Raw genomic sequence first — 288,358 nt, 5'->3', positions numbered from 1 at the left:
CAATCAGGCACAATTCTTTCTCCTTGTGCTTAAACAAGAGCAGGCACCTGGCAAATATTTACTGATGAATGTACTGGGGATGGGGAATTGTAATGAAATTTAATAACTCTTTGAGGGGAAACACAAAAAACATTATAGAAATATAAACAAAGAAACAATTATTTCTGATTCAGACTAGATGTTACTGATGGATGAATGGATCATCACAGAATTAGGTTAGGTAAACAGAGGTCCAGATAGAAGTTCAGTGGTAATGAAGTCCAGCAACACTCCAGTATGATAAAATCCCTCCATAATTTGAAAAGTCAACTCAAAATTTCCAATCACATAAGACATCTAGGCTGATTATTGTGATGTTAATGAAATAACAAGTGTGGCATTTCATTTGGTGGCATAATCTGGATCTATCCAAATCCCAGTTATGGTTTAGCGCCACCTGATGGTGGTTATCTATTCCAGATTAATATTAATAAGACCATTCAGTGCTTGGGGGGTCGCACAGAGTCAGACACGACTGAAGTGACTTAGCAGCAGCAGCAGCAGTGCTTGGGGCTGGCTGGGACTTCTAAGATTGCTGTAGCAATTCCAGGAATCATTAAATGAAATGGCACCTGCTCCTTAGGTCTGATCAGGAAAGACTGAACCAGGAGAACATAGGCCTGCTTCCCTGGATGGGTTACCTGCTATTTCCCTACTTAAGCTCCCTCCCCTGTTCACAGCCCAGTGAGCTTTCCATTCCCAGTACCTCTAAGAAGATAACAAATTTAGCCAGTCCCTTTTGAAGACTGGACAAAGGAGCCAATTTTTAAATACATTATATTTGTATCCCTATTCTCATGGAGTTCATTATCAATTTTACTATATTTGACTCCTTCTTATTAAGATATCAGTCAACTTAATCTGTATACCCCAGTTGCAAAGCAACCTGTTCCATCCAGGGATGCTTTTAACTGATGGAAAGTCCTGGCTCCAACCCTACTCTATTTTAACATACATGTATTAACACACTAGCTCTGTGATCATACAGAAGGATGCTATGCCCTTCAAATATTAGGAAATAGCACACATTTGCAGTTTCCTCCCTCACAGGCTGAATTTCCTCAGTTCCCTCGGGAATTGCCTGACTGTTGTGTTCACTGTTGTATCCCAAGAAGCAAGGGAAGTGCCTATAACACAGCCAACACTAGTAAAGATGTACTGAATGAGTGCTTCAGGCGGAATGGCTCCAGATGCTTTTGCCCTATGATGTCCTCATTTGCCTCTGTTCCTCTTAGTGTAATTCCCAAAATAGACTGTAAAAGTCTAGGCATTGTCCAGCAAGCACAGAGAACCAGATTGATCTACTCTCATCCTGGAGACTGAACATCTGTGTGTGTGCCTGCTCAATCATGACCAACCTTTTGTAACCCCAGGGACTGCAGCCCACCAAGCTCTGCTCTCCATGGGATTTTCCAGGCAAGAATACTGGGGTAGGTTACCATTTCCTACTCCAAAACACCTGTGAATGTAGCCTAAGACTGGTTTCACTTTTTGAACAACCCTATTACTATGGATTCATGTCAAGTTTATAGTCAACTAAGACCATGCACTCCCTGAAATTTTTTTTCACATACCTACAATTAAACTATACCTACCTCAATTGAGTTTTCAGACAAAAGTGCACGACCTCACATTATCCCCTATAAATTTCATCTTATTGAATTTAGACCATTACAATCACATCTAAAGACCTTTTTGAGCCTGGATTCGGTCCTCTGACATGTTAGATATTCAGACTAGCTTTGTGCCACTTACAAATTTGATCAGCATTTTCTCACTGTCCTCACATAGGTCTTCAACAAGTAATTGGACAGAGTCCTAGACAGGGTTCCAAGACTTGTTTCAAGAGACTTTCCTCCAGATTCATGGACATTTATTTTGCAGCTGCTTTATTGCCTGTGACCACATGGGAAGTCTTAAAAAAGAGAGATGGTATACCACCAGAACTTAGACAGACCTACTTTGTAGGTCTACCCCAGCTTGTCATTTACTGGGTTCCTTCTGGCAAGAGATATGGAAAAAACACAGTATCTATTGCACATTTATGGTCCATATGTCAGATATTGGTGAAGAGCTTTAAACTCACAAGTTCTTGCCATTCTTAGTTCATGCCATCATTAGAACAACTTACATAAATATCATGATCACCATTTTACAGATGTGGAAACTGAGGTTTAAAAAGGTTAAATAAGTGAACCTAACTATCTAAGTAGGAGGGAGTGGTCAGTACTAAAATTCATGCCTTTCTCAATTTAAAACCTATGTTCTTTCTACTAAATACGTGCTCCATACAAATCTAATTTTACAGGATGGAAAGTTAGAAAACTTAGCAATGGAGGAACCAACAGACACAACCTTAGTATAATCATATATTAAATCTTTGGGCCATATATGACATCTTTGGGCTCTTAAAGTCTCTTGAACATTTTTAAAACTTAGAAATAAATTCTAGTTTTAAGAAAATTTTCCAGAATTTTTCTGGAAAATTAATCATGTTACCCAGAGACATAGGGTATGTTGGCAGCAAAGCCCATTTGGCAGACATGTAGTGAGAAAGAGACCTCCAGCTCCTTTCAACCCTACCTTGATTCAGCACAGGAAAATGCCTGCCGTACCTTAGGTGGAGATCAACAACAATCAGCAGGTACTCGACAAACATATCCTTTGTACAAATTTCTTTCTTATGAGTTTCTGAGAGCACATAGAGAAAAGTAAGATATGGACTCTTCCTTTAAGATGTTCATATTCTAAATGGGAAGATATACATAGTACAATGCTATCCTATCTATATAATTCAACACTCTTGTATTAATGGTGTAACACAGGTAATATGGGATGAAATGTACAGATATAGGTAAGAGATAGCTCCTGTGGGGAGATTTTTTTTTACCCTCCAGTAAAGTATATAAGCTAACCAAACCATATGATGAGGTATAACAATATACAGGCCCCAAGAGATACAGTCAGTGTTCCAAAGACTTGAAGAATGAAAGGACTTCCTAAGATCTAATGTGGTGCCTGACCCTTTGTGGGTACTCATGAAGAAAGGGCTTTTCACAGTAATAAAACTATGGGTTCAGAGTAGGAAGTATTTTTGGCATGCAAGGTGAGGTGAAGTTGCTCAGTCGTGTCCAACTCTTTGCGACCCCGTGGACTGTAACCTACTAGGCTTCTCCGTCCATGGGATTCTCCAGGCAAGAATACTGGAGTGGATTGCTATTTCCTTCTCCAGGGGATCTTCCCGACCTAAGGATTGAACCCGGGTCTCCCGCATTGGAGGCAGACGCTTTAACCTCTGGGCCACCAGGGAAGCCCTTTGGCTTGCAAAGCGCAGGAAAAAATATATTGGGAAAAGGAAGTTTGATTTCGATCTTGAGAAACTGGTAAGATTTGACAATACTGTAATGTTCTTCATTCACACTGTCCAATGACTGCTGCTGCTGCTGCTAAGTCGCTTCAGTCGTGTCTGACTCTGTGCGACCCCATAGACGGCAGCCCACTAGGCTCCTCTGTCCCTGGGATTCTCCAGGCAAGAATACTGGAGTGGGTTGCCATTTCCTTCTCCAATGCATGAAAGTGAAAAATGAAAGGGAAGTCGCTCAGTCGTGTCCGACTCTTAGTGACCCCATGGACTACAGCCTGCCAGGCTCCCCTATCCATGGGATTTTCCAGGCAAGGGTACTTGAGTGGGTTCAATGACTACTTGTGGCAATTAAGCACTTTGAGATACAGCTTGTCAAAACTGAAATGTGCTGTAAATGTAAAATGCATATCAGACTTAGATAACTTAGTACAAAGAGAAGAATATAAACTACCCCATTAACAATTTTCTATATGAATTAGATATTCAAATAATAACAGTTGGGGTACATTATTTTAATATTTAATATTTTAGTATATGGAGAAGGAAATGGCAATCCACTCCAGTATTCTTGCCCAGGAAATCTCATGAACAGAGAAGCCTGCCAGGCTATAGTCCACAGGATCACAAAGAGTCAGACACGACTGAGCGACTGAGCAGGCATGGGTATATTGGGTTAAATAAAATATATTATTAAAATTAATTTCTACTGTTTAAATTTTTTATGTGACTACTAGAACATTTTACATCTCATGTGTAGCTTCCTTTCTGTTTCTGTCAGAAAGCACCAGTGTTGAGAGTGTCTGGCACTCACTACATGTGTATTAAACCACAATGAGGCATAGAAAGGCTATTCCAAGAGATGCAAACAACAAAAGCAGTGGCACAGAATCAGAAAACTAAGGCATTCCAGGGAACAGGGAAAAAGATATGCTGTGATGGTGCTTTGGAAAAAGGATAAGGACCATTTTATTTTGGGGGGAGGCTGTTTCGCTTTTATATTCTTATAAATATTGCCTCCTGGGACTTCCTGGTGGTCCAGTAACTAAGACTACATTCCCAGTCCAAGGAGAGCAGGTTCAATCCCTAGTCAGGGAACTAGATCCCACAAACTGCAACTAAGAATTCGTGTGCCACAACTAAAAGATCCAGCATGTCACCGTGAAGATGGAAGACCCCACGTGTGGCAAGTAAGACCTGATGCAGCCAAACAAATAAATACGTATTATTTTAAAACTGTTGAAAAAAGATTCCCTCCTTTCATCATCTATTGTCGGGGAACATTAACTGGGAAAATAACCCCCTTAAGTGATAACAAAATAATCGCTCTTAAGTTTTTATGTGCAATTTACTATATCAAAAGAAGACAGGGAGTAGTTCTTTGCAAACTTGCTTTATGACATTGGCAAGGTCACTTAATCTCTTAGGTCTCCTTTTCTACAAAATAAGGATGCTGGACTAAGGTTCCCGCACTTCTACGGTGGTGGGATTGGGTTGGCCGCAGTGTTGGGGGGATTAGGGAGTCATTTATGGGGCCAAAAAACAATAAGTTACATTCTAGTTCCTGCTGATGCATGTTTTTCCTTCCTCTAATTTTACTGCTATTAAGCTTAAGCTGCATCAGACTCCAAAAATCCTCCTTCCATTCTACTGTTAGTCCTTATTAAGAGAAAACACAAGAATGTTGTCTAGCTCAGCACAATGCCAGTCATCACAGTATTGAAGGAAAAAATCCCAGGAGCTAATGAAAAACACATTCACTCTAAATTCTCCTATGAAAATGTGGTAAATTGTTGCAATTATTGGTTCCATCCTAAATAATACCTCTTGCAGCGACAGCTAATACTTGTGCTTCAGGTCATAAAATGATCATGAGTCGAGATGACCAAAATTTGAATTATAGTTATATTTTCTTCCAAAGACACTGACTGTTGTCTCTATTAGAATCAGATGGCAAGCTGAGCCAGAGATGTAAAATAATTTACTTAATGAAATTCCTAGTAGCAACACATGTGCCATATTAGAAGACCCAGTTGGACTGGTTGGGAATATGTTAGTCGATTCTCAGGGTTTCCAGTGGCAGAAACCTAACTCAAATAGTTTAAGTTAAAAAGAGATTGCACTGGATCATGTAACTGGGAAGATCAGAGATGTACTTCATCTCTGCCTTTGCTCAACTCACATTCCTGCTTCTCTGCACATTGGCTTCATTCATTATAGCTTCAGACAATTTTGTTCCATGTATTAATTGAGGACAGGAAGTAGCAATTCCACCAACAGCTCCAGGTTTGTATCATCCCAGTTTTGCTATTCCAAAGAATGAAATAGCATTTTTCCATATAAAAATAGAAGAATTCTAATTAACTGATCTGAATTGTAAGCTAGTTGTGTGCCAAACTCTATAACTGACGAGGCCTGGTAACATAACTGATCAGAAGTTCATACATAACCAGAAGTTTGAAAGACTGTAATACACATGGTTTTCAAGCTTCTCATGCATAATTTTCAATGTATTTGCTTTTTTTACATTTTTATATGTGTTCCTCTCTAAACTCAAATTATGGCAGTTTATTTCTGGAGAAGGCAATGGCACCCCACTCCAGTACTCTTGCCTGGAAAATACCATGGATGGAGGAGCCTGGAAGGCTGCAGTCCATGGGGTTGCTAAGGGTCGGACACAACTGAGCGACTTCCCTTTCACTTTTCACTTTCATGCATTGGAGAAGGAAATGGCAACCCACTCCAGTGTTCTTGCCTGGAGAATCCCAGGGACGGGGGAGCCTGGTGGGCTGTCGTCTATGGGGTCACACAGAGTCGGACACGACTGAAGTGACTTAGCAGCAGCAGCAACAATAATTCAGCCCCTCTATTTCCTAATCCCAATACGTTGGCCACCTGATACAAAGAGCTGACTCACTGGGAAAGACCCTGATGCTGGAAAGATTGAGGGCAGGAGGAAAAGAGGGTGACAGAAATTGAGAAGGTTGGATGGCACCACAGATTCAATGGACCATGAGTCTGAGCAAGCTCCAGGAGATAGTGAAGGACGGAGAAGCCTGGCGTGCTGCAGTCCATAGGGTTGCAAAGAGTCAGATACAACTGAGTGACTAAGCAACAACAACAATTTCCTAATCAAATTGAGCATATTCGGTGCTATGGAAACCAACTAGCCTCCTGGCGGTACATTAATTTATAGGGATGGTTTTGCAAAAAAGCACAAAAGTAGGTAGCCTAAATGATGGCTTCACAAATAAGAGGAAAATACCACTGACAATGTTTGCAAAAACTTGCATTCCTACCATCAGAATTTTATTACACTGCTTTATGAAATTCTTGCTTTGTCTCCTGTTAACATAGAAATATTCAGTTGGAATTAGTTTATCAATCCTCTTTCCAAGGTATGAGCACTTGGAAAAAGCATAAAAGCTCTGAGTAACCAAAAAGAGGACCAAGAGAGGCCATTCTGACAGTCAAAGGCATAGGACCACTGGCACTAAAGAGAGCTCCTTGTCTGGCATTGCACTGCCCCAGCCCATACAGTTCTCTTTCTGGTTTCCCTTCACTCCTATGACCCAATCTGCTATTTCCTTTTTGCCCTACTGGAGCTCTCTGACCTACCCTAATCTTCTTTAGGACAGATGTCCCTTTTATATCAGATCTGGCGATACTTCAAAACATGTGCTTACAGCAGCTTAGGCTAAACAGGAGAAAGCTGAGGCTACTGAAAGGACAGATTAGATGAGACCCAAACGAGATCAGCATCAGCACAGTGGTGACAAGCTAATGGGTTGGCAGAGCTGTAACTGGAAGATTGCCAGCATCTTCCCTTCCAGAAAAGGGGTTGTGTATTGCTGGTGGTTCTAAATGTTGGTAATAGCTCCAGGGCAAGAGGAATAAGAGGCGCAGGTCAGACAAGATTATCAGTTTTGTTGCCCCTGATTAGGCTGCCTTGCACTATTAAATTTTCTGGTTTGTTTGTTTTGCTTGTTTGGTATTTCTCTCTCTATATATATATATTTCTTTCTTTCTTTCTTTTTTTTGGAAACATGTCCTGTACTGGTTCAGGTATAGTTGTTGACGATGTTCACAGATGCTATTACCCTTTGCATCATCTGAGAATGTCCAGGTAAGTTGGAGACAGCAATGAACAGCCAGGCAACCAACTCTCATAAAGATGATTCAAACTATGGTGATCTGATAAGAAGACTTCTGAGATCCATGTTTTTCACTCAAAAAGATAAGAGTTACTATATCTTCTGAAAGTATCAGTGTTAAATTAACCAGTTGGAAGATACTCTATTCATACTTCACCCAAATCCACTAAGTAAACAAAGAACCATGGCTCACACCACAACTATAAATTTAAAGTTAGTATTTCAAGTCTATATCTAAAGAATGATAGAATATCATCTCTCCTGATTCACCCAGCAAGAATGTATCATTCTTTTTCTCCTGATCTAATCAGGAACACTTCTGCCATGTTCATTTTTCTTTACAAGTCAAGAAAGCACAGAAGAGATTTAGGCCCTCTCTTCTGCGTCCCTTCTGACTCTGGTGGGGGGTGGGGGGTGGGGGGAGGAAGAAGCCTGCATCAGAGCAAAACCTCGGATTCCACACTCTTGACCACACCACAGGCTTCCGTGTTTTCACAGATGTTTCAAATGCTGTACACAAGTGCCATCTAGTGGTCAATAAATTCACATGCCTCTTCAGGAAAGAAGGAAAGATTTAATGGCCCTCATGAATAACCAAACATGTTTTTATCTTTTTCACTTAAACAGGATAATTTCTTTTTTACTTGTCTTCTTTTGTGGAGGAAATCATTTCTTCCATCTGTTTCTCTTTGGTCAGAATAGAAGTATCTTGGTTCATCTTCTGTCAAATTGTGCTTCAAGCTGTAAAATGTAAGCTGGGAGTTATTCACAAGGAAACGCATTGAGAATGTTTTCTTCATTGCCAGTCAGCACCCTGTGGGTTAAAACAGAGGTGTTCCCGTTGACTCTGAATTTTACTTTAGCAGGCACTATAGGAATGAGTGGCCAGAATGAGAGAAACATAAGAAATGGGGATGGAAACCATAGTCGTCACCTTCAGGGGTTCTCCATTGAACGTCAAATGACAGACGACGGAAGCTCCTACCCCAAAGTCTCTGCAGCCTAACTCGAATTCACTTTTCTGGCTTCTTTATCCTCCTGCCCCCTAATGTAAAGTTTTATCTTCCCATTAGCCTATCCACTGACTCCTGAATAAATACAGTTGACCCTTGAACAACCCTCCTAGCAGTGGAAAATTTCCATATAACTTATGGTTGATCCTCTGTATATGCAGTTTCTCCACATCTATGGTTCTGCACCGGAGAATTCAACCAGCCACTGACTGTATGGTTATATAGTATGTACGTTTGGAAAAAAATAGCATGTGTAAGTGGACCTGCACAGTTCAAAACTGTATTATTTAATACTCAATTGTATGTATTTTAACTGCTTATTTTCTTACTATTGTCCCTTCTTCCCAGTCTGTGATACTCTTCTTCTTTCCTTCAAGTTAGACATTACTGTAATAAGATATCAAAATAAAATTATTTTCATCTTTGTGTGCGTGCTTAGTCATTCAGTCATGTCCAGTTCTTTGCATGCCAAGGACTGTAGCCTGCTACACTCCTCTGTGCATGGAATTCCCCAGGCAAGAAAACTTGAATGGGTAGCCATTTCCTTTTCCAGGGGATCTTCCCAACTCAAGAATCGAACCCGTGTCTCCTGCATTGCAGGCAGATTCTTTACCAACTGAGCTATCAGGGAAGCCCTGGTTCTCACTAAAACCTAAATCAATTAATTATTGCTGACTCATTGGAAAAGACCCTGATGCTGGGAAAGACTGAAGGCAGGAGGAGAAGACAGTGACAGAGAACAAGAAGGTGGATGGCATCAACAACTCAATAGACATGGACTTGGGCAAACTCCAGGAGATGGTGAGGGACAGGGAGGCCTGGCATGCTGCAGTCTATGCGGTGGCAGAGTCGGACACAACATGACTTGCTGACTGAACAACAACATAATGCATTAGCCCAAAACTTAGTGGGTCTAAACTACAAGCATTAAGTAGGCAGTGCCCGTCTCAGCTAAGCCTACTCATGTTTCTGTTGTCATTAGTGGATCATGAGGGCAGCTCTGCTCTTCTTTGTTAAGCTCTCTTACATTGTTGTTGTTGTGTAGCCATTAAGTCATCTTCCGACTCTTTTGCGACCCTATGGATGGTAACCCACCAGGCTCCTCTGTTCATCACATACCTTGGTATGACAAACTAAGAACTACATATTTTATTTCTGTTCCTGGTTCCTGACACAGAGCTCCTAAAACCCTTGGGATATCCTGGGTGATAGAAGAGTCTTTTGTTCTAAGAAGACAAATTTTGGTGGGCTCCTGCTTAGCTTCAGGGTGGAAGCTGGTTATCAGAAAGACCAAGGCATGATTCAAATTTATGCTTTTGAACTGTGGTGTTGGAGAAGACTCTTGAGAGTCACTTGAACTACAAGGAGATCAAACAAGTCAATCCTAAAGGAAATCAGTCCTAAATATTCATTGGAAGGACTGATGCTAAAGCTGAAACTCCAATATTTTGGCCACCTAATGCAAAGAACTGACTCATTTGAAAAGACCCTGATGCTGGGAAAGATTGAAGGCAGGAGGAGAAGGGGACAACAGAGGATGAGATAGTTGGATGGCATCACCAACTCAATGGACATGAGTTTGAGTAAACTCCGGGAGTTGGTGATAGACAGGGAGGCCTGGCATGCTGCAGTCCACGGGATCGAAAAGAGTTGGACATGACTGAGCGACTGAACTGGGAAGCCATGAATAGAAGCTTAGCCCTTTTAGCCCCACCCCCAACTCCCAGGGATGGGAGAGATGTTGGAGATTTCATTAATAATCTAGCATGCCTACATGATGAAGCCTCTATAAAAATCCCTGAACTATGAGGTTTACAGAGCTACCAGGTTAATGACCATATCCATGTGCTGGGAGGGTGGCACCACCCAAATCACAGGGACAAGAGGTGCCTGAAGACAAGGTACTCAGGACCTTCCAGACCTTGCCTTATGTAACTCTTCAGCTGTCTATTTGTATCCTTTAAAATAAATCAGTAAGTGTAAGTTAGTATTTCCTTGCATTCTCCAGGCCCTTAAAGCAAATTATCAAATCTGGGAAGAGGGTTGTGGAAACTGCCATTCTATATCCAGTTGGTCACTGTAAATGGTGTCTGACATGGGGGGCACCTTGAGGGACTGAGTTCTTAACCTGTGGGACCTGTACTAACTTTAGATATTTAATGTCATATTTGAATTGTAGGACACCTAGTTGATATCCAGAGAGTTGGAAAATTATTAACAATTGCTGTCAAGAAAAAACTCACACATTTGCTGTCAGAGGTGTTGTGAGTATAGTTTAGAAAATGAGTTTCCTATTTAATTGGGCTTATTAGGTGGCTCAACGGTAAAGAATCCTCCTGCCCATACAGGAGGTACAAGAGAGGTAGGTTCAATCCCTGGGTCGAAAAGATCCCCTACAAAAATGCAAGCCACTCCAGTATTCCTGCCTGGAAAATTCCATGGACAGAGGAGCCTGGTGGGCTACAGTCCATGGGGTAGCAAAGAGTTGGGTATGGCTGAGCGTGTGTGCACGTGTGCACCCATGCGCACACACACACATTTAATTAACTAGCTGATTGTAGATTGATCTATGAGAGACATGGCTGGGACAGCTGAGTTCTTCCTGTGCTCTCCCACCAGTGGGCTAGTCTGGTTTTTGCTCACTTTGTGGAATAAGATACCCTGAGAGAACAGAACCACTCAAAACTTGGATGGCAGGCTTGGAACCAACATTGTCATTTCCTCTGCAATCAACTGGCCAAAACAAATGACAAGATCAGTTCAGATTACAAAGAAATAGATTTCACCTTCTGAAAGCATGAACTACAAAGACACTTCACACAGGGTGTAGATACAAGGAAAAGTGAAGAAAAATGTCCATTTTAGCAATCTACTTCAAGGCACCTCTAGGTGCTACATTTCATGTAGCTTGTGGGACTTAGGTTTCCCAATCGGGGATTGAACCCAGGCCCTCAACAATGAAAGCATGGAGTCCTAACCAATGGACCACCAGGAAATTCCCGAGCTTGTAGTTCTTAATGCTCACTGTCATCAAGAATTGGAGCTCAGATGAGGTGTTGTGCTTTGAGTATAGCTAACACTTCCTCCAACACACACAGCAAGTTTAAAGGAGAGAAGCACCTGCCCTCAAACTGATGTCTACAAAATAGATAATTCAATGGTATCTTTTTTTTTTTCAGTATCATGCTAAAATAATTCTTTTTTAAAGTTTTTCCATATTTTACTCATTTTTAGTGTTATTTATTTATCTATTTATTTTTAGCTGCACTGGGTCTTCATTGCTGCACATGGGCTCTCTCTAGTTGCTAAGAGTGGGGGCTACTCTCTAGTTGCAGTGTGCAGACTTCTCGTTGAGGTGGCATCTCTTGTTGTGGAGCACAGGCTCTAGGGTCTGCGGACACTAGTAGTCTCAGTGTATGCGCTCCATAGTTGTGGCGTACAGGTTTACATGGCTTGCAGCATGTGGCATCTTCCCAGACCAAGGATGGAACCTGTATCCCCTGCACTGGTAGGAGGATTCTCAACCACTGGACTACCAGGGAAGTCCTGCCTTTTAAGTCTTTAAAAGCCCACCTTTTGAAGACCTTGAAATGTGTCTCCTAAAATCTGGAAGGGGCCGAGAACTGGAATCTGCCTCAACATGGTAAAGCATAAGATTAGGGCAGTTAGATAAAGCACTGTGGCTTGTGAATTTACTGCACTCCCACCAAGGAGAGGTCACACATGGAAGTCTTCCTGTAGAAAAGATGTGAAGCAAGAGATTTTTTAGAGAGATGATACGACACTGTCTTGGTCCCCATCTAGAGGGCCATGAAAAGCTAAGTTATGTGAAGGACTGAAGCAAAAGAAAGCAGAATGCATACCATGGAATGCCTGCAGTTAAGTTGACCAGCTAGGGGAAAAAAAAAAAAAAAAACAGTTACCCATTTTGGTGGACCTGATGATCAGAGATGCTCAGATTGGGAGGAGGAGAAGATGCTCAGGAGAGGGGAAGAGAAATGTGAGGGTCTCAAGAACCACAGAAGTATTCCCACTAGGGAAAGAGTCAGCCTTTGGTAAAGAAAACTAAGATCAATGATACTTCCAGTCAAGTTAGAACTTTCCTCTGCCACTGACTCTCCTTCTCCTCCCTAACTGCCAACCCAGCATTATAACTCATATTAAGGAAGATAAATGGAGAGGAATAGCACCAAGTGAAGAACAACAGCAACTTCACTTTTTGCAACACCTAGTCTTGAGGCAGAGAGACAAAAAAGCTGTAATTTCAAGAGAAATTTTACTTTTTAATTACTGTACTAGACATGCTATTACTAAGCTAGAATTACTTTTATAGCTTAAGAGTTATGGACCATGCCATAGTTTCCACTTAAAGGTAAAGGAAAATACTAGTCCTGCAGTATGTATTTGAACGGTCACTGGAGGAATGTATCAAATTATTTTCTAGTTACACCTCTTGAGTGTTGCAGTTCAGTTCAGTCACTCAGTTGTAATCAACTATTTGTGACCCCATGGACAGCAGCACGCCAGGCTTCCCTATCCATCACCCACTCCTGGGGCTTGCTCAAACTCATGTCCGATGAGTCAATGATTCCCATCCAACCATCTCATCCTCTGTTTTCCACTTCTCCTCTGGCCTTCAATCTTTCTCAGCATCAGGGTCTTTTCCAATTAGTCAGTTCTTCACATCAGGTGGCCAAAGTATTGGAGCTTCAGCTTCAGCATCAGTCATTCCAATGAATATTCAGGACTGATTTCCTTTAGGATGGATTGGTTGGATCTCCTTGCAGGCCAAGGGATTCTCAAAAGTCTTCTCCAACACCACAGTTCAAAAGCATCAATTCTTTGGCACTCAGCTTTCTTTATGGTCCAATTCACATCCATACGTCACTATTGGAAAAACCATAACTTTGACTAGAAGGACCTTTGTTAGGAAATGTCTCTGCTTTTTAATATGCTGTCTATATGGGTCTTCGCTGACAGCTCAGTTGGTGAAGAATCCACCTGCAATGCAGGACAGCCTGGTTCAATTCCTGGGTTGGGAAGATCTGCTGGAGAAGGGATAGGCTACCCAATCCAGTATCCTTGGGCTTCCCTTGTGGCTTAGCTGGTAAAGAATTCACCTCCAACACAGGAGAACTGGATTTGGTCTCTAGGTTGGGAAGATCCCCTGGAGAAGGGAAAGGCTACCCACTCCAGTATACTGCTCTTGAGAATTCCATGGACTGTATGACCCCATGGAGTCATGGGGTCACAAAGAGTTGGATAAAACTGAGTGACTTTCACTTCACTTCACTTCTAGGTTTATCATAGCTTTTCTTCCATGGAGAAAGTGTCTTTTAATTTCACGGCTGCAGTCACAATCTACAGTGACTCTGGAGCCCAAGAAAATAAAGTCTCTTACTGTTTCCACTGTTGCCCCATCTATTTACCATGAAGTGATGGGACAGGATATTATGATCTTAGTTTTTTGAAAGTTGAGTTTTAAGTCAGCTTTTTCACTCTCCCTTTCACCTTCATCAAGAGGCTCAAATATTGCTTTATTTTCAAGACAATAATAAACCCATTACATATTTATACAGTTTAAGTAATATATTTATTCAAAAATATATAAGAAAAGTGAGAAAGTGACTATATTTTCCAAAGCAAAATAATTTAAGGAAATGAGTGACATTGTTTTCATTTTTACAAATCTTTTTAATATATGCCCTAGTAGGAGACAGCTAGATTCTTAAATTTGCTTCTGCATTCAATACAGCAAAACGTGATTTTAGTTACAGTACATGAAAAACTTAGATCTCAAACAGGTAGGTGAAAGAGAGAAAAGTATATTAATAGCAACTTCAGATAATTCTAGATATTCTTCTTTGATACTACACCAAAACTCAAGTGATGTGATTATTTCTTGAAAGTTAATTACAATATGGAATCCAAACCCTATCAAAGATTTTTTTTTACTTTAAATAAAAATTCACTGGTTTATTGTGTACTTTGAGCAAAATTTTTTTTAATCCATGAGGATTTTATAACATAATGTATTGGTCATTTGGAAAATAGTGGCTCATTGAGTTATACAGATGATCCAAAAGTTGACTCATTTCATTATACAATGCTTTTTAAATCACATTTGCTAATAATATCACCACTGACCTCATCAGAAAAATCTTCAAATATTAGGAAACTATCATGGTCATGTGGCAGATATAAAGGGTCCACACTGCCAATCTTTATTTAAAAGCTCAAATGTTTCCATTGGCAATAAATATTATTCATATTTTCTTGGAGTGACAAATTCACATTTTTCATTTTCAGAAAATGTCTGCCAAATTCTCTAGTCTAAATAACCATAATTTATCTGTCATGTTCAATTTTAAGCAAAATGGTACCTCATGAAAAGTGCTACTAGTTAGATGATTTTAGAAGTGCTTTTCCAGTGCAAAAGGGAGTTGGCCATACTGCTGTACCTCTCGGCCAAGTTAACAATAGTGGTCTTCAGTCATATATTTCAGCAGAAATTTTATTTTGGCTTGAATAATCTAGAACAGCCACAGCATTAATACTGAATTTAGTGTATCATAGAATTAGAAAATATTTTAAACATCATCTAGTCCTTTCTGGCTATGGTTTTTCCAGTGGTCATGTATGGATGTGAGAGTTGGACTGTGAAGAAGGCTGAGCACCAAAGAATTGATGCTTTTGAACTGTGGTGTTGGAGAAGACTCTTGAGATTCCCTTGGACTGCAAGGAGATCCAACAAGTCCATTCTGAAGGAGATCAGCCCTGGGATTTCTTTGGAAGGAATGATGCTAAAGCTGAAGCTCCAGTACTTTGGCCACCTCATGTGAAGAGTTGACTCATTGGAAAAGACTCTGATGCTGGGAGGGATTGGGGGCAGGAGGAGGAGGGGATGACAGAGGATGAGATGGCTGGATGGCATCACTGACTCGATGGACATGAGTTTGGGTGAACTCCGGGAGTTGGTGATGGACAGGGAGGCCTGGCGTGCTGCAATTCATGGGGTCACAAAGAGTCAGACATGACTGAGCGACTGAACTGAACTGAACTGAATCCTTTCTGAAAGAAAATATTACCTTCAGCAGGTTTGAAGTTCATTCAGCTTCTGATCAAGCACTTCCAGTGATGTGAATCTCAATGGTATTGTAAGCAGCCTATTTCAGAATTCTTGGATAGCTTTAATTATTTTTTAGATCTTTGTCACAGCAAATTAGAACATTCTTTCTGTTGTTTTTGTTTCATGATGCAGAAGAGAATGAATGTACTTTTTCCTTCCATATGGCTGAATTTCAAGAACTTAAACTAAATTTCTTTGAATTTTAGAGACCACTTTAATACATACCCTTCCCCACTTCATATCCTCCTGCCCCCCGCCACCCCACACACACATACACACACAGAACCTTCCCTCATCATGGCATTTCTTCTCTAGGATAAAAACTGATTTCTTTACTACTCATCCTCAAACAACAGCTTCTAGATCCCTGCCACTTTATCATCCTAGACTCTTTCTGTTCGCTCATGAGCCTCTTCAAAATAATGCGAGAACACTATTAAAAGATTCTGACAAGTATTTCTGGATCAATTCCTTTCCTTCTTTTACACTTGTACTGGAGCAATCTACAACTTTATTTGTTTTTGTTGTTGTTGTTTGATTTTGTATTTGTTTGCTTTTTAGGAATCACATCAAACTGTGAGTTTATACTGGATTAGACTTCAAGCAAAATCCCCAACTTTTTCTTGCATGAACATTGCTAATTTGGCTGTCCTATTCTGCACTGGTACCATTCATTGTTTTTGGCCTAAGTGAAGATATTTATATAGTATTATAATTTTTTTATATTATAGGTTTAGACCCATTTAGAACAATTTAGACTGTCTAAGATTTTCTCATTTTTAATTTTATATCTTTGGCAGAGAATACTTGCTGGCCACCAAAACCTAGTCTTGCCTTCCTGCACACATGATTGGATTACATTTTTCAGTTTCCTTTGTAATCAGATGCTATGTTGAGACTGTTTTCTAGACTGTGAGGGGGGCGGTTGGGGACAGCAGTGCGCCTACTTCAGCCTCTCTCCCTCCTTTTACTCTTGAACCCAGACCCTAACTATACTTCTAACAAAAAGTTGGGGGTGGGTATGACCGAGCCACAGGCAGAAGCAGCCCGATTCCCTCAATCTCTGTGCAGAGAAGAGCTACCTTCTGACCTGGGATGCCTTCTCTGGAATTACAGGTGAGAAATAAACTGTTCCTTAAGTCACTACATCTGGGCTCTGTTTATTATAACAGCATAGCTTACATTCAGTTCAGTTCAGTTCAGTCGCTCAGTCGTGTCCGACTCTTTGCGACCCCATGAATCGCAGCACGCCAGGCCTCCCTGTCCATCACCAATTCCCGGAGTTCAGTCAGACTCATGTCCAACGAGTCAGTGATGCCATCCTGCCCTCTCATCCTCTGTCGTCCTCTTCTCCTCCTGCCCCCAATCCCTCCCGGCATCAGAGTCTTTTCCAATGAGTCAACTCTTCACATGAGGTGGCCAAAGTACTGGAGCTTCAGCTTAGCATCATTCCTTCCTAAGAAATCCAGGGCTGATCTCCTTCAGAATGGACTTGTTGGATCTCCTTGCAGTCCAAGGGACTCTCAAGAGTCTTCTCCAACACCACAGTTCAAAAGCGTCAATTCTTTGGCGCTCAGCCTTCTTCACAGTCCAACTCTCACATCCATACATGACTACTGGAAAACCATAGTCTTGACTAGATGGAACTTAGTCTTACATTAACTAATATAATATGTAGCTTATTAGTGGTAGTTATGACTATCAGGATATTTGTCTTCATCTAAATTGATTATGTTTTTCTGTGATCGGAATGATGGGGAGAAATATAATGCTCACTAATAAAATTAGGCCTTCTATATGTCTATGCTTCATTTCAGCTCAAGAAACCTGTTTTATTTCCTAGAAGATACCCTAAGACCCTGATTCTGGTCTTAGTGCTTTTATTATAAATAACCTCCTCTTTGAAGTCTTTTCCATCTTCTCTAGACAGAGCCAGCACCTGCCTCTACCAGTGCTCCCACTGAAACCTTGCGCAAGCTTCACCATTTGCAATTCTATTAAAATTGTTTGCCTGCTCTCTTTTCATTAGGCTTTATGCTCCCAATGATGGGACCATGTTTTCTTTATCTGTGCAGTGTCAGTGCCATGTCACAACATCTGACATACAACAAAAACTCAGTAAATGCTTGAGAATGAATAAGTAAACAACCAGATAATTTCACATTTGGACCTATAAGAAGAAACCAAACAGGAGCTATTGGTTCTAACATCAATGTTTCCATTAATGTCAAAGAAAAACTGAATCCTTGAGTACAAATGGACAGGAACAGAACATTTAGTTCTCTGCGGAGTCTCTCTGGTATCCTGGGTTCCATGAATTCTTCTATAGTCCTACGTTTGCTTGGACCCTAGAGCTAGTCATGGTGTCATAATCATGACTAACTAAGATTAGTTAATATTCTGTGTTGCAATAACTAAGCCTCTGAAAACCACAGCATGTTTTTGCTTTTCAAACTTTGTACATTTTCTTAAGATGGAAACTACTGTCTCCTTAGATTTCTTTTTTTTTAACTTTTTGTTTGATTTATTTAAGACTATCCATGACAGTCCAATACTTCACACTAGTTTCAGACAATTCATCACAGTGCTTCTCTACTTCATTAAATCTATTTCTTCAAGTAAAAAAAAAATCATTTATTATTTTAACAAGAATTGAATAGGGCATCAGACCTACAAAGTCTCCTAGATGCCAGTTCTTGGCTCCCTATTATGTGATTGGCACAAGCTTCATTCAACTTCCTGCGGAAATCCAAAGCCTTTACCTGATTTTTTTTCTCCAAATTCTTGGAAATATGAGCAGAGTTGGGGGAGGGACAGAGGGTAGGCAAGGGTGCCAAATATGTCTTAATGGTGATTTCTTGTTTGGAGGTTTTGATTCTCGGCATTTCAGGTACACTCTGCCTTCTACACTACATCAACCCATGTATGGAATTAAGCTCCTTTCTTAGCTCCCATTAAAACCCTGAGTGTTATAGATGGTTTGGGAGAAGGGAAAGGAAAGTCAACAATATACTGAGCTGGTCAAAGGTTTATTTGGGGTTTTTAAGTTTAGCACAAGATATAAATCATACAGATCTGATTTTGAGAACATGAACAAGTTGTAGTAATTTAGTATGTGGAAATATCATAATATCTGGAAATAGTAAAATAATTAAATAGTGAAAACACCAAACAAACTTTTTGGCCACTCTAACAGAACTGCAGACAACTTCAAAATGAATACTAGCCTTTCAAGTAGACTTGCTGTCTCCATTTTTTTAATTCATCCCAGGGATCTTCTTGTAAATGACCACTTCACCTCCAGTGCCTTAGCCCTGTGTCTCGTCACTGGTTCTCACTGTCTTCTCACTCCTTCCAACTTCTTATACCTCTTCTCTCTCCCATCTCAATATTTCTATCTTTCTAACTCAGAGAAATGTAGTTGTTTCATTTTTTGTTTGGGTTACTGCAAATTCAGTTAGAATCTCACCTTTCTCTTAGTCTTACCAAGGTAATTTCGAGATAATAGTATTATTTTTCTAAGTGAATTCCAGATGATAAAACAAAGCCTATTACAAACATACTCTGGCTGGTGCAGAGAGATTGTTGATATCTGAGCCTCAGTCGTTCTGTACAGAGACTTGTCCAATAGTCTACAGTATAACGGATGCCTAAGACAGCCCTGCCTCTGGGCCCCCTGATTCCCAACTGGTTTCACACCACAGATTATATATCTAGCCTCTGCAGTTTGAAGTGAGTGGCCAACACCCTAATCCAATCAACATACCTCTATCCTCCTTCCTTTATGCCCCAGGTTCAGTAGCAGTACACTTTTCTCATTCTCTGACCCCATGTTCCTGTCTTCACAACTTGCTCGCTACCTCTATCCAAAATTAGAACCATATACCAGCTTTCAGTGTTTCACTATTTCCAGAATTGATATTTCCATGTACTAAACTACTACAATTTGTACATGTTTTCAAAGTCATATCTTTGATTTATATGATTTATATCATGAGATAAACTTAAAAAGCATTCTGACCAAATTGTCCCCCTCTTTAAAGTTCCTACACTGTATCTTGTTATTTTATCTTGTTATCTTTGTTTATTTAACATTTTATCACATATACTGAATAACTAAGCAGGTCAGACATGTTTTCTTATCTGTATTTATTGGTCATTTAAAAAAATAATTTTATTTATTCATTGGCTCTGCTGAGTCTTCATTGCTGTGTTGGCTTTCCTCTAGTTGCAAAGAGAAGGGGCTACTCTAGTTGCAGTGCACGGGCTACTCATTCTGATGGCTTCTCTTGTTTCGAAGCACAGGCTCTAGGGCATGCAGGCTTCAGTAGTTATGGCACGTGGGTTCAGTAGTTGTGGCTCCTGGGCTGTAGAGCACAGCCTCAACAGTTGTGGCACACATACTTAGTTGCTCTGCAGGATGAGGAATCCTCCCACATCAGGGATCGAACCCATGTCTCCTGCATTGGCAGACAGGTTCTTTACCACTGAGCTACCAGGGAAACCCCTGCCTATTGGTCATTTGAATTCATATAGGGCTAATTCATTGATGACTAGATAATAAAATTATAGAAGTTAATGGGGGAAGCCAAGAGAAACTACAGGTGGATATACTGTTTACTTAACTATTACCATGATGAAATATTCACTACTAGATATCCAAATTGTGCAGTAGTTTGAACATTTTTTGACACTGCCTTTCTTTGGGATTGGAATGAAAACTGATCTTTTCCAGTCCTGTGGCCACTGCTGAGTTTTCCAAATTTGCTGGCATATTGAGTGCAGCATTTTAACAGCATCATCTTTAAGGACTTGAAATAGCTCACCTGGAATTGCATCACCTCTACTTGCTTTGTTCTTAGTGATGCTTCCTAAGGCCCACTTGACTTTGCATTCCAAGATGTCTGGCTCTAGGTAAGTGATCACATCATTGTGGCTATCTGGGTCATGAAGATCTTTTTTTGTACGGTTGTTCTGTGTATTCTTGCCACCTTTTCTTAATATCTTCTGCTTCTGTTGGGTCCATATCATTTCTGTCCTTTATTGTGCCCATCTTTGCATGAAATGTTCCCTTGATATCTCTAAGTTTCTTGCAGAGATCTTTAGTCTTTCCCATTCTGTTTTCCTCTGTTTCTTTGCATTGATTACTGAGGAAGCCTTTCTTTTCTCTCCTTGCTAGTCTTTGGAAGTTTGCATTCAAATGGGTATAGCTTCCCTTTACTCCTTTGCCTTCAGCTTCTCTTCTTTACTCAGCTATTTGGAAGCCTTCTTAAGACAACCATTTGCCTTTTTGCATTTCTTTTTCTTGGGGATGGTCTTGATCCGTGCCTCCTATACAGTGTCATGAACTTCCATTCATAGTTCTTCAGGTACTCTGTCTATCAGATCTAATCCCTTGAATCTATTTGTCACTTCCACTGTATAATCGTAAGGGATTTGATTTATGTCATACCTGAATGGTCTAGTGGTTTTCCCTACTTTATTCAATTTAAGTCTGAATTTGGCAATAAGCAGTTCATGATCTGAGCCACAGTCAGCTTCCAGTCTTGTTTTTGCTGACTGTATAGAACTTCTCCATCTTTGGCTGAAAAGAATATAATCAATCTGATTTCAGTATTAACAATCTGGCGATGTCCACGTGTAGAGTGTTGTTGGAAGAGGGTACTAGCTATGATGAGTGCATTCTCTTGGCAAAACTCTGTTAGCTTTTGCCCTCCTTCATTTTGTACTCCAAGGCCAAATTTGCCTGTTACTCCAGGTATCTCTTGACTCCCTACTTTCACATTCCAGCCCACTATGATGAAAAGGATCTGTGTGTGTGTGTGTGTGTGTGTGTGTGTGTGTGTTAGTTCTAGAAGGTCTTGTCGATCATCATAGAACTGTTCAGCTTCAGGTTCTTTGGCATTAGTGGTTGAGGCATAGACTTGGATTACTGTGATATTGAATGGTTTGCCTTGGGAATGAACAAAGATCATTTTGTCATTTTAAAAATTGCACTCAGGTGCTGCATTTCAGACTCTTTTGTTGACTATGAGGACTACTGCATTTCATCTAAGGGATTCTTGCCCACAGTAGTAGACACAATGGTCATCTGAATTAAATTTGCCCATTCCAGTCCTTTTTAGTTCACTGATTCCTAAAATGTCGATGTTCACTCTAGTTATCTCCTGTTTGACCACTTCCAATTTACCTTGATTCATGGACCTAACATTCCTGTTCTTTACAGCATAGGACTTCACTTCCATTACCAGTCACATCTACACCTGGGTGTTGTTTTCATTTTGCTCCATCTCTTCATTCTTTCTGAAGTTATTTCTACACTTCTCTCCAATAGCATTTTGGGCACCTATCGACCTGGGGAGTTCATCTTTCATTGTCATATCTTTGCCTTTTCATACTGTCCATGGGGTTCTCAAGGCAAGAATACTGAAGTGGTTTGCCATTCCCTTCTCCAGTGGACCACACTTTGTCAGAACTCTCCACCATGACCCATCCATCTTGGGTGGTCCTACAAATAATGCTCAAAATTCTCCAAGTAAGGCTTCAACAGTACATGAACTGAGAACTTCCAGATGTTCAAGCTGGATTTAGAAAAGACATAGAGATCAAATGCCAATGTTTGTTGGATCATGGAAAAACCAAAAGAGTTTCAGAAAAACATCTACTTATGCTTTACTGACTACTCCAAAGCCTTTGACTGTGTGGATCACAACAAACTGAAATATTCTTCAAGGGATGGGAACACGAGACCACCTTACCTGTCTCCTGAGGAATCTGTATGTGGTCAAGAAGCAACAGTTAAAACCGGACATGGAACAATGGACTGGTTTCAAATTGGGAAATGAGTATGTCAAGGCTGTATATCACTCTGCTTATTTAACTTCAATGCAGAGTACAGCATGCAAAATGCCAGACTGGATGAAACACAAAATGGAATCAAGACTGCCAGAGAAGTATCAATAACCTGATATGTAGATGACACCACCCTTTTGGCATAAAGCAAAAAGGAACTGAGGATCCTCTTGATGAAAGGGAAAGAGAAGAGTGAAAAAACTGGCTTCAAACTCAACATTCAAAAAATGAAGATCATGGTATCTAGTCCAATCACTTCATTGCAAATAGATGGGGAAACAATGGAAACAGTGACAGACTTTATTTTCTTGGGCTTCAAAATCACTGCAGATGATGACTGCAGCCATGAAATTAAAAGAACCTTGCTCCTTGGAAGAAAAGCTATGATCATTCTAGACAATATATTAAAAAGCAGAGACAGAGACATTACTTTGCTGATAAAGGTCCATCCAATCAAAGCTATGATTTTTCCAGTAGTCGTGTATGGATGTGAGAGTTGGATCAGAAAGAGAGCTGAGTGCCAAAGAATTGATGCTTTTGAACTGTGGTGCTGGAGAAGACTTTTGAGTGTCCCTTGGACTGTAAGGAGATCCAACCAGTCCATCCTAAAGGAAACTATGTAACAAACTCTCTGTGACTTTGTAAAACGCAAATTAACAGTAGAGCCTGCATCATAAGATCACGTTATGAGAATTAAATGAGATCAAATGTGTAAAGTATACTGATTAGTCCTGAATATTCATTGGAATGACTGATGCTGAAGCTGAAGCTCCAATACTTTGGCCACTTGATGCAAAGAATGGACTCAGTGGAAAAGACCCTGATGCTGGGAAAGATTGAAGGCAGGAGGAGAAGGGGACGACAGAAGATGAGAAGGTTGGATGACATCACCAGCCTGATGGACATGAGTTTGAGCAGGCTCTGGAAATTGGTGATGGACAGGGAAGCCTGGCATGCTGCAGTTTATGGGGTCACAAAGAGTTGGACATGACTGAGTGAGTGAACTGAACTGAACTGATATATCCAAATAGATTTGGGCATTAGATAATCAGCATTCATATATATGGTGAGATAGAATTATTCACCTTTTGTCAATAAAACCAACATATAATATGGACTATACATAAACGTTCTTCTAAACTATATTATATACACCTTATCTCAGAGTTGCATATGAGAGGGGTTAATTATTGTTTCAACATGACATCAATATGTGTCCTTAAAAAGTTCACACAAACACACACACACACACACACACACACACCCCACATATCTTCCAGGTGTGTTGTCTTCATATTCTGGGCACCTGCTTGTTTCTAAATAGCTGGGTGCATGGCTTCCTGCAGGTGCAACATCTGGGTGATTGACTGCATTCGTCCCTATTCACTCAAAAGTTTGGCAGCTACTTGCAAACAGATTGAAAATCTTCCCCTGAAACAGGTAGGAGTAGCCTCTGTCAGCTGAATATTGACAGGATCCATTGCGTAGTTTCTTCCCTAAGTCTTGGCTGCCATCAAAATGTTATTTTCCAGCAGTGAAGTGCTGATCTTTTATAAGTCAAGAACAATTATATTCAGAATGAAACATGAAAAATACATTTAAAATAGAAAAGAAAATATATTTAATGGAGATTTTGGTTCTCACAGAGGTGTTTAGGTAACAGATAAAGTCATAGAATGTTATATAGGGCAATGTATTTGTGAATATCAGACTATTTGACATCTGAAATTTTCCTTCATGACAAATTTGGGCTTTATGTATTTAGGAAGAACTGTAATTGGTCATCTACAGGCAACTAAATTCATTTAATTTAAATAAATTAATAATACATATCCACACCAGTATGTGTCCATTTATTCTCATAAACTGTGAAATACTAAATAAAGGAATTTTCCATGTTCCACTGGGATAAACACATTTTAAATTGATTACAGATTGTATGGCATTAGCAATCACAAATAAATCATGTGAAATACACATATAGTAAAATATGCACATATTTTTCCTGCATATGAATACATTTTTTAGCTGTATGTTTGGTGGGGAAGAGCATCTGTTTAGCAGTCAGGCTGGAGATGAATTTTGGTTTTAACATCTATTGTCTACATGAACTTGGACAAACTACTTAACAAACTTTCTGTGACTTTGTAAAATGCAAATCAACAGTAGAGCCTGCATCATAATGTTACTTTATGAGAGCTAAATGAGATAATATGTGTAAGGCATACAGGAGGTGCCTAGAACACAATAAAGTTTCAATAAGCATAATAGGATTGTGTCTGTGAGTGTGAATAGCGAGAGAGGGAGTTGTGTGTGTGTGTGTGTTTAAGATCTATATTATTTTTTCTGAATAATCAAAAGCTTTTCGCATTGATTTTCTAAATTTTACCCTCAAAGAACTGTCATATGATTTACAGGTTTTAAAAATACAGAAAGAAAAAAAAACTTAAAGAATGGAAAAACTTTTGTTCAAAAATAAAACGCAACTCTTAGAGTTTATCTCTATGTTATTAATCTTTCTTAAATGTCCCTTTGATCACTTCACTTCCTAGCTCTAAACCCTTCAGTGGACTTTGATCAAGTTTTTCCTTGCCCACTTACAATTTATTTGACTTTGGGTCAGCCACTATGTCCTTGTCAACTGATGTGAATGGGAATCTGGATCCTACCTACATCTGGGAACTGCTATGAGGACATATGGGCAGTTCCAACAGATATTTGCTGCTCTTGTCTGCCTGGCCCTTCCTTCCTGGGAGGAACTGTCCTCTTTCTCCATCTGTGTGTCTCCTGGAAGATTGTTCACCATATGGCCTGCTTGCTTCTCATCTCAGACCTGGGCATGTGGCAGAGGCTTGATCAATCATGGCACTCCATTCCCATGTCCTCAGCACTTGGCCCAAGGAATAGACAACCAAGGATATCCGATAATACTTTATCTATAAATTTATATACAAAAAGACCCTTGGTGAGAAAACATCCTCTTCTTGGATCACTACAGGGGATGGATCACCATATAGAGCCTGTAGGCTAGAGTTTTTGCTATCACTTCCCCAGCCACATAAGGGGTATGCATGCATGCTCAGTCTCTCAGTCTTGTCCAGCTCTTTGCAACGTTATGCACTGTAGTGTGCCGGACTCCTCTGTCCATGGGATTTTTCAGGCAAGAATATTGGAGTGGGTTGCCAATTCTTCCTCCAAGGGATCTTTCAGACCCAGGAATTGAACCCGCATCTCCTGCATCCCCTGCATTGGCAGGCAGATTGCTTACCACTGAGCCATCTGGGGAGCCTCACACAAGGGGCGCTATCAATAATAGTAGAGAAAGAGGGCAACCACAAAAAAGAAGTAGGTATGAGCAAAAGGGAACAGAACAAGTCCATAGCAAAAACAACATCGTTCTAGAGCTTCAAGGCATTATTTACATTATTTCTCACCACCTTATACGATGCAGCCTACAGTTTTCTGCCTTTATTCACATTGCTCTATTGCCACTCCTCTCCCCACACGCCACTTAAATCCCTTTTCCTGATGCATTTTCAAATCTTGAGCCCTTTAATTTCTAGATTTCTTTTAATTCTCCACCACTTACTGTTTTCCTTTTCTTCTGAAATTTTACCAAATATTACCATGTACTTTGGCTTATACACAATAAATATGTATACCATAATGATACTTTTGGATGTTTCATGTATCAGTCTGGATTTCTGATGCACACCTGTTTCTGTATTCCAGTACTAAGACTCCTGTTCCTCTGTAATAGATGTCAAAGTGTTTGCGTGCAAGCTGTTTCCTAATTTTCAAATATCCAATCCCTGTTCACGGCAAAATTCAGTTCAGTTCAGTTCAGTCACTCAGTCGTGTCCGACTCTTTGCGACCCCATGAATTGCAGCACGCCAGGCCTCCCTGTCCATCACCAACTCCCGGAGTTCACTCAGACTCATGCCCATCGAGTCAGTGATGCCATCCAGCCATCTCATCCACTGTCGTCCCCTTCTCCTCCTGCCCCCAATCTCTCCCAGCATCAGAATCTTTTCTAATGAGTCAACTCTTCTCATGAGGTGACCAAAGTACTGGAGTTTCAGCTTCAGCATCATTCCTTCCAAAGAAATCCCAGGACTGATCTCTTTCAGAATGGACTGGTTGGATCTCCTTGCAGTCCAAGGGACTCTCAAGAGTCTTCTCCAACACCACAGTTCAAAAGCATCAATTCTTCAGCGCTCAGCTTTCTTCACAGTCCAACTCTCACATCCATATGTGACCAATGGAAAAACCATAGTCTTGACTAGATGGACCTTTGTTCGCAAAGTAATGTCTCTGCTTTTGAATATACTATCTAGGTCAGTCATAAATTTTCTTCCAAGGAGTAAGCATCTTTTAATTTCATGCCTGCAGTCACCATCTGCAGTGATTTTGGAGCCCCCCAAAATGAAGTCTGACACTGTTTCCACTGTTTCCCCATCTATTTCCCATGAAGTGATGGTACCAGATGCCATGATCTTTGTTTTCTGAATGTTGAGCTTTAAGCCAACTTTTTCACTCTCCTCTTTCACTTTCATCAAGAGGCTTTTGAGTTCCTCTTCACTTTCTGCCATAACGGTGGTGTCATCTGCATATCTGAGGTTATTGATATTTCTCTCAGCAATCTTGATTCCTTTAATAGATAGTGCTTAGTTTAAAAGATTTTAAAAATCAAGAATGCTATGCCAACACCATTTATAGACATTAAATATACTCACAGACAAATAAAACATGCATCTTACTAATATAAAAATAGATACAAACAAAAAAGTACATGTTAAACAAAGTAAAGTAGATGTAGAAAAGAGCATACTTATAGGCGTAGGGTACAGTGATGAAACACTTTTTACATGCATTAATTGTGATGTAGGCTATAAACTGAGGAGTATTAAAATAAAACCTCCACATTGAGATCCTAAATAAATTCATAACTGTATACCTATATTCTGGGTCACAAGTATTACAGGATCCCCCATGGATCCTTTAATTCCCTATGGAGAATTAAAGTCAGAACCTTCCTCAAATATATGTTTTGTTACACGTACCCTGTTTGTACAATGGAGCAAGAAGATTGCCCATTAAATGGATGTCAAAGTTTAAGAAAACCCAATGTAAGAAAATACGGATGCAAGAATTCTAAAACATATATTAAAGAGATTGGGAAGCAGCTATTTCTATTGCCAAAAAATGTGTCCTATTTAATAGATAACTTGCTGCAATGTTAATTTAAAATTGAGCAGTCCAGTTCATGTAAAACCATGTTTCAATTAAATTATTCTTTGAGTTAAAAAAATTTAACTCACACCAATATTTCATGAAAAGAAGCAGTTCATTTTTGTTGTCAAAACTCTGCTTTTCCAACCTTACTGTACATGTTTCATGTCTTAATAATGAATGGAATATGCTGTATAAAATGTATACCAGAGAAGTATGAGAATATTTAAGTTTTAAAAATTTTTTTCCAGGTATTTGTTGAATAGTTTTCTGTTTTTTGTTTGTTTGTTTTTTGGCTTTTATTTATTTTTTTTTTAAATGCTGGACAACAAAGACCCTCAAAAGCAAAGACACATACAGTCTTTTTGTGTGATTCTAGATGTGCAGGGATTGATGATGGTGGTGATCACACTAATGATGTTAATGACAGTAATAATATCAATGGCAGCAGCAGTCAAGACTGGCAACATGAAAAATTTTATATTTGAAATGGGCCCTTTTAAATTGTCACTTCTTCCTTCTTTCTTTCTTTTTATTTGTCCTTTTCTCCACTGGCAATAATAGAGAATCACAAATAATTTCAAACTATATTATGTTCCTTGACACATATGTTTAATCCTGTTCTCAACCAAGGCATAATGATATACTCATTTGTTCATACTGACTGTAAAGTCCTTTAAGATCAATCATAGCATGTGATGTAGATAAAAAGACATTAATAGGGAAAATACCTTAAAAAATAGTTTCTAATAAAACAGTATCTTTGAGGATCTACCATGAACAATGTCATTTTCATTCATTTTCTTTCAAATTCATTCATTTTCTTTCAAATATGCTCTTTTGAGAGACCAAAAAAATGAAGATGTAAGTAACATGTTAAAAATTATACATAAAGCCCTTTTCTGTGTGTCCGTACCAGGACCCCATGCTGAAAATCTTCATGGATCCTCATTTTAAATGTCCTGTCATCCCCCAAAGGAGGAAAGATTTCAGCATTCAGGACTGTCACTATCTCACAATCTAAATCTAACAATGTGCTTCTGAATGGCAGAATTGGCACAAAAACCTTTTGTCAAATTTTAGATTGTGAATTTTTTTTTAAAAATATGGTCACCATGAAAATCTGCTAAAAATACAATTTTTGTTAAATACCATATACAAGAGAAACAGCACCAGAGAACCACTATGCAGACTTTAAATCAGATATAAATCAGGCATAAATTAGTAATGTATGAAAACCCAGGTTAAAAAAATTCTCTTTCATCAGAACAGTGCTTAATTAACTGATAATTTTAAGAACCCCAGCTCCAGCCTCTTTTTATTACGTCTGTTAACCAAAAAAAAAAAAAAAAAAAAAAAAGGAGAGAGAGAGAGAGAAATTGAAAAGGGCATCCAAGCCTCTAGGAATTTATAAGACCAAAAAGGGAGATATTTGGTTATATTCATTTCTGCAATGGAGTGCCAGTCATTTGCAGTGTACTGAATAAAGCACTGCCATTTTCAGTTCACACTGGGGAGTGAGAATGGGAAAATTCTGTAGGTAAAAAGGAAAATGTCACATTCACACAAAATACTAAAGATATAAAGTTGAGTGAAAAAAATACGTGGGAAGAAAAGAAGAAAGAGAAGACTGTGGGTGTTGGGGCAAGGCCGAAAGAGCAGAGAAATGAAATTGAGTTTTTAATTTTAAGAGAAGGAATTAAATTCCCCACCAGAAAAATAAATCAAGGGAACTTTTATAGGATGACTAATGCATTAATAACCTACAGGAAGAGCTGAGCTCTCAGGTGAAGCCAGTTCAAAGACAAAAGGGCAAGCTCCTACTCTTCCGATACTGCCAAGGGATCTTCAATGAATTCACGGAGCAGAGACACAGAATCCGAAATTCCTAGAGATGTTCAACTGCGTCCAGAATCTCTTGTGTACATCCCTGAAAGGCTTATTATTGACTAATGAGCTTGTCTGAATCACCTATTTGCTTTAGTATTTGCAAGCAAACATACAATTATGCCTGAGCTAATTTTTGATTCCAAGTTTTCATTTTTTATGCAGCTTAGTTAACTCATAAAACCTTTCACAGTGTTCATGACAAAAAGGTTACTCTTTATTCTCTTGTGCCAGTGATTTTTTCAAAGCTAGCTTCACTGGATGTCATTTTCTCTAAAAACTTTTTTGCCTCCTTTCATTAGTGGAACAGTCTAATTACTACATAATCAAAGAGAGAGGCGCACACGGCTGCCTGGCTCCACCACATCCACACAATGGCGCCGAACACATCTTAACAGTCCAGTGAACTGTCAGCCGCAAAAGTAATTGGAAATTGGGTGCTATTTCTTCTGTACTGGTAGTGGGAGTTGTTCTTGTGCTTGTTAATAGGCAAATCACTCTCCAGAGGTAGGGAGTGTATAGTTAGTTTGTAAAGACTCTTTATAATGTTTTTTTTTTTTTTTAAAGAAGTTAAGACACTGCCTTACTCCATCTTAAATTTTTTTTTCAATTACACATTAAATGACTTGGCATTTGAGGTAATGTTATCTAGTGTTAATTCACCTGTTAGGAAATTGCCTCTCTCTAGAACTTGAGGTTAATAGAGTGCAAAAGACCATTCTTATCGAGGGGTGGGAGAAAGGTGATGAATTTACCCTATAAATTAAAATTTAAAAAAAAAAAAAACGGAAAGAAAACAGACTCCAAGTTCTGGCCTCACTCTTGGAAAGCTATTATGTTTTGTTGTTTTTTTCTGTTTTTAATTTGTTATTTTTATCCACTTTAGCAGGCCTCTGATCATTCCAGGCAGAACACACAGCACGGATGAAACTATAGATGAAAGAATATGCTTCAGGAAGCAAAATTAATTGACAATGCAGGGAACATATTCACAGAGTCCATGGAGTTACAGCTGTGTGACTTCTATTCACATCACAGCAGAATCATTTATCTGTTTAATATTTGCAAGAGCACATTGGAAAAGGAAAACCATGAAGTACTAAGCAGCCTTATTGACAAGCATGAATCCTCCTTATCCTATTTCACCTTTAATAGAAATACTAGTGCTAATAATTATTTAATCCGTTTGTATCACATTCGGAATCCATTGGAAAGCAATGGAGGTCAGAAGATGGCTTCCCACAAGTGAGCCTATGAGCAACTTTACTACGCTGCTGTTGGTGAAGCCCAGTTATTATAAAAAAGGTCTCGTGAATTAATGGTAAAAAATGAATAATTAAAGACAGATACATGAGCTATTCACTTTCATTTCAGGATACAGAACTTTGATCTCTACTTCACCCATCTCCAACAACTAAAGGTAACAGCAAATATGATCACATGTAATTTTTTTTTCTAAATTGATATATAATTGATTTATAATACTCTATTAGTTTCTGATGTAAGTAAAGTGATTCATTTATGCATATATATATACACATATGGTGGTTTATTACAGGATCTTGAATATAGTTTCCTGTGATATACGATAGGGCCTTGTTGTTTATCCATTTTATATAATTACCAGAAACAAGCATTCTCTTGATACCTGATAACTTCTCAGAAGCCCACAGTCAGATGCACCCTGTTTGACCTAACTATTTTCCTATTTTCTCCCTGCAGTACTTATTTTTCCTATTTATTTCTCTCAAGACACTGTCATAGGTAATCACGTACAAGTTTGACCTGAGTGGCAACTGCTTAATGTATGTCAATTACTAAGTAGGACCATTTGAATTGTAGTTAGTTAATAATGATTTACTCTTTAACTATTTCAAATGATAGTCCAAATAGATCTGTTTCACATTCCTTCTATTCAGTCTATAGTTGATATCAATGACTTTTTTAAAAATCAAAATTATAATTAAGAAATTTCAATGTATTACAAAGTAATTATTAAAAGATAGAAACTTTAAGGGGTCCCTGATAAACTGGGAAATTTTTATTTAAAACAGTGCAAAAATCAACAGAGATAAGGGGATACATTTAGAGAAAATAAAGGAAAAGAACTGTGTTAGAGGAGAAGAAGGGACTTTTAAGAAAATGAATTTGAATAAAACTCCACCACTTCTTAGTTCTACAGCTTTGTGTATATATATATATATATATATATATATATGTGTGTGTGTGTGTGTGTGTGTGTATAACTATTTCAACCTCAGTTTTCTTATCTTTAGAATGGAAATTTTGTCTCTGCAAGTTTCTAGTGAAGATTAGAATAATAAATACTCCAGGCACAGAGTAGCCCCTCAGTAAAGAGCAATAGTGGAAGAATTGGTGGTGACGGCAGCAGCAGCAGTAAGAGTAGACTAGTCTTTAGAGAGACATATTTAACTACAGGCTAAATACAAAATAGCAATTTCATGCTGTAGGGAAAAGACAGTATTCTGAAATGTGTTTTAGGCATGTAATGGAAGGGGGAAAAGCAAATGGCTAATAAACATGAAAAAAGAGTTCAATTTTACTAGTCATCAGGGAAATGCAAATTAAATAATGAGGTACCATTATGCAAACATCAGATTGGCAAAAATTAAAAAGTGTGACAATATCAAATACAATTGAGGATATGAAAAACAGGAGCTATGAGAAGCACTTTAGAGAGCAATTTGCAATATCTCGTTTAAAAGCTGTAGGTCCTCTGCTGCTCTCCTGTGGCATTGCTCCACTGGAGCCATGCTCACATCTGAACAGGAGGACAAATGTGCAAACATAGCTTGTAACAGAACAAATAAATGGAGCAAACCTAAATGTCTCTCAACAGAGAATGGATATATGAAAATGGTATCAACATGAACAAACCTTAAAAACAATGCTAAAATGAAAAAAGGATGTTAATAAATAATGAACATAATAAACTGGCTTTATATTGGTTTTGGAAAAGTACAAAAGCATGAAATGGTACACAGTAGATTCAGAATGCTACTTGTTCCTGGGAAGGAAATGAGAAGAATAGAAGTATAGAGTCCATGATATTTGATTTCTTTCAAAAAACCTGGAACAGAAATGACAAATGGATAAGATTTCTTGAACTTTGTACCATGTGTGCAGAAAGGCCCACGCAATTGCATATATAGACTCTAAACTCTGAACCTTAGAGTCACCATCTGTGAAATGAAAAAACTGGACCAGCTAATCACCAAGTTCCCTTCCAGCTGAGATATTACATAACTCAAAAAGTGACAAGACGGACTTATAATGACTGGACAGATTAGCCAAGTTGTTCTCTGGCACAGAAAGGGAAAATGAGGACTTCTCTAGTGGTTCAGAGGTGAAGAATCTGCCCACCAGTGCAGGGGACACAGGTTTGATCCCTTCCAGGAAGATCCCACATACAGTGGGTCAACAAAGCTCATGCACCACCACTATGGAGCATGCACCTTAGAGCCTGTGCTCTGATACAAGAGAAGCCAACAAAATAAGGAGCCTGTATACTGCAACTAGAGAAGAGCCTCCACTTGCAACAACTAGAGAAAGCCTACACATAGCAACAAATAAATAATAAAAATCTTTTTAAAAAGGGAAAATCAGTTTACATTTGAGGAGAAATACTAGAAAGCTATAGTAAGTACTGGCATAAAGATAAACATACAGATCAATGGAACAGATTTGAGAGTTCAGAAACAAGCAAAAAGGCAAAAGAAAAATAGATAGATTTCATTAGATTAAAATATTTCATATTTCAAAAGACACCATCAAGAAAATGAAACGACAACCAAAAGAATGGAATCAAATATTGGCAAATTATATGTCTAATAAAATCCTTGTATCAAGAATAAAGAATTTTTATTAACCAACAATAAAAAGACAAATGACCCAAATTTTTAAATAAGAATGGGATTTGAATGGACATTTATCCACAAACAAACATACACACAGTACACAAAGGAACAATAAAAACACAAAAAGATATTCAACATCATTGCTGCTGCTAAGTTGCTTCAGTCGTGCCCAACTCTGTGCGACTCCATAGATGGCAGCCCACCAGGCTCCCCTGTTCCTAGGATTCTCCAGGCAAGAACAATGGAGTGGGTTGCCATTTTCTTCTCCAGTGTGTGAAAGTGAAAAGTGAACGTGAAGTCATTCAGTTGTGTCTGACTCATAGCGACCCCATGGACTGCAGCCCACCAGGCTCCTCCATCCATGGGATTTTCCAGGCAAGAGTACTGGAGTGGGATGCCATTGCCTTCTCCTCAACATCATTAATCATTACCAATAACAAGTGGCAAGGATGTGGAGGAATATGGAACCTCATGCATTGTTAGTGGGAATATAAATTAGTGCAGCCACTTTGGAAAATATTTTGATAGTTCTTTAAAAAGTTAAACTTAAGAGCTACAATATTACCCAGCAATTCCACTCCTAAAGAATTGAAAGGATATAACCACACACAACTTGTACATAAATGTTGATACCAGTACTATTAATAATAGTCAAACAGTAGAAATAATACAAATATTTATGCACTGATGAATGAATAAGCAAATTAGGTATAGCTATGCAATAGAATATTAGTTGGCCTTTAAATATAATGAAGTACCGTGAACTTCCAGATATGCAAGCTGGTTTTAGAAAAGGCAGAGGAACCAGAGATCAAATTGCTAATATCCGCTGGATCATCAAAAAAGCAAGAAAGTTCCAGAAAAAAAAAAAAAAACTATTTCTGCTTTATTGACTATGCCAATGCCTTTGACTGTGTGGATCACAATAAACTGTGGAAAATTCTGAGAGAGATGGGAATACCAGAACACCTGACCTACCTCTTGAGAAATTTGTATGCAGGACAGGAAGCAACAGTTAGAACTGGACCATGGAACAACAGACTGGTTCCAAATAGGAAAAGGAGTACATCAAGGCTGTATATTGTCACCCTGCTTATTTAACTTATATGCGGAGTACATCATGAGAAACACTGGGCTGGAAGAAACACAAGCTGGAATCAAGATTGCCGGGAGAAATATCAATAACCTCAGATATGCAGATGACACCACCCTTATGGCAGAAAGTGAAGAGGAACTCAAAAGCCTCTTGATGAAAGTGAAAGAGGAGAGTGAAAAAGTTGCCTTAAAGCTCAACATTCAGAAAACAAAGATCATGGCATCTGGTCCCATCATTTCATGGGAAATAGATGGGGAAACAGTGGAAACAGTGTCAGACTTCATTTTGGGGGGCTCCAAAATCACTGCAGATGGTGATTGCAGCCATGAAATTAAAAGACGCTTACTCCTTGGAAGAAAAGTTATGAGCAACCTAGATAGCATATTCAAAAGCAGAGACATTACTTTGCTGACTAAGGTCCATCTAGCCAAGGCTATGGTTTTTCCTGTGGTCATGTATGGATGTGAGACTTGGACTGTGAAGAAGGCAGAGTGCCAAAGAATTGATGCTTTTGAACTGTGGTGTTGGAGAAGACTCTTGAGAGTCCCTTGGACTGCAAGGAGATCCAACCAGTGCATTCTGAAGGAAATCAGCCCTGGGATTTCTTTTGGAAGGAATGATGCTGAAGCTGAAACTCCAGTACTTTGGCCACCTCATGCGAAGAGTTGACTCATTGGAAAAGACTCTGATGCTGGGAGGGATTGGGGCAGGAGGAGAAGGGGATGACAGAGGATGAAATGGGTGGTTGGCATCACTGACTCGATGGACATGAGTCTGAGTGAACTCCAGGAGTTGGTGATGGACAGGGAGGCCTGGCGTGCTGCGATTCATAGGGTCGCAAAGAGTCAGACGCGACTGAGTGACTGAACTGAACTGAACTGGGCTTCTGGTTCAAGACGGCAAAGTAAAAGGACATGTGCTCCTCCCCTTGTGTGACAGCACCAAAAATGTAACTAGTTGTTGAACAATCATCAGCAGGAGGATGCTGGAACCCACCAAAAAAGATCCCCATGCTCAGAGATGAAGAAGAAGATGTAATGAGTTGGTAGAAGGGATGCAATCACAATAAAATCAAACCCCATGCCTACTGTGAGGAGTGAGGTGGGTTGTTATGCCCAGAGTCCAAGTCCCCAAAACTGAGAGAATAAGACGTCCACAGCAATGCAAAAGCATGAAGGGGTTTTATTTCTAGCTCGAGCTAGGGCTCCTGCCACATCCAACGCAGTGGAGTGGAGCAAGGAGCCCCGAGCCCAGATTTACAGCAGTATTCATAGGTTTTAGAACAGAGAGTTGGCAAGGGCTGATTGGCTGCAGGGGTTTCCTAGTATTTACTAATTGGCTATTGGCTGCAGGGAAATGTCTTTTACGTCCTGATAAACTCAAACCAGGTCACGGGGAGTATGCTGATTAGACGAGTCCTGGCATCCGTGGGGATGACCTCACTGGGCAATGACTCAGCCTTTCCCGTGAGTCCTACCTTAGTCCCTGAAGTCTATCATGGCGTTTGTTAGGTCACAACATTCCCCCCTGTCCTTTGATCATGGAGAGGAATCCTCCTCTTCATTCTGAGACATTGCCCGATGTTGTCTCAGCATCATCACTTGAACTGTACTGATATGTTCTTTTTACAAAGGTCCAAGGTCGAAGAATAAATCTGGCCACCAAGTATTGGGGGGATTCTAGTAGTTGAATTGAGTACCTCATGGGTTAGTCCATTACGAAGCATCCAGGTGATCTTAGCAGGTTGATGTGGGTTAGCACCAGCAGTTCCGGAGTGGAGAAGGAGGGCCACCAACAGGAGAGTCAGGGGGATTTGTCTGGGGCCAGCTGGTGGACAAGCTTCATTTTTAAGGGGTTGGTGGGATGCGGCGTCACCTTCCATTCTTTTGGGGCCTTTTCTGGTTCCTCTGGGGTGGCACGACGCACGTGGTTGCAGTGCACCCAGGGTCCAATTCCGTCCACCTTTAGGGCAATAGGGGTGGTAAGGAGAACAACATAAGGGCCCTTCCATCTTGGCTCTAAGGTTTTTGACTGGTGTCTCTTAACCCAGACCCAATCTCCCAGGCCCATATCGTGGGACGGGATTGTTCCTTTACTCTGGCCCTCATGAACTTCTCATATCAGTGACCAGATATGTTTATGCACTTTACTTAAAGCCAGCATCTCTTGTTGGAATGTGCATAGCGAGAGAGATGGTTTAGTCTTTCCCTCAAACACTGAACAAATGGGGGGTGGACTTCCATATACAATTTCAAAGGGAGTCAAACCTAGTTTATAGGGGGTATTGCATGCCCAAAAAAGTGCAAAGGGAAGGAGGGTTACCCAGTCCCCGCAAGTCTCTATTGCCAGATTTGTTAAAGTTTCTTTTAGGGTCCGATTCATTCTTTCTACTTGACCTGAGCTCTGGGGACTGTACTCACAATGTAGCTTCCATTTGGTCCCCAGGGCTGAGACCAGTCCTTTAACAATTTTGCTCACAAATGCAGGTCCATTATCAGAGCCAATAGATGCCGGCAGCCCAAACCTAGGTATTATCTCTTCTAGGAGCTTCTTAGCCACTATTATTGCTGTCTCCTTTTTAGTGGGGTAAGCTTCTACCCACCCAGAAAATGTATCAACCAAAACTAACAGGTAACGATAGCCATACTTGCCTGGCCTTACCGCTGTAAAATCTAACTCCCAATGCTGTCCCGGCCTTTCCCCCTGATATCTTACACCCGTGTGCTGTCCTTTTCCTGGTCTCATCATCTGACAGGCCTTGCAGGTGCGGACTATGTCCTGTATGGTTTTCTTTTGTCAGGGAAACCGCAGCTGCGCTGCTTGTAGAAGCGTCAAAGTCTTTTTCTCTCCCAAATGGGTGGTTTGATGTAAATGGGTACAGAGATGTCTGCCCAGGTCAGCAGGAAGCAACAGGTTGTCATCCTGGTCCTGATACCATCCGTCCTTGCCCGCAGGGCGGTTGGTGTTATCCTGCATCCAGCTTAAATTGGAGGGGGAGTATATGGGGCTTAGGGGGAGAGCCCCATCCCTGGCGGTGGTAATCCTACAGCCAGCACATGAGCTTGGCAGTATCCAGTGGCCACCTCGTGGGCTGCTGCATCAGCAGCACGGTTGCCTTGGGCCCTGGCATCTTCTCCTTTCTGGTGTCCTGGGACATGTACTATGGATACCGCCCAGGGCAAGTGGACCGCTGCCAAGAGTCTGCATATTTCAGATAGGTTCTTAATCTCTTTTCCCTCTGCCGTCAAGAACCCCCATTCTTTATATATAGGGCCTTGAATATGCACAGTGCCGAATGCATACCGGCTGTCAGTGTAAATGGTGATCTTTTTTCCTTTTGCCCTCTCTAGTGCTTGTGTCACAGCTATCAATTCTGCTTTTTGGGCGGATGTTCCAGGGGGCAAATCCTCGGCCCAGACGACCCTCCCATTTTCATCTACTATGGCTGCCCCCACTTTTCTCTGCACATCCTTTATATAACTGCTCCCATCTGTGCGTATGGCGGTTACCTCAGCCAATCTCACTGTCCTTTAATGGTATGTCGCTGAGGTCTCTTACTTCAACACAGTCATGGAGAGGCCCATCCTCCTCTGGGATGGGCAAGAGAGTAGCAGGATTTAGAAAACAAGGTGTCTGAAAGTGTATCCAGGGAGCATCTAACAGCAGGGTTTAGTAATGGGTTAAGTGAGCATTAGAAATCCACTTACCTGGTGGCTATTTGAGGATCCCCTCTATGGCATGGGGAGTGTAGACCAGGAGGCGCTGTCCATAAGTCAACTTGTCAGCGTCATGGACAGGAAGAGCAGCGGCCGTGATGATACGGAGACAGGGCGGCCATCCAGCAGCTACCAGGTCCAGCCGTTTAGAGAGGTATGCCACAGGCCACCTCCAAGGTCCCCATTGCTGTGTCAGGACTCCCTTTCCCACTCCCTGCTTTTCATCCACAAACAGTTGAAATGGCTTAGCCAGGTCAGGGAGAGCTAGGGCCGGGACTTCTAGAAATGCCCGCCAGAGTTCCTGAAACGCCCGCCTCATTGGCTCAGTCCAAGTCCAGTTCTTATTTTCTCTACTTCCTTCATATAGAGGCTGGGCCTTTTCAGCAAACCCCAGGATCCATAGCCTGCAGTACCCAACAGTCCGTAAGAACTCCCTCACTTGCAGAGGAGTCATTGGCTTGGGAATCTATAAAATAGTCTCTTTCATAGCCTGAGTCAACCATCTTTGCCCCTGTTTTAATTTGTACCCCCAAGTAAATGACTTCCTGTTTTGGGGACCCCAATGTCCCCAAAGTCTGAAGGAGGTCGCCTGTGGCCTCTAGGAATACCTCCTTGGTAGTAGCGGCCAGCATGAGGTCATCCACATATTGTAATAGGACAACGTCGGGGTGGCTAGTCCAGTACTCAGAGGTCCTCACCTAGAGCCTCGTTGAACAACGTCGGCGAGTTTTTAAATCCCTGTGGAAGGCAAGTCCAGGTCAGCTGTCCTACAGTTTGACTGTCTTCGTCAGTCCATTCGAATGTGAAGATCTCCTGGCTCTGGGGGGCCAGAGGCAAACTGAAAAAGGCATCTTTTAAGTCCAAGATTGTATACCAGATATAGTCTGGTGGCAAGCCACTCAGGAGGGTGTATGGGTTAGGGACAGTGGGATGAATATCACTCACCCGTTTGTTGACTTCATGAAGATCTTGGATGGGTCTAAAGTCCATTCCCCCGGGCTTTTTCACAGGCAGCAGGGGAATATTCCATGGGGGCCGGCACTTTTTAAGAATCCCTACCTTCAGGAGGCGCTGTATGTGTGGCGTGATTCCTTGCCGGGCCTCCTGACTCATGGGGTACTGCTTTATCTTCACAGGGATAGCATTTGCTTTTAATTCAACAATGATGGGAGGTCTTTGTTTTGCCAGTCCTACTCCTGCCATCTCGGCCCAGGCCAGAGGGTATTTTTGGATCCATTGTAGCATAGCCGGGTCCACAGCTGCAGGGGGTTTTGGTGAATATAGCCTGTATTCATCTCTCAGTGCCAGGGATAAAACATGAATTGGTTGTCCAAGCCCGTCTGTGACTGATATCCCTCCAGAGTCAAAGTGAATTTGCACATCGACTTTGGACAATAGGTCTCTTTCTAATAAAGGGGCCAGACATTCCGGGATCACCAGAAATGAGTGGGACACCTGTTGGGCTCCCAAGTCCACTTTTCATTTAGTAGTCCAGTAATATCTTTTTGTCCCAGTGGTTCCCTGGACCAAGCTAGTCTTCTTGGACATTGGCCTGAATTTTTGATTGAGGACCAAGTATTGGGCTCCTGTATCCACCATGAAGCCGACCGGTTTCCCCTCCACATTAGTAGTTACCCAGGACTCGGGGAGGGGTGCTGGGCCCTGACCCCCTTAATCACTATCTTCTCCTGCATATAAAATGTGGGTACCTGAGGGAGACTCTTCTTTTCTTACAGTCCTTTTTTTTCAGATTTCTCTTGGGGCACTTATTTTTCCAGTGCCCTTGCTCTTTGCAATAGGCACATTGGTCTCTCTTTAGGGTCTGTCTGGCTGGTTTCTCCCTTCCTTTTTGCTGAGTGTCTCAAGTCTTCTGGGAATCAGGTCCCAGTCTCATCCCCACAAAGAAAATTTGAGCCAGCTCTTTCTGATTTCTTCGGTTTTCCTTAGCTCTAAATTCCCTTTCCTCCCATCTAATTCGTTCCTCCCTCTCCTCAGGGGTTTCTCTGTTATTAAAAACTTTCTCAGCTGCCCTCTCCAGATCCTGTATTGACTGTTCTCCCAGCCTCTATCCTCTGTAACTTCCTGCTGATATCCGGAGCTGCCTGATTAACAAAGACTAGCAAGACTGCTGCACATGACTCATCAGCCTGAGGGTCCATGGGCGTATACTCCCTGAAAGCCTCCATTAACCTCTCTAAAAAGGCTGCCAGGCTCTCATTTGGCTCCTGCCTTATCAAATTTACCTTAGACAAATTTGTTGGTTTCCTGGTGGCTGCCCGGAGGCCAGCCATCAGAGTCTGGCGGTACACTTGGAGACGCTCCCTACCTTCAGCGTGTTCAAAATCCCAGTTGGGTCGCATCAAAGGAAACCCCTCCTCGATTAGGTGGGGCTGCGTGGTGGGTCTTCCATCCACTCCTGGAACATGTTTTCATGCTTCTGATAGAATTCGCTCCCGTTCCTCCGTGGTGAAGAGCACCTGCAACAGCTGCTGACAATCATCCCAAGTAGGATTGTGAGTAAACAGGATAGAATCTAAGAGATCAATAAGACCTTGGGGTTTTTCAGAAAAAGAAGGGGTTTGAGTTTTCCAGTTATATAAATTACTCATAGAAAACGGCCAGTACTGGTATGTTCACTCCCCACTGGGATTTGCTGGCCCCACCCGGATAGGGAATGCCTGAACGGTGGATGAAGGAGCCTCCTGGCTTCCGTCCTTAGACAAGTCTCTGCCCCTTCGAGTCCTTCCAAGAGTTCCTTGGGCCCGCCCCCCTTCCCATGGCAGAGCTGAGGGTTCTGGGTCCCTCCTTTGTTCTACGGACAACACCTGCGGTAACTGCAGGGGCAAGGGTGGCTGCATATATGGGGGACGTGAGATTTCAATGTCTAAGTAAATCAGGCTAGGATATAAAGAGGATTCCTGGAGCATCGGCTTCATCTTCTGACTCTCCCGATCTTCATGGTCAGTCATTACAGACAAAGGGTTGGAAGAGCTTTGACCCATAATGATGGATCTCACAATGAACACACACACAAAAAAAACAAAAATGGCACCTGCACACAAAGAAAGACGACAGACAGAAGACAAAAAAATAATCAGCCAAAAACACAGAACTAGGTCTATCCCAGGTTACTGTTGTCTTGCTTCCCAATGTTATCTCACGGAAGGGCGTCCACTGCCCACCAGATTCGGAGTCGGGAGAGATGTTCCTTCCCAATCCCTCAGAGAACCAGCTGCCTTCCAGCGCGAATGCTGGGCCCCAGTCTTATGCTGGCTGCCAGTTGCCTTCCTGCACGCTCACTGGGCCTCATTCTTACACTGGCTAGGATGACTAATTCACCTCTGATTAGGCCTAACAAAAGCCAGCTGCTTTCCAGTGCATATGCTGGTCCTCGGCCTTACGCTGGACTTAACCAGACTTAACACCGGTGTTCAAATATCTTTCCTCCTAGTGAAGAAACCCCTTCTACCGGGAGAGTGTTATTCTTCCCAGTTAAAGGGATCCCGGACGAGCCCCCAAATGTTATGCCCAGAGTCCGAGTCCCCAAAACTGAGAGAATAAGACGTCCACAGCAATGCAAAAGCATGAAGGGGTTTTATTTCTAGCTCGAGCTAGGGCTCCTGCCACATCCAATGCAGTGGAGTGGAGCAAGGAGCCCCAAGCTCAGATTTACAGCAGTATTCATAGGTTTTAGAACAGAGTGTTGGCAAGGGCTGATTGGCTGCAGGAGTTTCCTAGTATTTACTAATGGGCTAATCTTTATTGGCTGCAGGGGTTTCCTGGTATTTACTAATCGGCTATTGGCTGCAGGGGAATGTCTTTTACATCCTGATAAACTCAAACCAGATCACAGGGAGTATGCTGATTAGACAAGTCCTGGCATCCGTGGGGATGACCTCACTGGGCAATGACTCAGCCTTTCCCGTGAGTCCTACCTTAGTCCCTGAAGTCTATCATGAAGTTTGTTAGGTCCCAACAGGGTGCAAACCATAATCTGGAGAACAATGATACCAAAGAAGTTCTCTTGCTATTTTGAAGGTTCTGTACCTCATGTCAGGCTTCTCAGCTTGAAGATTTGGCAAAGGGCCTGGGAATTCCCAGGGAATCTGACTTTGAAGCCCAGTGGGACTTGATTATAGGACTTCCACAGGACTGGGGGGAACAGAGACTGAATTCTTGGGAGGCACAAACAAACAAAATCTTGTGTGCACTAATACCCAGGGGAAAGCAGCAGTGACCCCCCTCCCCCCAGAAACTGAACCAGACTTCCCTGCTAGTGTTGGAGGGTCTCCTGTGGAGGTGTGGGTTGGCAGCAGCTCACTGTGGGGATGGGGGCACTAGTAGCAACAGTCCTAGAAGAGGCCACTTGGCATAAGTCCTCTTGGAAGTCATCATTAACTATGCCATAGAGTCCGAAGACCCAGAGCTGAGTTGCCTCCGGCCAGAAAACAAACAGGCCAGGAGCTCAACACCACCCCTCAGTGGATGATTGGATTAAAATTTTACTGAGCATGGCCCTGCCCACCAGAGCAAGACCCAGTGCCTCTACCAGTCCCTCCCATCAGAAGCTTATACAAGCATTTTAGCCTCATCCACCAGAGAGCAGACAGAAGAAGCAAGAAGAACCATAATCCTGCAGTGGCCAGAATGAAAACCACATTACAGAAAGTTAATCAGAATGAAAAAGCAGAAGGTTATGTCCCAGATGAAGGGATAAGATAAACTCCCAGAAAAACAACTAAATGAAGCAGAGATAAGCAACCTCCCAGAAAAGGAAGTCAGAATAGTGATAGTGAAGATGATCCAGGATCTCAGCAAAAGAATGGAGAAGATACAAGCAGTGTTTACCAAGGACCTAGAGGAACTAAAAAACAAGCAAGCAGAGATGAAAAATACACTAGAAAAAAATCAATAACAGAAAAACTGAAGTAGAAGAATGGATAAGTGACCTGGAAGATGAAATGGTGAAGATTACTGCCACAGAACAGAATATAGAGAAAATAATGGGGAGAAAAAAAAATAAGATAGCCTAAGAGACCTCTGGGACCACATTAAATGCACCAACATTCACATTATAGGATTCGGCAGAAGGAGAATATAGAGAGAAAGGATCCAAAAACATATTCGAAGAGGTAATAGCTGAAAACTTCTGCAACATGGAATAGGAAATAGTCAAGTATCCACAAAGCACAGAGAGTTCCAGGAAGGATTAACCCAAGGAGGAACACACCAAGACACATAGTAACTAAGCTGACAAAAATGAAAGACAAAGATGAGATATTAACAACAACAAGAGAAAAGCAACAAATAACATATAATAGAACTCCCATAAAGTTATCAACTTATTTCTCAACAGAAATTCTACAAGCCAGAAAGGAATGGTATGGCATATTTAAAATGATGAAAGGGGAGCACGTACAGCCAAGAATACTCTACCCAGAAATATGTTCAGATTTGACAGAGAAATCAAAAGTTTTCAGATAAGCAAAAGTTAAGAGAATTCAGCACCATCAAACCGGCTTTACAACAAATATAAAGGAATTTCTCTAGGCAGCAAATACAAGAGAAGGAAAAGACCTACACAAAATAAACCCAAAGCAATTAAGAAAATGGTAGTAGGATCATGTGTGTCAGTAGCTTGGTCATGTCTGCCTCTTTGCAACTCCATGGGACTGTAGTCCACCAACCTCCTCCGTCCACGGAATTTTCCAGGCAAGAATACTGGAGTAGGTTGCCTTCTCCAGGGGATCTTCCTAACCCAGGAATCAAACCCAGGTCTTCTGTATTGCAGGCAAATTCTTTACCATCTGAGCTGCCAGTATAAGATCATACACATAGGATCCTACCATCTGAGCTACCAGGGAAGCCCATATAGGCTCATACTTATCAATAACACCTTAAGTGTAAATGAATTAATTGCACCAACCAAACGACATAGACTGGCTGCCTGATGAAACCACATGCATGATGCATGCATCACTCTACTTAACTCCCCAAATTGTATGTAATTGTTTTATATTGTTAGGTTAATCACGTTTCCATTATGGCCTGTGATTGTAATTATCTTTTATTTTTTGGTCTGGTTATTGATTGTGAGAATTGATAAACAATCTTTTACTATTGTGATTCACTTCAGTTCAGTTCAGTCGCTCAGTCGTGTCAGACTCTTTGCAACCCCATGAATCGCAGCACGCCAGGCCTCCCTGTCCATCACCAACTCCAGGAGTTCACTCAGACTCATGCCCATCGAGTCAGTGATGCCATCCAGCCATTTCATCCTCTGTCGTCCCCTTCTTCTCCTGCCCCCAATCCCTCCCAGCATCAGAGTCTTTTCCAATGAGTCAACTCTTTGCATGAAGTGGCCAAAGTACTGGAGCTTCAGCTTTAGCATCATTCATTCCAAAGAAATCCCAGGGCTGATCTCCTTCAGAATGCACTGGTTGGATCTCCTTGCAGTCCAAGGGACTCTCAAGAGTCTTCTCCAACACCACAGTTCAAAAGCATTAATTATTTCATGCTCAGCCTTCTTCACAGTTCAAATCTCACATCCAAACATGACCACAGGAAAAACCATAGCCTTGACTAGACGGACCTTAGTCGGCAAAGTAATGTCTCTGCTTTTCAATATGCTATCTAGCTTGCTCATAACTTTTCTTCCAAGGAGTAAGCATCTTTTAATTTCATGGCTGCAATCACCAACTGCAGTGATTTTGGAACCTGAAAAATAAAGTCTGACACTGTTTCCACTGTTTCCCCATCTATTTCCCATGAAGTGATGGGACCAGATGCCATGATCTTCGTTTTCTGAATGTTGAGCTTTAGGCCAACTTTTTCACTCTCCTCTTTCACTTACATCAAGAGGCTTTTGAGTTCCTCTTCACTTTCTGCCATAAGGGTGGTGTCATCTGCATATCTGAGGTTATTGATATTTCTCCCGGCAATCTTGATTCCAGCTTGTGTTTCTTCCAGCCCAGCGTTTCTCATGATGTACTCTGCATATAAGTACTTGATGTACTCCTTTTCCTATTTGGAACCAGTCTGTTGTTCCATGTCCGGTTCTATCTGTTGCTTCCTGACCTGCATACAGATTTCTCAAGAGGCAGGTTAGGTGGTCTGGTATTCCCATCTCTCTCAGAATTTTCCACAGTTTCTTGTGATCCACACAGTCAAAGGCTTTGGCATAGTCAATAAAGCAGAAAGAGATGTTTTCTGGAACTCTCTTGCTTTTCCATGATCCAGTGGATGTTGGCAATTTGATCTCTGGTTCCTCTGCCTTTTCTAAAACCAGCTTGAACATCAGGAAGATCACGGTTCACATATTGCTGAAGCCTGGCTTGGAGAATTTTGAGCATTACTTTACTAGCATGTGAGATGAGTGCAATTGTGCAGTAGTTTGAGCATTCTTTGGCATTGCCTTTCTTTGAGATTGGAATGAAAACGGATCTTTTCCAGTCCTGCGGCCACTGCTGAGTTTTCCAAATTTGCTGGTATATTGAGTGCAGCACTTTCACACCATCATCTTTCAGGAATTGAAATAGCTCAACTAGAATGCCATCACCTCCACTAGCTTTGTTCATAGTGATGCTTTCTAAGGCCCACCTGACTTCACATTCCAGGATGTTTGGCTCTAGAGATTAATTACCATAGTATTAAGTTCTTGATCTTACTTATAGATACAACTTGAATTAAATAGTTAAGTCAGTAAATTCCTCTGGCTACATCATGTTGACCAAACTGGACTATTTTTGTCTTTGAATTCTGAGTAATGGCATGGTCTTGGCTTTCTTATTTTTTAAAAGAAAGAAAAAAATATCTGCAGAGAAAATTTTGTCTCAAACTGACTGATACTTATTTTCCTTCTCTTGTCTTCCTAACACTTCAGTGTTAGATTATTACTAATAAAACTAACAGCTCTTGCTATCCTTATGGGAAGGAAATAATCAGATTAAGTTATTCCAAAGCACCTGTTATTTTGGAATCTTAGTACTTCCACTTCTTTTTATCTCAGCCCACAGAAAGGTGGAATATATCTGAAGTCTTGCTTCTAAATAAACTCAATACTATATTCCAGGAATTCTTTGAAGGGAACAAATACAATTTCAATAATTGAGGTTACTCTGAGTTCCAGATGGTACAGCTTTTTTTGTTGTTGTTGTTCAGGTATTGGTTCTTGATTGTGTGCAAGAGAAAAACATGACTACCTTTATTAAAAATGTAGCATGAACAAACAATGAAGATTTGTTGTGACTGATATTTCAAGGTAACTTACCGCCACAACATAAACTACCAGTCCTGACTAGAAGTCAAAAAATGGAGAAAATCTGTATGAAAAAAGGCATTCAGCTTTATCAAGACTGGTTGTTGTTTGGAACGAAAGAAAACATTTGAAGCTAGAATATCAATGTGCGCAAAAGGAGAGATGTCAGGTCCAGGTGAATACAGAAGGAGAATGATGAATGCAAAGAAAATATTGGAAAATATAATTGGCCATATGGTATAGGGCCAGAGTCTGAAATCCAATGTATTACATAAGATACTTTAACTGCAAGTAACACACTGAGTTGAGCTAGTTTAATCCAAATAGAGGAAATTATTTAAATAATATGGAAGAGTTTAAAGGAACCAAAATTGAAGAATGCCACCAAGGCTCAGAGAAGGTTGAGAACCAAATCTGGGAAAGCTCACAGAAGTACCTTTTCTGAAAATTCCACTGCTACATTTTTCAGTATGTGTTTTTCATCCTTCTCTCTCTCGCACTCTGCAAATGAGTTTTCTTAGCTTTTATTTATGTGTTATAGTTCTTGACACAGACTGGCAATTTCTAGATTCCAATATCATATCCCAAGAAAGGTGACATTTGGGTACTGTTAAAGTCAGATCCCCCACCAACTCAACCAATTGTAGGCCAAAAGGGATGATTATATCATACTTACCAGGGTGCTTGAAACTCACTCTGTAAATCAAGAGTTTCCAACAAAGGAGACGGCTTTGTGGGCCAGACTAACCCCCAGTAGTTTCTCACTACAGAATGATAAATTAATATATGATAGCTTATACAACAATTAAAAGGCAAATAATATGATAAAAACTATTTTAGAAAATTTTACACTGGCATTAATGAGCAAAGTAGATCAAGATCAACAGAATAGATCAAGAAACATACATGTAAACATGTGTCCTAGCAAAATTAGCTATTTTTCTCACAACAAAACTAAATATGAAGTAAAATTCAGTTAAATTGTGTAAATAATCATGATTATTTCTCATTTGATATTCCAGGACTTGAATACTGAGTGGATAATACTGAGTGGACAATTTCTTATTTGGTTAAAGGCATATTTTTTAATGGAGCAAATCAAGTCAGTTCCTCAAATTTTAAAGATAAACACACACAGACCTCATAACATTAGTAAATGAAACATTAATTCTTTTTACCTGGTTGATAATGGAAATTTTCTTTATCTTAAACATTTAACATTTTATGTTTAGCTTTTCAAGCTATGAATACTATATTTTCTCATATATTTTTTCATTGTAAATTTTTATCCTCTTTTGATTCAATCCTGAAAAGAAATGATAGTTTGATAAGATGGAGAGGGCCTTAGCCTGATAGTTATAAGACCTGCTCTGAAATCATAATTCCACCTCTCTTAGTCCTTGAAAAACAGAACTAGGCAGAAAGAATCACTGTTTCCTCAAAAACATATTGATTTTCTAAAAAGTATTTAACAAAGAGGGTTTTGGGCAACACCAGAAAGCATCATTTGGTTCAGGCTGAAACCAAAGGCCGAGAGTTGATACATGTATGGTCTCCCCATTTCCTATGCCATCCTGTGGACCACTGTGATTGGCTGAGTAGCAATAACCCCACCATAACACTGGACTCTCAGAGATGAATCTTAGAATCTTGCTGTATTCCATTCCTGTGGTGCTCTGCATTGTGGAGGATAAAGATATAGCCTAAGAGAGGATATCAGAGTCTGAACTTGAGTGTAACTGTTCTACGGTTTCTGAATGCCAGCAGCCCTACACAAAGCTACTTACAGAAAGTTGATCTTTTCAAAAACCCAAGCCTCAATTATTTACTGAGGTGTATAATTTTCCTGTTCCAAGGTAGTCTGACACTGTGCTTGTGCTTAGTCACCCAGTTGTGTCCGACTCTTTGTGACCCCATAGACTATAGCCTGCCAGGCTCCTCTGTCCATGAGAATTCTCCAGACAAGATTACTGGAGTGGGTTTCCATACCTCTCCAGGGGATCTTCCCAACCCAGGGTTTTAACCCAGGTCTCCTGCATTGCAGATGGATTCTTTACCATCTGAGACACTACGGAAGCTCAAGAATACTGGAGTGGGTAGCCTATCCTTTCTCCAGGGGAACTTTCTTACCCAGGAATCAAACCAGGGTCTCCTACATTGCAGGCAGATTCTTTACCAGCTGAGCTACCTGGGAAGCCCCAGTATCTGACACTACTTATCAGCAAATAGAAAGATAGAAAGGCATGCATGATCTAAGTTTTGTTTTCTACCATCACTTGATGATAGGGTTAAAACTTATGTTTTCAAATAAACATATGTTCTCCCAAACCTACAGTAGTATAAACCATGATTTGATCTGGAACAACTTCTACTGACATCTCTTATACAATGTTAGTGTCCCCCATTGAACTCTGAAACCTCAAGGGAAGATAATTTGCCCTTTTTGCCTTTGTATTACCTGAACATTTTATACTGCTTAGAACAGAATATATTAGATGATCAATAAATATTAATCAGACTAAGAAAATATATAATGTTTTCTTATAAAATAAACATCCAAAAGAAAGAAATAAAGGGGAAGCAGAATAAGATGGTGGGGTGTAAGACAGGGAGATTGCCTGCCTCCCCACAAATACATAAAGGAACTCATCAAGATACAGAACAACTCCTACAGAGCAACTTCTATATGACAGCAGAAGACCCTAGGCCTCCAAAAAGGCAAGTTAATCTCCCTGGAGTGAGGTAGGACAAAGATAAAGATATTAAAAAAAAAAAAAAGACGACCAATGGACTCGCATTCACCAGCCTGAAGGTTGGCATGGGACACGGATGCGGACTCCTCACTGATATGTACAAGGCTCACCTCACCAAGGATTACACTGGTGATGTACTCCAACCTCGACCTACAGACCCAGGAGGCCTACGAGATGGCTGTGACGTGATCACCGGCATCCGATGCCTCCAGTTTGCGCCTCCGGAGTTCCTCTTAGAGGTGCAGTGCATGCATGAGGGACGGGGATGAAGGACCCCAGTGGGGAGCATCCAGCCATCTGCAGCACTGGCGGCAGAGCAGAAGGGCTTGAGACCCAGGAGCCAGGCCAGCTCTGGGACTCCAGAGGCCAAGCCAGAGAGCCATGTATTGACAGGCCAGCAGCTGGTGGAACACTAAAACTGGAACTGCTGACTGCTTGCACATGACAGAAACCCTGAAGCTGTTAGAGGACAGGGAGTTCCAGTCAGGAGCTAAGATCCAGATGGCTAGTAAGAAAATGATGGACAGAGGACTTCAGGATGGGGAGCTCTCATGAAGGCCATGCACTCAGAGAGAAAGTTCTCAAATAGCACTTCTCAGCCCATAGGCAGCTTACAAGCCACAGCCTGGACAAGAGGGTTGGGGAAGGGAGCCTAGAGAAGCAGCTAGCAAGCCCTAGCCTGGCCCAGAAAGAGGGATTAGGGAACCAAGAAGAGGTACACAAACATCCACTTGAGAAGAGGGTGGTGGTAGGGAGCCAAGAGAAGTGGCTAGCAAGATCTGGCCTGCCTGCTATAGAGGTTGGGACCAGAGGTGGAAGATCTGGTAAAGATTCCAGGGAGAGGTAGTGGGCTGGTGGCCGTGAGGATGTGCTCAGAGGCCTCTTTGACATGGCGGCAGAAATGGGCATGCCTATCACAACCAAAGCCAGGAGAGGTACTGAAGGCAGTGGATAAAACACCATCAATGCAGTCTCAGTCCCAGAGGTTGCAGCTATCACTAGGCTGTGAGCAGGCACAGGTTACTGCTCACAACTTGCTAGGAGCTTAAACAACTGAACTCTTTCTGGGGATCCATGAAATGGGGCTTTTTCTTTTGGGAGAACCCACAACCCTTCTCAGATTGTAACAACATCCAACAAGTCACTATTAACACAGGCACTTCAGGTACAACCCATATGTGGTTGCCATATCCTCCCCTCTCCCAGCCCAAGAGAGCAGGTTGAGCCCTAATGAGCCTCAGACTTAGCCCACCCACCATGTCCAGGCGAGTAATAGACTGTGTATTCTAAGTGCAACTGTGAACATTAGGGGCAACTAAAAGCTGGAATAAAGCCAGATCTGAGACTGAGCTGACCACATGCTGACCAAAACAGATTCAGAGACCTTCCTAGAAAGATTAGAGGACTTTGGTGTAAACCTCACTGGGTTTTCTGGGCTGCTGAGTATTGCCTTCACCAAGAGTACTGGGACCTTGTCTTTGATGCTGGGTGTCTTATGATGATTTGGAGCCTCATCAACCTTCAGCCTGAACCTCTGAGGTGAGAGACTCAAGTCCAAGACTTTAAACCACCAGAGAACTCTCAACCACAGGAATCACTAATAGATGAGAGCCTCAAAAGGCCTTCATCTTAACACCAAAACCAAGCCCATCCAAAAGCCAGCAAGCACCAGTACCCAGATATCCCACATCAATCCTTCAACAACAACAACAAAAAACACAAACATAGCACTGCACACTAGCAGACAGGCTACCCAAAGCCATAATGAACCGATGTTGTTGTTGTTGTTTAGTCACAAAGTCATGTTCAAATCTTCATTACCCCATTGACTGCAGCACATTAGGCTTCTCTGTCCCTTACCATCTCCCAGAGTTTGCTCAAATTCATGTCCATTGCATTGATTATGCCATCCAGCCATCTAATCCTCTGTTGTCTTCTTCTCCTTCTGCCCTTCAATCTTCCCAGCACCAAGGTTTTTTCCAATGAATTGGTTCATCACATCAGGTGACCAAAATATTGGAGCTTCAACCCCAGCACCAATCCTTCCAATGAATTTTCAGGGTTGATGTCCTTTAGGGTTGACTGGTTTGATCTTCTTGCTGTTCAAGGAGCTCTCAAGAGTCTTCTCGAGCAATACAGTTCAAAAGCATCAATTCTTCAGCATTCAGTCTTCTTTATGGTCCAGCTCTCACAACCGTACATGACTACTGGAAAGACTTTGCTTGCTGGCTTTAGTCACTAAGTTGTGTCAGACTCTTAAACAACTCCTTGGACTATAGCCTTCCAGGCTCCTCTGTCCGTAGGATTCTCCAGGCAAGAATACTGAGTGGGTTGCCATTTCCTTCTTCAGGGGATCTTTCCAACTCAGGAATTGAACCCAGGTCTCCTGTACTGCAGGCAGATTCTTACCAACTGAGCTACAAGGGAAGCCACCTTTTGGCACCCCATGGACCATACAGTCCATGGAATTCTCCAGGCCAGAATACTGGAATGGGTAGCCTTTCTCTTCTCCAGGGAATCTTCCCAACCCAGGGATCGAACTCAGGTCTCCCACATTGCAGGCTGATTTTTTATCAGCTGAGCCACAAGTTGGAAAGACTTTAGCCTTGACTATATGGACTTTTGTTGGCAAACTGATGTCTTTGCTTTTTAACACACTGTCTAGGTTTGTCATAGCTTTCCTGCCAAGAAGCAATCATCTTCTAATTTTATGGTTGCAGTCATCACCCACAGTGATTTTAGAGCCTAAGAAGAGGAAATCTCTTACTGCTTCTACCTTTTCCCCTTCTATTTGCCATGAAGTGATGGGATCAGATGCCATGATCTTTTTTTTTTTTTTTAATATTGAGGTTTAAGCCAGCCTTTTCACTTTCCTCATTCACTCTCTTCAACAGGTTCTTTAGTTCCTCTTCACTTTCTGCCATTAGAATGGTATCATCCACGTATCTGAGGTTGTTGATACTTCTCCCTGAAATCTTGATTCCAGCTTGTGACTCATCCACTCTGGCATTTTGCATGATGTGCTCTACATCTAAGTTAAATAAACAGAGTGACAAGAAATAGCCTTGTTATACTCCTTTACTCCTTTCTCAATCCTGAACCTGTCAGTTGTTCCATACAAGGTTCTAACTGTTGCTTCTTGACTGGCATACAGGTTTATCAGGAGACAGGTAAGATGGTCTGTTAGTCCCGTATAAACCTATTACTTGACACAGCATGGCCCTTCAGAGGGACAAAATCAGCTCCATCGACCAGAACACTGGATGGAACCCAATGCAGGACATCTCATCCAAACAACAAGCAAGACAAAAACACAAAACCAATAAGCAGACAGGATTCCCAGAGACAGCCCCAAATATACCACTCACACAGCCCAACCCATCAGAGGGAAAAAAAAAAAAAACAAAAAACACCCCCTCCCACTAGAATGCAGGCACAAGTCACACCTAACACAAAGACAACACAGACCACTGAAGCAAGCTTACACACCAAGGACAGAAACTACAAGGAAGAAGGAATACAACCCTAAGCCCAGGAAAAGGAGACCTCTAATGGAATAAGTTAGAGGAAAAAAAAAAAAAAAAGAAAAGAAAATCCAGAGAAACAGACAGAAAATGAAGCCGCAAAGTACAAACTCACAAGGGAAAAAAAAAAATCAGGAAATAGGCAAACAAACTGAAAAAAAGATTTCAGAGTAATGATAGTAAAGATTTCCCAAAGCCTTAAAAATAGAATGGAGAAAATGCAAGAATCAATTAACACAATTAACAAAAACCTAGAGAAATAAAGACTAAACAAACATAGATGAATACCACAATTACTGAAATTAAAAATACTCTAGAAGGAACTGAAGGAGAATAACTGAGGTAGAAGATTCGATAAGTGAGCTGGAAGATAGGACAGTGGAAATAACTTCTGAACAGCATAATAATGGAAAAAGAATGAAATGAATTGAGGATAACCTCAGAAACCTCTTGGGATTCCTTGATGGCTCAGATGGGAAAGAGCCTGTCTGCAATGCAGGGGACCTGGGTTCTATCCCTGGGTTGGGAAGATCCCCTGGAGAAAGAAATGGCAACCCATTCCAGTATTCTTGCCTGGAAAATCCCATGGATGGAAGAGCCTGGCAGGCTACAGTCCACTGGGTCACAAAGAGTCAGACATGACTAAGCAATTTCACTTTGACTTTCAGAGACCTCTGGAAAATATTAAAGGCACCAACATTTGAATTATAGGGTTCCCAGAGGAAGAAGAGAAAAATAAAGGGTTTGCAAAAACTTTTGAAGAGAGTATAGTTGAAAACTTCCCAAATATGGGAAGGAAATAGTCAATCAAGCCCAGGAGGCACAGAGAGTCCCATACAGGATAAATCTAAGGAGAAATACGTTGAGACAAATACTAATCAAGCTAACAAAAATTAAACACAAGGAAAGAATATGAAAAGCAGTAAGGGAAAAGTATACAAGTAACATTCAAGGGAAAACACATGATTAACAGCTGATTTGTGTAGTCAAAGCTATGGTTTCTCTAGTAGTCGTGTATGGTTGTGAGAGTTGGACTATTAAGGCGGAGTGAAGAAAAGTTGACGCTTTTGAACCATGGTGTTGGAGATGACTTTTGAGAGTCCCCTGGACAGCAAGAAGATCAAACCAGTCCATCCTAAAGGAAGTCAACCCTGAATATTCACTGAAAGGATTAATGCTGAATCTGAAGCTCCAATACTTTGACCACCTAATGCAAAGAGCAGACTCCTTGGGAAAGGCCCTGATGCTGGAAACACTGGAGGCAGGAGGACAAGAGGTGACTGAGGATGAGAGGGATGAATGGCATCGTGGATTCAATGGACTTGAATTTGAGCAAATCTCAGGGAGATAGTGAAGGACAGGGAAGCCTGGCATGCTGCAGTTTATGGAGTCACAAAAGTGGGACATGACTGAGCAACTGAACAACAACAACAGCAGAAACTGAAGGGAATGGCAGAATATAATTATAGCACTGAAAGAAAAAAATCTACAATCAAGATCACTCTATAACACAAGGATCACATTCAAAATTGATGGAGAAATCAAAAGCTTTACAGAAGAGCAAAAGCTAAGAGAATTCAGCACCACCAAACCAGCATTACAATAAACGTTAAATGGACTTATACAGGCAGGAAACACCTATAGAGAGAAGGAAAAGACCTATAAAAACAAACCCAAAACAATTAAGAAAAATCCTATAGAATATATACATATACATATATATATAATTACTTTAAATGTAAATGGATTAAATACTCCAACCGAAAGAAACAGACTGTCTGAATGGATACAAGACTCATATATATGCTGTTTACAAGAGGTCCACTTTAGACCTAGAGACACTTACAGACTGAAAGTAAGAAGATGGAAAAAGATATTCCCTGCAAATGGAAATCAAAACAAAGTTGGAGTGGTGATTCTCATTTCAGATAAAACAGACTTTAAAATAAAGATTATTACAAGAGATGAAAAAGACACTATATAATGATCAAGGAATCAATCCAGGAAGACATAACAATTGTAAATATTAATGCACCCAATATAGGAACACCACAATACATAAGGCAAACATTAACAGACAAAAAAGAGGAAATTGATGGTAACACAATAGTAAGGAACTTTAACACTCCACTTACACCAATTAATTATCCAGACAGATAATTAATAAAGAAACATAAACCTTAAATGAAACATTAGACTGAATGGATCTAACTGATATCTTCAGGACTTTCCACCCAAATGCAGGATATACTTTCTTCTCAAGTGCACATGGAACATTCCCCAGGATAGACCAGATCTTAGGTCATAAATCAAGCCTCAGTAAATTTAAGAAAATTGCAATTGTATCAAGCATCTTTTCTGACAACAAGGCTATGAGACTAGATATCAATTATGGGGGAGGGGACTGTAAAAAAACACAAACACATGGAGATTAAACAATACATTTCTAAGTAATAAATAGGTTACTAAAGAAATAAGAAGGAAAATCAAAAAATTCCTAGAAACAAATGGCAACAAAAACACAATGACTCAAAGCCTATGGGATTCAGAAAAAGCAGTTCTAAGAAGGAAGTTTATAGCAACACAATCCTACCTCAAAAAGCCAGAAAAACATTGAATAGACAACCTAACTCTACACCTAAAACAGCTTGGAAAAGAAGAACAAATAAACACTGACGTTACTAGAAGGAAAGAAATCATAAAGATCAGAGCAGAAATAAATGAAAAAAATGAAGGAAACAATAGTAAAGTTTAATAAAACTAAACTGATGTATAGATATTCCATGCTCCTGGGTTTCAAAAATCAATATTGTGAAAATGAATATTTACCAAATACAGTTGGCAGATGCAATGCAATTCATATCAAATTACCAATGGCATTTTTCACAGAAATAGAACAAAAAAACTCACAATTCATATAGAAATATGGAAGACCCTGAATAGCCAAAGCAATCTTGAGAAAGAAGAATGGAGCTGGAGGAATCAACTTACCTGATTTCAGAGTATACTACAAAGCTACAGTCATCAAGACACTATGGCATTTGCACAAAAACAGAAATCTAGACCAATGGAACAAGATGGAAAGCCCATGCACCTATACACACCCATGTTTAACAAAGGAGGCAAGAATATATGATGGGGAAAAGATAATCTCTTCAAAAAGTGGTACTGGGAGAACTGGACAAAAGAATGAAATTAGAACACTGCTTAACAACATACCAAATAAATTCAAAATGTATTAAAAACCTAAATATAAGACCAGGAACTATAAAAACTCTTAGAAGAATATATAGGCTGAACACTATATGACATAAATCATAGCAAGATCTTCTATGACCCACATCCTAGAATAATGGAAATAAAAACAGACAACTGGGACCTAGTTAAACTTAAAACTTTTGCACAGCAAAGGAAACTATAAAAAAAGTGAAAAGACTACCCACACAACAGGATAAAATAATAGCAAATGAAACAACTGATGAAGGATTAATTTTCAAAATATGCAAGTAGCTCATACAACTCAATACCAGAAAAACAAACAACCTAGTCAAAAAGCGGGGAAAAGAGGTAAACAGACATTTCTCCAGAGAAGACATGCAGATGGCTAATAAACACACAAAAAGTCATTCAACATCACTCATTATTAGAGAAACACAAATCAAAACCACAATGTGGTATAACCTCACACAGGTCACAATGGCCATCATCAAAAAATCCACAAACAAGTGCTGAAGAGAGTGTGGAGAAAAGGGACACCTCTTGCACTGTTGGTGGGAATGTAAATTGATACAGCTGCTATGGAAGAGAATATGGAAATTCCTTAAAAAACTAGGAATAAAACCACCATATGACCCAGCAATACTACTTCTAGGCATATACCCTGAGGAAAGTAAAACTGAAAAATGCACATTTACCCCAATATTCATTTCAACACTATTTACAGTATCTAGGACATGGAAGCAACCTAGATGTCCATCAACAGATGAATAGATAAAGAAGCTGTGGTACATATATGCAATGAAATACTATTCAGCCATAAAAAGGAATGAATTGGTTTTAATGAAGTGGATAAACCTAGAGCCTATTATACAGAGTGAAATAACTCAGAGAAAAACAAATATATTAACATATATATATGTAATCTAGAAAGATGGTACTGATCTGCAGGGTCTCAGTGGAGATGCAGAAATAGAGAACAGACTTATGGACAAGGATCAGGGAGAGGAAGGAGAGGGTGAGATAAATGGATAGAGTAGCATGGAATCACATACACTAACACATATAAAATAGATAACCAATGGAAATTTAAAAGGGAACGCAATCTGGGACTCTGTAACAAATTAGAAGTATGGGAAATGGTGGGAGGTGGGAAGGAGGGTCAAGAGGGAGGGAACATATGTATACCTATGGCTGATTCATGTTGATGTATGGCAGAAATCAAACCAATATTGTAAGGCAATTATCCTTCAATTAAAAATAAATAAGTTTTAAAAAAAAGAAATGCATGGAAACAAAGATTTTAAAAGCATGCAAATGAATAGTGTGAGACCTTAATAAAGTTCCAAGTGGATTTCCACCTGCCCTAGGAAGTACTTTTTTTTTTTTGGTAAAAAGGACAAAGGGATCTCTCAGCAATATTGTGTGCCCTTTCTTTCTAGTCCAGTTTCTTTTACCCTTTTCATTTAATGACCGTAATAGGAAGGTGTGTGAGTCTTTGGATTTTCTGTATTTGCTAATCACTCAGGTCTTTAATCTGCAGGTTTATGTCTTTCACCATATTTGGGAAAATCTCAGCTATTTCTTTAATTAAGTTTTTAGTTACATTCTCTCTTCTCTTTCAGGGAAAGATATAAACATTAGCTTACATTCCTGAGATTCTTTTTTTTTTTTTTTCCATTTTCTCTTTGTTGTTCAGATAAGGTAAATTCTGTTGATCTATCTTAATGTTCACTGACTTTCTTCTCTGTCATCTCCACATATAAGTTTTTCACTTCAAGTTACTGCATTTTCCAGTTGTATTAATCTCCATTAGGTTAATAACTTCTATTTCTTCACTGAGATTTTTTTTAATTTTTTCATTTGTTTCAAGAGAATTCATCACCATTTGTTGAAGCATTTGATGATGGCTTCCTTAAAATATTTGTTAGATAATTTCAATATATCATTCATCTCAGAGTTGACGAGTGTTGCCTTTCCTCATTCATGTTATGATTTCCTGGTTCTTGGTGTGACAAGTGATTTTCAAATGCATCATTGTAATTTGAAATATTATAGACTCTGGATCTTACTTAATTTTTTTTAAGCAGGTCGTCTGCCTGTTGAAGTGTAATGAGGGGGCCAGGTGGGTGTGTACATTCTTTTTCCTAGGCATCATCTCCCATCTCCCCATCCCCTACACCACTCCTGCAAAAATGAACCCTGATTCCTATTGCCTCTTTGCAGTTATATGGAGTGGAATCTCATCTCCCAATTTTGCCAGGCTGATACCTATCCTGGAAAATGAGATAATTAGGACCACAGCATTGCCTCCAGTAGTATAAACCCAGCTTCAATCTAGACCTCCTGCTGACACCAGGAGAGGCGAGGAGAGGAAGTAAATTTCCAACCACCCCTGTAAATTATCAACTCCCTCTGCCTTGTCAGATCCCAAGTGGTGGCAGAGGCTGGCTCCTCACCAGGCTTTGTAGATCAGAAAATGGAAGGGCGAGGGATGTGGAAGCGGGAGAGGAGAAGGGAGGCTAATACAAGCTAGCCCTGTTTTCCACTGCTGGATTCAGTATCACTGCAGCCAGGTGGGTATAGAGGTTCAGCTCCCAACTCAGCCCCACTAACTTGGGTTGGGCTGGAGAGGAGTAAAGCATAGTGACAATGAACCACACCAATTTTCCCAATTCCCCACACCCACCTGCCACACACCATGTCTTTTAAGTCTTGTTGCTGCCTCCTGGGGGTGGAAGATCAGGTGCATAAGGATTCTGCAGCCAATGCCCTTTTGGAACACCTGTTTCTCTGGGAGGGAGGCAAGGAAGATCAGTTCCCCATTCAGTCCTGCTGAAACCATGATAGAAGCTACCCTTTTCCTGATTCTTTGGCTAGAAGAAACAAGCTTTCCTTGCAGCTATTTTTGTCTGCACCTGTTGGAGGTTTCAAGGTTGGAAGTTTCTGCCAGCCAGATCTAATCCAGGGATATACAGGAGGCAATAAATAAACCCAGAAAACTAGTTGTCCTGTGGTTGCTCAAGTCCTAAGTTCCCTATGCAGTCCATCTATTTATTTCCACCTTTCAGAGACTCCTTAGGCTTTGTTTGTCTTCTTATGTTGAGGGTCTTTTAGTTAACCCCTACTTAAGTGAGAACCAAAAGTCTGGGGTATGATACTTTATAGGCATGAGCCAGCCCAGCCAGCAACTTAGGCAAAAACATTTTAGAGGAATGAATGCATGCATGCATGCATGCATGCATGCATGAATATCATACACTCTAAAATTTTAGTTATTATCACATAATTGGGAAGAGAAGTTTCATCCCATTATCATCCACTTTCATGTATTTTAATATATCCATTCTTTATTTTCAGTCTAACACAAAAAAGACAGTATACTAAAACAGACAAATTAACACAACAAAACAATCTCAAGTTAGTTGTGAAGTACATATTTCAATATTTTAAAGATACTTAGTTACAAATCAAATGCTGAACTTGTCTCAAAATTTAATCTTAAAACCTTTAAGTTTTAAAAACTTCATTAATTTTTATTAGAAAGATAATACATGCTTATTATGGAAATCATAAAAATATAGAAAAGTTTAAAGAAATTAAATGTATCTTTAACTGCTTTTAATATTTTGGAACATTCTTTTCTAGTCATTTTGTGTATGGGTCTACTTATATATATAATTGGATTAACTCAGTACATATAGATTTAAATCCTCCTCTTTTTTTCATCTAACACTGTATCCTGACCATTTCTTATGAGACCAAAATTATTGGGAAAATTTATTTTAAAGACAATAGAGTTTTCCATTTCAGGAATAAATCTGAATTTATGTAGAGAATCCCCTTTTGTTGAACATTTAGATTGTTTATTTTTTGTTACTATAAATTGTGCTGCAAAGTATAATTTTTTAATAAATATTTATTTTTATCTAATTGTGATTATTTTTTAAGATAGATTTCTTACCTTCAATTTTTATTTTGAAGGGGAATTTAATCCCATAAAGTTAATGCCAATGTGTTTTGGTCTGTTCAGTAAAGGTAGCCAACTCTCTAGTTTTGAATTTTCCAATATACTGTAAAAGCATATAAAAATGTACAGTTATGCAAAAAGTGAGAGCTTCCTGTTCCTAGTACATATTTACATCTTTGTGATTAGATGCTTTAATAGAGCTCATGATGCTTTCATTAGTCTCTGTAATTATGTAGGATTAGTGATGAGTGGTTCTTACCTGGCATATCTGATTTTCCCACTGCAGTGTGAAGATTGCATTTGAAATAGTAAGCAACATCTTTAAGATATACTTGAACACATTTTTTTCAGTTTTATGTCTTGATGATATAATAAGAAAAATGTATTAATTTTTCTTGAATAGTGTACAGGAAAAATTGTGTTAAACACAATTTGAGAATAGTCATAGGTAGCATGTAAATTAGTGGAATTTTTTAAAGTCTTTTGCCTATAAGAATCAAATGGTTTTTAAAAATGAAGTGAATCTGTTTATCATTGTAAAGCATAATAATTAAGCTTCAGTAGAAAGGAGTACAAAGAATATCACAGAAGATGAAAAACACATTATTTGAGTTCAGATGACTTGAGGATAAAAACACTCATTATAGATAAAATTCTTCATTTCCTAAAATCCTCAGTGGTAGCGGAAATATTCATATAAAAGAGTTTAAAGATTAAATTCCCTTTCCTTCCTTTAGAAAATAGACACAATATGGCTTTTTGTAGCAACACATCTCTTCTGTAATTGAAATGATAAATAAATGGAGCTGGGCAAAACCTGAGGTGGTTAGGACTTTGAGCTGAGAGTATTGCCTTTACACATTCTGAGTTTCCTTTCTTAACTTGTGATTCTGGGGCTGAAATAATGATCTCTTTTTTCCCTTTAAAATAAATCTTTCCTTGCTTCTAACTGCCAGGGGAATATTACGAACACATTCAGTACTAACATTACAGAACTAACATAGCTAGAAACTGTGTATCAGCATTGTGAAAAGGCCAGTAATCCCAGAGAGAAAGGAAAACTCCAAACACATCAGCAGGGCAAGGCTCTTTACTGTTGATTCTGAGAAACACTAAGTTTGGGATTCTTGTTGCTCATTTAGCAAAAGTAAACTTTAAAAAGAAGAAAGAGGAGGAGGGGGAAGAAGAGAGAAGAAACAAAAGGGACTACATAAAAAACACTTCCTCGTGTTACCCTCCACCTTGGTACTTAACGACCAAACTCTCACAAGATGAGAGCAGATATAAGATGGTAGGGAGGAGAGCATGAACAGAGAGAGGGACAGAATAGAAGCATCACATTTCTGAGTGCTGCTTCCTCCTCCATGCTGCTTTGCTCATCCAGGAAAGACTATGGATGGCAGACACCAGTTTTACTCCACTATGCCTTCCCAGTTGGTGGGGTACTGGGCAGGGTATCTTAAGCAGCTCCAGTTTAAAATATATATATATGTTCTTAGCACAATTATAACTCCCCACTACCACACACACATACACACACACACATTAAACAAATGCTTCCATCTCACCATGAGTTCTCTGGTTCCTTTTTGGTATTGAGTTACTCCCACTATAGTTTCAAGGTCCACTATAATTCCAAAGTCCACTGTGCATATCTCTTATCACAGCATTCATGGCTGTGTATGTGGTAGGGGATAGACTGTAGGGGTAATTCTTTGTTTCAATGTCTCATCACTTGACTAGGAACTTCTTAAGAGTATCTTTGAATCCCTAAGACCTTGCAAAGTACTTGGCATATAGTAAGCATTCAACAATAATAATAATTATTGACTTTTGAGCAACTGGGGCTTCTTTGGTGGCACAGCAGTAAAGAGTTCATGTGCCAGTAGAGGAGACTTAGGTTCCATCTCTAGATTGGAGATACCCTGGAGAAGGAAATGGCAACCCACCCCAGTAATCTTGCCTAGGAAACCCCATGGACAGAGCAGCCTGGTGGGCTACAGTCTCAGTTCAGTTCAGTTGCTCAGTCGTGTCTGACTCTTTGTGACTCCATGGACAGCAGCACACCATTCATCCCATCCATTACCAACTCTCAGAGTTTACTCAGATTCATGTCCATTGAGTTGGTGATGCTGTCCAACCATCTTATCCTCTGTCATCCCCTTCTCCTCCTGCCTATAATCTTTCCCAGCATCAGGGTCTTTTCAAATGAGTTAGTTCTTCACATCAGGTAGCCAAAGTATTGGAGTTTCTGCTTCAACATCCGTCCTTCCAATGAATATTCAGGACTGATTTCCTTTAGGATGTATTGGTTGGATCTCCTTGTTATCCAAGTGACTCTCAAGAGTCTTCTCCAACACCACAGTTCAAAAGCATCAATTCTTCAGTGCTCAGCTTTCTTTAGAGTCCAACTCTCACATCCCAACATGACTACTGAAAAAACTATAGCTTTGACCAATCGGAACTTTGTTGGCAAAGTAATGCCTATTTTTTAATATGATGTCTAGGTTGGTCATAACTTTTCTTCCATGAAGCAAGCATCTTTTAAGTTCATGGCTGCAGTCACCATCTGCAGTAACTAAGAGCCCCCCAAAATAGAGTCTGTCACTGTTTCTATTATTTCCCCATCTATTTCCCATGAAGTGATGGGACCAGATGCCATGATCTTAGTTTTCTGAATGTTGAGTTTGAAGCCAACTTTTTCACTCTCCTCTTTCACTTTCATCAAGAGGCTCTTTATACAGTGCAAAACAGTCAGACATGACTCAATGATTAAACAACAACATTGAGCAACCATGCACTCCCAGGAATTTCGCTATGTAATTTTATATAGATAATAAACAGGTTTAGAGAAATGAAATAATTCATCCACGGTCAGGAACTAGTCTAGCCCCAGGAGTTAAGCTCCTGACAAGCAATAAAGCCTCACTCATTTGTTGAATAAACATAGGAAGCTCTCTACCTCTCTCCCCATTGTGATAAATAACTGTGAGTATCAGTTCAGTTCAGTCGCTGAGTCCTGTCCGACTCTTTGCGACCCCATGAATTGCAGCACGCCAGGCTCCCCGTCCATCACCAACTCCCGGAGTTCACCCAGACTCACGTCTATCGAGTCAGTGATGCCATCCAGCCATCTCATCCTCTGTTGTCCCCTTCTCCTCCTGCCCCCAGTCCCTCCCAGCATCAAAGTTTTTTCCAATGAGTCAACTCTTCTCATGAGGTGGCCAGAGTACTGGAGTTTCAGCTTTAGCATCATTCCTTCCAAAGAAATCCCAGGGCTGATCTCCTTCAGAATGGACTGGTTGGATCTCCTTGCGGTCCAAGGGACTCTCAAGAGTCTTCTCCAACACCACAGTTCAAAAGCATTAATTCTTTGGCACTCAGCCTTCTTCACAGTCCAACTCTCACATCCATACATGACCACTGGGAAAACCATAGCCTTGACTAGATGGACCTTAGTCGGCAAAGTAATGTCTCTGCTTTTGAATATGCTATCTAGCTTGCTCATAACTTTTCTTCCAAGGAGTAAGCATCTTTTAATTTCATGGCTGCAATCACCATCTGAAGTGATTTTGGAGCCCCTCCCAAAATAAACTCTGACACTGTTTCCACTGTTTCTCCATTTCCCATGGAGTGATGAGACCAGATGCCATGATCTTCATTTTCTGAATGTTGAGCTTTAAGGCAACTTTTTCACTCTCCTCTTTCACTTTCATCAAGAGGCTTTTGAGTTCCTCTTCACTTTCTGCTATAAGGGTGGTGTCATCTGCATATCTGAGGTTATTGATATTTCTCCCAGCAATCATGATTCCAGTTTGTGTTTCTTCCAGTCCAGCGTTTCTCATGATGTACTCTGCATAGAAGTTAAATAAGCAGGGTGACAATATACAGCCTTGACGTACTCCTTTTCCTATTTGGAACCAGTCTGTTGTTCCATGTTCAGTTCTAACTGTTGCTTCCTGACCTGCATACAGATTTCTCAAGAGGCAGGTTAGGTGGTCTGGTATTCCCATCTCTTTCAGAATTTTCCACAGTTTATTGTGATCCACACAGTCAAAGGCTTTGGCATAGTCAATAAAGCAGAAATAGATGTTTTTCTGGAACTCTCTTGCTTTTTCCATGAGTATAGATAGCTGATATTTTTAATTTTTAATTTAGAAATTTTAAAAAATCTATCTTTTCACTACCATCAAAACACTATTCAGCACTTATATATACCTTAGAAATGTTCCCTGCCTCCTAGAAAGTTAGAATCCAGGGCAATTGCATCAAGGGAAGCATGGACACATAAAGGGGATACAGCATAAGAATAAAAGCACTATCCTATACATTAATGAACCATAATATACTACTCACGGTGCTTTACTTTTCAAATTATACTTGCAATTACAGCTGGAACATCTGATATATATTTAGATTAATATATGTATGTATATTTTATATAAAATATCAAAATATATATACTTCTGTATATATATATACACAGACTTCTGCAGTTATATACACTTATGTATATATGGGCTTCCCTGGTGGTTCAGCAGTTAAGAATGTGCCTACAATGCAGGAGACCCGATTTCCATCCCTGGGTCAGGAAGATCCCCTGGAGGAGAGCATGGCAGCCCACTCTGGTACTCTTGTCTAGAGAATCGCATGGATGGAGAAGCCTAGATGGCTGCAGTCCATAGGGTCGCAGAGAGTCAGACAGGACTGAAATGACTAAGCGGTGGCAGCATATATGTATGTATGTATACACAGGTTTCCTCTGCTGTGCAAAAGTAGAGCATGTCTATAAAACCTTTAGTAAATGGAAATGGCATAGAGCAAAGAAGCCATTACCTTAGGACACATCTTGCTAACAGATGCACAAAATAAATCAGGATAAAGTGCAGATGCTCACAAACACAGATCAAAGATATGGTATCTTGATGGAGAGATGCTGAGTATGGGTCTGGCAAAGCAGCTTGGCGGTACCCCTCTCGCTGCTCTGGGTGGGAGCCACTTCTATAAGAGCTGGTTGCAGAACAAGCACTGAACACTAGCTATTTCCATTTTCTTCCCTTTTTTGTAAAAGCAAAAACTGTCTTCAAATTTCTTTTGGTTATTGAAAACAGATACTAAATGTAGGTTTTTCATAAAAACAAAGTTGCCTAAGCAAACTTTGGAGAAGCAGGGGATACCTGTATGTATACATGTGTGTAGTGTATACATATATACATACATGACAAGAGTCATTATTGAGGAGTGGCCCCTAGATAAGTAACCACCTCTCAATTTCTCTGATCTGTCCACTATAAAATGGATTGCTATGGGCATTAAATGAGATTAAAGCATTAAAATTTCTTTGAATACAATCTGTACCTTCTCAGTCATTTTACAGATTATCACAGTGAGGGAACAATCCCTCTGCTGTTAAAGTTAACAGTCAGGTGAGCTGAACTTCCAGAGTGTTTCCTTAGGACCACCTGAACATAATTCTGCACAGCTCAGGACCATTGCAGGCACATGGAAATGAAAAAGTCACTCAGTCGTTTCCAACTCTTTGCGACCCCATGGACTATATAGTCCATGGAATTCTCCAGGCCAGAATATTGGAGTGGGTAGCCTTTCCCTTCACCAGGGGATCTTCCCAACCCAGAAACTGCATCCAGGTTTCCCACATTGCAGGTGGATTCTTTATCAGTTAAGCCACAAGGGAAGCCCAAGAATACTGGAGCAGGTAGCCATTGCTTCTCGAAGGGATTTCCCAACCCAGGAATCAAACTGGGGTCTCCTGCATCGCAGGTGGATTCTTTACCAACTGAGCATGGCAGCCCACTCTGGTACTCTTGCCTAGAGAAGGTCTTCTCAGGGAAAACCACAGTGCCTTACATTCAAGCTGCCCCTCCCACCAGAAATCAACTCATCCTTCACCTGAATTCTCATTCCCATTTGGCCACACTATCCCTAATCTGACTCAGTTCCACCTCTTCTCTGAATCCTTTCTCTGGGCTTCTGGAACTGTCTTCTATGATCAGATGATTGAGTCTCATTTCTGACACACTCCCTCACATTTACACCTATGGGTAATGTATTTGTTCTTGAGAATACTATTCTCCTTTTCAAATGGAAGTTGTTGTTTCTTTTTTCCTCTCACATACCATCTACTTCAGGACCAGGAGGTGGATCAGATATACTTTTGAACCCTACTGCCGCCTCCAATTATTCCTCCGTCATCCCCCTTCAGAGACTGCACAGTAAGCACAGGGCCTAGAATCTGTGTTGCTTTTAGAGAACTGGGGAATTATTTTTATTTTGTTTTAAATCAGAAGGAAAAAGTGAATATATTATAGCATGGATTATATTTACCTTTTATTAACACAGTTATAAAATGTATTTTTTAAAATATTTTTCATGAAGGAAGGGGCTAAATATGCATATGGCCCAGGAAAGCAAATGACCTGGCTCTGCTATAAAACCCTAGCTCTTTTCAAATTCCTGCCATGGGGTCTATCACCTCTTCTCCCCTACTTGTCCATTTAAGGGCCAGGGTTCTACTCTTATTTATCGAGGACCTGAGCTCCCATCTTCTACTCTCCTCTCCATCCAAACTCCAGTATCCAAGGTTGGTCCAACTGAATGCTGAGGCATTCATGCAAAAGCCACACTAGATTCATCTTGATCAGCCTCCCCACTAGATTGGAGAAGGAAGGTGTGTTTGCGTGGGTGCAGGGGTGAAGAAAGAAAAGATTCAGGGCTAAGGGCTGGAAAACTCTAAGTCTTTCCTATTTGGTTCAACTCATCTCAGACTCTGGGTAAGGACTGAATCTGCTAGTAGAGGGCCTTGGCAGGACTGATAAGCTCTGGGAATGGCAGAGGGAGGGATGGCAACAGAGGCTGAGGATAGTGTTGTAGACACGCGTTCCAGGAAACAAAGCCACTCAGAAGGACGATGCAGATAGTGGAGTGCAGTTTATTACACCAGCAGGCCCAAGGCAGAGTCTCCTCTTCACCAAGGACCCTGACCAGTTTTTATGAAAATCTTATATACCCTAAGTATACGTGCTCAAACCCACCTTCCCAAATTCTCTGAAACTAGTCTTAAAAAGGGAAAAGAAAAATATAATCCAAGTTAACCCATGATTCGTATGCCTTAAGCCTAGGTAGCTAACAGTGGACAATTATCAATAGGCCTATGATCATACCCCAACAAGCATAATAGAATTTATGATTCTATTTGGTTACATAGATAATTAGGGTATTCTTTTAGGCGATGGAGAATCTAGGTATGAGCCCTGGGGCTCTTCCATCTGGGGGGTCTGGTTTTCCAGTTGGTATGTCGTTTCCATAGATACTGGGCATATAGCTCAAAGTCCACAGTCCAGCTCAAGATGGAGTCCTGCTTTCAAGATGGAGCCTGTTCTGTCTGTTTCCTCCTTCAGATAGTACAGCCTTTTGGGGTTCTTTGCCAATATTCTCTTCTCTCTGTAGCCTCAGCTACTCCAATTTGCTGGGATGGGCTGGGTGAGCCAAGTGAGGAATGCCAGGAGGGTGTGCTCATGGCCAGTGCTGCTAAGTCCCTCCTTGTGCTCCAGCCCAGGATCAGCAGAACATGCCTATCCCTCTGAGTGCCTGTGTCCTAAAGCTACGATGTGAATTTTTAAGGTACTTCAAAGCCTCCTGTAGGGAAAGCAAATGCTCATCACAATGGAGGGAGAAAAAAACTGAATCCTTATTTCCCCTGAAGCTTCCTAAGTTCTTGAAGTGCAAAGTAGAGAGAAAAGCTCAATGTGTGTGCAGAGGGCTCTTCAGGCTATAACAGCCAGTCTGAGCGTGGCAGGCACGCTCATTAGGCAGGCTCCCGAGAAAGCCTCTTCTTCAAAAGGCAGGTGGTGAGGTAGCAGCTGATGGGGCAGCTGTGTTTGTTTAGTTCCAGCTTGGTCCTGGGACTGCTCTGTGGGGAAGGACAATTGCCTGGGGTCAAAGAATGACCTTGCCCCAGGCATCCCTCTCTCCTTCTCTTCCTCTCTCTTTGTTAAAATACAGATTTACATCAGGAAGCAGCCCAGCTTCATAATGATGGAGACTACCTCTGTGCAGATATAATCTCTGATTGATGGGGTTGGTGGGGATGGGGGGGGGGGGGGGGGGGGAGGGAGGGGAGGAAGAAGACTAAAGAGTTTATGAATTCACTCTAAGATTCACATCACATCAGTTGCCCTGCCAGTCTCCTTAGGCATAAAATTGGGCAAGGCAGAGAACAGGAGTATGTGTGTGTGTGTTGATGTTTTGCTTTCTTCCCCTTTTCTATAAACCTCTGTTTACTCATTTAAAAACCTACTGCACTTTCAGAATGTAACCTTACTACCCGATCTAAGGAAAAATAAAAATGAAGATTCTTGCTGTTTTTCTTTTAATCACCACTAATCCCTATGGACACTAGCAAAACTGAATTTATTGGATCACTTTTAAAGAAACGTTTATTTAAGTTGCTTCTAGTGGAATGTTTCAACATTATTTAGTTTATTATTTGTCTCAGTATTTAATGTATTAATTACGAACGGAAATTTGCAAGTACTCACTGTCACCTAGAAACAAATACTCAAAATATAATCCATTTAGCGTCAATACTTTTTTTTTTTTTTTTCCTTTTGGAGTGCCAAATCTGTCAGGCAGTATTCTGGGACCTTTGATGAATATTAGAAAATGTTGTCGTTCATCTGATCTATGTGGGATTAAAAAGCAAACATGTGAAACAATAACAAAGAAAACAGCATGCTGGTTACCTCACCCATTTAACATGAAAATCATCTGATTAAAATGAAATAAAAGAGAATGAAGTCTTTTTCTTTCTGCTCTGAGATTTGTGATGCTATGAAAAAAAAATCAACACACCATAGAAAGATTCTAAGTCATGCAGAACTATTTAAATCAGTGTAAGAAAAACTTGCAATTTAAAAGGATGCCTTCTGTAGAAAGAGGAATCGATCGCTTCTGTACATTGCACTGAAATACACTTTAATAATCCTAAAGTCAGCTGGGAACACACACACTAATATATATATCATCAAGTGTTCTATAAGTTATTTAGCTTCTTGCATCAACTACCTTTAAAGAAAATAGCATGTTGTATAATTTTGCCTTCAGAAGTTTTCTCTTTCTTCACATAATTTTGAATTATTTTCACCATGCATGTGTCCATGCTAAGTCACTTCAGTCGTGTCCGACTCTCTACAACCCCATGGACTCCTCTGTTCATGGAATTCTCCAGGCATGGATACTTGAGTGGGTTGCCATTTCCTCCTCCAGGGGATCTTCCCCACCCATGGATGGAACCTGTGTCTCCTGCGGTGGTAGGTGGGTCATTACCACTAGCGCCACCTAGGAAGCTCTCTTTTCACTTTTCATCTATAAAAATAAATTTAATTATAAATAGTTAAATTGAACAAGAAGTTTAAAAATTTTAACCAGAAGATTGTAGTGCAGAGAGACATCAGCCCTCTTACAGTGTCCCAACAGCAATGGATGCAAAAACTATAGATGAAACTCCAGCTATGGGATGGGAAGACAGAGGTCAGATAGAGTTGACATGGGCACTAAGCTTGAAGAGGAAATAATAATTTCACTGAATTTCTAAGTTGTCTATTAAATTCTAGATTTCATTCCAATTTCAGGGCTATTTGAAGCCACTTGGAATCTGAGAAGGAAACTTTTATTCAAACTTACAATAGGGAGAACATCCTAAGTCCAAAGATCAGAATATCTCATCAGGATGGTTTCATCTTAAACTTGTGTAGGGAAAAGTAGACAAATTATAGGTAGGTGATGTTATAGTTGGAATTCTTTTTTATAATCAGAGAGATTTTCAGTCAGTCACCTGAACAGGAAATATTTTTCTCTGTGTCAAACTAATTTGGGGAGAACAAACCATTCAGTTAAAAATTTATAACACAAAGAATAGAAGTATAGAGTTGTCTCCATCTGGTCTTAACATAAAGGAAAAGGTATTTATTAGCAAGTTTTATCTAAAGTCACAGGCTTCTCTGCTGGCTCAGTTGGCAAAGAATCTGCCTGCAATGTGGGAGACCCGGGTTTGATCCCTGGACCAGGGAATATCCCCTGGGGAAGGAAATAGCAACCCACTCCAGGATTCTTGCCTAGAGAATTCCATGAACAGAGAAGCCTGGTGGGTCACGTGGGGACCTGTTATGCTCCGAGCCCGTATCTCCGAACCGACCGAGAGAGCAAGTCCACCACAGTAATGCAAAAACAAGAAAGGAGTTTATCTCTAGAGCGCTAGGGCTCAAGTCTCATCCCACACAAGGGAATCCGACAAGAGCCCCAAACAAAGGAGTATGGCGGCTTATATACAGGCAGTTCTTTGTCTCAGTTACAGGAGTAGCTGGCGTTACATGATTGGCCAGGCAGGATGAGCGCATATCCTGTCTCTTTTTGGGAAACATGACTCAGGTCCTAGAGACCATCGTTTGATCCCTAACAGACCCACAGTCCATGGGATCACAAAGAGTTGGGCATGACTGAGCAACTAACACACACACACACACACACACACACACACACATCTAAGTCACAGGGAGAAGTGTGGGTCTGTATAGTAAGCCATTTCCCTAGGTTACAGAGAGGAGAGATTTTCTTAACCATCCCCGTTTTCCAAGAACACAGGGCTCAATATAAAGTTCAACATTGTAATTCTCAATCTGGTTATTAACTAAAAATAAACTGTCTTGTCTCTTGAGAGTTTACCTACTAGGTTAACTGACTTATTCATGCAGTGTTCATTTATTGATGTATTATCCACAGAGGGATTTACGTTCCTGTAAAAGGCAATTTTTAGAAAGAGGTAAAATGATGACTCATATAGATATAAAAATTAAGACACTTTAACAATTTTATTCTACTCATTAACTAAAGATGGAACCAGGCAGACATCCTAACCAGTTCAAAAGAGAGTTCAGAGATTACTCCTGATATTTTTAGATGAAGAATATTGACATTAATAGCAAATTAAGGCAAAACTGCTTTTTCTAAAGGTGGTGGAGGGAAATTAATTTGGATTTATCTGTAGGAATTATTTTGCATCATTATTAGTTGCCTATAATCTACAAAATGTTAAATCAGTTCTGCTGCTGCTAAGTCACGTCAGTCATGTCCAACTCTGTGCGACCCCAGAGATGGCAGGCCAGCAGGCTCCGCCATCCCTGGGATTCTCCAGGCAAGAACACTGGAGTGGGCCACCATTTTCTTCTCCAATGCATGAAAGTGAAAAGTGAAAGCGAAGTCGCTCAGTCGTGTCAGACTCTTCGCAACCCCATGGACTGCAGCCCACCAGGCTCCTCCGCCCATGGGATTCTCCAGGCAAGAGTACTGGAGGGGGTTGCCATTGCCTTCTCCAGTTCAAATACTATAAAATATGAGAATCCTATAGCTTGGATGAGTGTCAGTAGAAAATGCATAATTCTTTGTTGAAGCACAGTTTTTTTCTATATTCCTTTACAGTGAAGTCTTAATTGTTTAATAATTTTTATGAGATTCTGGGCCTTCCTGTCTCTCACCCTCTTTCATTACCTTTACTGTTGTTACTAATTGAATTGTTTTCTCTCAAAATTCTTACATTTAAATGCTAACCCCTAGTAACTTCAAATTTGGAAATAGGGTTTGCAGATATAATTAGTTAAAATGAGATCATACAGAAGTATTATCCTAATTCAACAAAACTGGTGTCCTTAGTAAAAGAGAAAATTTGGACACATACGTGCATGCAGGAAGAACACTTTGTGAAGATGAAGCAGAGTGTCAGGGTGACACTGCCTGAGCTGAGGGACACAGAAGGTTGCCAGCAAAGCACCAGAAGTAGGGGAGAGATGTGAAACAGATTCTCTCCTATAGACCCCAGAAGAAACCAACCTTGCCAATAAGTTGATCTTGGACTTCTAGCTTCCAGAACTATAAGACCAAAAAATGTTTATTTTTTTATTGTACCCAGTTTATGGTACTGTGTTATAGCAGATCTTGCAAACTAATATATTTCCTTCCTACTGTGTTCTGTGCTTCTTTAAAGTCACTTTGTTTTTTTCTTTTTTGAGAAAACACAGGATGTTTTCTCTGCACAGGACACTTTTATTATTTCCTTCCTATCTATTTTTCTTCCTAGTCACCTAGGCAATCTCTACTCATTCTTCAGATCTCTGCTTCATCCTTTCTTCCCTTGCAAAGTCTTGTCCCATCTGCACCCTCCCCAAATGTAAAAACACACTATATCACCTTTCAGACCTATCATAAACAATGATTATTTGTGGTAGTTATGTTCTATAAAGAAGTCATGAACACTGAATTAGTGAATACTGAACCATTGCCCCTAGGGGAAATACAGGTTTAGGTTCCTGTAAGGGCACTGGTCACATTTTCATTAATCAGCACAAAATCTCTTTTTATGTGTGTTTCTGTTTAAAAACACCTTATTCAATCTATATTATTGATTCACTAATGTTGAAGTCATGACCAACAGCCCTGTAACTCATGCCTGAGTGGAACTTCAAATATTTTCTCCATAAGGTAGATCACAACCAATTTACACTTAGGAACATATGACAGCACTTCAGTACTACATTTGGGGGCCATTTTTAATTTCTTTTTGGCCATGCTGCACAGAGTGTGGGAACTTAGTTCCCCGAACAGGGACCAAGCTCCTGCAATGGAAGCACTGCGTCTTAACCACTGGACTGCCAGGAAAGTCCCTAGGGCCTATATTTAACAGCAAAGTCACCAATAAAAAATACAAACACACAAAACAATGTGACGCTAAATAGACTGCAGAAAGTATACTTTACAGTATGAGAGCTGAAGGCAGAGCATTGCTTTGTTTGACCTCAGCAGGGAATGTGTTCTCTAGATGACTTAGAGTTTCCCCAATATTTATGTGTTTGTGAACGACCATGAAAGTGCCAAGAGTATTAATTTGGGAGTTACAAATAAATTTTAGTGAGTAGGTAAATCCATAAGTATAGACTATGAACAATGAGGATTAACTGTACTTGTTCAGTTTTCTGCCTTCCCTATGAGACTGTACCTTGGGGACAGCAGAAGCAATATCTACCTATAGCTACTGTATCTCCAATGCTAGCCCTGGATGGATAGTTGATGCTCAGTAAATATTTGTTGACTGAGAGAATGACATATGAGATTGACACTTAATATATAATATGAGTGTCACTCCTCTGCTCAAAACCCTTAATGCCTAATCACACCTGATGGAATAAAAATAAGGTCTCTTGACTAGCTAGGGCTGCTTTATTTTTCAGATTCTTCCTTCAGCCTCCTTCTGGTATGTTATTTTCTACTGCTTCCCAAGATGGACACTCTGTCTAGGTTCCAGCCAACTACAGTCTTCTTGCAACCTGTGTTTCCCCACCTACTTGTTGCTTATTCTATATCTTCTCCCTAAAAAGTCACCTCTTCCTTCCGTGAAATAAAATTCACATTTTACGGCAAGACAAGAAAAAAATTAATCATAAAGAATTTCTTTGCCCCACTCTTTTCCCTCTACTGTGTGCTGTGTTATCAGTGTTTCATTATTTACTAATTCAGTGCACTGTAATTTTATAGATTGTAAATGCCATGTGCAACAAGAATCAATTCTACCATTACTGCACGGAGATAAAGGTAAAATCTGAATATAGAATAAGATAAAAGATATTATTTAGAATTAGTGTATTTAAACAAACATTGAGAGACAAACAAAAAATAAGTTCACAAAACAACTAAAACTTAGCTCCAATTTTAAACAGACCATGAGGTTCTAGAAAGCCTCCCTTTCCTCTTAATGCCTGTGAAGAACCCTGGCATAGAATATCACTTCTGTGTTGTTTTGCCTGTTGACTTGCAAACTTGAGCGCTTCTAAGTATAATCTGAAACTGGCTCCATATGCAGAGGACAAGGAGAGACCAAAGAAAGAGGCAACTCTTGGTACTTTTAATATGAGGGAAACTTACCCAGGAGTGGATCCGGTCCACTGAACAGCATCTTAAGAGTTTATAGAGAAGCCTTAATGGGGTTCAGTCATGTACACATCCAATGTGGTCTCAACAGGTTGCTCTTTCAATATTCCATTCTTAAACACAGTTTCCACTGTGGGAAATATGGGCAGAGCATACATTCTAAGGACAATAGAGGGATGAAGAGCTTCTGATTCTCCAGGTCCAGCTTGAGGATTGGCCAGTGGGCCAGTCTTCTCCTAACCTCCTCCAATAGTCTTTAAGACAGAAAGAGGGATAATGTTTCACCTTTGTCCTGTAGGTAGAGTAGATTTCTTTGAGAAGATGAAAGTCTAAGTGTTTTAGTTCTCACATTCTCTCATTTAGTCTTTCTCTGTCTATTCCCTCATCAAATCTCATTGGTAGCCTAAGCATTCCTATCTGAATAGATTATTAGCTTTCATAACTCTCACACTAATGCACAGCTCAAACCCAAGAAGATCCTCAAGTGAACAATTCTCCTTCTTTTCCTTCCTCTTTTTCATTCTTTTCCCCCCTTTTGTCTTTTTAAGGTCTCTGCCATTCTTTCCCTGTGCATTTAAAGAATCTGGGTAGATGGCAAAGTGACTTCAAAGACTCCAGGGATCTTGAGGAGTTACTTGTGTCACTTATGACTGCCTATGGACTCAGGCTCTGATTGCTTTTCTTCTTTTTGCCTCAGAGAAGCAAGTCTGATTCACAGGTCAACAACGTTTCTGGGATTAAATATTCATGCACAAACACAAATGCATACAATCAAAGCAATAAGAAGTGTCAAAAATAACAGCAGCATTCTCTATCCTTCAAAGCATATAGAATCACAAGGAAAGAATGAACATAGAGCAGAATTACAGATCAAACATAATGTGGGCTGACATTGCATTCATAGTAATGGGTTTTCTAAAAACAATGGGTTCTTGGAGATGCCTGAAGTCATTATCATCCCACAGTTTCTTATAGAACAAATGAAATAAAGCTCTTTGTGTCCTCTGATATTAGAAGACAGGTTGCACAATGACATAGGAAACACACACTGAGGGACGATGCCAGGGGTGACACCACATGCAGACAAGGAACATTGTTCTCTGGTCAGACTGGAGAGGCCAGTGTCTAATAGAATGCTTTCTGCAGTTCTTGACACATTTTTAGCACTAAGTAAAGTTTTATTAAATTAATGGATGAGCTGAAAATATGCTGAGTGGGCCAAAATTTTCTCCCTCCATGGAATTGATTTTTAGTGAGTCAAGATGTTTACCTGAGAGTATAATCTATAGAGAGGTGGAGGGAATCAATGGCAGTGCTAAATAACACCAAGGATGCTAAAAGGACTGTCATTATTAATTTTTTTTCCTGTTACAAAAGTTAAATTTAGGAATTATTCTGGAGTATTCCTTCACAGTTTGGTAAAAGTATCATGTGTTTTGAAGTCGAACACACCTGGTTCTGCCATTTATTAGCTATTAATTGTATATAAATTATCTAACTTACATTACAGTTACTTTTCTGTAAAATAGGAAAACAGCACCTACTTCACTATTATACTGATGTAATGTGCTATCTGACAGATAATAGTGCTGGATTCTTTCCTGCTTCTCTTATTCAACATCTGTTCTGTGCCGGGAACTATAGTAGAATACAGGAGTAAATAAAATTAACAGAAATCTATCCCTTGGAGAGCCTGTAGTCTAATGGAAAAGACAGGCATCAACTAAATATTATAGAGACTACTGAAAATACTATGGAAGAAGAATACAGGAAGAATGGACTTTTGAGTGAGATGACTTACTCTAGTGTTGGGAGGGAAGGTGGGTCAGAGGAAGGTTCTCAGAGGTAGCAATCTCAGGCCTGCAATACATAAATCTAATCTTGTTTGTTTGTTTGTTTTTCTGGCAAGGGTAGGGGAGGATAATGGAGACTCTTTTGGGGTCTAGAACATGTTATAAAAGCCCAGAGTCCATGGGGCTTAGAGTTTTAAAAATCTCTAAAAATCTTAAATCAAGAGATTATAAACAACACCAGATAGTACTCAGTTTTAAAGCTCTTCTTTCCAAGGTCTGAGTACTAGAGAGCACTCTTCTTATTGAATGAAGGGGTTAAGGAGGCACAAAGAGTTTAACCCAGAAGCATGTTCCTTGGGAGGGACCTGATCGTGCTTTCTGGGGGAAATATGACCCCATTCTTCTTTTACAACTGCGATTTTTGACAATAATATTATTCAACTATCAAAAATTTTTTTTCTCCTGACACTCAAAGGAGCTTCTTTAATTACAGAGTAGGAGGAGCACACACACAGAGTATACTTTTATTAATTTTCAGAAAATGTATTCTTTTGATCTGTTCTATTTTGTAGCTGATAGAAATTACTTTTTTCAATGGAACCACCCAAACTTTGTAGGTTCCTATGCCAGAATCACTAGGAGACAGTCACAAGTTCACCCTTTTCACCACTGTCACTTGACAAATGGCTATAAGTCTTGGCTAATGATGTAGGATTTTTTCAGGTTTCCTGATGATGTCTGTTCTATCATGCAATTAGGTTCTAAAATCCCTAGAGTTACTAGAAAACTTGTGAAGGCAATTTTTAACTGGAGAAAAAGCTGTTTTGAGATTATTTTAATCTCACAATATCACAGTTATTTTATCTTGATGGAAGGCTAATAATAGATGGTAAATATTTTAAGCTATGAGTAAATTTTTTTATTACACGCTAAAGAGAATGAACTGGGGGACAGAAACTGACAAATATAAACCTGATAATCATTACATAAGTCCTGGGCAATTTGAGGGAACAGATTATTACCAACAAATTTCTCAACCAACATTAAAGTTTGTGTTTTGAATAAACATGAAATTGAAAAAATATGGCAAATGAAACAAAATAAAAACTGCAACTACAAAGATGAGTTAATTAAATTAAAATTGGATATGAGACCAAATATTCAGTGAAGTAGCCTACCACATAAAGAAAACATTTATGCAAAAAGTTATTTTCCTACAGACACACAGTAGTCTGTAAAACTGAGAATTTTTGCAATGAAAGAAATATGTTCTATAACTTCAAGTGTCTTATATTTATGAATTGTAAAAGATCACATGGGAAAGAAGACATCACTTCTTTCCTTTTAGAAAAAGATACCCAAGGCTTTCATTTTCCACGGTCTTGCTAACTGGAGTCTGACACTCACATCTACTAACCACATCTTGATCTATGGTTGGTCCAGGAAAGACATTGCCAGTTTTGATTTCTGTGACTTTTCCAATGCTTCTGTGACCTACCATTATCCTCTTCACTTGCATATTAGTTTTCCTTGTTGCATTATCGTCTTTGACAATTACAGTACAGTCTTCTAAGATTCCCACATAATACATTTTAAATGTTTTTTAAAACATTTTTAAACATTTTTCTTAATTATTACCTTTAAAACATTAACAAAGTCTATCCAGGACCCTATGAATGAATGTCTTAGAACTAAGTATTGATATTTCATTTTTATGCCTTTATCTGTGGTGTGTATGTAACTGTATTGGAACTTTAACTGTTACGAGCTAATGAGAAAAGAACAGATAGACTTAAGACCAAAAAAAAGTACTTTTGGGGTCAAATAATGGCCAAATACCCTCATGGTACTTAGACTAATAGAGTTTATAGTTATTTGAATGGAAAAGGAGGCAAGAAAATGGAATTTCCATATAAGGGCGGTATCAGTTCTGTTCAGTTCATTTCGGTCGCTCAGTAGTGTCCAACTCTTTGTGACCCTCTGGACTGCAGCATATCAGCCCTCCTTGTTCATCACCAACTCCCAGAGTTTACTCAAACTCATGCCCATTGAATCCGTGATGCCATCCAACCATCTCATCCTGTGTTGTCCCCTTCTCCTCCTGCCCTCAATCTTTCCCCAGAATCAGGGTCTTTTCAAATGAGTCAGTTCTTCACATCAGGTGGCCAAAGGATTGGAGTTTCAACTTCAGCATCAATCCTTCCAGTGAATATTCAGGACTGATTTCCTTTAGGATGGACTGGTTGGATCTCCTTGCAGTCCAAGGGACTCTCAAGAGTCTTCTTCAACACCACAGTTCAAAAACATCAATTCTTCGGTATTCAGTTTTCTTTATAGTCCAACTCTCACATCCATATATGACTACTGGAAGAACCATAGCGTTGACTAGACGGACCTTTGTTGGCAAAGTAATGTCTCTGCTTTTTAATATAGAGGTCTTGAATTTCAAAGAACCAGTTCTGTAAGAGTAGTCAATTCCATATTCATTCTGTAGGCAATAGGGTTTCAGCAAAAAAGCTGAAACTGCATTAACGTTGTTAATTTAAAGTTTTTATATCTAACTTGTAAACTTGGTTTTTAAAATTTTATAAGAAATATATTTCTGTATATATGAAGTTTATACAGGTTTATACATTAAATAACATTGTAAAAAAGCAACTTAAGTCATCAGAAAATTTAGTTCTTTACAAATTGTCAATATTTTAATTCAAGTTTGAGCAATCTATTTCACCTTACACCTGACATCCACCGCTGGAATAAGCCCATAGACAGGGGACTTGTAACTGTTTGTTTTACCATTGGGAGCTCTGTTGATTAGAAAGTTCAAGTTTCATTACTTCTTAAAATTACATTTCCTGTCAGTTCCAACCATTGGTAGTAGTTATGTTAATACTTAGGAACAAGTCAAGTCTGCTTTTTGTTGTATCTGTACCTTATAAGAGACTAATTTATGTTTTTCCCTACTGTTGCTTCCACAAATGTTTTTAAAAACTTACTTTTGACAAAACATTATACATTAGTCATTTTTTGGCTTTCCAAGTTAAATGGCTACAAGCCTTTCAATCTTTCCTTGAAAACTTTTTCTTCTCCCCTGAATTATAATAAATTATACATACTCTAGCATTGTCTCTTTTACAATATAACACCTAAAAATAAACATGTAGAGATTTTTATTCAATATCACTAACAATGAAAAAGTGAAGTCACTCAGTCATGTACCACACTTTGCGACCCCGTGGACTGTAGCCTACCAGGTTCCCCAGTCCCTGGGATTCTCCAGGCAGGAATACTGGAGTGGGTTGCCATTTCCTTCTCCAGGAGATAGTCCCAACCCAGGGATGGAACCTGGGTTGCCCATATTGCAGGCAGACGCTTTACCATCTGAGCCACCAGGGAAGCTCATCACTAACAATAATGAATAGCAATTATTACACTCAACAATATATTAGGCATCAAGTGCTTACTCAGTCATTTCTGACTCTTGCAGACCCCATGGACTGTAGCCTACCAGGGTCCTCTGTCCATGGAATTTCCCAGGCAAGAATACTGGAGTGGGTTGCCATTTCCTTCTCCAGGGGATCTTCTCAACCCAGGGATCCAACTGGGTCTCCTGCCTCGCAGTCGGATTGCTTACTATCTGACCAACCAGAGAAGTCCATTAGGCACCTAGGGACACATTGCTCTTGCCAAGAGCTTTGGTTCTAGTTGGAAGTGATTACACTTCCATTACAGTTTTATATACTAAAAATAAATATTGTAGGAGTTTAGAGGTCAGAATTCTGAGTCCTAGACTTGTTACTGGATGTTTCTAGGTTCCATAGGTCTTCAAGCTTACATTGGGTCTGAGTACACCCTGCGGTAAACAAGCATACAAGCCTTCTAATCAAAGTAGCGTATATTATTTGTAAGACCAAAACTGAAAGCCAGATTTCCTTCATCTTTGCTTAGTCCTTTCTTCACTCTTTAGAACAGAATAAAGGAAATCTTTGCTTGAGAGAGCAAACACGTGATTAAACTACAGGTTTTGGAACGGCCACTGAAATTTACACTTTGGTTGCCCTCCAGGCAGTGAAAGTTGTTACACTTCTTTTTGAATTGAATTTCCTTTTGGTCTGACTTCAGAATAGATCGGAATCACAAAACAGTTTCTTACTTTTTTTTTTTTTTTTGAACAGCAACTCTCCACTGTCCTTTATTTTTTTTTATTTTTTTTAGCTTTAGGTTACTGTATTTTATTTTATTTTTTTTTAGTTTTTTATTTTTAAATTTTAATATCTTTAATTCTTACATGCGTTCCCAAACATGAACCCTCCTCCCACCTCCCTCCCCAAATATCGAAAACAAAACTGCGGGAATACAGGAAGTCTGGAATGTAACCAAGTGTACTGCGTTTCCGGGATCCTCTGCACTCAAGCAAGATGGCGAGTGTCTTTGCACATGCGCAGGAGAACGCTTGGGCGGGGCAGGGAGTTCCGGTCGCGCTCCGGTCAGGGATTGGCGGCGCCAGGTCCTAGAGGCGGAAGCGGAAGCGCCTGTGTGGTGCTGTTCTGCGAGTTCAGCCCCAGCTTCTTCCCAGCACCCTGCTCTCGGCCTAAGGTGTACCTGTTACTTGGTGGTCCCATGGGGGAAGCGGAGAAGTTTCACTATGTCTACAGCTGTGACCTGGACATCAACGTGCAGCTTAAAATGTGAGAGACTCCAGGGAAGGGGACGGGGATTGCCGAGGCTGAGGCGGGGCGGCAGGGGCCTGCGTGTTGGGGAGAGAAGATGGTTCTTAGCTTGAGGGTCGGCCTGGCCACGGCCGGGAGGGTTGCAGCCGGGCCAGCGGAGGTGGACTGGAGGTCGGAGAGGGGCCGTGCGGGAAGGCCGAGGGCGCGATCTCGTGCGAAAGACAGCGGTAGGAGTAAGTCTGTAAATTCGGCAGGGTTTGTTTTCTAGAAAGCGTTTTGCTATTCACAGCAACCGTTTGTGGGATTATTACTGTCTCATATTACAGAGAAATCAAGTCTTGGTTAAATCGTCGTCCTGCCGTTATAACTGGAAGATATTACTTTAAAACGGGACTGGAAGGTGGAATGGAGACTGAAGAAATTATGGAGAGGCAGATAAAGTAGCTGAGAATTGGATATAGTACTAAAAACATGAGAGGTGAGAGAGGCTTAGATTGAATGTGAGGAACAGTCAGTTATTTTTGTTCAGCTACTGAAGCTGGAAGTCAGTCAAAAGTGAGGAAGGTTCCGGTTGTAAAGGGACCAGAATATATGAGAAGAGATCTTTGCAGGAAAGTCTTGAGGCATCACAGTTGAAGTCCGGGACGTGACGTCTTGAGACGACACTAATGGAACCGAGATGGGGAACAGCTAGGAGCAAGTTGGAAATTATGTCCATTAGCAGTCTCTTAGATACATTTTCTGGAGAAGGCAATGGCAACCCACTCCAGTACTCTTGCCTGGAAAATCCCATGGACGAGGGGCCTGGTGGGCTGCAGTCCATGGGGTCCCTAGGAGTTGGACACGACTGAGCAGCTTCACTTTCACTTTTTACTTTCATGCATTGGAGAAGGAAATGGCAACCCACTCCAGTGTTCTTGCCTGGAGAATCCCAGGGACAGGGGAGCCTGGTGGGCTGCCGTCTATGGGGTCGCACAGAGTCGGACACGACTGAAGTGACTTAGCAGCAGATACATTTTCAAATGTGAAAACGATCATAAATTATCACGTTATTAATCTAACATCATTCACCATATTTTAGTCAGTATTCAACAAATGTACCTTGGGCAAAGGGCTGGACGCTTACATTTTCTCAGTCGTTAGATGCTCCCTTGAATGATTGTTTCTGAAAGTTACTTACTTCAGACTCTGATAAGTCCTTTACTTTTGATTTTGTGGTGACAGTAAGAATAATATATCAACAACCAAACTGCACCTTTGTAATACTTGACACACCTATTTAAAGTAGTTTTTACAGATAGATGCTTATATAGGACCTGTGTTGCCATCATCTGGTAAAGGACTTTCCTTCAGTCCCATTCCTCTCAGTGTTTCTTGGGTGTATGAATGCATTTTTTATTTGTTTCAAACTTTTAGACATTAAAAGGAAAAATGAAAAAAATTTAAGGAAAACTGGTATCTTATTAACAGACGCATTGAGTATTTTGAGGAAAATTTCGTCCTAAACACCTTTTATTTTCTGAGACTGATTTTGGGGAGGGGAGGAAGTATCAATTTAGGATCATAAAATCAAAGAATAGTAAATTTTTAAATTCTGTTTTTCCCAGGTCTTTTCATCTCTTTCTATCATTTTAATAATTTGCACTTTAGAAGTAACTTGTCCAAAATGGAGCATATTAGTCTGCCCTTTTAATGTTAATCTCTCACTCTGTTTTGGTGACTGTTAGCATTATTCACTGAATTGGTTAAGACAGAAAATGAATCTTAAGGAGTCATACAGACACCTGTCTCTCACCTCTGTTTCATCATTCACAAGTTGCCTTGAATCTACCTTCTCAGTATCTTTGATCCATGTCCTCTGGAAAGCCCACTGCCCTAGTCTTAATCTATCCTTTTCCTTTTAATTTTGATAGAAAGTCTTCCAACTGACCTTGCTTTCAGTCTCATCTCTCCATTACATTCTTTCACTCCTGCCAAAGTATCATAAACACAAATGTGATCATAGTACTCTCACTTCAAATTGTTCAATTAACAGATTTTTGAATGTTTATTTTGTTACAGGCACTGAACTGAATGTGGTGGCTACTTTTTAGCTTCATTGTCCACCTCCCCTTGATTCTCATCTCTAGCTTCTTCTCCACATGAGCTTTATGCTTTAGCTGTACCAACTTGTAGTTCCCCAGACACACAGCCTTACCTTTTTGCCTTTATATGGTGTACTTTAATTCTGGGATGACATCCTGCCTGTAGCTCTTCATCTCCAGTGTATTGTTTAGGCTCATTTCAGGCATCTATCTGGGTTATGAGCCCCTGCCTCCAAGGTGTTCCTGAGACGTTTTGATGTAATTTTCTGTAATCAGAAAAATACTGGCTTTGGCATCCTCTGTTCTGGTTTTTATTGTCTGCTCTGTTATTTATTTTGTGATCCTCAATAATAAATTCTATCTCTGAGTCTCTGCTTCATGATTTATAAAATGGTAAGATGGTGGGAAGTAAGTAGGAAAGTCTCTATAAAATGCCTGGCACAGTATGTGATGTAATCTTAATTTCCAAGCAATGTTCCTATCTCTTTTATAATCTTATGCATATTTTTTATGACTTAAAACACCATATTTCTTAATTTAAAAAATGGACTAGATAATACATCTACATAGTAAAAAAAAAAATTGAAAGTATAAAAAAGTATGCAGTTAACAGTAAGTATTCTCCCCAGAGCAAGGACTTAATATTTTCTTATAACACTATATTATTTATCTTGTTTTTCATTGCTGGGCCTTTATGCTGAGTACAATAAATGTTGTTGAAAGAATATGGGAATAAGTGGTCAGTCAGTCAGTTCAGTTGCTCTGTCGTGTCCAACTCCTTTGACCCCATGAATCGCAGCATGCCAGGCCTCCCTGTCCATCACCAACTCCCAGAGTTCACTCAGACTCACATCCATCAAGTCAGTGATGCCATCCAGCCATCTCATCCTCTGTCGTCCCCTTCTCCTCCTGCCCCCAATCCCTCCCAGCAGCAGAGTCTTTTCCAGTGAGTCAATTCTTTGCATGAGGTGGCCAAAGTACTGGAGTTTCAGCTTTAGCATCATTCCCTCCAAAGAAATCCCAGGGCTGATCTCCTTCCGAATGGACTGGTTGGATCTCCTTGCAGTCCAAGGGACTCTCAAGAGTCTTCTCCAACACCACAGTTCAAAACCATCAATTCTTCGGTGCTCAGCTTTCTTCACAGTCCAACTCTCACATCCATACATGACCACTGGAAAAAACATAGCCTTGACTAGACGGACCTTTGTTGGCAAAGTAATGTCTCTGCTTTTCAATATGCTACCTAAGTTGGTCATAACTTTCCTTCTAAGGAGTAAGCATCTTTTAATTTCATGGCTGTAATCACCATCTGCAGTGATTTTGGAGCCCCCCAAAAATAAAGTCTGACACTGTTTCCACTGTTTCTCCATCTATTTCCCATGAAGTGATGGGACCAGATGCCATGATCTTCGTTTTCTGAATGTTGAGCTTTAAGTCCAGTTTTTCACTCTCCACTTTCTCTTTCATCTAGAGGCTTTTTAGTTCCTCTTCACTTTCTGCCTTAAGGGTGGTGTCATCTGCATGTCTGAGCTTATTGATATTTCTCCCAGCAAACTTGATTCCAGCTTGTGCTTCTTCCAGCCCAGCATTTCTCATGATGTACTCTGCATAGAAGTTAAATAAGCAGGGTGACAATATACAGCCTTGACGTACTCCTTTTCCTATTTGGAACCAGTCTGTTGTTCCATGTCCAGTTCTAACTGTTGCTTCCTGACCTGCATATAGGTTTCTCAAGAGGCAGATCAGGTGGTCTGGTATTCCCATCTCTGAGTATTTTCCACAGTTTATTGTGATCCACACAGTCAAAGGCTTTGGCTTAGTGTCAACTTGAAATTAAAAAAAAATAATGCTTGGAGAACTGGTGACATCTCAGAGATAGATCCAGCAGTTGATGACAGGGTTTAAAATTAAGAAGCCTGAAGTAGAGAAGTATGCTAACGAAAATAGAAATGATCTTTGGTATCCTAGGATTTTAAGAGACCTTTAGACTTTAGTTTCATCTATAGGAAAATGTTGAGGAAGCATAAGTTTACTACAACATAACCATAAAGTCTTCTTAGTATTTGTTAGGTTTGTTTTTAAAAAATGTGTCTAAATGTTATTTTATGCTTTCAGAGGAAGTTTGGAAGGGAAGAGAGAACAAAAGAGTTACAAAGCCGTTCTAGAAGACCCAATGTTGAAGTTTTCAGGACTGTATCAAGAAACATGTTCAGACCTCTATGTTACTTGCCAAGTTTTTGCAGAAGGGAAGCCTTTGGCTTTGCCAGTAAGAACCTCCTACAAGGCGTTTAGTACAAGATGGAAGTAAGTTGTTTTCTTGCATACGGTGGGTTCCTAACTATTCTCCAATTTTTTTTTTTTTTGTTTTATGGATACTGAAAGTATTATTTGGAAGGGATAACAAAGGAATTAAAATTAGTAGCTATAACTGTAGATCAAGTAGGAACCTACTCAGATAAAGTTGTTATACATAGCAGTATTATAACTAATTGAGGTGGAAGTGAATTTATGTTTGTATTGAGTACATTGAAATATTTTTATATGAATAAGAACTGATATGACTGATTCACAGAATGACCCAAGCCAAAAACACATCTCTACATTTGTTCCCATTCTCTGCCCTTGAACACAGAAATACTACTGGATAGTCAGATGTTTCAACTGATACTTGAAATTCAGATCTTTAGAGAGAGAGAGATGTATTATCATCTGGATCAGATGTTTGTCTTAAATAACTTTATTTTTAAAAGTTCTTGGTTTATTAATCATGGTATATTAGCAGGCCATTGTTGGTATTCAAGGTAAGTATAGTGAATATGAAGTTCCTGTTTTTCTTGTAGGTCCTTAATAAAATCTCTTGACACTTCTTTTTTGATAGAGTGAATGGTGTAGTTTTAATGTTTGATCTATGAGTATTATTCAGTACCTTGGTAGGCTTGGTACAGGATAAGCAGGTTGTGTGCCTCTCTAGGAAGGAATTTATACCTTTAGTATTCATGGAGGACAGGGGATGGCCGCATGGACTCTCAAGCTGTGCTGTTGAGGGTGCAGCCCTCGGGAAAACTTTTCTAGAGAGTTCAGAAACCTAAGCTCTGATGATCTGTCTGCATGGAAACCAACTATGTTAATTATGTGTGTTTTTTAAATTTTATTTTTGGTAGTCTTTTTTGTGGCTGCACACACACGCACGCATGCACACACACACACACACACACGCGCGCGCGCGCGCGCAGATATGTTAATGCACTTGTACTTGTTATTCTAGAAAATTTCAAGCCCATAGAAGTAGGGAATAATGTAATGAACTTCCAGCTCCCTGTCTCCTAGCTTCATTAATTACTACCTCAAGGTCACTGTTTTTATTTCACTGTTATTTTGAAGCAAATTCCAATATTGTATAATCTTAAATATTTTTGTATGTCTACAGTACCATTATTGCACCTAAAACAATCCATCCAAACTCCTAAATTGTATCAGAGGTTGTATCAGAGGTTCTTAAACTGGCATCATGAAATCTACAAGACCTTGAAATTCTATGCAGAATGTTTTGTGACTCATGTGTTTTTACAGGGACAGCTCAAAGCTTTTATTAGACTTTTTGAGGTGGCTTGTGACCCCCAAAAGACTTAAAACCAGAAATTTAGGTTTAGGTCTATAAAGTCAACATTTATGGTGAATTCCACTTTTTTGAGGAAAATTGTATGATAGTCTGTACCATGCCTCGGCAATAAAATAGAGCAAAAGCAAATTCCCAGTTATAAGGAAGTTAGCATTTTTCTCCTCTTCCTTCCATTTGCCAACTCCTCTGTGCATTGTTTATGTATTTTCAAGGATTTAAAATGTTTCATATCTGCTCTCTCAAATGGAGATTGGAGATTTTTAATTTATATTTTTTAAATTGTGAAGCTAAGAAAGTACTCTAAAATACCCAGAATGGCTTTTACTATCATTATTATTATTAAAAGGTTTAAAACAGTTGTGAAGAAAATAGATTGAGAAAATACCTCATGTTGGGTAATGAGGCTTTTGTTTTCTTTTAAATATACATACACTTTGGGCTTAGGAGAAGCACTTGAAGATTTTGTGCATCCTGCTCTTTAGTATTTAACAGTTGAATTTTTTACCAATTCAACAGTACAAAAACTATACTTTTAAAATAAATAAAGGCAAACTTTACAGCCATTGTTTTCTATAAGCAGTTACTTAAAATAAAAAAATTATGTATTCTGTGGGGAAAATAAATTATACTATGAAAGAATCTCTTGCTGTCTTAATTTTTGCATTTCCTTAGTTGAGAAAGTATTTTTGGGTAGGATGAAATTCTAAGTTGTCTAAATCTGATTTTAGAGTTTCTAATAGTGAGTCGTATAAGTTCAAATAATGAAGAATTCATTCAAAATTGAGTCTCCTTCTATCGTATTCTATTCTATCTTGTCCTATAATAAAAGAGCCCATAGTGAGGAAACCTGTACTTCCTTTACACTTAAGGTAAAATCATCAATTTTAGGCATGAAATGCTGCAAATATTTATGTTACATATATATGAAATATATGAATATTATTTTGCATTGCCAGTGGTTTATACTTTTTTAAAAATTTATATTCTGTTTTGTCATGTGGAAGGTTTGAAATGGTTTTATACATAGACCTACAATTTTAAAGTTAGAAAGTTAGGATTTTGGAATGTATTAATCAGACTAGAGAATTAGTACAGTGATGTATGGGAGTGGGGTTAATGGTAGGAAATTAGATCATTCAAAATAGCGCTTTGAATCTGGGAACATTTGCAAGTTGCCAAGTGAATTTAGGTCTAATTAGAGTTGGGGCTTCCCCCTGGTGGCTCAGACGAGAAAGGATCTGCCTGCAGTGTATAAGACCTGAGTTTGATCCCTGGGTCGGGAAGATCCCCTGGAAAAGGAAATGGCAACCCACTCCAGTATTCTTGCCTAGAAGATTCCATGGACAGAGGAGACTGGCAGGCTACAGTCCATGGAGTCTCAAGAGTCGGACCTGACTTTCGTCTAAACCATCACAACCAGAGCTGGGGCAGGAGAAAGGGATGATCCCTGGGAAGGGAGAGAACAAAATTTTGAATACACAGCTCCTTAATGTCTCACCACATCTTTCCGTAATTTCTAGAGTATCTTGAGCAGTTTTCAAACTATTTTTTAGCTGTAGATTCATTCTTCAAAAGAAATCTTCTGCAGAAGTCCATTATGTAAAACAGGTTAAAGTGTTTTTGCTTTAATCTGAAGAGGTGTGAGGACCTGGAGTTGGATGGATCAAGGTTTGAGGCAAATGAAGTTTGAAGCAAATGATTACTTGCTCTTAGGTGTTTCCTGGGCTTCCCTTGTGGCTCAGCTGGTAACGAATCTGCTTGCCATGCGGGAGACCTGGGTTCGATCCCTGGGTAGGAAAGATCCCCTGGAGAAGGGAAAGGCTACCCACTCCAGTATTCTGGCCTGGAGAATTCCATGGACTGTATATAAGCCCTTGGGGTTGCAAAGAGTCAGACTTGACTGAGGCAACTTTATCTATTTTCTCCTAGTCAAAGGACAGAATATAGAGGTGAATATTTTCACAGCTCATTTTTGGATAGTGTCACTCACTTTTCTTTTTAACTTAGCCTGTGTTAGCTAATCTCTGTGGTTTATTGGCATAAGGTAACACTGCTTATAATTTACCTTTTCAGTCTGGCCCATCATGTGAATAGTAAATATATAAATTCATTTAGTTTTCTAAGCTTATCTGTAGTGAAGAAAGGCTTTTTAAAGCATGTGTTTTATTTTTTTAAGAACTTTGTAGAAGAAACAGATTTCAGGTTGTTTAGCGTTTCCTTTAAATTAATAACCATCTCTAATTTTCCTATAATATAGTGAATGTAAGTGTTTTGTTCTTTAAATTTATGAAAATTCTGTTTAGATTCTTACTGATGTGGGTTTGCTAAGTCACCTCAGTCGTGTCCGACTCTGTGTGGGTTTATCTGACCTAAATTCCAATATGCCCTTTGAGAATAGTTTTGAGCAAGCAGAATAATTTTGAGTAAACAGGAGAATCAATTCTGTGTGTCTGCTGGATATTACTTTGTGTGTTTGCATGGTTTTCTTTGGGGATTTTAAAAGCCATCTGTTGTTTAAGGTAGTGGAAATGATCAGATAAATCAAGTATTAAGTTTGAATGCAGGAGAAAATTTGCAGAGGTGAATAAAGAATGAAAAAAAAATGGGAGAGTGGTACTGACATTACTGTTAGTAAGAGCAAACATTCCTTAGTGAAAGCATATGTACAAATATGCTTTGAAAGCATTAAAAAACAATAGTTAAACATTATTAATATTAATAAATAACTTGAGTGAAAGAAAAATGTCACCTAAAAAATTGTCATATGTTTGTCCAGAGCTGTTACAAAGGTACTGGATGGTCTCCTTTGACCTCTTTGAATTTTTGGTGATTTCTTCTTCTTTATTGAGATCCTGCTATATATTATAGGACTGTATATAGCATGTTTTGAGTATAACATGAATAATTCTAATTTCTTTCTTTTCTTGATAAAAAGCTATTCTGGAGGATACTTACATTAAAAAAAAATCATAGTTTGGTTGAAAACAAGTTTGGTTTTAACAGGTTTAAGTGTTTTCCCAGGTTTTTATTTGTTGTTGTTTTTGTCACTAAGTTATGTCCAATTCTTTGCAACCCAGTGGACTGTAGCTGGCAGCCTCCTCTGTCTGTGGTATTCCCCAGGCAAGAATATTGGAATGGGTTACCATTTCCTTCTCCAGGAGATCTGCCTGACCTAGGGATCAAACCCATGTCTCCTGCTTAGGGGTGGATTCTTTACCACTGAGTCACCAGGGAACTGTTATTATAGCCTTGTATCTTAGTCATATTGTCTGTTCCTGCTTTTTTTAAAAATTGAAGTATGATTGATATTCACTGAACTGAACTGATATTCAGCAAAGTGATTCTATCATACATATACATATGTATATATCTGTATCATTTTGTATTCTTTTCCATTACAGTTTATTATGAGATATTGATTATAGCACTCAGTGCTATATAGCAAATTTTTGATGTCTGAGTTTCTTGATTAAAGGACTTAGCAGCATTATTTTTCATGAATTTTGTCTTTCAGAAATTTTTTTCACGTGTTCTGTAGGCATACCTTGAAGATACTACAGGTTTGAGTTTAGTTCACCACCATAAAACAAATATTGTAGTACTTTTTTTTTTGTTTTTTTCAGTGCATATAAAAATTACCTTTATACTATCCTATTAGTCTCTTTGGTATGCAATAACATTTGTCTAAAAACACAATATATGTGCCTTAATTAAAAATTACTTAATTGCTAAAAACTTCCTGTGATCTGAGCCTTCGGTGAGTCATAGTAGTAACATTAAAGATCACAACAGATCACCATAAAAACATTAATAATGAAAAAGTTTGAAATATTGCAAAAATTAACCAAAATATGACACAGAAACACAAAATGAGCAAATGTTGTTGTTGGAAAAATGGTACCCATGACTTGCTAGATGCAGGGTTGTCATAAACCTCAACTTGTAAAATATTCAGTATCTGCAAAGTCCAATAAAGTGAAGTGAAGTTAAAATAACAGATTTTTTGTATTTAAAGTTGAACTTGCCTAGAGCAAAATTAAGATAAGTGCCAAGTTAATTTTTGTACTAGTAACTAATCTTTGGTACATTTTCTCTGAATCAGATTTCTTGTATGGTTTGTTAATTTAGAAGAAAGTTATACACATATGTCTATGTTGATTTTCTGTCCTTAGCTTTATGTTTTTGTTTACCTTATTTTCATAGCTGGAATGAATGGCTAAAACTGCCTGTGAAATACCCTGACCTGCCCAGAAATGCCCAAGTGGCCCTGACAATATGGGATGTGTATGGACCAGGAAAAGCAGTGCCTGTGGGAGGGACAACAGTTTCACTGTTTGGAAAATACGGGTAAGCATTTTCTTCTCCTAATGGGAATGCTGTGATTTTTGGTAGGAAATAGTCATTGGAAGCTGGAACTTTATTTTTAGGGGGGAAGAAAAAGACAATCTGGCATATACTATAACTGCTTTGTTATAGGATTTTTCTACTTTGTCATAATAATGAGAAAGAGAACAATTAATGGGATTAAAAAGCACTAATGCACTATTTTGCTATAATGGTAATGATTAAGATAGACAAGTTAAATTTGGTTTTAAAAATTTACAGATAATATTGATAAAGGTTTATTATGAGGGAAAAAAAGCCAGAACAAAACCCAAAACATGCTAGTCCTGAAGGGTGTTATTTCTCTATACCTTTTCTCCTGAACAGAGAGATGACTCTTCATCTTAAGAAAGTTGTTGACATTCTGTTCTTTCTATGAATTAGTACTTTGTTAACCTGCAAAGGTGATGATTATTTGTTTTTGTTTTTTTTTTAGTTTTATTCTTAAGTTTTATCATGCCTTTAAATAGTTTTGAAGTGTTTCAACTCATTGCTCTTTTTATTCTTTATAATTCTCAAAAAAATTCCCATTTTTGGTCATTAGGAGCCCCTTCAAATTGATCCTATCTTCACCAGCAGTTATTGGTAGCTTCTTTACTTTCTGGTAGTCAAACTGTTCCAGGCTCATTGGGCAATTTTCTACCCCAGACCTGGAGTCTGAAAGAAGTTCTAGTCCCTTTTGGTATGAAATAATAGAGATTATAATCTAGATATTATCAAACTTCTTAATTTTTGCCCATTTTTACATCATAAAATATGAGCAAAGGTGATCATATTATGGTATTTTCATTTACTCTTAGTGTTTATGTTTCTGTGAATTGCTTTTTCATATCTTTTGCCCATTTTTAAAAATTGAGGTATAATTCACACTCCATAAAATTCTTTGCCTTTTTTGAGTCATCATTTTTCTTCTTAATGTGTATGAGGTCTTTGTAGATTAATGAAATTAGCCCTTCGTGTGTTACATGTTGCAAATACTGTTTTTCCTACTTGACATTTTCTTTTGAATTGTCACATATTTGTTTATTGCTTATTCAGTTGCAATTCATGATTCTTATATTATGATATTGAATTTAGCAGCTTTTTATAAGCTAATGGTGGTTAGGAAGGCAGGCTGTAGAACTAGATTGTCTGAGTTCAAAACCTGGCTCTTTTGCTTATTGGATTCTCTGGTAGCTCAGTGGAAAGAATCTGCCTACCAATGCAGGGGACTTGGGTTCGATCCCTGAGTCAGAACATCCCCTGGAGAAGGAAATGGCAACCCACTCCAGTATTCTTGCATGGGAAATCCCATGGACAGAGGAGTCTCGTGGGCTGCAGTCCATGGGGTCGCAAAAGAGTTGGACATGACTTTGCAACTAAAAAACAATGCCACCTTAACACTATATAATTTTGCTTATTATTTGTGTACCCTTGGGCAAGTTATTTAATCTCTTTATGCCTTAGTTTCCTTTTCTGTAAAATGAAATCATATTAATAATATTTACCTCACAGAATAGTTTATGATGATAAATTGCTAAAGACAGTAATATGTTTAAGAAGTACTAAGTAAATATTAACTGTCATTATTTCTGAACTGTTCTTATTAGTTTTGAATACTATTAATTATAAAATGTTTTAATGTTGGAGAGGGATAATCTTCAGTAGTAGTCATTTCAGAATTTCTCTGAATATTCTCTGTATTGATACATTTTAATATTTCCTCAGTTTTGAAAGGAAAACTCACTGTTATTTTGTTGGGAAACTGATTGAATTAATATGTGAATTACAGGGAAAAATTGATAATCTTATAATACTGAATTTCTCTATTCAGAAATAAGGTGTCTCAGAAAAACTTCATCTTAGGAATAAAATTTAGATGTAATTCCATTTAGAATAGCTTGATTCCTTAGTAATGTGTAGGTGTCTTAGTTTAATGTACCTATTAAAGAATTATTTATTATTGAAATCCATGCAGAAACAATGCTTTAGACATAGCATGATACATTGTGGCCTCCAGTTCTAAACATAGTTTTTGACATGTTATAGTAGAATGGACATATTACAAAATCAGTATTGTTCCTTTCCCAAAGTGTTTGTTTCTTTTTGTCTCTATGAGGGTGAAATTTGTTTGGCACACAGAAAAAAAGATTTATCACTCTTACTGTAGTTTCACTGGTTAAATGTTCTTAAGAAACAGCCAGATAGACCTCTTGGTTTTTCCTCCTGGCTTCTTCATAAGTGGTTTACTTTCTGAAATATCAGTGGGAGTTTCCCTCATGGAAACGTCTTTTTTAACACTCATGCATTTTCATTGACCTTAGGATACCGTTTCAGGAGACAGTCTTGACTAGACTGTAGGTGTGAGACAATAGAAATTTCCATAGAAGTACAGTGGAATAACCTGCCTACGGCCAAATAAACTCAGACCAACGAAGTACATGAAATCAGTAATCATTGTGTATATGTGTGTTTGTAATAACTCATATTAGATCACCTACTATTCCCTCTAGGCTAATGCTTCACCTCAGAAAGAAGGAAATCTGAGAAGCTCTATGAAATTAAAATGACTCCTTTTTTTCCTGTGTGTCTTGGGGCCTTTCCTTGAAGGGGAATTGGGTTGCAGTGGAGACAAGCCCATGCATTCTCTCGCTGGATATTGGACTTCCTGTGTATCTTTGGATTGTGGAAGAATGTGATATTCAGGATGTTTCAGGTGCTTTAGCAGAGTGCAGACATCTGCTTGTACTGCTGGGTCACAGCTGGTTTTCTGTGTGGGATTGCTGACACTTCTGGTGAGTAAGTAGCATGAGTCTTCTGGATGACCTCAGGAGGACACCTGTGCAAAGTTTTTTTCCACGTACCCTTAAAAATCATGTCATGTGCCACCACAGTTCTCATGACTTAGGGAGATGGTGCTTTAGATATTCACTTCCTCAGATGTTTCTTAAGCAGTGATATAGCGCCTACCCCACTCTTGTTCCTGAAATAGTCCTAGTATGGACTTGCTATTTGCTAATATCTGTTTTGTATACCTGAGTCAGTGTGAATTAGTACTTCTTGGGAAATAGTGTAAATTAATTGGAAGATCTATTAGGATATGGCTAAAATAACTAATTGTCCTCATTTTGGAAATCTAGCTTATGAGATTTCTAAGTAGCTAAAGAATGGATTGATCATTAAGTTGAATTGGCAAAGGGCCATAGATTTCTCTTGTAGATGATTTTTGCAAATGTGGATTCTGAAGTCGAGGCAATTGCTTCTGTAGTGGCTTGGCCCCGGGAGCTGGAACCTCAGCAGCAGCTGCTGCTGGGGCCTCTGCTGATGTCTGAGGGTGATGCTGCTGTACTGTTTTCTTCTGCCTTGATGTGTGTGTGTGTTAGTTACTTGGTTGTGTTAGTCACTCAGTTGCGTCCGAATCTTTGCAACCCCATGGACTGTAGCCTGCCAGGTTCCTCTGTCCATGGAATTCTCCAGGCAAGAATACTTTAGTATATATGTAGCAACCCAGGAAATACTGGGTTGCTATTCCCTTCTCCATGGATCTTCCCGACCCAGGGATCAAACCTGGGTCTCCTACATTGCAGGCAGATTTTTTACTGTCTGAGCCACCAGGGAAGCTCCTTACAAAATGCCTTAATTTGGCTTAAAATGCCTTGGTTTGGCTTAATTTCCCAAGTGGACTTAATCCACTGAGCATCTTCTGACTTGTCACCTGGAATTTTTGTGTCCGCTTAGTCACTTCAGTCGTGTCTGACTCTTTGTGACCCTGTGGACCATGGCCCGCCAGGCTCCTGTGTCCATCTGCGAAGGTGCCATTAGTGTTAAAGTAATATGTTCACTTGGTCATTTGAATCATTTGGCATCACCCCTACCCTCCATGTCCTCTATGCTTAAATTTCTTTTCCAGGTCCATCCGAAGGCACCTGGGCACCTAAATCATTTGTTAAACTAACATCCTGCCAAATGTACTGATTTTTTACTTAGTTAAGTTTAGCTAAACTATTCAGTAGAGGGGTAAGGAAAAGGAGGGAAGAAAGGGAAGCCTTCTGCTGTTTCTGAAGGTACATTTAAGGATATTCACTGAAAGTGGTATTATGACCTCACTGTACCCAGTTTCTTGGAGACTAAGAAGATCTGCTGGATGTTGAATCTCTCTCAGTTGAAAGGGAAAGAAAATAAACTTTATAAAATACTTCTTTAATAGTATAGTATAACCTTTTTTTGATCTTTAACATAATAGATAAATATTGAGAGTTTTGATTCTTAACAGCCATTTCATACATTTTGTATTGGGCTTATAAAGTAAGCTTTTGCAGATATGGTTGCTAGATATTTACCTGTTTATTGCCAGGCTTAGAAACTTTTAAAACATTTGGTCCTTAATCTTATACTGCTCACGAGCTTGTAGCAGTCCTTTACAGTTCCCAGTTTAAATGCTTGTGGTGTCATTACTTACATACGTTACATAATATTCAGTGAAAATCCTCTTTATTATCTCAGGAAAATCTAAGAAATTTTCCATTGGTAATATAAAGATAATAATAGTTTAAAAATTTATGTAACCCTTTTACAGTTAAATAGGGCCTCCTTGATAGCTCAGTAGGTAAAGAATCCGCCTGCAGTTCAGGAGACCCCAGTTTGATTCCTGGGTTGGGAAGATCCGCTGGAGAAGGGACAGGCTACCCACTCCAGTATTCTGTCCTGGAGAATTTCGTGGACTTTATAGTCCATGGGGTTGAAAAGAGACGGACATGACTGAGTGACTTTCACTATACTGTTAATCCCTGGTAGCTCAGACAGTAAAGAATCTGCCTGCAATTCAGGAGATCCTGGTTTAATCCCTGGGTTGGGAGGATCCCCTGGAGAAGAAAATGGCAACGGACTCCAGCATTGTTGCCTAGAAAGTTCCATGGACAGACCATGGGGTCGCAAAGAGTTGGACATGACTAAACAACTAACACACACACACAGAGGCACATCATACATACAGTTAAATACAGTGTTATTAAAGATAGTAAGAATGTATCAATATATCCAATGTGTACCTAGTTAAGAAAATTATTTAATGTAGAACTCTTTGGATTTGCCTGCTCACCTACACACACTTTTAGTCTTAGTCTTTACATTGCAATTGATAACTTGCCCTTTCAGCTTTGAGTGTATGTTTGAATAGACTTTATAATGTTTGAAAGACCTTGTTAACACCTAAGAGAGAACACACTAACAGAAGACTACCTGTGTAGTACATTTTAAAAAGTTACCCCCCCAAAAAAAAAAAAAAAGTTACCCAGAACTCCTTTATGAGTCTGTTCAACCTCTACTCTGGGTCTTCTTGGTAGCTTGTTTTCTTATGTAAAAAAAAATTAATCATTTTTATTGCTAGTTGCTTTACACTGCTGTATCAGTTTCTGCTCTATAGTAAAGTAAATCAGCCATACATATGTACATATCCTCTCTTGTTTGTATTTCTTTCCCATATAGGTCCCCAAAGAGCACCAAGTTAGGCTCCCTGTTCCATGCAGTAGGCTCTCATTAGTTATCTAATTTATACATAGTAGTGAATATATGTCAGTGCCGCTCTCCCAGTTCATCCCACCCCACCCCTGTTCCCTGTTGGTATCCATACATTTGTTCTCTTTGTATGTGTCTCTGTTTCTGCTTTGCAAATAAGACCTCCTTTACCATTTTTCTTGATTCTTCATTGAGATATGATATTTGTTTTTCTCTTTGATTTACTTTAGTCTGTATGACAGTCTCTGGGTCCATCCACATCTCTGCAGATTACACAGTTCTGTTCCTTTTTATGACTAATACTCCACTGTATATATGTACCACATCTTCTTTGTCCATTTTTCTGTTGATGGACATTTAGGTTGCTTCCATGTCCTGGCTGTTGTAAATAGTGCTACAGTGAACATTGAGGTACGTATATATTTTTGAATCATGGTTTTCTCTGGGTATATGCCCAGTAGTGGGACTGCTGGCTCATATGGTAGTTCTATTTTTAGTTTTTTAAGGAACCTCCATCTTGTTCTCCATAGTAGCTATATCAGTTCACATTCCCACCAACAGTGCAAGAGGGGTCTCTTTTCTCCACACGCTGTCCAGAGTACATTTTTGATGATGGCTATTCTGACTAGTGTGACATGATACCTCATGGTAGTTTTAATTTGCATTTTTCTAGTAATTAGTGATGTTGAGCATCTTTTCTTGTGTTTGTTGGCTACCTGTATGAGAAATGTCTATTTAGGTCTTCCGTCCCTGTTTGTTTGTTTATTTGTTTTTTTGGTATTGAGCGGCATGAGCTGTTTGTATATTGTGGAGATTAATCTGTCAGTTGCTTCATTTACACATATTTTGTCCCATTCTGAGGGTTGTTTTTTCATCTTGTTTTTTATTTTCTTTGTGTGTAAAAGCTTTTAAGTTTAATTAGGTCCCATTTGTTTATTTTTGTTTTTATTTTCAGTACTCTAGGAGATGAGTCCCAAAAGATCTTGCTATGATTTCTGTCAAAGTATGTTCTACTTATGTTTCCCTCTTAGAGTTTTATAGTATCTGGCCTTATATTTAGGTCTTTAATCCACTTGAGTTTATTTTTGTGTATGGTGTTAGGTAGTGTTCTAACTTCATTCTTTTACATGCTGCTGTCCAATTTTCTCAGCACCACTTATTGAAGACACTGTCTTCTGTCCATTGTATAGTATTGCCTCCCTTGTCATAGATTAGGTGACCATAGGTATGCTGGTTTATCTCTGGGTTTTTTATCCTATTCCATTGATCTCTTGTTTTGTGCCAGTACCATATATCTTTCTTGCTTTTTCTTTTTTTTTGATAATGTTTCTGCTTTATAATATACTGTCTGCTGCTGCTAAGTCACTTCAGTCGTGTCTGACTCTGTGTAACCCCATAGACGGCAGCCAACCAGGCTCCCCCGTCCCTGGGATTCTCCAGGCAAGAACACTGGAGTGGGTTGCCATTTCCTTCTCCAATGCATGAAAGTGCAAAGTGAAAGGGAAGTCGCCCAGTTGTGTCCGACTCTTCGCGACCCCATGGACTGCAGCCTACCAGGCTCCTCCATCCATGGGATTTTCCAGGCAATAGTACTGGAGTGGGGTAATATACTGTCTAGGTTTTATTTATTTATTTATTTTTATTTATTTATTTATTTTTACTGATCCTCCAGCTCCAGTTTTCTTTCTGAAGATTGTTTTGCTTTTCAGGGTCTTTGTGTTTCCAAATAAGCTGTAAAATTTTTTGTTCTCATCTGTGAAAAATGTCATTGGTAATTTGATAGTGGTTGCATTGAATCTGTAAATTGCTTGGGGTACTATAGTCATTTTCACAATATTGAGTCTTGTAATCCAGGAACATAGTATCTCTCTATCTGTTTCTGTCATCTTTGATTTCTTTTATCAGTTTCTTAACAGTTTTCTGCTTACAGTCTTTTGCCTCCTAGGTAGATTTATTCCTTGGTATTTTATTTTTTTTGTTGCAGTGGTAAATGGAATTGTTTCCTTAATTTCTCTTTCTAATCTTGCATTGTTAATGTACAGGAATGCAAGAGACTTCTGTGTATTAATTTTGTATTCTACAACTTTACTAAATTAATTGATGAGCTCTAGTCATTTTCTGATGGCATCTTTAGGATTTTCTACGTACACTATTATGTCTGTAGCAAACAGTGACAGTTTTACTTCTTTTATTTCTTATTCTTCTCTGATGACTGTGGCTAGGACTTCAAATCTGTGTTGAATAAAAGTGGTGAGAGTAGACACCCTTGTCTTGTTCTTAGAGGTAGGTTCCTTCTTTGCTCACTTTCTGGAAAATTTTTACCATAAACGGGTTGAATTTTGTCAACAGCTTTTTCTGCATCTGTTGAAATGATTACATGGTTTTTATTCTTCACTTTGTTAATGAGGTGGATCACTTTGGTTAATTTGCATATATTGAAAAATCCTTGCATCCCTGCAATCAGTTCAGTTCAGTTCAGTTCAGTTGCTCAGTCGTGTCCGACTCTTTGTGACCCCATGAACTGCAGCATGCCAGGCCTCCCTGTCCATCACCAACACCTGGAGTTCACCCAAACTCATGTCCATTGAGTTGGTGATGCCATCCAACCATCTCATCCTCTGTTGTCCCCTTCTCCTCCTGCCCTCAATCTTTCCCAGGATCAGGGTCTTTTCAAATGAGTCATTTCTTCCCATCAGGTGGCCAAAGGATTGGAGTCTCAGCTTCAACATCAGTCCTTCCAATTAACACCCAGGACTGTTCTCCTTTAGGATGGACTGGTTGGATCTCCTTGCACTACAAGGGACTCTCAACAGTTCAAAAGCATCAATTCTTCGGCACTCAGCTTTCTTTCTTTCTTTTTTTTAAATATAAATTTATTTATTTTAATTGGAGGTTAATTACTTTACAATATTGTATTGGTTTTGCCATACGTCAGCATGGGTCCACCACAGGTATACACGTGTTCCCCATCCTGAACCCGGCCTCCCTCCTCCCTCCCGGTACCATCCCTCTGGGTCGTCTCAGTGCACCAGCCCCAAGCATTCAGTATCTGCATCAAACCTGGACTGGCGATTCATTTCATATATGATATTATACATGTTTCAATGCCATTCTTCCAAATCATCCCACCCTCTCTCTCTCCCACAGACCAAAAGACTGTTCTATACATCTCTGTATCTTTTGCTGTCTCACATACAGGGTTATCATTACCATCTTTCTAGATTCCATATATATGCATTAGTATACTATATTGGTGGTTTTCTTTTTGGCTTACTTCACTCTGTATAATCAGCTCCAGTTTCTTCCACCTCATTAGAACTGATTCAAATGTATTCTTTTTAATGGCTGAGTAATACTCCATTGTGTATATGTACTACAGCTGTCTTATCCATCCATCTGCTGATGGACATCTAGGTTGCTTCCATCTCCTGGCTATTAGAAATAGTGCTCTGATGAACATTGGGGTACACGTGTCTCTTACAATTCTGGTTCCCTCGATGTGTATGCCCAGCAGTGGGATTGCTGGGTCATAAGGCAGTTCTATTTCCAGTTTTTTAAGGAATCTCCACACTGTTGTCCATAGTGGCTGTACTAGTTTGCATTCCCACCAACAGTGTAAAAGGGTTCCCTCTTCTCCACACCCTCTCCAGCATTTATTGCTTGTAGACTTTTGGATTGCAGCCATTCTGACTGGTGTGAAATGGTACCTCATTGTGGTTTTGATTTGCATTTCTCTGATAATGAATGATGTTGAGCATCCTTTTATGTGTTTGTTAGCCATCTGTATGTCTTCTTTGGAGAAATGTCTATTTAGTTCTTTGGCCCATTTTTTGATTGGGTCGTTTATTTTTCTGGAATTGAGCTGCAGGAGTTGATTGTGTATTTTTGAGATTAGTTGTTTGTCAGTTGCTTCATTTGCTATTATTTTCTCCCATTCTGAAGGCTGTCTTTTCACCTTGCTTATATTTTCCTTTGTTGTGCAGAAGCTTTTAATTTTAATTAGGTCCCATTTGTTTATTTTTGCTTTTATTTCCAATATTCTGGAAGGTGGGTCATAGAGGATCCTGTTGTGTATGTTGGAGAGTGTTTTGCCTATGTTCTCCTCTAGAAGTTTTATAGTTTCTGGCCTTACATTTAGATCTTTAATCCATTTTGAATTTATTTTTCTGTATGGTATTAGAAAGTGTTCTAGTTTCATTCTTTTACAAGTGGTTGACCAGTTTTCCCAGCACCACTTGTTAAAGAAATTGTCTTTAATCCATTGTATATTCTTGCCTCCTTTGTCAAAGATAAGGTGTCCATAGGTGTGTGGATTTATCTCTGGGCTTTCTATTTTGTTCCATTGATCTATATTTCTGCCTTTGTGCCAGTACCATACTCTCTTGATGACTGTGGCTTTGTAGTAGAGCCTGAAGTCAGGCAGGTTGATTTCCTCCAGTTCCATTCTTCTTTCTCAAGATTGCTTTGGCTATTCGAGGTTTTTTGTACTTCCATACAAATTGTGAAACTATTTGTTCTAGCTCTGTGAAAAATACTGTTGGTAGCTTGATAGGGATTGCATTGAATCTATAGATTGCTTTGGGTAGTATACTCATTTTCACTATATTAATTCTTCTGATCCATGAACATGGTATATTTCTCCATCTAGTAGTGTCCTCTTTGATTTCTTTCATCAGTGTTTTATAGTTTTCTATATATAGGTCTTTAGTTTCTTTAGGTAGATATATTCCTAAGTATTTTATTCTTTTCGTTGCAATGGTGAATGGAATTGTTTCCTTAATTTCTCTTTCTTTTTTCTCATTATTAGTGTATAGGAATGCAAGGGATTTCTGTGTGTTGATTTTATATTCTGCAGCTTTACTATATTCATTGATTAGCTCTAGTAATATTCTGGTGGAGTCTTTAGGGTTTTCTCTGTAGAGGATCATGTCATCTGCAAACAGTGAGAGTTTTACTTCTTCTTTTCCAATTTGGATTCCTTTTATTTCTTTTTCTGCTCTGATTGCTGTGGCCCAAAGTTCCAAAACTATGTTGAATAGTAATGGTGAAAGTGGGCACCCTTGTCTTGTTCCTGACTTCAGGGGAAATGCTTTCAGTTTTTTACCATGGAGGATAATGTTTGCTGTGGGTTTGTCATATATAGCTTTTATTATGTTGAGGTATGTTCCTTCTATTCCTGCTTTCTGAAGAGTTTTTATCATAAATGGATGTTGAATTTTGTCAAAGGCTTTCTCTGCATCTATTGAGATAATCATATGGCTTTTATTTTTCAATTTGTAAATGTGGTGTGTTACATTGATTGATTTGTGGATATTGAAGAATCCTTGCATCCCTGGGATAAAGCCCGCTTGGTCATGGTGTATGATCTTTTTAATGTGTTGTTGGATTCTGATGGCTAGAATTTTGTTAAGGATTTTTGCATCTATGTTCATCAGTGATATTGGCCTGTAGTTTTCTTTTTTTTGTGGCATCTTTGTCAGGTTTTGGTATTAGGGTGATGGTGGCCTCATAGAATGAGTTTGGAAGTTTACCTTCCTCTGCAATTTTCTGGAAGAGTTTGAGGAGGATAGGTGTTAGCTCTTCTCTGAATTTTTGGTAGAATTCAGCTGTGAAGTCATCTGGACCTGGGCTTTTGTTTGCTGGAAAATTTCTGATTACTGTTTCAATTTCCATGCTTGTGATGGGTCTGTTAAGATTTTCTGTTTCTTCCTAGTTCAGTTTTGAAAAGTTGTACTTTTCTAAGAATTTGTCCATTTCTTCCATGTTGTCCATTTTATTGGCGTATAATTGCTGATAGTAGTCTCTTATGATCCTTTGTATTTCTGTGTTGTCTGTTGTGATCTCTCCATTTTCATTTCTAATTTCATTGATTTGATTTTTCTCCCTTTGCTTCTTGATGAGTCTGGCTAATGGTTTGTCAATTTTTTCTATCCTTTCAAAGAACCAGCTTCTGGGTTTGTTGATTTTTGCCATGGTCTCTTTTGTTTCTTTTGCATTTATTTCTGCCCTAATTTTTAAGATTTCTTTCCTTCTACTAACCCTGGGGTTCTTCATTTCTTCCCTTTTTCTTTGCTTTAGGTGTAGAGTTAGATTATTTATTTGACTTTTTTCTTGTTTCTTGAGGTATGCCTGTATTGCTATGAACTTTCCCCTTAGCAGTGCTTTTACAGTGTCCTACAGGTTTTGGGTTGTTTTGTTTTCATTTTCATTCATTTCTATGGATATTTTGATTTCTTTTTTGATTTCTTCTGTGATGTGTTGGTTATTCAGTAGCGTGTTGTTCAGCCTCCATATGTTGGAATTTTTAATAGTTTTTCTCCTGTAATTGAGATCTAATCTTACTGCATTGTGGTCAGAAAAGATGCTTGGAATGATTTCAATATTTTATTTACCAAGGCTAGATTTATGGCCCAGGATGTGATCTATCCTGGAGAAGGTTCCGTGTGCGCTTGAGAAAAAGATGAAATTCATTGTTTTGGGGTGAAATGTCCTATAGATATCAATTAGGTCTAACTGGTCTATTGTATCATTTAAAGTTTGTGTTTCCTTGTTAATTTTCTGTTTAGTTGATCTGTCCATAGGTATGAATGGGGTATTAAAATCTCCCACCTTTATTGTGTTATTGTTGATTTCCCCTTTCATACTTGTTAGCATTTGTCTTACATATTGCGGTGCTCCTATATTGGGTGCATATATATTTATAATTGTTGTATCTTCTTCTTGGATTGATCCTTTGATCATTATGTAGTGTCCTTCTTTGTCTCTTTTCACAGCCTTTGTTTTAAAGTCTATTTTATCTGATATGAGTATTGCTACTCCTGCTTTCTTTTGGTCTGCTTGCATGGAAAATCTTTTTCCAGCCCTTCACTTTCAGTCTGTATGTGTCCCCTGTTGTAGACAACATATATAGGGGTCTTGTTTTTGTATCCATTCAGCCAGTCTTTGTCTTTTGGTTGGGGCATTCAACCCATTTACATTTAAGGTAATTATTGATAAGTATGATCCCGTTGCCATTTACTTTATTGTTTTGGCTTCCAGTTTATACACCCTTTTTGTGTTTTCTGTCTAGAGAAGATCCTTTAGCATTTTTTGGAGAGCTGGTTTGGTGGTTTTGAATTCTCTCAGCTTTTGCTTATCTGTGAAGCTTTTGTTTTCTCCTTCATATTTGAGTGAGATCCTTGCTGGGTACAATAATCTGGGCTGTAGGTTATTTTCTTTCATCACTTTAAGTATGTCCTGCCATTCCCTCCTGTCCTGAAGAATTTCTGTTGTAAGATCAGCGGTTATCCTTATGGGAATCCCCTTGTGTGTTATTTGTTGTTTTTCCCTTGCTGCTTTTAATATTTGTTCTTTGTGTTTGATCTTTATTAATTTGATTAATATGTGTCTTGGGGTGTTTCGCCTTGGGTTTATCCTGTTTGGGACTCTCTGGGTTTCTTGGACTTGGGTGATTATTTCCTTCCCCATTTTAGGGAAGTTTTCAACTATTATCTCAAGTGTTTTCTCATGGTCTTTCTTTTTGTCTTCTTCTTCTGGGACTCCTATGATTCGAATGTTGGGGCATATAACATTGTCCCAGAGGTCTCTGAGATTGTCCTCATTTCTTTTAATTCATTTTTCTTTTTTCCTCTCTGTTTCATTTATTTCTACCATTCTATCTTCTACCTCACTTATCCTATCTTCTGCCTCCGTTATTCTACTGTTGGTTCCCTCCAGAGTGTTTTTGATATCATTTATTGCATTATTCATTATATATTGATTCTTTTTTATTTCTTCTAGGTCCTGTTAAACCTTTCTTGCATCTTCTCAATCCTTGTCTCCAGGCTGTTTATCTGTGATTCCATTTTGATTTCAAGATTTTGGAACATTTTCAGTATCATTATTTGGAATTCTTTATCAGGTAGATTCCCTATCTCTTCCTCTTTTGTTTGGTTTGGTGGGCATTTATCCTATTCCTTTACCTGCTGGGTATTCCTCTGTCTCTTCATCTTGTTTATATTGCTGAGTTTGGGGTGTCCTTTCATAGTCAAAGGCTTTAAGTAGTCAATGAAGCAGTAGTAGATGTTTTTCTGGAATTCTCTTGCTTTTGCCATGATTCCACAGAGGTTGGCAATTTCATCTCTGGTTCCTCTGCCTTTTCTAAATCTAGTTTGAACATTTGGAAGTTCTCTGTTCACGTACTGTTGAAGCCTATAATTTTGAGCATTACTTTGCTAGCATGTGAAATGAGTGCAAATGTCCGGTAGGTTGAACATTGTTTGACATCACCTTTCTTTGGGATTGAAATGAGAACTGCTCTTTTCCAGTCCTGTGGCCACTGCTGAGTTTACCAAATTTGGTGGCATATTGAGTGCAGCACTCTAACAGCATCATCTTTTAGGATTTGAAGTAGTTCAGCTGGAATTCCTTCATCTTTGTGCTCTTAGCCCCACATTTTTGTACTCAGTCCTCTCAGCCCCCATCACCATTGGCAAAATCCTGTCTTGGTCAGTGGCACCCAGGGCTGATTTTGAAGGAGGCTTTGGGATGGACGATGCTCAGGATGCTGGAGCCTATCCTGGCAGAGGAGACCTTGGCTTGAGGTGTGTGTGGAGGGTGAGCCTGCTCAGATGAGTGCACCTCCCAGTGCTTGTATGGGCTGAAGTGGGTGGATGGGGATGGGGATTAAAATGACAGCCCCGCCTGTTGCTCACGACTTAGCCGTGGTGCCTTGCTTCTACGGTGTCCTGGCTTTCTTCTGCAGACTTTCCCAGTTGTTGAACTCCTTCTTCCTGTCCATTCAGGCTCTCTTCACAACCACCAGCTGTCCCCTTCCTGGGTCCATGTCCAAACCCCACTTTCCAGCACTCAGCCCTCCTCTCGACAGAAGACACATGACTCAGGCTGGGCTGGACAAGGCTGCAGTAGAGACCATGTGCACAGTTCTTACTTTGTCATGCCTTTCACAGATGGTCCACCATATTCTCCTTTGATCCTCTGAAGGTCCCTTTCTGTCCCCGCAAATTTCCCCACCATGAGGGGATTTTCTGATCAAGAACCTCTTCTCACCTTCAGCTTTCCCTCAGGGTTGCAGGTCCTTTTTTTGATTCTTTTTTTTTTTTCTCTTTTTCCCTACCCCACTGTGAGGGGATTTTTCCTGTCCTTTTATGTGTTCAGAGTCTTCTTCTAATATTCAGCAGGTACTCTGTGTGAGAATTGTTCCATTTATAGATATATTCTTGATGTACTGGTGAGGAGACATGAATTCTGCATCCTTCTCTTCCGCCATCCTGACTCCTCTTTGATAGTTTTTGAAGGAAGCAAAAGCTTGACAAAGGTGATACACTCTTTCACTTTAAAGTAGGATCATCCAGCTCAGTCTGAATTCTGACAATATGTTAAATTTCTGATTTGTAGACATGGGCATTTTTTTCTTATTGAATACAGTATTGTATTCCCTTTTAGACATCTCTCTTATGCAACAGAAGACAGGAGAAAAATAAGCCTCTACCCAGCAAAAAGGAAAATAGTAGCTTATATATATTGAGTTCTTATTATATGACAGGCACTATTCTAAGCACTTTTTCCTTGTACTGGTTTATTTAATATTTCTAACTCTGTGAGACACAGTTACTCTTTATAGTCTCATTTTATAGATGAGGAAGCTAACACAGAGATGTTAAGTAATTTACCAAAAGTCTTGTAAGTAATAGTTGGCACAGCAGGGATCCAAATCCCAGCTGTTCAACATCACTGTCTATTAATACTCTGCTGAATTGTCACTTAAAGTAGAAAGTTATATAATTATTTTAATTTTAGTTTTGATCGATGTAAATGTGACATTCTCTGTCTCGGTAAAAATTTGGTTTCTGTTTCTAAGATCTCCACTGAAGTGATGAAGTGCGTGTAGCCTATTCCTGATGCTTCTCTTTTTGCACTCTACCTTTGTAATATCTGTAATAGCTGTAACTGCTTGCAGGAAAAAAGAAGGATGTGAAAAACAGTGCTACGTGGATTCAGTTGCTTGGTTAATTGCTTTATATTCCACTGGAGGCTTGCTGGAATTGTCTCTATTTAGAAATCTAAAATTTCCCATCATGAACCAAATTAATTCTGCCCTGAACATTCTTTTTGCCTAGCATGTTTCGCCAAGGGATGCATGACTTGAAAGTCTGGCCTAACGTAGAAGCAGATGGATCAGAACCCACCAAAACTCCTGGCAGAACAAGCAGTACTCTCTCAGAGGATCAGATGAGTCGCCTTGCCAAGGTAAAAAATAAATTACTGGAACAGGTGGAAAGCTTTGAATGATAATCTGTTGCATAAATTGATATTATGAATTCTGTGAGGTTACTTTTAAATTTAAATTCAAGCTTTTAATAATAGTTTTATTGAAATATAATTCATGTACCAAAATGTTCACACTTGGAAAGTGTACTATTCAGTGATTTTTTTTTTTTTTTAGTGAATTCACAGAGTTGTGCATTCATTACCAGTCTACCTTTAGACCATTTTTATAAAAAATGTAACTGTGTACCCATTAGCAGTCATTCCCTGTTCCCTCTTCTCTCCAGCTCCTACCAACTACTAATCTACTTCTATCTCTGGATTTTCCAGAATTGGATATTTCATGTAAAGAGAATCATGTAATTTATTGCTTTTTGTGTCTGAAACTCCAACGGATTTGAAAACATAGAGCTTTTGGTAATACTTTCAGGATGATCACCTCCCTTTTTTGGTCACATAATCTGAAAGATGCATGTGTTATTACATGCTGGAGATTCTTATATTGTTTGAAAATGAAAATTTCTTATACTAGCTAGTTTAAATTGCTCTCACTCCACCATACTCCTCTTTTTATAAACTGAATTATTACCTTTTTCTTTCAGAATTGCGTTAGTGAAGTGTTTTCATTTAGCTTTTGTATTTCTAAGTTAAATTCCTTTTTTAAATCACAACAGTTTAACTTATTTTGTGAATATCTGTTCAAAAAGTACTATGTTACATAGTAACTTCCCACCAGCCATCTGTTTTACACATGGTGGTGTGTTATGTCCGGGCTGCTTTCTCAGTTCGTCCCACTCTCTTTCCCCAGCTGTGTCTGCACGTTCGTTCTCTACATCTGTGTCTCTATTGCTGCAAACAGCACAGGGAATTATATTCAATATCTTGTAATAACCTGTAATGGAAAATAATTGGAAAAAGTGATCAGTATCTTGTTATAACCTGTGTTGGACAATAATTGAAAAAAGTGTACACAAACACGTTTGTTTGAATCACTTTGCTGTACATGTTAAACGTAATATTGTAAATCAGCTATACTTGAAAAAAAAGACTGTGGCAAAAAGAAAAAGTACTATGTTAAATACTGTTTAAGTATCCTTTTACAATTCTTTAGTTAAGAGATGAGACTTTAATTTTTACATGTAGTTTTCCTTTCTGATCTTACATGGATGACTCTATAATGTCTGGAGAAAGTTTTGGTGCCAAACATTTGACAACTTGTTGCCTCAACCTACATGTGGAAGAAACCCTAATTGTAAAGAATAAGCACTTGAAGTGTCTAAGCTTTGTGCTTCAATATAGTTTTTTTCAAGTTTATTCTATCTTTTTATATGTCTCTTTTATGGAAAAATTGTATCAGAGCTTCTTAATAAGCATTTTGACCAAATTGCTATTGTCCTCCATAAGTACTATTCCCCTCCATAATTAAATAAATAAAACTTAGCTTTCAGTTCAGCTACTCATTGTGAGATTTTGTTGACATTCTTACATGTAATACAGGAAACCTCTTATACTTTTCATATGTATACTTTCTCTTTAAGAATTTATCTTAGTGATGCTATTTTATTGAAGTTACTCTGACTTTTATAAACTGTGAATAATAGAAATTGTATCAGAATCACCTCATTTATAAGCTGTAAGCTTATATCTCACATACAGGAAAACCTTAAGTTGTCTCTAAGAACAGCATTCATTATGAAAATGAATATTATGAATCATGTAATAACAAAATTCTGAATTTGAGGAGAAATGGCTGAGCCAAGAAATATAAAGCTATGTAGTTGCACAGTGCATCCACTTTGTTTCTTTTATATTAAACAAATATTATAGGCTTCTATTCATATGTTTGTAATTTTTTCCCAATTTTTATTTATTTTTTTTAAATTATGACTTTAATTGAATGTTTATAGTAGAAATTTTGCTTTTCACGATTTAATAATTGCAATGAAAATTTTAGTAGTCAATTTAAGGTAACCAACCTTACAAATAAATATCAACAAGTATCATAAATACCAATAAATATAAAAGAACATGTAAAATTTCAAAATTTTGTCAGAACTTGTATTATAGTTGACATCTTTGCTTCATAGAAGAGTAGGATCATATACTCTTAAAACATCCTACAGCAAAGATGAACATACAACCACTTTATGTTTTTGTTATATATATTAGTATTGTTGTTGCTGTTGTGTTGCTGTTGTTCAGTCACTAAGTTGTATCTGACTCTTTGCCACCACATAGATAGCAGCATTCCGGGCTCTTCTGTTCTCCACTATCTCCTGGTTCAGTTCAGTTGCTCAGTCATGTCCAACTCCTTGCGATCCCATGGACTAAAGCATGCCAGGCTTCCCTGTCCATCACCAACTCCTGGAGCTTGCTCAAACTCATGTCCATCGAGTTGGTGATGCCATCCAACCATCTCATTCTCTGTCATCCCCTTCTCCTCCTGCCTTCAATCTTTCCTAGCATCAGAGTCTTTTCCATTGAGTCAGTTCTTTGCATCAGGTGGCCAAAATATTGGAGTTTCAGCTTTAGCATCAGTCCTTCCAATGAATATTCAGGACTGATTTCCTTTAGGATGGACTGGTTGGAACTCCTTGCAGTCCAAGGGACTCTCAAGAGTCTTCTCCCGCACCAGAATTAAAAAGTATCAATTCTTTGCCCCTCAGCTTTCTTTATAGTCCAACTCACATCCATACATGACTACTGGAAAGACTATAGTTTTGACTAGATGGACTTTTGTTGGCAAAGTAATGTTTCTTTTGTTTAATATGCTGTCTAGGTTGGTCATAACTTTTCTTCCAAGTAGCAAGCGTCTTTTAATTTCATGGCTGCATTCACTATCTGCAGTGATTTTGGAGCCCAAGAAAATAAAGTCTCTCACTGTTTCCATTATTTCCCCATCTGTTTGTCATAAAGTGATGGGACTGGATGCCATGATCTTAGTTTTCTGAATGTTGAGTTTTAAGCCAACTTTTTCACTCTTCTCTTTGACTTTCATCAAGAAACTCTTTAGTTCTTCTTCACTTTCAGCCATAAGGGTGGCGTTATCTGCATATCTGAGGTTATTGATATTTCTCCCAGCAATCTTTATTCCAGCTTGTGCTTCATCCAGCCCAGCATTTTCCATGATGTACTTTGCATATAAGTTAAATAAGCAGGATAACACTATGTAGCCTTGATGTACTCCTTTCCCAATTTGAAGTTTGCTCAAATTCATGTCCATTGAGTCGGTGATGGTATCTAACCATCTCACCTTCTCGCGCCCCCTTCTCCTTTTGCCTTTAATCTTTCCCAGCATCAGGGTCTTTGCCAGTGAGTCAACTCTTCACCTCAGTTGGCCAGAGTATTGGAGCTTCAGCTTCAGCATCAGTCTTGCCAAAGAATATTTAGGGTTAATTTCCTTCAGAATGATAGGTTTCATGATCTCTTTGCAGTCCAGGGAACTTTCAGTAGTCTTCTCCAGCACCACAGTTTGAAAGCATTAATTCTTTGGTGCTCAGCCTTCTTTATGGTCCAACTCTCACATCTGTACATGACACTGGAAAAAACATTGCTTTGCCTATATGCGGCTTTGTCTTTGACAAACTGATATCTCTGCTTTTTAATACACTATCTAGGTTTGTCATAGTTTTCTTCCTTTTAATTTCATGCTGCAGTCTCTGTCTGCAGTGATTTTGGAGCCCAGGAAAATAAAATCTGTCACTGCTTCCACTTTTTCATTTTTTATTTGCTATAAAGTGATGGAACTGTAAATCATGGTCTAGTTTTTTGAATGTTGAGTTTTAAGCCAGGTTTTTCATTCTCCTCTTTAACCCTTATCAAGAGGCTCTTTAGTTCCTCTTCCCTTTCTGCCCTTAGTGATATCATCTGAATTTCTGAAGTTATTGATATTTCTCCCAGCACTCTTGATTCCAGCTTGTGATTCATCCAGCTCCACATTTCACATAATGTACTCTGCATATAAGTTATGTAAGCAAGGTGACAATATACTGCCTTGTTGTACTTCTTTCCCAGCTTTGAAGCAGTCTGTTGTTCCATATCCAGTTCTAACTGTTGCTTCTTGACCCGCATACAGGTTTCTCAGGAAATAGGTAAGGTGGTCTGATACTCCCATCTCTTTAAGAATTTTCCATAGTTCATTGTGATCCACACAGTGAAAGGCTTTAGCGTAGTCAGTGAAGCAGAAATATATGTTTTTCTGGAATTCCCTTGCTTTCTCATGATCCAACAAATGTTGACATTTTGCTCTCTAGATCATCTGCCTTTCCTAAATCCAGCTTGTTCATCTGGAAGTTCTTGGTTCATGTACTGCTGAAGCCAAGCCTGAAGCATTTTGAGCATAACCTTGTTAGCATGTGAAATGAGTGCAGTTGTATGGTAGTTTGAACATTCTTTGGCATTGCCCTTCTCTGGGATTGGAATGAAAATTGACCTTTTCCAGTCCTGTGGCCCCAGCTGAGTTTTGTATGACATATTGTATGACAAATTTGCTGACATATTATATGGAGCACTTTCACAGCAGCATCTTTTAGGATTTTAAATAGCTCAGCTAGGTACCCATCACTTTCACTAGCTTTGTTTGTAATAATACTTTCTGAGGCCTACTTGACTCCAGGATGTCTGGGTCTAGGTGAATGACCACACCATCATGGTTATCTGGGTCATTAAGACCCTTTCCATATAGTTCTTCTGTATATTCTTGTGACCTTTTCTTAATCCCTTCTGCTTCTGTTAGTTCGTTACTGTATCTGACCTTTATCATGCCCATCCTTGTATGAAATGTTCCCTTGATATCTCCCAATATTCTTGAAGAGGTGGCTAGTCTTTGCCATTCTACTGTTTTTCTGTTTCTTCACATTGTTCATGTAAGAAGGCCTTTTTATTTCTCGTTGCTATTCTCTGGAACTCTGCATTCATTTGAATGTATCCCTTTCTCCCTTTACTTTTGCTTCTCTTCTTTCCTCAGCTATTTGTAAAGCCTTCTCACCCAACCACTTTACCTTCTTGCATTTCTCTTTCTTGGGGATGATTTTGGTTACCTCCTCCTGTACAGTGTTATAAACCTCCGTCTGTAGTTTTACTTCACTTTATAAGATCTAATTCCTTGCATCTGTATGTCACTTCCATTATATAATCATAAGGGATTTGATTTCAATTGTACGAGAATTGACTAATGGTTTTCCCTACTTTCTTCAATTTAAGCCTGAATTTTGTAGTAAGGAGCTCATGATCTGAGTCACAGTCAGCTCTAGGTCTTGTTTTTATTGACTGTTTTGAGCTTCTCCATTACTGGCTGCAAAGAGCGCAATGAATCTAATTTCAGTACTGATCATCTGGTGATGTCCATGTGTAGAGTCTTCTCTTGAGCTGTTGGAAATAGTGTTTGCTATGACCAGTCTGTTCTCTTGACGAAACCCTGTTAGCTTTTGCCCTGTTTCATTTTATACTCCTTTGTAGTGGTTCATATTCTATGATTCTAAAAGCACTGACATAGCAAATAATGGGGGATTTTTTTCTCTCCACCTAAATAGAAGAAAACACATGCCGTCATCGTTTGGCAATTGTGGGATTGTTGTTCATGCCGTTCCTTTTTTTCTGTAAAACATATGCCTGGAGTAAAGCATCGTTTAGGACCTGCCTAATACAAATGATCTGGCTATGGTCTTAGATTTTGTTTTTGTTATTGTTTGATTAGTGCCTGTTTCTTGACTTTAGTTTTTCAGACTGGCTTCCTGAGTAATTTCTTTCTGTTATACCAGAAAAAGTATACTTTGATATTTGTTGTGATCTTAATTTCTAAACTTATTAAAGAGGATACACTTTGATACTAGGTATGCTCTGAACTTAAATATATTTTGGTATTGTGTTTTCTTCAAATTATACCACAGTAGCTTTTTCTCTCTCCTTATCTCTTCCTCTCAGTTTTCTGGTTCCACATTAAAAAGTTTGCCTTGTTAGATTGTCATTCTCATCTACAAAATATTTTGAAACTGTCTATGGTACAATATACTTTTAAAACCTGGGGAAAGAATGTTTGCGCTCATTTTTCCAGTTTCATGTAAAAGGAACAGATACTTCTATTTCTCACACTATCATTTTAAGAAAAGAAATGAATATTTTAATAGATGATGTTTAAGTGGTTAGAACTGAACGATTTCTTTCATAGTACTTTGATTTTTCAGCCAATGAATTTACTCTGATTGTTTTTAATTGTCAAGAAGGTGACTTTGTTAGCAGAAGGAATCTGTAGACTCTTCCTCCTGTGGGCTTTGGTTCTTGGAAGGGATGCAAAGAGTTTAAGGTCTCACCCCATTGCAAGAAGATTTATTAACAATAAGGAAAGAAAGAACAGATTACAAAGAGTTGGACCTGACTGAGTGCACACAAAGAACAGAGAAACACTTCATGAGAGAGGTGGGCTGTCAAGGGAGGCAAATTTCCCTGGAGGGTTGGGGTATAAGAGTTTTTAAGGCAGGATCATTTGCATAATCCAGGGAGTTTGTTGAGTAACAGCTGCAAGTTATAGTACTATGAAAGGATGCTCTACTGCGCATGTCCTTCACACAATTCAGTCTGTTATAATTAGATGTATGTTTTCAAGGAATATTTGTGAGCAGTTAAAGTCCAATGGCCACCAAAGGTTGCCTTAGTACTGGATAGTTAGGGGTGTGTCAATGTGCTAGAGTAGGGAAAGTCCTGCCAGTAGGGCTGGTGGGGGGATTTTAAAGCCACCTGACTATTTTTGGAGTACTGGTGGGCATATTAGGGACAGGACTGGTAAATTGCTTGGTGAGGTTATGGGGCTCTTGGATGGTTAGTTGAAGGGACCGCCTCTCATTGGCTCTTCCCTGGTGGCTAAAAGGTTAAAGTGTCTGCCTCTAATGCGGGAGACCCTGGTTCGATCCCTGGGTCGGGAGGATCCCCTGGAGAAGGAAACGGCAACCCACTCCAGTATTCTTGCCTGGAGAATCCCATGGACGGAGGAGCCTGGTCGGCTACAATCCATGGGGTCGTAAAGAGTCAGACATGACTGAGTGACTTAACTAACTAACTAACTAACTAACTAACATTCCTGTCGATCAGCTTAAATGTAAAAAGGTGTGTATTAATCTGAATAATAGCAAAGTGTAGTTTCCATGCATCCTGTAAGCCAAAATAAATAGCAAAGTGACAGTTTTCAAACTACAGTTTAAGAGAGTTTATTCAGTTAAAGAACTGCTTTAGTCTTGGCTGCTTCCAGTTAATAGAATAAGGGGGCTGGGAAATGAAGATGAACTTTTTATAAATGGCCTGTGAAAAGACAGTGTTATATAATTACTAAGCAAAGAACCTCAAAATCAAGCGGTACCAAATATTCTAATTCTTATTGATAGATCTGAGAGTAAATTATAACTGTAATTTGAATAATTGAAGTTTAAAAGCCTGATTTCTAGGTTTTACATTTTTTAAGAGTTTAAATCCTCCTGGAATAGTTTTAGTGGAGTCAATCTTTAATGATTTTACATGATTTTTTGAACATGCCTAATGTTCATTTGAGGAAAAATTGAGTGTAAGAAAAGGAAACAGAACTCAATAGTCTTCAGTTTAGTTCTTACTTTTTATAACTGAATTTCTTAGACTTAGTAGGGAACAGGAAGAAAGTGAATGTATTGAAATATACTCTTTCCCTCATCTTCCTTTTTGTCTTCTCTTTCCCATCTCTAAATTTCCCCAATTAATTTGTATTAATGTGTAGTAACTTTCTGTTAGAATTGATTTGTGAAAATAATAAAAGGCCAGACCTCTTGGGCATGTTATTACACTTTGGTTGTCTGTGAGCCAACCTTTGAATAATTGTGGCTGTTACTTGAGCTCCATTTTTCAGCTCCATTTTTCAACTTGTCATATTTTAAGAGTTTTATGACTAGGATGCATATCCACCTGGGGTTTTGGATGTGACTACTAAGTTTTAGTGTTTGATTTATATTTGAGTTCGTGTCTTTAGATAAAAGCGTCCATCTCCACTGTCTTCATTTTAGCAGCTCTGCTTGTTGCCTTTGGAATGTGCTTTAGTTTCTGTCAATTTGATTAAGAGGAGGCAAAAGAAAGTAAGGACTATTTGAAAAATGCTTTGTGGTCTGTGTGACACAGATAGGGTAGGGAATCTTAGGGAGAGGGTATAAATGAGAGCTGCTACAGAGAAGTTGTGGTAGGATGTGGTTATATTTCAGGCTGACCCTTAGAGTGCCTTGAAGGGGTAATTGTGGGTCCAGAATCCAGACTCAGGTTTGTAATCACAGAAACTGCATTTATTTTAGTTCATCCAGAAAAAGTTAGTATTTTGAACATAGGTTCATGCCAATCAATACAAAGGGTTATTTTTAACCTCATGATGTAGACCTGTACTATCATAATAGCCTCAATTCACATATGGCAACTTAATTAAATAAAATTTAAAATCAGTTGCTTTGTTACCATAATCACATTTCAAGTGCTCAATAGCCACATGGCTAGTGGTTACCTAGTAGACAGTGCAAGTAGGGAAATATTTCCATTATTGCTGAAAGTTCTATTGAGCAAGTTCTGTTGAGCAGCACTGGTCTAGAATGCCAATTTAATAATTTTTAAATGGTGAGTAACCATATTATCTTTATGGTAACCATATTACTTGAGCCTGTTACCCAGGACACCATTTTTCAAGGCAAGTTGCAAATTAAATTAGCCTTCAGGAGATTATTAATTTCTTAATCATGAAGGACCCTGAAGGAGCTAGAAAGTTTGTGAGATATTTCTCTCAGTTTGAGGAAATCTTTAAAGTTCTTTTCCTCTTTCTCTCTTGACATCATTTCTCTAGTTTCTTGAATATACTGTATGTTTTGAATAAACATTGACTAGTTATCATGATCACAAAATAATCCTTTACAATTGAGATTAAGGTAATGAAGAAATTTTCTGGTTACAAAATTTTATGAAATGAAATTGAGGCTATTTAAATTATTTCACAGTACTAATTGACCTGCTGAAATATTTACCCTTAAAAGTAAATATTTTACATAGAATGAACTGCATTGAATGGGTACTTGTCTTGAGGTGTGAATTTAGAGGAGTTCACTGAGATTTTAAGTATATGGACAAGTCCTCTTTATCGCCACCATCATCACTTCTTGTTGAAGATACACTCCTAAATGTTGGAGATTTAAGAACTAGATTACCAGGTTGAAGCTGTTATTATTATTATTAGTGACATTACAAGTAATACTAAAACAGTAATAATCACCTTGCATGTATAAACAGCATTAATAGCTCCAAAACCCTTTAGCATGAATCAGGAACTGAAATGGAGACTATTTTTCATTCAAATTCCAACTGTATCTTGTTCATTTGTGATATTGGATAGCTACCTAACCTTTACGAAGTCATGAATTCCTCATCTATAAATAGGAGTAACTATTATATCTACTTTTTTGAGTTTCTATGAAGACTAGATATAAATGAGATTAAATAAATATTTAAAGGATTTAACATATTATGGGACAGTTGTTCAGTCGCTAAGTCATGTCACTTTGTGACCTTTGTGACATATCACCACATGACACTTTGTGACCCTGTGGACTACAGCACGCCAGGCTTCCCTGTCGTTCACTATTTCCCAGAGTTTGCTCAAACTCATTTCCATTGAGTTGGTGATGCCATCCAACCATCTTACCTCTATTGCTCCCTTTTCCTCCTGCCCTTAATCTTTCCCAGCATCAGGGTCTTTTCCAGTGAGTTGGCTCTTTGCCTCAGGTGGCAAAACTATTGAAACTTCAGCTTCAGCATCAGTCCTTCGGATGAATATTCAGGGTTGATTTTCTTTAGGATAGACTGGTTTGAGCTCCTTGCAGTCCAAGGGACTCACAAAAGTCTTCTCCAGCACTACAGTTCAAAAGCATCAATTCTTGGTCACTCAGCCTTCTTTATGGTCCAACTCTCACATGTGTACATGACTACTGGAAAAATCATATGTGTATCAGTCACTTACTCACATCTGACTGTTTCTGACCAGAGAGACTATAGCCCTCCAGACTTCTCTGCACATGGAATTCTCCAGGCAAGAATACTGGAGTGGATGGCCATTCCCTTCTCCAGAAAATCTTCCTGACCCAAGGTTTGAACCTATATCTCCCTGCATTGCAGGCAGATTCTCTACCATCTGAGCCACCAGGGAATCCCAGAAAAACCACAGCTTTGACTATACAGCCTTTTGTCGGCAAAGTGGTATCTCTGCTTTTAATATGCTATCTAGGTTTTTCATAGCTTTTTTCCCAAGGAGCAAGCGTCTTAATTTTATGGCTACAGTCACCTTCCGCAGAGATTTTGGAGCACAAGAAAATAAAGTCTATCACTATTTTTGCTTTTCCTCGGTTTGCCATCAAGTGATGATGCTGGATGCCATGATCTTAGTTTTTTGAATGTTGAGTTTTAAGCCAGCTTTTCCACTCTCCTCTTTCACCTTTATCAAGAGGCTCTTTAGTTGTTCCTCCCCTTCTGCCATTAGGGTGGTGTCACGCTTATCTGAGGTTGTTGATACTTCTTTTGGCAATCTTAATACCAGCTTGTGATTCATCCAACTTGGCTTCCCTGGTGGCTCAGATGGTAAAGAATCTGCCTGCAATGCAGGAGAACTGGGTTTCATCCCTGGATTGGGAAGATCCCCTGAAGGAGGGCATGACGGCCCACTCCAGTATACTTGCCAGGAGAATCCTCATGGTCAGGGGAGCCTGGCAGGCTACAGTCCAAGGGGTTGCAAAGAGTGGGACACAACTGAGCAACTAAGCACACAGCACATTCTGCATATAAGTTAAATAAGCATAGTGACACTCACTATATAGCCTGTTGTACTCCATTGCCAGTTTAGAACCAGTCCATTGTGCCATGTCTTGTTTTAACTGTTGCTTTTTTACCCGCATATAGGTTTCTCAGGAGACAAGTAAAATGGTCCGGTACTCCCATCTCTTAAGAATTTCCCATGGTTTGATCCACACAAAGGCTTTAGTGTAGTCAATGAAGCAGAAGTAGATGTCTTTCTGGAATTTCCTTGGTTTTTCTACAATCCAGTGAATGTTGGTAATTTGATCTCTAGTTCCTTTGCCTTTTCGAATTCCAGCTTGTACTTCTGGAAGGTCTTGGTTCACATACTCCTGAAGCCTAGTTTGAAATAGTGTGAGCATAACCTTGCTGACTTGTGAAATGAACATAATCGTGTGTTAGTTTGAACCTTCTTTGGCATTGCCCTTCTTGGGGATTGGAATGGACACTGACCTTTTCCAGTTCTGTGGCCACTGTTAAGTTTCCCAAATTTGCTGACATGTTGAATATAGCGCTTTAACAGCATCTTAGGATTTTAAATAGCTCTGCTCAGATGCCATCACCTCCACCAGCTTGTTCATAGTAGTGCTTCCTAGGCAGTACTGAGCAGTCATAAATGTTAGCTGTTGTTATTTGATCTTATTTGCTTTGCCTTCATTTGAATCTAACAAATGTAATGATTGGCTTTGTAATATACACTATTTTTATTCTTATGAAATGTGCATTGTTTTTAAACTGCTGAAAGGATGGAAGCTTAGAAAAGTTACGTGATGTATTTTAATGATTCAAGTAAACAGAAAATTGTTTTACCAGGACCTGAAATCAGATCTTTAAATCCTTTTTATAAATACTTCTCTAAAGATAAGTATCAGTATCATGTTTTAGATTTAGGGTTGTGAAGAATAGTTTGCATAGAGAATGTTAAAAAGTAGAGACATTACTTTGCCAAGAAAGGTCCATCTAGTCAAGGCTATGGTTTTTCCTGTGGTCATGTATGGATATGAGATTTGAACTATAAAGAAAGCTGAGCACTGAAGAATTGTTGCTTTTGAACTGTGGTGTTGGAGAAGACTCTTGAGAGTCCCTTGGACTGCTAGGAGGTCCAACCGGTCCATCCTAAAGGAAATCAGTCCTGAATACTCATTGGAAGGACTGATGCTAAAGCTGAGATTCCAGTACTTTGGCCACCTGATGTGAAGAACTGACTCATTTGAAAAGACCTTGATGCTGGTTAAAACTGAAGGTAGGAGGAGAAGGGGACGACAGAGGATGAGATAGTTGGATGGCATCACCAACTCCATGGACATGAGTTTGAGCAAACTCTGGGAATTGGTGAAGGACAGGGAAGCCTGGTGTGTTGCAGTCCATGGGATTGCAAGGAGTTGGACATGACTGAGCAACTGAACTGAACTGAGAGAATGTCATTATTATCAAGAATGTTAAACTTGAAAGGTAGAAGAGGCAGAAGGAGTATGAAATTAAAAAATGTAATTGGTTGGCTTTAATGTTTGTTTGTTTTTTTCTGTAAGATGGCTCTTACTTGTCTTTAACTTCATTCAAAACAATTTTGTTAGATTATATTGTGACAGCAGTCATATCAGCATGCATTTTTTAAAAAAGCAAACTTTTGTTTTCTTTTGGCAACATGTCCCTTTGTTTGTTTTTTAATTTTTTAAATTATGAAAAAGTAAACCACTAGATCCCACCCAATATGTATAGGATTTGATTTTATTGTGATCCTACCATTTCATTGTGGCTTCTCCTTTTTCTTGGAATATAGGGTATCTTTTTGTGTGTGTGGTTTCCAGGGTCCTTCTGTTGATGGATGTTCAACAGCTAGTCGGGATTTGAGGCCTCTCACAGGAGGAGATGAGCATACTTCCTTTAACTACGCCAACTTGATTTGATCTCTTTTTTAAAAAAAGCTTCTTTTCAAAATTGATGAGTTTTTGTGTAGCCATTTTAATAGTGAAGATGAAGGGAAAAAAAAGCAACATGTTCAGCTTATTATGCTTTAGTTTTTCAAGAAAAGTAAAAATGCAATTGAAACACATGCAAAAAACGATTGTGTAGTGTATGGAGAAGGTGCTGTGACTGATCAAACATGTCAGAAGTGGTTTGCAGTGTTTCATGCTGCAGATTTCTCACTAAAGGATTCTCCAAAGTCAGTTAGACCAGTTAAAGTTGATAGTGATAAAACTGAGACATTGTTTGAGTACAGTCAATGCTACAGAAGATAGCCTGTACTCAGGAGATAGCCAACACACAGAAAATATCCATATCAAGCATTGAAAATCATCCTCATCAGCATGGCCATGTTAATCACATTGATGTTTGACTTTCACATTAAAAAAAAAAACCCTTCTTGATTATATTTTACATGGTGTTCTCTACTGAAGTGTAATGACAGTGTTTCGTTTTTAAAATAAATTGTGATGGGCAGTGACAAATTGATACTGTACAATAGTGTAGAACAGAAGAGATCATGGGGCAAGTGAAGTGAACCACCACCAGCCACACCGAAGACCTGCCTTTGTCCAAAGAAAGTAATGTTGTGTCTGTGGTGGAATTGGAAGGGAGTGCTCTATTATGAGTTCTTCCTGGAAAACCAGACGATTAGTTTTGCTCCCAGTTAGACCAACTGAAGGCAGCCCTTTACAAAAAGTATCAGAATTAGTCAACAGAAAATGCATAATCTCCCATCAGGATATTGCAAGATTCTATGTTTCTTTGATGACAGACAAAGACTATTAAAGCTTGGCTGGGAAGTTCTGAGTCATCTATGATATTCATCTTTGGATTTCCATTTATTTTGGTATTTACACAATTCTGTTAGTGGAAAAAATTTCAGTTCCCTGGAAGACTAGAAAAGGCACTTGGAACAGTTCTTTGCTTATGAAGATAAGGTGTTTGGGGAAGATGGACTTATGAAGTTGCCTTTTAAAATGGCAGAAGGTAGTAGAACAAAATGGTGAATACGTTGTTCGGTAAAGTTCTTGGTGAAAATGAAAAATTAGGTCTTTTATTTTTACTCAAATACTGAAGGAAGTTTTTGGCCAACCCGATACATTCCTATAGTATGTCCTTAGGTATAGCATAGAACATGGTGCCCAATAGGCACCATCTTTAATGGTGAGTCAAGAAACAGTGACTTTCCTGTGGTGAGTGAGCACCCACTAAATATCTGCGCTATAAATGAACTGTCCTTAACCAAAGACTTCCTTGGTGGCTCAGACTGTAAAAGCATCTGCCTACAAGCGGGAGACCTGGGTTTGATCCCTGGGATGGGAAGATCCTCTGGAGAAGGAAATGGCAACCCACTCCAGTATTCTTGCCTGGAAAATCCCATGGACGGAGGAGCCTGGCAGGCTACAGTCCTTGGGGTTGCAAAGAGTCAGACATGACTGAGAACTGGTTTTACAGACAGTAGTTACGGCATCAATTGTTGTTAATGTCCAAGCACATACTGCTCGCCACATAACAGGCCAGTTAATGGAGACACTAGGTGTTAGGCCAAGGAAAAGTGATTTTCTGTTGAAAACCAACAGATTGAGAAAATGGTGAACTAGTGTTTCAAAGAACCATTTTACCTGAGTTAGATTTCAGGCTTTTTTTATACTAAAAGGGGAGGTGGGATGTGGCTAGTTGTTGCAAACTTCTTCTGATTCACTTATATATATTTGTACATAAATACACACAAACTTTCCAGATTGTTTTCCATTATACATTATTACAAGATATTGTATAGTTCTCTGTGCTAAACAGTAGATTCTTGTTATTTGTATATACATGCTTAGTGGCTTCAGTTGTGTCTGACTTTTTGTGACCCTATAGACTGTAGCCTGCCAGCTTCCTCTGTCCATGGGATTCTCCAGCAAGAATATGGGAATGGGTCGCTATGCTCGCCTCCAAGAGATCTTCCCAACCCAGGGATTGAACCCACGTCTCTTATGTCTTCTGAATTGCAGGCGGGTTCTTTACAACTAGTGCCATCTCAGAGGCCCTCTTGCTATGTATCTTTTTTGTATATAGTAATGTGTATCTGTTAACCTTAGTCTCCTAATTTATCCCCTCCCTACTTTCTCCTTTGGCAGCTGTAAGTTTATTTTCTATGTCTGTGAGTCTCTCTGTTTTAAGTTCATTTGTATCCTTTTATTTTTTGAGTCCACGTGTGATATCATGAAATTTGTCTTTTTTTTTTTTTTTTTGGCTTCTCTCTGGCTTACTTCCTTTAGTATGATTAATCTCTAGGTCTACCCCTGTTGCTGCAAATGACAATAATTCTTTCCTTTTCATGACTATTATTTCATATATGTATGTTAAAATATACATATGCATGCCGTATCTTCTTTTGGAATAGGTAGTGGCAACCCACTCCAGTATTCTAGCCTGGAAAATTCCATAGACAGAGGAGCCTGGTGGGCTTCAGTTCACAGGGTTGCAAAGCTGGACACGACTGACTGAGCATGCATGCACATATTCTTTATTGATTCACCTGTAGATGGGCACTACCATGTTTTGGCTGTTGTAAATAGTGCTGCTATGGACTTTGGGGTGCATATATCTCTTTGAACTAGTTTTCATCTTTTCTGGATACATGACCAGAAGTGGGATTGCTGAATTATATGGTAACTCTTATTTTTAGTTTTCTAAAGCACTTACATAGTGTTTTCCATAGTAGTCACACCAATTTACCTGTCCACCAGCAACTTAGGAGGGTTCCCTTTTCTCCACACCCTCTCCAGATTTATTATTTGTAAACTTTTTAATGATGACCATTAGATTGGTGTGAGGTAATTTATTATTGTTGTTTTGATTTGCATTTCTCTAATAATTAGCAGTGGTGAGTATCTTTTCATGTGCCTTTTGGCTCTCTTTATGTCTTCTTTAGAGAAATGTCTGTTTAGGTCTTCTTCCTGTTTTTTGGCTGGATTGTTTGGGGGTTTTTTGAGCTATATGATCTGTTTGTACATTTTGGAAATTAAGCACATCATTTGTAAATATTTTCTGCAATAGTTTGTATTTTCATTTTGCTTATGATTTTCTTTGCTTTATAAAAGCTTTCACATTTAATCAGTTCCGTTTGTTTACTTTTGCTTTTATTTCTTTTGCTTTGGGAGACTGATCTAAGAAAGGATTGTTATGACTGCATGTCAGAGAAAGTTTTGCCTACAGTCTCTTCCAGGAGTTTTATAGTGTCATGTTTTATAATTAAATCTTCAAGCCATTTTGAGTTTTATATTTGTGTTTGATGTGAGGGAATATGCTAACTTCAGTGATTTACATATGGCTGAAAGGACACTTTTTTTTAATGTGAAGAGATCTAATCAAGGACAGACATTGCAAAGAATACCAACTTTTACCCCCAAAGCCCTAAGATAGCTCAGTTGGTAAAGAATCTGCCTGCAGTGCAAGAGACCTGGGTTCGATTCCTGGGTCGGGAAGATCCCCTGGAGAAGGAAATGGCAACCCACTCCAGTATTCTTGCCTGGAGAATCCCATGGACAGAGGAGCCTGGCAGGCTACAGTCCATAGGGTCACAAGAGTCAGACACGACTTAGTGACTAAACCAAACCTAAGAACTTTGTGTTACATTCTGAAAATGATTAATTACATAATCATAATGAGGTAGACAGATCATTAATAGGTCCTACTGAATAATTTATTTTCTTAAACTAATTTTATCTAGAATACCAGTTTATTCACAAAGCTACTTCAAGGTAGAAATATATTCAGAAACCAAGAAAAAATATGCTTAATCAACTTGCTGTACTATAGAGAATAGTCTCTTTTCTTTTCAGAACAGCTGAAAAATATCACGATGATGATGACACTGTTATGATTCCTATAATTCACAGAGAATGGAGTCCGACTGACCACATTATTATCAAGGACAAATGTTCACAAACACAGAAATACTAGCTAGTCATTGATCCACTGTGAGAGCTATAAATCAGGGGTTTTGACTGCCAGTCTTTCTACCTGGTTTTATTGTACCTTAGTCAGTCAGTTCAGTTGCTTATTCGTATTCAACTTTTTGCGACCCCATGGAGTGCAGCACACCAGACTTCCCTGTCCGTCACCAACTCTCGGAGCATACTCAAACTCATTACTATGTAAATCTTCCATAAGTTTTGTTCTGTTAATTTTAAAAGCATAAAATTAAAGGTAATTATCAAACCATGTCTCTAAATATTTGATGATTAAAAAATTATCAAACCATGTCTCTAAAAATTCCATGTTTCTCATTTCTTTAAAATCTTAACTGCAAATATCATTATGTGGATATTGGTTTAAAAACCCATGTAAATCATCACTTTGATAATTTATTCTTCAATTTATAAACAAAAATGATGTCTAGCTTATAAATCACATTTCAAAAATCAAAACATTTGCCAAATTTCAGTCAGTCAGTCAGTTTATTCACTCAGTCATGTCTGACTCTTTGTGACCCCATGGACTGCAGCATGCCAGGCTTCCCTGTCCATCACCAATTTCCGGAGCCTGCTCAAACTGATGTCCATTGAGTCGGTGATGCTATCCAACCATCTCATCCTCTGTTGTCCCCTTCTTCTCCCGCCTTCGATCTTTCTCAGCATCAGAGTCTTTTCCAATGAGTCAGTTCTTCACATGTAGTGGCCAGAGTATTGGAGTTTCAGCTTCAGCATCAGTCCTTCCAATGAATATTCAGAATTGATTTCCTTTAGGATGAACTGGTTGGATCTCCTTGCTGTCCAAGGTACTCTTTAAGAGTCTTCTCCAACACCACAGTTCAAAAGCAACAGTTCTTCAGTGCTCAGCTTTCTTCTCAGTGCAACTCTCACATCCATACATGACTACTAGAAAAACCATAGCCTTGACTACATGGACCTTTGTTGGCAAAATAATGTCTCTGCTTTTTAATGTGCTGTCTAGGTTGGTCATAAATTTTCTTCCAGGAAGCAAGCGTCTTTTATGGCTGCAGTTAGCATCTGCAGTGATTTTGGAGCCCCCAAAATAGTCTGTCACTATTTGCATTGTTTTCCTCTCTATTTGCCATGAAGTGATGGGACCAGATGCCATGATCTTAGTTTTCTGAATGTTGAGTTTTAAGCCAACTTTTTCACTCTGCTCTTTCACTTTCATCAAGAGGCTGTTTAGTTCTTCTTTGCTTTCTGCCATGTTGCCTAATATATTTCCTCCTTTCTCTAGATTCCTCTAACATCAATAGAAGATAAGCAAATAATGTTTGATTTCTGGTTTCAGTCATGTGGAAGACTAAGATAAACTGAGAATCCTCCCACAACAAATACCTAATAATATGAAGTAGCAGTAAAATAAGTATGACAATTTGGGAAGCCCTACAAAAGATCAGTTTGCAATCTAAAATTACAAACCAAAGAAAGCTAAAGTCAGTAATTATAACAAACAACTGGAATATATCCACCAAAAATTCAGATAGTAAAATACTGAAAAGATAATTTTAAAATATAACAATAATATAAAACTATAAAACATAAATCAAGGGATCAAAACATAAAAATCAAGATACTATTTGCTACTATAGCTGTATAGTAAACCCTTTATTCTCCTTTTTCAAACTCAGGTGGTTTTATAAGCTAAATGTATAAAACCTGCTGAGATCAGTATGACCATGAACTAGAAAAGGAAAGTGAAAGAAAGGAAAATTAGACACTTCTCACGTATAGATGATAAATTTCAGCAGAAATTAGAAAACTGAATCAAGCAATTAAAAAATACATCATGCCCAAACATGATTTATTCTAAGAATGCTTACATAAAAGCAGTTTGGGGCTTCCCTTGTGGCTTAGGTGATAAAGAATCTGCCTGCAGTGTGAGAGCCCCATGTTCAATCCCTGGGTTGGGAAGGTCCCCTGGAGAAGGAAATGGCAATCCCCTTCAGTTTTCTAGCCTAGAGAATTCGATGGACAGAGGAGCCTGGTGGGCTACAGTCCATGGGGTTGCAGAGAGTCTGACACAACTGAGTGACTACACTTTTCACTTTTCAGAAGCAGTTTAACACAGGATATCTGTTATTGCACCTTATTATTATATTATTGAGTGTTTCAATTCAGTTCAGTTGCTCAGTCATGTCCAACTCTTTGCGACCCCATGAACCACAGCATGCCAGGCCTCCCTGTCCATCACCAACTCCTGGAGTCCACCCAAACCCATGTCCATTGAGTCAGTAATGCCATCCAACCATCTCATCCTCTGTTGTCCCCTTCTCCTTCTGCCCTCAATCTTTCCCAGCATCAGGGTCTTTTCTAATAAATAGCTCTTCGCATTGTTTCAGTTCAGTTCAGTTCAGTCGCTCAGTCGTGTCCGACTCTTTGTGACCCCATGAATCGCAGCATGCCAGGCCTCCTTGTCCATCACCAACTCCCGGAGTTCACTCAGACTCACGTCCATTGAGTCGGTGATGCCATCCAGCCATCTCATCCTCGGTCATCCCCTTCTCCTCCTGCCCCCAATCCCTCCCAGCATCAGAGTCTTTTCCAGTGAGTCAACTCTTCGCATGAGGTGGCCAAAGTACTGGAGTTTCAGCTTTAGCATCATTCCTTCCAAAGAAATCAGGGTTGATCTCCTTCAGAATAGACTGGTTGGATCTCCTTGCAGTCTAAGGGACTCTCAAAAGTCTTCTCCAACACCACAGTTCAAAAGCATCAATTCTTCGGCACTCAGCCTTCTTCACAGTCCAACTCTCACATCCATACATGACCATAGCCTTGACTAGACGGACCTTAGTCAGCAAAGTAATGTCTCTGCTTTTGAATATGCTATCTAGGTTGGTCATAACTTTTCTTCCAAGGAGTAAGCGTCTTTTAATTTCATGGCTACAGTCACCATCTGCAGTGATTCTGAAGCCCCAGAAAATAAAGTTTAACACTGTTTCCACTGTTTCCCCATCTATTTCCCATGAAGTGATGAGACCAGATGCCATGATCTTCGTTTTCTGAATGTTGAGCTTTAAGCCAACTTTTTCACTCTCCTCTTTCACTTTTCTCAAGAGGCTTTTTAGCTCCTCTTCACTTTGTGCCATCAAGGTGGTGTCATCTGCATATTTGAGGTTATTGATATTTCTCCCGGCAATCTTGATTCCAGAGGTCCCCCAAGATGAGATGATGGAATCACAGGACTGAGAGGGAGTTGTAATCACAGCTAAGATTGATTATAAGCAACACAGTAAGTATATACAACTAGATGGTTCAGTTAGGTAAAAAGGTGTAGTAGGTCTGGAGAAATCCATATACAGGCTTTCTATTCTTCCCCTTCCCAGCCCAGGAAGAGATTCACTTGATAGTGCTGTTTTCTCCAGAAACTAAAATGAAGCCTTTTAGAAAAAAGGCCTTTGAGACTCAGAAATTGAGGGTTTTACTCGGGGTCTGGTCACACAGACATTCTTTGCCCTCAACTGCAGAAATTCTAGCCTTCCAGAAAGAGAGCAGGTGCTCACAATAAATCACAACATACGAAGAGCCGTGCTGCAGTGAAACATCTATACCAGTTAGGGAATGTTTCAAAACTCAGATTTTCATACATTGACCAGGGCCATCCTTGCAAGCAGGTCCTTCTAAAATTAGAGCTTCAAGCCTACTATGTTAACTATCTCCTGCATGTTAAAGGAGAAAATAACATACGGTCAAAAGGATCCCCAGTCTTACCAACTTTTTGGTAAACTTCAACAAACACTCATCATATAAAGTTTTGGTAAAATAAAATATGACTTTATTAACCTCATATACGAAATAGACCAAGAACTGATAACAAACATCTTACCAAATGAGTAAATGTAAGAAGGATTTTCTTTGAAGTCAGGAACAAAATAAGGATGCTTCTACTACTACTTGGGTTAGACACTGTACCAGAGTTTCTTGTACTAGTCAGTGTGAGGAAACTATATATATAGAGGTAAGGGATAGGAATTATTTACAGATGATCATATAGAAAAGTCAAAAGAACTGTTAGAAAACTGTTATAAATAATTAGTCAAGAAATGTTAAATACAAGATTAATTAAGCAGAAATCAGTTACTATTCCATAGTTTCTGTCACCAATCTAAAAATACAGTGTTTAAAGAATATTTGCAGTAGTAAGAAAAACTACATGAAATTTAGAAATAAACCAATCAGAAAAGGTATTGATTTTCATCTTGGAAATCCAGTAATTACATGCTTAGATTTTTACACTAAGAAAACTCACTTATGGGCATAAGGAGATATATACTTATTCACTTTAGCCCTGATAATAACACAAAATGTTGAGCTTGTTGGGAGAATAAGTGATATATTTACTCATACCGGGATACTCTACAGCAATTTAAATGAAAGCATTTGCGCTGTGTAGATTAACACAGATACATCTCAAAAACAGCATTAAGTTTAAAAAAGCAAATTGAAAGAATGAGGGAAGTCTTTACAAATACCTTTGGTTTGCTTTTTTTTTTTAATCTTTTTTTAAAAGAATGAAATAAGACAAACTTAATACATGTCAGTTTTGACAGTGAATACATGGATGTTTGTTACATTATTCTGTATACCTCGTTTTATAATAAAAACAAAAAAGTTGATTGTATACATAATTTTAAAACTCAGGCATTTAACTTTCCAGAACTGGGGAGACAATAAATAATAATATTAAGTGAGCCAGTATGTTTATACCACCTGTTTTCATACATCTTGTAATTTGCCACTTAGGAAAATTATTTGGTTAATTCCCTCACACAGAAAAGAATTTTGATGAAAACGATCCAAGTCAACTAACTCAATTAGGTTGTCTAACACACTACTTTTTCAGTGTGCTTTTAGTGGTTAGGGAGAAAGAATGGTTGGGAGGGGAGGGAAGGAAGGAGGAACAATATGAATATTCTGTTATCCTTAGGGATTTTTCCTTCCAAATGTCAAACAATTCTCTGTAAAATTATTCAAAACTGTAAAACTTGTTTAGTGGCATCACTGATGTCATCAAAAGTACCTCTTAGCTATAGGTTTTTGTATAAGTGGTATGTGTAACTTTTTAAAAATAGCGTACTGGTTTTGATTCTGTTGGCTTTTTTGTATGTCATAAAAGAATGTGGGAATCTCTTACAAATTTATTCCTAATGATACATGGTAGAATGTTTTTTATCAGTCACTTTGATTTGCTTACTGATGTCTAAGATTGTCAAAACTTTTAGATTTGTGTTGAAATTGATGGTAGCAAGTAGACTAAATCCGTTTTTGCCAGTGAAAGATTAAGCCCTAAAAGAATATCGATTTATGTTCTGGAAATCTATTGTCTGTCTTCACAGCTATAGTTTTTGCCAGGAAACTACACAATAATATGCTTTTAAGACTAATCTCACTGGGATGAGGGATGGTTTGGGGAGGGAGGTGGGAGGGGGGTTCAGGATTGGGAACACGTGTATTCCCATGGTGGATTCATGTTGATGTATGGCAAAACCAATACAATATTGTAAAGTAATTAGCCTCCAATTAAAATAAAGAAATTTAAATTAAAAAGAAAGACCAATCTCTGAGAAGTTAAATTGAAAACAACTTTTATGAGGCAAATACCACTCTTCCTGAATAAGATGCACATGTAAAATTTCAAAGTAAAATTGAAAATCTGTGGCTAAGGAAATTAATCAGGAAGGTAGAAGAAACTCCTTGTCTTGTAAGAATTAAGTATCGTAGGTGTGTATGCAAACTCTTAACATATAGATATACTCCTTTTTAAATCTCAGTTCAGGTGAATTCTTATATACAACTATATTTTTTTCTTCAATTATAAATTACTGTATAACTTGTGTTTGATTTGAAACAGATTTGACACATTAAAAAATTATTAAAAAATCATACTGTTTAATAGTTGAAATCTATATCAGTGAGCCATAGTGTATCCTACAAATATTGGTAGATTAGGTGACCAATAATGATTTTCTGTTTAGTGAGTACTTCTGCTCAGTTCTAGTCTAGGCTTAGTAAAGTTTTCCTGTTAAAAAGAGTTATAACATTTAAATTGAGAGAATTTAGATGAATCAGATATGAAGTAGTTGAATAAGCACAACCTTCTATAATCATGGTGGAAAAAAAATACTCTTGGGTTTGGTAGTTCCAGCCTATTTTATTGGCCAGTATTCCTGTAAATGTGTCAAGAGAGCGATATCTGAACATTCACATAGGCTGTCTGAATCTGGAAGTTTTCTGTCTGGTGATAAGAGTAGACTGTGGGCGGGAGGTGCCTGTTTATTTTTTCAAGTGGCAGAGGGGGAAGAAAATACAGCTTTGTTATTTTTTTCTCCTTAGGTTTCCTGAAAAAGCATCAGTGTATCTGACCCAAGCATCACCTGTTGTGTAGTTACTTATTTTGGAAAAGCCACCTATCTTGTAACTCCCCTCTTAAAGTTTCTTGATGTGAGTAAAGTTTGAAACCTTAAACCTATACATTTTACTATATAGGCGGTTTTATTAACCATAAAGCAGCAGCATCATTTTAATTATATGGGTTTTTGGTTGGATCTAGTTGAAAGGCCCTTGGAAAAAATAATTTAAGAGAGAATAATTATGTTTAATACCTGGGTTTCATTTCATGTGTTTGAGGTAAATTAATCAGATTGATCCTTATTCTTCGAGTTTATTATGAAGCAAAATAACCTTGTTTAGCATCATCTTGATAAATACTGATCTTTTGTGGTTTTCTCAACAGAATTTTCTCCACAATTATTTTTAAAGGAAGTTTAGTTTTTAAGTAACTTATTACAAGATAATGTACATCTATACTAGTAAAAGATTGTTAAAGTACAAAGACTGTAAAAGTCACCTCCAATTCTTTACCCACAGTAGTCACCATTATTAATATTTTAGTTGATATGCTTTTGGTAAATGTATGTATGTATGTATGTATGTATGTATGTATGTAACATGTGAATGTGTATATATTTATTTTCAATTTGGGATCATATTATGTGCGTTTAAATGAATGGTGTTTCAAAATTGTTCCAGGTCATTTAAGATGCTTTCATGGCATGATTTTAAAGACTAGGATTTTGTGTAATGTGGATATGCCATAATTAATTTCAGCACTCCTCTATGGTTGGCTTTCAAACTATTTGCAATTCTATGTGGTTGCTATGCCTTTATCCACTTACATTTTCTCTAGCTTGAACATAGAAAGCGAGAATTATTCTTCAGGTTGTTTTTATATGGCTTGTTTGATATGTGTTCATATGCTATATTTCCATGTTATCAGACATAGTTATAGGGTTATGTGGGTGCTTAAAACCAGGATCACAGCTAGATATTAAACTTTGTAAATTATTATATCATCTCTTGTAAAGCAACAAAGCCTACCATTTTCTCTCCAGTTGAGTCTATCTCTTCCTATTTACCTCCCTACAGATTCCTAGGCAAGATTTGAAATGGATAGAAGTTTTTCAGTTGTTTTTACTCTCCCCTTTCTTCCTTCATTTAAGCAGAGACTTAAAGCATAAGGGGTGAGTCAACAAACAGGATGGAATCTTCCTTGCAGAGAAAACAGCTTTATTTGTCAGGATATCAGAGAGCTTGCCAGTCTCCTCTGTCCATGGAATTACCCAAGCAAGAATACTGGAATAGGTTGCCATTTCCTACTCCACGGGATCTTTCTGACCCAGCAATTGAACCCATGTCTCTTGTTTCTCCTTGGTAGGAGGGTTCTTTACCAGTGAGCCACCTGGGAAGCCCCCTTCTTCCTTCAGACTATAAGATTATTGTCTACTATAAGGAAAAATCCAGATCATGATGAACCTCAAGAAAACTGATTCCCAGTAATCATTTTATGTATATATTGATCTTACTGTTCTCCACTTTGACTAGGACTTGATTTACCTAAATATTCACTGAGGGCTGTCCTTCAAGTCTCTGCTTAAGTGTTGTGTGCCTGGGAGGCCTTCTCAAGAACCCCCATTATTTTCTGTCATATCACCCTGTTCATGACTTTCATATTACTGTTTTAGTTTGTGTATCTGATGCTGAAGCTCCAGCTTTGACCTCTGCTGATGCGAAGAGCTGATTCATTGGAAAAGACCCTGATGCTGAGAAAGAGTGAGGACAGGAGGAGAAGTGGGCAGCAGGATGAGATGGTTAGATAGCATCACTGACTCAATGGACATGAGTCTGAGCAAACTCCGGAGATAGTGAAGGACAGGAAAACTTGACTTGCTGCAGTTCACGGGGGTCCCAAAGAGTCAGACATGACTTAGCAACTGAAAAACATAGACATATAAGCATTTACCATATGGACATACAAGCATTATCATATAAGTAACTCACCCCTATCTTCAGGCAGAGAACTTGCTGCTTCTGTTATCTCCAGAGTGGAGGACCATGATGGAAGTTTGTAACTTAAAACAACAAACTAACATATATTCATGTTGAAATTATTTAAGTACTAGAGAAAAGTGACTAAGAGCATGAACATTCTTTTCTCCAGCTTCCTTTTGATTATCACTTCCTCCTCCTTGCCCCTCACTCACTCCCCAAAGCTCTTGAACAGAATTGCAGAGTATACAAGCATTTATTTTTTGTTATGTCACCCTTTCACTGAGAAGTCCTGTCAATAAATATAAATAATTGAATGAATAAATGCTAGGTTCTGTCAACCATTCATAGCTCCAGCACTCAAGAAGCTTATGGTCTAGTAGGGCAGATATGCATAAGGAGCGATTACTTGTGAGTTGTGGTAATGTGTCATGGAAATCGTGGAAATGTGTCTGTTCCCAGGGATAGCTATCCGGTTTGGCATTCTTTTTCTCTGCTGTTCCTCATCAATATACAGTGTAGCAAGCTGGCCTGCTTCTAAGTTCTATTCTTGGTACTTGTATTGAATGCATACTCATCTGAAGTATCTTCCTTAAGCATGAATCTGCCCTCCCATTAATTCTGATATACATTATTTGTACTCTAAGCAGTTTCCTGTACATGTTTTTATTTGGTTCTTAGAGAGTCTTTTATGTAAATAGCTTTTAAAACCGCTTGATGTTTAATTCTTAGTTAAGTTAGAGCTCAATAATGATACTATTATTTCTGTGACAGTGGGCTTCTTTTCCAACCTCTATATGACTTCTTGTGAATTCTGTAGAAATCTATGTTGCTTAAAAAGAATGACTCTTACTGATACCTTGACCTGGCTGCTTTTTAGGATGAGCACCTTAGTGAGTGTTGTATCTTCATGAGCAATTTGAGACAGATGGCGCTAGTTTCACTCTGCTGTTTAACAGAATGCAAGTTTTCTCATCTGGGACATCTAGGTCACTGACATCTCAGACCCTAAATGAAATCTAAATTGTTCAAATTCATTGTTGGTCTTCATTATTTCTAGATATTCTCAGACTGGAGACAACTGGAAGCTGCTTTGGATGGGTGAAAACCACCCAAGTCTGTCTACATAGTCATCAGCACCTGTAGAGAAGAAGTGACATAGATTATGGGCTAATAACAGCTGCTTACAGTATGCACAGTGCTTTATAGTTTTCTAAAATTTTAGTAAAATTTTTCATCTAATATTAAATTATTTAATCTGCATCGAGTCTTACAGGCCTTATGGTCTGGAGAACTGAAATGGGTGGCTGGAGTTAGCATGTCAGTTGGAGAGTTGTAGGAACTTATTTTGGAGAAGAAAGCAAGGCCTAATCATTTAGGAACTGTGATGGAGTCTAGACTTGACTTGATGCCTAAAGTCCAGTTACAAGCTAGCTTTGCCATCTTCAGATTCTCTCCTCTTGCTCTTTTGCAGTTGAGTGATTTGTTTTATGCTTATATTATCTAGTGAGTGCTGTAGTAGCTAGTTTCCAAAGATGACTCTCAGTAAAAGAAACATGCTTCACAATGCTCATGCTTTCATGTTGCTTTCATCTGCACTTAACTCTGTGACTCATTTTAACTAACCTGATGCAGCTGAAGTGTTGCTTGCCTGTTCCAGAACTAAACTTTAAGACAGCCTGAAGGCTTTTGTTTTTGCCCTCTGGGGAGTAATGAGCCACCATGTTAGAAGTCTGGCTGCCATGTTGGAGTTTCTGTGTTGAAAGACTACTTGAAGAGGGAGCAGCACTGAGAATACCTTCAGAAAGATAGAGGCCCCCACCACCCTGGTTTCCCAGCTGAACTCACCCTTTCCCACAAAGCTGTTAGAATAGTGAGTGAAGCGGTCTTGGACAGTCCAGCTCCAGCCATCACATGAGAGACTGTTAGACTAATTAAAAAATATCCAGAATTCCTCAAGAAAATGACTTCTTGATGTCTCTACATATTGTTGTTGTTCAGTTACTCAGTTATGTCTGACTCTTTGTGACCCCATGGACTGCAGCACACCAGGCTTCCCTGTCCTTCACTATCTCCTTGAGCTTGCTCAAACTCATGTTCATTGAGTCGGTGATGCCATTCAACCATGTCATCCTGTCGCCCCCTTCTCTTCCTGCCCTCAGTTGTTCTCAGCATCAAGATCTTTTCCAATGAATTGGCTCTTTGTATAAGGTGGCCAGAGTATTGGAGCTTCATCTTCAGCATCAGTCCTTCCAATGAATCTTCAGGGTTGGTTTCCTTTAGGATGGACTGGGTTTGATCTCTTTGCTGTCCAAGGGACTCTTAAGATTCTTCTCCAGCACTGCAATTAGAAAGCATCAATTCTTGGAATTCAGCCTTCTTTATTGTGACACATATTGATATATGTTAAGTCACTTAAGTTACGGGGTGGTTTTTTACATAGTATCAGATAAATAAGCTTTCTGGATGGCTTAGTGGTAAAGAATCTACCTGCCAATGCAGGAGATGTGGGTTTGATCCCTGGTTTGGGAAGATCTCCTGGAGAAGGACATGGTGACCTACTCTTCTTGCCTGGGAAATCCCACTGTGGTGGCTTCTCGGGTTGTGGAGTTTAGGCTCTAGAGCCCACGGGCTTCAGTAGTTTCAGCTTTCAGGTTCTGGAAGCTTACGTTCATTGGTTGTGATTCACAGATTTAGTTGTTCCACGGCATGTGGGCTCAGGGATCGAACCCGTATCTCCTGCTTTGGTGGCAGATTCGTTATCACTGAGCTACCAGGGAACCTCTGCAGTTGCTTTTGTATTCAACTGTCATAGTAATCTTTCCTAGCAGGTTATAAAGATTTTTCTTTCTTCTTGCTTGAAGTATTTCTTAATATGTGTACCACAGTTTACTTTAACAGTTTCCATTGTTTATAGACATTTACCTTCTTTTATGTCTATGTTTTCCATATTGGAAACAGTGATGCACAAATACTAATATATCTCAGGTAATTTAAACTTGGACTCCGAAATGGTTATACCAGTTTATGGTACTACCATCCTTGACCATGCATTCTTTGGTTGCTATTTGTAAGGTTGAGAATAGTCATCTTTTAGTATTCAAATAGAAAAGCTAGAAATATACTATGCAAGTGCTTGCGTGTGTGCTAAGTTGCTTCAGTCATGTCCGACTCTTTGTGACCCTATGGCCTGTAGCCCACAAGGCTCCTCTGTATATGGGATTTTTAGGCAAGAATACTGTAGTGGGTTGCATGCCCTCCTCCAGGGGATCTTCCGGACCCAGGAATTGAACCCACATCTCCTGTGGCTTCTGAATTACAGATGGATTCTTTACCACTGAGCCACTAGGGAAGCCCATGTATAATATATTAGCAGCAAACATGAATTCTAGTGTTAGTGAAATGACTAGAAAATTTTCAGTTTATCTGATGATTTAATAAGGTAAAGAAAAATGCCCAACACATTCTCCCATATCTAAACTTAATATACTTTTGACAATTTTTTCCTCAAAGGAAACTAGTGGAGAATCAACTACTATGTCGTAAGTATGAAAGTTGTGTTTAAAACATTAAAAAATTTAATTGGACTTAAATCTCTTTCTACAAATGAATCAATAGAGGAGATAGTGAAGACTGGTGGAAAGAGTATGAACTTTACAGACGTAGAGTTTCAGTTCTAGCTCTGATATCAGTGTTGATGTGCTATGTTGATATGCTATGACCCTGTATATTTTTATTAATTTAAAAAACTAGATGGAAACATATGGCAAAGTGAGAATACAATTCTTTACAGACTATATGGGTTAATTCTATCTGTCATAATGTATATCCATTATTCTATTTGAATTTTGGTACCAGGACTAGAAGTTAATCCTTTTTGTAGATCTGTGGGTTCAAAAATGACAGAATTCAAAAATGGAGTGCTAGGATTAGAATTTTAGGTCATGAACTTGTAGCCTCATGTTCTTTTGGTTTCCTTATGATTAATTCTTGGTCTATTTCCATGTTAGTATATTTGTCTACTGCTGCTGCTGCTAAGTCACTTCAGTCGTGTCCAACTCTGTGTGACCCCATAGATGGCAGCCCACCAGGCTCCCCCGTCCCTGGGATTCTCCAGGCAAGAACACTGGAGTGGGTTGCCATTTCCTTCTCCAATGCATGAAAGTGAAAAGTGAAAGGGAAGTCGCTCAGTAGTGTCTGACTCTTCGCGACCCCATGCACTGCAGCCTACCAGGCTCCTCCATCCATAGGATTTTCCAGGCAAGAGTACTGGAGTGGGGTGCCATCGCCGTCTCTGAGTATATTTGTCTAATGTTCCACAAAATGTTTAGTTATTGCTGCTTTGTGTGAATAATAATGCTAACCACTTATTAATGCCTTATCCATTTTCATTTAGAGGCTACCTCAGATGGAAAAGAATTTGTTATTCAGAAGACAGCTAAGCTGATAATTTTATATTACAGTGATCCTCAAAACTTGTATGAAGTTATCATTTTTATTTCTGAAATAGTATGATGATGTAATTGTGATGAGTACATTATTTGAGGAATATAAAGAATACTGATGAAGATTTTTGATTCTGTGAGAGAGATAAATTATAATTGGTGAAGGTATTTACCATCCTTGTAGGAATGCCATTATAGCATGTGTAATAGAAATGAAGACAAGTCATAAAGTCCAGCTACCATGAACTTCTTAATGCCCAGTTTTGCTTTATGCTATGAATTTGTTTAGAAAGAAAGGTTTGATACATAAATAATGCTGTTGTTTAAAATTACACTATCTTAGATAAAATCTAATTGCAGTTTGAAGACCTTAGAAATTATCTTGAATTCTCTATAGTAGTAGATTTATTATTTAAATTGTGAAACCAAGGTTAGGTTGGTATGTAAGACCTTCAGAGCACTCTACCAACTGCAGCTCTATAAATTCTTTTTCTAGCCCTAGATCTTCTATTACTGTTAATTGTTTTATTGTTGTTGTTATTTAGTTGCTAATTCTTTTAAAATTAAAATGCAACACGCACACCAATGCACTTACATCTTAGAGTATTATAGGCTCCAGGGAAATGCCATATGTATGTAACTATCTTATTTTTCATATTGAGATGTGGAAAAAAAGTTTATTTTCAATTTGAAGAACTATTATTATAACTACAAGAAATATAGATGAAGATATGTTCAGTAAAGGCTTCATTATTTTTTAGCATGTTTAGTGACAGATTATAGACCATTTAAAAAAATTTTTTTAAAGTTGTAACAGTTTCCAGACAAGTCCATTTCTTATCTTGATAGTTGTATATGGCTTTTGTTATTCATAGAAATGTATCAAATGTAAAGGTGATATAATCCTTCATTTTTCTTTAAGTTTTTAGATTTTTTTTTAAAGATTTTACTTTTGTTGAATACTTATACATTCACAGCAATGCTAAGAGGAAGGTACAAATATTTCTCATATACACTCTGCCCTAACTCATGCATAGCTCCCCCATTTTCAACACCTCCCACCACAGTGATAAATTTGTTATAATTTGTTAAAATTGATGAACCTGCAGGGAAAGGTCATAATTACCCCAAATCCATGGTTTACCTCATGGTTCTCTGAATATTGTACATTTTATGGGCATTGACAAATGTTTAATGTCATTTATTCATCATTATAATGTGATAGCTCAGAGGATAAAGCATCTGCCTGCAATGTAGGGGACCTGGGTTCGATCCCTGGATTGGGAAGACCCCCTGGAGAAGGAAATGGCAGCCCACTGCAGTATTCTTGCCTGGAGAATCCCATGGACAGAGGAGCCTTGCGGGCTGCAGTCCATAGGGTCGCAAAGAGTCCGACAAGACTGAGCGACTTCACTTTCTTTCTTTCTTTCTTTTATAATGTGATGCAGAGTAGTTTTGCTGCCCTAAAGATCTTCTGTGCTCCACTTTTATTCCCTCTTCTCCCCACTACCCTGGGCAACTTTATTGTGGTTGTCTGGCAGTCACTAAGTCCTGTCAAGCTCTTACAAACACATGGACTGTGGCAAGTCAGGTTCCTCTGCCCTCCACTGTCTCCTGGAATTTGCTCAAATTCATGTTCATTGAGTTGGTGATACTATCTAACCATCTCATCATCTGCTGCCCTCTTTTGCTTTCAGTCTTTCCCAGCATCAGGGTCTTTTCTTATGAATTGGTTTTTGGTATCAGGTGGCCAAAGTATTGGAGCTTTAGCATCAATCCTTCTGATGAATATTCAGGGTTGATTTTCTTTAGGATTGACTGGTTTGATCTCTTTGTGGTCTAAGGGACTCTCAAGAGTCTTCTCCAGCACCGCAATTAGAAAGCGTCCATTCTTTGGCACTTACAGCATTCTTTATTGTCCAACTCTCACATCCACACATGACTACTGGAAAAGCCATAGCTTTGACTATATGGACCTCTGTTGGCAAAGTAATGTCTCTGCTTTTTAATACTGTGTTTGTCATAACTTTTCTTCCAAGGGGAAAGAGACTTTTAATTTCATGGCTGTAGTCACTGTCCACAGTGATTTTGGAGTCCAAGAAAATAAAATCTGTCATTGCTTCCACTTTTTCCCCTCCTATTTGCCGTGAAGTGATGGGACCAGATCTTAGATTTTTTCATGTTTAGTTTCAAGTCAGCCGTTTATCTTTGTATTATCTCTATAGTTTGAACTTTTCTTTAGTTGGAATCATACTGTAGGTAGCCTTTTCAGACTGGCTTCTTTCACTTAGCAATGTGCACTTAAGATTTCTTGGTGTCTTTTCATGGGTTAATACCTCTTTTTTTTTTTTTTTTAGAGGATAATTGCTTTATAATGTTGGGTTGGTTTCTGCCATACATCAGCATGAATCAGCTGTAGGTATATATATATCCCCTCCCTCTGGAACTTCCTTCCCACCTTCCACCCTGTACCACCCTCTAGGTTGTCCTAGAGTACTGGCTTGAGCTCCCTGCATTATATAGCAAATTTCTACTGGCTATCTATTTTACATATGATACCTCCTTTCTTTTTAGTACTAAGTAACATAGTCTGAATGTGTCAGTTTATCCATTTACTTACTAAAGGCCATCTGAGTTGTGCCCAGGTTTTGGCTATTATAAATAAAGCCATAAAGCCATAAAAATATCCATGTGTCCCCCTTTGTGTGGGCATAAGTTTTCAACTCTAGATAAACACCAAAGAGGGCAATTCCTGGGATGTATGGTAAGAGTATGTTTAGTTTTGTATGAAGCTGCCACACTGTCTTCCAAAGCAGCTGTACGTTTTGCATTCCCCCAAGCAATTAGTAGGAATTCCTATAGCTCTATGTACTCACCTGCAGTTGGTGCTGTCAGTTTTCCAAATCTTGGTCATTCTGATAGACGTTTAGTGATTTCTCATTTTAATTTGCATTTCCCTGACGTCATGTGATGTGCAGCATTTTTTCATATAACTATTTACCATCCATATTTCTTTTTTGGTAAGTTATTAAAATCTTTGGCCCTTTTTTAAAATCCGATCACTTGTTTTCTTTTGTTGAGTTTTAAGTGTTCTTTGTGTATTTTGGCTAACATTCTTTATCATGGGTCTTTTACAGATATTTTCTTCCAGCCTGTGACTTGCTTTCTCATTCTCTTCACACTGTCTTTCACAGAGAGAAGTTTTTAATTGTAATGAAGTCCAGTTTATCAATGATTTTCTTTTATGGATTGTGCCTTTGGTGTTATATCTAGAAACCTGTCATCATACCCAAGGTCATTTAGATTTTCTACTATATTATCTAATAGGAGTTTCATATTTTGTGATTTACTTTAGGTCTGTGATTCATTTTGAATTATTTTTTGTAGAGGATGTAAGGTCTTTGTCTACATGTATTTGTTTGCACCTGCATGTCCAGTTAGTCCAGCAATACTTGTTGAAATGACTCTTTGCTCCATTTTATTGCCTCCTCTTCTTGGTCAGAGATCTGTTGACTATATTTATGTGATCTGTTTCTGGAATCTGTTGTGTTCCATTGATCTATTTATTTGTTATTTTGCACACTATCTTGATTACTGGGATTGCTTTGCATCTATAGGTCAAATCGGTAAGTATTGACATCTTGACAATACTGAATCTTCTTAACCTGATTGGAGTATCTGTTTATTTAGTTCTTCTCTGATCTTGTTCATCAGAGTTTTGTAATTTTCCTCGTATAGATCTTACACATATTTTGTTAGATTTATGTCAATTTTATTTTTGGGGGGTGCTAATATAAATGATTAGCTTATATTATGACATGAGTTTTAACAAGCTCTGGGAGTTGGTGACGGACCGGGAAGCCTGGTGTGCTGCAGTCCATGAGGTCAGAGTCAGACACAACTGAGCGACTGAACTGAACAGAATATAAATGATTAGTGTCCAACTCTTTGGGACCCCATGGACTGTAGCCCACCCGGCTCCTTAGTCCATGGAATTTTCCAGGCAGGAATACTGGAGTGGGTTGCCATTTCCTTCTCCAGGGGATCTTCCTGACCAGGGATTGAACCCAGATCTCCTGTGTCTCCTGCATTGGTCGGTGGATTCTTTACCACTGCGCTACCTGGGAAGCCCAATGTAAATGATGATTGTGTTTTTAATTTCAAGTTTTACTTATGAATTGCTGGCATATAGAAAAGAGATTGACTTTTTATATGAACCTTGTATCCTCCTTGCTTATTAATTGCTTATTAATTCCAGGAGCTTTTTTTTTGTCCATTTTAAAATGTTTGCTACATAAATGATTATGTCACCTTTGACTAAAGAATGTATTATTTCTTCCCAATCTGTTCATTGCTTATTTCCTTTTCCTTATTTTATTGCATAAGCTAGCACTTTCACTGTCATGTTGATGATCATTACTATTCTGTTTTTTTTTTTTAAGGGGAAAGCAAGTTTATTTAGAGAGATACACATCCTGTAGGTAGAATGTAGTCTTTCCCAGAAGGTGAGAATGACCCATTGCCATTCTTTATCCTCTTTTCTATATCTGTCTCTTAAAATTTTCTCCATTTTGTTTTGCAGCTCACCAAAGCTCATCGACAAGGTCACATGGTGAAAGTAGATTGGCTGGACAGATTGACATTTAGAGAAATAGAAATGATAAATGAGGTGGGTTGTATCCCTCTTTTTATTTCAAAATTTTTTCTCCAGAGTTTTAAATGAAAAATTATTTAGAAGAATTATTCATTGTCATGTATCTCTCATATGTGAGATATTGAGGATAACTTCTAGTTGTGACTTCTATGTTAATAAGAGGAAAACTTGAGATAGCTGCCTTTTTTATATTTTAGTGTTCTTTTAAACCCTGAAATAAGTAGTAGATACCTCTGGCTCAGACGGTAAGGAATCCTTCTACAGTGCAGGTGAGCCGGGTTCAGTGCCTGGGTCAGGAACATCTTTTGGAGAGAGTAATGACTACCTACTTCAGTATTTTTGCCTGGAGAATTCCATGGACAAGAGCCTAGTGGGCCACAGTCAACGGGGTCACAAAGAGTCAGATATGACTAAATGACTAACACTTCCCTTTGACTGCTTTTCACTGTAAATATCATATAAGTGAAGCCCATGTTAAGTTTGATACCACACTTGTAGATTCTCTCTTTCTCCATATGGTAGTTTATGTCTAAGTTGGATATGTCTGTCAACATAATGTCAACACAGTGTCTTTACTTCAGTTACCTTAAGTCACCGTTAGCAGGTCCTATCCCCAGTGAAGATGCTCCTTCTCTTACTTAGTACATGTAGGACTGTGCACACTTGATGAAGTTACATGGTTCAGATAATTTGTGTACTTCCTGATATTGTGTTTTGGTCCAGAATAGGTTTAATTGAGACATTACTTTAGTGAAACTCTTTACAAAATTAGAACAACAAAAGTTTCTGTACATTAGCACTGAAATACTATATGTTTGGCCTAGAGAGCAGAACTAGCAATTGTATATTAATCACATTAGGAGAGAGGGATAACAGGTTTGTGATATATGTAGCTTACAGTGATCAGCACATGGCACAACTGACTTAATTTTTGTTCTCTGAACAGTGTTTAGCAGGAGGAAGAGAGAAATTGGTCATTTTAAGTGAACACTAAGAAAAGTTGAATTGTAGCATTGTGCGTTTTTAAAAAACAAATTGGTAGTGTCTAACAACAGTTATATTTAGTATGAATACTGGGTATCTTTTCTAAACTTATTTATAATATATTCTCATATACTGAAACTGGAAAAAAAATTTACTGTTTTGGATTTTTATAGTTGTCACATTCTGAAAACAGTTTAATTGAACTGCTTCTATTCATCAACTTACATACCCCTGGGTTTAGAAAATGTAACGTTAGCGCATACTTTGCTCAGTCTTTTTCTCACTCTGTGCACACTCTTTAAAAGATAAGAGGCTGAGGCCATTACCATTATCATAATAGACTTATAATATGCTTCATAAAGCTGAACAGTTTTAAGTGACCTTCTTAGATCCTTGTGGTTATATAACTATAGATTTAAAGCCATTTTTCAAACTGATTTGGGTTAGAACTAATCACCCTTTTAAGTTTCTTTTTTTTTTACTTAATTATTAACATAATATTTGCTTCCTTAAGGGAATACAGTTATACACACAGCCAACATTTTATATGTTGGGGAAAAATAACTATTTCCCAGAATAACTGTTATTTAAAGTGTGTTGATAAAAATTTACAAATGATGGCAAGTTATTTTAGGACCATTTATAAATTGTCAAAAACTTGTAAATGTTGTATCTGTTAAGCTCAAATTGCCTCTGTCCTTAGTTACATATTTTGTTTTACCTTTGTTTTTATTATATTAACTTTTATATTTGGATTAGTCGGAACTGTTCTTTGCTTAAAATTTTTAGAAATACAAAAATCTTATTTTTTTTGAGATGAAATAATTTTCCTGCAAATGTATACTAAATACCTTTACAATGTTATGTAATAAAATTCCTACTACTGAAGAAACCAAAAATTTCATTAAGTTTGAGGAGGGAGTTACAAATGAGTAGTAGGGACTTCTGGATAAGGCAGTAGTGAAATAGTAATAGTATATAAAACAGTACACTTATAATAATGACATAATCATTTATTACATTTTAACTTGTATTTGATAGATTCCTTGTACTACTAAATTGGGCATAAGATACAAACTGATGTTGAAGAAAATAATTTTTCATAATTTTTTTTCTTTTTTAGAGTGAAAAACGAAGTTCTAATTTCATGTACTTGATGGTTGAGTTTCGATGTGTCAAGTGTGATGATAAGGAATATGGTATTGTTTATTATGAAAAGGTATTTTCCTTGTTTATGGTCTCTGAGGTAGAGGGGAGGGGAAACATTAAAAAAAATTACTGTTGTTCCTGCTGGGATGAATTATTCGGCTACAGGAGGGCAGCAGACAGCTGTCAGCAGCAGCTGTTTATATATCTATATATACAAATCAAATCATTTAGCTAGAACAAGATTACAAAAGCTGATCATTCATGTAATACATTTCTGGGTTACAGAATTCAATAAATATGCAAGAGATTAAAAACTTTTTGATTAACTGTTCTCTAAATTGGCAAGTAGTAGCTTCATTAAATTAAAGCAGTAGCTTCATTAACAATTAGTATCCACTTGAAAAGTAAAAAGAGGGCGTCATATTTTTTGTGTTAGGCTATTGTATGTTAAGGGTATGTTTGTATATAATAAGTATGTATATAATGTGTTGAAACTGTATATGTGACCCTAAACATAAGTATGCTTATGAAAGACCTTTTAAATGTTCATTTATTTATAAAGTACTTGCAAAATTAAGAAAATCATGTTATCAGTAGTCTGAGAGGTAAAAGTATGCAGTTACAAATTTGCTCAGGTTTGTGCATTACCAAAAGAAAGTAGTTGTGTGTTTGATGTCTAGCTACTTGAAAACTATCTATGCTTTAAATGCTTATTGATGGGTCTTCATTTCAGTACTACAGAAATAATAGCATGTGGAGTTCAAAAGCACATAAACTAGGCACCTTCTGTTATTGTGAAAGTACTGAGACAAGCACTTATGAAGACGGTGTAAGTCAGAATCAGTGTTAAATGAGGACAGATTTTTGATACATGGCATAAAAGAATAATATTTCTTCCTGCATAGAGCTAAGTTGTTCATAAGAAGTAGTGCTTTGAAATTGCATTTACATGTTAGTGCTATTTGTTAAAGTTGTCACAAGTGATTTTTTTTTAAATACATGTTTTATAGCTGTTAAATTACTATTTGAAAGATGTTTTCATAATGAAGGTTTAGGATTTGCATAGTTTGCGATCATTTTTGTGGTACTTTGCAAGGTATACATATATTTCCCTTTATCTTTTACCCCTTCCTTTAGAAGAAAGGTTAAAAAAAGTTAACTTGTTTCCACTTTTTATTTTATAAATTATATTCTCGGGGGTGGGGGGGGAAGATAGGAAGGTAAACTATTTTACACTCTGTTTATTCATTAGAAAAACCGTTAAAAAGAAAGGGTAATGAATGTGAGTGAAATTGTTTTGTTACCAATATATTTTACTAAAATCACATTTTTAATTTTTACTATATGTAATTTCATTAAAAGCAATATGTCCCACCCATATGTAGTTTATATTGCAAAAGCATGCTAATGGTGATGGTATTTTCAAACACTGGAGATGTGAAAGATCTTTTGAAAGATAGCTTTGATAATAGATGAAATAATAACAGAATAGAAATTAGAAGAAGTTCAAGTATTTTTGAAAAGGTTCTTGACCCCTTTCTAACTGCTTCTTGAAAATTGCCCATAAATTAATGCCTGTCTACCTTTCCTGTCATATTTCCACTTAGTGTAAAGATTGCTGGGCCAGTGCCTTGAATCTAATGGAAATAGACTTTCTTGTCACCTGTCTTCTGTGACAGATAGCGTTAGTGAAGATTACTTGTCACAGTTGGGTTGATAAATGTGTATTTTGGTGTTGTGACTGAGAACCAGCCTGTTAAACAATGGCTGTGGGAATTTGTGGTTTTCTCTAGGACTCAATTACTGAACCTAAAGTCACAATACTCCTCCTCTTTCAGTCTCTCCTGATTTTGTTACACATATGTAAAATTGAAAATATACTAGTATTTGGAAGTTGACAGAAAAATTTGATGCCAGGTGTACAATTGTGAGGAAATGAGTTTCCACCTAAATTAGTTTACCCTTTTCCAGGATGTATGCAGTGACATTTATTAGGCCAAATTACCTTTCTTCCCTGAAATGGGTAAAAATAAAAGCCAGAGTTCTTCAAAGATGATAATGCTAACAAAATAAGACAGTTTTATTTCATAAGAATTGATTTTATTATTCCGCATGGTGTTGAGTAAGTGTCCTCTTAGAAGCAATGCTGCTGAGTTTCTAGCTGGGTATAACTTTGAGTAATGTTGACCCACATGTAAAAATACTTTTCTGAATGGAATTTAATTGTGGTAATTTGAAAAATAACCAAAATCTGCTAAGTGATTTTTGCAAATAATGTGACATATCCATTGTGCTATATTTTAATTATACTCTTTGATATTTTGTTCTGAGTTTTAAAATTAGGACATATTATTTTGACTTAGTCATTAAAAACAAGATGTTATGGGGAGGGAGGTGGGAGGGGGGTTCATGTTTGGGAATGCATGTAAGAAAGATTTTAAAATTTAAAAAATAAAAAACTAAAATTAAAAAAATAAATAAAACCAATACCACCAAAAAAAAAAAAAACAAAGTTCAAAACAAAATCTGGACAATTATAGTCTACGGATTTTCCAGACATCATATCTCTAATAACTATATAATACAGGTTTTTTTATTGTTAAATTTTATTTTTCTCAAAATATTTAATCAGCAACAGAAGGCAATAAATGGATATGTATATGTAACAAATGGATTTAAAATATAGTTGAAAGATGATAATTTTTTAAAGAGAGGAATGATGTTATTTAAAAATTAAAATACATTAGAGTACACATGCTCATGTATTGTCTCTTGCCATTTGGTTAAATATATATATGTATTTTTGGGATTTTCCAGACATCATATCTCTAATAACTATATAATACAGGTTTTTTTATTGTTAAATTTTATTTTTCTCAAAATATTTAATCAGCAACAGAAGGCAATAAATGGATATGTATATGTAACAAATGGATTTAAAATATAGTTGAAAGATGATAATTTTTTAAAGAGAGGAATGATGTTATTTAAAAATTAAAATACATTAGAGTACACATGCTCATGTATTGTCTCTTACCATTTGGTTAAATATATATATGTATTTTTTCAACTTGTTGCATTGTGATCCAGGATGGTGATGAGTCATCTCCAATTTTAACAAGCTTTGAGATAGTGAAAGTTCCTGACCCTCAGATGTCTATGGTGAGTCACTGTCAAATTTCTAATGAAATTTGTTTTCTCCAGACTGATTATGACTTACATCCACATCATACACTTTCTAAAAAGTGTATCTGTAACTTCGTTGGTTATTTAAAAATGAATCATAAATTCACTTCAGCCATATAGAATCAGATTCAAATGGAATATTTACAAGAAATACTACCTTAGCATAAGGCCTGGATGGTGCAGTGTTGGTAAACCATTTTATTTTAATTATTGAAAGAGCTATAGAATGCAATCTTGAAATAAGATTTGGATAAACAAGTATTTGAAAGATTGTCATCATAATAGAAGGAGAATTTATTTATACGACAAGGTAACAATAAGATCAATGGATAAAAATTTTAGGGAGATTGATTTTAGTGAAAAATAGGGGAGATTATTGGTAGTTACCTAAACTGTTCAGTTTGGATTATGGTTTCTTGGATGATTTTGAGATACCTGCTTATGAATTGTTGAGATGATAGCTCTCTCAGGAATAAGAAAGAGAAAGAATTCTTATTTTGTAGCAAATGTTTAATTTGATGACTTCAGATTTAGAAAGTTCCAGAAAAAAATCCTTTTTAACAGCATAATATGAACTGTCATAGTCACACTTAGAATTCATTTACGTTACTCTGAACTATTTTATTCTTATTTTATTCATTTCTAATTAGATTAATTACCTTCCTAATCAGAGCATAGTAGATTAAAAGTAGTGCATTGGAAGATGAAAACATCATGATTAGGGTAAATACTGGTCATTAGAGCAGGAAGTAATGGCTGAGGGCCTAACTTCAAAGGAAGAAATAGGGGAAAAAAGGGAATAAAAATTCGGAAGAAAAAGATCACTTGGGAATTGTAGAAACAAACATCTAAGTACTTCTCCCATTCCCAAGCCTGGCATAATTTACAAAAGCGTTCAGTTCAGTTCAGTTGCTCATTCATGTCCGACTCTTTGAGACCCCATGAACCGCAGCATGCCAGCCTCCCTGTCCATTACCAACTCCCGGAGTCCACCCAAACCCATGTCCATCGAGTCAGTGATGCCATTCCAACCATCTCATCCCCTGTTGTCCCCTTCTCCTGCCCTCAATCTTTCCCAGCATCAGGATCTTCTCAAATGAGTCAGCTCTTCACATCAGGTGGCCAAAGTATTGAGTTTCAGCTTCAACATCAGTCTCACCAATGAACACTCAGCACTGATTTCCTTTAGGATGGACTGGTTGGATCTCCTTGCAGTCCAAGGGACTCTCAAGAGTCTTTTCCAACACCACAGTTCAAAAGCATCAGTTCTTTGGTGCTCAGCTTTCTTCACAGTCCAACTCTCACATCCATACATGATCACTAGAAAAACCATAGCCTTGACTAGATAGACCTTTGTTGACAAAGTAGTGTCTCTTTTCAATATGCTGTCTAGGTTGGTCATAACTTTCCTTCCAAGGAGTAGGTGTCTTTTAATTTCATGGCTGCAGTCACCATCTGCAGTGATTTGGGAGCCCAGAAAAATAAAGTCAGCCACTGTTTCAGTAGGTCTAAAATGGATACTGAATTTTCATTATAAAATCAAATGATCTTTTACATTGTGGATATAGGAAACACATGACAAGTTACCTTCAAAATGGATGAGTGTATACAAATTTTGTCATATTGGAACTGTATTGCTTTTGTATAACTTGAACCAAAATGTCAGGTAAATGAGAGCTCTGTTTATTTGGTGTATTTTTTCCTAATTAAAATGCTCATCAACAATTGCAGTTTTAACATTTTGTATGCTGTAATTAAAAAAATCGAAGATGTTAGACCTCTGTTAAATTTTTTAGCTTTAAATGCAATTGAGAAAGGACAAAACAAAAGATATTTTTTAAAAGGCGAGCTACCCTTCTTACCTGCTGTGTTAAAAAAATTTAATTTGTAGTCATTAGTATTAACTAAATAGAGGAATATAGCAAACATTGAGTACCACCAAGCTGGTTTATCCCTGTATCAGACAATAAAACAGACTGTGTAAGTGTGATACTAGTGCATGTACATATACACATAGACTGATTAAAACTGTCTAAAAATCCCAGAAATTAATCCAAGTACATAAGGAAATTGATAAAGGTGACTTTTCATCACTGGAGCGTAGTGCTGGGGAAGAGCCATTTAGAAAAAGATAAAATTTCCATACCATACATTACCTCCCACCATACATAATGAAAAACTCCGAATGAATCACGATTTAAATATAAAATGGATCCTAACTGGATCCTAACTGTTCATTGGAAGGACTGATGTTGAAGCTGAAAGTCCGATACTTTGGCCACCTGATGTGAAGTATTGACTCATTTGAAAAGACCCTGATGCTGGGAAAGATTAAGGGCAGGAGGAGAAGGGGACGACAGAGCTTGAAATGGTTGGATGGACAGGAGTTTGGGTGGACTCCAGAAGTTGGTGATGGACAGGGAGGCCTGGCGTGCTGTGGTTCATGGGGTTGCAAAGAGTTGGACACTACTGAACAACTGAACTGAACTGGTACTTTACTGTTAGTTTAGGTAAAGACTTCTAAAGCTGAGTCAAAATGCAGAGGCAACAAAATAAATGATTGGTAAATTCGACTATGTTAAAAAAAGTTTGCATGGCAAAAACACCGTAACAAAGTCAAAAGACAGTTGAGAAACTGGGAGAAACTATTTGAGACATACATCACAAAGGGCTACGTATCTAGTACGTCAAAAACTCTTAATACTGAAGAGTAAAGGACAAAAAAGCCACTTGCAAATTAGGAAAAATACATGAACAGACAATTCATACATGTAAAAATGAATAAAATAAGGTCTCTGTAAAGCAAAGACAGTGTGTTCAAAGCTTATGATTTTGGCCATAGATAAAACAGTCAAGCGTTTTGATCATTGTCACTGCCCTAGGTTACCACTGGCAGTTTAAACTAAGGTGATAGTATGATTATATCACAGAGTTGCTAGTAACTCCTAATAAAAGGGAGCTTTAGTCTGGGTTGCCAAGGGAGATTTTTGGAGTGAAGGTGACATTTGATTGGCTAGACGGTTTAAAACCTTGAATACAATGGGGAGTTAAAACAAGGGCCTGGGATAGCATGCGCATGTGCACCAGTGCCTAGTGAAGCATACGCAAGCTTGCTTAGCTTTCCCTTTCACCACAAGATACAGAGGGGACTACAGTTGTAACAAGAAGAAAATAGTCTTATAAACTGGTCTTAAGTAACTATTTGCCTTTTCTGAGTGACTGTTGAAACTGATTATTGGTGAAATTTACATTGTTCATTAATATTTTTAAATAATTTATAGGAGAATTTAGTTGAGAGCAAACATCACAAACTTGCCCGGAGTTTAAGAAGCGGACCTTCTGACCATGATCTCAAACCTAATGCTGCCACAAGAGATCAGCTAAATGTAAGAACATTTAAAATATATTAATATAAAAATAATTGAGTGGGTATTTTGATTGCAGCTCATGTGATAGCACATCACTTGAAAGTGATTTAGATGCAAGTTAATGAATCCTATGTAGTTTCAATGACTTAACGTTTCTGTCATTTTGTATCATTTTGGTGATTTCAGGAACTATTAGCCCTAGAGACAGAGCTACAAATAGTATGTCTTCTTAATATAGTATTCTTAGAAACTGGCCCTAAGATACATTGTCTAAGATAGGTCTTCCGTTGGCTTAACAAGATGAAGTGAAAGTGAAAGTTGCTCGATCGAGTGGACTCTCTACGACCCCATGGACTATACAGTCTATGGAATTCTCCAGACAGAATACTGGAATAGGTAGCCTTTCCTTTCTCCAGGGAATCTTCCCAACCCAGGGATTGAACCCAGGTCTACCTGCATTGCGGGCAGATTCTTTACCAGCTGAGCCACAAGGGAAGCCCAAGAATACTGGAGTGGGTAGCCTATTCCTTCTGCAGCAGATCTTCCTCACCCAGGAATTGAACTGGGGTCTCCCACATTGCAGGCAGATTCTTCACCAACTGAGCTATCAGGGAAACCCGTTAACAAGAGAAAAGTTTATTACTTGTGGTTTTTTGTTTTGAATTTTTTTTTTTCCTTTTCTTGTGTGTGTATTGGTGGGGGCTTTTTTCTTCCTCATTTTTATTTTTTTTAAACTTTTTATACAAATTTAAGGGTTACTTTCCATTTATAGTTATTACAAATTTTTCTCTCTGTTCTCATGTTGTATAGTATATCCTTGAGCCTATCTTGCAGGCAGTAGTGTGGTGGGGTAAAACTTTGGTATTTGAGTTTGTTGTGTTTTTCATAGAAATAAATTAACGGTAACAACATACTTTTTTATATGAGGCTTAACTTTTATCTACCTTTTTCTCCTCTTACACTCTAACAATGTCCTTTTTGAACTGATAGGTACAGCAGATTTATGTCTTCCTTAGCTTCATGTACGTTTTCCTTTCTTCTGTAGTAATTATAGATATATTTAAATGAATGGAAAATTTTAAATGAAATGGAAATAGATAGCAAGTTTTTTTTTTTTAATTTGATAAAGTGTTTTATTTTTTCTTTGTTTTAGATTATTGTGAGTTATCCACCAACCAAGCAACTTACATATGAAGAACAAGATCTTGTATGGAAGTTTAGATATTATCTTACTAATCAAGAAAAAGTGAGTTTCTTGAATATTTTCACATATCAAATTTATCTGTAAACTTTGTTGCTAATGAGCAAAACTGTCATAGAAATACAGACTAATTGTCAAATTTTTATTAAAATGTTACAGAGCAGTATATGTTACTCCATTTTTTTAAAAATTGTGAAACTATACACACAAAGACATATGTACCTCTTTGTTGATGTATAGATAGACAGTGTCTGAATGGGTTAAGTCAGAGGGATTTGGGTTCAGTTTCCAGCACTACAACTTACTCTTTCTGGATAAGGTGAAGCAGATTTCTTTGGAAGCTTTGTTTCCTCATTTTACTAATTATGACAGTCCTTCTTCACAGGTGAGGGAATACGCATGAGTAACCTGGTTGAGGGAGAAGGCGATGGCACCCCACTCCAGTACTCTTGCCTGGAAAATCCCATGGGCCGAGGAGCCTGGCAGGCTGCAGTACATGGGGTCGTGAAGTGTTGGACATGACTGAGCGACTTCCCTTTCACTTTTCACTTTCATGCATTGGAGAAGGAAATGGCAACCCACTCCAGTGTTCTTGCCTGGAGAATCCCAGGGACGGGGGAGCCTGGTGGGCTGCTGTCTATGGGGTCACACAGAGTCAGACACGACTGAAGTGACTTAGTAGCAGTAGCAACAGCAGCAACCTGGTTGAGTCCTTACTGCATAGTAGGTGCAGAGTTAAATGTTGACTCACTTTTGTCTTCTCTCTTTTCACAGAAGTAAATTAGCTCTGTGACAACATACTTTTTTATGTGAGGCTTATCTTTTTTTTTGCCTCCTTGAGACTGGGTGGCTATCAAAGAACTGTAGAATTCTGGAGATGTGGCTAGTGAGAGAGTATGAGAACTCTAATCTGAAATGATGGATTGGTAGAATGGCATCAAGCGTGAGATGAGGGTAGAGAGGGTAGGTCAGAACTAGACATTGCCTTCCATATTGAAGCTAGGAGTAAATAAAGTTTCCTTCTGGGCTCACTGAAATCATTCCTTTCATGTGCACCTCAGCTATCTGGGGCCAGTGTCCTATGAGAGAGAATTGTGATGAAGCAGTCAGTACTAGGGGGCGTTCTCAGGTGGCACTAGTGACAAAGAACCCACCTGCCAATGCAGGAGACATAAGTGATGCGGGAAGATACTCTGGAGGAGGACATGACAACCTGCTCCAGTATTCTTGCTTGGAGAATCCCATGGACGGAGGAGCCTGTGGGGGGTGGGGGAGGAAGAGAGTCTGACACGACTGAAGCTACTTAGCACACACAGTCATAATAGACTTGAGTATAGAGACTTAGTTTTAAGGCTGATTGTTTATTGCTATTTATTGTCATTAAGAAGCTTTTTGACTACTTTAGCTTCTTCACATTTAATATGAGTTGATTGAATTATTGTGAACTTTAAGTCTCTTCTAGTTTATGTTGTGTTGTATGCTTAGTTGCTCAGTTGTGTGTGAATCTTGGTGACTCCATGTTCTGTAGCCCGCCAAGCTACTCTGTCCATGGGAGTTTTCAGGCCACAATACTTGAGTGGGTAGCCGTTTCCTCCTCCAGGGGATCTGTGTGACCTAGGGATCGAACCTGTATGTCCTGCACTGTAGGTGGATTCTTTACCACTGAGCCATCAGAGATTAGTCTCGCTTCTTCCATGGGAGCCTTGAGGAGCAGCTATAAATACAGGTGAAGCTTCGCTAGGTGGTCCACTCACCTCTTGCTTTGTGGCCTGGTTCCTTATAGGCCATGGACCGGTACTAGTCCATGGCCTAGGGACTGGATAAAAATCCAGTTACAGCTCATTTTAACTCTCTGGCTTTTCTTTTCTATCTTTTATTGATACCTTGGGAAATTCTTTGTGGATGAACCATACTCATTCTCTTTTACATCTATAATAAGAATGAGAGAGGAATTTTAAATTTGCTGTAACTTTGGAGTGTTATTCTTTTTATCCCTGCAAGAAAAGGAAAGAATCATCAGCAGAAGCACAGATTTGTGATTTTTGTGTTTTTTAAAAAGATTCAGTTAGTATCATGATACTCTATTAAAAAAGAATTACCTTATTCACAGAAATTGAATCTTGAATGTAGCAGTTTTATCTGAAAATAAATAGCAAGATACTGAATTAAACCTGTTAGAATGTATAGGTTCAAGAATCATAGATTTGCAAAACAGAACTCCCTTAGATAGAAAAACTTCCAAGAAATACTGTTTAAACAAGTCACTTCCCCCTGAAATTAAATTACCTCTAGATATGTGCAAATATGTGACAGATTTCATTTAACTAGTTGATTTCAAGTTTTTAAATGGTAGGTGATGAAACTTCAATTCTCAGAACATATAATAGAGTTCTTATGATCACTAGAGTAAGGTGAATGCTATTTTTTACTATTTGGAAGCACTTTTCAGAAAACCAAATATATATTGTTCTTGAAATGACCAAAGGAATTATTCACATAGCCACATTTGTATCTTTGTAATAATTTAAAATGGGTTTTGTAGAAAATAAATACTTTTCTACCACTGTCCCTTAATTTATTTATAAAAGAAATTTGCTCAATGCCAGTTTCTCAGGAGCTATGATTTAGATTATTTGACATTTGCACCCTAAGGCTGTAAAGATTTCCCAGTGAGAAAGCAGTGCTCAGGAAACAAGTTAGTGGAAATTGGTTCTTACAAAGTTATACTTCTTATTTATTTTTTGATTAAATTTGTTTTTTCCACCTATTTTTTCCTAAATGACCTGTCTTAAGTATTTCAATAAAAGCCCTGTAGTCTAGATGTAATGTTGCACCTGAAAAGTTCACAGTAATAAGTTTGTCCAATAAAATCAGTTAAATTTATGAAGTAGTTTTAAATTTATGGTCTGTAGCATGTACAAAGTGACTTATTTTCGTGGAACCAAAAGTGTGAATATTATAACTTTTAAATTCAGCTTTTAACATGGTCCTTTCTTCTTGTGGAAATATTAATTAAAGATAACCGTCATTTTGCTATCTTTCTGTTATGCTTAGGGAGCAAAACAGTAGGAATAATCATACGGTGAAGGTGATGGTGACGCACACTGACTGCACTGACGAGGCTGCTTCTGAGACAGTGACATCAGGACGGTAGTCATGCTTGTGACTCCTGGCAAGGAGCTGATGGCATACCATAGCAGAAGTGAATTCAGTTCAGCACACAGTTGATATCAGCTCTTGGCCTAGTATTATTTAAGGCTTTGGGCTTTGAGATACTATCACTGTAAATTTCATATAAATTAAAATTGTTTGGGGGTGCCTGCTAAGTCACTTTGGTTATATCCAACTCTTTGCGACCCTATGGACTGTAGCCCGCCAGGCTTGTCTGTGGGATTCTCTAGGCAAGAATACTGGAATGGGTTGCCATGCTCTTCTCCAGGGATCTGCCTGGCCCAGTTTGTCTAGGGGAAAAGACAATTATAGATAACCAAAATGGAGAAGTATAGGATAGTAACTGATAAAGGGTCACTGTCTCATTAGTTAATAGTTAGGTAATTACTAGAATAGTGATGTGAAGGAGAACAAGATTAATGTGCTGTGATATGAGGAAGGTTTTACAGAAGTAAGATTGGTCCTAAAGTTTGAACAAACTTTGGTGGTCATTCTTATTTGATGATAATGTTTCATGGGAAAGAAAAGCATGAGGAAGGCAGAGTGTTAGGTTTGGGAGATAGAAGTGTTCTTTAAATAGAAAAGATGGAGTCAGATTGTAATGAGCCTTGAATTCTATGATTCAAAGTTGGATATCACTCGCAAAAGGAAACCTGTAAAGCCAAGAATGTGTCTTAACAAGTGATGTTTTAAGGAAGACAAACCAGGTGGATTGGAGCAGAGCTGACAGTGAAGAAAGAGACATAATTAGGAGGTTCATGTATGGATTTTGAGAGCTGTATTGGAGGGCAGAGGAAGGAGAGGAAAATGTATAAAATTACTTGGAGGCGATTGCCAAGAATTAGTCCTGAGCACCTGAAATAAAGAAATATGGCAAGTGGAAGGATCAGGATAAGGAGATATTTTGGTTTTGAATGTTGTGAATTTAAAAATATTAAAATAGCTGTGATATGGTGATACAATAAAAAATCATATGTTTAGTCTTCATCTCTGGTTACTAACACAGTTTCTAAAACCCTAGGAATTTCATGAGTGGTAGGAATGAGAAGAGCATCTTTTGTTTTTCAAAATAAGGCCTTTTCAACTGTACTTGTATTTATGCTAATGAGATGACTCTTGGAGATGGTGTGCTCATGGCCAGAAGAGCTGTATAGTTTTGATTAGAGGGTTGGAACTTTCAGCTCTACCTCTGACCTCTGGAGATTGAGGGAGCAGGGATAGAGGATTGGAGAGAGGCTGGGAATTGAGCTAGAACCCAAGAATAGTTAATGATTTAATCAGTTGTGCCTGTGTAATGGGATCTCTGAAAACCTGTAACAGTGGAGTTCATAGAGCTTCTGGGTTGGTGAATGCATCCATATGCCAGGAGGTTGCATCCCTAACTATGGTGACAGATGAACTCCCGTGCTTGGGACCCTTCTGGACCTCACCTAATGTGTTTCTTCACCTGGTTATTCATTTATATATTTTATAATAAACCAGCAATAATAAGTGAACTAGTACTCTAAGTTCTTTGAGTCATTATAGCAATTATTGAGCCTGAGGAAGGTCAGTTGTGGGAACCCCCAGTATGTGTCCATGTTGGACTGAAGTCTGGGTACCTGAGGACCCAGTGTTTGCTCTTAGCGTCTGAGATGGGAAGCAGTCTCCCACTGAGTTCTGCACTGAGTATCAGAATTCAGTTAAGTTGCAGGATACTCAGTGTCTGCAGAGAATTAGGGTGTCAGAAGTGTCTTGAGTAGAACAGGTTTTCCTGTTCTACATTTTGGAAATGTAGAAATTTACAAAAATTGAGTTGATAGAAGTTAATATTAGAAATATATATGATAAACAGTGTTTTCAGCTCTGAAGTGTGATCATGATTCTAAAAGTAGGAGATAACAATGAGGTGACTCTAAGATCAGAAAGGAGGTTAACAAAGTATTTATTGCTATTAATATAAAACATGGTAATATATGTGATAAGGTTAACATTTGACAGTAACATCAGAAGCATTTGTCAACTATTTATTATATATATATTCTGTTTTAAACATCTGTATCATTAACTTATTTAATATTTACATAAACTTATGAGATAGAGCACTTAAAAGTTAAATAATGTGCTCCATGTGACTCAGTAATTATTGATGGAGCTGGAAACTAAGACTTGAACCCAAACACCTTTCCTCTAACACCTATACTCTACAGTTATCTGTGGAAGCCCTACGTATAAAATTGCATTTGAATCCTCTATCTTTGTTTTATATAGATCAATAAAGCATCTTTAAAGCACCTGAAATAAAGTATCATCATTACTATTTCTGACTTCAAATTCTTACACTTCCTTTCTTTCTTATTCCTCTTCTTGTTTCCACCTTCATTGTATTATCTCCTTGTTTACCTTTGTCACGTTTAGCATTATCAGGTTGTGAAATCTTTGTACAGTCCCTGGCAGCAGTATACTCCATAAATATCACTAATAAATCTATAAATCTGAGAATCTGAGGGTTAGATTGTTTCAGATACTGAATTGAGTACATCAGCATGCTACAAGATTTGCTTATAGTAAGCACATCTTCGTTAAGACTGCTGATATACTGTGAAGTGGAAAAGCTTTCACTGTAGTTATTTAGGAAGTATTGCTTTATTTCCACATTCAGTCTAGAAATACATTTAAGAAGTAAAAAATAAATGCATAGAATAAGGAGGGCCATCCATGTGCTTTTATGGAGAGAGAGCACTTAAATGATGTGCAGGAGGTACAGAAGAAATGGCTAACTATCCTTGGGGAATGCAAATTCCAGTTGTAGACAGAATGTCCAGAAAAGTATTTGGTAGTTAGAAGAGAGTCATTTAATTGAAGAATGTAAAATTAAGCAGCTACTGAGAGGAGAGCTGAAAGTTGCTGAAAACTTCCTGGAAAAGTTGATATTTTGGCAAGTTGGCCTTAAAGAAGATGACACTACTGTTTTGACAAAGAGCATAAGAAAAGAAGGAACTCCTTGTAGATAGGAGTTAGACCGTCATATATAAAATAGGTTAGCTTGATTGAAGCATAGAGGGGCAGTGAGAGCTTATTGAGAATTAAAGGTTTGGATTATGATAAGAGGTATCAAGGAATGTTTCAAAAAAGAAGCCAACATTTAAAAAAAATGGCTTCACTGTCTGTAAATACAGTGAGTATGTTGGAAATTAATCGCTGAAATTACTTAGGTAAATATCAAGTCTCTTTTTGTCAGAGATATTATAGAGTAAATTTGTGCTGATAGTGGGAGGTTGTGCTAATAAATCACTTCCAACTTGAATATCTGACAGTTGAAATGATTAGAAGAGAAACCCTTAGCTTGAAGGCTGTGCCAAACTCTAAATGTGTGGCATAGTGAGAGTTAGTCTGAGGGGAACAGTGAGAAATATCGCCAGGAAATAATCAAAGAGAATTAGGAATGGGTTTGAGACAGGAAGAAAGGAGGCAGGGCATAACCATTAAAAGAATGAAGTAGCCATTAAGAACAGGATTCACAGAAACTGATTGGAACCTAAATAGGCCCAAGGTGGCAGAAAATTTGACTTCCAGGAGACCTTGAGCCTCATTTGCACTCACTGTAATACATTAGCTAAATAACACACCCTCTGGTACCCTGACAGTTCCGAGGCCAACCATAAAAGGCCACAAAGTCAGTAGTGCCCCGATTCTGGAAATCTCTGTCCTTTCCTCAAAATAGTTGAAATCATCTTCCCTCTTGTTAGCCTGTGAAATCACCTAGGCCATAAAAACTAACCACCCCTGTATTTCAGGGTCACTTGTGCCTTCTGAGATAGCACACACTCTGTCTATGGAGTATGTATCTCTCTACATAAATCTGCTTTCACTTTACTGTGGCTGGATCTTGAATTCTTTCCCGTGTCACGCCAAAGACCTTCACTAGGCAGCCAGTCCCAGGGACTCATTTGAGACCTGGAAAATGACCCTCCACTTGTGCCCCTTTTTTTCCCTGCAAGTTTAGGGGATAAGTGTTGGTGGAGTAATGGCTCCCAACGGCTTGGGCTAGCTAATTAGCGACTGAAGCGATTTAGCAGCAGCAACGGCAGCACTTCCTTAATGGTAAGGAGAAACCATCTGGTAAAAACATGCATGGGTTGAGAGTCAGTGGATTTGGATTCTAAGTCTAGCCTGTCCAATATTTTGAAATGATGGGCAAGCGACTTCACTCAGATTATATACAAATTTGAGCACTCCATAGTGCTTTTATCCCATAATTTAGTTAAGTCAAGAATAAGTTCAGTTCAGTTCTGTGTAGTTCAGTTACTCAGTCGTGTCCAACTCTTTGCGACCCCATGGACTGCAGCACTCCAGGAGTCCCTGTCCATCAAGGAGCTTGCTTAAACTCATGTCCATTGAGTCAGTGATGCCATCCAACCATCCAACCATCTCATCATCTCATTCTCTGTCGTCCCCTTCTCCTCCTGCCTTCAATCTTTCCCAACATCAGGGTCTTTTTATTGGAACTTCAGCTTCAGCATCATTCCTTCCAATGAATATTCAGGACTGATTTCCTTTAGGATTGACTGGTTGGATCTCCTTGCAGTCCAAGGGACTGTCAAGAGTTTTCTCCAGGACCACAGTTCAAGAGCATCAGATCTTCGGTGCTCAGCTTTCTATATGGTCCAGCTATCACATTCGTACATGACTATTGGAAAAACCATAACTTTTACGAGATGGACCTTAGTTGCCAGAGTAATGTCTCTGCTTTTTAATATGCCATCTAGGTTTGTCATAGCTTTTCTTCCAAGGAGCAGGCGTCTTTTACTTTCTTGGCTGCAGTCACCAATTGTAGTGATTTTGGAGCCCAAGAAAATGAAGTCTGTCACTGTTTCTATTGTTTCCCCTTCTATTTGCCATGAAGTGATGGGACTGGGTGCCATGATCTTAGTTTTTTGAATGTTGAGTTCTAAGCCAGCTTTTTCACTCTCCTGTTTCACGTTCTTTAAGAGGCTCTTCAGTTCCTCTTCACTTTCTGCCATAAGGGTGGTGTCATCTGCATATCTGAGGTTATTGATATTTCTCCTGGCAGTCGTGATTCCACCTTGTGCTTCATCCACCCCAGCATTTTGCATGATGCACTCCACATATAAGTTAAATAACAATAAGTTAGGGAATGGGAATGAAGATTAATTTTATGTCATACTAATAAGTAATTGTGTTTTATTATTCAAGGGAACATTTTTTTGGAGAACTTGGTTAGTTTACTAATGAAAATATTTTTAGTTGAGCAGAGCAAGAATTTAAAATTTAAAGTTATCTTTGTTCAAGAGATGAATTCATAGAAAAAGAAGAAAATGTCTGGATATCAGCCAGCAAAGTGTTAGTAGGGAGATCTGGCAATAGGGTTTGCTTTTTTATGAAAAACAAGTACACACCTTTCTTTAAACGGTATTTATTGTTATGCAGCCATGAATGATATGCTCCAAGGTAGCTTCCTCACCTGACAGTCTTAAGATGAATTGGCTACCTTTCTAAAGAAGGGAGATTCCAGAAAGATTCTACAAACAGCCAGCTGAATCATAGAATGAATATACAGAAACCAATGCTCCTGTGTATTTATCTATTTTTATACTTGTTTCTGTAGAGGTTTTTTTTTTTTTTAAATTGTCTCTCTTTTTCTGTAGTTACTTCTCTCTGTAAGAGAGATATATTCAACTTCATTTGAGTCATCCTATGTGAGTATCTAGGGAAACCATTGACTCTAGGATGTGTTCTTTAATGGGGTTCTGCCCTTCTTGGCTTTGGACTCTTTCATTCTTTGGTTGCAATGTTTTATGTCTCACATGTTGATACTATAAAATGAAGTTTTTCTCTTAAGATATCTCAGACTTCATGAGACATGTCTCAACGATTTCCTTGTGTTGAATCTTGCAGTTATTTAAAATAGTGCAAGCATAATGAAGAAAAGTTGAAGAAAATTTAAAGCTTCATAGTGCTTTGTAGTGCTCTGAAAAAAAAAATTAAAGTTACAAGGAACATGCCTTTCCCGCCCCCTCACTCCACCCCCATCCCTTGGTCCTGCAGTGTTTTTCTCAGATTGTGTGTTTAGTGTTTATGTGAGGAGTCTGTTGTTGACTTTGTCACTTTGCCGTCGGGTCCAAGTTGAGCTCTACCTCGTCATCCTTGATTCTCCCTTTCCCAGAATACAATATTTCTAATTTTCAAACCTTTTCTGATTTTAGGCTTTGACAAAGTTCTTGAAATGTGTTAATTGGGATCTACCTCAGGAGGCCAAACAGGCGCTGGAACTTCTAGGCAAGTGGAAGCCTATGGATGTAGAGGATTCTTTGGAGCTGCTGTCCTCTCATTACACGAATCCAACAGTGAGGCGCTACGCTGTGGCCCGACTACGGCAGGCGGATGATGAGGTGCGTTAGTGTTCACTACTCCTCTGCAACTGGGTACATTTTAAACTGGGACCTGTGTGTGTGTGTGTGTATGTGTGTGTGAGAGAGAGAGAGGGGAGGGGGAGGGAGGGAGGGAGGGAGGGAAAGCTTCAGAAGGGAAGAGGATATACTATGTGTGTTTTTAGAAGCAAAATTAAAATATTCCTCCAGGGATTCCTCTGTGAAATGAAAATTTACTTCCTGATGTGTTACATGATGGGACAGCGTCCCCCAGGACATTTTCCTGGCAGCAGAGCTTGTATTGCTCTGTCTGGAAAAAGGAACTCTAATGAAAAATGGTTTAATGCAGTACCAGCTAGGGAATAATTCAGATTCCCCTCTATCAGTCAGTCTACAGCAATCCACATTTAATTGTAGCTTTGAAAAGCCTTTGGGGCCTTTAAAGCATAGAGATGCATGGTCATCTTATTCTTTTTCAGACTTCTCCTTTAAACTCTAAGCTACCAACAATTGTGTGTGTAAGTAAATTTTTTTAAAGGTGGCTTTGAATCCTCTGCAAGAGAAAGACTACAAGCTTTATGGTGGCTGTTTATATACTATAAGGCCACTTGGGAAGGTTGGAAACTGTATTGACCCAAAACATTGCTAGATGTTGAATTTTAGTAATTCCTAATCAGGTAGATGAATTCACTAATTTTTTTTTATAACTTACTAATTTTTATAGAGGAAATGTATTCTCATACATAGCCTGCAAGGCTTATGGAATATAAGATGACTCTTCTTAACCCTCAATATATGCATAGGAGTGCTCATCATGATTTTGAACTCCTGGTGGTATCTAAATTTCAAGAAGCAAAATGCCACATTTATTAAAGTTGATAGTTGTATATGTATCTAATTACAGTAAAATTTAAGCACTAAAGAAAGTAGTACAGTGACTGTTCATATGTAATTTACCTATCTTCAGTAGTTGCCAACTCATAGACAATTTTGTTTTCATCTCTAATGCCAGTTATTTTCTCCTCCCCATTCCTTACATTCCACTAGATTATTCTGAGGCAATTCTCAGATATTGTATAATTTTTTTGGACTAGGATGTTTTTCACTCCTTTATCAAACAGCAGTTCCTAGCATTGTGATTCAGCATATTATCTTCTTTATTATTTTTTTCTTTTTTTAGTACATCACAAGTAAAAGTAAATTATTGCAATATTTATTTAAAATAATAATTTTGAAATTCATTAGAAATTTCACTTTAGTCATTAAGTCTTTATCTCTATTTGACATGAGTCAGGATTTAGGTAAACGTCTTTGGGTTGTAGTCAATACAGCCCTCCTCAACATGGGTTCAGAGTTTAAATAGAAATATTATAAATCATCATATTTGGTTGCCTGACTACATTCCCTTATAAACTTAGAGGCTAAACATTTAATTGTCTCTGGAATTAATAGTATTAGTGCAAGTACTGAACTATTTATAGACTATTTTATAATTTTTATGAGATAAAGAATAATGGTACAAATATTGCATGTATCCCAAACTGCAAAATATGGTTGTTAGTTTGGGAGTGTTTTTTGAGATTTTAGAGATAATAGATAGTGAGGTGGTAACTATCTCTTGATTTTCCTTTCTCTGAACTTGGTTCAGTAATGAATTTTGTATACTCAGCTTAAGAAAAAATACTTCAATTTAGTTTCTACTGATTCGTCAAATGTACATTAAGATTTGAATTTTGGTTTTTATCTGACTCTATGTACCCATATGTCTTTGGGAACATGTGTTATTCTCACCTCAGTTTCCTATCCAAAAAAAAAAAAATAGTGATAATAGCTATTTATACCACTTAATAGTTATGAAGAAAAAACTACATGGGAAAAAATTTTGAAAACTGTACTTATATGTAATATGCTGAAAGATTATAAATTTATATCAATTTTATACTAAAATCATTCATGTTGTACCTTTCTTTTCTAATTGGTATAAAGTGCCTCTTTGCTTTTGCATTATCTGTGGAGTAGTATGGTATTTTGGAGAAGGCAATGGCAACCCACTCCAGTACTCTTGCCTGGAAAATCCCACGGACGGAAGAGCCTGGTAGGCTGCAGTCCATGGGGTCGTGAAGAGTCGGACACGACTGAACGACTTCACTTTCACTTTTTACTTTCGTGCATTGGGGGAGGAAATGGCAACCCATTCCAGTGTTCTTGCCTGGAGAATCCCAGGGAAGGGGGAGCCTGGTGGGCTGCCGTCTATGGGGTCACACAGAGTTGGACATGACTGAAGCGACTTAGCAGTAGCAGCAGCAGCAGTATGGTATTTACGGCTTTATGAACTTCAAATGTTTTTTAGTATTTCAAGTGAAAGTGAAAGTCACACAGTCATGTCTGACTCTGTGTGACCCTGTGGACTGTAGCCTGCCAGGCTCCTCTGTCCATAGAATTCTCCAGGCAAGAATATTGGAGTGGGTAGCCATTGCCTTTTCCAGGGGATCTTCCCAACCCAAGGATTTAACACAAGATCTCCCACATTGCAGGCAGATTCTTTACCATCTTGAGCCCTTGATATAGTCCTATAATATAATAATATAATCATGTAAACATAGCATCACATCAAAGATCACTTTGTCTAAATATCTACATCTTGGACAACTGAAAAACTTGAATGAAAAGTACTACATTTTATATTTGGACAGTAATTTGTTCAGGATGCCATAGTCCCTCTAGTACCCAAGCCTGTATATGTGTTACTTCATCTTCCTAGTGAGGTCTTCCTGCTGTTCATCCTTCAAGGTGTAGCACAGACCTCAACATCTCTGAGAAACTTCTCTTAACCACTGAGGGAAGCAGATGACATTTTGGTTTCTTTTCTGCTCCCACGGCATTTGGTTTGTTCCTTTACTGTATTATATTATCTTTTTTTTTTTTCCTGATTTGCTTTCCTTTTAAATTATAAATGAAATAGTAACATTGAAGCTCCTTTAACAATTCCACTTTTCCAGCCATTTTTTATTCCCAGAAAAATAGTCACTCATATCTTTTCATATATTCTATATGCAAATTGCAAGCATATATATATGCATGTATGGTTCATATGATGAAAAGTGAAAGTCACTCAGTTGTGTCTGACTCTGTGACCCCATGGACTATAGCCCATCAGGCTTCTCTGTCCATGGAGTTCTCCAGACAAGAACACTGGAGTGGGTTGCATTTCCCTTCTCCAGGGGATTTTCCCGACCCAGGAATCGAACCTGGGTCTTCCTCATTCCAGGCAAATTCTTTACCGTCTGAGTCACCAAAAACATCTCTTAAAATTAAGGTAAATAGGAATATCCTATTCATGTTTTTAAAAGCATGCTTGATTAACTGAACAGTATAATCTTGGACGTTTTCTCATCTTCAACACATAATAATAATTGATGTCTGTAAAGTCTGGAAACACAGGCAAATGAATATCAAGGCAAATGATGTCAGAGGTACATCTAATCTGTAGAAAAACACTTTATGGATGCCTATAGATCTACCATATTCTTTTAAAACAGCAGCATAATATTTTACTGCTCGTTTATTTTATAACTTATTTTACCAGTCAGCCTCTTCTGGTAGGCAGTTGTTTTATTTCTAATCTTTTGTTGTAACTGTATTAGTAAACAGTTTTGTGTATGTTTTTCCATATTCTTGAATAAGTAGCTTGCATTGAAATTGTCAAAATATATATGCCTTTATCACAATTTTTCATACAATTTTTTCATATTTTAAAAAATTGTATTTATTTTGTGACAGTCATTACTATTATAAACTACCTCACCACTTTTATCTCTTACTTCTGTTTGTTGGTTAAATGAAAACTGCATTTTTATTTTAATATTTATGTTTTATCTAGTTTCTTTAGTGACGTCTCTTTATAGTTTTAATAGGTATTAAACGGGTCCCTATAATTTGTAGGTATAGCATCATGCTATCTGAAAAACATTAATATATTATAAATACTACATATAAAATAGATGCTGAATTCCTAATGTTAAACTCACCTTACATCTGTAACATATATCTTAACCAGTCTTTTAATATCTTTCTGAGTTGGATTTGTTTAATATTCTTTAAAGGCATTTTTAAAAGCCATATTTCTTACTATGGTGTGGCTCAGAAGGAGAGAGATTCTCCATTAGAATTTGAGGAAGAAATGGTATTTGAGATAGATATTGAAGGAAGAGTAGAATTTTCAGAGTTGGACTTGAGTTTACTTTCCAAGTAGAGAGAGCAATATGAGCAAAGGCAAGGAGATTGAAAAGTACAGAAAAATAGAAAGTATTTCATTTCACCAGGAGTATGGGATATGTGTAGCTGTCTGGGAACCAAGGTCAGAACCCATGTCTCTAACTGTAAATGCCTATATGAATAATTAATCTTAATTCAGTAAGAAATAGTGATTTTGACATGAAATGTTGCATTTGTATTCTAAAGCATTAGAATTAACTTCTTTAGAAGAATGATGATTACTGTCTAGATAGTATTTCATAACTCTTGAGAAATTTTTACTGAATTGTCTGAGTTAGAAATCTGATTTTTTGTTTGTTTGTTTTGCTTTATTTATATGCTTATATCCTTCATGCCTGGAGGGATTTTATGTTTTTCGAATGTGACTATGTAATGAACAAACAGCCTTTGCACTTACTATTGAAGTTAATTTATTTTCATACAAATGAAGGAATGGGTAGTTTGAATACAGAAAGCAGATGACTAACATCATCATATCGTGATGAGTGACTTAAAAAGATCTGTTTTCTTTTGAGTTTCTCCTTCTTGGGTAACTTAATAACAGTGCAACCTTTTTGATTTCATGCAATAAGTCTTTTTTTTACTTGGGAAAGCACACTAGGTGGTACATTCAGTAGCATTTCCAAAACCTGCCTGGTAATAAAGGGTAGCAGTGAAACTGAATTACTTAAACCTCCTAAGAAGGATACTTGAGTAAACAATTTTCTCTTGTATAATTTTTTTCTTAGAATATACATAGACGAATATCTAGAGCTGTAAGATGCAATAAATCCTAAATAAGATAATAGAAAATCAAACATCTATTGATCCAATTAAAATTTGTTTTTAGAAACAGAACACTATATAAGTATTTTGATAAAGTCATTTGATTTTCCTGGCCACTGATACTGATATATTTGAATAAGAATTAATAAGGCAGTTATCACAGAGTGGACTTCCCTATAGCTCTTGCGGTAAAGAATCTGCCTGTAGGAGATTTCTGGAGAGTACGAGTGAAATGAGATAAAACATACAAGACATACAAAAGACAGACAGGACACCACTCTGGCCAGAGGAACAACTGGGCAAACTAATTGCCGTTTATTATTATAAAGCCCCCTTAGGCAGAATTCCAGACTGTATGAATAAGCCTTTTCAGTACAGTGCAGAGGCATACATGTTATCGTACAGCAAAGGGGAGTGAAATCCCTGTCTACTGCAAAGTCTGTCCAGAGCCCTTATCACAAGAAGGAAAGGTCCCCTCGTTAGCAAGGGACCATTAATCTCAAGGCTATGTCTGTCTCCTTGGCAGAACATCTTGTTTGTAAGCAGCACATTTCCACTTTCCCTATTGTGGCCACATTAACCCTTCATCTGCCTGCAGTACAGGAGACTTGGGTTCAATCCCTGGGTCGGGGAGATCCTCTGGGGAAGGGAATGGCACCCCACTCCAGTATTCCTGCCTGGAGAATCCCATGGACAGAGGAGCCTAATGGGCTACAGTCCATGGGGGTCGCAAAGGGTCAGACACGACTAAGCAACTAACACTACTACTCAGCCAATTAACCTTTCATTTGGTTTTTTGTGAAAAAAATCATACATAATGATAAAATCACATGTATTGCTTTTTGTCAGTATTTGGGCAACTATAAAAAAGGTTGACCATGTCAGTATAAGAAAAAAAGATGAAAAGAATATATTTTGGTATTAAATAAGGGAAAATAGGATGTTGGGAAGTAGTCATCTTCATGGAATTTTTAAAATGTTGGAAATGACAAAGAGTAAATAAGCAATTAATTGCAAATACTGGGCTTCCCTGGTGGCTCAGCTGGTAAAGAATCCGCCTGCGATATGAGAGACCTAGGTTCGATCCCTTGGTCGAACCCAGGGATCCCTGGGTGATGATCCCTTGGAGAAGGGAATGACTACCTCCTCCAGTATTCTGGTCTCCTCTGGAGAATTCCATGGATTGTATATGTATAGTCCGTGGGGTTGCAAAGAGTTGGATACGACTGAGCGACTTTCACTCTTACAAATGCTGTAGTTGTTAACAAAATACAGAAGGAAAGATTTGTTTAAACATGAAGTATAAATATAAATATTTAGCCAGGGATTTAACCTGGTTTCTGGGCTTAAGGAAAGGTGACTAAAATTAAACTGATAATCACAATATCTTAATATTACCTAATTGAATTTTGACTGCCTGAGTGGCAATTAGAACTGAACGATAATAGATACTGTCAATTTTCTTATGAGTTTTGTGAGTTTCTTCAATTTGTAATTATTTTTGAAAGCAAAACTTTTGGCGTTTTCTTAATAGTCATTGGGAAGGGCTAAGAAGTACATTTATAGAGTATGATGGAAAATATTTCCATTCTTAACATTAAGAGAAAACTCAGAAAGGTAAAAACAACTTTCTTGATGCTTTTTTGTTCAGTCTGAATTATCTTACTGTTTATCAGAAGAAGTAGGAGAAATTTAGATTTAGAAATTTGTTTTCTTCAAGCCAGTTTTGGTAATTGGCAGGAAAATAAACATTTCCTTTAACTGAGTGTAAAAGTATCTACTTCATTGTAGTGTCCATTTAAGAAGCAACCCAAATTCTCTAAATTCACTAAACTCCAAATTCTCTTAAAGGAAAAAAAAAAGCAATACAATATTTTTAAAAAATCCCAACTAGGAAACATTATGAAATAGAAACACTTTGAAAACTTAATAGTTTGGAGTTTCACAGGTAATCTTAGACCTAAAATGCCATTGCTATAAAAAGGATCTTTTGTTAATTTCTCAGCTTTATATGAACCATCTCAATCATTTTTCTTAGTTTTTGTTTTTTTTTCCTGTGCTTTTGGGATACTTTTTTTCTTTTTATTTTCTATTAGATCATGGCTGATTAACAGTGTTGTGTTAATTTCAGGTGTACAACAAAGTGATTCAGTTATATATATATACATGTGTGTGTTCTTTTTCAAATTCTTTTCCTATTTAGATTATTACAGAATATTGAGCAGAGTTCCCTGTGCTGTACAGGTCCTTACTGGGTATCTGTTTTAAATATAGCAGTGTATACATGTCAGTGGGATACCATTTTAAACAAGATGTTTACTGGTCACTTACTTTGTGCCAGGAACTATTCTGTGACTTTTTTCCTATTAACTGATTTAATCCTCACAACTCAGTCTCTAAGGTTTATATGATTATGGCCATTTTAAAGAAGAGGACCCAGTGAGGCACCAAGAAGTTAAGAAACCTTGGGACCTGCCCAAGCTAACACAAATGATAAGTGGTAGATTAAATTGTTTAACTTGATATTTAGGAATACCCATAACTTGTATATAATCACTTGCATTTTTCTAATATTGGCTTATTTTTTGTTTGTTTTCTAGGATTTGTTGATGTACCTATTACAGCTGGTCCAGGCTCTCAAATATGAAAACTTTGATGACATAAAAAATGGATTAGAACCTACCAAGAAGGATAGTCAGGGTTCAGTGTCAGAGAGCGTGTCAAATTCTGGAATAAATTCTGCAGAAATAGATAGGTATGGATATCCAGGGAGGACTTATTTTCAAATTTGATAGTTTTCTACCTTTTCAGACTGTCTTCTTTTCTTTTTTCCCAGATGTAACAAACCCTGGTTAGTAATAAGTTTGAAGTTCTACCAATGAACATGGCATGTGTGCTCACAGAACACAAACTACTGTATTATAGGGCAGTGTTTTAAAAATAAGCTATAGAGTCAGAATGCCCGAGTTAAAAATCTTGACTCTACCACTTACTAGCTGTGTAAACTTCTGCAAGTTAAATATCCTCTCTGTGGCCCTGGCCCTAGTTTCTCATGTTAAAAATGGGGATACAGCAATAGTAACTGATCTTTAAGGACTGCTGAAAGATTAAGTGAAACACATAAAGCATTTAGAAAAGTGTCTGACACATGGTGCTTGGTAAGTGTTGGATGTCATTGCTGTTCATGCAAAAAGAAAATGAAAGATGAGGCATACTAGTGGACTCAGACATTTTTATTGTAAAGTTGTATTTTTTATTGACTGCTTTTCACCTCTTTAGTAGTTAAAGCAACCAGTTAATTGAATTGAAAGTAGGCTATTAACAGTAATAACAGTTAAGAACTCTCACCTCTGTAGCAGACACCAGGAGATGGCCCACATATATTAAACTTGTTATTAGTAATCCTCTGAGGTAGGTGTTCATATCCCTAATTTAAATATGAAGGACTTAAGGAGAAGTAAATTCCCAAAGTCTTCCATGTTGCAAATTAGGTAGAGTTGACTCCAAAGCCCTTGTTCTTTCTACTTTGCCATTTTTCTTTTCATAAAATCTTAAAGTTTGAGATAAATAGAAACATTTGTATGAGAAATTCTAGGCTTAGTGGTATAAAATTGTTTTGTGAAGAAATCATGAGATTTGTTAGTGACAAAGGACGTCTAGAGTTCAGATTATCTGAATTAGTACAATTATGTTGATTATCACGAGTTCAAGATTATATTTCTGAATTTTTGTTGATGGTAATGCTTTTTTTAAAATCTGCTGTTTTTCACTTAGAAGAGAACTGAGAAACAGGGGGCAAAAAACATTTTTTCTTATATAGACTCCTTTATGTTTTCCTGTTTTTAAGAGAGGAGATCCCTTACATTTTCTTCCATTGTACATTAGATGGCTTCAGTCTCTGGGCATGTTTACTTAACTTCATCTTACTTTTGCCACTTAGAGTGTTTTATTAGAACTCTATTTAAGATTTTATGACAGGATGTAAACTATAAACTATAATATCTGCTGGTCATCAATTTGTATGCTTTTTAAAAGATGAAAAAGAGATAGGGGTTGTCTTGTGGCCAAATATAGTTGAAACATACTGGCTTAAAGTAAAATGTACTTCTTAAAAACACTGTAGTATTTATCAGAAACTTCAATGTATGCAAACTTGCACATACATCTCAAAGATGAATCACCCATATTCTTTGACTTTGGAGCCTCTTTCCCAGAATCTAATGTGACTCAGTGCTAACCAGAACACACTTTAAGAGATGGTACTTTATCCAGACTCAGTTGTGGTGAACTGTGCTGAACATATGTATCTTCTCTTACAGAAAGAGGATTTTACATATCAGTGTATTATTTTTTCAGCTCCCAAATTATAACCAGCCCTCTTCCTCCAGTGTCTTCCCCTCCTTCTGCATCTAAAACAAAAGAAAGTTCAGATGGTGAAAATCTGGAGGTGAGTACAGAGCTTTTCAAGTTTCCTGTAGGAGGGATACTGCCAAGTAAACATTTTATGCTGGTCTTGAAAATATTAATTTTGATGAATAATTACAACTTTATGAAATAATTTGGCTTATGATATGTGTTTATAACTTTTCCTTTCAGCAAAAAATGCCATCTTTAGTTCAAGGCATTTTATTGGTGCCTTTGGACATGTTAATATAAATGGATTGAAATGCAATGTATACATAAAGTGGACCTAAATATTTTCTTAAGGAAACTCAAGAGTATTTTTTGTTAACACATTTATGAACATTACTGTAGTTGTTGGTGTTTGTAATTACCTTGTAGAAATGTATGACTTTGATACTAGGGAAGTACACTAAGCTGCTCTTAAGTTCTTTCAGCTAAGCAGAGTAATTTTTGAGGTAAAACAGGTCTGTATGGCTAATGCTACTCTGAAAATTATATTTGGGAGTACATTTGCAGAAGTTCATCCAGTATGTATTATTGATTTTTATCCCTATGGCTTCTAATTTGAGAAGAACCTTTCATATCCCTGATGTTGAAAATAAGTAATACATGCTTGATATTAGAAAGAGGTTTGTTTTCTTTTAAATGTATATATTCAGTATCATTTCTTTTAGTCAAATTTTAGGAGTTAATGTTGTTAACTGAGTGATGTTTGTTTTCACTATTAACTTAATTATAGTATGCTTGTCTGTGCCTCTTAATATATCAGAAAATATTGAAAAAATTAATATTACTGGATCATATTATATTACTGGATCAATTATATTACTGGATCATAGAATCCTTAAAGGAGTTCTTTAAGGAACCATTTAACTCCAGTTTATTTTTCTCTTTCAAAAGGGACTGATTGACTGATTCAGTAATCAGTTCATTTACATGTGTTTTTTTTTGAGTTCTGTGTACCAGAAACTATTATAGGTGCTAGGGTTGATACAGCAGAGAAGAAAACACTCAAAATCTTTTCGCTTCATGGAATTCATTCTAGTGTTTGGGCTGATGATAGTCAATAATATTTATATGCCGTAAAAGAGTAGAAGAAAAATCAGAATTGGGGTGGAGTTAGGTGATTGAAATTTTAAAAAGGCTTGTTCAGGGAAGGCCTCCCAGGAAAAGTGACATCTTCTGTAAAGATGAAGCAGGTGAGGAAACAACCATGTGGTGACCTGGGGGATGAACACTTCAAACAGAGGAAACAAGGACCACTTTTTATGTGCTACTGCCCTGAAACATCTAAATGCATTGATCTCTACCTTTTTCTTTATCAGTACCCTTCAATATTTGCTTTCCTCTGAGTACAGCTTTTATCCCAACTCATCCTTTTAATCATTCTTCAGTTCCCTTGGCACAGTCTTAACCCTTGATAAGCCTAATTAATTACCTAATTTGTCTGTGCCTTAATACTTTGGAAGAAATCACATAGCCTAGTGTGTTGATATCACCGTGCATTCATGACCACAGACATCAGGTGGGCGCTCAGCACTGTCTGCCTTCCTATGTTTCTCTGGATGGTTGCTCTCCCTGCTCTACAGTGACTCTTTCATACCTTTCCAGCCCTGTTCTTTATGCCCTGCCTCCCAGTTTCTAGATCACAATTCTGCCTCATTTTTTATGGAAACAAATAGAAGTCATTAGGTAAAAATGGTTGCCATTTACCATCACTAGATTTACAGATGTGAATCTCTTCCCATTCTTTACTTCTATTTTCTTAACAATGAAGAATATAACTCCCTTGAAAGATATGCTCTCTTCTTTTCCTGGTAGAAATATTCAGATATGTTAGTATCTCTCATTTAAAAATTTCAGAAATGGGGGGAAAAAAAAAAAAACACAAGAAAAATTCCTCCCTAATACCACATCCTACACAACAGTACCTAATTTTCTTTGTTCTCTTCATAATCAAGTTTCTCAGAGGAGTTGTTTGTATATATTGACTCTCCTTCCTTTCTTTTTAGTCTTTAATTCACATCATTCAGGGCCTTTGTTCCCATCGTATATTAAAACTCATTTGCTAAAATAAAATAGTAAATGGCTTCAGTGTTTGTGGTTGTGTGTATTTGAATTCCTCCCAGCATTATTCAGGAAAATAAATGACTCCCTTCTTGAAAAGCTGACTTTTTTCATGGTTTCAGTAATACCATGCATCCCGCATCTTCCTCTTCACCTCTCCAGCTGTTCCTTCTTGGTTTCCTTTGTCAGTACTTTCTTGTTGCTTGACATCTTACTGTTCCTCAGGGTACTCATTGCTAGCGCATTTCTCTCTCCTGAGTTTTAGATTCGTATATCCAGATATCTACTTGATTTCTGTTGTATATCTGACAGGCTTAATATTTCAAAATACAACTCTCTCCCCCAACACTCTTGCCTCACTTGGAATTTCTGTGATGTAACAAATCAATCCATTTACTAAATCCATAAATTTAGGGGTTGCTGTCAGTTCTTTTTTGTTTCATACATCCTTTCCATCAGCAAGTCCTATCAATTATACTTCCAAAATATTTTAATAATCAATTACCTCTCTGTCACCATTCAGTCTTCTAGACTACTGTAATAGCATGCTGACTGATCTCAGGTGTGTACTTCTCAGAGCAAATAGAGTCATTTTCAGAAGATGTAAAGCAGATCACCTCACTCTCCTGCTTTAGATCTTTTGTTGAGTATTGATTGCTTTGAAAATAAAATGCAGTAGTGTGACTTTAAAAGCCTTCATTCACAATTTGGTCTTTGCTTCCCTTTTCAGCCTCCTTTACTTTAGTGTTCACTGTATGTTAGCTACATTGGGCCTTTTAAAAGTTCCTTGAACAGTGAGATTTGGGGCCTTGGTCCATACCATCATGCTGGTCATGCCTAAACATCACATCCTCATTGCTGCCTCTGACCTCGCAGTCCAAGTTATTTTTATGACTTCCTTTAATGCACCTCTCCTCCACTAAATGTTAAGCTTCCAGTAGAATCAGGAACTCTGCAAACTATGGTGTCCTTAACCTCTCTCACATATTGCCTGGTCTAGAATAAATATTAGATGGATGGTATGGAGGGATAGATAGATGCATAAAAATCTGATCTGTGGCATAGATATGTAGGTAAAAACTGATAGGCAAATGTAGACTCTCTTATTTCCCCCTCGTGAATAGCAGATGGTAATATATAAATACATTTCTTTTAATTCTTTCAGCAAGATCTGTGTACCTTCTTGATATCAAGAGCCTGCAAAAACTCAACACTGGCTAACTATTTATACTGGTATGTGAAATAATTTTTTATTTTATAATCACTGTTTAGGACTATTTTTTCCCAAACTAAACAAAAAGGCAGTTTAAAGTATGAGCAATCATCAAAAACCTATACAGTATTTATATCTAGCTGTGTTTCTTTGCAATTATGCTCATGGAAATGCTTGTTAGCATCACAGTTTTTCTTCCTTTCACTAACTTTCTAGGATCTAAGATAAAACTGGGTAAGTTTAATTGATTTTTTTCAGTTTGATGTCTGTTTGTCTTTTATGCTATTTAAATAGTATAAGTATGATACTTTACTGTAAGTCAGTATTTTCACATTATTTACTAAAATACTGCAATCATGCTAAAGTAGACAGAATTTGAAGTTACTTATCTCATAGATGAGGAAACTGAGGCAGAGTCATGATATAGCTGAACTTGCTAAAACTTGAGCTGGGATTAGATCATTGATTTCAAAATTTGCCATTTACAGAGTGCTTTCAGTGACCTTTTCTCATTTGTTCATGTGAAGTTAAATAGGGCAAATGTAAGTATCTCTATTTTATGTGAGAACACGTTTCCTGAATGAGTTGAAGGAAAGAAAGAGGAACTAAGGTATAGAAAGGTTAACTGACTTACTGAGACACATTTAATATGAAGCATGTCTCCCTTTTGTCATAGGATTTTAAAGTGTAAAGAACAAGTAGCTTAAGCCACAGGAGAAACACTGTTTTTGGTTCAGTTAAAGAAAGCACTAGGATTAAACACCAGACGAGAGAACCTTATCCAGTTTTTAGCAAACAAAAGGCAGAGCCAGTTGGGTGAGCTCTATTTGAAGCCTTCTGTACATTTGAGAGAACATTTTTAAACTTCCTGACAAACTTGATATTTTTTTAACTGTAGAAAAGATCTGTGATTTAATCTTACTGCTTAGTTTACTGTGTTTAACTGTGTTTTTCTGTTGGTCTTTGTAGTGGGAAGAAAAATAATTCCATGCTTTTCTTTAGCAATTTAATATAATATTCATAAAACTGCATTTCCCTCACAGTAACTTTCAGTATGTCCTTGAAAATACATCCACAGAATGTTTTGGGTAGTTGTTAATCACATTTTGACTTTGAAGGGTTTGCTTAGAAATTATTGTATTACCAAATTGCTACTATTTCCTTTTAATGCAGCTTCTTGCTTCCTAAAGTTCTCCATATTGCAGTTTGAATTCTTAAGTGTATGTCTATTAATTGGTGTTAAGGAAAAATATTTCCTCATAAAAATTTAGGTAAATAATTTAGAGTAAATTAAAACGTGTAGGGCACAGTGCCAAGGTTTTGAGTAAGTATTTTTAAGCCTTGTAGGTATTTAAAAATCAAGGTTTTATATATTTTTAAATGTTTTACTAAGAATTCCTTTATAGCTATATTTACTTCCTTGTAATATTCATGGAAAGTTTCTCTGGCTCATTACTTGCAATGTAGATTAGTCACTTACAGGAGCTGTATGTACATACACTGATTATGTGGTGTTTAAAATTATGTATTCTTTAGATTTGAGTGTAGACCAGATTTCGCTATAAAATTTGAAATTAGTTGTGATAAAATCTTTGCTATTTTATTTCAAGTAGGAAGAGTTTTCAAACCGTTCTGAATGCAGCTGAACAGTAGGAAATCTATTAGGTGAACAGTTTTCAGTGAGGCAACAGTTTCTGCTCAGAAAGAGTACTTTGTTTTCTCTACAGATAATAAACAAAGTGAAGCCCTAGCTCCCAGTCTTATAAATGTTCCATCAAACTTAGATTTGATTTGTGTTCTCCAACTGTATTTCTGATTCACTGATGCAATAGCATGTGCTATGTCTATTCATTCTCTGAGGAGTAATTGTTTTTCCCATATTTACAGTCCGCATATTACATATTCAGAAATACTCAAGGAGGGAAAGAGCTATTGATGTGGACTTCTGACTTTGGTAGACACTACTTTTGTGATTGTAGCATGAAAATAAGGAAATAATTTCAAGTAGTTGACTTAAAATAATCATTCTTTTCCGTTGAACCTGGACAGAGTAGTATAAAATATTAATCACATGTAACAGTTTATATGCTTCTCAGTCTAAGCTTACCCTAACAAATGTATTAAAATATAAATTTCAGTTGATTGTGCTATTTCATTTTGAACATTTTGAATTTCCTTGTTCATTTGTTCCCTTTCCATTGATTTAAACAGGATTCCTGCTATAGTTGAATCCTTAGGAGCCTAGAATAAAACAGACAATCCTTTAAAAATAAATGTCAACCTTTTAAACCACAGAGAAAAGTAATAGCTTCTAATCTGTTAAATACTGAACATCAGGATCTATAAATTGTTGCAGTTTTTTTTTTTCTTTTCTATAGCTATTCGAGTATGTTGAAATTAAAAATAAACTTTGGCTGCTTTGACATGTTTTTCTATAACTTTTAAGACCTTTCAAGGTAATAAAGTTTATTTACCTTGCAAAATGAGATTGTCAGGAAATAGGTGGCCCGCTACTGTCATCATACAATGGGTACCCACATAATTTTGTCTGCATTTCTACTTGAAGATGAGAGGTTTTAAGGAAGTTCAGTTCAGTTCAGTCGCTCAGTTGTGTCCAACACTCTGCAACCCCATGAATCGCACCACGCCAGGCCTCCTTGTCCATCACCAACTCCCGGAGTTCACTCAGACTCACGTCCATCGAGTCAGTGATGCCATCCAGCCATCTCTTCCTCTGTCGTCCCCTTCTCCTCCTGCCCCTAGTCCTTCCCAGCATCAAAGTCTTCTCCAGTGAGTCAACTGTTCGAATGAGGTGGCCAAAGTATTGGAGTTTCAGCTTCAACATCACTCCTCCCAGTGAACACTCAGGACTGATCTCCTTTAGAATGGACTGGTTGGATCTCCTTGCAGTCCAAGGGACTCTCAAGAGTCCCAACACCACAGTTCAAATGCAGAAGTACATGAGTGCTTTGTAGAATCTTCTTATTGCTGTAAACAGAACTCAGAAGTGGCGCAAATCTTGGTCTTCTTGTCTTAATCTAAGTTTGTCCTTCATTTTGGAGATGACACTGTCATTTTTATTTTAGATGGACTTGCCCTTTGTATTAGAACTTTGGCTTGAGTGATTTTGAGAGCTGTTTGTTATGTGACCTTTATCACATGGCTGTAGCCATTGTATTTACTTGATAGTCAAGGGGACCTGAACAAAGCAATGGAGCCTGTATATCATGGTCATCTGTATTGCTCATTTAGAAAGGAGTTGCTGTGTAAATACAGGAAAAGATAATGAATATACTAACGTGACAGAGATAATAAAGACTTCAAAGGATTATTGTTGTTCAGTCACCAAGAACGGTCCAACTCTTCACGACCCCAAGGACTGCAGCATGCCTGGCTTTTCTGTTCCTCACCATCTCCGGGAATTTGCCCAAGTTCACATCCAGTGAATTGGTGATGCCATCCAACCATTGCATCCTCTGTCACCCTCTTCTCCTTCTGCCTTCAGTCTTTCCCAGCATCAGGGTCTTTTCCAGTGAGTCCGCTGTTTGCATCAGATGGCCAAATTATTGGAGCTTCAGCTTCCACTTCAGTCCTTCCAAGGAGTATTCAGGGTTGACTTCCTTTAAGATTGACTGATTTGATCTCCTTCTTGCTTTCCAAGGGACTCCCAAGGTGATGGAGATAGTAAAGACTTCACTATTCCATACTGAGACTTTGCTACATACACACTAAGGTGATGGAGATGGTAAAGACTTTAAAGAGTTATTAATTTTTTTAAATTTCATTTTAAATTTGTATGTGTCCTGTGGCTATAGAAGGACACATATGAATCCTGTGGCTTTCTTTGTTCAAGATTTAAGAAGGCTTTCTTGAATTTTTGGTTTCCAACTCTTGTCAGGAACATAAAGTAAACGTAGTGTCATGGTCTCGTTTTTTATACTGCTTTACAGAAAATTCTAGGTTATGCAGCTCTGAGGACTTCTAGATCACCTGTTATCATGGTGCAGCATGGCACTGGGAAGTCAGTAGGAGAAGGTGCTTAACTTTTATCAGCCTTTAAAATATTTCTGTGTATAAGACTATATTGCATATGTCAGGGGCCAGTAAATATTTTTTAAGATACAGAATCTGGCATCAGTTTCTTTATAACTTCTGAAGGGAGCTAAGAGTAAGTTGTGAAGCAGTGATGAGCCAGGTAACATTATCCGCAGAAGTTGTTGTGAGAGGTTGTACCTGTTCTGGGACGTCAGAGAAGAAAGAAGTTTTTAGTGTTTAAGAGTTCCAGGAAGTGCTGGAGTGTCCCTGTGTTTGAAGTGTGGGCAGAATCAGGAAGGGTGGAGGCGGGAAGGTATTTTAGGACAGTACTACAACATGAGCGAAAGCACAAAGTGGGGTAGGAGAGTCGAGCTGACTAGAGTATGAATGCATTCACTGGAGACAGTGGAAGTTGAACCAGAAACTTAGGGCCACAGAGAGTTGTTTTTAAATAGAGGGAACTGTTGGTGTTTTTGTTAATATCAGTGGGGCATGATGAAGGTAGTTTAAAGAAGAAAACTTTAGGATGATTATATTGATCAAAAAAGTGTTTGTTTTTAGAGTTAGAGAAGCTGGGTAAAAGATATCTGCTGATTGATTCCAGACAGGGCTGCCTCGTAGTGTAGAACAATTAAAAGAAGTATTTTACAGGAAAAAAAATCAACACAGCCTGGTGACTAAGTGAGCATAGGTGTTTGGAATGGGGGAATGTGACTTAGGCTTGGCGCTAGATCCACAGACCACAAATTAAACACAAAGTGCCAGTAATAGTTTTAGGTAGAACCTGTGTTCGCTGGTTTGGTTACAACCTCACCACTTTTTTCTTATTTTTCTTGTATTCAGGTGATCCAAACTGTAGCCCAAGTGCCTGAAATGTTGATAATGCCTTAAATTGACATAGAAAAATCATTCATTTAGTCTGATAGTTTCAGTTTTACACATGTTCAATTATAAATGACAAGCAGTTTCTTGAAAAGGGGATCTACTGCTTGAAAACTAGGGTAGATGAATGTAAAAGCAGACCACCTTAAGTATTCTGTCCAGGCATGGAAGTGCTAACGGTATAGTGCAAACAAGACAGATAAACTCTCTGTTCTCATGAAGCTTACCTTCTAGGTGGTTGAATATTTCTTTCTAGACATAATGTAAAGGAAAATAATAAGCCCTGTGATTTGAGATTTGTGAACTACTATCAGTTAAGAAGGTTAAGAAGTTTCATGTGCTTTTTAAAAGGTCAAACAGTGTGAGAGAGTAAGGTTAGTAGAAAGAATTCTGGCCTTGGAGTCCAGAATCCCGGATTCTGATTTCAACTCTTCAGTGAACTAATTGTATCACTGCGGGCAAGGTACAACCACCTCTAAGTTTTACTGTTGATAAAACAAGCAAGTTTCAAACTGTACATCATGATCCATTTGAAATCAATTTTGAGGCTCACAATCTAGCTTGTGTTATTTAAAGAAAAATGAGATAGAACAATAACATATTAACATATTATTCATAGAATATTGCTTTGTGAAACTTTTTTCAGCGTTATGCGTCTGTATGCACACATGGGCTCTGTGCGCACACATGGGCTCTGTGCGTACACATGGGCTCTGTGCGCACACATGGGCTCTGTGCAACAAGTAATGATATAAAATTCATGTCAGTATGACTTGTTCCAGTAATAATTGAAAACACTGGATTAGACAACCTCTAAAATCTAATCCAGGTCATTGTTTATATAATTATATGAATTATATCAGCAGTGTCGGTTTAAGAATATATTTATTTTTTTAAATCTCTAAAATCACAGTTTTATGATGGAAACATTGAACATTTTATATGGAATTTTAAGAAATGAAGAAATTGGGTGTGAAAGGGAAAATTAATACATTTATCTTTCAGAGTTGTGTTAATGAGAAAAGCTTCAGAGTTTTGTTTTTTTTTCCAGAATAAGAGAGCCTTATGTAATACCAAAAATATTACATAAATTTAAAAAATATTTTTGTTCATGAGTTACTTGGTAGATTTGAGAGCTTATATGATTTCTGAAGATGTTAATGCTCTATCTACCTCATAAAGAATTAGGAGAAAATGCTCATTTTGATCCCAAAATTTTTAGAAAATCTAGGATATTTTACAAATAAAGGCATCCTTTTACTAATTTATCTTCTACAGAAGGTTTTATGTGTTGTCCCTTAATTTTCGGATTTCAAAAGAGTGATAATAAAATGTTTCATTACTCATTATTTTTGCAAATGTGAATCTTTTAATAGAAAGGCATAAATAAAATGAATCTGTGTTTCATTTCACACTTATATGAATGACTTAACCTATTTTTAAGGTATGTGATAGTGGAATGTGAAGATCAAGATACTCAGCAGAGAGACCCAAAGACCCATGAAATGTACTTGAATGTTATGAGACGGTTCAGCCAAGCATTGTTGAAGGTAACCATTTAATATATGGATTGGCATATACAGTCCATGGGCCCTGTCTAGCCCATTGCCTGTTTTATTGTGGTCTATGAGCTAGATATGGTATGGTCTATGAGCTAAACATGGGGAATAGGTGGGGAAACAGTGGAAGCAGTGTCAGACTTTGTTTTGGGGGGCTCCAAAATCACTGCAAATGGTGATTGCAGCCATGAAATTAAAAGATGCTTACTCCTTGGAAGAAAAGTTATGACTAACCTAGGTAGCATATTGAAAAGCAGAGATATTACTTTGCCAACAAAGGTCCATCTAGTCAAGGCTATGGTTTTTCCAGTAGTTACATATGGATGTGAGAGTTGGACTGTGAAGAAGGCTGAGCGGCGAAGAATTGATGCTTTTGAAGTGTGGTGTTGGAGAAGACTCTTGAGAGTCCCTTGGACTGCAAGGAGATCCAACCAGTCCATTCTGAAGGAGATCAGCCCTGGGTGTTCTTTGGAAGGAATGATGCTGAAGCTGAAACTCCAGTACTTCAGCCACCTCATGCGAAGAGTTGACTCATTGGAGAAGACCTTGATGCTGGGAGGGATTGAGGGCAGGAGGAGAAGGGGACGACAGAGGATGAGATGGCTGGATTGCATCACCGACTCGATGGACATGAGTTTGAGTGAACTCTGGGAGTTGGTGATGGACAGGGAGGCCTGGCGTGCTGCGATTCATGGGGTCACAGAGAGTCGGACACGACTGAGCGACTGAGCTGAGCTGAACTGAACTGATGAGCTAAACGTTGCTTTTTATTTTTAAATAATTGGGAAAAGTCACAAGAAGAGTAATACTTTGCAACACATAAAAATTATGTCAAATTCACAAGTCAGTCTTCATAAGTAATATTTTATTGGGACATAGTTATGCTCATTTGCTTTCATATTGTTTGTGACCACTTTGACTACAATAGGAGTAAATAGCCAGAATGGAAACTCTGTAGTCAACAACACCTAAAGTAGTTAATCCTTGGCCCTTTATAGAAAGTTTGTTGACCCCTAAGTTAATGAAAAAAACCTATTGCTGGAACCAAAAAAACCCCAAATCTTTACTCTTTTATTTCACTCTCTGTTTTCAATTTTTATTTTTAAGACTACGCTTTAACCTCTGAGCCACCAGGGAAGCCCTAAGACTAGGTATATTTACATGAATCTGGCAGTGGCCATATTGCAGATACTTTACATGACTTCTGTTTTTGCTTTTACATTTTCTAGAGATCTGTAGGTGTTTTTTACCTGGTGTTCTTGTGATTGTTAAGGCAGTGTCTCAGTTCAGCCAGCAGAGGGTGCATGGGCCATGAAAAAAATTGTCACAGCAGTTCCTGATTTGCTGTAGAAATATTTTGCTTTATAGCATCTTTATCTGCTGTTTCATGTTCCATGTAAATTGTCTTGAAATTTAAATCACATCTTATTGAACTCTTTGAGAATAAACTTTTTTTATAGCTCTCAGAGCCCATAGATTTGCTATATCTAAACTGATTGGAAAATAAGCAGTTGGTCCTCTCTTCTAATCTCAGTTCTGTCACTTATAGCCTTTGTCATCCTCTGAGGCAATTAGGTCTCTCTGAGAATAAATTTCAGTCTTTTAAATGAAGATACATAATTGCCAGGCTGCTTCTATCAGTGTAATGGAGAAATTAAATGAGAAATTGTTATTTTATAATATTTTATGAACTGAGAATTACTACATTAAGACTTCATAGCATTGGTTTTATGGCTTTTATTTTACTAAGCTAGCATATTATATTGCTATTTGAGAACTTTCTTTTAAGGATTTAATTTGTTCCTTGAAGATAATATTGTTTCTACTATATGCCCAGAGCATTTTTGAAGGAATTATAAGCGTCCAGATATTTATTGAATCAGTCAGTGAATACACTTTGGGTCAGTAAATTTTGTCTTGTCACACATTTGCATGTGGGAAGAAACATGCAATTTGACGACTCAAATATTTTATTTTATTTTAATTTTTTTTTTTCAACTCAAATATTTTAAACTGTGGAAAATCCTGAAAGAGATGGGACCACCAGACCACCTAACCTGCCTCTTGAGAAATCTGTATGCAGTCCAGGAAGCAACAGTTGGAACTGGACATGGAACAACAGACTGGTTCCAAATAGGAAAAGGAGTACATCAAGGCTGTATATTGTCACCCTGCTAATTTAACTTATATGCAGAGTACATCATGAGAAACGCTGGACTGGAAGAAACACAAGCTGGGATCAAGATTGCCGGGAGAAATATCAATAACCTCAGATATACAGATGACACCACCCTTATGGCAGAAAGTGAAGAGGAACTAAAAAGCCTCTTGATGAAAGTAAAAGAGGAGAGTGAAAAAGTTGGCTTAAAGCTCAACATTCAGAAAATGAAGATCATGGCATCCGGTCCCATCACTCCATGGGAAATAGATGGGGAAACAGTGGAAACAGTGTCAGACTTTATTTTTTTGGGCTTCAGAATCACTGCAGATGGTGATTGCAGCCATGAAATTAAAAGACGCTTACTCCTTGGAAGAAAAGTTATGACCAACCTAGATAGCATATTCAAAAGCAGAGACATTATTTTGCCGACTAAGGTCCGTCTAGTCAAGGCTATGGTTTTTCCAGTGGTCATGTATGGATGTGAGATTTGGACTGTGAAGAAGGCTGAGCGCCAAAGAATTGATGCTTTTGAAGTGTGTTGGAGAAGACTCTTGAGAGTCCCTTGGACTGCAAGGAGATCCAACCAGTCCATTCTGAAGGAGATCAACCCTGGGATTTCTTTGGAAGGAATGATGCTGAAGCTGAAACTCCAGTACTTTGGCCACCTCATGCAAAGAGTTGACTCATTGGAGAAGACCTTGATGCTGGGAGAGATTGGGGGCAGGAGGAGAAGGGGATGACAGAGGATGAGATGGCTGGATGGCGTCACTGACTCGATGGACACGACTCTGAGTGAACTCCGGGAGTTGGTGATGGACAGGGAAGCCTGGCGTGCTGCAATTCATGGGGTTGCAAAGAGTCTGACACAACTGAGCGACTGAACTGAACTGAAGATAACAGGCTTCTCATTATCTCTGAATCAAGATTTTTTTTTCAGTATTACTTTGTGTTGAAGTTTGTAGTTATTAAATAATAAATAAAGGTCACCCATGTTATTGAAGAAACTGATCATTATGCTATATAGAGTTAACTTTTCTTTCCTTTGAATTCCTTCAGGGTGATAAGTCTGTCAGAGTTATGCGTTCTCTGCTGGCTGCACAACAGACTTTTGTAGATCGGCTGGTGCACCTAATGAAGGCAGTGCAGCGTGAAAGTGGAAATCGTAAGAAAAAGGTAAACCTTCTGGCTTTGCTTTCTGTTTATGCTTAGAGGTGGTGGTTTAGTCACTAAGTCATATCCGACTCTTTGTGATCCCATGGATTGTAGCCTGACAGTCTCCTCTGTCCATGGGATTTCCCAGGCAAGAATACTGAAGTAGGTTGCCATTTCCTTCTCTCGCAGATCTTTCAGACCCAGGGATCAAACCTGGGTCTCTTGCATTGCAGGCAGATTAACAACATTAATCTCACTGTACACCTTTACCAGAACTCTTAAGTGACCAGTAGATCTCAACAGTGGGCTTAAAATATTCAGGAAACCATGTTGTAAACAGATGTGTTACCATACAGGCTTTGTTCTTCATTTAAGAGCAAGCAATTGATTTAGCGTAACTCTTAAGGGCCTTAGGATTTTTGAAATGGTAGATAAGTGTTGGCTTCAACTTCAGCCCCTAACCAGAGCATCAGCCTGCCCTTTGAAGCTTTGAAGCCAGGCATTGACTTCTCCTTTTGAGCTATGAAAGTCCTAGATGGCATTCTTCCAATAAAAGTCTGTGTCATCTGCAGTGAAAAATCTGTTGTTTAGTGTAGTAGCAACTTCTGTTAATTATTTTTGGCCAGATTCTGTGGATAACCTTGCTGCATCTTCTACATCTGCACTTGCTGCTTCATCTTGCATTTTCATGCTACGGAGATGACTTCTTTCCTTAAACCTCATGAGCCAACCTCTGCTAGCTTCAAATTTTTCTTCTGCAGTTTTCTCACCGCTTTCAGCCTTCACAGCCTTGTATTTGCCACATACTGCAGAACACATATTGTTTTGCCTGTGTTTTAAATCAGACAGTCCCAAATGTAGTGTTAACATTGGCTAAAACTCTTTTCAGACATTTTTTTCATGATGATAATAAAAGACAAACTTAGTTTTTATTTACATAGTTTTAATAGAAACATGCCCCCACATTTTAGTGCAAGGCCAAGATGATGCTCCACCACCACTGTTTGTGTTATTACCAGGAATAATGAAATGGCTACAGTTAATAATTTAAAATCACATGTAATGCTTTTCCATCCCTCATAATGAAGTTGGGAGAGACTTGTCTTGGTGAGTCTAACAGTGGTAAATGTGTCACAAGGGAATCCATGAGTTAGGTTTCAGATGGTAAAACAAATACTAATATTGTTGCTACCTTCTTTCCTTTGCTGATATCATTTAGGAAAAATTCTCTTGATTGACGTCTTTGAATCTAGATGTTTGAGTTCTAATAAAAATACATTAATTCCACATTTAAAAACAGATTAAAGCTTTTATTTTGAATGTTAAATATTCTCTTTTACTTTATAATTCTTTAGATTATAATATATATTCTGTAAAAATATATTGCATGTCTACTGTGTGCCAAGCACTCTTTCTAGAGTCTGGGATACAATGGTGAATATAAAAATCCCTACCCTTTATAATGTAAGGAGCTTACATTCCTGTTGGAGGGAAAAGTTAGCAAAATAAATAAAATATATTATATGCTATATAGTGTCTTATGCTATTGAGGAAAATACAGCAGGAAAGGGGAATAGGTAGTGCCCGGTTCAAGTATTAAGGCAGTGTTTCATTTCTCAATGGAATGATCATGAAGGTCTCACTAAGAGTTGACATTTGGACAAAAACCTGAAGCAAGTTGGGGAGCATACCATGGGAATATCTAGAGAAGACAGTTTCAGCAAGAGGAACGGCAAGCACAGAGGCCCTGATGTGGGAGCATGTGTGACATGTTTGAGAAATAGGAAGAAGTGCAGTGTATTTAGTTAAGTTTTCTCCCCATGAAAACAAGCTTACCTATTTAAAGAATGCTAGACTCACAAGGTTTCCCAAGTGGTGCAAGTGGTAAAGAATCTGCCTGCTAATGCAGGAGATGCAAGGAAGGTGGGTTCCCTGGACCGAGCAGCCTGGTGGGCTACAGTCCATGAGGTTGCAAAGAGTTGGACAGACTGAGCATGCACGCATGCGCACACACACACACTCTCAATCTCTCTCTCTCTCTCACAGCTTTCCAAGAAAATAGGTTGTCCTTTTGAAATTGAATAGGTGGGCTTGGTCTAAACATTATAGATGCTGTTAAGTGAGAAGACTGTTTCATCATGACTTGAACTGCTCAGTTTCTGAAATCTTGGCTTAATGCAGTATGTATGTGAGCTAAAGAAAATGAGTAAATGATTATAAGAGTTTGAGCAAGCTCTGGGAGTTGGTGATGGATATGGAAGCCTAGCGTGTTGCAGTCCATGGGGTCACAGAGTCGGACGCAACTGAACTGAACCTGATATCTTAGTAAAAGTTTCATCAGATAGAATCAATGAATAGTAAAATGTAGGGTCCAAGTTCCTCCAAGTAAATTGAGTTTACTTTTTAAACCCAAAATACACAGTGAAACAGCTAATAAAATTCTTGTTTAATATCTGGTCATGTGAAATTAAGCTTCAAACAACATTAGTCTCTTTGTGACTTCATAAGTCCTTTTAAAGCAGAAATTATATCTTTAAGTCCAGCCTGAGAATATCCCTGATTCTCAGTTGCAGCAAGAGAAACATACTCCCTGACCTCTGAGAGTCCAGCATTTCATAGGTCAGGGGATCGTGCCTTACAAAGTGTGCTGCTGTTATTGTCAGGTGGATTATAAGTGCTTTTCTCTCACACATACTAACTCCTTTATGTTATGTTACTTCACATAGACTTTGATGGTGCTTTGCAGATATTTTAACGTTAATGTTATCAGTCTTTTACATCCTTACCATATGCTTTAAAAGTCACTTTTCCATTGTAACCTAATTAGTACTTTATAACTTGTTCTAGAATGAGAGACTACAGGCATTGCTTGGAGACAATGAAAAGATGAACTTGTCCGATGTGGAACTCATCCCACTGCCTTTAGAACCTCAGGTGAAAATTAGAGGAATAATTCCAGAAACAGCTACATTGTTTAAGGTAATGGTGGTGGATCTTTTATATCTATGACTGGAGCTGATTCTTTAAAGCTGTATCAGAGACTCTACTTTTGGGAAAAAAATGCCTTTTATTTATCTGTGTTTTAAGATCTTTTTGTAATACCTGTGGACATTTTTATGTGAAATGTATGAAGTATTTTTATATCACTGGGTTTTTTAATATTTAATTCTTTGAACTATTTATTAATCAGAGCCGCACCTGTCTTTTCCCATGTAAGCTTAAAAAATAAATTGAATTGCACACTTAGGCATTTACTTTATAAGTTCCTATGGTTAGATAAGAATTCCAGTTACCCTTTTATAAAATTTTTCAATTTGGTATCTGTTCCTATAACTTAAATATTTTCTTATCTTTTTAAGTGGTAATTCTCTTTAGTCCATAACAGCATGTACCTGGCTTTCTTTTGGCTGGCCACCACTTGGATAGTTAGAAAGGACTGGAGGCAGCTGCCTTCTCTAAGCAGACCAAAGGTCTGAGATCATTCCTTGTGAAGCTTCATTGAGACATGATGTTGTAGGATTCTAGGGTTGGAAAAGGGGGAAGTTGCATTGGAATATTACTTTCTATTGGGTAAGAAAGGCCTCATAGATCTCTCCTTTGGATATATTTTAAAAAGGGTATGATTACAATAAGAAATAGTTCAGATTTTTTTTAAGGGTGTGATTTGAAAGGCAGCCTTTGGCAGCCCAGCATGCACAACTGCAATATGTTTCAAAAAGCAGTACTTTAACCTTACTGCATCTTATGGACTGATAGTGTCTATTCTTCTAAAAATTATTCTATTGCATCAGTTTTAAATGTTGTTTGCAACCTGTTTAGTTGGTTTTAAGACACATTGAGTTATAAACCTGCAATTAAAAAAATGCTGGTTATAGGAGAGAGAATGCAAGTATTTCTTAGTTCATGCTGTTAAGTCACTTCAGTCGTGTTCGACTCTGTGCGACCCCATAGACGGCAGCCCACCAGGGTCCCCCATCCCTGGGATTCTACAGGCAAGAACACTGGAGTGGGTTGCCATTTCCTTCTCCAATGCAGGAAAGTGAAAAGTGAAAGTGAAGTCACTCAGTCATGTCCGACTCTTAGCGACCCCATGGACTGCAGCCTACCAGGCTCCTCCGTCCATGGGATTTTCCAGGCAAGAGTACTGGAGTGGGCTGCCATTGCCTTCTCCAGTAGAACTCCCAAATAAGATCTGCTTCTGATATTCTCATTCCCTTTAGGACTAACCAAGAACAGTGTTTTATCATTTTTTAGCAAACAGGATGAAAAAGAATGTTTAAGACATAGAGCCAGAGTTGTAAGAGTGCAGTATGAGAATCTGTCATCATTGTTAGGTAGATTCTGGATCCATTTTTTTTTCTTAAATAATTTTATAATTATGTCATATATACAAAGTATAGATGGTCCGTAAGATATCATGGGATATCTTTTTAATCCTAATGTTCAATTCTGAATTTTTTCTTCTAGCCTTTATTAAATAAGTGGACATTCTTGAAAATTCTGAGTTGGAGTTTAGGACTAATGGTTCTAGGGCATTTACTGCATAACTCTAGGATTATAATTCTTAACCATTTGGGGGTCATGAGTTTAAGAGTCCAATGAAAGTAATGGATTGGATATTTTAGAAAGTTACCTGTAATGCTTGTACATACACTGAAATGTCTACACAGAGTTGTAGCAGAATCCGTGAATTCTTGTTGCCCTTCTATGAACTCCTTAGAGCTGAAAAGGTTATGGACTTAGTTTTCAATATTTTTAGACAGCATTTTGTTAGACCCTAGCTTAAGAACAAAAGCTAGATCTCTGTGGGGAGTGAGCCCCTTAAGGCACTGAGATTAGTGCCCTAGTTATCCTTAGATTGTCATATGTTTACACTAGATTTCAGATGTACTCTAAATTTCAAAATCAGGTCCAAATCGGAATAGGGAAGTTGCAACAAAGAACATCTTGCCTTATCACTTATCTTTAGGAATTTTGCTTCCAGTTGTTTTCTTGAGCGTTTGTGAGTAGGGTACAGGGATAAAATATATTTACCCTGAGGTGATCAAAGGATACTACAACTGTTTGAAGTTTTAATTCACTAGAGGTTGTAGTTTCTAAACTTAAATTCTTTGAAGGATTTTTGATGCCTTTCCCCTACATTTTATAGTGAAGTTTTCAAACATATAGCAAAGTTGAAAGGCTTTCACAGTAAACAACTATACACTCCCTTCTTCAATTCTGTTAGTAACATTTTACTGTACTTTTTTTGTCACACACCTGTTCATCCCTCTGTCTGATGCTTTTTATGCTGTTATCTCTCATGGTCTATAGAAACTAACATTATTTGATTTGTCAGACTCATTTCTTTAGATTATTACAGGTTTCTCTATATTTCCATCTTATATAATTTGAAAATAATATTTTTATTTCCAGAGTGCTCTTATGCCTGCACAGTTATTCTTTAAGACTGAAGATGGAGGCAAATATCCAGTTATATTTAAGCATGGGGATGATTTACGCCAAGATCAACTTATTCTCCAAATCATTTCACTCATGGACAAGGTGAGGATAATCTTATGTTGGTAGGGAACATGTTTTCATTTCAGAAATCAATGGTTTAGTGGATATGCTATGCATGGATACAGAATTACATGTACCCAGAATTATATAACATTCAGGTACAGTCCTGGAGAGCTGAACAATCTCCACTTGATCTTGAACAAATGTAGTTGTTATTGTATTACTGTAGATGGCTCTTAAGATGAGTATAAAATGAAACTGCATGTGTTCCTTTTTATAAAAACTTTTTCACAGTTCTTTCAGTGTTGGATTTAGTAATTTTCTTCCTCTTAGTCAATTAAATCTTCTTTCTTAAATCCTGTTTCTGTCCATGGATTTTAAAGAAACATATTTGTTTTCATTTCCTTATTTGGAGTCATAAAATACTTCATGGCCAGTAAGGCCTGCATAAATCCTTAGGAGGAACCCTCTGTCAGTGAAAACTGACAGTGATTTAGAAAAAGATAAAGAGATGTATTAAACTGCTATAATACTACAAAACTGTTTCTTAACATTCTTTTCATTTGTTTAATATAACTTTTGATCTTAGCTTCTACGAAAAGAAAATCTGGATTTGAAGTTGACGCCCTACAAAGTATTAGCCACTAGTACAAAGCATGGTAAGTTTATTTTTTAACAATTATTTATTCAGTGTCCAATGAGTATATTTTTCCTTTTTAAATTGGAAGTTGTTAAGAACACTAGGGATTGAACTCATTTGTAACACTGAAGACCAGTCAGGCCTTCCTGGCGACCTGTCTATCTTCCCTCCCTCCCTTTCTTTTTATACCTCTTGAAATCATTAAACAGCGTATTTGGGAAAAAAATGAGAACCTTTATGATATATTTCTTTGGATTCAAAACTGTTTCCAAACCACAGTAGTTTTCTTCTGTGGTGATTTGTATCTGAAATCATAATTGTTTTTGTTATTGTTCAGTTACTAAGTCATGTTCAACTCTTTGCGACCTAATTCACTGCAACATACCAGGCTCCTTCCTCAGTCCTCCACTATGTCCTGGAGTTTGCTTAGATTTGTGTCTGTTGAGTCTGTAATGCTCTCTAACCATCTCATCCTCTGCTGCACCCTTCTCCTTTTGCTTTCAATCCTTTCGTAGCATCAGTGTCTTTTCCAGTGAGCTGGCTCTTCACATGAAGTAGCCAAAGTATTGGAGCTTCAGCTTCAGCATCAGTCCTTCCAATGAATATTCATGGTTGATTTCCATTAGGATTGACTGGTTTGATCTCTCTACAGTAAAAGGGATTCTCAGGAGTCTTCTCCAACACTAAAATTCGAAAGCATCAGTTCTTTGGAACTCAGCCTTCTTTGTGGTCCATCACATCCCTACATGACTGCTGGAAAAACCATAGCTTTGTCTATATAGACCTTTGTCTTTGATGTCTCTGCTTTTTATTACGCTGTCTAGATTTGTCATAACTTTCCTTCCAAACAGCAAACAACTTTTAATTTCATGGGTGCAGTCACCGTCTGCAGTGATTTTGGAGCACAAGAAAATAAAAACTGTCACTGCTTCAACTTTTTCCCTTTCTATTTACCATGACGTGATAGGACCAGATGCCATGATCTTAGTTATTTGAATGTTGAGTTTCAGGCTACTTTTTTCACTCTCTTTAACCCTAATCAAGAGGCTTTTTAGTTCCTCCTCACTCTCTGCCTTTACAGTTGTATCATCTGCATATCTGAGGCTGTTGATATTTCTTCTGGCAATCTTGATTCCAACTTGTGACTCATTCAGCTTGGCATTTCATGTGATGTACTCTGCATATAATCATTATTGAGAGTTACTAAAACCTAGAGAGGCTTTGTATTGTGCTGTGCTTATGCAAACCACTCAGCAGATGATATTGCTTTTATTCATTGATTTTTTTTTTTTTAATATATATGTCTAACTCTTTCTGAGATTGAGTAACCTCTAGAAGTTTGGCGGAAGATTCCCTCAGAATGCTTGCCTAATGTGTGTTGTAACTTTTATAATCTTATTACTCTTAGAGCTTCTTACCCTTAGATTAGGTACTTCGGAGAAACAAGTACTTGTTTTATTTTAGGCTTTCTGCCCTTCTCCTTGTTACTTCCAAATCTTTCTGGCAGTTTAATTTCTTATATGTTCTATTACTGTCCTACATAAATTGATTTACTTAGCTTTTATTTGCTCCTGGGACCGAGACAAAAGCATTAGCTTAGTTTACAAGTTCTTGAGTGGTATAACATACCTCCATACCTCTCTGTTACACCTCTTTTTTCCACTCTCCTTGCTTCTTAGACTTTAGCCACACCATCCACCTTCCATTTTCGCAAATGTACCATGCTCTTTTGAGCCTTATATTATTGTAATCTTTAATATTCTTTCTGCCTTATTTATGCATCTTATTATCCTTCAAAGCACAGTTCAGATGTCAGAGGCCCTCTGATCTGTATTGTAATATAGGTCTCCCTTTACTGTTCCTTTTCATAGTGTCCTTTCATTCATAGCATTTATTCCAATAAAATTTGCAAACTCGTGAGATATTTGAAAGCAGGTCAAAGCGCTGTTTTTGCTTACCTGCAAAATTCTTGCTACCTAGTAGAAAAACTACAAATATATGTTAAATGCATTGATGCAGACTGTTCGGTATTTATCATATGGGAATAAATGAGATGTTTCTTACTCTAAAATAATGCACAGTCTCCTAATAAGCATGCAGATAATTATAATGTGTCATTGTTTGGTCACTTAGTCATGTCTGACTCTTTGCAGCCCCGCAGACTATAGCCTTCCAGGCTCCTCTGTCCATGGGATTTCCCAGATACGACTACTGGAGATGGTTGCCATTTTCTTCTCCAGAGGATCTTCCTGCCCAGGGATTGAATTTGTTTCTCTTGCATTGGCAGACAGATTCTTTACCACTGATTCACTAGGGCAGCCCAATTATAATGTAAGGCTTACCAAAACCAGATCATAGTTGTTTATGATTCTGAAATATTTCCATCATTCAACTTTGATTTTTTTTTCACAGATTTGTAGTTTTACACTTCTTTTGTCGTCCCTGGACTTACTTACAGGCTTAATTTTTATCCTTATTCTCATGTATACTATCCCCCTCCCCTTCTTTATGGTAGTTCAGGTAGGGGATTTATACTTCCCTCTCATAGCATTTCCAGGGAATGGCAGAAGATAGAGTATTACACAAAGAAAGCCAATGAATATACTATAATTTTAGGGTTAGGTGATTGATATTCTGAAATGCCACAATTTCAGATTTCTTAAAGTGATTTTTCATTTAGAATTTTAACTGACATATGTTATAAAACTGAAGAAAGAAATTTTTATGCCAAATTTAAGAACCCTTACCCTGTTACTGATCTGATAAATAGAGTGCCTGAAGAACTGTGGACACAGGTTCTGACATTGTACAGGAAGGTGTGATCGAAACCATCCCCAAGAAAAAGAAATGCAAAAAGCCAAAATGGTTGTCCGAGGAGGCCATACAAATAGCTGAGAAAAGAAGAGACGTGAAAGGCAAAGGAAAAGGAAAGATATACCCATATGAATGCAGAGTTTCAAAGAACAGCAAGGAGAGATAAGAAAGTCTTCCTCAGTGATCAGTGCAAAGAAATAGAGGAAAACAATAGAATGGGAAGGACTAGAGATCTCTTCAAGAAAATTAGAGATATCAAGGGACCATTTCATGCAAAGATGGGCACAATAAAGGACAGAAATGGTATGGACCTAACAAGCAAAAGATATTGAGAAGAGGTGGTAAGAATACACAAAAGAACTACACAAAAAAGATCTTAATGACCCAGATAACCACGTTGGTGTAATCACTCACCTAAAGCCAGACATCCCGGAATATGAAGTCAAGTGGGCCTTAGGAAGCATCACTACAAAGAAAGTTATTAGAGGTGATGGAATTCCAGTTGAGCTATTTCAAGTCCTAAAAGATGATGCTGTGAAAGTGCTACACTCAATATGCCAGCAAATTTGGAAAACTCAGCAATGGTCAAGACTGGAAAAGATCGGTTTTCATTCAAATCCCAAAGAAAGGCAATGCCAAAGAATGTTCAAACTACCACAAAATATTGTATTCATCTCACATGCTAGCAAAGTAATGCTCAAAATTCTCCCAGTGAGGCTTCAACAATACATGAACTGAGAACTTCCCGACATTCAAGCGGGATTTAAAAAAGGCAGAGGAACCAGAGATCAAATCGCCAAAATCCACTGGATTGTAGAAAAGGCAAGAGAGTTCCAGAAAAATACCAATATCTGCTTTATTGACTATGCCAGAGCCTTTGACTGTGTGGATCACAACAAACTGGAAAATTCTGAAAGAGATGGGAATATGAGACCACCTTACCTTCTTGAGAAATGTGTATACAGGTCAAGAAGCAGCAGTTAGAACCAGATGTGAAACAATGGGCTGGTTCCAAATTGGGAAAGGAGTGTGTCAAGGGTGTATTTTGTCATCTTGTTAACTCCCCTGGGGAAGGAAATGGCAACCCACTCCACTACTCTTGCCTGGAGAATCCCATGGACAGAGAAGCCTGGTAGGCTACAGTCCACGGGGTCGCAAAGAGTTGGACACGACTGAGCGACTTCACTTCACTTTACTTACTTAACTTACATGCAGAGCATTTCATGGGAAATGCTGGGCTGGATGAAGCACAAGCTGGAATCAAGATTGCTGGGAGAGAAATATCAATAACCTCAGATATGCAGATGACACCACCCTTATGGCAGAAAGCGAAGAGGAACTAAAGAGTCTCTTGATTGAAGTAAAAGAGGAGAATGAAAAATCTGGCTTACATTCAACAAACGAAGATCATGGGATCCAGTCCCATCACGTCATGGCAAATAGATGGGGAAACAATGAAAACAGTGAGAGACTTTATTTTGGGGGGCTCCAAAATCGCTGCAGATGGTGACTGCAGCCATGAAATTAAAAGATGCTTGCCTCTTGGAAGAAAAACTATGACCAACCTAGACAGCATATTAAAAAGCAGAGACATTACTTTGCCGACAAAGGTCCGTCTAGTCAAAGCTATGGTTTTTCCAGTAGTCATGTATGTATGTGAGAGTTGGGCTATAAAGAAAGCCATGCACCGAAGAATTGATGCTTTTGAACTGTGGTGTTGGAGAAGACTCTTGAGAGTCCCTTGGACTGCAAGGATATCAAACCAGTCAATCCTAAAGGAAATCAGTCCTGAATATTCATTAGAAGGACTGATGCTGAAGCTGAAACTCCAATACTTTGGCTACCTGATACAAAGCACTGACTCATTGGAAAAGACCCTGATGCTGGGAAAGATTGAAGGCAGGAGGAGAAGGGAATGACATAGGACAAGATGGTTGGATGGTATCACCGACTCAGTGAACATGAGTTTAAGCAAGCTCTGGGAGTTGGTGATAGACGGGAAGCCTGGTGTGCTGCAGTCCATGGGGTTGCAAAGAGTCGAACATGACTGAGTAACAACTGAACTGAACCTTATTACTTTGTGTTCCTGTATATAATAATAGAAATTGGCCTAGAGAAACATACAGATTTTCAGCTTAATTTTTTTAATATGTTTCCGTGTAGTTACTATGATGTAAATGCCAATATATTACTAAATACAATGTTTATAGACCTCTTCAAGCTAATAAGTTTGTATTGTGTACATTTGCAAATGAACACTATTCTTAACAGAATCTTGATTGCTTAACCAATATTGTTTTGTCATTCAGTCATGTCTGACTTTGCGATCCCATAGACTACAGCACACCAGGCTCCTCTGTTCTCCACTCTCTCTCTGAGTTTGCTCAAATTCATGTCGATTGAGTCAGTGATGCTATCTAACCATATCATCCTCTGCTACCTCCTTCTGCCTTCAGTGTTCCCAGCATCAAAGTCTTTTCCAACAGAGGGGGCTCTTCACATCAGGTGGCCTAAGTGAGCTTCAGCTTCAGCAAGCCCTTCCAGTGGCTTAACCAAAAGCTGTGCTTAATACAATATATCTATTTCTGTGTAGGCTTCATGCAGTTTATCCAATCAGTTCCTGTTGCTGAAGTTCTTGATACAGAAGGAAGCATTCAGGTATAATATCTATTTTAATGATTTATAAATTTCGGGAACATTTCTTCTTAGAAAAGTTTCAGTCTCTATAAAAAGTACATAGAGTTTTAGAAATGACAGTCTCTTTTTCTCACTTTTCTTCCCTAAAGTTGTTTTTTTTTTCCCCAAAGAATTAAACAATGCTAACAGTTGGAAATGTTTCCAAGGTAGATAGATGTTCAGTTCCTTAAACTTTGCCTGGCACATAATAGGCGATCAGGAATTTTTTTGAAGTTTATGGTTACATTATATTGCAAAGTATGGAAATATTATGATTTATGTAGCCATCAGTGAACATTCTGATTATTTCCAGTTTTTGTTGTTATTCAGAACAAGGCTACAGTGATATTCTTGTCATACGTGTTTTACATAATTATGTTTTTTAAGACCTTTTTCCCCACCCTCCCTCTCCAAAATCATTATTCTCCTTTAAGATAAGAAAAGGCAAGTTGTACTAAGCCATATGTATATTTGAAATTGTTTTTATATTTTAAAATCGTGAATTAGTGTTTATTGCAAAATTCTTACTTCATGTTAATAGTTTACTTTTGTTATCTTTTGAATGTAATTTTTCTTTTTTCCTATGAAAAATGTATGTAATTCACACAGAAAAAATTGATATGCCTGAGATGAAAAATCATACAGTGAAGGGCTTGATAAAGGATATTTACTATACTATGTTTTTGTGTTTCTCAGTTTTGAGTGTCCCAGTAATTTAGTGTGGAGTTCAGACTTTCAGAAAGACTTTACTCTGATTTCTTAACAAAACAAGAGGTTGATTCTATTATTTGGTTCAAGGTACAGTTGTGCTCAGTTGCTTAAAAACTCAGACACAAAACATCAAACTGCCAGAGTTTGAAGTTGGGCTCTGTGGCTTTCTATCTATATTTTGAGTAACCTTGCAAACAGGTTAACCTTGAGCTGGTATTTGGCTTTCAGTAGGAACTCATAAGGGTGGTTCACATACCTAGACTCTTTGTACAAATAATATGATTTATAGGAATCAACCGGCCTCCCTTCTAGAATTTTGATAGTTGCTGGACTAAATAGACTATAGAGGGTGCCTGTGTAAGCAGCCCCCAGGAAATAAGCTCAGTGTATCCCTTCAGAAGAGAACAAGGAGGATTCACATGTAATTCACAAGCTTTGCCTGCGTGTCTTCTCCATGTTGATTCCATTGCATTTATTTCTGCTATAATACACCTTACTAGTGGTACAGCTGTAAGCTGAGTCTGTGACCCTATCGAACAGATCAAATCTGTCAGAGGTTTAGGGGACCTCCTAACATACGATTTAAGTCTCGGTTTTTGTATCTATAAAATTGGGGTAATAAGAGTACTTAGCAATAGAATTCTTCTGAAGATGACATGAAATGTATACAGAGCTTGAAGACAGGTTCTAACTGAAGTAACTGTTTAATAAAGTTGTCAATTATTATGTTGTTCTGTGCAATTATGATTTTGTAAAATAAAGACAGTGACAGTTTGTGTCCTGATTCGTAATTCCGTGTGTGATCGGTATAAATAATTTTGCCAAGTCGTAGCTTATCTCATCTTCAGCTTTAGTAGATAGTTAAAAATTGTTCACCAAAATAATTATTTTTGGAAACAACTGTTTTTCTTTGCTACTCATCTTTACTTAATCTTGGTATTGTCGAGCTTCTAAATTTTGATATTTATTATTATTTAGTTTACATTCCCCTGATCACCAAAAAACATTGAGTGAAATATGTGTATAGGCCATTTATTTCTTCTGTGAAGTGCTTGTTCATATATTTTGCCCATTTTTTTCTTGGATTTTTTGTCTTTTTCTTATTGGTTTGTAGGAGTTCTTTATATTTTCTAGATATGCATTCTTTTTCACTTATAGAATGTTTAAAAAGCTTAAAACATAGGATAAATTTATCTTTTAATAGAGTGTTAGTTATATTTTCAGATAGTATACTGTGTCTATTTTTCTTTAACATCTACATGTAAAAGAATAGGCTAGTTGATAATATGGGGAAAAGAAAGTATACAATTTTCCCCAGTATGTCCAGACTGTTTGGACACTCTAGTGTATTTATTGTGCCCTTGCAATTCTTTGGTTCAGTCTGTATCTCATGTTTATCTTCTGTCAATTTCCTCTTAATTTGAAAAGTCTTAGCATTGCATTGTAACTATTTTGAGTATTGGAATGTAATTTTATTGAGCTTGTTAATGGTAGCAGTATTTCAGTGGCTATACTTAAAAGGTCATTTTAAAAATTCATGTTTACTTTTAGGAGAATGTATGATTCACAGAAAGCCTCTCATGTTTACTTTCAGGAGAAATGTGAAACAAACTGGTAAATTAAGTATGAGATATAGCAGTACATTTATTTAATGTTTTCCTCTGTGGTATAGAAATATCACACTTTTATTTATTTGTTTATTTCTTAGTCTCTGACTATAAGCATAGTAATATGACTGATTCCTGAGAAATATGCTTCCCCAATTCTGCATTTTATAAAGTTTTATACCAGATACCTGTTTGTCATTATTTACAAATTTGAAATGCTTAATTTATTTAAAGGATTGAATTTGTAAACATATAAACATCTTTTCAGAACTTTTTTAGAAAATATGCACCAAGTGAGAATGGGCCAAATGGAATCAGTGCTGAAGTTATGGACACTTACGTTAAAAGCTGTGGTAAGTTTTTCAACTTACTGCTTCTCATTGATATGTGGGAATAAAGGAAAGGAAGCTATCTTGTTGTCACATTCATACACATTTAGAACATGTTAAGATTTTGGCTTAGATTTGTCCATTTTGGGCTGCAATAACAAAATACCAGATACTGGGTGACTTATAAACAATAGAAATTTATTTCTCATAGTTCTGGAGGCTGGAAGTCTGAGATAAGGGGCCAGCTTGGTCAGGTGAGGACCTTCTTCGGGTTAAAGACCTGTTATTGTAACTGCACCTGCTGGGAACGGCTAGGCAGCTCTGTGGGGTCTTTCATAAGGTGCTGATTCCATACTTGAGGGCTGTTGCTGCTGCTAAGTCACTTCAGTCATGCCCGACTCTTCGCATCCCCATGGACTGCAGCCTACCAGTCCTCTCCAGGACTGGGATTTTCCAGGCAAGAGTACTGGAGTCGGGTGCTACTGCCTTCTCCAATACTTGAGGGCTAAGTACCTCCAAAAGGTCCCACATCCTACCTTGGGTGTTAGAGGCATGTTCATTTTGAGGGGACACTACTATTCAAGCCACAGCAGTTTTAAATGCCCTATAAGAAGATTAAAAGATAGAAAATGTGATAAAAGAAGTCATTAATGTTTTGACATAATGGTAGGAATACAGTGTAAATTCTGCTTAGTCTTTTATAGATATATCTTTGCAATCACTTAACTATTTTGTAACTGTAAGTTATCTCTTCCTGGAAGCTGTAATTTTTCCCTTGATTTTCTTTGAGTTTGAATAAGCGATTAAGTGGTGGTGGTGGTGGTGGTGGTTTAGTCACTAAGTCATGCCCGACTCCTGCGAACTCATGGACTCTAGCCTGCTAGACTTCTTTGTCCAAGCAGTTAAGTAGATTGGGAAAAGTCTGTCAGGAATAATCATGTTTTTGATAAATCTCTAGACCTAAGATTATAGTGCCATGTTAAGAAGTACCTATCATAGTATTTTAGATGAGTACTTATGGTCACTTACTGGAAATGTCAGTAGTGGCAAGCTGAAGAGATTAATTCAAATGTTTCAACCACTTATGCCTATTCTCATGAAGTTTATATTTTTTATTTTCTTAAGATTCTTTTTTTTTAACAGCTAGATTGTTTAAGGGAGAGTTAATAAAAGAATTGACACTAGACTTGAGCCCTGAATAGTATATGGCATATATCATGTTATTCCTGTTTTACATAAATATTATATTTATGTTTACATCCATATTTATACTTAAGCAGTCAAAGCTGAGGGAAGCAAGTAGAGGATTTTCTAGACATACAATAACTATATTTATACTTTTGCATCATTTAATGGCTTATAAGTTGCTCTCTTATACATGACTATTTTTTTATTTTTCACAATGCTCCTGTGATGTTGTATTCCAGATTATTTTGTACTGCATAATTTATTCCTAAACTTATATTTGGTATATTTTTGACTGAGAATTATAAAGAAAATGTAATATTCTTAGGAACTTTTAAAATACTGAAATAAAATGTGTGTATATATATTCAAATTCTTTATACTTTTAATTCTCATTTTAAACTAAGAAACATAGCATTTTACAGGTAACTGTATTTACCCATGAAAATGTGTTCAACCATAAAAATGATCACATGCAGTGTATTTTGATTTAAAATTTTTTTTAAGTTGATTAAAGCATCTAGGAGAGAATGTTCCCCTTTTCTTACTCTGTATTTCTCTCTCCTCTCCTTCCCTCCCTGCTTTACTTCTTTATTTTTTCCCCTTTCTCTTCCATCCATTTTTTTCTCTGTTCATTCTGTTTTCTAAGATCTGAAAAATTAATATATTTTCTAAAGGCTTGATAGATCACTCACATGGCTGGCAGCTTATACTGTTTTTCAGCCAAGCTTGTTAATCAAGGCACTTGTAGAGGCTTCCCCGTGGCTTGTGTTTCTCAGAGCTGGATTTATGAAGAATTTTAAGAGATAAGAAGTAGAAACTTTTTGTTTCTGAAGGCCTGGATTGGGAAGCTGGTAGTTTGTCACTTTTGTCATATTCTGTTGGTCAGAAGAGTCACACAACCTGCCTGGATTCAAGGGAAAAGGTTATAGTTCCTACTTTGAATTAAAAGCATGTAAAAGAATCTTTAATTAGCCACACCTGGTTTTCACTGGGAGAAGGCAGTGGCGCCCCACTCCAGTAGTCTTGCCTGGAAAATCCCACAGACAGAGGAGCCTGGTAGGCTGCAGTCCATGGGGTTGCTGAGGTTCAGGCATGACTGAGCGACTTCACTTCCACTTTTCACTTTCATGCATTGGAGAAGAAAATAGCAACCTACTCCAGTGTTCTTGCCTGGAGAATCCCAGGGACGGGGGAGCCTCATGGGCTGCCATCTATGGGATCGCACAGAGTCGGACACGACTGAAGTGACTTAGCAGCAGCAGTTTTCATTACTTTATTACTTGAGATATTTTGCATGCCATCAATCAATTACCTTCTGTCTTGTTACTTAACTTTCATGTAGTGACTATAACTTTTTTATATCATATATATAGTAAAGAAATGCTAACTTATTTTAATTTTTTAAATTATGAAAGTATGAACTGGGATATTATAATTATTTTTTAAGTAAATTAATATTTTTAGTTGGAGTTTCAGTATCAAATTCTCAGAAATTAACAGAGTGAATATACAGAGACATGTAAGTATATAGTAGACCTGAAAAGCACTGTGAACCACTTCAACATAATTAGGATTCATGCAGTTTTCACACAACAGTAGGACACAAATTCTTTTCAAGTTTCCATAGACTATAAACTAGGAGACACTGGAACATATCAAGGGACATAAGACAAAGTGCAAAAATTTCTTGGTGTAAAGGTATTGAAATCATACAAAGGCTGTTTATTTATCACTGTGGAATTATGTTAGAAATCAGTATTAAAAGGTATTTGAAAATAACCCACATATTTTCAAGTGCAGTGTGACATTTACCAAGAGAGATCATTGAGTCACTGAAAGCCTCAATAAAGTTAGCTTGAAAAAAACACAGAGGGATAATTGCAGAGAAGAAAACATTTAAATCAGAAATTAGTATCAAATGAGAAATTCATGTTAAAGATACTTTTTTAAAAATCCCATGTGTTTGGAAATTAAATGTCTACTTTTTCATGATGGGTATATCTAAGAAACTATAGTAAGGAAATTTAGAAAATATTTGTACTAGAATAAAAATGAAGAGAATTTACCAGAATTTGTTGCACATGACTGAAGCTGCTCAATGCAATTAAATACAATGTGGAATCTTGAATAAGATATGAAAACAAATAATGAATACTAACATAAAATTTTGTGAAATTTGAACAAAATCTGTACTTTAGTTAATACTGTATCGCTTGTTATCTTCCTATATTTTTTTACAACATTTCTTTGTATTCTCAAAATTGGATTAGAAGTTTCAAGCCTCATTCAAAATTTTTCTTTATCACTAAGATAATAAATTTTCTAGATTTTTAGCAGTAATACTAGATGCCAGAATACATGGAACTATATCAGTTTTTAGTAAATATAAATTAGAAATCCAGCATTCTATTCATACTAAGTCAAACTAATGGATCAAATAAACCCAAGGAGGAACACACTCAGACACATAGTAATCAAAATGACGAAAATTAAAGACAAAGATAAAACATTAAAAGCAACAAGGGAAAAGCAACCAATAACATACAGGGGAATTCCCATTAGGTTATCAACTGATTTCTCAACAGAAACTCAACAAGCCAGAAGGGAATGGCATGATATATTTAAAGTGATGAAAGGGAAAAACCTATAACCAAGAATATCCTACCCAGTAAGATTCTTGTTCAGATTTGATGGAGAAACCAAAAGCTTTCCAGTCAAGCAAAAGGTCAAAGAATTCAGCACCACCAAACCAGCTTTACAATAAATACTAAAGGAAATTATCTATTTGGTCAACAGAAAATAACAGAATTCTACATCACTAAAACTACCATTTAATTAAAAAACTTGCAATCACTTTTCAAAATCCAGATGCATAACAGAATTGTCTTGGAAGTGTTTGAAAAATGCAGATGCTCAGGTATTGCTGTTCTCCAAAGCTCCAGGTGTGTTTCTAATGAGCAGCCATGTTTAAAAACAGTTGGACTGTATGGTGATCTTCTTTTATTAATTTGTTTCACTTTTTCTATTTCATATTTATTGCTTCCTTTCGTTTAGTTTATGTTTTCCAATTTCTTTGTCTTTTTTTGTTTTTTTCTCAAGCCTTTATGAGTGTAGCAGAAAATCTTTTGCATACCTATGCATATAGTATTGTGTATGCTGTGTGCTTAGTCGCTCAGTTGTGTCCAACTCTTTGCAACCCCATGGGCTGTAGCTCACCAGGCTCCTCTGTTCATGGGGATTATCCAGGCAAGTATACTGGAGTGAGTTGCCATGCCCTCCTCCAGGGGATCTTCCCAACCCAGTGATCAAACCCAGTCTCCCAGATTGCAGGCAGATTCTTTACCGTCTGAGCCACCAGGGAAGCCCTAGTATGTGTAATATAATATATATATTTTAGAAAATATATGAATTTTTGCCCAGCTAAGAAATGTTAATATTTTTCTACTTGAAGTATACGTATAATCCATAAATATTGACTAAAATTTGAAAACCCTGCTCACTTAATGAGAGTATTGGAACAATATTTTATATGTGCTAAATGTCATAGGATTGTGCCTTTTATATAATGTTTCCTTTTTTTTCCCAAGAGCTAATGAGAATATGACTTTTCTAATGTTTAAAAAAAAAGCTATTTAAATTATACTTGTACAGTTAACTCCAAATTAGATCTTCTTTCTAATAAGAGCATTACACATTTATTCATATCCTGATAACTGATTTGATAACAGACATTCTCTTTATCTTACTTTGAACATTCTTCTGCTTTCTATATATATTGCTCCATTACAAAATAATTTTTTTGTGTTTCAATGAGTTTGGTAGCATTCCAGGTAATGTTAGAGGTTGAAAGCCATTATTTAAAGATAAGTCAATACAGCATTGTGCTAGAATCTGATTGTTGGGTGTTATCATATGGATACATGTATAACTTTCATTTTAAAAAGTAACATTTTAGGTTTTTGGTAGAGGTTAAAAAGAAGAATACAATTAGTTATGATGTCATTTTATTTCAGATTATGCAGGGTGTCAAATCTGTATCATGAAAGTAAATGTGGGAACACTGATTATTCTCACACTCATATCTTTACTAAGGAAAGGGAAATGGTATTGTTTGTCTATATTTCTCTATATTTTACTTTAAATCAGAGTTGTTTTACAAAATCAGTTTGAAGGTGTTTATTTCGCATGGAGTCAAAATACTAATGAAAAGCACGCTTTTGACAAGGTTGTCTGGAACAGGTATAGTGTCCCATTATACTCACAGAATATTTTCAGTTTTCCTAAAACTCTTCTGTTCTTCTCTGTGCCATCTCAAATCATCCTGAATATTGTTTATGGCCTCAGTTTCTGAGGCTTATCTTAATCTTGCATCACATAGCTTTTTCAGGATGTAATCTTTTCTCTCAAGTGTTGATATTTAAATTACTGAAACACCCCCAAATACTCACTTTCACCATGAATATGTATGAAAGAGAGAGATATCATATGCTGTCTCGCTTGATGTAAAAAGAAATTTCCTGAAATGACATTTCAAGAAATATTTATTACCATAACTCACTGAGGCAGAGTAAAAGGCTCTTTCTCATATACTTTTTATTACTATTAGAAAACAATCCAGTAATAACAAGGAACAGGCTCCTTTCAAATATTACCAAAAAGCAAATTTGATGACAAACCATAGTTTATAAAAACCTCTTACTTTATCGGTAGTTACTAAGTAGTGTCCGACTCTTGCAGCCCCAATTGGCATGTGGCCCACCAGGCTTCTCTGTCCTTGGGATTCTCCAGGCAAGAATACTGGAGTAGGTTGCCATTTCCTTCTCCAGGGAATCTTCCCGACCCAGGACTCAAACCCAGGTCTCCTGCATTGCAGGCAGATTCTTTACCAATTGACCTACAAAGGAAGCCCTACTTTATCAGTAGAGATGAGCATAATTCATGCATGTTTATTTATTTGAAAATTTTAGGTCAAAAATTTTATTGCTGTACATGTGAATAATTTTCATAGAGATAGCTAAACAACTTGAAACAAAGTAAATAGTGATAAAAAGTAAACTAATTCTAATTTATAATTAATAAGAAAGCCAGTATCACATGACAGTTCAGACACACTCATAACGTAAGTGTTCTTTTTGAGGCAGGAGTTTCAGCTGTCTTCATATGCATATATCAGTAGAAGTTTTGTATTTTGTGTCCTTGACAAGTGGAGGCCAGACTTCTAAGGGAATCCCTTACTAGTGAACACACTGTGCTAATTAGTTCTAATATGTTCTCAGTTCTCTTTACCAATACCAGGTGTAATGTCCTTCATTAGCTCACTAATTTTTAAGTGGAGAGCTTTCATTCATTTGTAAAACTGCATATTTTGCAGCAGTTTTAGAGTAGGACTACCGCAAGTATCATCGAACAGCATTGGCTTCACCTGGGCACTTGTTTGTAAGACAGACTCTCAGGTCTTTCCTCTGCAGATGTTGGGTCAGCATTTCCACACAGGATTCCCAGGTACATTAGAACACTAGAGAAGACTTTGATATGTATAAGAATCACTCTGGCCACTGCCCACTGGAGATTCTGATGCAATAGGAATGAAGTAGGGCTTAAAAGTTTGCATTTTTAACAAGCTTCTGGATAGTAGTGAAACTGCCAATCTGTGTATCACATGTTGAATAGCAATGCCTTAGATCAAATATTGGTCCATTTTTCCCTAAAACCATTCAGATAGTAAATATATTTATGCTTTTTAGGCCTGGTGGTCTCTGTTGCAGCCGTTCAGCCAGGCCATTGTAGTGCTCAAGATATATTGAAATAAATGGGTATGTCTCTGTTCCAATAAATTTTCTTTATAAAATGTAAAAACAGAGGGAGACCAGTTTGGGCCGGCAAGCTGTATTTCCTCATCCGTTAGTTAAGTGACCCTCAAGTCTCCCAGTAGCCTATTAACAATTTCTTTCACCAGAAGTTAACATGATCTGACTGTAATGGTTTACACACGTAAAAGTTACTTTCTTCTTTGTAAGAAGCCCAGGTGTAAGCCGATGTGGTTGGAGTTTTAGCTCTTTAGGGATATTAGGGTCAACCAAGGTCTCCTGGTTAGTTCACTCTAAAAATGCTAACTGTTAAGACTCTATTTGCCTACATCTCGGTGGACAGGCCTAACTTGAAGTGAGCCTGGGAAATGTCTTTAGTGTAGGCACATTCTTGCTCCAAAAATCTTGGTTTAGTTTTGTTTTAAGGAAGAAATATAGATAGGATATTGTGTTGTTGGCAAACCAGTGGTCCTTGTCACACTACAAACTATATTTTGAGAATAACTGATTTGTTTAGTCAACTGTAACTGATTTGTAACTGATAAAATGCAGCAATGGGCACAGAATTGGAAAAGGTCAGTTTTCATTCCTGTCCCAAAGAAGGGCAATGCCAAAGAATGTTCAAACTACTGCACACTTGAACTCATTTCACATGCTAGCAAGATAATACTCAAAATCCTTCAAGCTAGGCTTCAATAGTATGTGAACTAAGAACTACCAGATGTACAAACTGGATTTAGAAAAGGGAGAGGAGCAAGAGATCAATTTGCCAACAGCCACTGGATCATAGAAAAAGCAAGAGAATTCCAGAAAAATATCTGCTTTTACTTCACTGACTATGCTAAAGCCTTTGACTGTGGATCACAACAAACTGTGGAAAATTCTTGAAGAGATTGAAATACCAGACCACCTTACCTGCCTCCTGACAAACTGGTCAAGGAGGTCAAGAAGCACCAGTTAGAACCAAACATGGAACAACAGACTAGTTCCAAACTGGGAAAGGAGTACGTCAAGGCTATATATTGTCAACCTGCTTATTTAATTTATGCAGAGTACATCATGTGAAATGCCAGGCTGGATGAAGCACAAGCTGGAATTAAGCTTGCTGAGAGAAATATCATGCAGATGACACCACCCTTATGACAGAAAGCGAATTAAAAGGAAGAACTAAGAGCCTGATGAAAGTGAAAGAAGAGAGTGGAAAAAGCCGGCTTAAAACTCAGCATTAGGAAAACTAAGATCACGGCATCCGGTCCCATCACTTCATGGCAGATAGATAGGGAAACGGCAGAAACAGTGACAGACTTTTTTTTCTTGGGCTCCAGAATCACTGTGGATGGTGACTGCAGCCATGAAATTTAAAAGATTCTTGTTCTGTGGAAGAAAAGCTGTGACAAACCTAGACAGCAAACCTAGACAGAAAGCAGAGACATTACTTTGCCGACCAAGGTCCATATAATCAAAGCTATGGTTTTTCCAGTGGTCATGTATGGATGTAAGAGTTGGACTATAAAGACAGCTGAGTACCATAGAACTGATGCTTTCGAAATGTGGTATTGGAGGAGACTCTTCAGAGTCCCTTGAACACAAGATCAAACAGTCATTCCTAAAGGAAATCAACTCTGAATATTCATTGAAAGGACTGATGCTGAAGCTGCAATACTTTGGCCACCTGATGTGAAGTGCTGCCTCATTAGAAAACACCCTGTTGCTGGGAAAGACTAAAGGCAGGAGGAGAAGGGGATAACAGAGGATGAGATGGTTAGATGGCATCACTGACTCAATGGACATGAGTTTGTGCAAACTCTGGGAGATAGTGAAGGACAGGGAAGCCTGGTGTGCTGCAGTCCATGGGTTCACAAAGAGTTGAGCATTACTGAGCAACTGAACAACCAGCAGAAGTGAAAATTTTTAGACTAGTAATACGATTAGAAGCTTTTGGAATGACAGTATCTTTCATTCATTCACTACATATTTTTAAATAGATATACTTTTATATCTAGTATTAGAGTATGGTGAGTTATTCTTTAAAAAATGTACTTGAAATTAAATATGTTGCTGAGTGTTGCACCCATCAAAGTAGCCACTTTGTACTGTTTAGAGGGGGTGTAAATTGACATAGCCACTATGGAGAACAGTATGGAGATTCCTTAAAAACCTAGGAATAAAGCTACCATATGATCCAGCAATCCCACTACTGGGCATATACCCTGAGAAAACCATAGTTGGAAAAGACACCTTGTACCCCACTGTTTATTGCAGCACTATTTACAGTAGTTAGGACATGGAAGCAACCTACATGTCTGTAGACAGATGAATGAATAAAGAAGCTGTGGTATGCGTATGCAATGGAATATTACCTAGCCATAAAAAGGAACACATTTGAGTCAATCCTAATGAGGTTTATGAACCTAGAGACTATTATACAGAGTGAAGAAAATCAGAAAAATATTGTATTAGTGTATATATATGGAGTCTAGAAAGATGATACTGATGAACCTGTCCGCAGGGCAGCAGTGGAGACACAGACACAGAGAACAGACCTGTGGACCCAGGGGGCGAGGAGTGGGTAGGGAAAAGAGAGAGTAGCATAGAAACATATGTTACTGTAATATGTATACTAGGTATCCAGTGGGGTTTGCTGTATGACTCAGAAGATTGGACAGATGCCATGTGACAGTGTAGAGAGGTGGAATGGGGGGAAAGGTGGGAAGGAGATTCAAGAGGGAGGGGATATGTATATATACACACACACCTATGGCTGATTCATGTTGATGTACAGCAGAGACCTATACAATGTTATAAAGCAATCATTCTCCAATTAAAAATAAATTTTAAAAAACAGCCATTCTGAGAAGGAGGAATTGCACAAAGTACAGTGCAAAAGTGGTGTGAGCGATGGAGTCTGACATAGGTTTAAACCCCAGTCCAGTGACTTTGGACAATCCTGTTAATATCTGGAACCGGAGGTTTTTTTCATTCAGTGGATATATATAATACTTAATTTACATCATTAAAAGGGTTAGTCATAATGAATGTAATGTGTTTACTTAAAAGCCTAGCCTTCAGTAAATTATAGCTTTATAATTAGGTTGGTGCAAAAGTAATTGCAGTTTTACATTGTTGACCTTTGCCATTTGATATTGGAATACATTCTTAAATAAATGTGGTAATTTTATACATCTTTTTTATGTGAATTTCTCACTTCATGTGCTTTTGCTAATGACTTATTGCTTTGGATTTTGTATCTATTTTAGACTATAGAAATCACATTAGACACAAAGCAAATTCAAGCGATTGTTTTATTCAAGTTCAAAATAAGTCATAAAGCAGAGGAGACAGCTCACACATCAACAATGCATTTGGCTCAGGAATTGCTATTAGATGTACAGTGTAGTGGTTTTGCAAAGGAGGTGAGCAAAGTTTTGGCTTGAAGATGAGCATAGTGGCTGGCCATTGGAAGTTAACAATGACCAACTGAGAACTCTCATCGAAGCTGATCCTCTTAAAGCTGCATGAGAAGTTGCCCAAGAACTCAGCATCAACCATTCTACAGTCATTTGGCATTTGACGCAAATTGGAAAGGTGTAAAAGTTTGATAAGTGGGCTGACCACAAATCAAATGAATCATTGTTTTGAAGTGTCATCTTATTCCGCACAACAACAACGAACCATTTCTCAATTGGATTGTGACACGCAATGAAAAGTGGATTTTACACGACAGCCAGCAACAACCAGCCCAGTGGTTGGACCGAGAAGTTCCAAAGCACTTTCCAAAGCCAAAGGGTGCACCAAAAAACCATCACAGTCACCGTTTGTGGTCTGCTGCCCGTCTGATCCACTACAGTTTTCTGAATTCCAATGAAACCATTACAAAATGCTCAGCAAATTGATGAGATACACCAGAAACTGTAATGCCTGCAACCAGCACTGGTCAACAGCATGAGCCCAGTTCTCATGAAAACACCCGACTGCACATCTCAGAACCCAACACTTCAAAATTTGAACAAATTGGGCTATGAAGTTTTACTTCATCCACCATATTCCCCTGACCTTTCTCCAACTGACTACCACTTCTTCAAGCATCTTGACAACTCTTTGCAAGGGAAACGCTTCTGCAATCAGCAGGATGCAGAAAATGCTTTCCAAGAGTTCATCAAATCCCAAAGCACAGATCTTTGTACTCCAGGAATAAACCAACATAGTTCTCTTTGCTAAAAACAAGTTGATTTTAACAGTTCTATTTTGATGAATAAAGATCTGTTTGAGCCTAGATATAATGATTTTAAATTAAGGGTCCAAAACTACTATTACTTTTGTACCAACCTAATAATTGAAGATTGATCTAATGGTAATGTCATTGCTTAAGTCATTTTTGGACTTCCAGTGTGGCCTTCAAATCATGTATCAAATGAACATTAATAATATTAATTGAATTTAGACAGGATTAATGCCATTATTAACAAGTGGTCTGATTTTTATTTTCCATAGTGACTGAAATAAATATATGTTTGTAAATACTGGCATAGTCATACATGTATTTGCAAATTGTATTTATTGTTAGGTTGTTAATGAGAAACAGAGCAGAAAAAATTCAGCTTCAAACAGATGTTATTTGCTTAAATTTTTTGAGCATTTTTCAACATGTGCCAGGTTTCCAGATTTTATGAGAAAGAAAAAAATGAGACAATGACTGGTCCTGCTTATGTAATTTTTTGTAATTTAGAAGATTATGCTATGAACTTCATACATGTTTTTACAACTCAAGTGAATTCATTCATTGTTCTGTCTGCTGGCACTTCAAGATTATTTCTCTAAAATTTGTTTTAATTTTACATTTACTTTTGTCATTGTGTAGATAAGATGGTTGTGGTATGATTGACTTTATTATGTGTGTTTCCACAACCCTTTTTTCACTGTCATTCTTAACATATACCCAGTTTGAAGTGAGAAATGATAGACACGTGTTATAATTAAGGTTTCTACACTCTCACTTAACTTTGGTTAAAGTGACTTTTTAACAATTTGACAGAATTTTGCACGATATTTTTCTGATGGAAATAATAATTTGAGTTTCAAGTGATATCTTCTTTGAAAATTTAGGTAAGAAATCGAAAAGAGTAGTAATCAGTTTAAAGTTAAAGTAGCTCAAACTGCCTTTGTATTCAGTTGTATGTGTAACCTGGTTTGCATGTATTTTTCACAATTCTTTTGCTTTTTGTTTTTGACCTGTTATTGCAGCTGGATATTGCGTGATTACATATATTCTTGGAGTGGGAGACAGGCACCTGGATAACCTCTTGTTGACAAAAACAGGTAATAATGGCTAGTAGAAGGTACACATTTTATATGCCAGTGATTTTTGCTGTGGAATCTACTTCGTAATAAAATAAGTTGCCTAAGTGAATATAAATTATAGTCTTAGAAATCCCTATATGATACTTTTAAGAACATATAAAGGAAATGCCTATACTTTTAAGAATTTCTGTAGTAGAAATCCTGCAGATGATTATATAGCCTTTACTTCTTGAAATGCCTCCTCTAGTAGAAAGCCCTTATTGTCTGCAAGTAGTCCAGTTTATTACTGTACAGCTCTAGTTTTAGAGTGTTTAAATACTCTTTCTCTTATCAAACAATACCAATAAGTCACAGTATCAGTCAACACTGAAATCACATTAATCTCCACATTTAATTCTTTACCTTTTCCCCTTGGAGGTTTTTGGAATAACTGTTCTCATCCTCCTCCTTCCTATTAACTCCTTGGCCCGATGCTTTAAACACCTTCTCTGTGCAAACAACTTCCAAACTTTCTCTATTTCAGTCGATTTCGCTAGCTATTTACTTGAAATCCTAAATATACAGCTAGTTGTAAAAGTTATTTTCTTCTTCCACTACTTGCCTAATAAACTGTTCCTTGCTTGATTTTCCCATCTTAACAAATAGGAACATCATCTACTCATTTGTTTAAGCCTCAGAGTTGAGAGTTATTTTTAATTCCACTATTGGCTTCATTTCATATATCGAACATATTATCAGATTGTTATCTACTGCTCACTAAAATGGATAAGGAAGTTAACCCCTCTCTTCATTTCCACTGCTTTGACCCCATTTGAAACCACCAGTATCTTTTGCCCAAACTGTTTGATTAAAATATGAACTCTTTAATGTAGGCATTGTGGCTTGCCCAACCGGTTTGAATGTCTGAATGTGAAATCACTCCTGTCTTGAGCCAGTGCTCTTGTTTTGTTCTTCCTGGGAAGCTCTTCTGTCAGATCTCTGCAAGACTTTGGTTACTAAGCTTAAGTTTGAATGGCATCTTTTTAGAATAGCCTTTTCTAACTCTTGAGTCTGAAATAATGTATACCTGCCACCCCACCCCTCTCCATTACTCTCTACTTACTCTGTTTTGTTTTCTTTGAAGCACTTATCACTTCAAATACAATACAACAAGTATTTATTAAGCACCTACTATATTTTAGGTGTGGTTCTAGGTGCAGGGGATACCAAACAAAAGAGACAGAAATCCTAGCTCTCGTGGAGCTTATTGACTTCTTAACATCATCCATCCTCTTCCATTCAGGATGTAAGTTGCCTGAGAACAAGGACCTTGTCCATTCACTGTGCCTCCAGAGCCTTGAACAACATTCAGCTAAAATGTTTGATAAATTATTGTTGAATTAATAATCAATATTTCTTCTCTTCTATAGAGCTTTTTCTTCCCTATGTCATATGATCCAAGTTTTTTCATCCCTCCACAGAAAGTAGATTTTAAAGTACCCTTAAAATAGTCTCTCAGGTAATGATATTATCTATTAGTCTTTCTCCAAATTTTCATGCCAAGAATTTAACATCCAGTGTAGCCTCACTAACTGCTAATATAATAACTGTATTATTTATGTAATCTGCAATTTCATATATTCAACTGTAAATCTTTAGTGTGAAAAATGATCTGGTAAAATTTGCATGTGGAACTATGTCTGTATCAAGGCCATATAGTCCCTTTAATAATCAAAGCCTGAAGGAATGTAACCAAATTGAATTGGAAGTTGGAGGTTCTTGCCACATTTATTCATTTAGTAAAGTATGTTTTTATAAAATGTTATGCTATATTTGGAAAAAATAATAATTTAGAAAATATTTGCCTGTGTTGTTTTTTAGCTCTCTTTTTCAGTTGAATCTTTTAACCACAGAATCAAACTACAAAAATAATTACATTTGTTTTTATATTGTATTCATTTTATAACCACAGTGGAATTCTTTAATGTATAGAGTAGCAATATATCTATAATATTTAGGTGTTGTAGGTGCTGGCAATTCACAGATCTTACCTGTCTCTTCTTTTAGAAATAGATAAATAAGAGACCTTTTTCTGTTGGACTTTGAGAACTTTCTGTCTTGTTTGTCTATGTGTATTGATGGGGATACTTAAAGAGTTAAGATTTGGAAAGAAAGGTCTATCTAATATACTTTTTTGGCCCAGGTCATAGATACTTGCAGAGAAGGAAATGGCAACCCACTCCAGTATTCTTGCCTAGAGAATCCTGTGGACAGAGGAGCCTGGTGGGCTGCTGTCTATGGGGTCGCACAGAGTCAGACACGACTGAAGTGACTTACCATGCATGCATGCATTGGAGAAGGAAATGGCAACCCACTCCAGTGTTCTTGCCTGGAGAATCCCAGGGACAGAGGAGCCTGATGGGCTACAGTCCATGGGGTCGCACAGAGTCGGACACGACTGAAGCAACTTAGCAGCAGCAGCAGCAGAGATACTTGTGGAAACCGAATTGTAAAATTTCAGGAACAGATTTTAAACTTCTTGTCACCAGTTTTCCACTAGAGGGTGCTCTAAATTTTGTTTTTGGAAAATAAAAACTTACCTTAAAATGTGCTGGGTAGAAAGCATGTCTGTTTCTTTTAAAACAGCATTTCTCTAAGTTATTTCTTCTTAATCTCTCTAATTATTTCATCAATTTATATTATACATAAAGTGAAAGTGAAGTTGCTCAGTCATGTCCGAACTCTTTGCGACCCCATGGACTGTAGCCTACCAAGCTCCTCGGTCCATGGGATTTTCCAGGTAAGAGTGCTGGAGTGGAGTACCAGAGTGGAGTGCCATTTCCTTCTCCAGGGGATCGTCCCGACCCGGGGATCGAACCCAGATCTCCCACATTGTAGGCAGATGCTTTACTGTCTGAGCTACCAGGGAAGCCCAAGCATTTTAAATCTTCCTCACTGGGATAAATATTTTCAGTTCTGGGGTTTAGGTTGAATGAAATTGGATTATGTAAGGAAAAACAAGTTATATCAAGACAAATGGAAGTATAGTACATTCTTCAACTTCCTGAAGTTTATAATGATTTATTTTAAAATGTTTGTGTCTCTAGTTGTTTTTTACTAACAGTCCATATTTCAAAGTAGTTTCAAGTTATGTTAATTACATATGTTATAATTTGAATAGCGCTTCCCTGGCGGCTCAAGCAGTAAAGAATCTGCCTGAAATGTGGGAGACCTGGGTTCCATCCCTGGGTTGGGAAGATCGCCTGGAGAAGGAAATGACAACCCTCTCCAGTATTCTTGCCTGGAGAATCCCATGGACAAAGAAGCCTGGTGAGCTACAGTCCATGGGATCACAAAGAGTTGGACATGTCTGAGCAACTAACACACACACACACACACACACACAATTTAAGCTATATCATATATGTAATGAAAGTTGTCTGTCATGTTTGACTTATCATGTGCAACTCCATGGACTGTAGGGGTTAATATGTCATTATAGGAGTTAATATGTCAGGCTCTGAAGTCAAATTCTTTGAATTTAAATGGTCCTTCCACCATTGGATGACTGAGCATGTTATCTATCTGTGTCTCAGTCTCCTCTTCTCAATGTATAATAATAAAATCTTTCTCCTGGTGTGAGAGTTGAACTATTTAATATGGTAGAATTTTGTATGGTACTGAGTACCTAGTAAGCAAACATTCCTTTTGGGCTATTATGGTCTTATTTATTTCACCACCAGAAAATAAGAATACATTCCTTTTTTGACTTATATAGCTGTTATCATAATTGATAACAGCTGGAATTATAATTTTAGAGAGAAACAAGCAATGTATTTCTAACTTTTTTTTTCCTACTCCAGAATCCAAACGCCTTCAAGTTACTGCTCTCTGAATTCTCTTTTGAGAGGCTCATTATTTTAATAATATAGGAAGGTTTTTAGAAGAAAAAGTTTGATTGATGATTTAATGCTATCCTTTCAGTACTGTTGCCTGAAAAATCCCATGGACAGAGGACCCCGGTAGGCTACAGTCCATGAGGTTGCAAAGAGTCGGACACCACTGAGCAACTTCACTTTCACTTTTTCAGTGTTTTAAGGTGAAAGTGAATGTGAAAGTTGCTCAGTCATGTCCAACTCTTTGTGACCCCAGTTTTCCAGCTGAGAATACTGGAGTGGGTAGCCTTTCCCTTCTCCAGGGGATCTTCCCAACCCAGGGGAAGATTTATTTTAGAATGACATTCTAACATGTATACTATCATGTGAATTGAATCGCCAGTCTATGTCTGACGCAGGATGCAGCATGCTTGGGGCTGGTGCATGGGGATGACCCAGAAAGATGTTATGGGGAGGGGAGGTGGGAGGGGGGTTCATGTTTGGGAATGCATGTAAGAATTAAAGATTTTAAAATTTAAAAAATAAAAAACTAAATAAATAAATAAATAAAATAATAAAAAATAAAATAAAAATAAATATGATTATTTCTTTTATTTTTTTAGGACATATTTTCAGGATATCGTGAATTCATGATATTCAAAATCTTAAGTAGAATGAACTTAGTTACTATTCAAATGGTCGTGCTTTCTCAGTTGTTTGCACTTGTTATTCAGTTTGGAGGATTAAGCATACTGTAAAGTCTAAAACTACAGACTTATTTTCTTAATGTGCTTGTTTATTCTCTGGAATATGAGAGAAGGGAAAGAAATAAAGTTTTGTGCACAGTAGGCACCCAATGAATGTTTTGAAAGAAATAAATGAACTAGGTTTTTCATATCATTTTTTATCTTTCTGTAGGTTACAGAAAAATCTATATCCTATGAAAACTTACTTTTACTATAGACTGTGGACATACTATTATTTATCAGTTTGATTTGTATTTCTCAGTTGATATATACAGACGAGAACTAAACACATAAGACCTTCCCTTTTTATCCATAAAAACTTTTTTAGTCTTTATTGATCATTACTTGAGATGTTTAGTGAGAACTTGTCTTCATGAGAATAGTTTTCTTTTTAACATTATTTAAAATCTGATCTTTTGAAAGTTTCTTAAATATTCAGTGTCAGGAAGTAAGTCTTTTTGTTTACTGAAACCTGTCATAAGGAAAATGTTAATAGTTTCCTTAAAGCTGCCTTTTTTTTTAAAGGTTCTTTGAGAAGAGCATTGTTTCTTCTCATAGAGGTAATAAAAAGTAATAGAGAGCTATACTCATTGTGCCTGAGGAGACAGAGATTACTTCACTGAAAGAGTAATTTACATGGGGTCATTAAGAATGTGTTGGATTTGTGTGGGATGCAAATGGAGAAAAATATGCAGTCCAATAAAATACCCCGAAGCTGAAATAGCCAGGCCTTTTCAGGTAATATATAGTCTGGTTGGAGAAATTTGAAGTCAGATTGTGGAGAAAAGTCAGTCTACTTCCTTTTGGATCACCTATTATATGACAAAGCTTAATTCATGTCACTGAAACGGAAGTAAAACTATAGATTAGGGTAGTAAATATTTTAATATAAGTTTTATCAGATTATGTATTCCTTAATGCTGCATAGACACTATTTTGCTTCAAAATGAATAACCTGAGGAGAGATTACATTTGGTGTATTTTAAAAAATTTGAAGTTTCATAAATGAAAATATTAAAAAATTATTTTCACAGTAACCCCTATAACCAGAAAAAGTGTCAATTTTTAAGCTAGTGAAGTTGAACAGCACAAGGAAACTATAACCATTGGTCTGAATCATCATTTAGATGATTCATCTTGCCACTGTCCACTCCACAATGACCTAACTGAAGCCGAGAGTTGTACTCCTTGACATAAAGTAGATCAGAAATCCTCAAGCTTCTGAGTGTATCAGAATCATCAGGAGAGCCAGTTAAAGTACACACTGCTGGTCCCCAGGCTTAGATCTGGTAGGGCCTGAGAATTTATTTTAGTAGCAAAGAATTAGATATGATAGGGCCTGAGACTTTGTCTTAATAGCAAAGCACACTATGAGTAATTATCTGAAATGGTAATTAAGATTCTTCTTCCTTTTTAAAATCCTTTTTTTTTTTAAAGTTTTTAAAACTTTTTATTGTATATTGGAGTATAGCCAATTCACACTGTTGTGGTAGTTTCAGGTGGACAGCAAAGGGACTCAGCCATGTATATATGTATCCATTCTCCCCCAGTCTCCCCTCTCATCCAGGCTGCCATGTAATATTGAGCACAGTCCCTTGTGCTCTACAGTTAAGTTCTTGTTGGTTATCCATTTTAAATACAGGAGTTTGTTCCTGCCCTTCCCAAATTCCCCAACTATCCCTTTCCCCAGTTTTTTCCCCATAAGTTTGTTCTCTAAGTCTGTGAGTCTGTTTCTGTAAAAGGTATCATACGATATTTCTCTTTCTCTGTCTGACCTACTTCACTCAGCATGATAATCTCTAGGTCCATCCATGATGCTGCAAATGGCATTATTATATTTTTAATCGCTGAGTATTATTCCTTTGTATATCTGTACCACATCTTCATTATCCATCTCTGTTGATAAACATTTAGGTTGCTTCCATGTCTTGGCTATTGTAAACAGTCCTGCAGTGAGCATCAGGGTGCATGTGTCCTTTCAGATCATGTTCTTCTCCAGATATATGCCCAGGAATGGGGTTTCTGGGTCACATGTAGCTCTATTTTTATTTTTTTAAGGAAACTTCACACTGTTCTCCATAGTGGCTGTACCAATTTACATTCCTACCAACAGTGTAGAGGGGTTCCCTTCTCTCTGTACCCTCTCCAGCATTTATTGTCTGTGGATTTTGATGATGGCCCTTTTGACTGGTGTGAGGCAATATCTCGTTATAGTTTTTATTTTTATTTCTCTATTAAACAGCAGTGTTGAATAACTTTTCATGTGCCTCTTGGCATCTGTATGTCTTCTCTGGAGAAATGTCTATTTAGGTCTTTTGCCCATTTTTTGATTGGGTTGTTTTTATGATATTAAGCCCCATGAGCTATTTTTAAGTTTTGGAGACTAATCCATTGTTGATTGCATTATTTGCAGCTATTTTCTCCCATTCTATGGATTGTCTTTTTGTCTTCTCTGGTTTTGCTGTACAAAAACTTTCGAGCTTAATTAGATTTCTATTACTATGATTTATGTCAAAGAGTGTTTTGCCTGTTTTCTTCTATGAGCTTTATACTGTCTGCTCTTAAATTTAGGTTTTTAATCCATTTTGAGTTCATTTTGTATATGTTGTTAAAGAATGTTCTAATTTCTTTCTATTTTTTTACACATAGCTGTCCAGTCTTTCCAATTTATTGAAGAGACTGTCTTTTCTCCATTGTATATTCTTCCTCCTTTGTCAAAGATAAGTTGCCTACAGATATGTGGGTTTATTTCTGGGTTTTCTATCCTGTTCATCGATCTACATTTCTGTTTTTGTGCCAGATTCATACTATTTTGATGACTGTAGCTTTGCAGTATAGTCTGAAACCAGGAAGCCTGATTCCTCCAACTGTATTTTTCTTTCTTAAGGTTGCTTTGGCTCTTCAGGGTCTTTCGTTTCTCCATACAAATTTAAAATTTTTTTTCTAGTTTTGTGGAAAATGCCACTGTAGATTGCCTTGTGTAATATAGTCATTTTGGCAATATTGATTCTTCCATCTAAGAACATGGTATACCTTTCCATCTGTTTGTGTCACCTTCAGTTTCTTTCATCATTATTTTACACTTTTCAGAGTACAGGTGTTTTGTCTCATTGGATAGGGTTATTCCTAGGTATTTTATACTTTTTGATGCAATATTAAATGTGGTTGTTTCTTTCATTTCTTTCTAATCTTTCGTTGTTAGTATATAGAAATGCCGCATATTTTTGTGCTCTAATTTTGATCCTGAAACTTCACCAAATTCATTGATGAGGTCTACTAGCTTTTGGTAGCATCTTTAGGATTTTCTCAGATGGTAAAGCATCTGTCTACAATGTGAGAAACCTGGGTTTGATCCCTGGGTTGGGAAGATTCCCTGAAGAAGGAAATTGCAACCCACTTCAGTACTCTTGCCTTGAAAATCCCATGGATGGAGGAGCTTGGTGCAGGCTACTATCCATGGGGTCGCAAAGAGTCAGGCACGACTGAGCGATTTCACTTTCACTTTAGGATTTTCTGTGTATAATATCATGTCATCTGCAAACAGTGACTGTTTTTCTTTCCAATTTGGATTCCTTTTATTTATTGTTCTCTGATTGCTGTGGCTAGGATATCCAAAATTATGTTGAATAAAAGCAGAGAAAGTGGATATCCTTATCTTGGTCCTGATCTTAGAGAAAATGTTTTCAGCTTTTCCCTGTTGAGTATGATGTTAGCTATAGATTTGTTGTATATGGTCTTTATTATGTTGAGGTATGTACACTCCATGCTCAGTTTCTGGAGAACTTTTATCATAAATAGTTGCTGAGTTTTGTCAAAACCTTTTCCTGTATCTTTTGAAATGATCATGTGTTTTTTTCCTTCAATTTTTTGATGTGGTTTATCACACTGATTTGCAGATAGTGAAAAATCCTTGACTCCTTGGGTTAAATCCCACTGTACATGGTGTTTGATTCTTTTAATGTATTGTTGGATTCAGATTCCTAGTATTTTGTTGAGGATTTCTGCACCTGTGTTCATCAGTGATTTTGCCCTGTGATTTTCCTTTTTTTGTGATATCTTTTGTTTTTGTGTCAAGGGGATAATGGACTCATAGAATGAGTTTGATAGTTTTCTTTCCTCTGCAATTTTTTTGAACAGTTTCAGAAGGATTATTGTTAGCTCTTCTTGGAATTTGCCTGTAAAGTCATCAGGTCCTGGACTTTTGTTTGTTGGGAGTTTTTAAATCACAGTTTCAATTTCAGTGCAGTGATTGGTCTCTTCATATTTTCTATTTCTTCCTCTTTCAGTCTTGGGAGAATGTCCCTTTCTAAAAATTTGTCCATTTTTTTCCAGATTGTCCACTTGCCATACATGTTGTTGCATACTTGTTGCTGTTACAGTTGTTTGTAAGAGTCTCTTATGATCCTTTGGCTAAAGGTTTATCAATTTTGTTTATCTTTTCAAAGAACCAGATTTTAGTTTCATTGATCTTTGAATTTTTTTTTTGGTGGGGGGATGTCTCTGTTTCATTTATTTCTACTCTGATCTTTATGTTTTCTTTCCTTCTGCTAACTTTGATTCTGTTTATTATTCTTTCTCTGGTTGCTTTAGGTGTAAGGTTAGGTTGTTTATTTGAGATATTTCTTGTTTCCTGAGGGAAGATGGTATCATTGTAAACATCCTCCTTAGAATTGCTTTTGCGGTATTCTATAGGTTTTGAATTGATATGCTTTTCATTTTCATTTGTCTCTAGGTATTTCTTGTAGTTTGTTTCTAATCTCATAGCATTGTGATTGGAAAAGGTGTTAAGATTTCAGTTTTCTTCATTTTATCAAGGCTCGCCTTGTTGCCCGGACCATGGTCAATCCTAGACAATGTTCCATGTGCACTTGAGAAGAATGTATATTATGCTCTTGGATGGAATGCTCTTTAAATATCAATTAAATATCAATTAAGTTGGTCTCATCTGATGTTTCATTTAAGGCTCTATCCTTACTGACTTTCTGTCCAGATGATATGTCCATTGATGAAACATAGAACATGAGAGATTCCAGTAGAGAGAATAAGCAGAGGTATAAAAAAACAATAAGTACAGTTTTGAGATTGGTTCCATTTAATTATTAAATAGACAAAAAGAAAATTAAGAGAAACTCTACACTAAAAATTGTCTTCACCTATAATTTAAAAACTACTTCCATGTCACTAATGCAAATAGACTTCCCTAGTGGCTCAGATGGTAAAGAATCTGCCTGCATATCAAGAGACCCGGGTTCAGTCGCTATGTCAGGAAGATCCCCTGGAGAAGGAAATGGCAATCCACTCCAGTATTCTTGGCTGGAGAATTCCATGGACAGAGAAGCTTGGCTGGCTTCGGTCCATGTGGTCGCAAAGAATTAGAAATGCAAATAACAGGAAACTTTAATTAACACCTCTTATTCTCTTTATACTTCCAGTCAGGGACAAAATAAGGTAGTTAAAGTGAACATTAAATTTGTTTTATGTACACTTTGCCCCTTGACTATTTAACATCAGAGATTTGAATAAGACACACTCCCTGAATTTTTTAAATATTTTCTTAAATTTCATGAAGTGTATTTTAAAATCTCCTAAAATTTAAATTTACAGATATTAACTTTAAAAAGCATTCTTTTTTTATGAAGATGAATTTTCTTAAAACATTGATAGCCTTTTTTCAAAATATATTCCTCTTTGAACTTGCAATGCATAGTAATAGTTTCATAGTTAGATATTGAATCTTTTATGCCTTATAATTATTAATTTTGCCCTTTGAGAATTTTCTTACAAGAAGGATAGAAGTATACTCTTCATTTGCAGGCAGTGATGCAAGCTGACATTGGAATTCCAGTAACACCTGTTATGAAATGAAGAAAAGTGGGACTAAGTTTCCTATTAAAAGCACTGAGCCCATTAAATAAACTCCATGTGATGGTTGATACCATTTGATACATGATATATTAAGGGAAGCAGTTTTGAATCAGAGGTTCTTAAGATAAGCCCTCTACTCAAGTGGTAGGTTTCAGTCAGAATTATATAGATAACAAGACATTATTTAAATGATTAAATAAAACTAAGAAAGGATTATCTGTACCTGTGATATTGTAAGCTTCTCATTTCTTTATCTTGTGAAGGGTAGAAAGGGATTTGTCTAACAAAGTAGATAATAAGTGGGAATTCCAGGATAATGTCTGGTAAATAAATATTTGCTGATGCCACACAGAGACAATGAATGGGACATAAAGAGAAATTTTTAACAAGCAAACTTCTCCAGGTACCTCCCTGTCTAGGCACATAATTCATACTGTGATTAATCTATGGTGAATAGGTTCCTTCCTGGAATAGATCCTTTAACTAACATTTTTTTAGGCAGCTTTGGGGAAGGTCAAAGTTTCTTCCTTTTGAGATTTGACTGGTTTCAGCTCAAAACTAATCTTTATGCCAAAAAGGTATTTTTGAGTGGAAAGTTGTGCCTCCCGTATAAGACTTTAACCAGCCCTCTGATTGTAACAGAATATTTTAAGCCTGGTATATCTTTTTAAGAAAAGTAATGAGATAATTTTGATAAATGGAAAAACTGATTTTCAGTGCAATAGTTACATTAATGATAGCAGAGAGAAACGAGACTTGCCACCCCAAAATGTTTCTGGCATTTCAGGCTGAAAACCGTCAATTCCTAAAAGCCCCTGGAAGCACATTTGACCTTACCCCTAACTCCCTGAAAAGTTTAGATACAGTACCTATGCCAAGAATAGACCATTCAGCAGAAATATCTGCAAAGAATAGTCAGGTGTGAGAGGTGAGGCTCCCGGAGATTTAGAGCCGACTCCATGCCGTCTGTGGGGTCGCACAGAGTTGGACACGACTGAAGTGACTTAGCAGCAGCAGCAGCTGTGTCCTGTTGTCTCTGCAAGGCCTACCAAACATTTGTTTTCCTAACATTTGCTTTTCCATTTCCATGCCTTCCTCACATCTGAAGTGTCAACCCTACCCCAACATCCTCCTTTGTCTTTAGCTGAAGATGGTATTTAGGGTGAGGGTTTCATCCATTTTGGGGAGTTACTTGGTTTTTCTGGATCTCTTTCATGTATGTACATGTGTGTGTGTGTGTGTGTGTGCGTGCATGCGCTCAGTGATATCTGACTCTTTGTGACTCCACGAACTGTAGCCCACCAGGCTCCTCTCTCCACGATATTTTCCAAGCAAGGATACTGAAGCAGGGTATTTTATACCCCAGGACATCTTCCTGACCCGGGGATTGAACCCACATCTCTGTGTCTCCTAGGCATTGGCAGGCAAATTCTTTACACTGAGCCACCTGGGAAGCCCCTTTGGTTTGATTTTCTCCTCTTAATGTGTCTCATATCAATATAACTCTTAGTCCAGCCATAGAACCTAGGAAAATAGAGGATAATTTCTTCTTCCTGCTCAATGGCTACTTTTTCTATAGCCATGGTATGATAATGTTTAAGTGTCTGGTTAGTTGTCACTATGAGCATTCATTTTAAGCTGTTGTTTCTCTTTGTATATGAACTCCCATGTCCCATATTTAGTATAGCTTCTGTCAATTCCAAATAATATGCAGTATAATTTTCTTTACTATTGTGGGAAAATAGTGCTAGTATCTATCTTGAACTTCACTTAAATTTAATATTATTATTGCCTAAAATTTTAACTTTTTCATTACCTTGTGTTGGCAGTTTTGAAGTTCTTTCTCACTTTCGGAGTTAAATGTATTGTTTAGTTTAAGGTATTATTAAACTATTATTTGTTTATTATTAGTAGTAGTATTTACTATTAAACTAATAAACTAGAATAATGTTATATTCTAGTTTAATTTATTATTTAGCTTTTCTTTGTAAGAAAGATGCCTGAAAGTATTGCAGAAAATAAGATTGCTTATCTCTTTAATATTTAATTAATATATTGATATTTATTTTTGAACAAAATTCAGTATTTAAAATCTAGAGTGATGACTGTGTACCAAGTACTGTGTTAAGTATTAGCTATGTTATCTCTTTTCATTCTGCCAGGAGATAATTATCAGTATTAACCTGTTTTGTAGGCTAGAAGGTAAGGCTTAGAAAGGTTAAGTAAGTAACTTTATCAGGGTCATGAACATGATCAAGGGCGATATGAAGTGTTTTACTAAAGGGCCTTTATACTCCTGACTTGGAGGCCTGCCAGGGGATCATTGCTTCCTGAGAGTTTGTTACCACAACTGGAGTCAGTTCTGTGCCCATCTTTGTTTTGAACAGTGATCTAATGACACTGTTTATAATGTGTATAAAGTTCACAGATAATAGTGACAGTGCTCAGAGAAAGGCATAGACAGAAGGGTAAGCTTAACATTTTAACTGGATAGAATCACTATCTAAAAATATTTTTCAAGATGGCTGAAGTATGTGAAAATTCAATACAATGCAGCTCAAGAAGTTTGGCTTGTGCCATTGAGGGAAAGAAATCTAACCTTCCCAAATACATGATGGCAGAAAGGTTTTCACATAAAATAGGTCAGAATGCATTATAGGATAAATAAAAGGGGGCACATTGCACTAGGGAAGTTTTTGGTTGGCTTTTTAAATGAATTAGTGTCTTCATTCAACATTGAGTGCTTTCTAAATGCTAGAAACTATTCTGAGGTTGGGAAAACAGGCCTAAATCCCTGCCTTAGTGGTACTTAGATTGTAGAATCCGAGAGGTTACTTTTAGTTTTTTAATGTGCCTACTTAGACCTACTTGTAAATTAAAGATGGTTTATGAATTCAGTGGTGAATCATTATCCAAAGTGAATCATCAGTGACATTCTTAAATATCTGACCTATGAGTTTAGATGACTGTTCAAGGGTTTCTCTTCATGGGCACTATAGTGTGTTCAGCCCTTGACAGAGATGAATACTATGCTTGGTTTCCTAGTCTGTAGCTAGTAAGTAACCCAGTTAATTGTAAATGGTTCAAATAAAGCTAACAATATAGTTTGAAATTTGGTAGATGTTTTTGAAGGTCGGGAGAATAGTGATAAGTTAAAAGGAAGGGTTTATCTCAAGAATACTTAAAGAAATGATCCTCCTTTGGCATAAGAAATTTGCTACAGTATACTAATTTCTACTAAGACTCTTGACAGTTGTCCAAGCTTTAGCCATTTTTGATTTTGGACACCTAAAAGTAATATTTTTAATTTTAAAATATTACCCTGGGATTTTAAGTATAGTTTCAACTGAAGTAATATGAGCTTCAAGGCGCTAAAATATGCTCTGAAGGCTACTCCTAAGTCTTGAGTTACAGTATCAAACAATTTAATGGACTTCATCATGAACTAATATTCTTTATGAAGAGACACTGCTTTACCAATTGTGAGATACATACAAGATTCTGGAAACAAATGAGTTTCTTATCAACATCCAGGCAAACTCTTCCACATAGACTTTGGATATATTTTGGGTCGAGATCCAAAGCCTCTTCCTCCTCCAATGAAGCTGAATAAAGAAATGGTGGAAGGAATGGGAGGCACACAGAGTGAACAGTATCAAGAGTTCCGAAAACAATGTTACACAGCTTTTCTCCACCTTCGAAGGTAAGTTGATTTGTTTGACGTAGAGAATTTTGGTAAATTCATTTCACAGATCAAGAAAAATATTTGTTTAAATGTATTCCCTGGTGGTTCCGTGGTAAAGAATCCTCCTGCCAATGTAGGAGATGTGGGTTCAGTCCCTGGGCTGGGAAGAACCTCTGGAGAATGAAGTATTCTTGCCTGGGAAATCCCATGGATAGAGGAGCCTGGAGAGCTATAGTCCATGGGGTCACTGAAGAGTTGGACATGACCTAGAGACTAAAACAATAACAATACATTTTTTTATCATCATTCTTTTTCCAAATGACACAGGCAACAGTACTTGTTAATGTATATTTGATGACTGTTTTGATAAGCAGTCTGATTTCAAAGGAAAAAGACAATTTCTTGCTTTCTCACTAATTATCTGACTGCTAAATCCCACCAAATCCCAAGGAGGTTGACATTACACAAGAATGAACCATTTAGCTAACTTGGAATGATTATTTAGATAATTTTTATTCTTTAATCAGCCTTAGTTTTAGTTTTGAGAAACATTCTGAGGTTTGTTAAACAATTGAATAAATGTTGCATATGGTTTTGTCTGTCTTTAGTACCACATCAGTCATTCTTCTTTAAAAAAAAAAGCTATTAATTTTTTTCTCTATCCTTTTTTTCCCAAAGCCATTATATCTCTGCTTCCTTCATCCAAATTTACTTAGGACTGAACATCATGTATCATCAGGAAAAAGATAAATTAAAAGTAATGTTTGTTACATTCAGGACTTTGCTCTGATAATTAGTCAAAAATGACGAATCATTTCACCCTAACTCCATTTTTAACCTAACTAATGCAAAATGAATATTCTTAATCCACCAGAAAAATCCCAGCTTGGGAGACCACCTGTATTCTCTTCCAGGTGAATATATAACCAGTAGAAATGAGTTGCCTATGCATGTGGGCACTGTCTTTTCTGTCTTTGTAACTTCAGTTTATGGACACTCAGAATATGTGTGTTGAATAAAAACCTTCAATAATTGTATGAAAATTCCTGCTTCATATCTTGAGTGAAGCCATGTTACCAGGTCATATTGATGCTACTGGTCCCAGGTGAATGGCTGTCCTATATTAATGAGTTTCATCTTTACAGTGGCTCACTAGGCCTTCACTGTTAACTCAGGCTCTACTGCTGTCACAGATTTTAATGTACATTTTACAGACAGCGACACTATTATCCTTTGGGTGGTAGAGTAGCCCAGTTTTACTTTCTAGAAATGCTGAAAGAATAATGAGAAGATCAGTGCCTGATGATGCAGAAGCACTTTCAGAGATGAAAGTTCCACTTTAATACCTGGAATTTTTAATTTAAAATAGTCATAGCTAGATGAAAGTTTGGCAATCTCAGTGAGGAGACAGACAAGATAATATGAAATAACTATAGAAGTATCAAAGGTGGTCTACCTTACTGAAAGCAGAAAGAAAACAATGAGCTTTATAAACTTTCGTTGATAATGGATTAGTAGCAATTCAGCAAAATGAGAAAATAGAGGCAGATTGTTTGTGCAGAGCCAAAGTTAACTTTTTCTCACTACTAAGAAAAATCATGAAGACTAATCTACCTAATTTTATGTTAAGTCTTCATGAACATAGTTTTAATTTTTTATTTTCAGCAATTTCACTGTTAAAATTAGCTGGGCCTTAATATTTTTGTCAACATTTATTTTTTAATGTTGTATTTTAGAATATGCTTCTGTTAGTAAAAATTTCCTTTAGGACATAAGAATTAGCCAGATAGCCAAAAGTTTATTTACAAGAATAGTTGACACACTTATTATTAGGGTGTCAACCTTGTTCTTGTTCTTTTCATGGTTTTTGTTGATTGCTAATCAATAAGAAATCATTGAATACACTGTGACCATATAAAGCAAGCAATCTCATTTGAACTAAGTTATGAATGGTTATAGTTATACAGATGCCAGAACACATTTTATTGAGTGATTTTCATGTAACAAAATGCATTGTTATTACCAATAATGAATTGGAAATTTTATTTTTTGAATACTCTTATGGCAGCAGTAGTAATGCTCAAACATTGTAAATATTAAGTATTGAAGGAAAACATAAACTTCTCTTAATCCATGTTTATGCCAAACACCATGCTAGACACTGGTGATACAAAGAGAGCCTGAACTTTTCAGTAAAAATACTGAAGTTAGGAATGCATTTTGCTGTATCAAGCAAAATTCTCACACTGTCTTAGAAGATGTCTTAAGTCACCAAATAGTGAATCTGTGCATCACACTACTTTTCATTTTTAACCTCATTTTTTTTCCCTCCTGGAACTAGTACACTTATGAAAGAAATATTTTTATAGAATTCTACTCTGATATTCACTGCATGCAAGAAGGATAAACTGTAGGGGAAGCAGACCTCTGAAATGCTATAAGAACCTCACTTGATGTAGTTATTGATTTTTATTCTTAGTATTGAAGATTTTTACTGAAAAATCTAGACCATCTTTGTATAGTCAATGAGTAACTTGATGATTGGTATAAACATGGTTAAGAGAAGGAGTATGTTTTCCTTGAACACTGTGCTTAACCTTCTACTTTATCAAAATCTTATTTATATCACATCCATCTTTACGTCTTTGTCTAGACTTGGTTTTGCACTTTTCTCACTCTCATTTTTTAAACCTTATCCTTATATTTTCTTTTGATAATGGTTTTAAAGATTTTTAGTAACCGTAAATCTGTTTTTCTCGATAGGATTTGAATAACTAATGTTTAATTTCTGTTTGTTGTCACTGGTTCTATTTTAAATAGAAAATGTAGGTTAATGGCAACAGATGTAAAAGATTAATACAGTTGAAATGTAGTGACAAATAATCCGCAAAGTAATTGGATGTTTAAGCTTCTTAGAAAATATTCCACTTTATATTTATTTAAATTGTTTCCCTTTGCCATAATAATAGAAGCATGGGTGGTTTCATATATGTATATATGTGTGTATCTTCAGTCCTGTCCGACTCTTTGCAATCTCATGACTGTAGCCCACCAGGCTCCTCTATCCATGGACTTTTCTAGGCAAGAATACTGGAGTGGCTTGCCATTTCCTACTCCAGGGGTTTTTCCTGACCCAGAGATTGAACACACGTCTCTTGCATCTCCTGTACTGGCAGGCAGATTCTTTACCACTGAGCACCTAGAAAGCCTAGTTACATTTATACCAACAGATAATCCAGAAACATTAATATGTGCCTTTTACAAAAGGGACACATATTGGACTATAATAAAGGCAAACATTTTAACATAGATCCTAGCTGTGCATGAGAATCACTGGGGATCTTTGTTGGGGAGGAGAGGCCAAAACAGTTGCAGCCCATCAGTTTCAGTCGGCCTGGGACTTGGCCCAGGCACTGGTATTTTTAAAGAAACTTCCCAGGTGAATTTAATGGGTAGCCAGGTTTGAGAACTCATGTACACTCGTAGCGGATTTATGTCAATGCATGGCAAAACCAATACAGTATTGTAAAGTAAAAAAGATTATAATAAAAAATAAAGAGCACACACACACACACACACAAAAAACTGAGCCTTGCATTCCTCCCCTTGAGTTACCCTGTGGTAGATTTCTGAGATTTCCCCTATGGCAAGACTGGGAAAAATCCTATATAGTCAACAAAGCAGAGCATGAATTATTAAGGATTCACTAAAAGAATATCATTGTTTTCATAACCTAATGCATGGCAGTTTGTTGTATCCTACTGACACCACAGTCCTTACAGCCTTCTCCATGGACCCTCTTCTGTATCCCTTTCCTAGAAACCATAGAGCTTTAAAAAAGATCCTGGTGCCTTGCAGTCCTTACAGCCTTCTCCATGGACCCTCTGCTGTATCCATTTCCTTCAAACCACAGAGCTTAAAGAAGTTCCTGGTGCCTTGAGTCCTTACAGCCTTCTCCATGGACGCTCTGCTGTATCCATTTCCTACAAACCACAGAGCTTAAAGAAGGTCTTGATGCCTTCCTGCTCTGAAATGCCGTTTCTGAACCTTTCTTTTCTGGCCTTCTTAACAAAAGCATAGATGCACACCATGAAACCAGATAAATTACCTGCTGCTAACCATCAACTGCCTATTTCCCTGTCATTCTCCTCCACTGAAAACTTTCATTCTTGTCTTCTTCAGGCCTGCTGCTGTGACTTTACATCTGCATAAATGGTCCAGCCGTGACCTGGCCTCTCAGGGCCTGGTTCTCATGTAAAGCCAGCCTTGGCCACTCCCTCTCATTAATAGTCAGGTTAGCCCTTCAAACTCTTGATCCAGTGCTTTTCACTGTCTGAGCAGCACACCGTCTGTCCTTACAGCTCTTTTCATTCCTCCATGTCTTCAATGTCAGTCTCATTACCCTACCACTGTATATAATATACCTGAATTCTCACTTTCCTCCTTCCCCCATTGAATTTTACAGCCTTAAACTGTAATCCCTCTTAACTGCCACAGCTAGGTGAGTGCCACTGGCTTCCATTAATAGTGGGGAGAAAACCAGGATATTGCTAACATTGTACTGCTGCCCTATTTCTTCACTCTCCTCAGTATATCTATTTTTAAAAGTTCTCAGTGTCTCCACTTACTTGCCTCCTTTCTTCCTCAGCCTTCTCCAGTAAGTCTTCCAGTCCTGCTCTGCTATTGAAACTAATTTTCTTAAAATAAACAGTTACCTATAGCAAATCTAGTGGCCACTTTGCTTCCTTGAAGCTTTGACACAGTTGACCATGACTTTGTTCCTAAAAATCTTTCTTACATTTGACCATGACTTCATTCCTAAAAATCTTTCTTTGTTCCTATATATATATAGGAACAAAGTCTGTGTATATATATCAGTTCATTTCAGTTCAGTTGCTCAGTCCTGTCCGACTCTTTGCGACCCCATGAATCGCAGCACGCCAGGCCTCCCTGTCCATCACCAACTCCCGGAGTTTACTCAGACTCACATCCATCAAGTCAGTGATGCTATCCAGCCATCTCATCCTCTGTCGTCCCCTTCTTCTCCTGCCCCCAATCCCTCCCAGCATCAGAGTCTTTTCCAGTGAGTCAACTCTTCGCATGAGGTGGCCAAAGTACTGGAATTTCAGCTTCAGCATCATTCCTTCCAAAGAAATCCCAGGGTTGATCTCCTTCAGAATGGACTAGTTGGATCTCCTTGCAGTCCAAGGGTCTCTCAAGAGTCTTCTCCAACACCACAGTTCAAAAGCACCAATTCTTCGGTGCTCAACCTTCTTCACAGTCCACCTCTCACATCCATACATAACTACTGGAAAAAATCATAGCCTTGACTAGACGGACCTTAATCGGCAAAGTAATGTCTCTGCTTTTGCATATACTATCTAGGTTGCTCATAACTTTTCTTCCAAGGAGTAAGTGTCTTTTAATATCATGGCTGCAGTCTCCATGTGCAGTGATTTTGGAGCCCCCCAAAATAAAGTCTGACACTGTTTCCACTGTTTCCCCATCTATTTCCCCTGAAGTGATGGGACTGGATGCCATGATCTTCGTTTTCTGAATGTTGAGCTTTAAGCCAACTTTTTCACTCTCCTCTTTCACGTTCACAAACCTGGGTCTTCCATACTGCAGGCAGATTCTTTACCATCAGAGTACTTCCATACTGCCTTCAGTATGGAAGACCCAGGTTTGGTTCCTGGTCCAGGAAGATCCCCTGGAGAAGGAACTGGCAACCCACTCCAATATTCTTGCCTGGAGAATCCCATGGACAAAGGAACCTGGCAGACAATGTGGTCGCAAAGAGTTGGGCATGACTGAGTGACTAAGCAAAGCACAACATATGTATAGTTTAGTTGCTAAGTAGTGTTTAGCTCTTTGCAACTGCATGGTTTCAGTTTAGGGGGAACAGATCCAGAACTTTTTACCAAGACCAGCTAAAAACCTTTGTTGTCTAAAACCAAATTTTTTACTCACATCCATCCCCAAAGTCAGATGGCCTCCTTTTATCACTGCAGTGCTGCATTACCACTCAGGGCATAACTGTCCAAGAGGAGAGTGTTCTGAGCAGGAGGTGGCCTGTGCCCAGTGGACACTTACTGACACCTTTTCCCATACAGCTCCACCTCTAGTAATGAACATTTGGAATAGTAACATACTTTCTCTTTGTTTAGAGGAAGATGAAAAGTTTGAGCATTGATGAGGATAACCCTTCCTACAGGGGTCCACATACCCCAAAGGTGAAATGATTTAGATATCTTGTATATTTTTAGTGTAGAAGAGTATGAGCTATTTTCTCCTCCATTTAGGATGCTTATAACAAGACCAGTCACTGTATTTTCTAAGATGGTGGGATTAGTGTCCCTGGAGGATACTTATGACTCATGAATGGAGTCACACTGTTTCCCTTCACTCATTACCCATGACACACCAAGATAATCTTAAGATAGCAGATGGAGTCACATTACCCCTTCACTCATTACCCATGACACACTGAGGTAGTCTTAAGGTAGCAGATTCTTGTCTTCATTGAGCAAAGACAGATCTTCATTCCTTAGTAAAATGTAATTAATGGTATAAAGTGGATTCCCCATTAGATCCCTTCTGAAAAGAATATACTTACTAAAAAATGAAAAAAAAAATGTCATTATTAGATGGTTATTCCAAAGGTGTGTTCCCTATTGGGAGACCTAGAAGTGGTATTATATCAAGGCCCTAGAATAAGATACGTTTTCAAGTCTTGCTTTTCATTGAGACAACTGGTGAATAAGCATACATTCTATTTTCCATAGGAGTAATAGTAATCATTATAAAAATCTAAATATTACTACTTGTAAGAGTGTTCTTAATATCAGAAAGGCAAAATTCTAACACATTGCTGTTTTTTCCCATTCTTCTTTAGGTATTCTAATCTTATTTTGAATTTGTTTTCCTTGATGGTGGATGCAAACATTCCAGATATTGCTCTTGAACCAGATAAAACTGTAAAAAAGGTAATTTTCATATACCCTCAGATATCATAGTCTACTTTTCATACTTAAGAAGTATCAGGGTTTTAACAACCCATTTCCCCTTGTCCCGACCCCTAGACTCTTAAGTAATGTAAATTAAGAAAGAGAACTTGTGTATATTTCTTTTTCACATTTTAGAATATGACAGACTCTCAAGCCCTCTGCAACTAGTTTTATCCCCTTCCCTGTTTATGCCCACAGTCACATGAGGAGCTCACTATATCAAGAGGAAGCTTACTATCACCACCCTTACTCTTTGTCCTAAAAATTTAGCTTCTCTTTAATATTCCTACTAAGATACCTGCTTCCTGGTACTCACAGACCAAGCATGCTAAGAATCAGAAACAAAATATTATAATAGTATATAGAAGAAAACAGTTGTTCTTTAACTTTTCCATTCATACCCTTGGTAACAGGGGTTTCTTACTGTGTAAAGAGAGTAGAGACCTGCTTTTAACTTAATCTGCAAAGAGAAGCATGAAAGAAAGTTTCCACATAGATGAGCAGTTATTCTGAACTATCTTACCCTAAGATACAGCGAGAGATGAGAGAAAGGAGTAACAAATTGGAAGATTTTTTTTTATTCAAATTAATTTCTGGCTCTGATTCACTGAAAGTGAAAGTCACTCAGTCGTGTCCAACTCTTTGTGACCCCATGGACTATAGAGTCCTTGGAATTCTCCAGGCCAGAATACTAGAGTGGGTAGCCTTTCCCTTCTCCAGGGGATCTTCCCAACCCAGGGATTGAACTCAGGTCTCTTACATAGCAGGCAAATTCTTTACCAGAGCCACTGAGGGGGGTGTATATAACACATTTTATTTATCCAAAGATAACATAAAATGATCTTAAATAGCAGAAGGCTTATTAATAATAAGCTTCAAAGATAGTATAGCTTTTTAACTTATAGAAGTATACAACTACTAAAGTTGTAAGATGGAATTTTTCTGGTGGTTGTAAATAATATTTCTCACCAAAAGCTCTAAGTTCTGATGTAACTGACTCAGCATTATTAGAAACATACCTCTGTGGGTTGAACATTGTCTTGGTCCATTTGGGCTGCTACATATATCAATATAACAAAATACCAGACACTAGATAGCTTGTAAACAACAGAATTTATTTCTTATGCTTCTGAGAACTCTAAATACTAGTCCAGGGTGCCAGAATGGTCAAGTTAAAGCCCCTTTGGGGTCAGAGGGCACTTAGGGTGGAAGGTGCCAGGAATCTCTTTGGTGTCTCTTTATAAGAGCACTAATCATTCATGAGGGCTCCACCCTCATAATCTAAGTACCTTTCAAAAAGTCCGCTTACTGATACTGTCACATTGGACATTAGTATTTCAATATGGATTTGAAAGGTACAAGAATATTTATATAATTTTAAACATGAATGAAGCTATTCTCTTTTACTTAATTTTATGAGCCTTTGGCAGTGAGAGGGATTTTAATGTAAATCTTATTGTTTAACATTTAAGAAAATTATGCTGTTTTTAGGATTTCATTTATTATTTTCTAGGAAGCACTGTTTCAAAACTCCCAACCCTGGCCAAACTAGGAAATGGACTACTTATCACACTAGGTTTTGATGTGGGTAATTTTTTTCAACTTCAGGTCATTCATCAAGAAACATAAGTAGTTGATGAAAATTTCAAGACAGATGACTGCACCAGATTTCAAATGTTGTTGCTTTTGTGTGCCTATCTGTGTGTTACTATTTTTAGGATCTGTTGTTGCTGTTTATTTTAAACCCATTTATCTCTGTCATATGTTCACTCTTGCCTTACTTCACTTATGTTCAGAACTCATTTATGAAAGTTCTAATGGTAGTTGTCAAATGGAGTCTTTTTGTTTCTTCTTCCAGTATGTAGTTTTTCTTATTAGATCTTTTATTTCAACTTGTCCTTTTAGGAAATCATGATTTTATTGTTTAAACTTTTGTTACCAGCTATCTTTATGGCATATCTTCAAAATGTTTAATCATAGCAACATTCAACATTTTCCTTTTTTCCATAGCATATTTTAGTACATATATATCAATTCCTTTTTAATTTTTTGAAATTGACTACTCATTTTACTGTGCTTCATAGTTAACTGCGTTCCTTACAAGTTTTGAAGGTTGTAATAACTCTGTGTTGAGCAAGTCTGTTGGTGCCATTTTTCCAACATTCACTCACTTTGTGTCGCATTTTGGTAATACTCATGTATTTCAAACAAATGGTATTTTATCTCCTTTGAAAGACAGTGCAGAGGCTGAGATTTACAAGTTTGCATCCTTTTGCTTGATAAGTAATATGTCTTATCTGGGTTTCCAGTTTGCCAAGAGTTCCAAGAGTGCTGCTCCAGTGAAGTGTTGATAAATGTTCAACCACTGGCTATCTAAAAAACACTGTCTCTAAGTTTATTTTAATTTGCATTAATATAAGGCACACATAGCAGAAAATGTACAAAAATATAATAAAATGCTCTATAGTCTTTCTCTTTAAAAAAAAAAAAAAGGACACTGCAGATTGATTCGAGTGCAGCCTTAGCTAATGAGATATAAACGGACAGAGTCTGGAGCTGATAGAGATAGCTAGGAGTCAGAGGAGAAATTGTAGAAGGGTGGAAGGCACAGAGGTAAAAGGACAGGGGTAGAATAACAAGTAGCCTAACACAAGTCAATGTATATGATAACAGATCAACCATTTTTATGCAGTTAATCTTCTTTCTTATAAAAAAGAATGTCTTCATATTCGGTGAATAACAGTTTTCTTTATATACTAAATACATATCTTCTATTTGTAATTTAAGCACTTATATAAGTATGCAGGCTTTGACAAATTGGGTTAAAAGTTTATTTTGATTCTCCTGCCCTATAGTGTTTTTGACGTCCTTAAAAAAATCATTTACAAAATTCTCAGACATGACCTCCCTAAGTAGAAATCAAGGAATACAATGGAATAAATTCTTTAACTGGGATCCAGAAATGAGAGAGAGAGTTGATTGAAGGTTTACTTTAGATCTCCCTCCACCAAATTGTCCTTCACTTGTTCCACCTCTCTCTCTGTTACCTTCTCTCTCCTGAGCCTGCAGGGCTGTCGGATCACCTGGTATACTTACAGTGCAGTGAAGGGAAAAGAGCACTGAGCGGGCCATGGGTGGTGGTGGTGGTGGTTCTGTCACCCAGTCATGTCCAACTCTTTGTGACCCCATGGACTGCAGCACGCCAGGCCTCCCTGTCTCTCACCATCTCCCGAAGTTTGCCCAAGTTCATGTTCATTGCATCAGTGATGGGTTGTAGTACTGTCTGCCTTTTCTTCTTCCTGATTTTGTAGTAGTTCAACTCCATACTTAAAAGGAAATACTAAACATGGACCACTTTTTATCCACTTGGAAATCCCATTTTCTTCTAGCCTGTCTTTTCAGAAGTTTATATGGATCATTTATAAGAGGTGAAAGGAGTAAGTACAGTGGTTACTGAGATCGTCTGGAAGTGTGAGCCACTTACCATCAGTTAAAGATCCCTGGGTTGGCTTCCTAAATTCTCTGTCTCAGTTTCTGTGTGTTAGAGATTGAGATATTATCTACCTCAGAGCCATCGGAGAGTAGAATGAAATACTGCATGTAAGGTGCTTTGCACAGTGTTAGCATGAAGTAGTCAGGCATGGCAACCTGCTCCAGTACTATTGCCTAGAGAATTCCTTGGACAGAGGAGCCTGGTGGGCTACAGTCCATGGGGTCGCAGAGTCAGATACAGCTGAGCTCTAACACACTGTCATTTGGTAACATTTGCTTGTGTGTTTTAGGGAACTATTCTGATATATATCTCTACTAATCTTTGTAGTTCTTATTGCTATTCAGAATCAACTGTATGTTTTAATATGAAATAATGAAAAAGTCCTCAGTCTTTAGAAATTATAGGTCATATTGAAGTAGTTCTTTGCAGAAGTATAAGGAACTCCTATAGGAAAGCAGACATCTTACAAGATCTAGTTTATAGTTTACTTTTTGTCTGTTCTTAAATTTGCAGGGCTGAACAGAATTATTTTCTATTCACTTTGTTAATATTTCTCAGAAAAAAAAATTTACAAACAACCAAGATAGGGTGATATAAAGAGCATATAGCAAAAAGTAAAGTTACACATTCAGGAGAATAGTATTCAGAACTCCTTATAGGTTATGAACCATTTCTTTGCTGTGAAAATAGAAGTGAAGTGAAGTCGCTCAGTCGTGTCTGACTCTTCGCGACCCCATAGACTGTAGCCTACCAGGCTCCTCTGTCCATGGGATTTTCCAGGCAATAGTACTGGAGTGGGTTGCCATCGCTTCTCAGCCTTTTGGCTAAGATCAAGTGTAGTATCAAGTGTAAAAATAGGTCATTGTAATAATATCTGTATCTGTCTGTTCCTGTCTCTTCAAAATGTTATGTTATTCTTTATTCAAAAGCTAATAGACTCTGACCTTGTAGGTTCAGGATAAATTTCGTTTAGACCTGTCTGATGAAGAGGCAGTGCATTACATGCAGAGTCTGATTGATGAAAGTGTCCATGCTCTCTTTGCTGCAGTGGTGGAACAGATTCACAAGTTTGCCCAGGTAAGTTCTCTGATGGCAGTGCATTCTTCTCAGCATCTCCATGTTCTCCGGTAGAATTCTCTCAGAACCGTACCTTTCTCTGCAAATGACACGTCTTCTCTGATTTTTTTTTGTCAAGCCTTCTTGACATCTCACCAGCCTTCCAACGTGAATGTGTTTGATGCACTAATAACTCTAAAACATTCCACTGAAATATTCTTAGTAACTAAACTGTGGAGCATCAGCATAGGTATATCTGTATGTTGTAGTCAGTGGTAGCTATAAATTCTTCTTGAGAATGATCTTGGGCCTGGTGGAGGCCTTGACAAGTGAGACTTAGACACTTGTTGGGTTTGGTAAATGGTGAAGTGCTAGGAAAAGAGGTTAGAAGGTGAGAAAAGTGATGGCATACGTAGCACACACAGAAGGATCTATCTGTAGACTTACCAGTTAGCAGGCTCTTCTACAGTTGTTTGAGGGAAGACTTTTTTGCACTAGCCTTGATGATAAACCTCAGATTTAGAACCTATTTTAAGTTTGAATTTCATAATGAGGATAATGATATAAGTGGTTAGCAAACGAAAAATGAGGCCGCTTTCCTCTCCCACATCCTCCTGCAAACTCCTTCCTGACTTTACACATTTAGTTAATGATAAGTTGACTACTGCAAGCTCAAAGCTTGTCTGTTTTAACTTCTCCTTCACCCAGCATTTAGGATGTCACCAAGCCTTGTGAGTTTCTTTAACTGTTTTTTAATTATCATTTTCTGTCATTTTCCCACTATTGACATTTTGACCTAGTTTTTCATTTTACAATACTTTGGGTAACTAAAATCCTTCATAACTGCTTTTAGTATTTTTTTTCTCTCAGGATTCTTATCTTTATTCTAAATATTCCAATCAGATATATCTTCACAAAATACCGCTTCACCTTTTTTTTTTATAATTTAAATATGAAAAGTGTTTCCCCGTTGCCTATAAGTGATGTCCAGTCTAGCAATTCAGGGCCTTCAGATTGTTGTGTTCTAAGCTTCTTTCTAAGCTATTCTCCGAATGCTCTCTTTTTCTCAATATTTTTGTTCTCTTCCATTTCTCTGGCTACTTAGCTCTTTCCTTCAGCCCAGAATATCTTGTCTCCTTAATAATGAATGTCCTATAAATGCCTGCTTGCTAAAATCCAACCTGTCCTTCCAAGATCTATTCACGCCACTGTGATTCATCTTCCTCTGAATATTAATAGTACTTTGTACTTTTATTATGAGTTGCACTTACATTTTGTTTTCTATTATAAATATTTGAATCACCTTATAACTCCTAAAATGCAAGCTTCTTGAAGACTGGGATATGTGTCAATGACCCAGAAACACAGTGCCTTTAAACACTTAAGAAATATCTAATGAATATAAGGGAATTTTTTTTCCTATAAATGTTAGCTGATATTCTTTCTCTCTCGTGACAAAAAATGTTTCTTGTCTCTGAACACCAGTCTGAGTCATATTTTATTATAAGTGCCAACTCAAGTTTTGCTGCACCTGCCTTTAATCGTCATCACTTCTCAAGAAAGTAAACTGTGATTCTGAGGGTAAGTTGAGTGACTTGTCAAAGTCACCAAGCTAGTTAGTGGCAGACCTGGAGCAACATACAGCACAGCAGAATATTTTAGAACTCTAAGGGGGAAAAGTCCAGAAAGGTATAATGACTTAGCCAACTTCATGTGTCTAATGAGGGGCAGAATCAAGGCTTGAAACCAGATCTTCTGACCCCCATATCCAACCAGTGATAAGCTAGTTACTTTCTAGCTTATCAAGCTTAAGTCTTCTTTATCAGAATCTGATATACTTTTTTAATTTTTTATTTATTATAAAATTGATATAGTTGATTTACAGTGTTATAAATGTTTCAGATGTGCAACATAGTGATCCACAAGAATCCCAAGTTCTTTATCTCAGGAAGTTAGCTTGAAAATGCTCATGCTTGTCTTTCACGTTTCTTTAAATATCCTCATCTGTGAGGGCTTCCCTGGTGGCTCAGTGGTAAACGATCTGCCTCCCAGTGCAGGAGACATGGGTTGGATCCCTGATCTGAGGAGATCCCACATGGTGCGGAACAACTAAGCCCATGCACCATAACTACTGAGCCTGTGCTCAAGAGCCTGGGAATTGTAACTACTGAAGCCCCCATGCCTGAGAGCCCGTGCTGTGCAAGGGAAGCCACCACAGTGAGAAACCCAAACACCGCAACTAGAAGGTAGTCCCTCCCTCCGACCCCACACACAGCTGGAGAAAAGTCCATGCATCAACGAAGACCTGCACGGCCAAAAAATAAATTAATAATAAATAAGTTTTTTAAATGTCACCTGTGTTCGTACTGTTATACAACAAACAGTATCAATATGAGTAACATTAAGACATTAATTCTATTTGGAACTTGCTTAGATATTGAAAGGTACCAGAGACACTAAACAAGGTCTTAGTGAAAGTGAAAGTGAAGTCAGTCGTACCCGACTCTTTGCGACCCCATGGACTGTAGCCTACCAGGCTCCTCCAACCATGGGATTCTCCAGGCAAGAATACTGGAGTAGGTTGCCATTTCCTTCTCCAGGGGATCTTCCCGACCAAGGGATTGAACCCAGGGGTTGAACCCGGGTCTCCTGCATTGGAGGCAGACGCTTTAACCTCTGAGCCACCAGAGAAGTCCAAACAATGTCTTAACCTCACCTAAGTCTTTTCAGATTATAAAATTACATACATGCATAGTTGTTTCTTAACTAATCTCTGAGGGAATGTATTTAATCTTTTGAAACTGACATTCTTACATATGCATTTTCTAAGTATTGATCCTAGTAAATCACATGCACACTTAAGGTTTGATGATCAACATCTTTCATTGTCACTCAGCATTTATTATAAGGATGCATTTTGCTAATTGATTTTATGCTAATTTTAGTGCATTCCTATTAATCATTATGGATTATAGAACCCAGTTTTTATAAAATGGAGGTAGACATGTTAACAGAAGTTCTTCCTGCATTAAAGAAATATTCTTAAAAACAACTGAAAAATTGCCAGATACAGGTGCTATATTGACATGCTGAAAGGCTTATTTTATTGTATCATGCCATTTGCTAGGAAGGGTTGAGATTAAACACTGCAATATTTGTTGCCTAGCAACACCCACCTACTAGTGGTGGAAATTTTCCACTGAAAACCACTTTTATTTGGGTCATTGTCTTTAAAATTGCATCATCAGAGCTCTTCTTCCTTTCAGAATTATCTTATAGGGCTTTCTAGTCTTGTCTGTGCAAAAAGGTGGAGACCACTTAGTTTGGACCACTTCCTGCTCTAAAACTATGCCTTTCAATGGAAATATCTCATATTGCAGCCCATTTTCTTCTAGTTTCTGTTTTATCCTGTCTGTCTCTCTTTGTTGATTGATGGTAAAAGTCTGGAGAAAGGGGTGGGGGATGATTTCCATTAATCTTAATACATATTAAATCTTATTACATGAATATAGATTCAGGTTAGAGATATATTTTTGGCACACTAAATGTAAAAATTTATGAACAGATTGGAAATTTTAGGTGAGTTCCAGCTCAGCATACTAAGAGCACATCCCACTGCAGTCCATCTGGCACTAACCCTTCCTTAGCCCCTTTGGTATTCAAGGAGGAAGAGCACAGGGCCCAGCAGCAGGTCACAGGAATGTGCAGCCCCAGTGCACCTTTGATGAAGAGAAGCCAGCTGTACGCACACACTCTCACACTTAAGATTAAAACACACATCATGAAAGGAGGAAAGAGTATGTTTATTATGCCTGACATTTCCCCCCATCTAGGAGATGTGTCAGGGACTCCCTCCAAAGTAATTCAGGTCCTACGTTCCTCCCATAACATGACATCTTACCGTGCTGAATGTGATTCCAATATTGAAGGTTCTTGGGGGTTTTTTGGTACAACATGGCCTCTATATACAAACCATCTGCCTCATCTGCTACTCAAAGAATTAGATTTTTTGCCTCAGTCCTGAGGAGAAAGTTTCCTATTTTGCTTTTATTCATTTTATTTATATTCCATTTTACCTTTATGTATGCACCTTAGTACTTAAACCCTGTGTAAAATGTTTCCATTGTAACTGCTGTAACTCTCTCATCTAGTTTGAGAAGGCACAGAAGCAAAAGATGCCCAGAGGAGAAGAGATCAGAACATTATTTCTGATTTTATATTATATGGACCTTATTTTGCCATTAGGAATAAAGAACAGAAATGTAAAATATTCCATTGATCAAAACATAAAGTTTCCAAGGAGCAAGTGTCTTTTAATTTCATGGCTACACTCACCATCCACATTGATTTTGAAGCACAGGAAAATGAAATCAGCCACCATTTTCACATTTTCCACATCTGTTTGCCACGAAGTGATAAAACCAGATGCCATGATCTTCATTTTTTGAATGTTGAGTTTTAAGCCAGTTTTTTCACTCTTTCACCTTCATCAAGAGGCCCTTTAGTTATCTGCTTATCTGAGGTTATTGATATTTCTCCTGGCAGTCTTGATTCCAGCTTGTGCTTCATCCAGCCCGGCATTTCACGTGATGTACTCTGCACAGAAGTTAAATAAGCAGGGTGACAATATACAGACTTGACGTACTCTTTTCCCAGTTTGGAACTAGTCTGTTGTTCCATGTCCAGTTCTAACTGTTGCTTCTTGACCTCCACACAGGTTTCTCAGGAGGCAAGTCAGGTGGTCTGGTGTTCCCATCTCTTTAAGAATTTTCCACCGTTTGTTGTGATCCACACAGTCAAAGACTTTAGTGCAGTCAATGAAGCAGAAGTAGATGTTTTCTTGGAATTCTCTTGTTTTTTCTATGAATCAGTGGATGTTGGCAATTTGATCTCTGGTTCCTCTGTCTTTTCTAAATCCAGTTTGTACATTTGGAAATTCTTGGTTCATGTATTGTTGAAGCCTAGCTGGAAGGATTTTGAGGATTACCTTGTTAGCATGTCAAATAAGCGTGATTGTGCAGTAGTTTGAACATTCTTTGGCATTGTCCTTCTTGGGAATTGAAATGAAAACTGACCTTTTCCAGTCCTGTGACCATTGCTGAGTTTTCCAAGTTTGCTAGCATATTGAGTGCAGCACTTTAACAGCATCATCTTTGTTAATGAATTAATGTTACATTAATGGCCCCAAACATCTTTGTTAATAACTCCAAAAAAATTCTTTACTGGGTCTTTGTTGTTCTTTCAACACTGCCTCCTTTTATTTTTTTGCAAACCATTTCTGTACTCTGTATTGTGCATTAACTTCACAATGTGTGGAATATATTACCAGTTTTCACAGTCTCTAAAAAATGTTGCACCAAGAACTAAGCTTATTGCTCAGAATATTAATCATCTATCACTGCAGAATTCAGTGGACTTTTTGCCTTCCTAGTTCTAGATTTCTCTGCTGTTTAATAATGAAGTCATCTTGAGCTTACAGTTAGCAAACATTCCTTTCCCAAAATATTTGCTCTTATAAACTGGAATTACCTGAATTGTTTGTTGTTGTTGTTCTTTTTCTTTTTCTATTAAAGAATTACATGTTTGTCCTATTCTAAGTTTTTTGACTATAAACTGTTGTTTCTCTTCTCAGTGAATAGAGAAGCTAATTTTCTTTTTGTTGTTTTTAATTTTTGCAGTACTGGAGAAAATGAAACTGGGTTTGGCCTATCAAGATGATTGTCACCTTAAGAAAACAACTTTAAAAGCAGCATATGTATAATGAAGACTTAAGACTGTCAAACAAGGAAGAAAACATTTAGTCCTGAAGATACCATATATCCTAAGTGTTTCACAGTGCCTGAATTCTGTTTCCTTGGATGTCATTGCTTAAATGCAATCTTGAATGGTTTGTTTGAAGTATTGTATATATTTATTTTCAAATGTACACATTGTTAATAAGCTAAGAAGTAAGAATCTTGTTCCAGAACCATGTACATATTATGAGAGTTCTCAAGGAATTTTATGTTGAAATAGTAAAACATTTTAGTCTTCAACTTTGAAAGCCCATTCTTTCTTTATCTCTTCATATCAGCAGAGCAGTTGTATGAATTTGGGCTGTCTCGGTTGTGCTTGTTTGCTTTGTCTCTCAGTCCCTTGTTCCCTTTCTCTGTTGTTCCTCTTCCCCCCTAGATTATTATTATTTTCTTTTTGCCCAATCTATAATACTTCAAGTTTTACATGTTATAGCCTATTCTTTTATACTTTTGAGAATTATATATATTTCAAATAAGACAGCCATTTTTTCTTACTTACAAATACTGGAAATTTTGTTTGTTTGTTTTGTAGTTCATATTTCTCCTAGGTTGTACATATATAAAGCAGGTTATAAAAATGTAACTATATGAATACTTAGCCAAAAGGTAATATGGCAGCAGTTTTTCATATTGAACCTAAGATATTTTTACATGTAAGCATAAATTGTCTTTGTGCAATAAATTTTTTATGAAAACTTAGTTTTCAAGAGCTTTTAAAAGTAACTCTCCTAGACCTGTTAATGTAATCTACCCTTTCTGATTAAAGCAAAATAATTTTTAGTGTTTGAAGACTAGAAGTGCTACGAGTCCATCTAACTTTTTTACCTAATAGAACTTCAGCAAAAAGGAACAAACACAAATGAGAAGAGCAGAGCAGTAATAATCTTGGTAAATTGTTGTAAAGTCATATGATTTTGTTTTGGAAGGTAAACAATACCTCTTTTGATGCTGAATAAATATTTAATATCAAATGATAGAAAAAGATTTAAGAAGGTTATATTAAGGCACAGTTTCAGAAAATATCATTATAATGTTACCAAATTCATATCTGTGAGTTTGCTGCATTAGAGTGGGGTTATCAGCTGGAAAGCAAGTGTATAATTAAGAGAGAATCTTAGAGGCATATGGAATTTGACTTGTATAAAACATACATGCAGATTAGAAAAATGGTAAAGATGAGAATGCCTCTGAATATTAATCATAAGAGAATAATGCCTAATCTAATTGGCAAGCTCCATCCTCTCTCTAACTTTTTCTTTGCCTCATACATTTTCATCATTTTTTGTTGCCCAGAAGTTTGTAACCAGTCTGCATTCTTATTCTTCTAGGCCTGTTGCTATTGGTACCTCCTTCAAAAGTTTCCTCAAAATGACACTGCTAAAAGTGACCACTCCAACTTTCTGAACTCTGAATTCTTTATTTGTAGCCTTTTAATTGGCACTCAGTACAGTAAGGCATTTTTATCATAGTTGCATCTCCTGTTACAGAGGTTGGCAGACATTTTCTGTAAACAGCCAAAACAATAAATATCTTCAGCTTTGAAAAGCATATGATCTTGGTCATAACTCATACTCTGCTGTATGAGTAAAATAATCACAGACAACATGTAACCAAATGTTATGGCCAGATTTGACCCTCAGGCCATAATTTGCTGACCTCTGTTTGAATTAACTGTAGGTCAAACTGTATCATCTTAATCATCTTTATAAACTCTATAACATTTTGCATAGATGGTAATATGGATATTTATGTTACATGCTCTATAAGTGTTTTTGAACTACTATGATATTCTATAGTGGCAAACACAACTAGTAAGGTGGGTTGGTTATGAGTGAGCTTGTATTCTGTGCAAAGTTTATAGGGATTATGAGAGAGAGAGAGCTTTATAGGAAGGAAGACACGTATTGACTAAGGAAGGATAGTGGCTTTGATTTTGTAGAATGTATTTTTGCGGCTGTGGATGGTGAGCCTGTATCACAAAGGAAAATGATTCATCAGTCTCTTTCTACTGCTCAAGCAACCTCTGTGCTCCTACTGTTTCCCCCAATACCATTTTTTTTTTTATCATGTAGTCTGTATTTTCCTTTATTAGCATTGCCATTCAGATTTTTGGCAAGTTTACAGTGTTTCAAGCACATTGCTTTCTTTGAGTTTGAAGAAAGTGTTTGTAAGGACACATGCCTTAATTTAAAAGTAGGAGTATACTCTTGTATTCAGAGTGAGATTTCTGAATTGGGGAGAGAAAATGTGGATGGCAGCCACTGTGAGTAGGGCTATCAGAAAGAACTAAACTGTGGCTCAGATCCCTAAATAAGGGGTTCATATAATCTGATTTTCTTTACTCTCCATAGGGTTAGGTATTCCCCAGCTCATTTGTGTATTATAAGGTTTTCAGGGAAGTATTTATCACAGTCAACATAATTTATGAGCACTTACTATTACATATCAGGATTATACTAATTGCTTCTTATGCCTTAGATATCACTATTCTGTATAACAGTCCTGAGGTAGAATTCCTTCCTCATTTTATAGAACTTTAAGACAAGTGAATCACCTGCCCAAGGTAAGGCTGCAAAGTGAGAGCAGAGTTAGGGTCTGAAGTTGAGTTGCTTATTTCAGTGATCACAGTCTTAACCATCAAAGTCTCCTGGCCTTCATTTCTCACGGAGACCTCTGTTGCGTGCATGTGAGTGTATGTGGTCCATTAGACTTGAATCCCCACAAACAAAGCCTATTCATTATCTTTCTTTTTTTGAACAGAATTACCAAAGATACAGGCAGTAGTCAATAATTAAATTTTTAAGAAACTGAGTCATGTCTTCATGCAGTAGATTCATACTTGTCTTGAAATAGGAAATCTGTCAATCCTAAAGGAAATCAGTCCTGAATATTTTGTGGAAGGACTGATACTGAAGCTGAAGTTCCAGTACTTAGGCCACCTGACTCATTGGAAAAGACCTTGATGCTGCGAAAGATTGAAGGCAGGAGAAGAAGGCAACAACAGAGGATGAGATGGTTGGATCACATCACCACCTCGACAGACATGAGTTTGAGCAAACTCTGGGAGTTGATGGACAGGGAAGCCTGGTGTGCTGCAGTCCACAGGGTCTCAGAGTCGGACATGACTGAGCAACTGAACTGAAATAGGAAATAAGTCAGTAAAAACATGCAGACAAAATAAATCTTAACATGCAATTGTTAACCTACAATCACAATATCCTTTATATTTTTGCACATAGACATAACATTACAGTTTTTGTGGTGTTTTGTTTTTGGTTTTTTTCTGTAAAGAATTGCCTTTCTGGCAGTGACGAGCTCCACATGAGAACATGCCTCTAGCAAAGAATCTCCACCTCTCTCCAGAAGAGGAAACGCAAGAAAAAGTGCCTGGTGCAGAGTCCTAATTGCTATTTCATGGATGTGAAATGCCCAGGATGCTATAAAATCACCGCAATCTTTAGCCATGTATAAACACAGTAGTTTTGTGTGTTGGCTGCTCTACTGTCCTCTGCCAGCCTATAAGAGGAAAAGCAAGGCTTACAGAAGGATGCTCCTTTACGCTGAAGCAGCACTAAAAGTATCCTCTATCAAGATGAATGGGAAGCCATCCCATTAAACACATTTTGGATACCAAAAAAAAAAAAAAATTTAAATTCTTGGGATTTTTTTGTGTGATGGGAAGGCAGGTAAATTTCAAAAGCAACATGAATTTTCTATAATACGGAAAGTATACCAGATTTCTGAATGAATAATTTGATATGTTAACACTTCACCATAAAGAATGCATACCACCTGGATGGGATCCTGGCACAGCTAAAAATGAAAGAAATTCATATAAAGTGTGAGCTAGTTAAAAAAAAATAGTAGTCTCAAAAGTATAAGGCAGTTACTTTATGGAAAATCCCATAGTTTAAGTTTGTTTAATTTTCCTCAAGTTGTGTTATTTTTGGTTGGAACACTTCAAAAAAATAAATACCGTGTACTTCTCATGACCTTATCAGAAAACACGTGATATGAATTTGTCCTGTGCCTGGTCATGGTAGCTTTCATCACTTGGTAAAAATACATTATCCAGCTTTTTTCAAACTCTCCAGTTCAATCGCTTGTTCATGTCCGACTCTTTGTGACCCCATGGGCTGCAGCACACCAGGCTTCCCTGTCCATCACCAATTCACAGAACTTGCTCAAACTCATGTCCATTGAGTTGATGATGCATTCCAATAGTCTCATCATCTGGTCTCCTTCCTCTTCCTGTCTTCAGTCTTTCCCTCCAACAGGGTCTTTTCCAATGAGTCAGTTCTTCACATTAAGTGACCAAAGTATTGGAGTTTCAGCTTCAGCATCAGGCCTTCCAGTGGATGTTCAGGACTGATTTCCTTTAGTTGACTGGTTGGATCGCCTTGCTGTCCAAGGGACTCTCAAGAGTCTTCTCCAACAATCACAGTTCAAAAGCATCACTTCATCAGCGCTCAGCCTTCTTTATGGTCTAACATTCACATCCATACACAACTACTGGAAAAACTACAAACTCTGAAGTTAATTTGTATTTGAAACTTATAAATTAGTGAGCAATTTATAAGTATTTTATGGGGAGATACCTTGAAACCATGTTAATACCTTGTTCTTTAACACACTTTTACCTATTGGTTTTAGCATATGTTGATTTTTCTTGTCTGAATCAAGTATTACTATGGTGAAAGGCAAATGATTTTTTTTATAATTCCATTATTCTTTTGGCAGTTGTTAGAGACCTACTGATACAGCTGTCCTTTCTCCGTTTATTGTACAGTGCATTCCTATCATCACTTACTATGATGGTAAAATTGCCTGGGACTGACCTGTCCGCAGTCTGGTGCCTGTGTCCCTGACGTGATTCTAATGTTCTTGAGCCTTTCTTACTTCTGGCATGAGATGATGCAGGCTCATCTTATACTTTATGTGCCCCAGCCCTGTAAGTCAGCCGTTTCTCCAAGGAGCCCGGATTCTTTCCTGGTTCAGTTTTACCAGATACCTCCCCAAATAAAGTATCTAACTTTTTTAAAATGGAAGTTATTATAGCCCTCCAGTATTGCCATTCTAAAACTCTGGAGTGTGAACAGGGTGGATGTAGATACAAATCAGCTCAACACAAGTCAAGTAACATCTGAATGGACCACAGAATTTAACTAGAATTTAGCTGTTTCTTTAACTTGTCAGCTTTGATCATCATCACCACTGTCCTTGAGACATCAGGACCAATGTTACCATGTTCTTTATCTGTTTTGTTAGCACAAACCCTCCCTAGATCAGTGAGAATGGTCTCCTATTCCTATACAGCTTTGTACAACCCCCATCTCTAACCTCTGGAGTTCCTTGGGCCATCATCACTAAAAAAGAAGCACTTACACTGAAACAAAGATGAACCTCAAAAATATGCTAAGTGAAAGAAGCCAGACATAGAAGATCACATATAAGTTTCCATTTATCAGAGAAGATAAATCTTCAGCAGAAAGCAATTCAGAGGCTGCCAGGGGCTGAGTAAGAAAATGGGAATTGACAGGAAAGGGACACTGAAGGGACATTATACAATGATGACATGTTCCAAAACTGGAACAGCAAATGTTCCAAAACTGGAACAGCGACTAAGTTTACAATTCATGTACCAAAAAACATAGTATTGTGTTTTATGACTTACAAGTTGTACTTTAGTAATGTTGATTTTAAGAGATCCTAAGCAACTCACTGTCTAAAGCCAGGAAACATTGTCTTTCTACACCATGGGAGCCCCAAGCTACTTTCAATGCAACATCCACCCAAACCGCCCCTTCCAGCCTGTGTTCCCCTGACACACCAAGATCTCCAGCCTCACCTGCGCTGTTGTTGCCGCCCTGTGATGCCCTGAGCAGACACACCACCAGCACTGCTCTCTGCAGTCAGGAGGAAATGACATGGTGCGCATTTCCAGGGTTTGTGGCATGGCTGATGATACAGACCGACCAGTCCAGGCCACTCCAGAGGAAGGAGAGGAGCCCAACAAGTGACGGAGGAGCCATGCCAAGCGTGGGGCAGCATACGCTCACAGACACCCAGTTCCTTAGTCCACCGGGCTCAGTGCAGGATACTGAGCCCAGTTGTAAAAAGAAAGCCAAATTGGTATTCTGGAACAATTGTAACTCTTCTTTTTGGGTCAGGTGAGAAATTGCATTCCAAAATATACGCTAGGAATGTCCAGGGTTATGGCCCACTTGGCAGGGTTACTGCTGTAAGCAGCTGCCATCACCTACCAGGTAGTTTGTTTTCTTACCTCAAGGGAAAAAACACAAAAATACACCTGCTGCCACAGCGCCAGTAGCAATAGTCCCAAATAGAGGTGCCTAACCAAAGTTTCCTTGAGAGCCCCTCTCTCTGAACCTGAAGTCTATTTAAAACTTGCTTTCAAATGCAAATCAAAGCCACAATGAGGTATCACTTCATACCTGTCAGGATTGCTAATCATCAAAATGTCTACAAATAAGTGCTGAAAAGGGTATGGAGAATGGGAGCCTTCCTACACTGTTGGTGGAGAATGTAAATTGGTGCAGCCACTATGGAGGTTCCTTTAAAGACTGAAAATAGGGCTACTGTTTGAACCAGAAATCGCACTCCTGGGCATATATCTGGAAAAGATGAAAACTCTAAAAAGATATAAGCACTCCAATGCATATAGCAGCACCGTTTATAACAGCCAAGACATGGAAGCAATCAATAGATGAACAGATAAAGAAGAGGTACGTATATACAGTGGAATACTGGGCATCAAAAAGAATGAAGAGTTACCGTTTGCAGCAACATGGATGGGCCTAGAGATTATCATACTAAATGAAGTAAGATAAATGTGATATTAAATGTAGAACCTAAAAAATAATACAAATGGATCTGTGAAAAAGAAGATATAGAAAACAAACTTATAGTTACCAAAGGGGAAAGGAGTGTGAGGGATAAATTAGGAGTATGAGATTAACAGATTACTATACATAAAATAGATAAGCAAGTGTTTACTGGATAACACAGGGAGCAATATTCAAAATATTTTAATAAACTATAATGAAAAGCTGAAAGAAAATATATATATATATAATTCAGTTATATATAATCGAATTATTTTGCATCACTTTGCTGTATACTTAAAACTAACACCATATTGTAAATCAACTGCACTTCAATTAAAAAACAACAGCAAAAAAAAAAAGCTTGAATATTACTGTGCTTCTCCAAGAGAGCACTAATATCCCAGTCCACCTCAATTAAATGACTCACCTCTGCCTACCCACCCCACAGTACTGGTAGTTATACCAGAATCTCAGTAGTGAGACCTTCACCCATCAGTGTCATCCTGTTTATTCTGTCACTGAATGAGAGTCCCAGAACATACTGTAAGAGCCATATGGCCAGGTAGTTCTTCATATCGTGACCTCCGACCTTCCTGGCTGGCTTCTCAGTCTCTCCTTTATGGACTCTCTTCTCAGATCAATCTCAAAATGTTGAACTAACACAGTGCTTATGTCTGAGACCACTTGTTTTTTCTATTTCCTCATGGGTGGTCTCATCCAGGCCTGTGGAGTTAAGCGCCCGAGACTCGCTGATGACCTGGGCGTAGCACTGCGGCACACTGCTCCACGCTCACACGTCCCCGAGCTCAGTTCAGTGGCCTGCCAGTGCTCTGTTAAAAGCCTTAGTAATTTTATCTTGGTACATTTTAGTAACTCTAATAGGCAGGAGAGATATCTGTGACATGTGGTCTACCACCATTCCTTGCCATTCTGTTAACATCTACAGTGCCCCAGGAGCACAGAATTCTGGTAGGCCCACCACACATGGGGTTTAATGAGACTAAAAGAAAGAGCAAGCTGATTGTCAAGAAGCCACACTTAAACCAGAACATACTTTGAACACAGGAAAAACAGTAATATTCTAAGCCCGCAAACCACCAAGAAATTCTGAACACATCCTGAAATGTCAGGGAACTCTGTGTATGTGTGTGTGTGTATGTGTGCACGCTACGGGAGCCAGATGATAGTACGAATGTTAAGGCCTATCCAGTGCATAGTATGTATCCAGTGCACTGGGCCCTATCCGGGCCCAGTGTGTGACTTCCCACTTCAATTATGTTTACTACTACTAAGTCGCTTCAGTCGTGTCCGACTCTATTCGACCCCATAGACGGCAGCCCACCAGGCTCCCCCGTCTCTGGGACTCTCCAGGCAAGAACACTGGAGTGGGTTGCCATTTCCTTCTCCAATGCATGAAAGTAAAAAGTGAAAGTGAAGTCACTCAGTCGTGTCCGACTCTTCGAGACCCCATGGACTGCAGCCCACCTGGCTCCTCTGTCCATGGGATTTCCCAGGCAAGAGTACTGGAGTGGGGTGCCATTGCCTTCTCCTCAACTATGTTTATATATATTTAAACTGAGATATAATTGACACATAACACTGTAAATGTAAGGTGCACAATGTGTTGGTTTGGTAATTTGTGTATTGCAATAGGATTACTATTGTAGTATTAGCTAACACTTCTTCCATGTTACATATTTATCACTTTTTGTGTGCATTGAGAACAATTAAGATTTAGTTTTTTTGTAATGTTGAAACTTATAATACAACTTTGAGAGCAGTTAAGATTTAGTTTCTTAGTAATGTTGAAATTTTTACAGTATTGTACAAATTCATACAATAGTATGTATACAATACATACAATATACAATACAATAGTGTTGACTATAATCACTATGTTGTGTATTAACTCTCTAGAACTTACCTACTGGTCATAAGTTTTTTACCCTTAAAACAATTTCTCCCCAGTTTCCCTATCTCTAGCTCCTTATAACTTCTATTCTCCCCTCTGTTTTTACAAGTTCAGAGTCAAAAGTGATATTCTACAGTGTTTGTCCTCTGTCTGACTTATCTCACTTAGCATAACACCTTCAGCATCCATCCATGTTGTCGCATATAGCAGACATTACTTCTTTCTCTTGGATGAAAATATTCAAATATATATCACGGCTTCTTTATCCATCCATCCAAGATAGGCACTTTGGTTATTTCCTTATCTTGGCTATTGTGAATAATGCTTCAGTGAACATGAGTATGCAGATATCCCTCTGAGATATTGATTTTAACTCATTCAGTTGTATATCCAGGAGCGGGATTCCTGGATGATATGGTAGTACAGAGTTTAACTTTTTGAGAAACTGTCATACGTTTCCCATAATGACTATCAGTTTACATTCCCACCAACAGGTTTTCCTTTCCTCTACATCTTTACCAGCAATTGTGGAAAGCCATCCTAACAAGTATGAGATGATATCTCACTGTCATTTTGATCCATCTGAAACTCTTTCATGTTCACATACTCCTGGGTTTAGTCATTTTCTCCTAGGACCAATAGCTGCACCTGAAAGACCTTACTGTTTCAACCACCCACCTTTGTTTTATGATCCGAGGTCACCAGCCTAGACTGCTAACTTCCTCAAGGATATTTTACTTTGAGGTCCTGGCTATCCTCCTTGTCCTTGCTATTCTACTTTTAGGAGGCACGTGCGAAGTAGGAAGTCAAGAAACACCTGGAGTAACAGGCAAATTTGGCCTTGGAATGCAGAATGAAGCAGGGCAAAGACTAATAGAGTTTTGCCAAGAAAATGCACTGGTCATAGCAAACACCCTCTTCCAACAACACAAGAGAAGACTCTACACATGGACATCACCAGATGGTCAACACCAAAGTCAGATTGATTATATTCTTAGCAGCCAAAGGTGGAGAAGCTCTATACAGTCAGCAAAAACAAGACCGGGAGCTGACTGTGGCTCAGATCATGAACTCCTTATTGCCAAATTTAGACTTAAATTGAAGAAAGGGAAAACCACTACACCATTTAGGTATGACCTAAATCAAATCCCTTATGATTATACAGTGGAAGTGAGAAATAGATTTAAGGGCCTAGATCTGACAGATAGAGTGCCTGATGAACTATGGAATGAGGTTTGTGACATTGTACAGGAGACAGGGATCAAGACCATCCCCATGGAAAAGAAATGCGAAAAAGCAAAATGGCTGTCTGGGGAGGCCTTACAAATAGCTGTGAAAAGAAGAGAAGCTAAAAGCAAAGGAGAAAAGGAAAGATATAAGCATCTGAATGCAGAGTTCCAAAGAATAGCAAGAAGAGATAAGAAAGCCTTCTTCAGCGATACAAAGAAATAGAGGAAAACAACAGAATGGGAAAGACTAGAGATCTCTTCAAGAAAATTAGAGACACCAAGGGAACATTTCATGCAAAGATGGGCTCGATAAAGGACAGAAATGGTATGGACCTAACAGAAGCAGAAGATATTAAAAAGAGGTGGCAAAAATACACAGAAGAACTGTACAAAAAAGATCTTCACGACCCGGATAATCACGATGGTGTGATCACTTATCTGGAGCCAGACATCCTGGAATGTGAAGTCAAGTGGGCCTTAGAAAGCATCACTACGAACAAAGCTAGTGGAGGTGATGGAATTCCAGTAGAGCTATTTCAAATCCTGAAAGATGACACTCTGAAAGTGCTGCACTCAATATGCCAGCAAATTTGGAAAACTCAGCAGTGGTCACAGGACTGAAAAATGTCAGTTTTCATTCCAATCCCAATGAAAGGCATTGACAAAGAATGCTCAAACTACCGCACAATTGCACTCATCTCACATGCTAGTAAAGTTTTTGCTCAAAATTCTCCAAGCCAGGCCTCAACAATATGTGAACCATGAACTTCCTGATGTTCAAGCTAGTTTTCGAAAAGGCAGAGGAACCAGAGATCAAATTGCCAACATCTGCTGGATCATCGAAAAGGCAAGAGAGTTTCAGAAAAACATCTATTTCTGCTTTATTGACTATGCCAAAGCCTTTGACTGTGTGGATCACAATAAACTGTGGAAAATTCTGAAAGAGATGGGAATACAGACCACCTGACCTGCCTCTTGAGAAATCTGTATGCAGGTCAGGAAGCAACAGTTAGAACTGGACATGGACCAACAGACTGGTTCCAAATAGGAAAAGGAGTACATCAAGGCTGTATATTGTCCCCCTGCTTATTTAACTTATATGCAGAGTACATCATGAGAAACGCTGGACTGGAAGAAACACAAGCTGGAATCAAGATTGCTGGGAGAAATATCAATAACCTCAGATATGCAGATGACACCACCCTTATGGCAGAAAGTGAAGAGGAACTAAAAAGCCTCTTGATGTAAGTGAAAGAGGAGAGTGAAAAAGTTGGCTTAAAGCTCAACATCCAGAAAATGAAGATCATGGCATCCTGTCCCATCACTTTAGAGGAAATAGATGGGGAAACAGTGGAAACAGTGTCAGACTTTATTTTGGGGGGCTCCAAAATCACTGCAGATGGTGATTGCAGCCATGAAATTAAAAGACGCTTACTCCTTGGAAGAAAAGTTATGAGCAACCTAGATAGTATATTCAAAAGCAGAGACATTACTTTGCCGACTAAGGTCCATCTAGTCAAGGCTATGGTTTTTCCAGTAGTCATATATGGATGTGAGAGGTGGACTGTGAAGAAGGCTGAGCACTGAAGAACTGATGCTTTTGAACTGTGGTGTTGGAGAAGACTCTTGAGAGTCCCTTGGACTGCAAGGAGATCCAACCAGTCCATTCTGAAGGAGATCAACCCTGGGATTTCTTTGGAGAGAATGATGCTGAAGCTGAAATTCCAGTACTTTGGCCACCTCATGGGAAGAGTTGACTCATTGGAAAAGACTCTGCTGCTGGGAGGGATTGGGGGCAGGAGGAGAATGGGACGACAGAGGATGAGTTGGCTGGATGGCATCACTGACTCGTTGGACGTGAGTCTGAGTGAACTCCGGGAGTTGGTGATGGACAGGGAGGCCTGACGTGCTGCAATTCATGGGGTCGCAAAGAGTCGGACGCGACTGAGTGACTGAACTGAACTGAACTGAACTGCTCCCATCCCAGGATACTCCTTTATCTCTGAATCTCAAAAAGGAAGACATTCAACAAGGTGCCATTTTTTAACTCAGAATTATTTGAGATCCTCATACTAATTGCTCCATCTATTATTGCCAAGTTTGCATACAGAGACAAGACTAGGAGAACATATCAACTCCCTAACTCAAACCCAAAGTTCCCTCTCATGCCTTCTGGATGTGCATCAGTGTGGCACAGGGGTTACAGACATAGGTGAGAGAGCCGGAGACCTGGCTTTCGAACTCTAAGCTTGCTCATGCCTTGTCTGGGTGACATCGAGGAAGTTACTTACCTTCTATGTAACCTACCTGATTTCCTTTAAAAACGGAATAATAGAATTCACCTCATAAGTTTCTTGTGAGTTTTAAATAAATTGCTCCACATAGAGGGTATGTAACAGTGCTGGGCTTATACTAAGAATTATGAAGCTGTTCCCTAATATTACTTTTTAATGGGTAAAAATGAGAGATTCAAGTACCGATTTAATGAGCGCTTATTGTGTGCTTAGCACTGAGGATACAGTGGTAAAAAGAACAGACATGGTTGCTTCTTGCATAGATCTTACAACTTATTGAGAAAGACAGACAATAACCAAGCATATAAACAATACTTATAAAGTGGAATAAATGTGTTGAAAGCAACAGCTATGTGGCAGTGAAAAAAGATAAAATAATTCAGACATACAGTCACCAAAGTTCTCTTAGGAGATGATACTTAAGCCAAGAACAGATGGGTCAAAGGAGCTATCTATGGAATAGTAGAGTCACAGTTGTACAAGGAACACTTTAATCAGAGGAGGCAGCATGTGCAAGGACCTCAAACCAGGAAGAATGTAGTCTTGTTTGAAAACCTAAGAGAAAGCTGGTATGGCTGGGACCTGTGAGCAAGAGGAGACATCAGAAGATGAGGTGGGAAAGATCGGTGGGTTCAAATCATGAGGGGTGATTTGAAACACCCCTCATACATCATGTGAAAGATTTGAGATTTCATTTAAGCGAAAACTCAAGAAAGAGACTAAAAAATCTTTCTTATTAAATTATCACTGTGTAGAAAATGGACCTTCAGGGAAAAATCAGGGACACTCACTAACTAGTAATCTAGGAGACAATGTTGCCTGGATTAAGGTTTTAAAAGTGAATATGGTGACAAGTAAGTATGACGTTTGGTTTGGAAGTTGGAATATGTCAAGGCTGTATATTGTCACCCTGCTTATTTAACTTATATGCTGGGTACATCATGCAAAATGCCAGGCTGGGTGAATCACAAGCCAAAATTAAGATTGCCAGGAGAAATATCAACAACCTAAGAAATGCACATGACACCACTCTAATGGCAGAAAGAGACGAGGGACTAAAGATCCTCTTGATGAAAGCGAAAGAGTGAAAAAGCTGAATTAAAACTCAACATTCAAAAAACTAAGATCATGGCTTCCAGTTCCATCACTTCATGGCAAATAGATGGGGAAACAATGGTAACAATGGTCTTAGACTGATCCCTTTTGAATTAATTTTCGTGTATATTGTGAGTTACAGTTACGGGTTCACCCTTTTGCACATGACAGGCTTCCCTTATGGCTCAGCTGGTGAAGAATCTGCCTGCAATGCAGGAGACCTGAGTTTGATCCCTGGATTGGGAAGATCCCCTGGAGAAGGGAAAGGCTACCCACTCCAGTATTCTGGCCTGGAAAAGTCCATGGACTCTAGTCCATGGGGTCGCAAAGAGTTGAGTGACTTTCACTTTCGCTTTGATCCAATTGTTACATCATTGTTTGTTGAAAAGACAAATTTACCTCACTGAATTTTCTTGGCACTCTTTTCAAATACCAGTTGACTATAAATTAGTTATTTGTTTCTGAATTCTCAATTATATTCCATTGATCTCTGCCTCTATCCTTATGCCAATACCATGTTATCTTGATGACTGCTGCTCTGTAGTAACTTTTGAAATCAGACAGTTTGTGTCCTGTAAATTTTTTTTTTTCCAAGAATGTTCTGGGCATTTTTGGTCACTGCACTTCATAGATATTTATCCTTTAAATAACATCTCATAAACAGAAAACTCTCAAATTATATTATCCAAATCAGTTTCTGAAACTGTGACTCATATTGGAGAAGTCTTTAATTGGCACTCCCAGTGGAATGTCTCACGATTATCTCAAACTGTCCATATGAAACAGCAAATTCGTCACATAACTTCCTCAATCCCACTTCTTCTGTCACTTACACTTAATTACTGTGCCTATCCCCACACTTGACTGCATTGCTCATGCAGGAAACAGTCAGTCTTCACTGCTCCCTCTTCTTCAGTCTCACAGTCAATACTTCAGCAGGTTCTACCCATCCAACCTCCGATGTTCAGTCATTAAGTGTATCTGACTCTTTCTGACCCCATGGACTGCAGCATGCCAGGATTCTCTGTCCTTCACTAGTTTCCAGAGTTTCCCAGCAATCTTGATTCCAGTTTCTACTTCACTCAGCCTGGCATTTTGCATGTACCCTGCACAGAAGTTAAATAAGTATAGTGACAAAATACAGCCTTTTTAAAAATATAAATTTATTTTATAGAACAATATACAGCCTTGACTTATTCCTTTCCCAATTTTGAACCAGTCCATTGTTTCACGTATGGAACTGTGGCTTCTTGACCTGAATACAGGGTTCTCAGGAAGCAGGTAAGGTGGTCTGGTAGTCCCATCTATTGAAGAATTTTCTACAATTTGTTGTGATCCACAGAGTCAAAGGCTTTAGCACAGTAAATGAAGCAGAAGTAGATGTTTTTCTGGAATTCCCTTGCTTTTTCTATGATCCAGTAGATGTTGGTAGTTTGATCTCTATTTCCTCTGCCCTTTCTAAATCTAGCTTCTGTATCTGGAAGTTCTAGGTTCATGAACTGTTGAACCCTAGTTTGAAGATTTTGAGCATTACCTTGTTAGCATGTGAAATGAGTGCAATTGTGAAGTAGTTTGAACATTCTTTGGTATTGCCCTTCTTGGGAATTGAAACAAAAACTACTTTTTCCAGTCCAGTGGACACTGCTGAGTTTTCCAAATCAGCTGGCATATTGAGTGCAGCATTTTAATAGCATCATCTTTAAGGATTTGAAAATTTCTAAGCTGGGATTCCATCACTTCCACTAGCTTTGTTCAAAGTCATGCTTCCTAAGGCCCACTTAACTTCACACTCCAGGATATCTGGCTCTAGGTGAGTGATCACACTGTCATGGTTATCCCAGTCATTAAGACTGTTTTCGTACAGTTCTGTGTATTCTTGCCATCTCTTCTTAATATCTTATGCTTCTGTTAGATCCATATAATTTCTTATCTTTATTGTGCCCATCTTTGCATGAAATATTCCCTTGGTATCTCTAATTTTCCTGAAGAGACATCTAGTCTTTCCCATTCTATTGTTTTCCTCTGTTTTTTTTTTTTTTTTTTGCATTTTTCAGTTAAGAAGGCTTTCTTTTTTTAAAATATAAATTTATTTAACTGGAGGTTAATTAATTTACAATATTGTATTGGTTTTGCCGTACACCAACATGAATCCGCCACAGGTATACACGTATCTCTCCTTGCTAGTCTTTGGAACTCTGTATTCGGATGGGTGCATCTTTCCTTTTCTCCTTTGCCTTTTGCTTCTATTTTCTCAGCTATTTGTATGACCTCCTCAAGCAACCATTTTGCCTTTTTGCAGTTCTTTTTCTCAGGGATTCTTTTTTTTTTAATTTATTCATTTTTGGCTGTGCGGGGTCTTCATCCCTGCTGTCTTTTCTCTAGTTGTAGAGCAGGGGAGTGACACGTTAGTTTTGGTGCATGGGCTTCCCATTGTGGTGGCTTCTTTTCTTGTGGAGCATGGGCTCTAGGGCACTCAAGCTTCAGTAGTTGCGCCTCACAGGCTTAGTTGCTGAGTGGTTTGTGAGATCTTCCCAGATCGGGGATTGAACCTGTTTCCCCTGCATTGGCAGGCAAATTCTTTACCACTGAGCCACCAGGGAAGCCCTTGGGGATAGTTTTGATGTCTTGTACAATGTTACAAACCTCTGTCCATAGTTCTTCAGGCAGATTAGATCAATCAGATCTATCCCTTGAATCTATTTGTTACTTCCACTGTATAATCATAAGGGATTTGATTCAGGTCATACCTTAATGGCCTAGTGGTTTTCCCTACTTTTTTCACTATAAGTCTGAACTTTGCAATAAGGAGTTCATGATCTGAACCATAATCAATTCCAGGTCTTGTTTTTGCCAACTATATAGAGTGTCTCCATCTTTGGCAGCAAAAAATACAATCAGTCTGATTTCAATATTGACCATCTGGTGATGTCCGTGTGTAAAGATCTCTTGTGTTGTTGGAAGAGGGTATTTACTATGACCCACTAAGATAGCTTTAATAAGAAAGACAGACAATAACAATTGTTGATGAGGATGTAGACAGTTTAGAAACTTCATACCCTCTGGTGTGATTATAAAATATTTCAGCCTCCTTTAGAGAACAGATCAGCAGTTTCTCAAAATGTTAAACAAGGAGTTACCATATGACTAGTATTCTACTCCTAGGTATATCCAAGAGAAATAAATTCATATGTCCATACAAAAACTTGTATACAAGTGTTCATAGCACTTATGATAGCTGAAAGTAGGTAGAAACAGTTCAAATACCCACAGATTTATGACTGAATAAGCCACTGTGATGTATGGAAATTATTCATCAATAAAAAGGAATGACATTCTGATACATGTTACAATGGATTAACGTTGAAAACATGCTAAGTAAGAGATATCAGTCACAAAAAAAGAGCATGTATGATAGGTTGCATTTATTTGAAATATTCAAATCTATAGAGACAAAATGGATTAGTGGTTGGCAAGATGTGAGGGGAGAATGGATTGAAGGGGTGAGTGGTTAGTGGGTATGGGATTTCTTTTGGGGATGATGAAAATATACCCAAATTAGGTAGTGGTTATGGTTGTACAAATCTGTGGGTATTATGGTATGTGAATTACATTTCAATAAAACTGTAAATTAAAAATTGTTGTCATCACCTAAGGAGAAAAATGTTAAAAAATTTTGTAGAGAGTATGCTGTACTGTGCTAAGTAACTTCAGTCATGTCCAACTCTTTGTGACCCTATGTAACCCACCAGGCTCCTCTGTCCATGGTATTATCCCTGAAAGAATACTGGAGTGTGTTACCATTCCCTTCTCCAGGGGGTCTTCCCAACCCAGGGACTGAACCCACTGTTCTGACATCTCTTGCATTGGCCGGCAAGTTCATTATCACTAGGGTCACCTGGGATTTCCTTATAGAGGGTGGATATCATGCATGAGACTGACACATGAGAGACTTCTATGTTTAGAGGTTAGATGGGGCAGAGGAGCAGCAAAGGAAACTGAAATGGTATGGCCAAGAAAGTAGGAAAAATACATGAGCCAATTAAACAAAAACATAAGCAATGGTCAACAGGAATGAGGGAGGAAAGGTATAAGAGACTTGAAAGAAGAGATTATTTAGTGGAATGATTACTCCAATAGGTTAGTTAAAATATCCATGATCTCACATAATTACAGTCATATGTGTGTGTGTGTGTTTGTGTTGAGAACTTTTAACATCTACTCTTAGCAACTTTCAAATGTACAGTACAATACTGTTAACTATAGTTACCATGTACATTCCCAGAATTTATTCACCTTATAACTGTAGTTTGCATCCTTTGATAGCTTTCACCCATTCCCCTAACTTTGGCAATCACCAATTTACTCTGTATTTTCATGAGTTCATTTTTTGTAGATGTCATATATGTGAGATCATACAGAATAGGGCTTTTTGTGACTTATTTCACTTAGTGTAATGCCCTTAAAGTCCATCCATGTTGTTGCAAAGGGCAACCTTTTCTTCTTTTTATGGCTGAAGAAAACTCCATCCATCCATGAACACAATTTGTTTCCATTTTTTGGCTATTGTAAATAATTCTGCAGTGAACATGGGAGTGAGATATCTGTTCAAGATAGTGATTTTGTTTGCTTAGGACATATACCCAGAAGTGGAATTGCTGGATTATATGATCATTCTATTTTTAATTTTTAAAGGAAACTCCATAGTGTTTTCCATAGTGGCTGGATCAATTTACAGTCCTACCAACAAGGTTTAAATGTTTCCTTTTTTTCCCATATCCTCACCACTTTACTTGTCTCTTTGATAATAGGCATTCTAATAGGTAAAAGTGAAGTAATATCTCATTGTAATTTTGATTTGCATTTCCCTGATGATCAGTGATGTTCAGCATCTTTTTACATGTACCTTTTGAACTGTGGTGTTGGAGAAGATTCTTGAGAGTCCCTTGGACTGCAAGGTGATCCAACCAGTCCATCCTAAAGGAGATCAGTCCTGGGTGTTCATTGGAAGGACTGATGCTGTGGCTGAAACTCCAATACTTTGGCCACCTGATGCAAAGAGTTGACTCATTGGAAAAGACTTTGATGCTGGGAGGGATTGAGGGCAGGAGGAGAAGGGGACGACCGAGGATGAGATGGCTGGATGGCATCACTGACTCGATGGACATGAGTTTGAGTGAACTCCAGGAGTTGGTGATGGACAGAAAGGCCTGGAGTGCTGCAATTCATGGGATCACAAAGAGTCGGACATGACTGAGCGCCTGAACTGAACTGAACTGAACTGATTGGCCATTTGAATATCTTATGTGAAAAAATAGAACTTGGGTTCTTTGCTAATTATTAAATCAGATTATTTTCTTTATCTTATTGAATTATGTGGGTGTATATATATATTTTGTATATTAATCCCTTATTAGATATTACAAATGTTCCCTCCCATTCCATAAGTTGACGTCTCATTTTCTTGATCATTTAAAGGCTGTACAGAAGCTTTTTAGTTTGATGTGGTCCCACTTATTTATTTTTGCTTTTGTTACTTGCACTTTTGGTCATCCAAAATATAATGGCCAAGACCAATTTCAAGAGATTTTTCTCTGTGTTCCTTAAGAAGTTTTATGGTTTCAGGCCTTATGTTTAAATCTATAATCCATGTCAAGTTAATTTTGTGAGTGATGTAAAACAGAGGGTTAGTTCCATCCTTTTGCATGTGAATATCCAGTTTTCCCAACACCATTTATTGAAGAGACTATTTTTTAACCATGTAATCTTCCTGCCTCCCTTGTCAAATATTAGTTGACCATATATTCCTGGGTTTATTTCTAGATCCTCAATTCTGTTCCATTATTCTGTATACTTATTTTTATGCTAGTACCTTACTGTTTTGATTATAGCTTTGTAATGCATTTTGAAGTCAGGAAGTGTAATGACTCCAGCTCTGTTCTTTATCAAGTTTACTTTCGCTATTTGAGGTGTTTTGTGGTTCCATACAAATTTTGGCATTGTTGTTTTCTGGAAAAAATACCATTGGAAATTTGATAAGAATTACATTGAATCTGTAGATGGCTTTGGGTGGCATGGATATTTTTAACAATATTAACTCTTTGACCTATGAACAAGGGATATCTTTCTATTTATTTGTATCTTTGGCTTTTTCATTAATGTCCTAATAGCTTTCAGAGTAGAAATCTTTCACTTACTTGGTTAAATTTTTTCTTCGGCATTTTATTGTTTTCGATGCTACTGTAAATGAGATTGTTTTCTTGATTTCTTTTTATATCTCCTTCTTTTCATCCTTTATTCATATCTTTTAAAATTAATTTATTTTAATTGGAGGCTAATTGCTTTACAATATTCTGGTGGTTTTTGCCACACATTGACATGAATCAGCTACAAGTGTGCATGTGCCCCTTGTTCCAAACCCCCCTCCCACCTCCCTCCCCATATCATCCCTCTGAGTCATACCAGTGCACCAGCTTTGAGTGCCCTGTTTCATACATTGAACTTGGACTGGTCATCTATTTCACACACATGGTAATATACATGTTTCAATGCTATTTTTCAGATATTTGTTATAAGTGCATAGAAAGACAACTGATTCCTGTATGTTGATTTTGTATCCTGCAACTTTATAGAATTGATTAGTTCCAAGTATTTTTTTAATTTTTGTTTTCTGATTTTGTTTTTGTGGAGTCTTCAGGATTTTCTCTATGTATATGCAGAGTACATCATATGAAATGCTGGGCTGAATAAATTACAAGCCAGAATCAAGATTGCTAGGAGGAATATCAAGAACCTCAGATAGACAGATAATACCACTCTAATTGCAGAAAGTGAAGAGGAACATAACAGCTTTTTTAAGAGGGTGAAAGAGGAGAGTGAAAAAGCTGGCTTGGAACTCAACATTCAAAAAACTAAGATCACAGCATCTGCTACCATCCCTTCATGACAAATAGAAGGGAAAAAAGTGGAAGCAGTGATAGATTTTATTTTCCTAGGCTCCTAAATCACTGAAGCCAGTGACTGCAGCCATGAAATTAAAAGACACTTGCTCCTTGGAAAGAAAGCTATGACAAACCTAGACAATGTATTCAAAAGCAGAGGCATCACTTTGCCGACAAAGGTCCATATAGTCAAGGCTACGGGTTTGCCAGTAGTCAAGTATGGATGTGAGAGTTGGACAGAAAAGAAAGCTAAGCACTGAAGAATTGATGCCTCCAAACTGTGATGCTGGAGAAAGCTCTTGAGAGTCCCTTGAGAGCCTGGCACACTGTAGTCCATGAAGTCACAAAAAGTTGAGCATGACTTGGTGACTGAACAATAATCATCTAAGCTCCTCAAAGAAGAATGTGAAGCTAGGAAAGCTGGTAGATTGTGAAAGTGGTGGGGTCAATGCATTGGAGGTCTCCAAGAGATTTAAAATGTTGTAGTGGCAATGGGTCATAAGGTGAGCTAGAAGGGTAGGTGGTAACAGTTATGGAGTGGGATATTTGAAACCAGTATTTGAGAGACAATGGAATTTTAGGTGTTGATAGGGTCTGTGTAGGATGGAGAAATGTGTGAATGTGTAGCTAAGAAAGAGTTGAGGGAAGAAAGATAAAAATTATTCAATCAAGAGCCCTGTTAATCAGATGGAGTATCTATGTGCATATGGAAGAGAGTGTGAATGATAGCCCCCTTAAGCTACTAGTGGTGGAAGTGGACTGTTGTCTCAAAATCTACTTAATGGTGGTACCCAATGTGGCCTGAACAAAAAGCAACTCACACCATCTTTATGTAAAGAAAACTGGTGTCACTATTTGCACACTGGAAATGTTTTCTGGTGGTCATAAGTGAGTATGAAGGATTTTGTGCAATCTCATTTAAAATTTAGAAAATATTGAAGATTTTCTTTGTGGGATAGTTTTAATAATACCCTTCTGTAAAAAAAGGACCTTTATTATTCTGTTGTCCTCTTAGTTCAATATTTTTTCAATTCATTCATTCATTCATTTGACAAGTTTTTAGTCCTTGCATATTCTGTAGAAGGAACATGCTAGCCCTGAAAATTCCAATATGCCCAGTGGTGGCTGTCACAGAGCTCCAGGTGTGATAAACTGTACAGTGGTGTCCAGTGTGATCAAGTATTATATATCATTTGCATAATTCTCATCTCTTGGTTAAATTTGTGGTTTGTGTATCAAAGGTACTTTATGACTCATCATTAAGAACTGAAAGAGAATTTTTTTGTAGTGTTGACATTACCAATACCTGGCAATATTCATGATACATAAGACTTTTTTCTCATTGCTTGGTTTGATTTGTTTGAATTCTTTGCCTTTTTGTTGTTGTTGTTCAGTTGCCAAGTCGTGTCCAAATCTTTGTGACCCCATGAACTGCAGCACACCAGGCTTCCCTGTCCTTCACTATCTCCCTGAGTTTGGTAAAACTCATGTCCATTGAGTCAGTGATGCCATCCAGCCATCCCATCCTCTCACTCCCTTCTCCTCTTGCCCTCAACATTTCCCAGAATTAGGGGCTTTTCCAACGAGTCAGTTCACATCAGGGGGACAAAGTATTGGAGCTTCAGCTTTAGCAGCATCATTCCAATGAATATTCAAGGTTGATTTCCTTTAGGATTAACTGGTTTGATTCCCTTGCAGTCCAACAGACTGTCAAGAGTCTCTTCCAGCACCACAGTTCAAAGGTATCAACTCTTTGGCACTCAGCCTTCTTTATGGTCCAACTCTCACATCCGTACATGACTACTGGAAAAACCATAGCTTTGAGTATAGAAATCTTTGTTGGCAAAGTGATGGCTCTGCTTTTGAATACACTATCTAGGTTTGTCATAGCTTTTCTTCCAAGGCTCAAGCATCTTTTAATTTCTTGGCTGCAGTCACCATCTACAGTGATTTTGGAGCCCAAGAATATAAAATGTGCCACTGTTTCCCACTTATTCCCCATCTATTTCCCATGAAGTGATGGGACTGGATACCATGATCTTAGTGTTTTGAATGTTGAGTTTTAAGCCAGCTTTTCCACTCTCCTCTTTCACCTTCATCAAGAGGCTCTTTAGTTCCTCTTCTCTTCCTGCCATTAAAGTGGTATCATCTGCATACCTGAGGTTGCGGTTGTGTTTCTCCTGGCAATCTTGATTCCAGTTTATGAGTCATCCAGCCCAGCATTTTGTATGATGTACTCTGCATGTAAATATTTTTCCTTCTAGAATTTGATATTTTATTGGAAAACAGTGATCAAAGAATGTCTTGAAGTGACAAAATAAATGATGTTCTAGTCCTAAGGTGTGTGTCACTGAAATCTGCAGAACTGAGAGATTTCCCAAATCTGGTGTCAGGAACTTGTCTCTGGAGCTACTTTCTCTGATTTCAAATCCGGGCCATTAAGCATGTTTTTAAACTCTCCTCGGGGTTGCACAAGTTGCTGAGGAAGTGAAAACACAGTCTCTTTCAGCTTAACACACGGGACAATCTGAAGCTGCCTCTCACGCTTACAACTACCTTCTTTTTTCCAGCCATTTAAAATGTTACTTCAGCCCACATTTCAAATGTAAACCATCTTCAGTATCAAATATCAGCTCTGTTCAAGGTCTCAGTCAGTTCAATTTCTTGACAAATACTATACAGTCAACCTTAAGCACTGGAATGCAATTTATTCTTCATTCAACTTCATTTTGCAAACCCACTCCTTCCCACTCTAATAAAAAGGAAATGGGTTGTAAATGTGTTTGCATATGTATTATCCTTGTGCCTGTATCCGAATTTTCCTTTGGACTTCAAAAAATGTTTCTATTATGCTCTGTGGGGGAGTTTTTGATAAAGAAAACAACTCTTTCACCCTCCCCATTCTCAACATTTTCCTAAAGTTAACTCTCACAAATCTCCCACTTCTATGTATTTCTGTTTTGTTGAGAATACTTGTGAAAGTGTTAGTCACTCAGTGTGTCCGACCCTTTGTGACTCCATGAACTGTAGCCTTTTAGGCTGCTCTGTCCATGGAGTTTTCCAGGCAAGAATACAGGAGTGGGTAGTCATTCTGTTCTCCAGGGGATCTTCCTGACCCAAGGATTGCACCCAGGTCTTATACACTGCAGGAAGATTCATTACCATCTGTGCCATCAAGGAAGCCCTGAGTATAGTTAATGGTGATTAAAAAATGAATGTTGACATTGAAATTTATCATGCTATTAAAACATTTCCACAGACCTTCATATAGAATTTATCTTCACCCTATCAGTTGGATTTTAAATTTTTCAAATCACAAGCCACTTGGAACTTGAGAATAAAGTACATACAGGGTAAATATATTTATTCATATTGCTTATAGCTATGAATTTTCAACTTCTTTCCATGTGAATTGAATTTTTCACCTTTTCCCATAGAAACGCAAGATAGAATGTTCATTGTTAAGGAAACTATTTTTAGAGTACTATTTTTTTTTTTTTATAATAAGTTATTTGAAAAAGCAGTAATAGGGGAGTCTGTGCCGTGGCTGAGACCCATTGTTGGTTTCCCAATTCTCAAATTAACTCCTCCCCCCATGGTGAAGCAAGCCCTTTGCTATGCTAGTTGGTTTACTGATAATGAATAAGACTCCATTTTCTCATTTATAAAGTGGAAGAGGTGGGATAAAACTCTAAGATTCTAGCCTGACTAGAAAGCAAGTTGATTGTAGTCTCTGAATTTATTTTAAAAAATGATGTAAGTGTGAAATGGGGCTACTTGACACCATCTCAAATTTTAGTCATATTTTTCTCTTCCAAATAATAATACATGAATATCTTTATATTTTTGTACCATTCTGTGAAGGTTTAGGGGACTTTTCAGTTATGGTGCACAGGACCACCTGCAACAGAGATGGTTATATGATTCATACCTGCCTTAATCATATTGCCAGACTTGTTACATACATACAGGATTTTATGTGCAGTCACTGGGAGAGAAAGATAAGAAATCTTTCTCGAATGATGTAGACCTGGAGCTATCTGTGGATTTGTAGTCCCAACACTCCAATGCCCAACCCCAGCCCACAATATCTTGGCAAGAAGGAAATTTAGCTGGAGGAAGGGATATAAAGGGCAAATGAAAGAAAAAAAGAAGGAGGGCAAGAGGGAAGGAGAAATAGAAAATGTGAGAAAGAAAGAGAGAGAAACATTTGAACCCCTGGATTTATCTATGCCTGAAGTGTCTTTCCAGTCTTTCCAATTACAGAAAGCAATAAATTACACCTCTTCTGCTTAAGCTCATTTATTTGAATTGGTTCTCTATCACCTTAATCTGAAAAATGCAGTTACCTATGCCCAATATAAGGGAATGTGAAGTCAAGTGGGACTTAGGAAGCATCACTATAAACAAACTAGTAGAGGTGATGGAATTCCAGTTGAGCTATTTCAAATCCTAAGAGATGATGCTGTTAAAGTGCTGCACTCAATATGCCAGCAAATTTGGAAAACTCAGCTGTGGCCGCAGGGCTGGAAAAGGTCAGTTTTCATTCCAACCCCAAAGAAGGGCAATTGCCAAAGAATGTTCAAACTACTGCACAATTGCACTCATCTCACATACTAGAAAATAATGCTCAAAATTCTTTAAGCCAGGTTTTAACAGTAAGTGAATCCAGCTAGATGTTCAAGCTGGATTTAGAAAATGCAGAGGAACCAGAGATCAAACTGCCAACATCCATTGGATCATAGTAAAAGCAAGAAAATTTCAGAAAATCATCTATTCTGTTTTGTTGAATACACCAAAGCCTTTGACTGTGCGGATCACAACAAACTGTGGAAATTTCTTAAAGATATGGGAACACCAGACCACCTGACCTGCCTCCTGAGAAATCTGTGCAGGTCAAGAAGCAGCAGTTAGAACTAGACATGGAAAAACAGACTGGTTCCAAATTGGGAAAGAGGTATATCAAGGCTGTATATTGTCACCCTGCTTATTTAACTTTAATGCAGAATACATCATGTGAAATGCTGAGCTGGGTGAAGCCAAGCTGGAATAAAGATTGCCAGGAGAAATATCAATAACCTCAGCTAGGCAGATGATACCACCCTTATGGCAGAAAGTGAAGAGGAGCTAAAGAATCTCTTGATAAAGGTGAAACAGGAGAATGAGAGAGCTGACTTAAAACTCAACACTCAAGAAATGAAGATCATGGCATCTGGTCCCATCACTTCCAGGCAAATAGATGGGGAAACAATGAAAACAGAGATAGACTTTATTTTCTTATGCTCCAAAATCATTGCAGATGGTGATTGCAGCTATGAAATTAAAAGACTCTTGCTCCTTGGAAGAAAAGTTATGAACAACATAGACAGCATATTAAAAAACAGAGATGTTACTTTGCCAACAAAGGTCCATATAGTCAAAGCTTTGGTTTTTCCAGTAGACATGTATGGTTGTGAGAGTTGGACTATAAAGAAAGCTGAGAGCCAAAGAATTGATGCTTTTGTACTGTGTTGTTGGAGGAGACTTTTGAGAGTCTCTTGGACTGCAAGGAGATCCAACCAGTCAATCCTAAAGGAAATCAGTCCTGAATATTCATTAGAAGAACTTATGCTGAAGCTGAAGCTCCAGCTCCAATACTTTGGCCATCTGATGGGAGGTGCTGACTCATTGGAAAAACGTGATGCTGGGAAAGATTGAAGGCAGGAGGAGAAGGGGATGACAGAGGATGAGATGGTTGGATGGCATCACCGACTCAATGGTCATGAGTTGGAGCAAGGTTTAGGAGTTGGTGATGGACAGGGAAGCCTGGTGTGCTGGGGTCACAAAGAGTTGGACAGAGCTGAGTGACCGAACTGAACTGAATATAAGGGAATTGAAACTGGGTCAGGAAAAAAGCTGAAAAAAAAAAAAAAAGTCCGAGGACTTCCCTGGTGGTCCAGTGGCTAAGACTCCATGAGCCCAATACAGGGGACCTAGGTTCAGTCCCTAGTTAGGGAACTAGATCCCACATGTTGTAAGTCAGAGCAAAGATTCCACACATGTCAACTAAAATCTAGTGCAGCCAAATAAATAAAAATTAATAAATGTTTTACAAAACCAATAGTGAGTAATATTGAGTAATATTAGATGTGATCCTTATTTTTATTTACTAATTTATTTACTGAGCACTTTCCAGATGCAAAATACCCTAACTTGGAGAAGTTAAACTGAGAATAGAAGAAGAAGGAAAAAAAAAGCTACCAAGCAAGTCAGAATGTGATGAGACCAACATCCCAACCTCAAAACATACTCTATGGAAACAGAGGAAGCAGTATTAACTGGGAAATCTGGGGAAAGCCTCATAGAGAAAGAGAAAATCAACTGGGACACTCCCAAGGTTGAAATGGAGATTGGTGAAAATGAAGCAAAACTTTGCCTAGGATTTTCTAGTATGGGTAACTGTGGTGCTTCATGGGATAGTCTGATAACTTCTAAAGTGACATTAATCATTTTTTTTTCTGTTCAGAATTTGTGTAGTTTTCATCTTGAAATTTTTTTTTTTTTTTTTTACTTTACAATACTGTATTGGTTTTGTCATACATCAACATGAATCCACCACAGGTGTGCACGTGTTCCCAATTCTGAACCCCCTCCCACCTCCCTCCCCATACCATCTCTCTGGGTCATCCCAGTGTACCAGCCCCAAGCATCCTGTATCCTACATCGAACCTAAACTGGCAATTTGTTTCTTATATGATATTATACATGTTTCAATGCCATTCTCCCAAATCATCCTACCCTCTCCCTCTCCTGCAGAGTCCAAAAGACTGTTCTATACATCTGTGTCTCTTGCTGTCTCGTATACAGGGTTATCGTTACCATCTTTCTAAATTCCATATATATGCATTAGTATACTATATTGGTGTTTTTCTTTCTGGCTTACTTCACTCTGTATAATAGGCTCCAGTTTCATCCACCTCATTAGAACTGATTCAAATGTATTCTTTTTAATGGCTGAGTAATACTCAATTGTGTATATGTACCACAGCTTTCTTATCCATTCATCTGCTGATCGACATCTAGGTTGCTTCCATGTCCTGGCTATTATAAACAGTGCTGCGATGAACTTTGGGATACACGTGTCTCTTTCAATTCTGGTTTCCTCGGTGTGAATGCTCAGCAGTGGGATTGCTGGGTCATAAGGCAGTTCTATTTCCAGCTTTTTAAGGAATCTCCACACTGTTGTCCATAGTGGCTGTACTAGTTTGCATTCCCACCAACAGTGTGGTGGGAATCACACCCACCATACCCTCTACACCTTCTCCAGCATTTATTGCTTGTAGACTTTTGGATGGCAGCCATTCTGACTGGTGTGAAGTGGTACCTCATTGTGGTTTTGATTTGCATTTCTCTGATAATGAGTGATGTTGAGCATCTTTTCATGTATTTGTTAGCCATCTGTATGTCTTCTTTGGAGAAATGTCTGTTTAGTTTTTTGGCCTATTTTTTGATTGGGTCATTTATTTTTCTGGAATTGAGCTGCATGAGTTGCTTGTATATTTTTGAGATTAGTTGTTTGTCAGTTGCTTCATTTGCCATTATTTTCTCCCATTCTGAAGGCTGTCTTTTCACCTTGCTTATAGTTTCCTTTGTTGTGCAGAAGCTTTTAATTTTAATTAGGTCCCATTTGTTTATTTTTGCTTTTATTTCCAATATTTTGGGAGGTGGGTCATAGATAATCCTGCTGTGATGTATGTCAGATAGTGTTTTGCCTATGTTCTCCTCTAGGAGTTTTATAGTTTCTGGTCTTACATTTAGATCTTTAATCCATTTTTACTTTATCTTTGTGTATGGTGTTAGAAAGTGTTCTAGTTTCATTCTTTTACAAGTGGTTGACCAGTTTTCCCAGCACCACTTGTTAAAGAGATTGTCTTTAATCTATTGTATATTCTTGTCTCCTTTGTCAAAATAAGGTGTCCATAGGTGCATGGGTTTATCTCTGGGCTTTCTATTTTGTTCCATTGATCTATATTTCTGTCTTTGTCCCAGTACCATACTGTCTTGATGATTGTGGCTTTGTAGTAGAGCCTGAAGTCAGGCAGGCTGATTTCCTCCAGTTCCATTCTTCTTTCTCAAGATTGCTTTGGCCTCGAAGTTTTTTGTATTTCCATACAAATTGTGAAATTATTTGTTCTAGCTCTGTGAAAAATACCATTGGTAGTTTAATAGGGATTACATTGAATCTATAAATTGCTTTGGGTAGTATACTCATTTTCACTATATTGATTCTTCCAATCCATGAACATGGTATATTTCTCCATCTATTAGTGTCCTCTTTGATTTCTTTCACCAGTGTTTTATAGTTTTCTATATATAGGTCTTTAGTTTCTTTAGGTAGATATATTCCTAAGTATTTTATTCTTTTCATTGCAATGGTAAATGGAATTGTTTCCTTAATTTCTTTTTCTACTTTCTTGAATTTTTGAATTTTTTTCTTACTAATTTTTTCTTACATCTTGAATTTTTTCTTACTGATTGTTATTTATAATGGAGAAAAGTTGGTATAACATAGTTGTCCAACAATGGATGGATTTTTGAATAAAGTAGGTCATAAAACATACTGGATTACACAATCCCATTTTTGAAGAAAATAATGCATGTTTCTCCTGAAGGAAATAAAAGGAGATACACACCAGTGTATTATCAGCAGGTGATTCCAGATGGGCAGGTGAGCGGGCATCTTGGCTATTCTTTATATTGTTTTGCCTGTTTGCATTTTCTGATTTTTGTAATGGTCATGTGTGCTCATGTTTTTAATAAGAACACAATGAGAAACATGAACATTAAAAAATATAAAAATATAAGAAAACCGAACACAGCCAACAGAGCAAGTAAGAAGGCTGGGATAATGAAGGGTAAAGGGACACCTTGACAGGACGTGGAAGTGGCACAGCAAAGCTCTGGGCACTGGGGTGGGGGTGGGAGAGTAGGGGTGGGGAGCAGCTTATGGTGGGTGTTCTGGAGAAAGGAGAAGCAATGAACAGTACCATTCCTGTTGTACCTGTTTGAGTCATTTTAATTAGCAAAATGAATTTTATTTTGAAAGAAAATTTTAGATGAAGAGATATCAGTAAGAGGGCCCTGTCTTGGGCTAAGAAAGGTTAGTACATGTCCAGTCTATGAGAAAGGGTTATAAACAGATGTGGACGTTATCCCCTGAATGGAGGTCATTGCCCTTGTCACCTTCATCTCGACTTTGAGAGAAACACAAAACACTGTAATGGTTTGGAACAAATCATTTAGAATGAAAGACTGAAAATCAGAGGCCTCAACAAAAGAGGAGGATCTGCAAAGAATTCGTTAGGACAACAGATATTGATTACTCTGTCTCAAGGAACTGAAAAAAATCACTTGGGTTGCTGGAAAGGAGGTGTTTCTCTTCAAACGTGACTGATGGAAGAGATCAAAAACCAAGAGTTACCAGAGGTTTGTGAATCTAAATAGGCTGCTTAATGTTGCTGAATACTGGAAAAAAAAACAAAACACAAAACCTGTTTTAAGTTTGCTTCTTCAGTTCAGTTCAGGTCAACTCAGTCGTTCAGTCGCGTCTGACTCTTTGCGACCCTATGAATTGCAGCACACCAGGCCTCCCTGTCCATCACGAACTCCCGGAGTTCACTCAAACTCATGTCCATCGAGTCAGTGATGCCATCCAGCCATCTCATTCTCTGTCGTCCCCTTCTCCTCCTTCCCCCAATCCCTCCCAGCATCAGAGTCTTTTCCAATGAGTCAACTCTTTGCATGAGGTGGCCAAAGTATTGGAGCTTTAGCTTCAGCATCAGTTCTTCCAATGAACACCCAGGACTGATCTCCTTTAGAATGGACTGGTTGGATCTCCTTGCAGTCCAAGAGACTCTCAAGAGTCTTCTCCAACACCACAGTTCAAAAGTATCAATTCTTCAGTGCTCAGCTTGCTTAGAAAGTTCAAACAGAGAAAAAAGCCTAAACTTTCTGTGTACTGAATCAGAACAAGCTAATGGTGATGGGAAGAGCTGAAGTCCTGGCAATAAAATTCTCTATGTAAGGTTAAAAAAAACAAACAAAACAGGAAAATCAAGCTCTTTAAAATGTTGAAACAGCCTTTGAATGTATATCCCTTGGAACTGGTGATTATGAAAACTGTGTTCTAAAATCTACACATTATCTATCAATAGTGAAGTTTCATAAAGTGTTTGCTCTGGGTTCATTTATCTAATTGTGGATTAGGAGAGCACAAGAATGCTTAACTGAAAACAGAATTGAGATTCAAACGTTTTAAGTGAAGAGTCTGTAGTGAAAGTAAAGTCTCTCAGTCACGTCCAACTCTTTGTGACTTCATGGACAGTAACCAACCATGCTTCTCCATCCCTGGGATTTTCCAGGCAAGAGTACTGGAGTGGGTTGCCATTTCCTTCTCCAGAGGATCTTCCCAACCCAAGGATTGAACCCAATTCTTCCACATTGTAGGCCAGATGCTTTACCATCTAAGCCACCAGGGATGTCTTTAGCTCAGTTGGTAAAGAATCCGCCTGCAATGCAGGAGAACCTGGTTCGATTCCTGGGTCAGAAAGATCCCCTGGAGAAGGGAAAGGCTACCCACTCCAGTATTCTGGCCTGGACAATTACAAGAGTCTGTGGTATGAGACTATTAATGGAGAAGGTACTATAACATTTCTTAGCACTACACAAAACCATAGTCAGGACAAAGCTGTGCTGAGTGAACAAGGTTGGAATTTATGAAACTCTCTGATAGGAATCAGAGCCCCCTTCCTCTGGCTGCCTCCCCATCATTTACTGGGTGTGCATGCTAAGTCACTTCGGTCACACCCACTCCTTGCGACCCCATGGACTGTAGTCCACCAGGTCCCTCTGTCCTCAGGATTCTCCTGGCAAGAATACTGGAGTGGGTTGCCCTGTTCTCCTTCAGGGGATCTTCCTGACTCAGGGATCAAACCAGGGTCTGCATTGCAGGTGGATTCTCTACCGCTGAGCTTCCATTCCAGGGAAGCCCCTCATTTTCTGTGACTCAAACTTAAATCCAGGCCCATGTGATACTTGTGCCTACTGTTGGGAGACAGTGCCTGCTAAATTCATTTGCCCCCCTTCAGATGCTGCTAATCTAAGACAGCTTTTGTCAAGGGACAGCTGTGGCCATGCCCCTCTCAGTGCAATTCAGCAGATCAAGTTTTCAACTGTCTGCCCAGAGACTCTCTTTGGTTACACAACAAAGGACCTCCACCTGCAGACAAGAATGCTCTTGTCATATTCTGGGCACTTGTTCAGATCAAACTGCTGCTTGCTGGCCATCAGGGCATTGAAGACCCAGAGAGTATGGCTCCCTGTTTCTTTTTGCCCTAAAGCAGATCAGGAATGTGCCCTTTTTTCTTTCTCACATTCTCCTCTGCCCATCATGTCTCAAAAGAAAGTCCTGGAGTCACAGCTTTCATCTCTGTCCTCTCCATAGCCCATGAGTCAAATTTCCCATCACTTTGGTTGAATTTGTAGCCAGTGCAGTCTCCCTCAGGCAGAGAAACCCCACCATGTTGCTAAGAATTTTGCTCTTTCATGCCCATCAGAATTTAGATCTCGTGGTTAAGTGTAGACCAAACAGCTTCATCCTGGTATAACAGCAATTAAAGACATTCTCTAATTCAGCCAAAAGAGTCACAGGGATTAACTGAATCTCCACTCTGAATACTGAACTACCTACACTTTATTGTGTATGCTTGATATATGAGAAACTATAAAGGGCACATAGAGGAACAGACCATAACCCTGAATAGGTGTGTCTGATGAGACAGTTTTTGATGTGTTTAGATTATTTTCCTTTGTAAATTCATGATGCTTTTGCATGTGTCTGTTGCATGCTTTTGCTAAGTCTCTTCATTCATGTCTGACTCTTTGTGACCTCATGGACTATAGCCTACCAGACTCCTCTGTCCGTGTGATTCTCCAGGCAAGAATACTGGAGTGGGTTGCCATATCCTTTTCCAGGGGATCTTCCCCACCCAGGGATCAAACCCATGTCTCTTATGTCTCCTGCTTTGGCAGCAGATCTTTACCATTAGTGCCACCTGGGAAACCTCATGGTGCTCTTATTGTGCTACTTATTGCTTTAGGGACTTGTACTCTTGCTAAAAATGCAGACCTTAAACACTGTTTCTCTCAGGTTATTTCTGGGGAGGTTTTGCTTCTTTCACTGTGCTTTGTAGAGTGCTGGCTGTAAAGGCAGGGTGTACAATGTCCTTTCCCCCCCCCCCTACTCCCTCCCTCTCTCACCCCATGGTTCTTTCCTCTCTCTCTCCCTGAGACAAATGTTTTGCAATTGTGTTATCTATACTATGATAGCTACCCTCTGATAGTCTGATGTAGGTCAAGAGCCTGATAGCCAGAGGAGATCATCTTTTTTTGTTGTTGTTGTTAAAATTTCTGAACCTTTCAAGGTAGGTGAATGAGGAGGAAGCAGAATTGAAAGCCTGGAAAGTCATTACTTGAACAGTCCTGCCCTGCAAGAGCTTTGTGACGAGTAGGCTGTAGGTGTTCAAGACTATGTCTTTCTCAGGTGTGTCCCCCAGTGGCCTTCTCAGGGGTGCCCTCTAAGGGATCATACCAACACACCAACAGCGACTTCCTCCAGCTACTGCTGCCCACCCTCTTTTTTTTTTTTTTTTTAAGGAGGTTGCCTCAAAGTCAGTCTGTCTGTGGGAAACCATGATCTTTCCTGACTATTTTCTTTTGTGAGATTTCACATGGCTCCCTGCCAGCTCTCTCTCCTGTTTGGATTGTTGAGAGACTCTCATGCATTCTTTGTCTAACAAAGCAGTGACTCCCTTTCCTTCCCGAGCTGTGCACTGGCCATCCCTTGTCCTCTGACCTCCCTGGATGAGTCAAACACCGAGTACTCTCCTTACTGCAGGCAACTCAGGATTTTTACTTGCAGTTTCTTCTCTTTAACACTTAGATACAGGGCTGGACCACAGCAGAAGCTGAGTGAGACATATGATGGGTCCAGAATCTCTTCCTTTCAGTCTGGAATAAATATCATTGAACTAAGAGTTTCTTCTCTCCTCTTTTCCTGAGACTGTACTTCCCCAAGCAGGCCACTCCTGAGACCCTTTATACATGCAAAACAAGGATAATAATAGTTCCTACCTCATAGGGCTGTGCGAAGGTTAAATGAGTTAATGTGTTTGAAGCACTTACAACAGATGCTTGCACATAGTAATTGCAGTGTAAGTATCTGTTATTATCACAATTACAGTACCATGAGGATGAACCTCTAGTTCTGTGAGGCAGAGGCAGAGGCAGAGGCATGGAGGTGGAGGTGGGAAAAGCAAGGACTAGTTTTGAACAGGAAGGAGACGGGATTCAGACTAGGTGACCTAAGTACACTAGGTTTATTAATTGATAGGAGGTAGCTAATTAAAAACAATCTTGTTGAAATGTCTTTGATCTCAGCTTCATGAAGAGGAAATATTGAACAACCAGACAGCAAAATATTAAAATTATGCATCTGGCTAGATTGGAATAAACAGCTGATGGTACTCAGTAAACTAGATGCACTTTTAAAATCCCAGTTTAGGCCTCAACAGTATCCAAATGATTGGCTGAGATTTCAAAAGGACTCTGGAGCCTAATAGAAATCAAGATGCGAACTTATGAACCCACAGGCAGTCAGTATCTACCTGTCAGCAGTTGAGTTTTAGACCTTGAACAGATTTTGCATTCTGTCTTTAGGCTTCTGAAAGGTGCTGAGTATGCAGACCCAAGCCAAGCACAGTAATTGAACAAAAAATTCCTCTCCTGTTTTAGGAGTCCTATGTTTTCCAGATTTTATAAGATGAGCCCATTATTTACAATCAGATAAAAAGACCCCCTCCCACCAGAACTAATCAGCACTGTGATCGCTGTCCACCCGCTTTAATCATTCTTTCTGCTTCCTTGACTGCCTGAGGTCTCTCCAGTTTCTGCTGGCCTCCCTGTCTGCCAGCTTCAGGAAGCTTGCTGATCAGACCAGCCTTCCTCTGCATTGCAGCCCGCCGGCTGTATCTCCTCTCTCCCTCCCAACAGCTACATGTAAAACAAGGGGTGTTCTGCAGGTTTTAATTTAGCCACATTGATTCTATTGATATCTTGTCAGATACCCTGAAGCCCATGGCCTCATCGGCCACACAGGACAGATCAGAGATGAACCCTCTGGTCTTTTGACCCTGATTATTCTTCATTTCTATTCTGACTTTCTCTTGGCATTATAGGATTATGTTTGAAGGAAAGCCTGAGGGAGGTGGAAGGAAGGAAACCAGGCCTAGGATGTCAGTGCTCACAAAGCAAAGATAGAAGAGCTGCTAATTGGGACCTCTCAGCGCAGGCATCTTCCTTTCACAAAGTCAGTGTGGACTATCCATAGTCTCCCAGGACTCCCAGCTGAGGGCTGGTATAGACAAGTGAGAGCTGCCTGGGCAGTTTCTCATCAAGGTCTCCTTTGCACAGTCATTGCACCTTCCTCAGGGGCACCTCCCACTGCTTTTAGGGGTTTCACATGCTAAATATTTATTAGGCAGACAAAGGAACAGCTGTTGGAGCCTAAGGTTGGAGAATAGAAGGTGGCCTAGGGGTGCAGCTGCGGGGAGGGCTCTTGCTTGGCAAATGCTTGACCAGGTTTATTTGGTCTTTTTTTTTGGTTGGGGGGGGGGGTATTTGTTGACCTTACTGAAAATATCAGGAGATGACCTGTGTGTGTGTGCTAAGTCATTTCAGTCATGTCTGACTCTTTGTGATCCCACGGACTGTTGCCCACCATGCTCCTCTGTCCATGGGATTTCCCAGGCAAGAATACTGGAGTGGGCTGCCATGCCCTCTTCCAGGGGATCATCTCAATGCAGGGATCAAACCCTTTTCTCCTGCGTCTCCTGCACTGCAAGCAGATTCTTAACTGCTGAGCCCCTGGCCTCAGGAGATGATATGTGCCCTGATTGCACCTTTGGAGTACTTTTTGACAATTCTAATAATCTATCGGTTTTCAAAATTCAAGTCTTAGCATTGGAAATTCCTCTAATATTTGAGTCTGGTTTTTACATGAAGGTGGCTTGAGATTGAAGAGTCTATGAATAATATATGCAATTTGTAACCATCTGTGGAGCTGAAAATGAAATAGATTGTGTGTGTAAAATCTCTGTATTTGCATCCTCTATTTGGAATTTAGAGTTTTAAGTGAAAGCTGGTGCCTTTATCTGACTTGTCAATGTTATAGATGATACTGCATATTTATAAAGATATTTGCATATCTTTTATCAGACAGATGCTCTTAGATGATTTAGTGTTCCAGCTCATATTTGGAAAATAAATTAATACATGAAATGAAGATGAAAAGCTCAGGGGATTTGACTCACTCTTAGTCCTATGTTCCTCTTGCATTGGGAAGTGTGACCTTTTGAGGACAATGCTGGATGCAGGCAAATTAATGAAATAGGAGCCTTCCTAACCTCTGATTTTTTGTTAACAAAAGCTCTCTCTCTCTTTTGTTATCACCCACCTGCAGCCCACAGCGGATCCTAATCTTCAGAGGTTTATTTTGGGCTCCGTAGTTCATTGGTTATTTAAAATGGACTTCCTTCCTACTGAGCTTTAAATAGAGTCTATAAAAAAACCTAAAGCATCCAAGATTAAAAAATTGGAGTTCCTTAAGAATAGTAAGCCTTGGCCTGAAAGTATGAGGGTTCGTTTCATCTCCCTTGAAGGGCTTTCCATCCCTATGATACTGTACTGCCTCTGTCCTCTAATGATGGAATTTTAGGCAAGAGCTCAGAAGAGGGAAGAGACTGTGGGTTAGAGAAGCTTACTCACCTCCTGGGGGATGGCCCTCTTTGTGACTTCACCTGGAAGAATAATGTTGTAGAGCAAAGCCTACTTGGAACAGGCAGAACTCTGTTCTTAATCTGGCTCTGCAACTTGCTAAGCTGTGTGATCTTGGCAAAGTATTTAATATCTCTGAGTTCCAATTGTGCATTTTGTAAAGTGGAAATATATGGAAGAATTTGAAATTTAAGTATAACATTCCTGGTTTATAGTGGAAACAAAAGTGATATTTCTGAGTATTAATACCTCACACTCACCTTCTTCTTTTTGGGAATGAGGAAAACTCAAAAGAGGATAGTTTAAGTTATACATACAAGTGTTTATACAGAGGATGGCTTCTGATTAAAAAAAAAAAACTGGTCTAATTAAGATAAGTAGTGATTTTTGCATTATCAAACAATTGTTTGCATTGAGTTTGGGTTTTCCAAATGACTTTTAAACTGAAGACAGAGTCTTGTTTCATTAAGTTTTCACACTTGGTTGCCTAACATGCCCATCTGGAGGACTCATTTTGGGAGCTAGAACACAAATTTGAAGCAACTAATTCAACAATCATAAGGGGTCTAGAATTTTTTCCCCACTTGCAAGATAACAGGTTGCTCTACCACCCTTTCATGGGCCCTGGTGGAAGACATGAGACAAAGGGTCTCTGTACTCATGGTACAGCAAGCAGCATGAGCTTCATGTTTGTGTCCATTCCCCCTGGCATCAAGTTCTGAAAAGCCCCGGTAGGTGAAGCACAGAGAGTGGTATGCATCATGGCTGAAAACTCCCCAATTTAAGAAACTGTCCATTTTATAATGAGCTGTAAGTAAATCTGTTCAACTTTAACCTCAGAGGCAATTATTATCTTTATTATACTGTTGTTCTTCAGTTGCTAAGTCATGTCTGACACTTTGCAACACCATGGACTGAAGCCTGTCAGGCTTCCCTGTCCTTTGCTATCTCCTGGAGTTTGCTTAAACTCATGTCCATGGAGGCAGTGATGCCATCCAACCATCATCCTCTGTTGCCCCTTTCTCTTCTTGACCTCAATCATTCTTAGCATCAAGGTCTTCCAATGAGTCAGCTTTTCAGATCAGATGGCCAAAGTATTGGAGTTTAGCTTCAGCTTCAGCATCAGTAAGTCCAATGAATATTCAGGGTTGATTTCCTTTAGGAGAGACTGGTTTGATCTTCTTGTTGTCCAAGGGACTCTTAAGAGTCTTCTCCAGCATCACAATTGAAAGCCATCAGTTCTTCGGTGCTCAACCTTCTTTTTGATTCAAGTCTCACATCCATACATGATGGCTGGAAGAACCATAACTTTGGACAGACAGACCTTTTTCAGCAAAGTAATGTCTCTTCTTTTTAATACACTGTCTGGGTTTGTCATAGCTTTCCTTCCAAGGAGAAAAAGCATCTTTTAATTTCATGGCTGCAGTCACCATCTGCAGTGGTTTTGAAGCACAAGAAAATAAAGTCTGTCACTGTTTCCATTGTTTTCGCATCTATATACCGTGAAATGATGGGACCAGATGCCATGATCTTCGTTTTCTGAATGTCGAGTTTTAAGCCAGCTTTTTCACTTTACTCTTTCACTGTCATAAAGTGGCTCTCTAGTTCCTCTTCACTTTGGGCCATTAGAGTGGTATCATCTACATATGTAAGGCTGTTGATATTTCTCTTGGTTATTTTTATTTCAGCTTGTGATTCATCCAGCCAGCATTTCACATGATGTACCTTGCATATAGTTCCTGGTGACTTCCCTGGTGGCTCAGATGGTAAAGCGTCTGTCTACAGTGTAGGAGACCTGGGTTCGATCCCTGGGTTGGGACGATCCCTTGGAGAAGGAAATGGCAATCCACTCCAGTACCATTGCCTGGAAAATCCCCTGGACAAAGGAGCCTGGTAGGCTACAGTCCATGGGGTCGCCAAGAGTCAGACATGACTGAGTGACTTCACCTTGCATATAAATTAAATAAGCAGGTTGACAATATACAGTCTTGACATAGTCCTTTCTCAATTTTGAACCAGCTCATTTTTCCATGTCTGGTTCTAACTGTTACTTCTAACCTGTATACAATTTTCCCAGGAAACCAGGTCAGGTAGTCTTAAATTTGCAACTCTTTAAGAATTTTTCAGAGTTTGTTTTGATCCACACTAAGGCTTTAGAATAGTCAATGAAACAGAAGTAGATTTTTTTTTGTAATTTCCTCGCTTTTTGTATTATCCAACAGATGTTCGCAATTTGATTTCTGGTTCCTCTGCCTTTTCTAAATCCAGCTTGAATATCTGGAAGTTCATGGTTCATGTACTGTTGAAGCCTAGCCTGAAGGATTTTGAGCATTACTTTGCTAGCATGTGAAATGAGCACAATTGCGCAATAGTTTGAACATTCTTTGACATTGCCTTTCTTTGGGATTGGAATGAAAACGGACTTTTTTGCAGTCCTGTGACCACTGATGAGTTTTCCAAGTTTGCTGGTATAGTAAATGCAGCACTTTAACAACATCATCTTTTAGGATTTGAAATAGCTTAGCTGGAATTCCATCACTTCCACTAGCTTTGTTTGTAGTGATGCTTCCTAAGGCCCACTTGACTTCACACTTCAGGATATCTGGCTCTAGGTGAGTGACCACAGCATCATGATTATCTGTCATTAAGAATTTTTTTTGTAAAGTTTTTCTGTGTATTCTTGCCACCTCTCTTAATCTCTTCTGTTTCTGTTAGGGCTTTATTATACTGGCAGAAAACAAACCTATCTTTACTTCTGGAGGAATAGAGCATCTAAGGCTATTTGCTACATAAATATCCTTAAAAAGATAGCCCAGGAATAAGGGTGAGAGGACACATTAGAAGTATGGAGTTGACAGAATTCTATGCATAAGAAGAACAACAAGGATTTACTGTGTAGCACAGGGATTTATACCCAATATCTTGTACTTACTTATAATGAAATGTTCTCTGTAAGAAAATGCAATCACTATAGCATACACATGAAGTGACAAATAGATTCAAGGGGTTAGATTTGATGGAGTGCCTGAAGAACTATGGACACAGGTTCATGACATTGTACAGATGGTAGTGATCAAGACCATCCCCAAGAAAAAGAAATGGATAAAGACAAAATGGCTGTCTGAGGAGGCCTTACAAATAACTGAGAAAAGAAGAGAAGCTAAAGGCAAAGGAGAAAAGGAAAGATATACCCATCTGAACGCAGAGTTTCAAAGAATAGCAAGCCTTCCTCAGTGACCAATACAAAGATAGCAGAAAACAATAGAATGTGAAAGACTAGAGATATCTTCAAGAAAAATAGAGATACAAAGGGACTATTTCATGCAAAGGGCACAATAAAGGACAGAAATGGTATGGACCTAAAAGAAGCAGAAGATATTGAGAATACACAGAAGCACTAAAAATCACAAACTGATGTGATCACTCACCTAGAGCCAAACATCCTAGAATGCTAAGTGAATTGAGCCTTAGTAAGTATCTTTACAAACAAAGCTATTAGAGGTGATGGAATTCCAGCTGAGCTATTTCAAGTCCTAAAAGATGATGCTGTTAAAATGGTGCACTCAATATGCCAGCAAATTTGGAAAACTCAGCAGTAGCCACAGGACTGGAAAAGGTCAGTTTTCATTCCAATCCCAAAGAAAGGCAATGCCAAAGACTGTTCAAACTACTGCACAATTGCACTCATCTCATGCTAGCAAAGTAATGCTCAAAATTTTCCATGCAAGGCTTCAACAGTACATGAACTGAGAACTTCTAGATGTTCAAACTGGATTTAGAAATGGCAGAGAAACCAGAGATCAAACTACCAACATCTGCTGGATCTTGGAAAAAATGAGAGTTCCAGAAAAACATCTACTTCCGCTTTATTGACTGTGCCAAAGCCTTTGATGTGTGGATCACAACAAACTGTGGACAATTCTGAAAGAGATGGGAATACTAGACCACCTGACCTGCCTCCTAAGAAATCTATATACAGGTCAAGAAGCAACAGTTAGAACTGGATATGGAAAAACAGACTGGTTCCAAATAGGAAATGGAGTATGTCAAGGCTGTATATTGTCACTTTGCTGATTTAATTTATATGCAGAGTACATCATGCAAAATGCTGGGCTTGATGAAACACAACCTGGAATCAAGATTGCTGGGAGAAATATCAATAACCTCAGATATGCAAATGCTACCACCCTTATGGCAGAAACTGAAGAAGAACTAAAGAGCCTCTTGATGAAAGTGAAAGAAGAGAGTGAAAATGTCACGATAAATCTCAACATTCAGAAAACGAAGATCGTGGCATCTGGTCCCATCACTTCATGGCAAATAGATGGGGAAACAATAGAAACAGTGACAGATTTTACTTTCTTGGGCTCCAAAATCACTGTAGATGGTGACTGCAGCCATGAAATTAAGACACTTGCTCCTTGGAAGAAAAGCTATGACCCACCTAGACAGGATATTAAAGATCAAAGACATGACTTTGCTGACAAAGGCACATCTAGTCAAAGCTATGGTTTCTCCAGTAGTCATGTATGGATATGTGAATGTGAAAGTCACTTAGTCGTGTCTGTATCTTTGTGACCCCATGAACTATACAGTCCATGGAATTCTCCAGGCCAGAATCCTGGAGTGGGTAACCATTCCCTTCTCCAGGTGATATTCCCAACCCAAGGATCAAACCCAGGTCTTGTGCATTGCAGGCAGATTCTTTACCATCTGAGTCACAAGGAAAGTCCAAGGAAACGGGAGTGGGTAACTTATCCCTTCTCCAGGGGATATTTCTGACCCACGAATTGAACCAGGGTCTCCTGCAATGCAGGTGGATTCTTTACCAACTGAGCTATGAGGGAAGTGTATGGATATGAGAGTTGGACCATAAAGAAAGGTGTGTGTCAAAGAATTGATGCTTTTGCCCTGTGGTATTGAGAAGAGTCTGAGAGTCCCTTGGACTGCAAAAAGATCGTCAGTTAATCCTAAAGGAAATCAGTCTGGAATATCCACTGGAACGAGTGAAGCTGAAGCTCCAATACTTTGGCTACCTGATGTGAACTGACTCATTGGAAAAGACCCTGATGCTGGGAAAGATTGAAGTCAGGAGGAGAAGGGGGCGACAGAGGATGAGATGGTTGGACGTCATCACTGACTCGATGGACATGAGTTTGAACAAGCTCCAGGAGTTGATGATGGACAGGGAAGCCTAGAGTGCTGCAGTCCATGGGGTCGCAAAGAGCTGGACATGACTGAGCAACTGAGCTGAACTAAACTGAACTGAACACAGCAGTGTACATTAGTTATATTTCAATTAAAAGAAAAAAGATAGTCTAGAACAAAGAGAGTCAATGCTTCTGCTTACAAGATATGCACAAACAAGAAAGACTCAGAGAGTTGTCTCCCCAAAATTTCATAGATCCTCACTCCTGATTCCACACGTAATAGTGTCCGCTAAGAGCACTAAGCACTGCTTAATGTTTTGTGATGGGTCAAGGGATTACTTACAGTCAGAGTGTCATCCACAGCATCCTCCAGAGTTTCTCTTCTTTGAGAACACCGATATGTTTCTGCACTGAGCTCTTTCTCCTTTAATCAGCAAACTTACAACACTATATTTTGGTAATTCCCTAAATATTTAAATATTTGTTATTGAGCACTTCCTATGTCCCATCCCTTGCTGATGCTTCTCATTAGTTACTGAAGATGTTTATCTCAGATTGGGACTTGAACCCAGACAGAATCCACGTTTTTCCAGCTGAGATCACAGACCTGGTTTTAGGACCTAATGAAACTCAGGTTCTTGTCTCAATGCAGAAAAAATTCAATGTAGAAAGAATTCAATGCAGAAAGATCTCAGTGCAGAAACAGTTCAAAGAAAGAGACAAAGTGATAGGTAAGATGCAGATTTATTCAGAGCAACACACTCCACAGACAGAATGTGGTCCATTGCAGAGGGTGAATGTGGTCTTGAAATGTGGTGTGTTTAGTATTTATTGGCTGGGTGATATTATAGGCTAATGAGTGGGAGGATTATTCCAATCATTTTGGGGAAGATTTTAGGAACTGGGCCACTGCCCACTTTTTGGTCTTTGATGGTTGGCCTTGGAACTGCCTTGGTGCCTCTGGGTGTGTCATTTTCAGTTCAGTTCAATCACTCAGTTGTGTCCAACTCCTTGTGACCCCATGAATCGCAGCACACCAGGCCTCCCTGCCCATCACCATCTCCCGGAGTTCACTCAGACTCACATCCATTGAGTCAGTGATGCCATCCAGCCATCTCATCCTGGGTCGTCCCCTTCTCCTCCTGCCCCCAATCTCTCCCAGCAGCAGAGTCTTTTCCAATGAGTCAACTCTTCGCATGAGGTGTCCAAAGTACTGGAGCTTCAGCTTTAGCATCATTCCTTCCAAAGAAATCCCAGGGTTGATCTCCTTCAGAATGGACTGGTTGGATCTCCTTGCAGTCCAAGGGACTCTCAAGAGTCTTCTCCAACACCACAGTTCAAACGCATTTTACAACGAGGGTATACTGAGGATCAAGGTCTAGTTGAAGCTGATTTGTCTGCCATCTTGGACCCATTTGATTCTGATCATTTTATGTTGTGTCCTCAGGCTATGTTATTCTTTTAAAGGTTGTGCCCTGCCCTCTTCCCTCTTGTTTTATTACTGCTGTTATCTCCATTCCACAGATGAGGTAGGCCCTGGGGTTAGAGCAGTTTAGCCAGTCACTTGGGTGAATGGCGTCAGGGATTGGACTGAAAGATCTGATTTTTTGTAATCTCATTTAAAAAACAAGGACTTCCTTGGCACTCCAGTGGTTGAGACTTTGCCTTCCATTGCAGGCGATGTAAATTCTGTCCCTGGTCAGGGAGCTAAATCTCATACGCCTCCTTTCCAAAAACCAAAACACAAAGCAGAAACAATATTATAACAAATTCAATTGATGTTGTGGGGAGGGAGGTGGGAGGGGGGGTTCATGTTTGGGAACGCATGTAAGAATTAAAGATTTTAAAATTTAAAAAATAAAAACTAAAAAAAAAAAATGGCCTGCATTTAAAAAAATATTATGAGAATTTTAAATTCTTAAAAATTAAGATAAAAGGAAAATGTGAAGTTCTTTCTTACTGAAAGATACTTGGAGAGGGGAGGAATAGGTGTAGATAGAGTAGAGAATTAGAAGCAGGAACAGAAAAAATGGGGGAAAAATTCTCTTCACATTTTAGTTGCCATTTACGTCACAGTATATACAAACAGTGCTTGGAGAAAGCTATAAAATAATTAATAGTGCATGGGAGGAACATTTAAATTACAATTGTCTACATTTAAGAAACATTTTGTATATCTGTTCAAGGCTTCCAGATATAGTTTTGTGTATGAATGCGAGAGGAAGAAACAAAGAAGGCCCAGAGGCAAGAAAAAGCAATTAGTGGGCCTCAGACAGGGCACATCAAGGGAGGCAGAGGTTCTGACCTGACCTTGTCACCAAGCTAGGTGAAGTCTGAAACGGCTTCAGGCTGTTTTCTCACTGAAAATAGGGTCTCCCTTCATGGCCTTCTCTGAGACTTGCCCGTGCTTACACTGGAACTTGGGCCTTAATTTTCCTTCGTAAAATGGCGTATGTGGCCCACATTCAGTACACAAGTTATTGGACTGTAACCAGTCAGTTCATTAGTTTTCAGATGCATTGATTAGGTTAATATGTGCCACAGTCCTAGATTGGGAGAATACTAGTAGGCTTCAGCCAAACTTAGCTAAATTCATGGTACCTTGAGGATTCTGCTGCTAGAATTAGGACAAAAATTAACTTTCATCTTTCAAGTGAAGTTATGAACTAGTAATAAGGACCTCGAGGCTTTGCACTGCTTTGTATTTTTTAACCCTGTAGCTCAGAGGGTATATAGAGTAGCACTGTTCCCCAGTTTTATGCGTGAGATAGCTGTGTGAGTGTGTGTGTGTGTGTGTGTGTGTGTGCACGCGCGCGCACTGTTGCTTCAGTCGTGTAACTCTTTGCCATACTATGGACCTGCCAGGCTCCTCTGTCCATGGGGTTCTCCAGGCAAGAACACTGAAGTGGGTTGCCATGCCCTCCTCCAGGGTATCTCCGACTCAGGGATTCAAATGGCATCTCTTATGTCTCCTGCATTGGTAGGCTGGTCCTTTACTATTAGTGCCACCTGGGAATGCAGAGTTAAATGTCTACTGAAACCTTGCAGGCAATTGCTGGTAAAACTGAACTGAAAAACAAAGTCTTTCCACTAGATGGCGCTGCCCACTAAACTAGAGGCGTGGGGTTGCGCTGCCTGCTAGTCAGAGCTTGTTTTTCAGGAAGAGTTTCTCTCCTCATCCCTTAAAAACAGAAAGAAGAAAGCCTCGTTAGAAGTTCTATTGTCTTCCTTAACTTCTCTCTGCTCAGCCATAATTTAGGGTGGCTAGTATCCAGGTGCAGATCTGAACACAGTATTTCTGGAATATCTGTGCTTCCTGTAGAGGACTGGCAGTTTGGAGGCCACATTTAAAAACCAAATTTTGAAGATTATTTTTTAAAATGAATATTATTATTATTTTTAAACACTTTGGTTTATATGATTAAAATTGAGATGATATAAAGAAATAAATCTGATATTCCCGACAAAACATGGACCTAGAAACAAGGATAAACAATTGAAAATAATACTGCTGGAAGAAAAATCATTCCCTTTGGTTTAAGCTTTGGTATAAATCTGCTTCCCTGGTGGCTCAGTGGTGAAGAATCCTCCTGTCAAAACAGGAGACTCCGGTTCAATCCCCAGGTTGGGAAGATCCCCTGGAGAAGGAAATGGCAACCCATTCCAGTATTCTTGCTTGGGAAATCCCATAGACAGAGGAGCCTGGCCAGCTACAGTCCATAGAGTTGCAAAAGATTCAGAAAGGACTTAGTGACTAAGCAGAAACAAAAATAACTCAGAATAAGTCACAAAGAAAAATACTATTTTAATACTTCATTGTCTCTCATTTATGAATATCCAAGAAAAAATATAATAGTATGTGGAAATCCATTTTCTTTTGTTCATTTAATATGATCTTTCTGGTCCATTTTTTTTTTAAGCTATTAAGGTTATGTGGTGGTTTAGTTGCTAAGTTGTATCCAACTCTTGAGATACCATGGACTGTAATGTGGCCTGCCAAGCTCCTCTGTCCGTGGGATTCTCCAGGCAAGAATATTGGAGTGGGCTGTGATTTCCTTCTCCAGGGGATCTTCCTGACCCAGGGATCGAACCTGGGTCTCTTGCATTGGAAGGAGATTCTTTCCTAACTTAGCCATCAGGGAAGCCTGCTAAGTTTATAAATATAAACCAAATATTGGTGTGTTCTTGGGTTTAGTCTTGGATACTGCATTGCTATCTCTTTGCTGATAGTTTGGATGATAAATGCTTTTGGCCTGGTTACTGTTGAGACTTTTTTTAAAAAAGAATCTTTTTTTTTTTTAAATATTTAATAGGCAACTTTTTAAAGGAGTTTTAGTTTTACAGAAAATTTGCATAGAAAGTACAAGAGGGGTCCTTTGATTCCTTCTTCCCCCATTTCCCCTATTATTATCATCTTGTATTATTGTGGTATAATTGTTAAAATTGAAGAACAATATTGATACATACTATTCTTAATTAAAGTCCATAAGCTAATTAGGGTTCTCTAGTTCTTTTGTTGTATAATTCTATAGATTTTCACAAATGTATAGTGCTATGCATCCACCATTATAGCATCATACAGAATAATTTTACCACCCTTATTCCATGCTCTGGTAAAAAAAGCACAATTTAAGAGAATGTTATGAGATCTAATTGGCTTTATTAGATGATCCATGAATCAGGCAGCCTTCCATCTAGCAACTAAAAAAGTGTTCAGAAGTGTTGCAAAAAGTACAAGGTTTTTATAGGAAGAGGTGGAACATCGAAGCTGTTACAAAAGAAAAGAGAGGATTATCTTTGGGGTGAGATGTCTTTTTTCTGGGAAGGGAATGGCACAGGGTTTATCACTCCTCTTATTCCTCTGGGCAGGCAGGAGGGGATGGAGGTGGTAGAGAGGTCCCATTTAACAGCTTACCTCATTGGTGCTGACCAGAAAATTCCAAACAGGCTGATTAAGATCACGTTTCTGGGGAAGGTTGAAACTGCAATTAAGTTAGATATTAAATCTGTGTTTGATATCTTGGGCATTAGACAATTGATGCAATTTTGGGCCAGTGGTTTTCTTTTTAACTGGTCCATCTATTCATTCCTCTCTTTCTCAGCCATCAGCCTGTGGCAATGACTCATTATTTTTTCCTGTCCTTATGGGTTTTGCTTTTTTCCAGAATGTCATATAATTGGGACCATAGAGTACTTAGCCTTTATAGACCGACTTCTCTTCCTTAGTAATATACATTTAAAATTCCTCCATGTCTTTTTGTGGCTGGTAGCTCTTTTATTTTGTAATTACTGAATAATAATTCATGGATGTACCAGTTTGTTTATCCATTCACCAATTGAAATAACATCTTCATTGCTTCCAATTTTTGGCAACTATGAATAAAGCTACTGTAATCATTTGTGTGCAAGTCTGTGTCAGGACATAAGTTTCCAAGTCATTTGGTGAATACCTAGGAGCACAATTATTGGATCCCATGGTTATGAACGATTAGCTCTGGGAGACAATGCCAGCCTGTTCTCCAAAGTGGCTGTGCCATTTTACATTCCCACCAGCATTCCCACATCCTTGTAAGAAAGCCATTCTAATATTGGTGTTCAGTTCAGTTCAGTTCAGTCACTCAGTCGTGTCAGACTCTTTGTGACCCCATGAATCACAGCACACCAGGCCTCCTTGTCCATCACCAACTCCTGGAGTTCACTCAGATTCCCACGTCCATAGAGTCAGTGATGCCATCCAGCCATCTCATCCTCTGTCATCCCCTTCTCCTCCTGCTCCCAATCCCTCCCAGCAGCAGAGTCTTTTCCAATGAGTCAACTCTTCGCATGAGGTGGCCAAAGCACTGGAGTTTCAGCTTTAGCATCATTCCCTCCAAAGAAATCCCAGGGCTGATCTCCTTCAGAATGGACTGGTTGGATCTCCTTGCAGTCCAAGGGACTCTCAAGAGTCTTCTCCAACACCACAGTTCAAAAGCATCAATTCTTCAGCGCTCAGCTGTTTTTACAGACCAACTCTCACATCCATACCTGACCACTGGAAAAACCATAGCGTTGACTAGATGGACCTTTGTTGGCAAAGTAATGTCTCTGCTTTTGAATATACTATCTAGGTTGGTCATAACTTTTCTTCCAAGGAGTAAGCGTCTTTTAATTTCATGGCTGCAATCACCATCTGCAGTGATTTTGGAGCCCCCCAAAATAAAGTCTGACACTGTTTCCACTGTTTCCCCATCTATTTCCCATGAAGTGATGGGACTAGATGCCATGATCTTTGTTTTCGGAATGTTGAGCTTTAAGCCAACTTTTTCACTCTCCTCTTTCACATTCATCAAGAGACTCTTTAGTTCCTTTTCACTTTTTGCCGTGAGGGTGGTGTCATCTGCATATCTGAGGTTATTGATATTTCTCCCGGCAATCTTGATTCCA

At 38.1% G+C, this 288,358-nt stretch overlaps 1 protein-coding gene and 2 pseudogenes across 9 annotated transcripts; all 3 read left to right on the top strand.

Moving 5' to 3' along the window:
• Nucleotides 1-80,376: 80,376 nt before the first annotated feature.
• Nucleotides 80,377-241,294, top strand: PIK3C3 (phosphatidylinositol 3-kinase catalytic subunit type 3). Of its 9 annotated transcripts, XM_004020410.6 has the most exons (25): nucleotides 80,377-80,551; nucleotides 84,733-84,921; nucleotides 90,440-90,583; nucleotides 106,231-106,360; nucleotides 140,512-140,598; nucleotides 142,691-142,786; nucleotides 145,807-145,878; nucleotides 149,184-149,288; nucleotides 150,424-150,516; nucleotides 159,849-160,034; nucleotides 167,654-167,808; nucleotides 169,410-169,500; nucleotides 172,690-172,757; nucleotides 179,099-179,204; nucleotides 182,431-182,547; nucleotides 185,374-185,505; nucleotides 187,942-188,070; nucleotides 188,618-188,687; nucleotides 194,076-194,140; nucleotides 196,745-196,829; nucleotides 209,042-209,116; nucleotides 223,098-223,266; nucleotides 230,144-230,234; nucleotides 234,700-234,825; nucleotides 240,483-241,294. In XM_004020410.6, the coding sequence occupies exons 1-25, from the start codon at nucleotides 80,484-80,486 to the stop codon at nucleotides 240,495-240,497; spliced, it is 2,664 nt and encodes an 887-aa protein (XP_004020459.1). In that variant the 5' UTR covers nucleotides 80,377-80,483; the 3' UTR covers nucleotides 240,498-241,294. The 9 variants fall into 9 exon arrangements, 6 of the variants coding, with proteins under 6 accessions (XP_004020459.1, XP_060261181.1, XP_042095473.1 ...); XR_009598139.1 differs by lacking the exons at nucleotides 234,700-234,825; nucleotides 240,483-241,294 and adding an exon at nucleotides 229,416-229,481 and having other exon boundaries at nucleotides 230,144-230,220; XM_060405198.1 differs by having other exon boundaries at nucleotides 234,700-241,294.
• LOC114110495 (U2 spliceosomal RNA) lies at nucleotides 234,553-234,668 on the top strand (annotated as a pseudogene).
• Nucleotides 241,295-241,404: 110 nt separating the features above from the next.
• On the top strand, nucleotides 241,405-244,596 carry LOC132658466 (small ribosomal subunit protein eS27-like; annotated as a pseudogene).
• Nucleotides 244,597-288,358: the final 43,762 nt, after the last annotated feature.

The sequence above is a fragment of the Ovis aries genome, chromosome 23 (assembly GCF_016772045.2).
Source record: "Ovis aries strain OAR_USU_Benz2616 breed Rambouillet chromosome 23, ARS-UI_Ramb_v3.0, whole genome shotgun sequence".
Taxonomy (NCBI): Eukaryota; Metazoa; Chordata; class Mammalia; order Artiodactyla; family Bovidae; genus Ovis; species Ovis aries.
Note: the sequence above shows the minus strand (reverse complement) of the source record. Positions and strands in the feature narration are given on the sequence as shown.

Coding starts and splice junctions, on each gene's coding strand:
- PIK3C3 (XM_060405198.1), top strand. CDS start 80,484: ATGGGGGAAGCGGAGAAGTTTCACTATGTCTACAGCTGTGACCTGGAC. Junction 140,599..142,690: donor AAATAGAAATGATAAATGAG/GTGGGTTGTATC, acceptor TTTCTTTTTTAG/AGTGAAAAACGAAGTTCTAA. Junction 145,879..149,183: donor CTGACCCTCAGATGTCTATG/GTGAGTCACTGT, acceptor AATAATTTATAG/GAGAATTTAGTTGAGAGCAA.